The following is a 255,156-nucleotide window of genomic DNA, read 5'->3' on the forward strand; positions in this document are numbered from 1 at the left end:
TTTTAAGCCTTGAATCATCTGATTTTATGTTTGTGTGAGTTTCTTCCCTTTTTCTTTTCAAATTACAACTTATTGCATTGAACATTTATATGTAACAATAAAGAAACGCAAAAAACAAATACCAAAGTGCCAGAATAAATGCATCTTAATCATCATAACACAACTTGCTCAGCATTTTCAACCTGAATTCATTGAACAAGCCAAAAGAAAAAACGTGATCACATCCTCAAGTGTGAATTTCTAAATACAGTCTGATCCTAATTATATGTTAAAAACAAGATTAAAAGAACCAATATTTTTACCACCTATTTATACATGGAACAATTTTTTTTTCTACTATATCACTAAACATGTCATTTCTGACGTGTTTAAGAAGAATAGTACAGTAGTTAAATCCTCGTACTATAAAATATGAACCAATCAAACAATTAATAGTAGGTTTTTACACTGGCCTATCATCAATGTGTCCCTTCTAGTGGGTGAAATGTCATCTTGTCCATAAGCCCTCACTAGCAATGGCCGTTTCCTTCTGTGTCAGAGTATGTGCGGCTGTCATGGTGCTCGGCTCCACCTGAGTTATATCTGATTTTTGTTCACTTTTACAATGTCTGATTTTCTTGGATACACAAAGGACGGCGCTGGACCAGAAGGTGCAAAAAAGTCACTTCTACGTCTTCATTTTCACAATCTTTGGAGAGTCCAGTAGCCGTCAGCGCTGATCATATTCACAGGTCACATAGCCAGTTGTGTCATCCATTGCCGATCTTGTGCCGCCTTCTACCACGTCATGGACGTCACTGTCTTTATTTCCACTACATGGGATGACAGTCCGGTATTGCTGAGTCCCTGTGATGGGTTCTGCTTCCTGTAACCGAGGTTTTCACAATCTCTCCTCTTCGTAGTCCTGGTTTGTACAATACATGAACTGGATGTTAAGAATATTTTTCTCCCTCCATTTGAGGAGTTTCCTGGGTGTTCAGATTTGGTGTGAATACGGTCTGTGGAGGCCCGAGCTGCCGGCCGGTGATCTGCTCTGCAGTCACCGTCTACCCCTGGTCATCCTCAGCCCTAACAAAGCTTTCTCCTTTGTCCTCTCATGCTTCTAAGCTCTAACATAATAAAATAATACAGGAATATCTAACAATCATGGATTATTTGGTAAATATGGACCCCACACTTCTACACCACAGGCTGAACAGACCTGAAATCAAGATTTTTGAACTGACACTATAATAGTTTTATTTTTTAAAATATGATCCCATCATGATCCCAGCTTGTATTTTGGTGCAGAAGTGGCTAGGAGCATAACAGGTACATGTGCAGTTTTTAAAATTTTTAAATTAAACGTTTTTTTTCGGAAATGCGGTTTAAAGTTTTGCGCTTGCGTTCACATAGGTAAAATATTATTAAAGATACTCTTGTGACATATCTGGTGAAAGCCTCTACAGTTCTGAGTAGAATGGTGTTTATGTTGTTTCTCTATCTCTTTTCTAGCCTGAGTTATGGGGAGAAATGTAAAGGCAGGCAACACCGAAATTCGCACTTTTTCCGAACTTTGAAAATCAATAAAAAAAAAAAAAAAAAATATCTAGAATTTTTTTTTCTTCACATTTTGCATTCTCTGACACACTATTACCAAATAACAAAATCTCAAAAGAATTAAAAATATAGTGGTAAAAATCATTGGTTCACTTGACATGGAATGGAACAGCTGCGGGACCAGTGTGGTGTCTGTAAAGTACTATATGAAGACACTGGAGGGTGAGTATAAGAATGGGGGCACAGGGCTTATAGTGAAAGCACCACTCCAGCACTGCAAAATAACACTGGAGTGCTGCTTTAAAATCCCATGGGAGAACTATAACTCCCAGCATGTCCTGCAGATCCTATGACATGCTGGGAGTTATAGTTCACCAAAGGAGTGGCAGAGTGCTTTATTGTGTTTTGTAAAGACTAACCTATTAATTGTGGGAGCCAGCCTGTGCTGAGGTAAAAGCTGGAGCATCCCATGGCTGCACACACAGAGCCCTCTCTCTTGTTGCCTTTCCACAGCGCACGTGCAGGACATAAGAGGAAGCTGCAGATTCTAGGTGGGAGTCTGAAGGACCTATGATGATGTCAGAAGAGGGAGGGCTCTGAGCTGCCATGTGATGCTCCAGCCCGCCCACTTCTGACATCACACAGGTCCTCCTTGTGCACCACAGACAGCTCAGCGTCCAGCACAGGCAGATATGCAGCGATCTCCTGGCCCCTGCTGCTGCCTCCTCCTCCCCCGGACACACATATTCTCCCCAGAATCAGTGCTGGGGAAACTGTGTGTCGCTGCTTAAGTGCAGTATTCATTTGCTACTCCCTGCTCACCTCTCAGCTGATCGGTGGGCGGGGAGCTGCTAATGAATATTCACTGCACTTAATCAGCGGGGCCATGTGCTTTCTCCAGCAGCTGATTCCGGCAGCAGGGACATCCTGAAGTGGGATATCATTGCGATCCCACTCGCTGCTACCCCCCTCCCCACATGCTATATCCGTACTATAAGACGCACCCACACTTTCCTCCCAAATTTGGAGGAAAAAAAGTGCGTCTTATAGTCGGAAAAATACGGTAATCATATGCTAAATAGTTGCAAGTCCAATTTTTGTATGAGATAGCCAAGATGATTGTCAATAAAATGATGGTAGTCTCACTTTTGAAGCAGAAGTGGATAATGAGATATGGAGCCTGAAAGTCAAAAGTTCAAAACATGGTTACTAGTGATGAGCGAATATACTCGTTACTCGAGCATGCTCGGGGGTCCTCCGAGTATTTTTTAGTGCTCGGAGTTTTAGTTTTTCTTGCCGCAGCTGAATGATTTACATCTGTTAGCCAGCTTAAGTACATGTGGTGATTCCCTAGCAACCAGGCAACCCCAACATGTACTTATGCTGGCTATCAGAAGTAAATCATTCAGCTGCGGCAAGAAAAACGAAAACTCCGAGCACTAAAAAATACTCGGAGGACCCCCGAGAATGCTCGAGAAATCTTGAGTAATGAGTCTATTCGCTCATTACTAATGGTTACCCTTTTGCTCATCAGTAAATATATACATTAACTTTTAAGTCACATGCAAATGAGATCACTTTGGTGCACCCTTGGTGTGGCCAATGGCTTGGTACACTGTTACATCCTATTATTTTGCACATCTAGCATGGCACTTAATCTTGATTAACAGTGCTGGCTTTCTTACAGCGAGCGCTTCCTAAACTCAACCCTGTTTGTATGTACTGACATTGGAGAAGACCAGTGGCATGCTCAAACTATCAGAGTTTGATACAGTAGAACCAGACTGTGTCCAAATATTGATCCAACAGAATGAACTTTACGAACATATTACAACAGTCTAAAATATACAAAATTACATCCAACACATATGTACAAGGTACCATGACCAATGTTGTTAACAATGTTTAGTTTGCTTTTGTTAAACAAGTCACTTTTTTAAATTTTCCAACTTTTTTCAATTAAACTAAGATGAAGTGCATCAGTTTTATTACATTCTTCTAGAAAAATATATTTATTTTACTTGGTAAATGCAAAGACCTAGATTATATTACATGTAACATACACTAGGAGTGTATGTGACAGTGGTGACATCTTCTGGGCAATTTTTTATTGGTGTTGCACTTCTTTGTTTGCAAAGAATTCATATGAGCATTTGGAAACTTGCAAGTAAAAAGACACTTGAAATCATTGTCCCGTCTTTCAGCAAACAGCTTTCCTTTCAATTACAAAGCACTAAAAAAACCATTTAGGGTCATTTCATAAAAAATAAATAAATAAAAGAACACATCTGAAATTCATGGCGTTTCCTCTGTGCCAACATTTTCTGGTTCCCTTCTGGTTTCCATCCACCTGGCTCCCGCAATCTTGTTTCGACATGAGATTGGACTACTGCCATCTGGACGTAGTGACCTTAATGGTGTTGACATGTCCTGATTACAGCCAGTGATTGGCTGCAGTGGTCTCATGAGATGTTTATGAGATATCTGGAGCCTATTAAATAGAGTGGCGAGCCAAAAAAGCGGTAGCATGAGATTTTCGGAGGTGAGAATAACTCCATGTGAAGAAAAATCCTTCATGGGAGTTTTGAGCCTCTATTATTTGATTGGACAAAGGTAGTGATCAAAAACCTCATGATCCAAACCAAAAATGAGAAAAAAAAAAGTTTATTCCTTTCTCCGGACTTTGGATTTTGGTGCTATAAGAAAAAAAAAAAAGAAAAAAAAAAAGGAAAAACAATATAGCATTTTTCAACCACCTTTCTTAAAATGTGTTAATACTTAGAAACAATACCAACCATTAGGGTTTTCTTTCTTGTAAAATGTCTTCAACATCTCCACGGCTTTCTCAGCTTTGTATCCTGGTAAGCACTGTAAGAACAAATGTGTGCAGTCACAGTATGGTGGAAAAGTACATTTATTGGCTTCTCCTGGTTTATTTTACTAAGAATATCTTCATTATTTCACCCTCACGAAGTATATACTGAATCACGACTAACATTTATTAGTGGTTAGGCACCTGTAGATCTACGAAGCAAGATGCTAAATGCACCACCAACTACCATGGCATGGACATTGGTTAAACCATAAACCATCATGCATTTAATGCTGAATCTACTTATTGTGTCACTAGTCACAAGAAATTCGATGAGTAAAAGATTTTTCAGGTTTGACATAAACCTTTGCAAATTGTTCATCATATTAAAGATGGTAGTAAAGAAAACAAAACAAACAAAATAAATAAATAATATGATTGGCTGAGATGCCACAGTAATCCTGCTTGGGCCACAAATCTCTCTCCACACTGATAGTTGGCTACAGGTTTCAGTGTGGATAAGAGGCGTCACCATGCAGGCTACAGATGACTGGCTGGACGTATAGCGAACCCCCAGAGGCGGCCTGCACACCACGAGGACCACTTACCACTATGTACATGTCCACTACTCTGTAGAGGGATCTCTTGTGTTTATGTGACCTTAAAATGCATTCAATTGTATTTGTCTCATTATAATGGCAAATTATACCAATACCTGAATATTTTATTAACTTTTTCAGGACTCCTGACATGTGAAAGGCACTACTGCCTACATATGATAACAGTACAGAAATAGTTTTACATACCGTGAATGTAGCTCCTGTGTTGGGAATTCCATTTCTAGCAACATTCAGAACTGATCCACATCCACCAAACCGATCATTACAGCAACCATACACCACTAAAGGAATTCCTGAGCAACCATTCAGGAAGAATTTGAGTACATGTTAACCAACGTTTAAGTCATGAAAAGCTACAAGGATAATAAGTGAACGCTCAACTGGAATTTTATGGAACTATTAATGAAAACACTCCATCTGCTCGAAAGCCTTATACGTACATTGTATTAAATGTGACATTAAAGGGATCCTGTCACCCCCAAAATCGAAGGTGAGCTAAGCCCACTGGCATCAGGGGCTTATCTACAGCATTCTGTAATGCTGTAGATAAGCCCCCGATGTATCCTGAAAGATGAGAAAAACAGGTTAGATTATACTCAAAGTACTGCAGTGCGCAGGTGCTGGGCCTCTCTGACCTTTCCCGGTACCTGTGCACTGCAGTACTTTGCTCTGCCCTCAACAGGGCAGACAAAGTACGCCTGCGCCAGAGACGCAGCGTGAAGACAAGAAGAGGACGTCATTGTAAGAAGATGGGAGGCGCTGGACCGGACCGCGACGCCCATAAGACAGGACCGCAGCGGGACCGCCCCTGGGTGAGTATAATCTAACCTGTTTTTCTCATCTTTCAGGTTACATCGGGGGCTTATCTACAGCATTACAGAATGCTGTAGATAAGCCCCTGATGCCAGTGGGCTTAGCTCACCTTCGATTGTGACCGGTTCCCTTTAACTAAAGAGGATGCGAACAACACAATGGTATGACGACTGTAAAATGGGATACTAATGTCATATGTTTAACCCCTTAATGACCACTAATACGCCTTTTAACAGCGGCAGTTAAGGGTACTTAATTAACGGCGCTGTGGAAAAAGTGAATAGCGCCCCCAGAGTCGGATTTTCTCTGGGGTCTCGGTTGCTGAGGGTAGCCGAGACCCCAGAGAACATGATTCGGGGTTTTTTTTACCGACCCTCGGGTTGCGATCGCCAGTAATTAACTGTTTACCAGCGGTCGCAAAAAAACCTCCCCCCAAAAAACGTGATTTCCCATTTAATTTCTCTGTCCTCCGATGTGATCGCACATCAGAGGACAGAGAAATGGGGTCCCCGATCGCCTGCCGATACTCACCTGTCTCCCCCGCTGCTCCTCGTGGCTCCCGATGGGCGCTGCCATCTTGTTCCGGCAAAAAAATGGCCCGCCGGCCGGCACCCGGAAGATCTTTGGGGACCCCAAAGAACATGATAGGGGTCAGTTTTTACCGACCCGTTTCGCGATCACCGGTAATTAATTGTTTACCGGCGACCGCAAAAAAAGAAAAAAAAAAAAAACAATGTCATTCTCTGTCCTCGGATCGGGGACCCTGTCATACTTACCGGTGTCCCTGGGTCCTCCTGCGTCCCCTCCTGGCCGCTGGCTTCTTCCTCCGGTAAGAAAATGGCGCATGTGCAGTGCGCCCGCTATGATCTGCCGGCCGGCAACTAGAGGAGTTGGGCTAAAGTTAGGGTTAGGGTTTGGGCTAAAGTTAGGGTTGGGGCTAAAGTTAGGATTAGAGTTGGGATTAGGGTTGGTATTAGGGTTAGGGTTGGCATTAGGGTTACATTTGGGATTAGGGTTAAGGTTAGGGTTGGGATAAGGGTTAGGGGTGTATTGAGATTAGGGTTAGGTTTGAGGTTAGGGTTGAGATTAGGAGTGTGTTGGGCTTAGGGTTTTGATTAGGGTTATGGTTAGGGCTGGGATTAGGGTTAGGGGTGTTTTGGGGTTAGGGTTGTGATTAGGGTTATGATTAGGATTATGGATCGGGTTGGGATTAGGGTTAGGGGTGTAACAACCCTGCTGGCATCACTGCATGACCTCCCATCCCCCACCTGCATTACACTCAAACTCACTTCTCTGGGCCTTGTTGTGACTTCTCTCTGCTGCCATCGCCATGCTGTGTGCCTCATGTCTGCTGTTTGCTCTGTGCATGCTCTGTCTGTGTGCATAGCGGGGCAGCGCCGGCAACTCCTGTGTCTTATTGAGACTGTGTGCACCTTGCTTAGGTGTCCCCCGCCAATCGCCATGAGGCTTCCTGTATTTATAAGATCCCCACCCACTGGTGGGGGCCTGTGCAACTTACTCCCTCAGTCAGTTCTTAGCTGCTGAGGTGCCATGCCCTGTCTCTGTTACTCTTATGTCCGCCACCCAGGGGGGCGTTGTACCCTGGTCTGTGTCCGGTGTTTGCCATTCAGTGGGGCCTCGTACCCTAGCCTATGTCCGCCACCCAGAGGGGCGTTGTACCCTGGCTTGTGTCCATGTCTCTGTGTCTTGTCCTGTTCCTGACTTTGTGTTAGCCTAGTTCTGTTCCTGTGTCCGTTTATATCCCTGCCTTGGTTTCCTTTCCCTGCTGTGCATACTCTGTGTCTTGCTTTGCTCTGCTCTCTGCGACCCTGCTTTGCTCCTTGCTCTGCATTCTGTGACCTTGCTCTCCACTCTGTGGTTTTGCTCTCGGCTCTGCACTCTGACTTTGCTCTGCTCTGAGCCCTGCACTATGTGGCCCTGCTCTGCAGCTCTGCTCAGCTCTCGCTCTGCGGCTCCGCTCCTTGCGGTTCTGCTTCTCCCGCTCTTGGCTCCGCCTCCTGCGTTTCTGCACTTGGCTCCAGCTCTAGGCTCCGCCTCCTGCGTTTCTGCACTTGGCTCCGCCTCGAGCTCTTGGCTCCGCCTCCTGCTTTCCCACACTTGGCTCCGCCTCCTGCTCTTGGCTCCGCCTCCAGCGTTTCCGCACTTGGCTCCGCCTCCTGCTCTTGGCTCAGCCTCCTGCGTTTCTGTACTTGGCTCCGCCTCCTGCTCTTGGCTCCACCCCCTGCATTTCTGTTCTTGGCTCTAGCTCCTGTGCTTTCACTCTGCATCCGCTCTTGCGGTCTTTCTCTACCTATTTTTAAGTCCTCCAGTCTGAACAGGTTCTTACCTGTTTTACATACCTGCCTGCAGACCGGTCCCTACCGGTTCTTCCAGTGTACCAGCCTTGTCCGCCTGTCCTGCCAGAAAGCCAGACGTACCAGCCTGCCTACCAGAGAGCCAGCCGTGCCCGCCAGTGTCTCTGTTGTACCCGTCTACCTGCCTGTGTCCCAGCCGTGCCCGCCTGTCTGCCAGAGTGCCAGCCGTGCCCGTCTATGTTCTGTTCCCCGGTGGGATCAGCAGCCACAGCCAGACACCATCCTGGAGTGGTACCTGGTAGCTTCCTGCCGCACAAGCCTGACCTCACCGTCAGAGGCTCCAGCGAACACCAAGGAAGCTACTTAGTTACGCGACTTCCAGGGTAGTCTGGTCTGTGGTCCAGTGGGGCCAGCCCACCGCACCAACCAGTCTGGGTGCGAGCGTGACAAGGGGTGTGTTGGGGTTAGGGTTGGAGTTAGAATTGGGGGGTTTCCACTGTTTAGGTACATCAGGGGGACTCAAAACGCTACAGCCAATTTTGCGCTCAAAAAGTCAAATGGTGCTCCCTCCCTTCTGAGCTCTGCCGTGCGCCCAAACAGTGGTTTACCCCCACTTATGGGGTATCAGCGTACTGAGGACAAATTGGACAACAACTTTTGGGGTCAAATTTCTCCTGTTACCCTTGTGAAAGTAAAAACTTGGGGGCTAATAAATCTTTTTTGTGGAAAAAAAAATATTTTTTAATTTCACGACTCTATATTATAAACTTCTGTGAAGGACTTGGGCATTCGAAGTTCTCACCACACATCTAGATAAGTTCCTTGGGGGGGGGTCTAGTTTCCAAAATGGGGTCACTTGTACCTAAACAGTAGAAACCCCCACAAGTGACCCCATTTTGGAAACTAGACCCCCCCCCAAGGAACTTATCTAGATGTGTGGTGAGAACTTCGAATGCCCAAGTCCTTCACAGAAGTTTATAATATAGAGTCGTGAAATTAAAAAATATTTTTTTTTCCACAAAAAAGATTTTTTAGCCCCCAAGTTTTTACTTTCACAAGGGTAACAGGAGAAATTTGACCCCAAAAGTTGTTGTCCAATTTGTCCTCAGTACGCTGATACCCCATAAGTGGGGGTAAACCACTGTTTGGGCGCACGGCAGAGCTCAGAAGGGAGGGAGCACCATTTGACTATTTGAGCGCAAAATTGGCTGTAGCGTTTTGAGACCCCCTGATGTACCTAAACAGTAGAAACCCCCACATCAGGAGCTCTGCAAATGCAACATGATGCCCGCAGACCATCCCATCAAAGTCTGCACTCCAAACGGCACACCTTCCCTTCTGAGCCCCTATGTGTGCCCAAACAGTGGTCCCCCCCCCCGCATATGGGGTATCAGCGTACTCAGGACAAACTTGTCAACAAATTTTGGGGTCCAATTTCTCCTGTTACCCTTGAAAGTCATTTTTGAGGGGAAAAAAACGATTTTTTATTTTCACGGCTCTACCTTATAAATTTCTGTGAAGCACTTGGGGGTTCAAAGTGCTCACCACACATCTAGATAAGTTCCATAGGGGTTCTAGTTTCCAAAATGGTGTCACTTGTGGAGGGTTTCCACTGTTTAGGCACATCAGGGGCTCTCCAAACGCGACATGGCGTCCGATTTCAATTCCAGCCAATTCTGCATTGAAAAAGTCAAACGGAACTCCTTCTCTTCCAAGCTCTGCCATGTGCCCAAACTGTGGTTTACCCCCACATGTGGGGTATCGGTGTATTCAGGAGAAATTGCACAACAAAATTTGTGGTTTCATTTGCTCTTTTTACACTTGTGAAAATAAAAAAAATTGGTTCTGAAGTGAAAATGTTTGCAACAAAAAGTTAAATGTTCAATTTTTTCCTTCCACATTGTTTCAGTTCCTGAAATTTGGCAAAAATGTAGAAAATTTCGCATTTTCCAACTTTGAATTTTTTTACAATAAAATCACAGAGATATGTCACACAAAATACATTACAAAGTTTTGATTTGGTTTGGAGGTCTCCAGGCCAACATTTAAGCCAGAGAGCCCTTCTGGCCGCGTTGGAAAAAAATTGCTGTAGTGGCCGCCAGCATAATGGAATCTGCTGACGCATCAGCAAGGAAAGCGGCTGCTCCCTTCATTACCGGCAAGGTATTTAATATGTTGTCCCTGGATGTTTTCCCCTTAAGTTGAGATTCTAGCTGGTCCAGCCACACCATCAGAGAGCGGGAGGTGCAAGCAGCGGCCACTGCTGGTTTCAGCCCCCCTGCGGCAGCTTCCCAGGAACTTTTTAGGAAAGCATCCGCTTTTTTGTCCATGGGGTCCTTTAAAACCCCCATATCCTCAAATGGTAGGGCGAACTTTTTTGACGCCTTAGCGATGGCTACATCCAATTTGGGAGCTTTTTCCCAAAAGGAGCATGATGGGTCCTCGAAAGGATATTTCCTTTTGGGAGTAAGCAAGGCCTTTCTTACGGGTTTTTTTCCATTCCTTATCAATTAGAGCCTGTATTTTATCATTGAGCGGAAATACTGCCGTTCGCGTCATCCACGCATGCGCATTAGCACTCGAAGGTCCTGTGCGCACTATTGGCCGGAAAAGGGCTGAAAGCCTTGTGCGCACACGCGCGACAGCCCCAGCATGCAATGTGCCGGGCGCGTCATCCGCGCATGCGCATTACCTGGCCCCGAAGGTCCTGTGTGCAGGAGGTCCGTGCTGCCGCCATTCTATCTGCCTGATAGTGCGGCTGTCCGGGCGCCTCTGCGCCGCATCCCCACACCTGGAGGGACCCCTCGCGGTGTTTGTGGGACGATACCCAGCAATCCTGCCCCATGTGGACACTTTCTGTTGAGGATTTTTCCTGGGAGCAGCGTTCTGCTACTGCTCCCCACGCACCCTAAAGACCTGCTGATCTCAGCGGTGGTGCTTCGGGTGACCTAGCCAGCCGAGGCAGGGAACCCCCACTGCCTGAACCGGTCTGACTGGCCCCAGAATCTAACGATGACTCTAAGGTGAGCTTGCTGCAGGTTCCCCATCAAGGACAGGAAACCAAACTGATGCGTGAGAGAGGTACCGCCTTTTTATCTGTAGGTTTCCTGTCCTTGGTGGACGGATCCCCTCTCTCCATGGTGCCGTCATGGGGGACAGAGAAAAGGAAGGTGATTTGAACTTTAATATTTTTTTTATATTGTTAAAATATTCTTTGTTTATTACAATGTTTTTAAAGGCCCCACAGAGGACTTTCACCACTGTTCGTTTGATCACTTACACTATGTACTGCAATGCCATGTTATTGCTGGATATAGTGAAAATCTCATCCCACAGGCTGAGGACCAAGATGACAGCCATAGGGGGTTTAGTAACCTATTGGTCCCCTTACAATCACATCACAGGGGCCCCAAAAGAGTCACTGCACATTCTATTTTAATGCTGTCAGAGATTGATGGTGGCATTGGTTAACAGCTGCATCTAGAATTCGACGCCAGCTATATAATATAACCGATATTCGTTGCATCTTGTGGGAGCTCAGCCCCTGAGCCCCCTTCCACACCTCAGTATCCCTTTCCAGAACATTAATACAATGCTCTTTTCCCAGAAGGGGTTGACGGCAGTATGGGCATATTCACACAAAGCAAATGTTGCAGGAATTTATATGACGGATCACCAATATAGGGCATGCACATGCTTAATAAACAACTCCATTAGGATGTACAAAACAGAATATTGGAGGCAGAAATATCTGCAACATTTCAATATAACCCAATACAGCTAGGAGTTTCCCAGGATCTAAACTTATCACCTATTCCCTGTTTGAGTGGAACAGAGGTTGAGCATAAGCACTGCCACACCATTGGTTGGACCCTTCACTGATCAGGCAATTCGAGGTGATCAGTTGTGGTCTTAGGACAACCTCTTTAAAGAAAAATCGGCTTTGTGATCACTATTGTGAAAGATTTCCTAGTTATATTTCAATGAATACAAGTTAGCAATTAGTTTAAAGGTTAACAAATGCTTCTGGGAATACATATATTTCAATACAAAGGGCAGTGATTGTGTGTGAAGTCTGAAGATGAAATCTGATCTGCAGAGGTCTCTAAAGGACACTTCAAACTAAGTCGATTAGGGAAAAATCTAGTGAAAGGACAGTCCATCATGATTTTTTTTTTTTTTTTTTAAATCAGGCATTAGGCTAAAATGCTAGTGGCATATATTACAATGCATTTACATCTCCACAAGAGCCAAGAAATATGGATTGGTCACCTGCTGGGTAATAGCTTCCTGCTTTCCAAGTAGTAAAGACAAAAAATGACTTCCAAAGTTTTTGGGAGAATTTTAATTCCTCTTTCTGTGGTTAGCATTTTTTTGCATTTAATTTTAGAGTGGGGACTCACAAGTATGAGGACCCTTAACGCAGGTTGCAAGCTTGAGTATTTTGGTCACAATACCTCATATATTATAAAATTATATGTATATTTTTTTTTTCTGCACGTTATTTATATTCAGAGTGCAGCCTTACCCATCACTACTTGCCTTGTAAACTAGGGTTCCTGTACTCATGGGGTGCACTTAGATTAGGCAGGCTCCCCAACACTATATAACAGTATGGGTGCAAGCTAGACACCGTGCCCGTGCAATAGATGTGTGAACAGCACTCTATACAAGCTTTATTTGTCTGCAATTTTAATACTAAGCAATCACCCCCTCCATGAATTGCTATGTTGGGATTGGTTTTCTCATCAGTATTTTGCACCTGTGTTGCCGCCATCTTTATTAAGTGTGTGCTGCATCCTGATAGCGCATTATTTCTGTGACTTGGGCAGGTAAATACTGCTTCCCTTTTTTTACGGTGTTAATGCTTGAATTTTTCGGGGAATTTTTATTCACCTTGTGGATGAGCGGTCTCGTGATTGTAATTAGCATACTTGAGATCATGTGCCGACTAGTTCCACCCAACTTTTTTTCAATAGCATAGAATTGAGAGGAGCGACTAAAAATAGTTGTCACGTGCAATCCCTCCATCGGCACACAAAAAAAAAAAAAAAAGTACAGGGAAATCGTACAGTGCGTACATTACACATTGACATGATTCGGCAGTTTGCGAGTGCAGACTTTTCTTTGGAGACCAGATAACCCCTTTCAAGGGGATTGATCAGAATGTGATGTTACTTTGAAATGTTTTATACCTTTGCAAGTTATTTAAACATGCTCTCTTGTGCACTTCCTTTGTAATGTCCTTGTATCTTTTCTGAATTTGGTCTTTCAGTTTAAGTAAACAAATCTGGTGATCCTTTTGCATTTATCACGCACTTGCTGTTTTTTGCTGGGAAACTACATTTCCCAGGTGCCTGGAATCGCTTTTCTCAGCTCCTGGCAAGGTACTTATTTAGGATAAAAGTGATATATAGACATGTATAATTTTTCCTTTGGCAAGAATATTTTTGTTGGCTCAGAGACTGAACGAAACAAAAATGCTTTTGCCCATGAATAGCAAAGACAGGCAAACAAGTCTGTAGAAGGGAACCGTGATGCATGAGGAACTCTATGTTCTGCCTGGAGCATATAGAGTCCTGATCATAATGAACTGCGGCATAAATACACAACAGCAACAAGGGCACTCGTATTTAATAAGCATTGTACTTCTCATGATAATCTAGTGCACTGAGCTGAGCAGCGACTCCTGCATCGGAGTTAGTTGAATCCATTAGTTCACATTGGGGGAGAGAGTGTTCTGGGGTACATTGCTCCCATGGAGAATTTATATCTCTGCAGGGTCAAACAAGTCCTGCATATTACGGATCTGCACCCATCCGCTGCTAGCAAGGCGTAACTGCATGTGCTCGACCTGAGAGACATAGACCTAATACAGCAGAAACAAGGTATCAATGTTCTAACATAAAGGATACGGAGTAAACGTAGAGCACCAGCACACATGATGCACGGCTCCACCGTCACATACAAGATGGTGTTTTCAAAAACTTCGACAGAGTTCTTTCCATTCTTCTTACACCAGGCTAATACCTGATCAATTGCCACCATTTCTGCATGACGTGTAGCCTGTAGGAAGATAATAGGAATTAAACATTTTTTAGTTGGCTGTGCTATGCTCAAATATTACAAGGAAAACCTATTCTTTCAGGGGAATATCCAATCTAAATGATGTTCACGCAAGATAATATTGGATCACTCCTGATTTGTAGAATGCAACTAGAAATCCTACAAAATTCAAATTAAACATATCCGCTATTAACCTTTATGTCCCCTTGTATACCTGTAAAACAAACAAAAAAGAAATAAAAAACACATAATATACTCACTCCGAGTCCAGCAGTGCCTCTCCAATGCTGCTCCAGTCTTTGTTTACCAGGTGTATCGTTGATGTCACGACCACAGAGCACATCACTGCTGCAGCCAATCACTGAGGTCAGCTAAGGTAGACGGCATGAGCTGCTGAGCTCAACGATGTGCACATCAGCTCTGCGCCCACATAGTTGTGATTCACAATTGTAGCTTGTTAAATACCAATGCACCAGCAGAGAGCCAGCACTGAACCCAGGAGACATATCATCTGTAGTTGTGGTTTTAGAGGTATACATGCATGTGGGGACATAAAAGTTGATCTGGAAAACGTCTTTAGTTTCTGAAATCAGAGATGTCCAAGATGATAGGCTTCAATAATGTGATCTTCCAGTCTATGGCCGGGGTTACACTTGCGTGTGCAATACGAGAAACTCGCGTGAGTCTCTCGCATCAATACCCGGCACTTCTGCCGGCGGTTCGGACCAGAGCGTTCAGCAGAATAGAAATACATGTAGCCGCACACTCCGGTCCCGAGTGCCAGCGTTAGTGGCGGGTATTGATGCGTGAGTTTCTCGCATTGCACACGCAAGTGTGACCCTAGCCTATAGCAGAAAATCAGTTTGTGCTCTACACATTTTCAACTTCTGCAAAACCCCGATTTTTAATATCAGGACCCATCAGACGAATTCCTACTATGATGGAAATACTGGGCAATAAACTGCACACATTTCATCAGGAAAGTTGTACAGAAAATTCACAGTATGACTCTTAGGAATAGGATAGAACACAGTGACATAATGCATCTACATTAAACTACGCACGCACTGCATTAATAATATTTATAAATATATATATTTTTTTTATTCTTTTTTTTTTTTTTAATTAATGTAGTGCATGCGTAGTTTAATGTGGATGCATTTAGTTAAATGGCATGGGGTCCCCCTAATTTTTCTTAGCCAGCTGAGAAAAAGGTGACAGCTGATGTTTATAGTCTGGGAAGGGGGTAATAAACATGGAGCTTCCAAGGCTATTAATATCAGCTCTCAGCTGTCTACTTCGCCACTAACAAGGGGTGACCCCCCAATTCTCATGCAACAATGTCAGTGAGTTAACCGGAGTTCACCTTACTGACATCAGTGCTAGGCACTGAAGCTGCATTCTCACGAGTAGCTCAGCATTTCCTGGATACAGGGCTGAGCAGTCGCATCAGGGTCACCACTCAGCAATGCATCCAGATGTAGCAGAGTTGGGCTCATCAAGGGATAAATGGATTATAGGCAGAAAGGTGAGGAATACTGTGTTTTTTTATTTTATATTAATAAATGGGTAAACGAGGGTTGGGAAGTTCTATTTCCGATACAGGTATTTGTGTTTTTATTTAAATTAAAAAGGACTTTACTTGGTCTGTGTCTTTATTACATTTGATTATGGTGATAGTAATGGGGGTGTTTTATAGACACCTCTACATTACTAACCCCTGGGCTAGATATCAGTTGACATTACAAACCGGACATCAACCCCAAAACTATTACCCCACTTGCCACTGCACCAGAGCAAGAGTGGAGGCTAAGCGCCAGAATTGGCGCATCTAATGGATGTGCCATTTCTGGGGTGGCTGAGGGCTGATGTCTTAGTCTGGGAGGGGGCCAATATCCATGGCCTCTTCCTAGGCTATTAATGTCAGCCAGCAGCTGTCTACCTAGCTTTTGCTCGTCATTAATTATAGGAGGGATACCGCGTCATTTTTTTTTTTTTTTTATAGCGGAGGGGGCTCACCCCTTGTTAATAACCAGTAAAGGTAGACAGCTGTAAGCTGTGTTAGGCAGTGACTGGTGTTACCTGTAGGGATCGCTGTACGTTCCCCCCGGGATGCGCATTGTAACACTGGATTTACCATGTATGTTCTATCCTTTGGAATGTTTTAGATGTTTTTAATCAAATTGTGTGTAGTGTTTTCATGGTGTGGAAATAAAATAATTTTGCATTTTGTGTATAAGAACCGTTGTGGAGATCCTATTCTTGATGCATGTAACATTTTCTTAAACGTTCCTTGGAGGTGTATTGAGGTCATGAGAGAACATTGCAGTCACAGGCATAGCTGTGATTGCAATGCAGATTAAAGTGAGCATAGGTCTTGGACATGCTGGCTGTCCAAGGCAGATTTAGGGAAAACCTGCTCTGGGCCTTTGTGTATTGAAACAGACCGCAGGACCGTAGTTGCAGTCCGTTTCATTCCTGGGTGGGGTTTACATGTGGCTGAAGGCGACAGGTTGCTAGTTAAAAACCCTGCAGTATAGGGCTTGGGTGTGTCAGGATCAGTGTGAGCCTGGGGTTTGGAGGAGTACAGAGCAATCGGCTCTGCAGCGTTCTACCTGTGTGAGGCAACACAGGCCAGCGGAGCCAAACAGCCAGGGGGGGGCTGAGAAGTCTGGCACCCACAGCGGTGCAGTCGCCAACGGCAACTTATCTAGAAGGTGGACTGGCGTGTTAGTGACTGCAACCTGGAGGATATGGTTCCCGGCTGCGATCCAGAAGATATTGTGTGCTGTACATTATTTGTGAGTTAAACATTAAAGAGACCTTTTGCTATGAACTTTGCTGGGTCACTGCATCGTGTGCTACCGCTGCACTACAGCTAATATTAATATCCTGGGAAGCTCCATGTTTATTATCCACTTCCCTGACTATAAACATCAGTGCCCAGGTGTCTGCTTTCCCTCAGGTGGCTAGGAAAAATAAGGGGGACTGCATGCCATTTTTTTCTATTATTTATTTATGATCTAAATACATTTATAGTAAGTTGCACTGCACCGATTATATATCTCAATGACATCTATCTATCTACTTATAGCTGTAAATAAGATTGTTTTATTAGTTAGCAAACGAGCTTGAAATGACAATTACAGTAAAGCACTCAGCTGTGTTATACGCTAGTGTGACCCTGGCCTTAGATCTGCTCTGACTTCTGCAATCCACATTGTACTGTATGATTAGTGTTCATATTGCAGGCAATCTCCATTGCAAACTAGATAGCACTAGCTTTAGTGCTGGAGAAATAAAGAAAGTTTATGCTCCTCATGCTCGGCAGATCATGCTTCTATGCACTTACTTATCTCTAGTCCTCTTTTACACGGTTTCATATGCAGTTCAGAGTAAGGCTGCCGTCACACTAGCAGTATTTGGTCAGTATTTTACATCAGTATTTGTAAGCCAAAACCAGGAGTGGAACAATTAGAGGAAAAGTATAATAGAAACATATGCACCACTTCTGCATCTATCGCCCACTCCTGGTTTTGGCTTACAAATACTGATGTAAAATACTGACCAAATACTGCTAGTGTGACGGCAGCCTAAATCTGAAATTTTAGGATGCACCCTGTAGCATGTTGGGAGCCAAGTTGAAATGATCAGGAATTTTCAATACACGGTTGTATTCTTAATGTATCTATTGACGTAGATTTTGTTATAGAGTCTAAACATACGTTTTTTGTTTCGTTAACTTCATTTCTTCCTTGCCCCACAATCTGCTTGTCATGGATCATGAGACATCCAACCGGGACTTCACCATTATCCAAGGCATCTTGAGCCTGTGCATAGAGGAGAAATAAACCATTAATAAATTGTGGCCAACTAAAATATACAGTAGCTCGAAAAAGTATTCATACCTCATGAACCTTTTCACATTTTTTCACATTACACATGCAAATGTAAAATCCTAATAAATGTATTTTATGTGATATACCAACACACAGTAGCAAGTATTTATGAAATAGAAAATAAATGATACATGGCTTTCTAATAATTTAAAAAATATAAATCTGAAAATTGTGACATGCATTTGTATTCAGCCCCCTGTAGTCTGAAAGCCCTAAATAAAATCCTGAGTGACCCATTGCCTCCAGAAGTCACATACCGTATATACTCGAGTATAAGCCGAAATTTTCAGCCCCAAAAAATGGGCTGAAAGTTCCCCTCTCGGCTTATATTCGAGTCATGGTCGGCGGGTGAGGGGGAGCGACGACTGTCAAATACTCACCTGCTCCCGGCGCTCCTGATGCGGTCCCTGCATGTCCCACGGTCTCCGGGCGCGGCAGCTTCTTCCCCTGTTCAGCGGTCACTGGTACCGCTCATTAAAGTAATGAATATGGACTCCAGTCCCATAGGGGTGGAGCCACATAATCATTACTGTAATGAGCGGCACCATGTGACTGCTCACTACAGGAAGAAGCTGCCGCGCCCGGAGACCGTGGGACATGCAGGGACTGCGTCAGGAGAGGGTGAGTATTTCATATTCACCTTTCCGTGTTCCACCGGCGCTCCGTCTTCCGCGTCCTCGGCACTGACTGTTCAGGTCAGAGGGCGCGATGACGTATTAGTGTGCGCGCTGCCCTCTGCCTGAACAGTTAGTGCGGAGAGACGGGACCCTGAGGAGCAGCGACGAGAGGGGAGTATGTCTTTTTTTTTTTTTAGTGCAGCAGCATTACATGTGGCACATTGTTATAGGGAGCATCTATGGGGCCATAATGAACTGCATGGAGCATTATATGGGGCATCTATGGGGCCATAAAGAACTGCATGGAGCATTATATGGGGCATCTATGGGGCCATAATGAACTGCATGGAGCATCTATGGGGCCATAATGAACTGCATGGAGCATCTATGGGGCCATAATGAACTGCATGGAGCATTATATGGGGCCATAATGAACTGCATGGAGCATCTATGGGGCCATAAAGAACTGCATGGAGCATTATATAGGGCATCTATCGGGCCATAATGAACTGCATGGAGCATTATATGGGGCATCTATGGGGCCATAAAGAACTGCATGGAGCATTATATGGGGCCATAAAGAACTGCATGGAGCATTTTATGGGGCATATTTGTATATGGAGCATCTTATGAGGCCATAAAGAACTGTATGGCGCATTATATGGGGCATATTTTAATATAGAGCATCTTATGGGGCCATAATGAACTGCATGGAGCATTATATGGGGCATATTTTAATATGGAGCATCTTATGGGGCCATAATGAACTGTATGGAGCATTATATGGGGCTCCTGATTCAATATGGATATTCAAAAACACTTAACCTACTGATGTCTCAATTAATTTTACTTTTATTGGTATCTATTTTTATTTTTGACATTTACCGGTAGCTGCTGCATTTTCTACCCTAGGCTTATACTCAAGTCAATAAGTTTTCTCAGTTTTTTGTTGCAAAATTGGGGGGGGGGGGTCGGCTTATACTCGGGTCGGCTTATACTCGAGTATATATGGTAATTACAAAATTGAATCCACCTGTGTGCAATTAATTCTCAGTATAACTACAGCTGTTCTGTGAAGGCCTCATAGGTTTGTTTGAGAACATTAGGGATCAAACAGCATCAAGAAAACCAAGGAACACATCAGACAGGTCAGGAATAAAGTTGAGAAGAGTAAAGCAGAGTTAGGTTATATAATAAAAAAATGAGCCCAATCGCTGAACATCTCACGGAGCACTGTTCAATCCATCATCCAAAAATGGAAGGAAGATGGCACAACTTCAAACCTACCAGACATAGCCATCCAGCTAAACTGACATCCCAAGCAAGGAGAGCACTAATAAAAGAAGAAGCCAATAGACCCATGGTCACTCTGGAGGAGCTGCAGGGATCCAGAGCTCAGGTGGGAGAATTTGTACACAGGCCAACTATTAGGCCGGTGTCCCAAATGCAATGCGAGAAATTCGCCTCAGTACCTGGCACTGTCGCCTGCGGTTCGGACCGGAGCGTTCAGCTGCTTAGAAATGCACGTCACAATTTTCAGATTTAAATTTTTAAAATACTTTAAAAACCATGTGTCATTTCCTTTACACCTCACAAATACTTGCCATTTAGTATTGGTATATCACATAAAATACATTTAAGTCTGTGGGTGTAACGTGAAGAAATATGGAAAAGTTCATGGGATATGAATACTTAAAGACCAAAAAGGAAATCATTAACAAGAGACAGATCAGTGATCTCTATGTAGCATCTGATAACAGTATCTAGACTGAAAATTAGTTGTTTTTTTTACAACCATAATGATTGCAAACATCCATATGCAGTACATTCCAATTACACTGATCATAGCAAAACATAAAATGATGATCTAGGTTTGGCTCATTAAGACTGTGAAGGGTCCAGGTACTGCCAGCTATTGACAGGTTGCCTCTGAAAAGAAACACTTTTTTTCATGTTGAAAACACTAGACAAAACTGGAATGATCCCAATAACTTATCACATGGGAGTATTCCTTTATAAAGAATGCCCTTTTCAGTCCATACCATATGAAAGGCTTTGTCCATCCATGTCTTCATCTCGTCGGTCATCTCTGGGTTATTCATTCTTCCATACAGTTTTCACTGAAATAAGTAAATGATCATATGTCAAAAGAAACCATGGGCAACATAACAGGATATGATCCCTTACTTCATGCATCTATGATTTACTGAAATGCGTCAGCGTTTTAGAAGAGAAGAGTCATCTGGGCAGGTCCCTACCATCCTCACATCCATTGAGAGGACTTTCCCTATATGCAAATAATGAAAGATGTGTCAATCTAGGTGTACCAGGGAGTGGTGTAGCAGTCAAAGGATGCAGAATTCCGCCTTTGCATTGTAGGTAGTTCCTCGGGGGCATCTAAAGCAGAATAAGGATTCATACAAACTTGAACATGAGCAAGAATTCTGCTTTTTTCGACAAAAAAAAACCCCAAACTATTTCATGCCTTACATCATATTTATTATGTGCTTAAGAAGTGTTTTCTTACCCAACAAAGGGTGTGGCCTATCATAGTGGGCAAAGAGAACGGCGTGGCCTAAATCATGGACATAAGACAAAATTGCATCATAATTTGGTGAAGATTTGTGGACCATAGTTAGCCAACAAATTATGGAAAATTAGCCTAAGCAGTGTAAGGTTGATCCAAACTTATCAAAACATCCATGCATTTTGAGACCCTACTTTACTGTTAAGAGGTTACACAGCTTTAGCAAATCTGCCCCAGTATATACTATTGGGCTTTTCTCAGGCCGTTTTTTTTTTCTTTTTATGAGCAGCATTTTGGGGTATGTTCACACAGTGCTACTTTGCAGCATACATTACAAGTGTCTTTTATGCATTCAATTGATTGGGTATTTAAAAAAAATCTCTTATTTTGCTGCTACTGTAAAATGCCTTTTCTGCATGGAAGAATTGCAGCAATAACGCTACATGTGAACAAGACCCTTAGGGTATGTGTATGTTGAGTTTCTTTTAGGTGGTTAAGAACGACATTTAGGTCGGAGTCACACTTCGGAGTGTGATGCGAAAAACTCGCACTCGTTTCTCACCTCAATACCCGGCACTCGGGAAAGGAGCGTTCAGTTGCATAGAAATACATGCAGCCGCACACTCTGGTCCGAATGCCGGGTATTGAGGTGAGAGACGAGTGCGAGTTTTTCGCATCACACTCGCAAGTGTGACCCTGGCCTTATAATGAAAAATGCTTCATGAAATTCTCCATATTTATTTTGCAGTTTCCTGAAGGAGTTTTTTTAAGAGTTATTTGGAAGTTTTTCCAGAAGCATTTTTTGCAGCCCTTTGAGCAGAGCGCTTCCCATTGGCAGCAGCTTCATAGAAGTCACATGCACTTTACATGTTCAAAGAAAAACACTCAAGAGACTGAACAAATGGAGCAAAGTGGTTTTACAACAGAAATAAAAAGGAAGAGTCTTTGAAGCTTTTTTTCCCAGTGATTCAGACAGAAAAGACTCCTCAAATATCCGTGTGCAGAAACCAAACCTTGTCCATTCCAGTGAACAAAAAAAGACGTGCAGCACACGGACGCCATTAGCTTGTTGCTAGAGGAAGCAAAAAAACAAACCTTTTTTCAGGCAAAACTAGATCATGCACAGCCGTGAAACCAGGACAGAAATGTGGAGGAGAAATGACGGTTACCCACGATCTAATATGGCGATGGAGACGTGTGGTATGCATATATTGGTGGCCAGCTTGTCTAATTTGGGTCAAGTCTGTTATCGTCTGATTAAGGCCATGTTCACACTAGCAGGATTTGGACGGTATTTATCTCAGTATTTGTAAGCCAAAACCAGGAGAGAAACAGTCAGAGGAAAAGTATCACCCGCTCCTGGTTTTGGCTACAAATACTGAGGTAAAAAACTGACCAAATACTGACCATGGCCAAAGCCATCAATCCCATGTGCAGGCAGTGGCTATGTCACTATGCTGTGTGCCGTGCCTGTCCCTATAGGAGGACGTGGTGGGCACACTGCCCTAGAAGGAGCCCAGACATAATAGGCCCCGTACCCCGGTAAACAGCCCCACAGCCTCTGCCACTCACCTACACGGATACACACCGGTCACGTGTTACCCTGGAACCAGGAAGCGCGCTCTTTGTAGCTGGAGGAACTGGTTGCCGGATGCGCTGTGCTCCCTCGTTTCTGTCCCGGGGAGGCGGAACGCGCCGGCTGATAGCTGAGTATGGGACTCGTATACATGGGGGGCACACATACTGGTGCACTGGTATAGGAGCTGGTGGCAGCAGTGCCCGTGGGTGGCGCACGGCACATCTGTACTAGTGACCCCTGCCTCCATTGCTGCGGCCTGTGCACCTGCTTCTGTCACATTGTATAGGGGGTGTGCTGCTTGGGTTTTGTCCTATATTAGTGATTGTCAGCGGGCAGTGAGCTCGGTGGTGACCTGTCACCTATAGATATGTGGTTACAATGACATTCTATTAGGAATTTATATTAATGAGCCCACCTACACTAGACATGCCTCTAAATGGTTAAGTTCAGCGCCATCCCATCTATGTGGTCTGCAACTATAATCCTTAGGATGGCCTGTGGGTTGTAGACCAGGGATCAGCAACTTGTGGCACTACAGGTCACAGCATTCAATGAGGAGCATGGGCTGTCAGATCCCAACAGTTGGGGTGCCGAAGGTCGATGCAACCTTACTTCGGGCCCTGTTTCTTTGTAGGTCCCTTCAGACAGGAGAATAAAAGCCAGCCCTGCCTCGGACCATCAGGGAAATGACCATTATAGGGGTCCATAGGAGGCAATGTGCATTTGTCTGTACACGCACCTCTCCAGTATCTAATTGTCTCTAAATCTAATCTTGTGTCTTCCAGTACAGAGTACAGCAGTAGTAAAAGAAATCTAGTATCACCATTGCGTCACTTTATACTATTTGGCATTAGTAGCCCTGTTATATTTATAGCAATATATTTCCTTAGTGCAGCTCTAGTTATTCTGAATTTAAATCTACTTATTTTGTTACGTTACAGGTCAGCCTCACCTTAGCCATGCTTTCTGTTTGGAATTTCTTAAAACGCCACAAAAGAAAATTCATCATTTTTGGTGCACTCGCTGGAGGTAATTTTCGAATTTTCTTCTTTTTTACTTAGCTACTTCCATAGTCCTAGTTGAATTCCTCAAGTATTAAAGGGGTGGTTTGAAATAAAAATTACTTTTCATCTAAAATCACGGAATTACATCCCCCCCCCCCCCCCCCCCCGGAAATTCTTGAATTGCTGGTTTTTGTTCTTTCTGCCTCCCAAAAATCGGAATAGAGAGCGATCAAAAAAATGTCATGTGTGTGAAAATGGGACCAATAAAAACGTAAGCTCGGCCCGCAAAGAGATCAAGCACTCAAATGACTTTGCCGAAATATGGAAAACTTATAGCTCTCAAAATATGGTGATGCGCGATAAAAAGCGTTTTTTAGTGTGTGTCAGCAGCCAAATATAAAAATCCAATATAATTCTGGTATCACTGTAATCACACTGACCCGAAGAATAAAGTCACCTAATCACTTATACTGCACGAGGAACGGTTAAAAAAAATACATAAATGAAACCAATTCTTCACCTGCTGTCGTTTTCATTCTGCCTCCCAAAGATCGCAGTAAGGTTCGGCGCACGTTTATCCTGCGCTCTACACTGAGCACTGACATCGGGGCTTCAGTGTAAATCTCTGAAATACATGATTCAGACGGAACCTTTAGTGGAAGATTCCCTATAATGATGCGCTGTGGATGCCCTGGGGCCTGTGATCTGGTCGGTCTGTCTTTTTAGGATTGCATAAAAGTGCATCGGCCACAGTTTTCTGCACCTTTGAAAAGAAGGATACCGCTGAGCATAGGCCGGACAGAGTCCAGAGTAACTCTGCTGCCTCATTATAGAGAATGGATCCCTTGGGGATCCACTCAACTCAATTGACAAAAAATGCCAAGTCCCCACTCAGATCTGTCATCTGTTAACGGAAATATAGGGGGATTCCATGTTACTGGTAGCACAAAGGCTCTGGAAAAGCGAAATGGCTCCTCACCCCTCATAAGAAATTTAGCAAATTCTGTGCTCCAAAATCCAAATGCCCCCCTCCCTTGTGAGCCCCAGTGTGCCTAAACCACATATAGCGCCCACATTTGGCATTTCTGTAGTGATGAGTTCACCTAACTTACAGGTGCATGTCTGAAGAAGCATGAGCTGGGCATAATGTACTGGTCACTACAGAGTACTGGCCACTACAACAGCAGTTGGCAATTTTCACTGGGCAACATCCACTGCTGCCTGTTTCTGGAAAACGCCCATGAAGTCAAAATTGTCACTACACCTGGAGATAAATTGCCAAAACGGGGTCACTTGAGGGAGGATTCTGCTCTTCTAGCAATTAAAGGCTTTGTATATGAAGTCCGCAAACTCTTCTAGGAAAATCAGTGCTCTGTTCCTCCAGAGTCTCTCCGTATGGCTAAGTAGTGCTGTATATCCACATATGGGGTATTGCCACGTTCAGTAGAAATTGTGGGACAAACTATGGTGCCATTTTTATCCACTTCTTGTGTAAACATGTAAAATCTGGGGCTAAAACAAAATTTGGGTGGTAAAACTGTAGTTATTTTTCTTCACAGCCCAAAGGTATAAAATTCTGTGACACACCCGTGGTGTCAATGTTATCACTACACCCCTAGATGAATTCATTGAGAGGTGTAGTTTGTAAAATGGGGTCACTTATGGGGGGGGGGGGGGGGGTCTGTGGTTCTAGCAACTCAGGGGCTCTCCCAGTGCATCATGGCATCTGCAAACGCAAACCATAACCGTACAATCTGAACTATGGTATGGCACCCCTTTCCTTCTGAGCTTTACACTGTTCCTGAAAAATATTTCCTGATTACATGTAGGGTATTGGCACACTCAGGAAAAAGTGGACTTCAGTTTGTTGTAAGAAAAATTTCCTATTGGCCCTTAGAAAAATTGAAACCATTTTGATGAATGTACATTTTTTGTTTTTTTTGTAACCCCACAATAGTATATATAGTATGTAAAATAGGAGTCAGGTCACTGAAGGATCAGGGATCTGTCATAAGCCATACAGATGAATATGTAAGCGGCACACAATAAAAATATCATAAACTGAAAATTACAAATAAAGATTAAACAACAACCACAAGATGGATTTCATCAATCAAGGTATTTTAATCAGTACACTGTAGTTTACTGAACAAAGTCCCGCTGATAGGTTCGCATTAAAGGGAACCTGTCCAGAAATGCTATTTAGTTGCCGATATGGGGTTAATCTGTAGGTAGATGGCATTAAAATCATTCCTGCCTACTTTCTTGAAGTAGAAGAGATTTGATTGCCGCTTATTGCAAAAAACACTTTTCTTTTTTCTAGAGTTGAGCGAATTTCTTCGGGTCCCCGCTTATCCAGCAGGCTATAGTGCTTGCCGAATAAGCTGTAGGGGGAACCTGGATACCTGGATTGCTCCTGCTGATCAGCTGCATGTGTCGTGGCTGTGTCACTGTCACAGCACATGCATGTTGGGATTTCACAGGAGTACCATAATGACAGGCACCTCCGACTGTCATGACAACACATCGATGCTCCGCGATCACGTGACCGGGTCGGCGATAGGCAGTATTTATGATGCGCGGTCGGCCAGCGTGTGTTAAGCCCTACTGTCAGAGATTGGCAGCAGGATTAAACTGGTTAACAGCCGCAGGTAGATCTCCGCCTATGTGTAGGGAAAGATGCCGGCTCAGAGTATGAACAGTGTCTGGGAGGCTGAGATTAGTGCTGCCCAAAAGTTTGTCAACTCACTAAGAAACTGACACTCCATGGATGGAAGGCTTATGATTTTTTATGAAAAGAGGGGTGATAAATTGGTCACTAGTATATTTTATTTAAATGTAGTTTTGTACATTTTGAGCTGTTTGGTTATTATTCTCACTTTTAAGAGCTGAAAATAAACATTTGAGATGTGAAAATTTACACTTTCTCCTACGTTTCATTGGGGGACACAGGACGAATGGGTGTTATGCTGCTGCCACCAGGAGGACACTAAGTTAAACACACACAAAAGATTAACTCCTCCCCTGCAGTATACACCCACAGGCTGGACAATCCAGAGCCAGTTCTTACTTAGTGTCTCAGGAGGCACTTGGGTCCTCAGGACCCCACCAATTTTTGTTTTTAACGGAAGGGAGCGACAGGCAAATTTTCAGCTCTGATCTCTCCCGCACCAACAACGGGCAAGTACATGGAGCGTCCCTCCTGTATCCTTTCCCGCGACGATGGATGCCAGCCCTGGCTCACTTTCCAGTGTGGCGACGGTTCCCTAGCGTTCCGATCTCCCTCCCTCCCTGTCAGGCGACCACGGGGACTAATCATCCACCTAAGTTTCCTGGAGCCAGGGCACAGCCGGACAGAATGCCATGGCGTCCGTGCAGCCGCCCACTGCATCACCACTGAACATAGCGGATGTTGCACGGCGGCAGAAGCTCTCCACCCTCTCCCTACTAAGGTGAAGGTGGATGGAGCATCGGCCCCATCGCACAAGGTAAGTGCGGGGGCCGACCAGCTGACAGGGGACCGCCCGTTCAGGGATCCATTATCTTCTTTCTAATGCGGCGCTGCAGCCGCGGGGCACGGGCAATCCGGCGCTCTGTTAGGACGGTGACACAGTTTACCGTCCCTGGTCCGGATTCCAACACGGACAATCAGACTCCCTCCCTCATACAGCAGGATGGTGGTGGCAATGGCAGCGTTCCGACGCGCATAGCAGGGAATCCACCGCCCGCCCACGACACGCCCCCCTCCCTCTCTCTCTCTCTGGGCGCTTCTCGTTCCCGAGAAGCGCTCTTCTCACATCTCGGCGGCCATCTTGGACCAGGAAGTGCGCTGGCGGCTCTGCAGCACCACAGCGCACAGGACTTCAGGATCTCCCTGCCAAGCACCGCAGAACTTGGTGAGACGCACTCAGTAGGATTGTCTCTTCCCCTGCCAGTATGCTCACTTTATGGCAAAGATGTCACAGTCTAGGCAAAAACGGACTGGAAAGACCCACTCTGTTATTTTTGCTGTGTGCACCTCCTGCAAGGTATCTCTGCCCCGAGGTCACACTACCCCGCTGTGCTCCGCCTGCGAAATGTCTGCGGCACAGGATACTCCGGCCTCTGACCCGGAATGTAGTGAGCCTAGTACCCCCGCATGGGCGTCCTCCCTTGCTCGATCTGTGGCATCCTTGGAAAGGACGATACAGTCCCTCCGTGACCCGTCCCTTACCCAGGGCGCTTCCACGGATGATGTAACGCGGCCTAAAAACCCCTCTCGGCCTAGAGGCCGTACCGTTTCCAGAAGCCCTCTCTCATCTAGAAAGAAGTCCAGGGTAATATCTCCGGTCCGTGATCAGCCCTCCGGCTCAGAGAGCGAAGTCTCTCGTCACTCATCCCCAGCTCATAGCAGGGAATCCTTTCTGGACGACGCATCCAGCGTGTCCTGTTCCCCAGAGTATCGTCACGACCAAGAGACCCTAGATTCTCTCATAGACTCGGTAAGTCAGACGCTACAGTTAGAGGAGGAAACCCCGTCCAAGGCGGTTCATCCCGTGTCATTCGGGCGAACCACAAAGGCTCATAGATTTTTTCCTACGCATCCTCAATTTAAGGACATTGTCGATCTCCACAAGGTCCGTCCGGATAAACGCTTCTCAGGTCAGAAGGCTATGCAATTGAAGTATCCGTTTGCTCAGGACCTTGCTAAGGAGTGGTCTCAGTCACCCTCCGTGGACCCGCCAGTGTCGCGGCTAGCCACCAAGGCGGTTCTATCCTCCTCCGAGGGCGCGTCCATCAAGCATCCCACTGATAGACAAATTGACCAGATGGCTCGCTCGGCTTTTGAAGCTTCCTCGGCTTCTCTCTTCCCTTCTTTTGCCGCCACATGGGTTGCAAAAACCATGACCCATTGGGCCGAGTCTTTAGCCTCTACAGCTCTACACGCCGACTTACCCCCCGAGGTTTCACACCTGGCCACTCAGATTGCCAGAGCGGGGGACTTTGTAGTTTCCGCATCCTTAGACGCGGCAACTGTGCCTCACAGGCAGCGGCCAATGCTGTCACGATCCGCAGATCCCTTTGGCTCAGGGACTGGAAAGCGGACTCAGGATCCAAAAAATCTCTCACGTCCCTTCCATACCAGGGCGAACGCCTTTTTGGGGACAAACTAGATAAAATTATCGCAGACTCCACAGGGGGAAAGAGCAAATTCCTTCCCCAGCAACGGACCTTTCGCCCCTTTCGCAACCAACAGGGCCGAGGCCGTTATTTCCGTTTCGGCTCCAATTGGTCCAATTCTCCCTCCGCGCCACCCGGCGCCGGGAGAGGTCAGCGCAAGGACAGAACCTCCCAGCCATCTTACAAACCTTCTCCCTCTTGGAGAGGCAGACCCAGACAACAGGGGTCCAGGGGGCCCAGACCTAACAGGTCTCCACCTCAATGACTCTTGGCAGACGCCAAAGGACACCGACAGAGTTGGCGGCCGCCTACTCTTCTTTCGGGACGCGTGGCTCTCGGTAGTTCCCGACCGATGGGTCCGCGAACTGGTATCCTTCGGTTACAAGATAGAGTTTGTCTCTCTTCCCCCATCTCGTTTCTTCCAGTCCCCTCCTCCCAGAGCAAGGGTCCGTCAGTATTTTCAGGCCATAAGATCGCTATGGGAAGACGGGGTCATCATCCCGGTACCTCAGAACGAGAGGTACCAAGGTTTCTATTCCAATCTTTTCATTGTACCAAAAAAGGACGGCTCAGTACGTCCAATATTGGACCTCAAGCTCCTCAACAAGTACGTCCGTGTACGTCAATTCCGTATGGAGTCCCTCCGCTCGGTAATTGCCTCTCTGGAAGAGGGCGAGTTCCTTGCATCTCTAGATGTTCAAGACGCTTACTTGCACATTCCCATCCTACCGTCTCATCAGCGCTTCCTCCGCTTCGCGGTCCAGGGGCACCATTTTCAGTTTGTCGCCCTACCTTTCGGGCTGGCCACTGCTCCTCGGGTGTTCACCAAGGTCATGGCAGCTGCCGTGGCCATTCTACATGCTCGAGGCATAGTGGTGTTGCCCTACTTGGACGACATCCTCATAAAAGGCCCCTCTTTCCGGTCCTGTTCAGAAGCGGTAGACGTCACTATAAATACCTTTTTGCGCCTGGGCTGGAAAATCAATTTCAAAAAATCTTCCCCAGTCCCGGCCCAAACCATATCCTACCTGGGAATGATCTTAGACTCCTCTCAGGGTCTAGTACTTTTGCCTCCGGAAAAGGTATCCACTCTTCAGAGAGAAGTCCGGAAGCTTACTCAACCTCGCTCTCACTCCCTACGCTTCTCCATGAGGGTACTCGGCAGGATGGTGGCGGCAATGGAGGCAGTGCCCTTTGCGGTTTTTCACCTCCGTCCCTTACAACACGCCATTCTGGCAGTATGGGACAGGAATCCCGCCTCGCTCGACCGCCGTCTCCTTCTCTCTCGCCCAATCAGACAGTCCCTCAGGTGGTGGACCAAGAGGTCCTCCCTGACTCGGGGGAAGTCTTTCCTTCCGGTGCACTGGCTGGTTGTCACAACGGACGCCAGTCTCTTCGGCTGGGGTGCAGTGTTCCAGCGCCACTCGACTCAGGGTCGCTGGTCTCCGCAGGAGTCCCAGCTGCCCATCAATATCCTAGAGATTCGGGCAATCAGACTGGCTCTCCATCATTTTCAGCCGTTCCTCTCCGGCCGTGCGGTCAGAGTCCAGTCCGACAACGCCACTGCGGTAGCCTACATCAACCGCCAAGGGGGCACTCGCAGCAAGGCGGCCATGATCGAGGTGATGCTAATTCTCCGCTGGGCCGAGACACATCATTCCATACTCTCAGCAGTTTTTATCCCAGGCGTGGAAAACTGGGAAGCGGACTTTCTCAGTCGCCACAGCCTCGATCCCGGAGAGTGGTCTCTCCATCCCGCAATCTTTCACCAGATATGCTCTCGATGGGGGACCCCGGACGTGGACCTAATGGCATCTCGCCTCAATTGCCAGGTTCCCGTCTTCATGGCCAGGTCTCACGACCCCTCAGCCTTCGGAGCCGACGCTCTCGTCCTCTCATGGCAGGGTTTCAGACTCCCATACATCTTTCCCCCAATTCCTCTTCTGACAAAGGTGATCAGGAAGATCAAGGCAGAACGGATCCCAGTACTTCTCATCGCTCCGGACTGGCCGCGCAGGACATGGTATGCCGAGATGGTTCAACTGGTCTCAGACGTACCTTGGAGGCTGCCGAGTCGCGCAGACCTCCTGTCTCAAGGGCCCATTTACCACCCGAACTCAGAGGCCCTGTGTTTAACGGTGTGGCTGTTGAGTCCTGGGTACTGAGGCAGAAGGGGTTGCCCCAGACGGTGATATCTACCATGCTCCGCGCACGCAAGCCTTCTTCTATGCGCATCTACCACCGCGCCTGGAAGGTATACTTCGCCTGGTGCAGGAAGCGGGGACGTTTCCCCCTCCGTTTTTCTATCCCTCACATTTTGGAATTCCTCCAATCAGGCGTAGACTTGGGTCTTGCTCTCAGCTCTCTTAAGGGCCAAATTTCTGCTCTCTCGGTTCTTTTTCAGAGAAAGATTGCAAACAGATTGCAGGTCAGGACCTTCATCCAGGGTGTTTCTCATATGGCTCCGCCTTACAAGATGCCCTTGGAACCATGGGACCTGAACCTAGTTCTCTGTGCTCTTCAAGAGCCCCCCTTTGAGCCCTTGCATGAAGTGTCTTTGCTTTTCTTGTCGTGGAAGATTGCCTTCCTCGTGGCTGTCACGTCTATTAGACGTGTCTCTGAGCTGGCAGCTCTGTCGTGCCGACCTCCTTTCCTCGTGTTCCACCAGGACAAGGTGGTTCTGCGGACATGTCCGACTTTTCTTCCGAAGGTCGTTTCCTCCTTCCATCTTAATGAGGAGATTGTCCTTCCCTCACTGTGCCCTGCTCCTTCCCACCGCACGGAAACGGCGCTCCACACTCTGGACTTAGTGAGGGGTCTTAGACGTTACGTCTCCAGAACTGCGTCTCTCCGTAGGTCAGACGCCTTGTTCGTTCTTCCGATGGGGCCACGGAAGGGACTACCTGCTTCCAAGGCCTCCATTGCCAAGTGGATTCGTTCCGCCATCCAAGAGTCCTACCGTGTCAAGGGTCACGCCGCACCTCCGGGGATCAAGGCTCATTCTACCCGGTCAGTCGGCGCGTCCTGGGCCATCCGGCACCAGGCATCGGCAGCGCAGGTCTGCAAGGCTGCTACATGGTCCAGCCTGCATACATTCACGAAGCACTACCATGTGCACTCTCAGGCCTCGGCAGACGCGTCCGTCGGTAGGCGAATCCTACAAGCGGCAGTGTCTCATCTGTAGCTCGTAGGCACGCACAGCATTTATAACTTCTTGTTGCCCACCCAGGGACTGCTTTGGGACGTCCCATTCGTCCTGTGTCCCCCAATGATACGTAGGAGAAAAGGAGATTTTTGTGTACTCACCGTAAAATCTTTTTCTCCGAGTCATCATTGGGGGACACAGCACCCTCCCTGTTAGCCTAGTTGGCTCAATTGTTCTTTTCTGTCTGTGTTTTGACTATGACATGTTTTCTGTTTGTTAACTGGCTTACTCCTACTGCTTTGTTACCGAACTGGCTCTGGATTGTCCAGCCTGTGGGTGTATACTGCAGGGGAGGAGTTAATCTTTTGTGTGTGTTTAACTTAGTGTCCTCCTGGTGGCAGCAGCATAACACCCATTCGTCCTGTGTCCCCCAATGATGACTCGGAGAAAAAGATTTTACGGTGAGTACACAAAAATCTCCTTTTTCATTTACTTGCATAATAATTCTGCACACTAATAGTTGCCCAATAATTAGATAAAACCTCACTTTACCTCCTTAATATTCAGACTTCAGGTTTATTAACCGTTTGGATTGACTTACAGCACTGTAGTTGTTCAATAATAAAATTAATGATAAAAAATACAAATTGGCTAATAATAGTGCACATAGTGTATTTCAATGAGATTGAGAGGGAAGAGAAGGCTACTGACAGTTCTGAAATCCATCATTCCTAATTCTTCTTTTTCTATGTAGCATATATTCAGGTACAATGGCTGACTTCATGTACTTGTGCCCCGGGTATGCTAGTAAGTCCCACAGGTCTAGTGTTCTCAACTTACAGAAAGTTTGTTCCCTATTATACTGTTTGTTAAGGTCATTAGATAATTGATATACTCTTATATTACAGGCATGTAATTGTGCTTATTACACTTGTAAACCGGTCTTATCACATGAGTTCAAATCATGTCCTAGCAATGTTGCTGATAATAGCTTAATTTTTCTATAACTTTTTCTCTAGGTGTGTACATTTTTGGAAAATATGCTCAAAAGAAAATCCGTGAAATTCAAGAAAGAGAAGCTGCTGAATATATCGTACAAGCACGGAGACAGTATCATTTTGAGAGCAACCAGAGAACATGTAACATGACAGGTTGTTAAATTATTAGGGAATTTTGTCTTTCAAATAGGTGAATTATAAAGGGACACTGCCACAAGTTAAAAAATGCCAATCAGATCTTTAAGTTAGATGCCATGTGTCAGTGACATGTTTCCCTACGGTCATATAATTACAAGAATAGAACAGACAAGCTATGCATAAAATATACACAGTACAGATACATAGAGGTGTTGGGTGCTACCTTCCTTTGGAAATAGATGTATAAAAAGAAGATGTGAAAACATACAAGGAATCTGCAAATGGGTAGTCGTATAGGTTCTGCTGAAGCCATAAGGTCCAAACTCCGCATAGTTGCATTGTGCAGGAAAATGGAGATAAAACCAAGCCTTTATTATTGTGCCTGTGTGTGTCAGGGTCATCCGATCTCAGTATTGTAAGATTTATACAGCATAGATTCAGTTTCTTTTGTATGTCGGCTTATTGGCAATTATAGACATTACTATTTTTCCTATTTCTTTTTTGTAGTGTTGTCAATGCTCCCGCCTCTGAGAGAGGCTTTAATGCAACAGCTGAATTCAGAAAGCCTAACAAGTCTGCTGAAAAACAGGTATTCTTAATAGCACTAATTTTTAAGAAACTTGCACATCTTTATTAGACATGTTTGCGAAAGTAGGGATCTTGTTGAAGCCTTGATTTAGCTTTTATTTGATCACATTACTGTAGAACGTTACATTTCCTTTTGGGGTATGTGTCCACGTGCGTCAAACATGCAGCGTCCAGATGTTACAGCATAGTGGAGGGGATTTTATCAAATCCCGTCTCCACTATGCGCGGTAACACGCACCCGGCGGCCCTGCGATTCCGGACATGCTGCGCGTCTTTTAAGATCGCAGCATGTCCGTGTACCTTGCGGCGCCGGTGCGCCGCCGCAAGGTATATCACAGGGCCCTATGTGTGGGGTGTGATGTCGGATGTGTGCAATGAACATATCTGGCATCATTTTGTCACAGAAGGGGGCGGGGCTTAGGGCGGAGCGGGTTTGCCGCTCCTTCCAAACCGCCGGCCATCCTGAAGGTGGACACATACCCTAATATCATAAAATGAAGTAGTAATGTATTAAAACAATTTGTCCTAGATTGTATATGTGTCTGGTTGTGGCAAACGGCTAATTACATTTAGTAAGAGTAAGTAATATATGGTGTATATGGTTCATGTATAATGGAATTTGGGTGATCCTTTTTCAGTGTTTCATGTATTTATTATATCCTTAAAATACTTTTTTTTTTTCTGCAGACCGTCAAATAAGATAGAAATATGGGAAGATTTAAAGATTATTAGTAAGTTAAATCTCATCCTGCATTTGCTTTGTTTTCAGAATAAATTGTGTCATCTTGTTATGAAATTGTGCATCTAGATCAATTTGATGTGCAGCATTTGAGGTGGGGATTCTGCCTTGGTCCACCATAGAAATCTGATATGCAAGAAGAGCAAAAGACAACACTGTATCTGCTTTATTCTGGAGCACAGAAGTAAATAGCAGAATGAAAAATGTATCTGGGCCTCAGACCTTCCTGGTGTATTTTATTGAAAGACAAAAGACTGTCAATCTTGATAAGGGTGCGTTTTGCAGTTGGAAGCGACTGATTTATTAAGCATCACATGTCTCTTAATGAATTAGATCAGAGGTCTCAAAGTTCATTCCTCAGGGGCTGAAAACAGGTCATGTTTTCAGGATTTCCTTATACTGCACAGATGATAATTTAATCACCTACACACATAATGATTACAGCACCTTGTGCAATGCTAAGGAAATCTTGAAAACCCGTATGGTTTGCGGCCCTCAAGGAATGCAGTTTGAGACCCCTGAATTAGATGCTTCTTAAGAGTAGCATGCGCCTCTGTGCACCTCAGCACAAATGTTATTCCAGTTTTATACTGGAGTAAGATTGGTGGCATAAGGGCCGCCACAACTTATCATGAATTAGACAAGTGAACAACACTGAGTCCTGCCACAGCTGTGTCCATTTTGTCAGAGCTGACCCGAAACTAGTGTGAAAAAGCATCAAAATTTCTGCGTAACTTCGTGTTGTGCAAACTTTTTAAAATATTTTACATTGCATTCAGCAGAAACAAGCAGTAACAATCTCATATAAAGAAGCATACTGACTATGAGATACGTTTTTCTTTAGTTTTTAAAACCAAAGCTAAAAAAAAAATGTTGAAAGTGAGATCTGTCCAATATACTTTCCAACCCTTTATCACACATCCCCCTGTTGTTTCGACTGTGGTTTTTCCGCTGCAAATCTGTATGCTGAGAACTCGCTGTATATTAACATGCATGAGTGAGATTATTAGAAAACTCACTCATCCTGTGACCTGGGACCAAAGGTTCCTTCCCTGTTCCTAACACTAGGGGGTGCCCTAGCTCGCCCTAATCCCCGGGATACTTCTGAAGGTGAAGATGCTGGGACCTCCACCCTAGCCTTATCTCCTGAGTTAGCCCTCCATCTGTTCTCTTCCCCCACCCAGGGAAGAGGGGCGCAACTGTGCACCGTAGTGCACACAAGGCAAGGGTTAACAGAAAACTCCAGGCATACAAAATATTCACTCACATATAACAGAGGAATGCATTGGGGTTTGGAGGTAGAGGAATAAACCAGAATAGAGAAGGCTAGGGAATAAACATTCATACAATCCAAGCAACAATCTCAGATTACTCCTCCAACTCTCCTTCTCATAAGTACGCCATTCCCTCCGTTAGCCATGCAGAAAATGCTAGCTCTGACAAAGAGTTGTATCAGAGCCCAGATTATAAAGGGGAAAGGAGTGGCTAATCGAGCTCAGCTGTGAGCACAGGGATTCCCAACATGGCCGATTAACCCCTGTTCTGCCAGAAGAAATAAACACATTTAAAATGAAGATAAGTTCTTCTTCTCAGCGCCGGAGCAGGAGCAATCAGACGCTGCAGTCTTCTGCCTCCACAATGTCAAGGTAACCCCATGACACATCCACTGTGGAGCAAATTTGCAGCATGTCAGTTTATCTTACGGATATCTGTGCCTTTATCACCCTTTGCAATGCAAGGAGTGTAATGGCCGAAAAAAACACTCCTTTCCTGCAACAAGATCTGCAGCAGAATTTAAAAGATTTCGCTGAATTGTTTTCCTGTTCTGCAGTAGATGTAATACATAAAGATCCCAGTTGCAAGAACTAAGGCCCCGATTAATCAAAGCATTTACCGGAAGTCAGAATTCTGTCATAAATTTGTTTAACCCCTTAGTGACCGGGCCAAACTTTTGAAATCTAACCAATGTCGCTTTATGTGGTAATAACTCTGGAAAGCTTCAACAAAACCCAGTGGTTTTGAGATTGTTTTTTTTCGTGGCACATTATAATTTATGATAACGGTAAATGTAGGTTATGTTTTTTGTTTACTTACAAAATGTTAAAAATATTAGCAGTCTTCAAACTTTGAATGATTATCCCTTTAATCCAGAGTGTCATACCATAGAAAAACATTAATAAAATCAAATAACATTTTACAAATGGTGCTGATGTAAAGCAGACATGAGGGAAATACACTTTTTCATTCCTGTTATGTCACTTTCCTGAAACTCACCTGAAGTTAATAAACTGACAGCAGTTTTCAATATGTCAGGGGGTTCTTTTTTTTTACAATGGTATCACTTTGGGGGATTTCCAAATATATAGGTTCATAAAAAAATTAATTTTGTACATTTCCTTGAAAAAATGCTGCTACATTTTTAAACCGTCTAAAATGCTAACAAATAACATTTTTAACACCTAATTGTCGCTAACTTCTGAACAAGTAGCCGGCAGACTCTAAGGCCATTACTTGGTCGTGAACTGCTATGGCAAACATCAGGACCACACAATCATGATTTCAGGGTGCCGATGGGGCTAAAGAGGAAGCCCCCGCACTCTGTTAACCATTTATATGATGTACTCACTATTGAGAGCCGCATCTAAGGGGTTAAACAGATATGGACGGTGCCAATACTGATCGTGGCTCATGCAGCAAGTTGTCAGCTTTAGTGCACAGCTGACAGCTGCTGGATTGTCACCTGTATGGTGATGCTATTCTCTTATATCTCAGGTCATTAAAAAAACGTATCGGCGGTCATTAAGGAGTTAAAACAAAAACTGCCAAACAATTTAGCGCCAACTAAATGCTAGCTTGTCTTTTTTTTGACTGGAGTAAAATTTATGGCGAGGCAAACGGAGGCGTACACTACTTTTCAAATGTGCCTGATTCATAAAGACTGTTGTGGGTTTTTGTATCCAAATTAACTCCAGTGAGGAAATATACTTAAAGAATTGTTTGTAAAAGTGAGTGTCAATAGTATTTATTTTTTTTTAACCTAGACTAAAGAAACAGTACTGAAAGGCAGTCATCCAGCAAAAATAAATATGTCCTTAATGAGTGGTATAAGAGTGCAGACATAGAAATAGCGACTGTTTTCATGGTGTACTTTCTCTGTCATTCACAGGTTTTACTAGAAGTATTGTCGCAGTGTACAGTGCATGTATGCTTGTTGTGCTCCTGAGAATTCAGCTAAATATTATTGGTGGATATATTTACCTAGATAATTCTTCTGCGGCAAAGAACGGCAATGTAGGTAAAAACTACATACAGTTTAATTGATTAGATATAACTTTTTTCTTTGTAGATGTTTGTGTTATTTTATTAGTTTTGCACACACGATGCAAAAAATGAAATAATAAAAAATAAAATGTTAAGCTATCGGAGATTATACTGCAAAATCAACTAGACAATGCTAATAACTAGTGATGATTGAGTGTACTCGTTGCTCGGGTGATCTCTGAGTATTTGTTAGTGTTCGGAGATTAAGTTTTCATCGCCGCAGCTGAATGATTTACAGCTACTAGACAGTTGATTACATGTGAGGATTCCCTAGCAACCAGGCAACCCCCACATGTACTCAGCCTGGCTAATAGCTGTAAGGGTATGTGCACACGTCAGGATTTCTTGCAGAAAATTCCTGAAGAAAACCGGACATTTTCTGCAAGAAATCTGCATGCGTTTTTTTCGCGTTCTTTGTGCTTTTTTTTTACGTTTTTTCCCAATGCATTAAATAGCGGGAAAACCGCAAAAAATCTGCAAAATTAATGAACATGCTGCGTTTTTTACTGCGATGTGTTTTTTTCGTGGGGAAAAAAACACATCATGTGCACAAAAATTCCAGAATGCATTATAATTGATGGGATGCATATGTATGCTTTTTTTATGCGTTTTTATAGCAAAAAACGCGGAAAAAAAACGCAACGTGTGCACACAGCCTAAATCATTCAGCTGAGGCTATCAAAACTTAATCTCCGAGCACTAACAAATACTCGTAGACCACCCAAGCGTGCTAAGGAAAACCCGAGCAACGAGTATACTCGCTCATCACTACTAATAACTAGTGAACAAGCTCAAAAATATTGAACAGCACTGGGGAAACACTAAGGCTATGTGCGCACGTTGCGGATTTGCTTGCAGAAATTTGTGCAAGGTTTCTGCACCTCTTCAGCCAGATACTGTCATTCATATTAAATAAAGACACACACACACACACACACACACACACACACACACACACACACACACACACACACACACACACACACCAGCCTATGTAGGAGCATTAACATAATTTACCTACATATGCTGTAGCAAAAAAGCAACTGTCAGAAATCTGCATGAAATGCAATATCTGTTTATTTAAAAAAACAAATGCATGGTCTCCCGCGTGATTTTCATAGCCAGCAGAGGGAAAGCAGACGGCTGAGGGCAGATGTTAATATTCTGGGAAGGAGCCAATATCCAAAGGTTCCCAAGCTATTAATATCAGCTCACAGCTGTTTGCTTAGCTTTTACTGACTAGTTAACAGGGGAACCCCAGAAATTTTTTTTACATGGGGTCCCCCTATATAATTGAACCAGCAAAGGCTAGGCAGACAGCTGCGGGCTGATATTAATAGCCTGGGAAGGGGCCATGGATATTGGCATCCCCACAGGCTACAAACATCAGCTCTCAGCCACCCCAGAAATAGTGCATCTTATAAATGTGCCAATTCTGGCACTTAGCCTCGCTCTTCCCACTTGCCCTGTAGCGATGGCAAGTGGGATTCATGTTTGTGGGGTTGATGTCACCTTTGTATTGGCAGGTGACATCAAGCCCACGGCTTAGTAATGGAGAGGCGTCTATAAGACACCTATCCATTACTAATCCTATAGTTACATGTTAAATAAAGACACGGCTAAAATAAAGTCCTTTATTTGAAATAATCACACAGACTCCTTTGTTGAATCTAAATACCATACTTACTGAATGCCTAATTCCCGACACCCTCTTCTCCTGCAACAAAAATAAAATAATAAACCAACATATAATACTATCCTGTCTGACGTAGTCCATTTAATACTGAGTGTCCCACGACGATCTCACATGTAGGCTCTCCGCACACATACAGAGACAAACGCACATATTCTCCGCCCACACACAGAAACACACATATATTCTCCGCCCACATACTCTTCCTCCTTCTGATATAATTTCCCTTTGACAAATCGCAGCGTTTTTGGCAGCAAATCCGCAAACCTTTTTACACCTGCTTTTTTGCTGCGGATTTGACTGACTCAGTGGAAGTCAATGGATGCAGAAACGCTGCAGATCCGCAAAAAGAATTGACGTGCTGCAGAAAATAAAACACTGTGAATAACAAATAAGGACGGAAATTTCCGGATCATGTGCAGACCACTTCAGGAATGTCATTGATTAACATTGCTTAAGTAATCCATTGCGTTTTTGGAGCATTTCCGCACTTAAAAATAAATAAATAAAAAGCCACGAAAACGCATGAAAAACACATCGTGTGCACAGTCTTAAGATTTAAGATCTATGTGAACATTGAATACATGAATTGTATTTCTACTATCTAGAGTAGGGGTCTCAAACCCGGCCGGTTTAGTGAGCGGCACATAGAAAAAATTTGAAGTTATCCATCCATATTCTTTGCGGGACGAGATGATGTTTTCTGTGATACCATTTTTTTATATATATATTTGATCACTTCTTATTTAATTTTTTTTAGGGACATTATAATGAAAAATCTAAAATATCAATTTTTTTCTTTTTTCTACAGTGCTCATACATAGTCGCTGATCTAATATCCTGCAATACTTCTATATTGCAGGATACAAGCTCTCTGAGTTTTACACTGACCCTTCACCTTTTAGACTGACCTGAAGAACTGGCCTCAGTCTGTTACGGCAACTACTGGCTCCCTGCAATTGCTGAGTGCCGATAGGCTTAAAGAGGGAGTTCCCTCTCTCAAATAAACATCTAAATACCACTGTCACTATTGACAGTGTATCTAAGGGTTAGTCGTCCATGATCAGTGTGAACATTGATCATATAAGAAAGGTTCCACCACTCAAGTGTTAAATTATCAGCTATTAATCCAGCACCCACATAGAGATCCAATTAGACGTTTCAGCCCATCCCAGGCTTTCATTTCAGTAATTATTGATGAAAGCTTAGGATGGGCTGAAACCTTTAATTTGATCTCTGTGTGATCTGGATTAATAGCTGATTATTCAACAGATGAGTGCCTGGATCTTTTTTTTTTAACTCAAATAAATTTTTATTTAGAATCACATGACAATTAACTTGTTACATTCTTATATTTCAGTACATAGTTTTCACCCCAAAACAGACCCCCCATTCCCAACTTAATCCACCCCCTCCCAAACAGACAGCCCACCTCTTTTAATAACTTAACCATCAGGATTATTGAGTTACTATCATCTCATGTAGATCTGTATGCTTCATACTATACACCCTTCTTTTATAATGAACCTATCCCATGTCGAGCCACAAAGACCACAATTTATCGAAGGTTGCTATTTTCCCTCTTTTCTTATAGACTGCTTTTTCTAATATCAGGCCCTGTTTTACATACTGAAGGAATTCCCTTCTTGTAGGCGGCTCATCCCTAATCCAATTTCGCGCTATCACCTTTCGAGCCATATACAGTAATCTGGCAATGGCTGTCTTCAGAGCGTTATCCACTCCAATCTCATCCACGCATCCCAACAAGCACACTATCGGGTCTCTTGGCACAGTGCATTTGTACGCACCTTCCACTCGACTCAAAACCACCAACCAAAAAGCAGCCAGTCTTGGACAGGTCCACATCATATGAAATATGTCAGCACCTGCGGACTTACACCTCGGGCACTCAGTCATCACGCAAACCTGCCTTGAACAATACTTCCGGAGATTTATAGACTCTGTGTATCACATAGAGTTGTGAAAGCCTATACGGCTCGCTCAGCGACAGCCTTGGTACCCATTCCAGCACCGATTCCCAAGTTTCATTCTCCATTGGGCCCACATCTCTTTCCCACCTGGCTCTTGCCGTGATCGGATACCCCAGAAGGTATGTATGCAACAGGTCTTTATAAAGAGTAGAAATAACTCCCCTAGTAGTCCCCTAACCACAGATATATTCCAACACTATATCCCTTTGAATACTGGTATTTCCGTCTCTGTTCTAAGCTCCAAATGCGTGCCTCATCCGCAAGTACTGATATTCCCCCTTAGGCCCGAGACCAAACTCTGCCTGCAATCGAGAAAAAGATTTCAACTCCCCCTGCTCAATTATCTGATACACATATTGAATTCCCACTGCCTGCCACTCAGGTAACACCCCCAGTGCCACGAATTCCGACAAGTTAGTATTATGCCATATCGGGGAGAACCTGGTAAGACCCCCAACACCACGTATATGTTTCAGTCTACCCCACGAGTGCCTGGATCTTTCTTATACATTGCATATTGTTCCTCCATGGGCACCACTTCATACAGAGTGATGACCTACCTCCTGTTTGAATATTGATCGTGGACATTGCAGCAAGGTGTCTATGATATACAGCTGATGTCATCACGCCATGCATATATGGCGGCTTTTAATACGTCACTTCCTGCTGTACCGTATATCTACGGCAGTAGTCCAGAAGGGATTCTAAAAAAATTATCTCCATTTTCACCTACCACCAGCAATCCAGCAGCATAGGAAAAAGACCCCTTCGCTCCAACATACTGCACTCTGACATGCTGTCAGCATGATGTCATTAACCCCTCAGACTGTTCTCACCTTCCTGACCTGTGTCACTTTATATGGTAATAACTCTGGAACGATTCAGCACATCTTAGTGATTCTGAGAGTATTTTTTCAGGACACATTGTACTTTCTGTTAGTGGTAAATTTAGTTTGATATTTTGTACGTTTATTTGTGAAAATATTGGAATTTTGGCTAAAGTTTTGCAATTCTCAAACTTTTTGTTTTTATACCCTTAAATCAGAGAGTTTTATCATACAAAGTAGTTAATAAATAACATTTCTCCATTGCCACATTGGGGGACACAGGACCGTGGGTGTATGCTGCTGCCACTAGGAGGCTGACACTAAGTGATACAAAAAGGGTTAGCTCCTCCTCTGCAGTATACACCGCCCACTGGCTCCGGATAATACCAGTTCTTGCTTAGTGTCCATAGGAGGCACACTGCGTCTGATTTTTTCCAGACGTCTTATTTTTTTAATTTTTATTTTTATCTTTGCGCAAGAGGACGAAAGGGGTGACGGACCCTTTTAAGGGGGCCGATCTCCCCCGAAACACCAACAGGCGATCACGGCGAGCTTACTCCCCGTACCCTTTCCTGCGACGTGGGATATTTGGCTGTGAACTAGCCCTGTGAAATCCTATTGGAGCGAACCCTTAGGGAAAGTGCCTCTGTGTATCCTGAGCACAGTCCGGCCGCCTTCCCTCTGCACCACCACTGTGGAACAGAGGTGCTGCATGGAGCTCCTCAGTCCCTCTCCACCCCCCTCATCAAGAGGGCGGTGGATTGAGGTTGACTGCACCTTCCCTCGTACCTCACCTAAAGAGGATCACAAGCGGTGAGTCTGATAGGGTAGGGGGAGGCTCCCGAGTGAACCGCGGGCTCTACTGCATTTCGCGGCCGGGCACCGCTAATTTAGTCCCCGGCTTTGGCCTCAGCTAGGCCGCATTCCGCCCACAGCGCGCGTCACGCGCGAGGCCCCGCCCACCGCTTCAGCGCTTCTCGCACACTGCGAGAAGCGCCTCTCAACTCTCGGCGGCCATCTTGGACGGAAGATAGAGCTCCGGTGTCTCTCAGGAGCCTCAGAACGCCACCAAATCAAGGAGTGCGTCCCTCTCCGGTCTCAGTGCGGCATCCGGACACAGGACCTGGGTAGGTGCGCTGCACACTGACACAGGCCCTTTTACTCCTGCACACAGTGCCCCGCTCACTAGCTGCACAGGTGCCCCACAGCCCTGCACGGAGGTTAACCGACAACATGTCTCTGCATAAACCCAAAAAGTCTGCCAAAACACATACAGTGTTCTTCACTTCTTGCACCTCCTGTCAGGCTGCGCTACCAAGCGGGCATACTGCTCCACTCTGTAATGCTTGTGGGTAAATATATTTTTATTAAAGAGAAGAGAATTTTACAAGAAAAACAGTAGTTGAAAACTACGACAATGATCAAAGTACTTTTTCTTATAATATACAATTCGAGAAGAGTAACACAAAAAATACTCGTTCACAAACCTTGCATAAATCTTACATAAAAGAAAGAAAAGAAAAAAAAATTAGAGGGAGTAAACCCTCTGGAATGACTACGGTAACTTTAACATATAAGCAATAACTCCTTGCCCCCGCAACAGGCGAGGACTTTCATTACCGTGAATAAAAGAAAGCATACCTAAAATCAGTTCGCCCATGTCCCCTAGAGCGAGACATGCACGCAAATAGTAACATTATAAAAGTAACTGGTAAATCATGGTACAGACCTATCACACCGAGCTGGTGGAAGGTGAACAGCTCACCCAGGGGGGAGATAGAAAGAGGAGGAAATAGAGGGGGGAGCCCAAGTAGGTTGGGCTCAAGAAAAGAAATATAAAATGAGATCACGAAAAGAAGAGTAGCTTAGTAATCGACTGTAGAATAGACAGGTGTATTCAGGTAAACAGGTCAGGGAAACGAGCAGAATCTTTAAATAGAATCCATTCAGTCCAGATACCTAAAAAGGAGACCCTTGTCTGTGAAAGGTCTGCATCAATTTCCTCCATCCTAAAGATGGTTTCAAATTCTGAAAACCACTCCACAACATCGGGGGGAACCGGGTCTCGCCATCGGCGGGGGATCACTGTCCTAGCAGCCGCTAGGCAAAATTTAAGGATGTCCTTTTTTTGGGATCCCACTGAACCGGGAATCATGGAGAGCAATGCAATCTCCGGAGTACCGGTGATGTGCTTGCCTGTGATCAAACCATAATTTCGGAACACTTGGTCCCAGAATGTTCTAATCAAGGGGCAGCCCCACCAGATATGCAAAAGGGAGCCAATGCCATTTCCACACCTCCAGCAGCAGTTTGAAATTGAGGGAGAAAATTTGTGTAACCTGTCAGGTGTGAGGTACCACCTATATTGCAGTTTATACCCCTTCTCCGAGGCCTCACTGGAACTCGGGAGTTTATGGTTCATCAGGAAGCAACGCTCCCATTCCTCATCCGACAAAGTCCGCCCTAAATCCTTCTCCCAAGCAGACTGGAAATAGAGCCTTTGCGTCAGAGTCAGGTGTTGAAAAAATTGAGTAGAGGGAAGAGATTCCCCTGCTCGGGGCGTCTCCACCGGCAAACAACAGTTCCAAGGGAGAGAGTCTACAGTTTGAACCCCTTGGCAAATTCAAAGAGGCCAGGAAGGACCGGACCTGCAAGTACTCCCACCAAAGAAGTTTAGTGGAGGGAGATTGGGTTTGGAGGGAACAAAGGGTGGGAATCTCGCCACGCTGTAAGATATCACCAACCCGTATGTCATCCTCATATTTCCATCCCATGAAGGCTTTCCTGTGAATGCCCGGAGGAAATGCCGGGTTGCAAAAAATAGGTGTAAGAAGGCTGGCCCCAGGAGGAGCGGACCCCTTCACACCACTGCAGTGCCATGCCCTCATAGCCTCTGAGGTTAAGAAGGAAAATCTCCCCCGTTGAAGAGCATATTGCTTTGGGATCCACTGAAGATAATGAAGAGGCAAATCGGACCATTCTTGTTCCAACTCTACCCATTTTTTAAATTTAATTTTATATTTCCAGTCCAAGAGGCGAACTAATATGGCTGCCCTGCAATAGTTTCGGAGGTTGGGTAGACCCACCCCACCAAACTGGCGTGGCCTAGATAAAACCTTGTAACTCACCCTCTGTGTTTTCCCCTTCCAGATAAAATGGGAAATCAAGGACTGTATTTTAATAAAAAACGATTTATGTGGCCAAATGGGAATCGCCTGAAAGATATAAAGAAATCTCGGCAGGATATCCATCTTAATCACCTGAATCCTACCGAGCCACGACAGCCTCAATGGGCCGTAAGACTCCAGAAGGGATCCCACCCTGTTCAAAATGACCTGATGGTTCAAAGAAAATAATTGAAGAGGATCTGAGGTGAGGTTCACCCCGAGATATGAAATCTGATCCTGTTGCCATCTAAAGGGGAAGGCCCGCTTCAAGGAAGCCACCACGGAAGAAGATAGAGAAATGTTTAGGACCTCAGTTTTGGAGTAATTAATCTTGAAGTTACTTAAATCCCCGAAGGATTCGAACTCCTTCATAAGCACTGGAAAAGAGACGACTGGGTTAGAGACGAAGAGGAGGATGTCGTCGGCAAATAGGGCCGTTTTATGGTTAGAGTTTCCAACCTGAATCCCTGAGATACTGTCATTAACTCGGATAGCCTTAGCCAAATGCTCAATAACTAAAACATATAATAGGGGCGACAATGGGCAGCCTTGTCTAGTACCGTTCTGAATATAAAAACGATCGGACAAAGATCCATTGACTCTAACACGAGCTGAGGGTTTTGAATATAATGACATAATTTTCCCCAGGAAATTGGATTGTAAGCGAATATGGGTCAGAGTCTCCCGTAGAAAGTCCCAATGGACTCTATCAAAGGCCTTTTCCGCGTCAATCGACAGAAGACAAAGAGGGGACTTTTGCATCTTGGTCCTCTCAATAAGGAGAAGAGACTTGATAATGCTGTCCCGCGCCTCCCGGCCCTTGACAAAGCCCACCCGATCAAGGTCGATAATAGATGGGAGAAGTCCCGACAATCTGTCAGCCAATACCTTGGCAAATAATTTTACATCGACGTTGATCAGGGAGATTGGCCTATAACTCCCGGCCAGCAGGGGATCTTTATTAGGCTTTGGCAGAACAGAAATATGAGCCTCTAGGGACTGGGGGGTAAAGCTATTCTCCTCAGAAATCGCATTAATGGTGAGGACCATTTGGGGAAGCAAGTCAGATAGAAGGGATTTATAGAATAAGGGAGTGAACCCATCCGGCCCAGGACATTTAGAGGTGGACGTGGATTTAACAGCTTCTGACAGCTCCTCAGGGGTTACGTCCTTTTCCAGGACCGCCAAATCCGCCTCAGGGAGGGACGGGACCTTGATCCTATTCATATAAGATTTAATTTTATTTTTCAACGTGGTGGGATCCAAGTCAGTGAACCTGCCCCTAATGTTGTACAGGGATTTATAGAACTTTTGAAAGACCTCTAGGATCTCATTACTATGGACCAGTTGGCCCTTATCATTTTTGAGTGATGAGATAAGGGTGGGACCCGATCTGGGATGAAGCAGTCGTGCTAGAGGGCGCCCACAAACATTAGCTCTTTTGTAGAAAAACCCTTTAGTTCTTTCCTTGTCACCCATAAACCGTCTATCCAGCAGGCCTTTAAGTTCAAGCCTTTTTGTAGTGAGCTCGACCAAAGTCTCAGAGGACCTCGAATTCTTATGCCTGCTTTCCAGGGTCTGAATTTGTGACAGCAAAGCGTCTATTTCCTCAGTCTGAAGTTTTTTTATTCTAGCCCCATGTTTGATTAAGGTGCCTCTCATGATGCACTTCAGTGCTTCACTCTGTAATGCTTGTGACCCTAAATGCGCTCAAGAGCCCCCCGCCGCAAACGAGCCCGCGGTGACCAGTCCCCCTGAGTGGGCTTTGTCACTTTCGCAATCTATGGCTTCTTTGACCAAAGCTATCGAGTCCCTCCTGGATTCAACCAGGAGCAGGACCACTATTCCGCCTATTCAGGATGTTTCCCTTACGGCTGCAGAATCTTCAGCCTGCAGGGGCCGCTCTCATTTTAAGCACAAGCGGTCATCTAGGAAGCGCGTCCGTAGCTCGTCCCCCAGGCCCTCCGGTTCCTCGGCATCCGTTAGCTCTGCTTCCTGCTCTCGCTCCCCAGGCACCTCTTCCGACCAGGACTCTGATCCTGAGTCTGATGGGCCTCTAGATCTGGAGTCACCAGGTTATCAGAGCACTATAGATAATCTCATTGAGGCCGTCAACCAGTCCCTTCAGGTTGATGAGGAACCGGCGACATCCAGTATGGATAATTTGGAAGCTTTCAAAAGGACCAAACGTACTCACAGGGTGTTCGCCAATCACCCAGAGTTCCAGGACATAGTCCAGCGAAATAGGGAGCGTCCAGACAAACGCTTTCAGAGCCTGAAATCTCTGGAGTCCAAATACCCCTTTTCTCCTGATCTCCGCAAACAATGGACAGAATCCCCTCCTGTGGATCCTCCTGTCTCACGTTTGTCCTCTAAAACTGTCCTATCCGTGCCGGACGGATCTTCGATCAAAGATCCCACAGATCGCCTAGTTGACAGTCTCGCCCCCTCAGCTTTCGAGGCTTCAGGCTCGGCACTCTTTCCCTCCTTTGCTGCTACCTGGGTAGCCAAAGCCGTGACTTCTTGGCAGACTCCCTGCACAAGGCCTTACAAAGCAGTGATCTTCCTTCTGACTTAGCAGAGCTAGAAAATCAAAATTTCCCTGGCGGGTGATTACTTAGTAAACACTTCCCTGGACGTGGCGAACTGCTCTGCACTTACGGCTTCAAACACTGTGGCGATTAGGAGAGCGCTATGCCTGAGGAATTGGCGAGCGGACTCCGTCTGTAAAAAGTCCCTCACGTCTCTTCCTTATCTTGGTGGCCGTCTGTTTGGCGAAAAGCTAGACAAACTGATTTCAGACACTACGGGGAGAAAAAGTGCTTCCCTTCCCCAGCAGAGGTTCAGACAACCGTTCCGACGACAGCCACAGGCTCGTTTTCGGCCCTTTCGTGGATCTTACGCATGGCATTCCTAAGCCAATTCCCCTGGCTTGGGGCGCCCTCAGGCTCCATACAGGCCCAACCATTCCTAGAGGGGCCGCTCCACACGGTCTAGGTCCAGGGGATCCAGACCCCAGCCGTCTTCCTCTAAAAGACTCGCAATCTCTTCCGGACGACACCAGAAAAGTAGGCGGACGCCTTCTCTTGTTTCGTTATGTCTGGCTCGCAGTCGTTCACGACTGGCTAGCAGTCGTTCACGACGAGTGGGTCAGGGATCTGGTGTCCTCCCGGTTACAAAATCGATTTTTCCTCCCCCAAACCACCCCCCCCCTCCAACCCGTTTTTTTGCTTCCTGTCCTCCCGAAGCGGGAATGCGCGCTCTGGCTTTTTCCAAGGCCAGTCAGTCGCTCCGACAAGACGGAGTGATTGTCCCTGTCCCAGAGAACGAAAGGTTCCACGGTTTTTATTCAAATCTGTTTATGGTCCTCAAAAAGGATGGAACAGTAAGGCCCATCCTGGACCTAAAGCTCTTGAACAGATTTGTCAAAGTTCGTCATTTCAGGATGGAAGCTCTCCGTTCCGTCATTGCCTTGATGGAACAAAGCGAATTCTTAGCATCCATCGACATCCGGGATGCGTACCTCCACATCCCAATCTTCCCACCTCATCAAAGGTTCCTTCGCTTCGCCATCGGCGAAGAACATTTTCAGTTCACGGCCTTGCCCACCGCCCCCAGAGTTTTCACAAAGGTCATGGCGGCTGTCATGGCCATTCTGCATTCTCAGGGTCTAGTCGTGCTTCCCTACCTAGACGACTTACTGGTCAAAAGCCCATCTTTCCGAGCCTGCGAGGAGTGCGTCCGCATTTCCTTGGATACTCTTTCTTGGTTGGGCTGGTTGATCAATCTAAAAAAGTCATCTCCTGTTCCAGCTCAACAGATCTCTTTCCTGGGCATGACCCTGGACACCTCCCTAGGGTTGGTGCTTCTTCCTCGGGACAAGGTCCTTGCTCTTCAACAGGGGGTCTGGAAGCTTCTTCATCCGTCCCCTTGTTCCATCCGTTTTGGCATGAGGATCCTTGGGAAGATGGTGGCCGCAATGGAGGCAATTCCATTTGCGCAACTGCACCTCCGTCCCCTACAGCATGCTCTGCTGGACGCATGGGACGGGAGTCCCTTTTCCCTCGACCGACTGTCTCCTCTCTCTCCTCGGGTCAAGCAGTCACTCCAATGGTGGATGCTCTGATCCTCTCTCCTCCATGGGAGGTCCTTCCTCCCAGTCCATTAGCTGGTAGTCACCACCGACGCCAGCCTCCTAAGCTGGGGTGCGGTCTTTCGCCATCACACTGCGCAGGGAACCTGGACTCATCACGAGTCTCGTCTTACCATCAATATTCTGGAGATACGTGCGATTCGGCTATCCCTAAAGCGGTTCCATCATCTCTTAGCAGGCCGCCCCATCCGTATCCAGTCGGAAAATGCCGCGGCTGAGGCTTATATAAACCATCAAGGGGGAATCCGCAGCAGAGCTGCAATGCGCGAGGTAGAGCACATCCTTCCCTGGGCCGAAAACAACCACTCGGTCATATCGGCCGTTCACATTCCAGGAGTGGAGAATTGGGCCGTGGATTTCCTCAGCCGGCAAGGTCTTGCCTCAGGAGAGTGGTCTCTCCATCAGGACATATACCAACAGACTTGATAGCTTCCTGGTTCAATGCCAAGGTACCTCAGTTTGTAGCCTGGTCCTGGGACCCCAGAGCAATCGGGGCGGACGCGCTAGTCCTTCCTTGGAGTCAGTTACGCCTCCCTTACCTGTTTCCCCCCCTGCCCCTGCTTCCCAGGGTAATCAGGAAGATCAGGGCAGAGGGTGTCCCGGTGATACTCATCGCCCTGGATTGGCCTCGCAGGGCGTGGTATGCAGAGCTGGTCCAGCTCCTTGCAGACGTTCCTTGGCACCTACCAGATCGTCCAGATCTACTTTCTCAGGGCCCGATTTACCACCAGAACTCGGGGGCCCTGTGTTTGACGGCATGGCTGTTGAATCCTGGGTTCTGACTCAAGCAGGTTTTTCCCGTGAGGCAGTTTCCATCTATATTAATGCCCGAAAGCCGTTGTTATCGCACATCTACCATCGGATTTGGAGGATCTTTGATTGGTGCAGAAGCAGAGGTCGCCCTCTGATGGTTTTCCACATCCCTATCATCCTGGATTTCCTCCAATCCGGTCTGGACTTGGGGCTTTCGCCGAGTTCCCTTAAAGGGCAGGTCTCGGCCTTGTCAGTCCTTTTTCAACGAAAAATCGCTTCCAAGCCTCAGGTCAGAATGTTTTTTTCAGGGAGTCTCTCACCTGGTGCCTCCCTACAGAGCGCCTCTAGAGGCTTGGGACCTTAATCTGGTCCTAGGTGTCCTGCAGGAATCTCCCTTCGAGCCGTTGCAGGACATCACTCTATCTCCTCTATCTATCTTCCTTGTTGCTATTACCTCGATCAGACGAGTCTCGGAGTTGGCTGCTCTTTCCTGTCAGACGCCGTTCCTTACGTTCCACCGAGACAGGGTGGTCCTCAGACCGTCCCCTACTTTCCTCCCAAAGGTGGTGTCTTCCTTCCACCTCAATGAAGATATCATACTTTCGTCTCTTTGCCCTACTCCAACGCACCGTGTGGAGAAGGCTCTTCACTCCTTGGATCTTGTCAGAGCTCTCAGGAAGTACGTGTCCAGGACGGCATTTTTTCGTCAGACGGATGCTCTGTTCGTGCTCCCGGCGGGACACCGGAAGGGACTGGCCGCTTCTAAGTCGACAATCGCCAGATGGATTCGGTCGAACATTCAAGAGGCTTACCGCGTCAGAGGCAAGCCTATCCCTGCGGGCCTCAGGGCACACTCCACTCGGTCGGTGGGTGCTTCCTGGGCCATTCGGAATCAAGCGACTGCAGAGCAGGTTTGCACAGCTGCGACCTGGTCTAGCCTGCACACCTTTTCAAAGCATTACAGTGTCCATACTCTGGCATCCTCAGATGCAAGCCTGGGTAGGCGTATTCTGCAGACAGCAGTTGCGCACCTGTAGACAGCAGGTGCCATAAGTTTACACTGTTGGGTTGTTATTCCCCACCCAGGGACTGCTTTTGGATGTCCCGCGGTCCTCTGTCCCCCAATGTGGCGATGGAGAAATAGGGATTTTTGTGTACTCAACGTAAAATCCTTTTCTCCGAGCCACTCATTGGGGGACACAGCACCCTTGTTTTTGGCTTGTTGCCTATGATGAGTGTTTTAGTCTTTGACATGTTGTTACTATGGTTAAATCTTGTTAATCTCCTACTGCTTGGCTACCAACTGGTATTATCCGGAGCCAGTGGGCGGTGTATACTGCAGAGGAGGAGCTAACCCTTTTTGTATTTACTTAGTGTCAGCCTCCTAGTGCTCCTCCAGCAGCTTACACCCACGGTCCTGTGTCCCCCAATGAGTGGCTCGGAGAAAAGGATTCACATATTTCTCACATATCTACTTTACATCAGCATCATTTTTGAAACATGATTTGTTTTTGTTAGAAGGGTTAAATTAAAAGTTGATCAGCAATTTCTCATTTTTTTCCCCAAAAATTTAACAAAACCAATTATGCAAGAAATGTATGAACCCTTCAGGTGTTTCACAGGAATTAAAGGGAACCTGTCACCCCGTTTTTTCCGTATGAGATAAAAATACTGTTAAATAGGGCCTGAGTTGTGCATTACAATAGTGTATTTTGTGGACCCCGATTCCCCACCTATGCTGCCGAAATACGTTACCAAAGTAGCCGTTTTCGCCTGTCAATCAGGCTGGTCTGGTCAGATGGGCGTGGTGTCTTCCCCCCAGATCTTGCTTAGTTTTCCGTTGGTGGCGTAGTGGTTTGCGCGTGCCCAAGTCCAGAATCCACTGCACAGGGGAGGGAAAAGAGCGCGATCTGCGCTATTCCCCTGGTGATCGGTGGGGGCGGCCATCTTCCTGTGGCCGCGCGTGCGCAGATTGAGCGCTCTGCTGCCCAGGGCTTCAGGAAAATGGCCGCGGGATGCCGCGCGTGCGCAGATGGAGATCGCGGCGGCCATTTTCCTGAAGCAGATTTCGCATCTCTGACATTTTGGAAACTACACCACTCGAAAAATTCATCTGTAGGTGTGTAGTAAGCATTTTGAAACCTCAGGCAATTCACAGAATTATATAACATTCAGCCGAGTAAATAGAAAATTACCATTCTTTACAAAAATAGGTTGATTTGGCCCAAAGTTTTTAGTTATATGAAGATGTAATAAGAGAAAACGGATGTTAGTTTGTTACGCAATTTCTCCTGAATGCGCCAATACCCCATATGAGGCACAGTGCAAAGCTTAGAAGGGAGGAAGCACCATATTGGAGTTCAGATTTTGCTGGAATGGTTTGTGGGTTCCATGTCACATTGGCAGAGCGCCTGAGGTGCCAGAACAACAGAAATCCCCCCCCATCCATAAGTGACCCCACTTTACAAACTTCACCTCTCAATGAATTCATCTAGGGGTGCAGTGAGCGCATGTTGACACCACAGGTTGGTCACAGAATTTTATACCATTTTATACCATTGAGCGGTGAATAAAAAATAATTATATTTTTACCACAAAAATATTATTTTAGCCCCAGATTTTTCATTTTCAAACAGAAAATTGGTAAAACTGGCACTAAAATGTGTCCCACAGTTTCTGCTAAACGTGGCAATACCCCATATGTGGCTGTACAGCACTGCTTAGCCATACGGAGAGACTCCGTAGGAACGGAGTGCTGTTTGAATCTTGGAGAACAAATTTTGGTAAAATAATTTTTGAACTTCTATATACAAATCTCCTAAAGGCCAGAAGAGCAGATTCTCCCCCCTCAATGACCCGATTTTGAAAATAATACCCCTCTGGGAGTTTACCACAAGTTTAGTGATGATTTTGACTCCATGTGTGTTTTCCTGAAACAAGCAGTAGTGGGTGTTGCTGAGTGAAAATTGCAAATCTGCCATATTAGTGCCCGGTTTGTTCCTCTGCAGACATGGACCCGATAAATTAGGCAGGCTCTTGTTGCTACAGAAATGCCAAACGTGGGCGCTAAATGTGGTTTACGTACACGCTGGGGCTCAGAAGGGAGGGGGGCATTTGGATTTGGGAGTGTAGAATTTGCTGAATTTCTTTTGGGGGGTGCGGAGCCATTTTGCTTTTCAGAGCCTTTGTGCTACCAGTAACGTGGATGCCCGCTATGTTTCCATTGACAGATGACGGACTTGAGTGGGGGATTTTTTTGTAGATTGAGTTGAAGCTTTTATTGGGAAAACAGCAATTCAGGATATTGTTGTTCTTCTTATTTTTGTAATGCTATTCACCATATGGTAAAAGTGCTAAGGCTACTTTATACTTTTGATCAGTAGGATTACAGCGATACCACACTTATCATTTTCGTACGTTTTGGGGCTTTTACACAATAACATTTTTTAGTTCTATAGCGGTTTTTTTTATTCTTGCCCCCTCCCCACTGTTGAAGCTGTATGGCAGCTTGTGTTTTTTGTTTTTTTTTATGCAGGACAAGATGACGCTTTCAGCTATACCATTTTTATTCACATTCAACTTTTTGATCGCACTTTATTCCACTTTTTGTTCTGCAGTATGATGAAAAAGCATTGTTTTTCTTTTAGGTTTTTTTTTCTTTTTGTTTTACGGTGCTCACTGAAGGGGTTAACTAGTGTAACCGTTTTATAGATGGGGTTGTTCCAGATGCGTCCATAACAGATATGTGTACTTTTTGTTTATTTTGACATACATACGGTATATATATTTATTGGTATGATTATTTTTTTTAAGTGACTTTTTTTTTTTCCAATATTTACCGTATACAATTTTTTAAAACCTTTTTTTTTCTTTTACTTAGTCCCTCTGTGGGACTAATTTTTGGGTGGCAAACCTCTTTTAGTAATTTTTCTGTTTGTTCCATGACAAATCCTTCAAAACATCAACTTCAACTAAGAATAATGTTTTTACTGTGTAAGCACCAGTAAAGATCTTTTCATAACTCATCCTTCTGAAAACGTTTATTTTGTCTAATAAATTATTTCCTTTTTTTTTCAGGCACTGCAGGCATCCCCAGAGGTACAACAACAATATCTCTCAAGTATTCAGCACCTCCTTGGAGATGGTAGGATTTAATTATATTATTTTCTGCAATTCAGCTAACTGATCTAAAGCCTATTACTCACTGTCAGATATATCTGAGACTGCAGTGCTCAGGAGAAATGACTTGTCATTTGTTTTACCCCAGGACTTACTGAGCTGATAACACTTGTGAAAAAGGCAGTCCAGAAAGTGCTCGGCAGGTAATATAATAATGTTTCCTAGAGTTCTCTCTTTCTTGACTCTTGCCGGTAGTTTAGAACCCTATTGTCAAGTAACTTTTCAGGATAAGCTGTCCTGTATGTGTACATGTGTAATAACACTGTATCACTACATATAGTGTTAGTACGCAAGTATAATAAGTTATATATCTGCCCATTATCACTTGTATCCTGAATTTTCACCATTTTTTTTTCTCTCTGCAGCTGCTATCTGTTAATTTGCAATTGAGCCTTGTGTCTTACACAGCACACAGATTGCGGCTCTTCATTACTTAGTTAACACATAGAGACAAACAGCAGTATTGGGGAAATTATACAGCAGTACTGAGCAGTGCAGATGTAAATCCATCTCTCTGGGGTAAAAAAAAAATAGTTATAAAGTTCAGCACATTCTTTCTGTATCTCCCTCTGCCTGTTTACTCACTTTGTTCCACACTCCTCACTTCTCCTCTCCCCTCTCCATAGAGCATAATAGGCTACATAACCTGACTGTTCTTGAGACTACATTGTATGCTATTTTGTTTAGTGTTTTTTTTAATGACATGTTCAGGAGGGTGGAGAAGTAGAATCTCATAAATGGAGAAAGAAGTCAGATTCTTTGATACAACGCAAAGTTTCTTTTAATGGCCTGCACTATTGATTTTTGCAAAGTTTGTTGATAGTACAGTTACCAACTAAGCTTCATTGTTTGACATTTTCAATTCTTGTGTTAAGCTTTCAAGTATGATGTGAAAACTTGAAAATTAATTCAAGAGAAACATTGTGGCGATATCAATCATTTACATTTATATCAAGGGTGGGGAGCAGTTTACAGGAATAAGAGCAACATCCATCACTAAGTGCCAATCACAGCCCCCCTTACACACACACACACACACATACATACACACACACACACATACATACACACACACACTCACTCTCTCTCACACACACACACTCACTCTCTCTCTCACACACACACACACTCATAATTTGTTAGTTATCGCTGATTGAGAAATTGCACCTTTCCAGCGGCGTCGGCGCTCGCATTCCTGGGGCTTGTGTGAGATTGTTACTTCAAATGAGCTCTGCGTCCAATTGGTGCTGGTGTCGCTGTCCCCGTCTATGGACAAATCAAACATCAGAAGGAAGTCCGAGAGCCCTGTTGATGTTCAATACTTACAAAGGCGGGGACAGTGATGCCAGCACTGATCGGGTGCAGGGTTCGTGTGACATAACAGCCTCACATGAGCCCCAGGAATGCAAGTGCCGACACTGCTGGAAGGGCGACGACTTGGGAGGTGAGTGTAAGTGTTTTTATTTTGCCGGGGCCAAACATGAGGAATGAGAAGTGGTTGTCCCAGTAGTAGACAACCCCTTTAAAGAGGTTATCCACTACTTGGACAACCCCTTCTCATACCCCACTTTTGGCCCCTATAGAATAAAAACTGTTATACTCCACTTCTGTGCTAACGCCATTCTAGTTGTGACGGCACTCGCATCCCTGGGGCATTCGTGCGGTTTTGACACGTGAGCCCCGGCGCACAGTCAGCACTCGCATCACTGTCTCTACCTTCGGAAAATCGAACATCAAGTGGAAGTCAGGGCTTCGGCTTCTCTTTCACTTCCTCTTGATGTTCTATTTGTCCAAAGGCTGAGACAGTGATGCCAGTGCTGATTTGGCGCCAATCTTGCATGTCATAACATCAGCACGAGTGCCGACACCGGTGGAACGGAAAGCCAAACATTTAGATCAAGAATGGATTTAGTGGACAACCCCTTTTATATATGTGTTCACAAAGAAAAGCCAAGACCACTTAAAAAAAAAACATGCATTTGCTTGGCAATTTTTTTTTTTTTTTTGTGTGTCCACGAATTGTTTTCCACTTCTTTTATTTCAATGGGAAACGTGCCACATTTGCACATGAAGAAATATCTATTTTCTCCTACGCCTCATTGGGGGACACAGGACCATGGGTGTTATGCTGCTGCCACTAGGAGGACACTAAGTAGACAGAAAGATTAACTCCTCCTCTGCAGTATACACCCCTTCACTGGATACAATTTCAACCAGTTCTTGCTTAGTGTCTGTAGGAGGCACTTGGGTCTGTTTTCAGACCCCAACTTTCTTATTTTAGTTTTTAATTTTTATTTTTCTGTAAATTTTTATTTTTTATTTAACGGAGTGAAGGGGGCGACGGATCCTTTTTTATGGGACCCGCTCTCCCCCGAACCAGCAACAGGCGAGCACGGCGAGTATACCTCCCCGTCCCTCTCCTGCGACGTATGGCGCACGGAAAGATTGCGCCGGGGCAACGGTTCCTATACGGTCCCGATTTAACCCCCCCCCCTCCCGCCTGCAATAGAGCATTGTGCTCAGGAAAGGCAGCCGGAGTGGAAGATGTGCCGCAAACCCCTCTGTTCATCGAGGATGCCTCACTCTCCATCCCCATCCAGGGTCCATGGATTGAGTTCACATGTGAGAACGGGGAGCACCGCGGCTGTAAGTACATTCCCCCCTGCTCCCCCGTGTGCTGCAGTTGTGCGGCAGTTGTGCGGCAGTTATGCGGTCCGGGTCCCTGGGGAGAGGCGCCGCCGGCCGGGGGTCGGCGGTGCTGGGCGGAGGTTCAGACCACTCCGCCGCGGCCGCTCATTGCCGGCAGGCCCCATAAATTTAGTCCCCGGCTTCTTCAGCCGGAGTAGGCCGCAGTGGATAAATCCCTCCCGCGTCCGTAGCTCCGCCCCCTACACCGGCGCTTCTCGCCTGGGACGAGAAGCGCCCTCCAAATCTCGGGGGCCATATTTCCAACTTCAAGCGCTCCACCGCCATATCTCTCCCTGGGGACACAGTCTGGACCGTGGGTAAGCTGCTTCAAGAAGGCTTAACCCCTTCCCAGCGTATACTGCCCGCTCGGTTCCAAAGGCACTATGTCTCAATCCAAGGAGACTAAAAAGGGTAACAAAAAGCACACAGTGTTTTTCACTGTATGTGCCACTTGCAATACGGCTCTGCCCCGTGCCCACAGTAGCCCACTGTGTGCGGCTTGTACCTTGCCCTCTGTGCAGCCGCCTCTTGCCGCCGCTGGTACTGTCGCCGATGCCGCAGCTGTCGACCCTGTAGAGCCTAGCCCCCCTGAGTGGGCGGCTTCTCTGTCACGATCTGTGGCTTCCCTAGCCAGGGCAATTGACTCCCTCAGGGGCCCCTCTCCAGGTCAGACCGCGGCGGATTCAGATGACGGTATGGATCCGTCCTCCAGCAGGGGGCGTACCCGGTCACTTTCTATTCGGGGATCTAGCAAACGCGTTCACGTTTCATCCCCTGACCATGAGCTAGCGGGCCCTTCAGTGCTTGCAAGCTCTGCTTCCCGGTCCCCTTCCCCTACCTCTGATAACTCTGAATATGAGTCCGACATTTCCTATGTTCAGGACTCCCCCTCCTCCCAAGAGTCTCTCGACTCTCTCATCGAGGCGGTCAACCAGACCCTTAAGGTGACTGAGGATTCCGTATCGGAACCCGAACACGTGGTGTCTTTCAAACGGACTAAACGTGTTCAAAAGGTTTTTGTCACTCACCCTCACTTTAAGGAGATTGTACAAAAACATAGGGATCACCCTGATAAACGTTTCATGGGACAAAAGTCCATTGAGGCAAAATACCCTTTTTCTCGGGAATTAATTAAGGACTGGCTGCAGTCTCCCTCTGTGGATCCTGCTGTGTCTCACCTCGCGTCCAAGACCATCCTGTCTCTTTCGGACGGTTCCTCCGTTAAGAACCCCTCCGATCGCCAGATTGAATATCTGGCTCGTTCTGCCTTCGAGGCCACAGGAGCGTCTCTCTTCCCATCCTTCGCCACCTCCTGGGTGGTGAAGGCTATGGTCGCCTGGACCGACTCTTTCCTCTACCATCCAAGCCAGTGACTTACATCCAGAAGCCGGCATCCTGGTTAACCAGATAGCGCAGGCCGGAGACTTCATAGTCAACGCCTCTATGGACGCAGCCAATTGCGCTGCACAGGCAGCCGCCAATGCAATCTCCATCAGGAGAGCCCTGTGGCTCAGGGATTGGCGAGCAGATTCGGCTTCCAAATGTTCTCTAACAGCCCTGCCTTTCCAGGCTGGTCGGTTATTTGGAGAAAAATTGGACCAAATGATCTCGGATGCTACCGGAGGGAAAAGTAAATTTCTCCCCCAGAAAAAACCTACCCGGTCCTTTCGGTACCAGCAGCAACCTCCATTTCGGCCTTTTCGGCCCAATGCCAACTGGTCTTCTACGTCCTCTACCTCCGCATCAGGACGAGGTTCGCGCGGTGGCCGAGGCACCCAGGTCTCTTACAGACCTACTCGCAACTGGAGACCCAGGCCTAAACCACCTGGGTCTAAGGGATCCACATCCCATGGATCCTCCGCCCAATGACTCCTTGCAACAGCCGCTGGGCACCAACAAAGTAGGCGGACGCCTGCTCTTGTTCCGCCAAGCCTGGCTCTCAGTCGTCTCCGACGAGTGGGTCAGAGAACTGGTGTCCACCGGATACAAAATAGAATTTTCTTTTCCCCCCCCCTACGCGCTTCTTCCAGTCTTGTCCTCAAAGGTCAAAAGCCACTGCGTTTCTCCAGGCAATACGGGCACTGCAAAGGGACGGAGTCATCATTCCGGTCCCCCTAGAACAAAGATTCAAGGGTTTCTATTCGAATCTATTCGTGGTCCCAAAGAAGGACGGATCACTACGTCCGATACTAGACCTAAAGCTACTAAACAGATTCGTAAAAATCCGGCACTTCAGGATGGAGTCCCTCCGTTCTGTAGTCGCGTCTATGGAAACAGGAGAATTCCTGGCATCCATAGACATCAAGGATGCCTACCTGCACATTCCGATCTTCCCTCCGCATCAGCAGTTCCTTCGCTTCGCTTTTCGCGGGGAACACTTCCAATTTGTGGCCTTGCCCTTCGGTCTCGCCACCGCTCCCAGAGTCTTCACGAAGGTCATGGCGGCTGCCATGGCCATTCTTCATTCCAGGGGAGTGGTGGTAATTCCGTACCTGGACGACCTACTGATAAAGGGTCCTTCCTACCCAGCGTGCGAAGAGTCCGTCGTTCTCACGGTGGATACCCTTACTCGCCTGGGATGGAAGATAAACTTCGAAAAGTCTTCTCCAATTCCGGCTCAACAGATCTCTTTTCTGGGGATGATACTAGACACTTCCCGCGGTCTGGTCATACTCCCTCAAGACAAGGCTTTGGCCTTGCGGCAGGGAGCTCAGAGTCTTTCCCGTCCAGTCTCCCACTCCATTCGTACCAGCATGCGAGTTCTCGGGCAGATGGTAGCTGCCATGGAAGCGGTCCCATTTGCGCAGTTTCACCTCCGTCCCCTGCAGCATGCGCTACTGTCGGCTTGGGATGGCAACCCGTCCTCCCTCGACCGCCGATTCTTCCTGTCCCCACGGGTCAGGAAAACCCTCAGGTGGTGGACGCTGAAGTCCTCCCTAACCCAGGGAAGGTCTTTTCTCCCAGTACGGTGGCTGGTGGTGACCACCGATGCCAGTCTCCTAGGATGGGGAGCGGTCTTCAACCATCACACAGCCCAGGGGCGGTGGTCCATTCAAGAATCTCGCCTTGCCATCAATATCCTCGAGATTCGAGCTATCCGGCTAGCTTTGTTCCAGTTTCACCGCTTTCTGGCAGGTCACCCAGTCAGAATCCAGTCCGACAACGCCACGGCCGTGGCGTACATCAACCGTCAGGGCGGAACCCGCAGCAGGACGGCCATGCTCGAGGTGTCTCACATCCTTCATTGGCGGAGTCAAACCAGTCGCCCATCTCGGCGATCCACATTCCAGGTGTGCAGAATTGGGCGGCGGACTTTCTCAGCCGCCAGGGCCTCGCCGCCGGAGAGTGGTCCCTTCACCCGGAGGTCTTCCAGCAGATTTGCCATCGCTGGGGGACCCCGGATGTGGATCTCATGGCTTCCAGGATGAACAACAAGGTTCCTCAGTTCTTTGCTCGGTCCCTCGACCCACGGGCCCTCGGAGTAGACGCCCTGGTCTTGCCTTGGCGCCAATTCCGCCTCCCGTACATTTTTCCTCCTCTTCCCCTGCTACCGAGGGTCATCAAAAAGATCAGGGCAGAGGGGGTGCCAGTGATTCTCGTCGCGCCAGACTGGCCGCGTCGAGCATGGTGCGCCGAACTGGTTCAGCTGGTAGCCGATGTCCCCTGGCTTCTTCCAGATCGCGTGGATCTTCTTTCACAGGGCCCGATTTACCACCAGAACTCAGGGGCCCTGTCTTTGACGGCTTGGCCGTTGAGTCCTGGATCCTAGGCCAAGCGGGTTTCACTCCCGAGGTGTCCTCCACCATGATCAGAGCCAGGAAACCTGTTTCCATGCGCAGTTACCACCGTACCTGGCGAATTTTTTTCTCATGGTGTGATGCTCAGGGACGATCTCCTCTTGTATTCTCTATTCCTTCCATACTAGAGTTTCTTCAGTCTGGACTAGAGTCGGGACTTGCCCTTAGCTCCCTAAAGGGTCAGGTTTCGGCTTTGTCAGTCTTTTTCCAGAGGAAGATTGCCAATAGGTTGCCGGTGAAAACTTTTTTCCAGGGAGTTTCCCGTCTGGCGCCTCCCTACAAATCGCCCTTGGATCCGTGGGATCTTAATTTGGTTCTCGGAGCTCTTCAGGAGACTCCCTTCGAACCGCTACAGGACGTTTCCTTGACCTTCCTTTCCTGGAAGGTAGTTTTCCTTGTAGCCATTACGTCCATCAGAAGGGTTTCGGAGTTGGCTGCACTCTCCTGCCGCCCTCCCTTTCTAATTTTTCATCCGGACAAGGCGGTATTGAGGACCTCTCCCACCTTCTTGCCCAAGGTTGTCTCTTCTTTCCACCTCAATGAGGAGATTGTTCTGCCTTCGTTCTGCCCGGCACCATCCCATCGTATCGAAAAGGCTCTCCACACTCTTGATGTGGTGAGGGCCCTTCGTCGGTACGTCTCGAGGACGGCTCCCTTCCGCACGTCGGATGTCCTGTTCGTACTTCCAGAGGGGCCCAGGAAGGGTTCCCCCGCTTCAAGGGCCACTCTGGCTAAATGGATTCGATCAGCCATTCAAGAATCCTATCGTGTCAAAGGGGTTCCTATCCCAGAGGGGATCAAGGCCCATTCTACTCGGTCGGTGGGCGCCTCGTGGGCCAGTGGGCCATTCGGCACCAGGCGTCAGCACAGCAGGTCTGCAAGGCTGTGACGTGGTCCAGTTTGCACACTTTTACCAAGCATTACCACATTCATTCTATCTCTTCCGCAGACGCCGCCCTTGGCAGGCGCATTCTGCAAGCGGCAGTTCCTTAAGCCGTAGGCCAGTGGTACATGGGGTATTAGCATATTGCTCCCCACCCAGGGACTGCTTTTGTACGTCCCATGGTCCTGTGTCCCCCAATGAGGCGTAGGAGAAAAAGAGATTTTTGTATACTCACCGTAAAATCTTTTTCTCCGAGACACTCATTGGGGGACACAGCACCCACCCTGTTAGCCTGTTCTTTTGGCTTGTTGTTTACTTCTTAGTTTTGACATAGTCTGTCTTTGTTCATGCTCCTACTGCTTTTCTACCGAACTGGTTGAAATTGTATCCAGTGAAGGGGTGTATACTGCAGAGGAGGAGTTAATCTTTCTGTCTACTTAGTGTCCTCCTAGTGGCAGCAGCATAACACCCATGGTCCTGTGTCCCCCAATGAGTGTCTCGGAGAAAAAGATTTTACGGTGAGTATACAAAAATCTCTTTTTTTTACACTTGATATTAAACACTCGGCATAAAACTTGCAATGTATACTATACAGTTTACAATGCTAAAATTTGTAATATGCCGAGTGCCCATCTCAAGATGCTTGAAATTGACTTTTTATTTAAAATTAAGTGTGGACCTGAGAAGTGCATTTTGGTCTGCAAATCCGTGACTTTTCTTTGCAAAATGCAGTAAACTCCGGGTAAAGACTTCTCTGTATGACTGGCAGTAAAAATGCATATTAAAAATGTGCCAAAATAACAAACACCATCAAAAGCAATTGTAAAATATACTGTAGAAAACACTGGACATTTGTGGCAGTTATTAGAAAATGTATGTGTGTAATAATGTGGAAATTAAATAATCTAAACTTGATGAGGTTTGTACTCTCTTACCAGTCTGTCTCTAAAGCAGTCTCTTTCGCTTACTGAATTGGAGCAACATATGAGAGAAATTCGTAGATTGGTGGAAGATTGTAACAAGACCTCAGATCTGGAGGAGTCACAGAAGAAGTCCATGTTATGTCATTTCATGATGCCAGATGAAGAGAATCCACTGACTTACCAGGTAATTACTCCATAGCCCCTATTTGTTTCATCCCCAAGCTCCTAGAGTCTTAGCATAGGTATTTAATGCACCACTCCAGCGTTTTATTTTTATTTTAGTGGTGCTAATAATGGAAGGTCTACCTTTACTATCTTATTTAAATGACGCCGTCTTCTGCTGTTGTCCATCCGCACCAGTCGATCTCCATGAGTTTGTGACCTGTTGGATTGCTCCAGTGGTTGCTGGAGGGAGCCAGAAGTCACTTTTCAAAGCATTGTATGACAGCCTTGTTCTGGCTCTCAAGGACTTGTTTTTGCCGATAGGATTATAGTTTTCAGTGACACCATGCAGTTTACCATGCTGTGCACTGGAAAACCTCTTCCAAGTATGGTGACATCACAAGAAAACAAGATTTGCCATGGTTTCTTGGGTTTTGTTTTTACAGTGTTCATTGTGAATACAAATGAACTGGCAGTATGATTCTAGAAGTCTGTATAATTACGGCAGTAGCAAACCTGTATAATTTATTTTTCTTATTTAAGTGGTGGAAAAAAAGTCAGAATTGTTTTTTATGTCATCAGTGTGTGAAAGTAGCAATCTAACGTTTGTACAATTGTAGGGTACATACAATGTTTTGATCAGTATTTTTTGCATTCTTTTAAGGGATGTGTGGTGACCGAAAAATTCTGACATTCTGATTTTTTTTGTTTTCCTCTTCATGATAGTTATTACACTCACTTATATAGCGTAATTAATTCCACAGCTTTTTACAGACATCATCACTGTCACATTGGGGCTCACAATCTGAATTCATTATCAGTATGTCTGGTCGAATGGGAGGAAACCACGCAAACATGGGGAGAACATACAGACTTGGTGGGATTTGAACCTGGAATCCCAGCCCGACAAGAGGAAAGGCTGATTTGAATTTTTATATTTTTTTTTTATTAATATATTTTCTAAAACTTTTTTTTTTATTTTTACTCTTATTTTTATGTACCATTAATGGATTGAATCTGCAATTGTCTGATCTTTCATTCTATTGTAGTGTATAATGGAAATCTCATATAGCTGAGCTTTAGTGGAGGCTGCTATGGTAACCAGTGGAAGCCAGTACACGCTAGTAATGGGGCATTTCTATTAACATTTTGCTATCAGATTGACAGTGGAATTTAAATGACTGACAGCCGCGGCTTTTAGACACAGATGCTTGCTATTTAAAACAACCAGCATCTGCTGCTTGTGGAACGGTCTCAGCTCCTGAGCCTGTTCCACACACACTGACTCACTCCATAATTGATATATCTGTCATATCACGTTAAGGAATTATAGATCCAGCAGTTCCTATTTATAAGCTTTCATGGAGAGAGTAGCTTTATTTTCTTGAATCAATGACATATTACATGCTTATCCATTTTCCACCGCAGGGGAAATGTAGATGCTCCAGTAGCTTCAGAGACGTAGCTAGCAGTTCAGCACATTGGAGGTCAAACGCATCTGAGTGCGCCTAAAACCTAGGTAAAAATCTTTACAACTACGGTGGCATACTCCAGTTATAGTGGGTGTAGGGGAACCTTAGTAGATGACCATGCCCTTACAAAAAATAAAGTCACTCTATAAAGACTAACACTGATAATACCGCCATACAGTGATTTTATATTAGTACCTGTTCTGAAGAACATATTAAGAGATTATAGTACATATATATCCAGGGACTTACAACTGACGTTCTTTCTGATCAAATCGTTCACGTTTTTTTTTTCCATTTGGCTCAGACCACAACAGACAAATTTGACTTCTCACATTTCCAGCACTGTCCCAATTTATTTCCAACCTGCAAAAATTCCACCATCCTTGTGATACGCCAATGCTGAGCTGCTTCTGCTGTATGTGGGCCTGTTACTGGACTTGCACAGTAATAATGCCCAACAGCGTACCATTGTACTAAATGGTAAAATTGCCCTATAAAAAATATTGATGCACTTTGTGAGTCCCTTAGAAAGTATTAGTGCACACATTTTGCCTTGTAGAAATTAATAATACCTGTGTGCCTCTTTGATGGGTGTAATACTTTGTGTGCCCCTAATATGTAATTATGCCTCTTTACTGCCCACCTAAACAATAATCATGTCCCCTGAGTGTCCTTTTAGCAAATAATAATGCCTGGTAGTCATGTCCTGTGAGTGGATCCATGTATAACTATAATGCCACTGGAGTTAACTTACAAAAAAGTAATAGTGCACTAGAAAATAAAGAACTTTGTATATAATCCTGAATCCTGGTGAGTCCACTAACACTGTCAGGGTCCTGGCACAGGCGGCACAATGTGGTGATGTAATCACGCCATCTACATCGGGATTTTGAAAATCAGTGTTCCAGCTGTTCTATAGGCTGCAGACGTAAAGTGCTCTACAGAATGGAGAGTGACTATCGCTCTCTGCTATACCTCAGGGTTTAACTGTTTTGGCATGTCATGCGCACTGGTGCAGTTAATAATGGTGGTTGCTGTTGGTGGGCCCAGGATGATCTCAGCCCTTTAGATAGCTACACTACTGAGTAGCTTTCCTTTAGTGGCAGCAGATCTGTGAAATTGGTCTGGGATCTGTTGTATTAATCAATTCTGGCTGTAGCATGTAGGCAGACCCATGACTGTTATGCATGAGTCTGCCTGCACTCTCCCTAGCTTCGCAGCATACAGAAAGAAGGCATTACTGGGTTAAGGAGCACACCAGATTGAGTGCTTCTTCACTTAAAGGGAACCTGTCACCAGAAAAACCCGCTATTAACCTGCAAATATGATTGCCGTGATTGAAACCTTAACACTGTGGGGGAAATAAAGTTGATTTTCTCCCCGGATTAACCCCATATCTGCAGTTTAATAGCATTTTTCTCTATCGCCTCATTGGGGGACACAGGAACCATGGGTGTATGCTGCTGCCACTAGGAGGCTGACACTATGCATAAAAAAAGTTAGCTCCTCCTCTGCAGTGTACACCCCACCATCTGGCATTATGAATCTCATTTTAGCTTAGTGTCAGTAGGAGGTGGACACAGGTCTTTTATTAGACCCTTATCTACCTCAAATGTGCGTCGTTCCCTTTCAGGTTTCCGGAGAGATGCAGTGTGAATAGTCACAACTGTAATCCCACAATGCGGACTATGAGTACGGCGTGTACTGCCACCCCGTATCCTCATAGATCCCACATCAGGACCAAGACCCCTAACACAGAAGAGTGTTGAGGAGATTCAGACCGGTCCTTGCTCCGTCTCCCACCCACTCGTCCTCCAGAGCCTGTCGGTTGGTGGAGACGAGGACGTCCATCAGCACCTGGACGTCTAATCCTATTCCCTGGAATGAGGTACCTCTCTTTCTCTTCCAGGACACTACCTTCATGAGTGATCCACGCGACGTGGGATGAATGAGGTGAGTATTCATTAGCCCCCTCCTCAGATAGGGACTGTTCTGGGTGGGGGGCCCAGGGCTCGTTCAGGGTTACCTGGAGGCTCTCTCCTCCAGGTGCTTCATCATACCCGGCGTTTTTCCGTTTACGCCGCGTCTTGTGCCACATCCGCCTTACAGCTCTCCCAGGGGGTCGCCGCTTCGTCTGGGGAAGGTCTTTTGCAGGCGGCCCCGCTTTTTTCCCCTCGGCGGCCGGCAGCCGCTCTGTCTTCCACCTCACCGGCGGTCACTGGTTACTAATTTAGGCCCCGGCTTCTGTTCGGGCCTAGTTCACCGCCGCGACTCCGCCCCCTTCCCCTCTCCTTCGGGCGGGCTTTTCTCCCGCCCATCTTTCACATCCTTTTCCTGTTTCTCTGGCGAGCGCCGCCCACCGGCGCCATCTTTGTCCTCCCGGCCATTTTCGGCGTGGGATTCGGCGCTGATTCCTCTGCAGGACCTGCTCTATCTTCACAGCCTACAACCGGAAAAACTACAGGACGTCTGCCGTGAGTAGCTCTGCACTGCAGACTGACACTCTCCTCTGCCCTCCTGTCCCCTAACCTTCTGGCATTTTTTCTCAGAGGCCCGTTCGTCATGTCTAATTCTAAGGGAGGTTGCTCTAGTCCTCCTACTTCTTCCTCTACTTCCTCTTCCTTAGTCAAACACTTGGTGTGTTCGTCTTGTAACTGCAAGCTTCCCTTGGTCAGTCCTCTCCCCTCTGTCAGACCTGCAGCAACCCCATTATGCCCACCGCCCAGGATCCCCCTGCTACTCCGCTTGAAAGTGAGGCCTCCACCCCAGGTTGGGCTTCCGCTCTGTCACAATCGGTAGCGGATCTAACACGGGTGTCCCAGACCCTTGTGTCTGTGCTTGATAGGTTGCCCCTGCAGACTCCCGCAGTAGCTAGCGGGTCACAGGAACCTCCGTCCGAGCCTCCCATTATAGGCCGCAAAAGATCCAGACAGGAACGCCGGTCTGAGTCCTCTTCCCGTTCCATCTCGCCCCACAGTCCTTCTCTGCGATCTGCTTCTCCCCGAGCCTCATCACCTGAGTCAGGCGAAGCTTTCTCTGATGCGCCTTCAGAGGATAATTTGGAGCTGGATTCGAACCAAATCGCTAGCATGAGGTATATGGTTCAGAGTCTCACTGGAGCAATCAATCAGACCTGTGGCATCAAAGATTCCTCTACGGAACCCGCAGATCAGACGGTTTCGTTTAGGCGGTCTAAAACACCTTCCAAGGTTTTCGCTCCTCATCCTGAGTTCGATCCGCTTCTGAGAAAGGGAGAATCCAACCACACGCTTTCAAAGAGGAAAGCGCCTTGGCGTCTTATATGCTTTTTCCCCGGATCTCATCGCCAACTGGACTTATTCTCCCTTTGTGGATCCGCCAGTTTCTAGACTTTCCACCAACACAGTCCTCCCGCTGTCTGGCGGAGCGTCTCTGAAAGATTCCAACAATAGAATCATAGAGTCCTTTGTGAAGTCGGCCTTCGAAGCGGCTGCATCTGCCCTATGCCCGGCTTTTGCTTCCACCTGGGCTTCGAAGTCTATATCCGAATGGGCCAAACAACTCCGTCAGGGCATTCTGGCCGGAGCTCCACCAGAACAGCTGGCGGAACTTGCCACCCAGATTTCTCACGCTGGGGAATACTTAGTCTCTGCTTCCCTGGACGCCGCGTCTTGTGACGCTCAGGCATCTAGTAATGTTGCCATCCGACGTACCGTTTGGCTCAAGGCCTGTCAGGCGGATTTGTCATCAAAAAAGTCCCTTACCAGTCTGCCTTTTCAGGGATCTCGTCTCTTCGGTTTCAAGCTGGACCAAATTATTAAGGACACTACCGGGGGCACAAGCTCCCTTCTTCCCCAGTCCAAACCTCGCCGTCCTCCTCCTAGGCGGCAATTTCGGCCCTTTCGGCCTTTTCGTTGCTTCGCGGCGTCAAACTCCTTTTCCCAGCAGCAGCAGAGGCCACAGGCACGTCAAGAGAAGAAGACAGTATCCTTTAGACCCATTCCTTCCTGGCGTTCCCGCTACTCCCAAGGTAGATTTTCCAGGTCTAGGACTGGAAGATCCACCTCGGCATGACTCACTTCAAGACCCCAGCGCACCTCCCAAGCTGGGCGGCCGTCTCCTCTTCTTCAGGAACGTCTGGATCACCTCAGTGGAGGATTCATGGGTAAGGGAAGTGGTATCCAGGATACAAAATAGAGTTCATTTCACGGCCCCGGGATCGTTTCTTCGAATCCCGCCCTCCAAGAGACCCCGCTCTAGTTCTGGGTTTCTTTGCAGCCATCGCTTCCCTCCTCAAATCCGGGGTAATCGTTCCCATTCCAGAAAAAGAGGTTCACAGGGTTCTATTCGAATCTTTTTGTGGTACCGAAAAAAGACTGCAAGGTTCGTCCCATTCTGGATCTCAAATTGCTGAGCAAGAGGGTTTGTCTGAGACACTTCAGGATGGAATCCCTTCGTTCAGTAATTGCTTCCATGGAGGCTCAGGAATTCCTGTGCTCCATAGACATCCAGGACGCCTACCTCCATGTCCAGATCTTCCCGGGACATCACAGATTCCTGCGTTTTGCAATACATCAGGAGCATTTTCAGTTTGTCACCCTGCCGTTCGGTCTCGCAACCACCCCCAGGGTTTTCACGAAGATCATGGCAGCGCTGATAGCCATCTTGAGGGTCAGAGGCCTGGTTCTGTTTCCGTACCTCGACAACATCCTCATCAAGGCTCCGTCCTTTTCTCAGGCTCACGAAAGTCTGTCCATCGTCCTCGACACCCTAGCCCGTTTCGGGTGGCTTGTCAACCAGAAGAAGTCCTGCCTTATTCCTTCTCAGCGCCTCGTTTTTCTGGGCATGCTCTTCGACACTCGTCAGACCAGAGTCTTCCTTCCCGAAGACAAGAGATCCATCCTTCGTCGGGAAGTTCGCTTGCTCCAGGGCCCTCGACTTCCCTCCTTCCGATCAGCCATGAAGGTTCTGGGAAGGATGGTTGCCACATTGGAAGCGATTCCCTTCGCCCAATTTCACTCAAGACCCCTTCAGCAGGCTATTCTCTCACAGTGGGACAGGTCTGTCCTTTCTCTGGACTACCCGATTCTGCTTTCGCCCAGTGTCAAACGGTCCCTAAACTGGTGGCTGACGTCACCTCTCATCTCCCGGGGCAGGTCCTTCCTTCCAGTTCACTGGCAGGTGGTGACGACGGACGCCAGCCTGCTCGGCTGAGGTGCTGTGTTTCGCCACCTGACTGTTCAGGGTCGTTGATCGGCGCAGGAGTCAGCTCTACCAATCAATGTCCTCGAGATTCGGGCCATCTTTCTGTCCCTTCGTCACTGGGAAAGGATTCTCAGGGGTCTGCCAATTCGAATCCAGACAGACAATGCCACAGCAGTGGCATATGTCAACCATCGGGGGGGGGACTCTGAGTACTCACAGTTCGGCTCCCCTATCTGTTTCCACCCCTGCCCTTGCTTCCCAAGCTGTTGAAAAAGATCAAGGCGGAAGGGGTGCCGGTCATTCTGATCGCTCCGGATTGGCCCAGGAGATCTTGGTTTGCGGAGATCATCAACTTTTTCGCGGACGCCCCCTGGCGGCTTCCAGACAGACCCGATCTGCTATCCCAGGGTCCGATCTGCCACCCGAATTCTCGGTCGCTCAGTTTGACGGCGTGGCTGTTGAGATCACAGTTCTAAGAGCGTCCGGCCTTTCAGATCGGGTGATTCATACTATGATCCAGGCTAGGAAGCCTTCATCTTCCAGGAACTACTATCGTACCTGGAAGGCTTACTTCCGTTGGTGCGAGTCCAACCACGTTTCACCTACGTCCTTTTCCCTTCCATTTTGGCCTTTCTTCAGGCAGGACTGGATTCGGGCCTCGCTCTTAGTTCCCTAAAGGGCCAGGTTTCTGCGCTCTCCATCCTTTTGCAGAAGACGCTATCTTCTCGGCCGCAGGTCAAGACCTTCCTTCAGGGAGTAGCCCATACTGTCTCTCCGTACAGGGCTCCTGTGGATTCATGGGATTTGAATCTTGTGCTGGAGGTTCTGAAGGGTTCCCCCTTTGAGCCTCTCAGGGAGGTTTCCCTGTCAGTTCTATCCTGGAAGGTGGCCTTTCTTGTGGCCATCATTTCTATACGGCGCGTTTCCGAGTTGGCGGCCCTTTCTTGTCGACCTCCTTTCTTGGTTATCCACCAGGACAAGGTGGTCTTGAGGCCTCCGCCTTCTTTCCTTCCTAAGGTGTTTTCCACCTTCCACCTCAACGAGGACATCGTCCTACCCTCCTTTTGTCCAGCTCCGACTCATCCTCTGGAGCGATCGTTGAACAAGCTGGACCTCGTCAGGGCAGTGAGGATCTACCTGGCTAGAACGACCTCTTTCCGGAAGACGGACTGTTTTTTCATCATTCCTGATGGCACGCGCAGAGGCCTGCCAGATTCCAAGGTGACTATTGCACGCTGGATCAAAACGGCAATTTTGGAGGCTTACAGGGCCAGGAACAGAGTGCCCCCTCCTGGGATTAAGGCTCACTATACCTGGGCAGTCGGTGCCTCCTGGGCGTTGCACCACAGGGCTTCCGCCCTACAGCTTTGCAAGGCGGCAACCTGGTCTTTCATCCACACGTTCTCCAAATTTTACAAGGTCCATACCTACGCTTCGGCGGACGCCAGCCTAGGCAGAAGGATCGTGCAGGCGGCAGTGGTGAGTCCTCTGACCTGATGGAAGTCTGCTTTTCCCGCCCCAGGGACTGCTTTGGGACGTCCCATGGTTCCTGTGTCCCCCAATGAGGCGATAGAGAAAACAGGATTTTTGGTTGCTTACCGTAAAATCTGTTTCTCGGAGCCTTCATTGGGGGACACAGCACCCTCCCATATTATTCAGTTTCTGTTGTTCTGTGTTCTATGACTGTTCTCATGTTTACAGTTCTCATGTTTGTGGTTGTTATTTCAACCTTATTATTTTTTCTTCTCCTACTGCTTTCTCACTAACTGAGGTTCATAATGCCAGTTGGTGGGGTGTACACTGCAGAGGAGGAGCTAACTTTTTTTATGCATAGTTTCAGTCTCCTAGTGGCAGCAGCATACACCCATGGTTCCTGTGTCTCCCCAATGAAGGCTCCGAGAAACAGATTTTACGGTAACAACCAAAAATCCTGTTTTTCTGCTGATCGTTTCTTTTTAAAAGTATTAAGGGGTTATCTGGGACTATATCATTTTTTTTTTTTTTACTATGGGCCTAAGAGCTAACAGGTTAGTAATGCTAACTACCTGCCTGTTCTGCCCGCTTCCAATCTCTGCCAGCTTAGCATCGTTATGTCGTCAGAGCAGCTGCTTTTTTCCCAATCTCCTCTGTTGCTGGGGCCTGACTGGCGATGTCATGCGGATTGACATTCGAAATCCTGAAGCCTAACTATGGGAAGCCGGTTGTCAAGTCAGCATGACGCCAGCAGTCCTGCCTAGCTGACAGAGCAGCCCGAAACCAAAAGAGCTGCTCTCTTGACGAGAAGCAAAAGAATCGCCAGCCGGAACAGTCTTGAGCCGGTGTCGGGTAGAACAGGCAGGTAGTTGGCAACTACCTGCCTGTCCGTTCTCAAACCCATAATAAAAAAAAAGAAATAGTCCTGGAAACTCCTTTTAGAGGGGACCTTTCACTTGATTGTTTAATTTATACGGCTCTCGCTGCTTTACTGATTCTGATATCGTTTTTCTTTGTTCGACAATTATGCCCCTAGAGATAAAGATTCAGATTCAACCAGTTGGGTGTATACCAAAGAACTTCTCAGTGTGGCATTATAGGGCAGCCTGGCTCAGCATGTTCTCCTGAGATGAGATTTGTCTCATGTGACCATGTAGAAGACTCCACAGTTTCTTCCTGCTATTAAACCGGTGTTACAGATGATACACACTGTTTATTTTCTCCTGTGCTCTTATGTTCCAAAATTTGCATCTTTATCATCAAGGAGTAGCTTCAGAATGGAGTAGCATAGAAAGAAGTAAAGAAAGACTATTCCAGAATCAGTGGGACAGCCGCAATTAAAAGGTACTCATTGTAAATTAAAAAATTCAGTGAAAGGTCGATTTTAACCCCTTCACCCCCGGAGCTTTTTCCGTTTTTTCGTTTTTCGCTCCCCTCCTTCCCAGAACCATAACTTTTTTTATTTTTCCATCAATATGGCCATGTGAGGGCTTATTTTTTGCGGGACGAGATGTACTTTTGAACGATACCATTGGTTCTACCATGCCGTGTAACAGAAAACGGGAAAAAAATTCCAAGTGTGATGAAATTGCAAAAAAAAGTGCAATCCCACAATTTTTTTGTTTGGCTTTTTTGCTAGGTTCACCAAATGCTAAAACTAACCTGCCATTATGATTCTCCAGGTCATTACGAGTTCATAGACACCTAACATGTCTAGGTTATTTTTTATCTAAGTGGTGGAAAAAAATTCCAAAGTTTGCAAAAATAAAAATAAAATAAAAATTGTGCGATTTTCCGATACCCGTAGCGTCTCCAATTTTCGTGATCTGGGGTCAGGTGAGGGCTTATTTTTTGCGTGCCAAGCTGGCGTTTTTAATGATACCATTTTGGTGCAGATGCGTTCTTTTGATCGCCCGTTATTGCATTTTAATGCAATGTCGCGGCGACCAAAAAAATGTAATTTTGTCGTTTTGATTTTTTTTCTCGCTACGCCATTTAGCGGTCAGGTTAATCCTTTGTTTTTATTGATAGATCGGGCGATTCTGAACGCGGCGATACCAAATATGTGTAGGTTTGATTTTTTTTTTTATTGTTTTATTTTGATTGGGGCGATAGGGGGGTGATTTAAACTTTTATATATTTTTTTTATTTTTTTCATATTTTTAAACACTTTTTTTTATTTTGGCATGCTTCAATAGCCTCCATAGGAGGCTAGAAGCATGCACTACACGATCGCCTCTGCTACATAGAGGTGAAGCACAGATCACCTCTATGTAGTAGAAATGGTGGTGTACTTTGACCACAGGGTGGCGCTCAAAGCAATCGGCCATCAACAACCATAGAGGTCTCAAGGAGACCTCTGGTTGTTATGGCAATGCACCGCTGACCCCCGATCATGTGACGGGGGTCAGCGCTGCGAGCATTTCCGGCCGCGCGGCCGAGAGCGCTAGTTAAATGCCGCTGTTAGCGCTTGACGGCGGCATTTAACTAGTTAATGGGCGCGGGCGGATCGCGATTCCGCTCGCGCACATGTCAGCTGTACAAAACAGCTGACATGTCGCGGCTTTAAGGTGGGCTCACCGCCGGAGCCCACCTTAAAGCAGGGGATCTGCCAGCTGACGTACTATACAGACACGTAGTATATTGCCCAGCGACGTAGTATATTGCCCAGCGACGTAGTATATAGACCAGCCACGTAGTATATAGACCAGCCACGTAGTATATAGACCAGCCACGTAGTATATAGACCAGCCACGTAGTATATAGACCAGCCACGTAGTATATAGACCAGCCACGTAGTATATAGCCCAGCCACGTAGTATATAGCCCAGCGACCTAGTATATAGCACAGCCACGTAGTATATTGCCCAGCGACGTAGTATACAGCACAGAGCCACGTAGTATACAGCACAGAGCCACGTAGTATATTGCCCAGCCATGTAGTATATTGCCCAGTGACATAGTATATTGCCCAGTGACGTAGTATATTGCCCAGCCATGTAGTATATTGCCCAGTGACGTAGTATATTGCCCAGTGACGTGGCCCAGTGACGTAGTATATTGCCCAGCGACGTAGTATATAGCCCAGCCATGTAGTATATAGCACAGCCACGTAGTATATTGCCCAGTGACGTAGTATATTGCCCAGTGACGTAGTATATTGCCCATTGACGTAGTATATTGCCCATTGACGTAGTATATTGCCCATTGACGTAGTATATTGCCCAGCCACGTAGTATATTGCCCAGTGACGTAGTATATTGCCCAGTGACGTAGTATATTGCCCAGTGACGTAGTATATTGCCCAGTGACGTAGTATACAGCACAGAGCCACGTAGTATATTGCCCAGTGACGTAGTATATTGCACAGCGATGTAGTATACAGCACAGAGCCACGTAGTATATTGCCCAGCCACGTACTATATTGCCCAGCCACATAGTATATTGCCTAGCTACGTAGTAGATTGCCCAGCCACGTAGTAGATTGCCCAGCCACGTAGTAGATTGCCCAGCCACGTAGTAGATTGCCCAGCCACGTAGTAGATTGCCCAGCCACGTAGTATATTGCCCAGTGACGTAGTATATTGCACAGCGACGTAGTATACAGCACAGAGCCACGTAGTATATTGCCCAGTGACGTAGTATATTGCACAGCGACGTAGTATACAGCACAGAGCCACGTAGTATATTGGCCAGCCACATAGTATATTGCCTAGCTACGTAGTAGATTGCCCAGCCACGTATGTCACAGGTGAAAAAATAAAAAATAAACATACTCACCTTCTGATCCGAGGGCCCCTTGTAGTTCTAACATACTCACCATACTTGTAGTTCTGTCACCTGTGCGCGGTACAGGCGGCAGATTCCGGTCCCAGGGTGTGATGACGTCGTGGTCACATGACCGTGACGTCATGACAGGTCCTGCTCGCGCAGGCGCGCAGGGCCTGTGATGACGTCGCGGTCACATGACCATGACGTCATGGCAGGTCCTTCTGCCATACGATAATTGGTACCGGAACCTGCCGCTTGCACAGAGTGGTTACCGGAGGGTGGCGAGGAGCGGGAAAGGCAGTGGAAGGGGAGTATATAATGATTCTTTTTTTTTTTAAATTTTTAACATTAGATCCTTTTACTATTGACGCGGCATAGGCAGCGTCAATAGTAAAAACTTGGTCACACAGGGTTAATAGTGACGGTAACGGAGTGAGTTACCCGCGGCATAACGCGGTCCGTTACCGCTGCCATTAACCCTGTGTGAGCCGTGACTGCGGGGAGTATGGAGCGGCCGGCCGGCACTGACTGCAGGGGAGTAGGGAGGGACTAATTGGACTGTGCCCGTCGCTGATTGGTCGCGGCAGCCATGACAGGCAGCTGGCAAGACCAATCAGCTAATGAATAACCGTTACGGAAGTTGCGGACAGACAGACGGAAGTACCCCTTAGACAATTATATAGTAGATTATAGCTTTAGTTATTTGCAGGTTAGTATAATACATGGAAAACATCTATCTAGTCTTAATGCCAAATATTTGTTAAAAGAAGTAAAGGAAATGTGAGGAAAGTTGAACAGGCTGCTGAGTTTTAGGACATCTCGTCTAGACACGAATGCATTCTTTATCCGTTATGATTTTCAATGTGAGTTTTCTGGAAGATGCAGACCGGCATCTAAGGTCATTCAGTAATTTGTCATAGTGGAGATACATGGCTAATGTCCCCTCAGAAGTCAGCATGACCTTGTCTGGACCGGCTGCTCGGTTTCTGAGGATTTCAGAGACAAATATGTTTATTGTATTTCATGGTAGGTAACCAGATAATTATTTCTTTTATTGGTTCTTTTAAAATGTCTGTGTTATTAATTAACCATAAGTCAGAATAAGCAGAATAAAGTATCTTAAAAATGTTTAATATTTCATTCTCGATATCTTAGGTTGAAGTACTAGACATCCTGTAGAGCTTCTGTACTTGTGTTCTCATGACAACCCTTCAGTTCAGTCTTACTATATGGACATTTTGCCTCTTGATGGGCATACTGCTTAATTTATTATATTTGGTAGAGACATGATGCCCTACGATAACCTTGCATGTCCAGAACATTTAAAGGCTGTGGAAATGAATGGTCTTTGCTTTTTCAGACTATAGAACACACCTTACTGTAAGATACATTCTTTGCTCAGACAGCAGAAAATAGGAAAAACATATTTCTTGCTAATTTAAACTTCATAGGCGTTTTAAAGAAGTTGACAGGTAAATATAATTAATGATAACACTCTAGGGTAGAAGAGTGGTAAAGAAAATAATACAGAGGTAATAGATCTATTGTTGGTGTTTCTCTACAGCACATGTATTATACAGATGTAGATTTACAGCTCGCACATTATACATTTTCTGCTGCACATACACAAACACACCACTGCTGTACACACAGCTCTGCTGCTGACACAAAAACACACCACTTCTGTACACACAGTTATGCTGCTGACACACACATCACTGCTCTACACACAGTTCTGCTGCTGACACATAAACATACCACTGTACACATAGCTCTGCTACATACACACACACACACCACTGCTGTGCACTCCGCTCTGCTACATACACATAAACACACAACTACTGTACACACAGCTCTGCTGCTAACACACAAACACACCACTGTTGTACACTCCGCTCTGCTACATACACAAACACACCACTACTGTACACACAGCTCTGCTGCTGACACACAGACAACTGTACACAAAGCTCTGCTACATACACACAAACACACCACTGCTCTACACACATCTCTGCTGCTGACACAGACAACTGTACACACAGCTCTGCTACATACACACAAACACACCACTGCTGTACACACAGCTCTGCTGCTGACACACACACACCACTGTACACATATCTTAGCTACATACACACAAACACCACTGCTCTACACACAGCTCTGCTGCTGACACACAAATATACCACTGTACACACAGCTCTGCTGCGGACACACAAACACACCACTGTACACATAGCTCTGCTACATACACACAAACACCACTGCTCTACACACAGCTCTGCTGCTGACACACAAATATACCACTGTACACACAGCTCTGCTGCTGACACACAAACACACCACTGTACACAAAGCTCTGCTACATACACACAAACACCACTGCTGTACACACAGCTCTACTGCTGACATACAGCTGTGATACGTACAGTGCAGTGAAATGACAGAAGGAGAGCTTTCCCTGTCTGACTCCCTAGATGCCATGGTTGCCATTGATCAATTCTTTTAAGAAGATATTAGCTGTTAATGGTGTGTTGCTCTGATCATAGCTGTTGCATTAGGAGGCCAACTGTATTTAAAATCTATCTCCCTATTGTGAAAAGTACAGGCACTGCTTCTATACCTGCTCCACGTGCCAGCCAAACGCATGTTGCGTTCAGCTGGCACGTGAAAACGACGCACGGGGACTCATCCGCATACAACGCATGTCCCTGCTTACACAATGTTAAATATAGGTAGGCAAGACGCATGCAAATCTTAAAGAAGTACACAGGCCTATGCTGCGCACAGAAACGCTAATGTGAAACCGACTTAACGACGTGTAAATTGGACTGCACTCAGATGGCATCCTAGTGCAGTCTGATGTTTTCCACATACTCCTTAACTTTCATGGCTGAGTGTGATCCCAATATCAGGTCCAACTCTGGCACGGACATGTGCACAGCCCCATCAGTTCCATCGACCAAAAAATTAAAACGTTAAAAAGTCTCGGAAAATGGCGACACATTGCCCAACATTTTTTATTTCTTTACAAATTTCTCATTTATTTTTCACCTCTAAAATTATAAAAAAAAAAAAAAAAAACTGGACAAGTTTGGTATCGCCATAATCGTACTGACGAGGAGAATCCTATTGCCAGATCATTTTGTAGATTTGTGTGGTCAGATAACGTTGGCCAAGGTTTCAGATTTTAATTAGCCTGTTAGGGTTATGGCTTGTTCACGATAATCGTTATGCAAGGCCAGGTGATGGAAATTTCCCAGCTTTATAAAAACCCAGCCGCCTCTAACCTTGTGCCAAAAAGCAGCAGCAATGGGTTCTTCTAAGCAGCTGCATAGCACTATGAAAATGAAAATGGTGGAGACCCACAAAGCAGCAGAAGCTATAAGAAGAAAATAGCACAGCGTTTTGAAATAGCCCTTTCCTCAGTTTGAAAAGTAATTAAGAAATGGCAGTTAATGGGAACAGTGGAGGCGAAGATAAGGTCTGGAAGACCAAGCAAAATTTCAATGAGAGCTGCTCGTAGGATTGCTAGAGAAGCACATCTGAAACTCTGCTTGACTGAAAAATACCTTCAGAAAGATTTAGCAGACTCTGGAGTTATGGTACATTGTTCTACAGAGACACCTACACAAATAATGGCCTTCATGGAAGAGAAATCAGAAGAAAACCTCTCCTGCTTTCTCACCATAAAATTCAGTGTCAGAGACTACCTCAAAAAGCACAAGCTGAAGGTTTTTCAATGGCCCTCAAAGTCCCCTGATCTGAACGTCATTGAAAATCTATAGCTATACCTCATAATAGCAGTGCATGCAAGACGACCCAGGAATTTCACAGAACTGGAAGAATTTTCCAAGGAAGAATGAATGAAAATCCCTGAAAAAAGAATTGAAAGGCTCTTGTCTGGCTGCAAAAACTAGGTACTATTATCCAGGGTGCCCAATCTTTTGCATTGGCTCATTTTATTTTTTGTAACTTTTTTAAAATGTAAAAGATGAGTGTATGTATGTATGTACATATAATATACATTATATAGAATTCAAAGGAAATGTGTCATCTTTAACTTGCAAACCTAAGCAGAATTTCCTTCTTGAGTTGCTGAGAACTGCTTTTAGTTGTGGTAAAAAATATATTTGGTTTTACTAGGCATGTGGACTAACGGAGAAGGACGTCACCACCATCCGTCTCCTGAATGAAACCAGAGACATGTTGGAGAGGTAAAGTAATAACTGTTGTCCCATAAATGATCTTCACAATCATCTGTGGTTTTTTTGCTCACTTCTCCAGACCTTATAACTTGATAGTAATTTGTTCTTAAAGCGAACCTGTCAGCAGGGTTTTGCTAAGTAAACTACAGGCATTGTCAGGTTGGCGTTGTTACACTGATTACAATGATACCTGGGTTGAAGAAATCCATCTTGTGGATTGCTCAAGTACCACAAGACGGATTTCTTCACCCCAGGTATCATTCTTAGCAAAATCCTGCTGACAGGATCACTTTAAGCTATGCTCACATGTCCATTAACCCCTTTCTGACATTGGACGTACTATCCCGTCGAGGTAGGGTGGGCCCATATGACCACCGACGGGATAGTACGTCCAGCGCGATCGGCGTCGCTCACGGGGGGAGTGCGGCCGATCGCGGCCGGGTGTCAGCTGACTATCGCAGCTGACATCCGGCACTATGTGCCAGGAGCGGTCACGGACCGCCCCCGGCACATTAACCCCCGGCACACCGCGATCAAACATGATCGCAGTGTGCCGGCGGTACAGGGAAGCATCGCGCAGGGAGGGGGCTCCCTGCGGGCTTCCCTGAGACCCCCGGAGCAACGCGATGTGATAGCGTTGCTGCGAGGGTCTCTTACCTCCTCCTCGCAGCAGGTGCCCGGATCCAAGATGGCCGCGGCATCCGGGTCCTGCAGGGAGGGAGGTGGCTTACCAAGTGACTGCTCAGAGCAGGCGCTTGGTAAGCCTGCAGTGCTGTAAGTCAGATCAGTGATCTGACAGAGTGCTGTGCAAACTGTCAGATCAGCGATCTGTGATGTCCCCCCCTGGGACAAAGTAAAAAAGTTAAAAAGAAAATTTCCACATGTGGTAAAAAAAAAAAAAAAAAAAAATTCCTAAATAAAGAAAAAAAAAATATATTATTCCCATAAATAGATTTCTTTATCTAAATAATAAAAAAAAAAACAAAAGTACACATATTTAGTATCGCCGCGTCCGTAACGACCCCACCTATAAAACTATATCACTAGTTAACCCCTTCAGTGAACACCGTAGGAAAAAAAAAAAGGAAAAAAACATTACTTTATTATCATACCGCCAAACAAAAAGTGGAATAACACGCGATCAAAAAGACGGATATAAATAACCATGGTACCGCTGAAAATGTCATTTTGTACCGCAAAAAACGAGCCGCCATACAGCGTCATCAAAGAAAAAAGAAAAAAGTTATAGTCCTCAGAATAAAGCGATGCCAAAATATTTATTTATTCTATAAAATAGTTTTTATCATGTAAAAGCACCAAAACATAAAAAAATGATAGAAATGAGGTATCGCTGTAATCGTACTGACCCGAAGAATAAAACTGCTTTATCAATGTTACCAAACGTGGAACGGTATAAACGCCTCCCCCAAAAGAAATTCATGAATAGCTGTTTTTTTGTCATTCTGCCTCACAAAAATCGGAATAAAAAGCGATCAAAAACTGTCACGTGTCCGAAAATGTTACCAATAAAAACGTCAACTCGTCCCGCAAAAAACAAGACCTCACATGAATCTGTGGACCAAAATATGGAAAAATTATAGGTCTCAAAATGTGGAGACGCAAAAACATTTTTGCTATAAAAAGCGTCTTTTAGTGTGTGACGGCTGCAAATCATAAAAATCCGCTATAAAAAATGCTATGAAAGTAAATCAAACCCCCCTTCATCACCCCCTTAGTTAGGGAAAAAATAATAAAATTAAAAAAATGTATTTATTTCCATTTTCCCATTAGGGTTAGGGCTAGGGTTAAAGTTAGGGTTAGTGTTAGGGTTGGGGCTAGGGTTGGAGCTAAAGTTAGGGTTGGGGCTAAAGTTAGGGTTAGGGTTGGGGCTAAAGTTAGGGTTAGGGTTTGGATTACATTTACGGTTGGGATTAGGGTTGGGATTAGAGTTAGGGGTGTGTCAGGGTTAGGGGTGTGGTTAGGGTTACCGTTGGGATTAGGGTTAGGGGTGTGTTTGGATTAGGGTTTCAGTTAGAATTGGGGAGTTTCCACTGTTTAGGCACATCAGGGGCTCTCCAAACGCGACATGGCGTCCGATCTCAATTCCAGCCAATTCTGCATTGAAAAAGTAAAACCGTGCTCCTTCCCTTCCGAGCTTTCCCGTGTGCCCAAACGGGTTTACCCCAACATATGGGGCATCAGCGTACTCGGGACAAATTGGACAACAACTTTTGGGGTCCAAGTTCTCTTGTTACCCTTGGGAAAATATAAATTTGGGGGGCTAAAAATCATTTTTGTGGGAAAAAAAAGATTTTTTATTTTCACGGCTCTGCGTTGTAAACTGTAGTGAAACACTTGGGGGTTCAAAGTTCTCACATCACATCTAGATAAGTTCCTTGGGAGGTCTAGTTTCCAATATAGTGTCACTTTTGGGGGTTTCTACTGTTTGGGTACATCAGGGGCTCTGCAAATGCAACGTGACGCTTGTAGACCAATCCATCTAAGTCTGCATTCCAAATGGCGCTCCTTCCCTTCCGAGCTCTGCCATGCGCCCAAACAGTGGTTCCCCCCCACATATGGGGTATCAGCGTACTCAGGACAAATTGGACAACAACTTTTGGGGTCCAATTTATCCTTTTACCCTTGTGAAAATACAAAACTGGGGGCTAAAAAATCATTTGTGAAAAAAAAAAAGAATTTTTATTTTCACGGCTCTTCGTTAAAAACTGTAGTGAAATACTTGGGGGATCAAAGCTCTCAAAACACATCTAGATAAGTTCCTTAGGGGGTCTACTTTCCAAAATGGTGTCACTTGTGGGGGGTTTATTGTTTAGGCACATCAGGCGACATGGCGTCCCATCTTAATTGCAGTCAATTTTGCATTGAAAAGTCAAATGGCACTCCTTCCCTTCCAAGCTCTGCCATGCGCCCAAACAGTCGTTTACCCCCACATATGGGGTATCGGCGTACTCAGGACAAATTGCACAACAACTTTTGTGGTCTAATTTCTTCTCTTAACCTTGGGAAAATAAAAAATTGGGGGCGAAAAGATAATTTTTGTGAAAAAATGATTTTTTATTTTTACGGCTCTGCATTATAAACTTCTGTGAAGCACTTGTTGGGTCAAAATGCTCACCACACATCTAGATAAGTTCCTTAAGGGGTCTACTTTCCAAAATGGTGTCACTTGTGGCGGGTTTCAATGTTTAGGCACATCAGGGGCTCTCCAAATGCAACATGGCGTCCCATCTTAATTCCAGTCAATTTTGCATTGAAAAGTCAAATGGCGCTCCTTCCCTTCCGAGCTCTGCTATGCGCCCAAACAGTGGTTTGCCCCCACATATGGGGTATTGGCGTACTCAGGACAAATTGCACAACAACTTTTGGGGTCCAATTTCTTCTCTTACCCTTGGGAAAATAAAAAATTGGGGGCGAAAAGATAATTTTTGTGAAAAAATATGATTTTTTATTTTTACGGCTCTGCATTATAAACTTCTGTGAAGCACTTGGTGGGTCAAAGTGCTCACCACACATCTAGATAAGTTCCTTAGGAGGTCTACTTTCCAAAATGGTGTCACTTGTGGGGGGTTTCAATGTTTAGGCACATCAGGGGCTCTCCAAACGCGACATGGCGTCCCATCTCAATTCCAGTCAATTTTGCATTGAAAAGTCAAATGGCGCTCCTTCCTTTCCGAGCTCTGCGGTGCGCCCAAACATATGGGGTATCAGCGTACTCAGCACAAATTGTACAACAACCTTTGGGGTCCATTTTCTCCTGTTTCCCTTGGTAAAATAAAACAAATTGGAGCCGAAATAAATTTTGTGTAAAAAAAAAAAAAAAAATGTTAATTTTTATTTAAACATTCCAAAAATTCCTGTGAAACACCTGAAGGGTTAATAAATTTCTTGAATGTGGTTTTGAGCACCTTGAGGGGTGCAGTTTTTAGAATGGTGTCACACTTGGGTATTTTCTATCATATAGACCCCTCCAAATGACTTCAAATGAGATGTGGTCCCTAAAAAAAAAATGGTGTTGTAAAATTGAGAAATTGCTGGTCAACTTTTAACCCTTATAACTCCCTAACAAAAAAAAAATTTTGGTTCCTAAATTGTGCTGATGTAAAGTAGACATGTGGGAAATTAAGTATTTTGCGTGACATATCTCTGTGATTTAAGGGCATAAAAATTCAAAGTTGGAAAATTGCGAAATTTTCAAAATTTTTGCCAAATTTCCATTTTTTTCACAAATAAACGCAAGTTATATCGAAGAAATTTTACCACTATCATGAAGTACAATATGTCACGAGAAAACAATGTCAGAATCGCCAAGATCCGTTGAAGCGTTCCAGAGTTATAACCTCATAAAGGGACAGTGGTCAGAATTGTAAAAATTGGCCCGGTCATTAACGTGCAAACAACCCTTGGGGGTAAAGGGGTTAATCATAGATTTCATTGGTAAAAAAAACCATCCAGCTGAAATCATTTTTTTTTTTTTTCAAAAAGTTGTGTCAAAAAAGTTTTGCCAATAGATTGCTGCTGGATCTATTCTAACCGATGATTACTGGACTTGTGGACAGAGCCTTAGTATATCAGAAATAGTGATGTCTTGTAGAATTCGAACTAGTTTGTATCGACTCCTCCGAAAGGAGGAGATGCCTATCTGTAGACAGTACTCTTTCAGGATGATTGTCTTTCCAACTGGCTGGGCCAAAACCTCATCTGAGATATGTTTCATCTCATTTAGCCAAATATTAGCTGCTCTGTACTCTTTATGGGTAACAATGTTGCCTACACATGAGTCTCTCATCTTTTAGAGGAGTTTTTAGATTAGGTGATGTGAACAATTGCCGGGTCTCCGCTGTAAAGAGTTTAACATTTTTTATTTGCACAGAGAATTTTTCTCCATTGTCTCATTGGGGGACACAGGACTGTGGGTGTTTTCTACTGCCGCCAGGAGGCTGACACTAAGTAGACACAAAAAAAGTTAGCTCCTCCTCTGTAGTATACACCTTGACACTGGCCCTGACAGCTCCAGTTTATGCTTAGTGTCCGTAGGAGGCACATCTCTGGGTTTTCCCCAGATATATATATTTTCTATGAGGATGAGACAGGGGCGACGGATCCTTTTGAAGGGGTCCGATCTCCCCAAACCAACAACGGGCGAGCACGTGGAGTGTCGCCTCCACGTATCCTCTCCCGCAACGTGGGACCTCGTTTGCCGGACTAAAAACCTGACCACCCTGAGGTAACGGAACCCTAGGTTGTACAGGCATACATGCTCTGTCCGTGCAACTTCCACTTCATCACCAATGCACGGACTGCGGTGTTTAAAGGAGGCAGACGGTCCCTCTCCTCACCTTTTGAAGGGTGTATGGAGTTAGGGTGCCTGCACCGTCTTTCCATATATATATTCATATGTATACATATGTGCGTCTCTCTGACCTCATGCTCTGTAAAGAGGCTGGGGGGGAGGCTCCGGCTTCATCGCGCATTCTGCTGGTGCAAAGCGCCATACTGCAGGGACCCGGCACGGTGCTTTTTTCCGGATTCACATGCGCTGATTATTCTGTCATTTCCCAGCGTGGGCGGAAGTCCCGCCTTTATCGGCTACTTCCGGTTTTAGACCCTCGGCCTGTTGCATCATGTGGTTCCCAGCAAGGACACGGACGGAAGTCCTGCCCCCATCGGCCGCGTTTACTTCCGGCCGCGCGCACGCACCCAGCTTTCCTGGGAGAGTTCAGGGAATGAAAAATCAAGCCCCCTGCTTCGGCCTATTTGCAGACTGTGCGCTGGTAACTCCTCACCCTTTTTTTTTTCTTCGGACAACATCCGCCCTGTAATCTGGACATAGGAGGTTTTTTTGCGCAGAAGCATGGTTCAGTGTCGGGTCAAGACATACGGGGACACAGGACTGGAGTAAGTGCTACTTCCCTCAGCCTGATAGCGGCATTGTTTTAGATCCGGTAGCTCATGAAGGGTACGGATCATAGCAGAAGCAGAGTCATCATGTCTAGAAAGACTAAGACTCATACAGTTCTGTATACCTCATGTATTACCTGTCAGTCTGCTTTCCCGCATTCGCAAAGTAACCGTCTCTGTGAGGCTTGCGACTCCGAACGCGCTCAGCAAACCCCCCCCCCCCCTGCGACCCTGTCCGGTGTACCTATACCTGAGACTGCGGTATCGCCCCCAGAGTGGGTCATATCCTTAACGCAATCTATGGCGTCACTAACAAAGGCGGTGGTGTCCCTTCAAGCCCCTGTCGGAGTCAGAGACATTCATCCACCTGTCTTGGAAAGATCCTCCAGTTCTCAGGATCCTCCGGCCTGCAGGGGCCGTTCTCCCTCTAGGCAGACGCAGGGAAAATTAACCCACACAGCGTCTCCCGGTCCGTCGGGTGCATCAGCTTCTTTGAGTTCCGTCTCTCGTTCTCCCTCACCTGTGGAGGTGAGTGAATACGGTTCGGACTATGGCTCAGAAGGCTCTCTTGATTTAGAAGCTCCTGATTATCAGGAATCAGTTGACAGTCTCATTGAGGCCGTTAACCAGACTTTGAGAGTAGAGGACGTAGCCACCTTACTTTCGGGTCATAAGGTGTCTTTTAAGAAATTCAAGCAACCTCATAAGGTGTTTTCTACTCATCCTGAGTTTGAGGATTTAGTCCAACGCCACATGGAGCGACCAGATAAACGTTTTTCAGGCCAGAAGGCTCTAGGTGCAAGGTATCCTTTCGCACCAGAGCTTCGTAAAAAGTGGGCAGAATCCCCTTCAGTGGATCCCCCTGTGTCCCGTTTGGCCTCTTAACACGCTGCTGTCTCTGCCCAATGGGTCTGCTATTAAGGATCCGACTGATCTGCTCATAGAGAGTCTAGCTCGGTCTGTGTTTGAGGCCTCAGGTTCAGCCCTCGCGCCGTCTTTTGCGGCGACATGGGCTGCCAAAGCCATGATAACTTGGTCAGAGTCCGTAACTAAGGCTCCTTAGGATAGGGAGTTACCTATAGAAGTGACAGAGATGTCTAATCAGATATCTTTAGCTGGATCCTACCTGATTAACGCAGCCCTGGATGCGGCAAATTGTGCAGCATTGGCAGCGGCAAATGCTATTTCTATCAGAAGGGCTCTATGGCTGAGAACTTGGTGGGCGGACTCTACCTCAAAGAAGTCCCTTACATCTCTTCCTTATCAGAGTGGCCGACTATTTGGTGCAAAGGTGGATCAGCTTATATCTGATACCACAGGAGGAAAGATCAATTTCCTTCCACAACAAAAGGCTAAACAACCGTTTCATCGCCAATTTCAAGCCAAGCTCAGTCCCTCCAGGTCGGTCTAACCAAGACAGAGAACACCAGGTTTCATATAGGGCCAATCCATTGGCAAGAATGCGATCCCAACCGCCAAGATCTAGGGGGTCTAGGTATCCTCGGTTTTCGGCCAAATGACTGGAGGCAGCCTCAGGTCGTTTCCAACAGAGTAGGCGGTCGCCTTCTTCTGTTCCATCAGTCCTGGCTGTCTGTCGTTCACAACAGATGGGTAAGAGAACTGGTGGTTTCAGGGTACAAAATAGAGTTTATCACTCTTCCTCCAGGCCGATTTTTTCCGTCCAGTCTTCCCAGTTCAAAATCCCGCTTACGAGCTTTATTCAAGGCAGTCCAATGTCTTCAGTTCAACCGGGTCATCGTTTCCGTTCCAAAGGAAGAAAGGTTTCAAGGGTTCTATTCCAATCTGTTCATAGTTCCCAAGAAGGATGGGGCTGTAAGACCCATTCTGGAACTAAAGTGTTTAAACAATTTTGTCAGCACTCGTCACTTCCGAATGGAGTCTCTCCGCTCTGTCATTGCGGCTATGGAAAAGGGAGAATTCCTAGCTTCCATAGACATTCAAGATGCCTATCTGCACATCCCCATATTTCCTCCACATCAAAGATTTTTACGTTTTTCCATAGGCGAACTACACTTCCCAATTCACGGCTTTGCCTTTCGGGCTCGCCACCGCTCCCAGGGTGTTCACAAAGGTGATGGCAGCAGTTGTGTCCATCCTGCACTCTCGGGGCATAGTCATCCTGCCATATTTAGACGAACTCTTGGTCAAGGGGTCAACTTTTCGGGCATGCAAAGAGAACGTCAACATCACTCTGGACACTCTATCCCGCCTAGGGTGGCTGGCCAATTTAAAGAAGTCATCTCTAGTGCCATCTCGAAAGATTTCTTTTTTAGGGATGGTCTTCGACACCGCTCGGGGTCTGACTGTCCTTCCCCAGGACAAGGTACTCTGCCTCCGGCAGGAAGCGAAAATTCTTCGACAGCCGAGTCCCCACACAATCCGGTTTTGCATGAAGGTCTTAGGAAGGATGGTGGCTGCTATAGAAGCAGTACCATTCGCACAATTCCATCTTCGCCCACTCCAACATGCACTTTTGACAGCCTGGGACAGGAGTTCTTTTTCACTCAACCTCAGGTGTCGTCTGTCACCCCGGGTCAGACAATCCCTAACATGGTGGATAAGGAGTTCCTCTCTGCAGCAGGGGAAAGCCTTTCCTCCAGACCATTGGCTGGTAGTCCCTACAGACGCCAGTCTTCTCGGTTGGGGAGCAGTGTTTCGCCAACACACAGCACAGGGACGCTGGTCCCCAAGGGAGTCATCTTTTCCGATCAATCTGTTGGAAATAAGGGCAATTTGGCTGGCACTGCAGCACTTTCACCATTTTCTGGCAGGTCGCCCGGTCCGGATCCAATCGGACAATGCCACGGCTGTGGCCTACATAAATCATCAGGGGGGCACCCGCAGCAGGTTAGCCATGCACGAGATAAAGCAAGTCCTCCGCTGGGCCGAAAACAACCAGTCTGTGATCTCGGCAGTTCACATTCTGGGTAAGGAGAACTGGGCGGCGGATTTTCTCAGCCGACAGGGTCTTGCGTCTGGGGAATGGTCTCTTCACCCCGACGTTTTTTGGCAGATATGCCAACGCTAGGGAACCCCGGACGTGGATCTAATAGCCTCCAGGTTGAATGCCAAGGTACCCAGGTTCATCGCACGGTATCGAGATCCAAGAGCAATTGCCGTAGATGCACTAGTCCTATCTTGGAACCAATTTCGTCTCCCATATCTGTTTCCCCCTCTGGCGCTGCTCCCAAAGGTAGTCAGGAAGATCAAGACAGAGGGAGTTCCAGCAATACTAGTCGCTCCAGATTGGCCTCGGCGGTCATGGTACGCAGACCTGGTACAGCTGCTTGCCGGGGTTCCTTGGCAACTTCCAATGCAGCCAGATCTTCTGTCGCAGGGGCCGATATTCCACCAGAACTTAGAGGCCCTACGTTTGAAGGCCTGGCCATTGAATCTTGGATTCTGACCCAGGCCGGTTTTTCTCAAAAGGTAGCTTACACTATGATTAAGGCTCGAAAGACCGTCTCGGCGCATATTTACCATCACACCTGGAAAGTCTCTCATGGTGCAGGAAGCAGGGTCTTCCTCCTCTACGGTTCTCCATTCCTAATATTTTAGCTTTTCTCCAAGCTGGTCTGGACTCAGGGCTCGCACCAAGTACCCTTAGAAGGCAAATATCAGCCTTATCGGTTCTTTTCTAGCGCAGAAATCGCTATCAATTCGCAAGTGAAGACCTTTTTTCAGGGAGTCTCTCACATGGTTCCCCCTTAGGCTACTTTCACACTTGCGTTTACCTGATCTGCGGAGGGCTGCGGACTTCCTCCGTGAAGCCCCGCCCTCGGCCGCACCTCCGCCGCTAGCTCCGCCTACTTCTGCATGCGGCCAGCATGCGACCTCCGTACCTATCTTTAACATTAGGTACGCAGGTCGTGCCGCTGTATGCGGATGCTGCCGCATGCGTCGTTTTGACGATGCGGCGACCAGCGTAGGACGCAGCCTGTAGCATTTTTTTTTTTTTCCGCATCGTCAAAACGACGCATGCGGCAGCATCCGCATACAGCCGCACGACCTGCGTACCTAATGTTATCATCAGGATAAGGTGGTGCTAAGACCAGCACCTTCTTTTTTGCCAAAGGTAGTGTCCTCATTCCACATCAATGAGGACATTGTCTTGCCTTCTTTTTGTCCCGCCCCAAAGCACCTTGTGGAAAAAGCTCTTCATACCCTGGATCTGGTGAGAGCTCTGAGAAGATACGTTTCCCGGACCGCTTCTTTTCGACAGACGGATGTGCTGTTCATTCTTCCTGTGGGTCATAGGAAGGGACTCGCAGCCTCTAAATCGACCTTAGCCAGATGGATACGAGCCACCATTCAGGAGGCCTACCGCATCAAGGTCGTAGCTATCCCGGCTGGGATCAGGGCACACTCCACTCGAGCGGTAGGGGCTTCCTGGGCACTTCGGCACCAAGCATCAGCAGAACAGGTTTGCAAAGCGGCAACTTGGTCCAGTCTGCACACCTTTTCCAAACATTACAGTATCCACACTCAGGCCTCTGCTGATGCAAGTTTGGGAAGGAGGATTCTTCAGGCTGCGGTATCACACCTATAGGCGGTAAGTGCCTAGGGGTTTATTCCAGTGAGTCTTCTCCCCACCCTGGGACTGCTTTGGGACATCCCACAGTCCTGTGTCCCCCAATGAGACAATGGAGAAACAGGGATTTTTGTGTTACTCACCGTAAAATCCTTTTCTCCGAGTCGTTCATTGGGGGACACAGCTCCCGCCCTGTTCATCTTTTGATTATCAATGGGGTTGTTCAGTCAGTAGAGTTATTCTAGACATGTTGATCTTGCACTAATGCTGTTGTTTTCTCTATCTCCTACTGCTTGTGCACCAAACTGGAGCTGTCAGGGCCAGTGTCAAGGTGTATACTACGGAGGAGGAGCTAACTTTTTTAGTGTCTACTTAGTGTCAGCCTCCTGGCGGCAGTAGCATACACCCACAGTCCTGTGTCCCCCAATGAACGACTCGGAGAAAAGGATTTTACGGTGAGTAACACAAAAATCCCTGTTTCAGTAGACATGGTTAGAAATACCAGGACTACACAAAGCATCACAGTTTATGAATCCAGACTAACATTTTTACAATTAGCATACTCTATATGATCTGTCTTTTTAGTCAAGACTTCAGCACAGTGTTGAACTCATGTCTGAATCGAGGTTTCGGAAGACTGCTTGACAGCATTGCAGAATTCTTTCGACCAAACAATCAAGAATTAAATCAAAACAGCTCAGTGAGCAGGTACGTCCTTATACTTGTGCCTTAAATAATTACAGAAACTTGTAGTTTGATAAGTTATATTGATAAAAATCAAAAGGGGTTTGTTTCAGTTTTTTGAATGGAAAGATATGCAAAGTGCTTGTAACAACTTTCCAGTTTATTTCTCTCTGTTCTCAAGAACTGAAGTGTTTTTTAATTTTATAGTTTTCTGCTCATTGCCCAGTTACTGGCCACCTCTGAAGTCTTATCAATTGTGGCCTTGTCTCCTAGTAAAAGAAAACACTTCTGCAAGCATTCTCCTATACAGCTTTCAAGATGAGGATCGCTGGCTTTGTGTGCAGCATTGGAGAGCACATAGTTCACACCAGTGGTGTGGCCGTGCAATGTATTGGAACTATCAATTTTTAGGAGCACATCATCCACCTTTGGCAAGCAGGAGCTAGGAGTTTGGGAAGTGGTGCTCAGAAGAAAGATGAGGAAACCCCCTTAAGTCAGCATAAAGTTTATAGACTTTTATAGAAGATGAATTGTACATTTTCACCAATGTGTAATATAATATATTCATTTATGGCCCCCATTCATCAACAAGTTTATGTCAGAAACTAGCTTAAAGTCTTGCAGTGTCGCAAAAATTGGGCACTTTTGAAATTTTTTTACTTCAGCCGCAACCAGCTCTGACAACTTTTTGAGCAATGGGTACAGCGCTGCCAAGAGGAGATGTGGAAGAACATGTCCAGCAAATTCATCATAATTGGTTCCACAAATCACAATTGTGGTGTAAGTTAAGGCAGAAATGAGTATTCTCTGACTTGCATACATTTCTTCTTGTGGTGCACAGCAGCTGAAAGCTAAGTTTGGCGTAGATTACTCCAGTGCACATTTCATCAAGACTGGTATAAAAAGGGGCCACATTGGTAATGTCTATGGGAACGATTCATCAAGTCTAGGCCTCTTCATGATTCTGGAGTGTCCGACGTGTGACGTGCGCCTCCATGCGCTTCGCCATAATTCTCACTCCGGTCAGATTCCTGCAGTAGGGAATTCATGAAGTAGACAAGTTGTATCTTCCTGCCCCGCCACACCCTATCCTGCCCCAGCTTCGCCCATTTTGACAGAGCTGGGAGGAACTGGCATGAAAATGTCAAAAGTTGCACCTAAATGTTGTAGCTTTTCAAAGCCAGAATTCTGCTGTAAAAGCTTTGATAAATCAGGCCCTTTGTTTTTACTTTTTCTCTAATTAACATGTTTAATGCAAAATAAATCTTTTTATTTTTACAGCCTTTCTAGCGTTAATTTACCATTGGCAAAAATTATCCCTATAGTAAATGGACAGATCCACTCCATATGTAGCGAAATGCCCAGCCACTTTGTCCAGGTATGTACTACACCTTCATACTATATAGTATAACTAAAGAAAATGTCCTATGATAGTCAAACATAAGTGTAAATCCACTGAAAAAACCTACACTATAGTGGCAGACTTACAGGCACATTTAATAACATTGAGACAGGAGGATGAAAGGATGCATTATATCCCTCCCAATATAATAGACACGAGAAGCTTACAAGAATGCAATATTGTCCACTACATACAAGGTGAGGGGACGCCAGAGCAGACCTCCAGTCCCAGGCTTTTACCACACAGGTAATAACTCTCTTGTATAATTTACCTCTGACAAGCCTTGTATCTAGCGGATAATATTGCATCCATGTAAGCTTTTACCTCTGATTCAGCCTTCTCCTGTCTATTATATTAGGAGGGATGTAATGCATCCTTTTATCCTCCTGTCTCATTGTTATTAGATGTGCCTGTAAGTCTGCCACTATATAGGGTTTTTGAGTGGAATTACACTTACACGTTGTGTTATTTACCCCGTCTCATCCAATCCTCTTTTGCTGAGCGTCCATTTTTACGGCATTTCTGCCTCTGCTTTCCTATATTGTGGTTTTAATATGATTTAATTATTTTACTGCATTTTTTGGATCTCTTCTTGTTCTCCCATTCTATTGTGTGAGGGTTGGTTTGTAACAGAACACCATTTAATGATTGTGATTACCAGCTTTGTATCCTTTGAAAGCAGAGTTACCAAAGCTCTAAAGCATCATGCACATTGGTCTCATTTGAGATCTGTACCTCACCAAGCACAAACACATGGCCAATAGACTACTATAGGGCCATAGAGTGCTTTATTTACTCCTGAAATCATTGGGTGGGACCCTCTGCAACATACAGTTATAAACTATAAAGCTTGGGTTAATTGTATATTTTGATGTACAAGACTTTAATGAACACGTTTATACCAGATACGTATGTTGTTGATTTTTTTTTTTTTTTTTTTTTTAAGTTATTGCTAACTGTGGAAAAAGGATGTTTTTACATTATTAACTACTTTTCTTTACTTTTTTTTGTCTGATCATTTCTAATAAATACAGCAATTCTGCAGTATTGCTGCATATGTTAAAAATCATTGTCTTCTACTGTATGAAGCTTAGTCACAGGCTAGACTTCACAGAAGAGATCACATGACAGACATGGGGCATTCGGCCAGCCCTGGCTCTAATAGTAACTAGTGATGAGCGAATATACTCGGTACTCGAGATTTCCCAGGCACGCTCGGGTGTCCTCCGAGTATTTGTTAGTACTCGGAGATTTAGTTTTCAGCGCTGCAGCTGGATGATTTAGGCTACGTACACATTAGCGTTCTGCGCCGCAGCGTCGCCGCATGTCATGCGCCCCTATATTTAACATGGGGGCACATGGACATGCGTTGCACTTGCGTTTTGTGACGCATGCGTCACTGTGGTGCATGCGTCAGGGCGCAGAGGACGCAGCAAGTTGCAGTTTTTTCTGCGCCCAAAACCATGCAAAAATGGACGCATGCGTCACAAAACGCTGCGTTGTGCATGCATTTACATTTGCACGCTGCGGCGCACAACGCAAATGTGAACTTAGCCTTACAGCTACTAGCCAGCTTGATTACATGTGGGGATTCCCTAGCAACCAGGCAACCCCCACATGTACTTAGCCTGGCTAATAGCTTTAAATCATTCAGCTCCGATGAAAACTAAATCTCCGAGTACTAAAAAATACTCGGAGGACACCCAAGCGTGCTTGGGAAATCTCAAGTAACGAGTATATTCGCTCATCACTAATAGTAACCCATCAGTTTCCAGCGATCTCATCACAGGGAAGACGATGGCTGTCTGAACTCACATTTGGACCAGATGGTGGAACTTCAAGGGGTTTTCCCATGAACAAAAGTTCATTTTAATCAATAATCTTGTAATAATAAAAAGTTCCACAATTGGATATGATGCCTAGAAATGTTTCTCTGCTGAGCTAATCTTATAAATGTGCCCCTGCTGTGTACCGCGTAATGGCTGTCTGACTGTGCAGGAACATGGTCTGATGATATCAGAGGTCCTGGACAGGGGGAAAGCAAGAGAGTATACAGACATTATTACAGCACATAATCACAGCTGATTCTTTCTGAGAGGTAAAACATTTCCCTTCCTGTTTTTAAACAATGTTTTACTTCAAAGAAATAATCATCTATGATCCCCAGCTGTAATGTCTGTATACTCTTTTTCTTCATCCCCTGCCCAGGAGATGCTCTCCAATATAGGAACCCTCCTCTGAACGATAGAATACACACTTTTTTTTTTTGCAAGATTTTTTTTCTTCAGAAAAAGTGCATTTTATAGTAAAAAAAAATAAAAATAAAATGGTAACTTGTGTTCCTACATGGGAGGGGGGGGGATCAAGTATGCTGAGATGTGATAAATTCCTTTGGAGACCTGGGATAGTAAGTTTTTAATGTCTTGACTTTTGTGTCGTTTTGTTTTGCTAAAATTAAAAATAATTTAATTAAAATTTTCTTTGCTTTATTCCTTAGGATCTCCTACTCATGGAACAAGTTAAGGACTTTGCTGCCAATGTGTATGAAGCATTTAGCACACCCCAGCAACTTGAGAAGTAACGGTCCACCACGATGTCTCTGGAGAACCCAGTGGGACATCAATGTTTACAGCATGTGTATGACATTCCTTTTTTAATTAAAAAGTGTCTCCTTATGGACCCGAAGAATGGATGTCTGGTGTGAATGCTGTACCACGAAGAACTGCTTAGACTCGGTTTCAGTCACTACAGCAATAAGCATCTACTTTATACTCACCGGGATGTCATTTGCAGAAAATTTATAGGAGACGTTGAAATTTACCTAATGGTATATGAAATATATTTATTAATTTTCATTTTGGTACAAACAATGCATTAACTTTACAGTCCAAATCAAATGAATGTGGCAGGAATAGCTGACAGTGCTTTACAATGTGAACAGGCCTTATTAACCCTTAGGCCATGTGCACACATTGCGGATTTCTTGCAGAAATTTCCTGAAGAAAACCGGAAATTTTCTGCAAGAAATCCGCAATTTTTTTTTTGCGTTTTTTTTTCCGTTTTTTTCGCGTTTTTTTAGCATTCTGCAAGCGTAATTAGCTTGCAGAATGCTAAAGTTTTCCAAGCGATCTGCAGCATCGCTTGGAAAACTGACTGACAAGTTGGTCACACTTGTCAAACATACTGTTTGACAAGTGTGACCAACTTTTTACTATAGATGCAGCTTATGCAGCATCTATAGTAAAAGATAGAATGTTTAAAAATAATAAAAAAAATAAAAAAATGCTTATACTCACCCAGACATCTCATCAGCGGCGTCCGTTCGTCTTCCTATAGCTGGTCTGTGCGCACAGGACCTAGCGTGACGTCACGGTCACGTGAGCGGTCACATGACCGCTCACGACCAATCACAGGACAGTGGCGAGGTCCTTCACCGCACATCAGCTACAGGAACCGAACGGCAGCGTGCAGCGGTGAGGCGGGAACACTGCGCGGGACATCGAGGGTGAGTATAGGACTATTTTTTATTTTATTTCTTATTTTTTGACCACTTATATGGTGCCCAGTGCGTGGAGGAGAGTCTCCTCTCCTCCACCCTGGGTACCAACCGCACATAATCTGCTTACTTCCCGCATGGTGTGCACAGCCCCGTGCGGGAAGTAAGCAGATCAATGGACCCCTAGGTGTGCGGAATCCCTGCAATTCCGCATTTTTAATGAACATGTTGCTTTTTTTTCCGCTATGCGATTTTTTCGCGGAAAAAATCGCAACATTTGCACAAAAAATGCGGAATACCTTGTAAATAATAGGAGGCATATGTTAGCGTTTTTTTCGCGTTTTTATCACGTTTTTATAGCGAAAAAACGCGAAAAAAACGCTAAAAATCCTGAACGTGTGCACATGGCCTTAGACCGAACCAGCATTTTCCAAATTTGGAACCAATTTTAACATTTTGGGTAAAACCAGTAATATTAAACATACAATTCTATGAATGATGACAATAAGTTGTGACTACCAGAGTGCACAATGTGATGGTGTGATGGATTGGTTTTTGGACCATATTCCTTTTACTAGTAGAGAAAGAACTGACTAGGTGGCGGTTACTGTACTGACGTTTCAGCTTCTCAATATTTTGTGTTGTACATGTTTTATTCTTCATCCACTTAAATTCAGGCATTTTCTTGAAAAAATAAAAGTATTCAGTACTTTACAATAGCAGTGGCTTTAACCTTTGGTTACACTCTGAACAACAACAATCATGTACAGGCTAAATGACTTGCATATTGATAACCAATCCGACCAGCTGTTTGCTAGCCTCGTAGCAGCAGTTAGTATGTATGTAGCGGTATAAAGAGTCAGGCCACTACTGTTCTGTGTACTGCAGCTCAGCTGCTATTGAAGTCAATGACTATCCCTTTAAATCTGAATCCTTCAATCTTATAACTTGGTAAGCTTGCCATAATTAAAAAAAAAAAAAAAGCATTCACAATGAATATGCATATGTAGCAGATCTGAATTTGTCATTGAATTGTTTAGTTTATTAAGCAAATTAAAATGTTTACTTACAGTCTAAGGGAATACAGTTTACACCAACAAACCCTCGATTTGGATCACGCATTTTCATTTTTACCCCCAAAAGTATAACATTTTAAGATTCATTCTTTATTTAACCCCTTAGTGACGGAGCCAAATTTTTGAAATCTGACCAGTGTCACTTTATGTGCTAATAACTCTGCAACGCTTCAACAAATCCCAGTGATTTTGAGATTGTTTTTTCGTGACACATTATACTTTATGATAATAGTAAATTTAGGTCAATATGTTTTGTGTTTATTTATAAAAAATATCAAAAATTTGAGAAAAATGTTAAAAAATTAGCAATTTTCAAAATTTGAATGATTATCACTTTAATCCAGATGGCCATACCACAGCAAACCATTAACAAATAACATTTCCCACGTGTCTGCTTTACAACAGCACCATTTGTAAAATGTTATTTTATTTTGGTAGCATTTTAGGAGGATTAAAAATGTAGCAGCAATTTTTCATTTTTTCAAGAAAATTTACAAAATTTATCTTTTTAGAGGCTTATCCATGTTTGAAGTGACTTTAGGGGTCTCATATATTGGGAAACCCCCAAACGTGATACCATTTTTAAATCAGCACCCCCTGACGTATTGAAAACTGCAGTCAGGTAGTTTATTAACTCTTCAGGTGCATTACAGGAATTAATGCAAAGTGGCATGACAGAAATGAAAATGTGTATTTTTATCACCTAAATGCCTCTAACTTCTGAACAGATTACTACAGCCGTTAGATTCTTAGGCCACTATTTGGTCATGAATTGCCATGGCAAACATCAGGGCCACACAATCATGATCTGAGGGCACCAATTTGGATAAAGAGGAAGCCCTCACACTCTGTTAACCATTTATAATGATGTAGTCACTATTGACAGCAGCATCTAAGGGGTTAAACAGATATGGACGGTGCAAACAATGATGATGGCTGATACAGCAAGTTGTCAGCTATAGTGTACAGCCGACAGCTGCTGGATTGTCACCTGTATGGGGAGGCTATTATCTTATATCTCAGGTCAGTTAAAAGACGTATTGGCTGTCACTAAGGGGTTAAGCAAAACCCCACTTTTTTTACTGCATTGAGAAAAAGCTAAAAAAAAATTGCATGTGGATTTACTACAAATTGCCACCTTTTGCAGATGAAACAAATGTACCGTATTTTACATGTTTCATCTCTAATGATGCTCCGCAAACCCGCATCAATTTTTTTTTACACTGCAGCAGTAGTATTCTAATGGTTCCCATACAATAGAAGTCCAAGATCAGAGCTCTAATCCATTTTCCTATATTATAACCATTGACTAATTTACTGCTTTTTGCCAGGCAGCTAATTCATGCTGAGAGTGTAGTTTAGGCTAATTACTGGGCACCATAATTAAACTGTCCTTGTTGACCAAAACAACCAATCGTGGTGCAGCCTATATTTTAAAAAGAAAGTGAGCTGATTGGTTGCTGCTTGTGGTAGTTTGATGAATAGGGTCCAATGATTGGTTAGGAGTATAACTGCTTATCCCTGTGTCACTGCAGTCTTTTGCGCAGAAACACTAAGGTTGCACGGCGACTTTGTCCAGGACAGTTGTCACGTGACTAAGGTAGGTACGGTGCCACATTGCAGGGCAATACAAGAGTACTGCATGAAGGAAGTTGGGGGGGGAAAAAGACGAGGTTGGACTTCTTGCAACTGGCTTGTTGCGGTCATAGTGCAATGCAGCATCATTCACTTGTATTGCATCTTGATTGTAGCAGTAGCACAAGGAGAACCTGTGTTGTGGACAAAGGCTATGTGCCCACGTTGCGGATTTCTGTGCGGATTTTTCCGCTCAGTTTTTGAAAAATCTGCAGGCAAAATGCCTGGTTTTTTGTGCGAATTCCACCTGCGGTTTTACACCTGCAGATTCCTTGTGGAATCCGCACAAAGAATTGACATGCTGCGGAAAATAAACCACAGCGTTTCCGCACGGCATTTTCTGCAGCATGGGCACTGCAGATTTTGTTCTCCATAGGTTTACATGGTACTGTAAACCGGATGGAAAACTGCTGCAGATCCGCAGCGTCCAATCCACTGCAGATCCGCAGGCAAATCTGCAACGTGTGCACATACCCAAAATCTCTTAGGTGAAATCATCATTACCATGCAAGAAGTCAGGGGCTACATGGTGACTAAAGGCCCCGTCACACATAGCGATTTACCAACGATCACGACCAGCGATACGACCTGGCCGCGATCGTTGGTAAGTCGCTGTGTGGTCGCTGGGGAGCTGTCACACAGACAGCTCTCTCCAGCGACCAACGATCAGGGGAACGACTTCGGCATCGTTGAAACTGTCTTCAACGATGCCGAAGTCCCCCTGCAGCACCCGGGTAACCAGGGTAAACATCGGGTTACTAAGCGCAGGGCCGCGCTTAGTAACCCAATGTTTACCCTGGTTACCAAAAAAAACAAACAGTACATACTCACCATCTGATGTCCGTCAGGTCCCTTGCCGTCTGCTTCCTGCTCTGACTGAGTGCCGCCGTACAGTGAGAGCAGAGCGCAGCGGTGACGTCACCGCTGTGCTGTACTTTCACTTTCACTTTGCGGCGCTCAGTCAGTGTGGGAAGCAGACGGCAAGGGACCTGACGGACATCAGATGGTGAGTATGTACTGTTTGGTTTTTTTTACATTTACGCTGGTAACCAGGGTAAACATCGGGTTACTAAGCGCGGCCCTGCGCTTAGTAACCCGATGTTTACCCTGGTTACCAGTGAAGACATCGCTGGATCGGTGTCACACACACCGATTCAGCGATGTCAGCGGGACCTCAACTACCAAAAAACGGCCCAAGCCATTCCGACACGACCAGCGATCTCACAGCAGGGGCCTGGTCGCTGGTACGTGTCAAACATAGCGAGATCGCTACTGAGGTCGCTGTTGCGTCACAAAACTTGTGACTCAGCAGCGATCTCGCTAGCGATCTCGCTATGTGAGACGGGGCCTTTAGTGATTGTGCAGCAGCACAGGGCTGCTGCGACTTAAAGGGACTCTGTTAGGACAGAGTGATTGTTCAACCTAAGTCCTGCCGCTCGTTGCTTCAGGGCGGGGCCAATCGTTTACATACTTTGCCACCTGCTTATTTTCCATCTATCTCCACTCCCTTCTTCTTTGGTTTCCATCTATCTCCAGAGCTGTCAATCAGGTGGAAAGATGTATATAAATGATTGGCCGCACCGTGAAGCACCGAGCGCCTGTACTTGGTTTGTACAGTCATTCTGTGCCGTCCCATTAAAAGCTGCAACATGACCTGTGCTTGTGAATGCAGCCTTATAACCTAACTAAACCGTTTGTAGTGGGGACGTTGTATACTGTAAATGGTGTGCAACACTTCTTCAACCAGGTGTAGTATTGATATGAAAGCCTTCGTTTTATTTGCTACTTTCAGTGCAGTAATAATAATGGATATTCTCATTGCTGTTCTGTATTAAGTTGTTCATTATGAACTTTTTGCTTACTGTAACACAGATTAATATGTTTAATGGACGATGGTAAGTAAAAATGTCTACAATTCAATAAACTAGCATTTTTTAATACCTTGGCTTATTATTTAAGAAAAGTTAAATCGATTACAATTTCTTGGTGTAAAGCAAACACTCCAATCTATTAAAATCAAATATAGAAGCAGTTGCCACTCATCTAATATGTGGACGGTATCTAGTAGACTGCCTGCACCTAATATTCTGCCACTAAGCAGTATGTAGTTAGTTTTGAATAAATAATGTGCACCTTATGCATTAAAGGGAATCTGTCACCACATTTGACCTATCTAAACTATTAATAATGGCATACAGGTTATAGACTGCTGAACAGTCTTCCCTGTGTGTCTCATATCAGATGTGCTGTTGCTGATAATGCCGTGGCAGAGGGTGCCTGGAGGATAACTCTGCCCCCAGAGCTTATTTTAACTATAAGGGGGAGTTACCAGTGTGATGTGTAATGGCCGCTCTCCTGATAACTGACCCATCTGCAGGTTCCTCTCAGCTTCCTGTTCACAGGCAGACAAGGCTGCAATATTGTTGTAATACAGCAGAGCCCAGAGAGAAGCAAAAATGTGATTGCAAGAAGACAAACTTCATTTCTCCTGCTCTGTGTTAGTTACTTGTCTAACACTGGGAACGCCTCCTTCATGTAAAATAAGCTCTGGGGGCAGAGTTGTCTATAGCCTGTAAGACCATATTAATAGTTTAGATAGGTCAAATGTGGTGATAGATTCCCTTTAAGAGGCACTTGTAAGATACACCCAAGTAATTACAAGTGTGTGTGCCTGCACCAGAAATGTACTCCAATCAGGGACTTCAGTACAATAGTGACAGATTTTGGCAGTAAAATGATGTAAATTTTAATGAATTAGGCATGCTTAGCCGCGCACTGTCCCACCCATTCTCTGCCATTTTGGCAAAGCTTGAAAATATGCTGAATGTCAGAATTTTTGCACCACTTCTGAGTTGCACATAAAAAGGTTTTACAAAACATATTTATGAATTGGGCCCTATGTCTTACTTGGTTTAGAAGTGGCTCAGCTTTTGAGGTGAAGAAAATATATACCACACCAGACTTTACAAACAATTGTTTTTAATATCCAGTTAGCAAATTAATTAGAAATAACAGTAATTTTCATTTATTAAAAAAAAACCTGTAGTCCTCTTAAATATTTATAGTTTCAAGAAAAATGAGTCCAGCTTTCACAGTGAAACATTAATACAACCCAATATACATATTTTGTAAATCAATTTCCAATATCCTTTTTATTTAACCAGAGTACACCTAAAATCATAAACCTGTTAAATTCTAGATAAATCTTGGTGTAATTCTTAAATATTCCGAAATAGGATCCCAACCTAGAAAGCCCTGATGTGATATATATTAGTCTTCTGTAATGCAGAAAACACTGGGTGCTTGGCCACTAGTGTGCATGAGTGAGTTGATTACCATGTACCAAATACAAGGCGTATCGGGGAGAGCTTGCACTTGTAGATTTTTTTTTATTTTTTTTTCAGGCGTCCATTATACCCAAAATCTTACTTCAATAGGCCATTTTTTTAGGAGCAGGAAAAATATGTATCTTTGAACAGTGGTCTTTGAACAAATTAAGATTTGAGAGTCCTCAGTGGTTGGTATTTCAGTTAGCCATTAAAGTACATCAACCACATGGGACTCTCGAATCTTAATATTGCTTTTAAAAGGAAATTATGTTCTTTTTTTTGTTATCCTGCATACACCTGTCTATGCGTTGAAAAATATAGCAGCTCATCCCCCTTCATTTCAGTGACGCTGAGCTGCAATATCAGCCAGAATTCATATACAAATGCGACACAATTGTAATTTAATTCTAGACAGGCAATTACATTAAGGTACTGTGCCTGCCATTGCCAAACAGGTACGAGCTGTTTCAATATCTGCAGCATTATATGCACAAATAGGGACATATATTGGGGGACATGTAAACTGGTGCAAAACTTGAGTAGTTGCTCATAGCAATCAGATGCCAGCTCTCATTTAAAAGGTTATTCATAAAATAAAAGCAGACTTGATTAGCTGTGCCATTGGTAACACTCCAATGATCAACATAATGGCCATTACAACCAAAAGGTCAGATCTTTTATGTATTGAACCACTTATTTAGGCGAGCCAGTCATTTGCAGGAGAACTGATCTGAGTAGTATTCTGTTACGTATGTAGACTATCTACATATATAATAATCAGTTGGGACTTCCGGCCGCTGTCCCCAAATCCCATAAGGCACCACGGCAGTGTCACTTGCGCAGGTGCAGTTCGTGACCGCAAGTGACATACACGTCTCCGCTATTCCCACACAGGTGCAGTAACAGTCACGTTGTTACTACGCATGCGCTGGAATAGCGGTGACATGTATGTCACTTGCGCAGGCGCAGTTCGTGGCCCGCTTTCACCGCACTCCTGATGTGATAGCATCGGGCTTATTTCTAGTATTCATATAAAATACAGCATAGGTTCCATACAACTTGTGTAGACTATTAGGTGTGCTGATCCTTACAAGATCAGAGTTGCACAGACCCATAATACACATCCAATAAGTATCTAAAGCCCCACCGGTTGTGAAATAAATGTATAGAATGTCAATGTGATTCTCAGCATATTACAAACGAAACAAACGTTTGAAATATTTCAGTGAAATAAAAACTTTGTGGCAAAATGCTTGACACATTCTGTGTCTATAGTTATTGCATAATTGAGATTCATAAATAATGTCATAAATCCACGCTTTCTCTGGTGCCTAGGTGATAACCGCTTCATTCAGGTTAGTGATCTTCAGTACCCAGCCCCATTGGACGGCCATTTGTGAAGGGCCAAGTGCTGGCAAGGATACAGTCATTCCTTTCTCTCCCAATGGCAACCATGTTAGTTTTCCTTCATATCCAACCAGCTGAACCTAAAACAGACCATAGTATTAGAATTGTGTGTTGATAATGCTATTATTATAAGGGACAAGTCAAACTGTATTGGTGAAAAAAAAATATACAGTAAGTAATTATCTACATAGGTGTATTATATTAAAGGTATTCAAGTCAGAACTGCTAAACTACTAGGACTCCCACCATTGTTTAGAAAGGAGGGGAATTCACATACATATGTGTATCTCTCTAATAATTTGTATGGGAATTATAACTACCTCTCCACTAAAAACCATGCAGGGCGGGGGCCCCTGTGAATAGGTGTGCCCCCATTATTATGCAAAGTTACAGTATTCCATACAGTCTCTTTAAAACTGCAATAGCAGGAGGGACACTGGTATGATTTAAAAACTACTTTATAAACTATAATGAAGTATTAGGACACCATCATATTATAGCTTTCCGTTTTCTAGGACATGGAGGTTAAAAAGAACCCACAGAAACAAGTGTAACTGGCTGTCACTAGTCACAGCCAATTTCATGTGCTAACTGCTCCAACAAGTTTCTCCATTTTAATGTGCCCTTTGAATACATTGGCATTCTCCATCTAAATGTAGTTTATTCACTCCTCAGTCCCCTTAAAGGGAACCTGTCACCCCCAAAATGCATTATAACGATAAGTCTGACACCTACTGAACAATGAATGTATATCACTAATCATACAGTCATGGCCAAAAGTATTCACACCCCTGCAATTCTGTCAGATAATACTGAGTTTCTTCCTGAAAATGATTGCAAACACATTATTTGGCATTATTATCTTCATTTAATTTGTCTTAAATTAAAAACCACAAAAAGAATTGTCCTAAAGCCAATTTGGATATAATTCCACACCAAACATAAAAAAGGGGGTGGACAAAAGTATTGGCACCATTTGAAAAATCATGTGATGCTTCTCTAATTTGTGTAATTAACAGCACCTGTAACTTACCTGTGGCACCTAACAGGTGTTGGCAATAACTAAATCACACTTGCAGCCAGTTGACATGGATTAAAGTTGACTCAACCTCTATCCTGTGTCCTTGTGTGTACCACATTGAGCATGGAGAAAAGAAAGAAGACCAAAGAACTGTCTGAGGACTTGAGAAACCAAATTGTGAGGAAGCATGAGCAATCTCAAAGCTACAAGTCCATCTCCAAAGACCTGAATGTTCCTGTGTCTACCGTGCGCAGTGTCATCAAGAAGTTTAAAGCCCATGGCACTGTGGCTAACCTCCCTAGATGTGGACGGAAAAGAAAAATTGACAAGAGATTTCAACGCAAGATTGTGCGGATGTTGGATAAAGAACTGTTATGATCTGGTGGCCTAAGAGCAGCATGAGACGTACTCTGGAGAAGGTGGTACCTGTACTGACCGCAGACCCTGAACCTAATACCGCAACTAGAAGTAGCCGTAGAATGTACCTAGCGCTCCCTAGACATCTCGACACAGCCGGAGGACTAATTACCCTTAGAGATAGAAAAGGGAAAACTATCTTGCCTCAGAGAAAATTCCCAAAGGATAGGCAGCCCCCCACAAATATTGACTGTGAGAGGAGAGGGAAAAAACATACACAGACTGAAATGAGAATTTAGCAAAGGAGGCCACTTCTAGCTAAATAGAAAGGATAGGACAGAGTACTATGCGGTCAGTATAAAAACACTAGAAAATATCCACCACAGAAAATACAAAAACTCCACAGCTAACTAAAGATATGGAGGGTATATCTGCATCTCCAGAGATACCAGCTTGGCTAAACAAATCCTTATACAGACCAAGCTGGACAAGACAAAACATAGAAAAAAACTGAACAATAAGGCCACAGCATGTGGACAGCAAAATCAAGGCCAGAACTTATCTTTAATGAAATGAACTGCAAGCAGAAGAGACCAGGCAGGGATGTGAATCCTCCAGGAACAATGGACAACTGGCACTGACTAAAGGGTGAAGCAAGACTAAATAGCCCAGTCAAAATTGCAAAAAGTTAACACACCTGACAAATGCTGCGATTCAGAGACAGCAGCGCTACCACTTACAACTACCGGAGGGAGTCCAAGAGCAGAATTCACAACAAAGAACCTCGACTAACATCCAAACAAGTTCAAGCTGCCCTGCAGTCCGAGGGTACAACAGTGTCAACCCGTATTATCCGTCGGCGTCTGAATGAAAAGGGACTGTATGGTAGGAGACCCAGGAAGACCCCACTTCTTACCCCAAGACATAAAAAAGCCAGGCTGGAGTTTGCCAAAACTTACCTGAAAAAGCCTAAAACGTTTTGGAAGAATGTTCTCTGGTCAGATGAGACAAAAGTAGAGCTTTTTGGGCAAAGGCATCAACATAGAGTTTACAGGAGAACAAAAGAGGCATTCAAAGAAAAGAACACGGTCCCTACAGTCAAACATGGCAGAAGTTCCCTGATGTTTTGGGGTTGCTTTGCTGCCTCTGGCACTGGACTGCTTGACTGTGTGCATGGCATTATGAAGTCTGAAGACTACCAACAAATTTTGCAGCATAATGTAGGGCCTAGTGTGAGAAAGCTGGGTCTCCCTCAGAGGTCATGGGTCTTCCAGCAGGACAATGACCCAAAACACACTTCAAAAAACACTAGAAAATGGTTTGAGAGAAAGCACGGGAGACTTCTAAGGTGGCCAGCAATGAGTCCAGACCTGAATCCCATAGAACACCTGTGGAGAGATCTAAAAATGGCAGTTTGGAGAAGGCACCCTTTAAATATCAGGGACCTGGAGCAGTTTGGCAAAGAAGAATGGTCTAAAATTCCAGCAGAGCATTGTAAGAAACTCATTGATGGTTACCGGAAGCTGTTGGTCGCAGTTATTTTGGCTAAAGGTTGTGCATCCAAGTATTAGGCCGAGGGTGCCAATACTTTTGTCTGGCCCATTTTTGGAGTTTTGTGTGAAATGATCAATGTTTTGCTTTTTGCTTCATTCTCTTTTGCGTTTTTTCATTTAAGACAAATTAAATGAAGATAATAATACCAAAGAATTTGTGTTTGCAATCATTTTCAGGAAAAAACTGAGTATTATCTGACAGAATTGCAGGGGTGTCAATACTTTTGGCCATGACCAAGTGTGGTATAGTGAAGGTTATAATAAGAGAGTGATATACACTCACCGGCCACTTTATTAGGTACACCATGCTAGTAACGGGTTGGACCCCTTTTGCCTTCAGAACTGCCTCAATTCTTCGTGGCATAGATTCAACAAGGTGCTGGAAGCATTCCTCAGAGATTTTGGTCCATATTGACATGATGGCATCACACAGTTGCCGCAGATTTGTCGGCTGCACATCCCAAAGATGCTCCATACAAGGCAGGATGGATCCATGCTTTCATGTTGTTTACGCCAAATTCTGACCCTACCATCCGAATGTCGCAGCAGAAATCGAGACTCATCAGACCAAGCAACGTTTTTCCAATCTTCTACTGTCCAATTTCGATGAGCTTGTACAAATTGTAGCCTCAGTTTCCTGTTCTTAGCTGAAAGGAGTGGTACCCGGTGTGGTCTTCTGCTGCTGTAGCCCATCTGCCTCAAAGTTCGACGCACTGTGCGTTCAGAGATGCTCTTAGGCCTACCTTGGTTGTAACGGGTGGCGATTTGAGTCACTGTTGCCTTTCTATCAGCTCGAACCAGTCTGCCCATTCTCCTCTGACCTCTGGCATCAACAAGGCATTTCCGCCCACAGAACTGCCGCTCACTGGATTTTTTTTTTTTTCGGACCATTCTCTGTAAACCCTAGAGATGGTTGTGCGTGAAAATCCCAGTAGATCATCAGTTTCTGAAATACTCAGACCAGCCCTTCTGGCACCAACAACCATGCCACGTTCAAAGGCACTCAAATCACCTTTCTTCCCCATACTGATGCTCGGTTTGAACTGCAGGAGATTGTCTTGACCATGTCTACATGCCTAAATGCACTGAGTTGCCGCCATGTGATTGGCTGATTAGAAATTAAGTGTTAACAAGAAGTTGGACAGGTGTACCTAATAAAGTGGCCAGTGAGTGTATATCTGCTGTATAAAAGGAGTATGGAAGACCATTCGGGAATTGTGAAGACCAAAGAGAGAAAAAAAAACAATCCTATGGTCAAAGAAGAATTAGGACAAATGGGTGACTTAAGGTGGTAAGTCAATTTAAATACTTGGGGATATGGGTCTCTATGCCTGTTACAGACTACGTACATAGAAATCAGACTCCGGTTTTAGGCGACCTTAAGGCAAAAGTAGACGCTTGGATTAAGTTGCACTTGTCAGTGGTGGGCAGGGTTAATCTTATTAAAATGACTTTGATGCCAAAAATACTATATATTCTCCATAACGCGACAGTGTGGATACCTTGTGAAAAATTTAGACAGATTAACTCCATGTTCAGGAAAATGGTGTGGGGGAGACATTATCCACGTATCAGACTGGAGACGTTTCAGCGACCCAAGGAATATGGGGGTTTGGCTCTGCCCAATCTTGAAGTTTATTTTCTTGCAGCCCAGTGTCAGCACTTAAGAGGCTGGGCGCTTGAGGGGTCATCCAGTGCGGTACAGCAATTGATGGAAAGGGTGACGAAAAGAAGGCCAGTAGTACAGTGTCTAGAGGATGGATCCCTGGGGGCATTGAGGAAATTGTATCCAACTATATTTTTGATAGGTAAGCTGTGGGGTAGATTGAAACAAAATCGTGGCATCACGGGTCTAACCAGGTTCTCCCCGCTATGGCATAATAATAATTTACCTGAGTTTGTGGCATTAGGGGTATTACCAGAGTGGCAGGCCAAGGGAATTCAATATGTGTATCAAATACTTGAGCAGCGGGAGCTGAAATCCTTTTCTCAACTGCAGGCGGATTTTGATCTTGGGTCTTCAGGGGAATATCAGTATTTGCGGATGAGACACGCATTTGGAGCTCAGAATAGGGATGGATGCATTAGAATCCAAAGAGATATAGTGTTGGAATATGTGTGCGGGGAAGGGACTACTAGGGGGGGGTTATCTCCACTCTTTATAAAGATTTACTGCATACATACATTTTGGGATTTCCGATAAATATGAGAGCTAAATGGGAGAGGGATTTGGGCCCTTTGGAGAATGAAGTTTGGGAGTCGGTGCTGGAATGGGTTCCACGACTGTCACTGAGCGAACCGTATAGGCTGTCACAGCTCTATATAGTCCACAGGGTCTACAAATCTCAGGAAGTATTATATAAAGCAGGTTTGCGTGCTGACTCTGATTGTTGCAGATGCTGGTATATTTCATATGATGTGGACGTGTCCGAGACTGGCTGCTTTTTGGTTGGTGGTTTTGAGTCGTATAGAAGGAGCGTATAAATGCAAGGTGCCATGGGATCCGTTGGTATGTTTGCTGGGATATGTGGATGGGATTGGAGTGGATAACACTCTGAAGATAGCAATTGCCAGATTGTTGTATATGGCCCGAAAGGTGATAGCGTGAAATTGGATTAAGGTTGAACCGCCTACAAGAAGAGAATTTCTCCAATATGTGAAGCAGGGTCTGACATTGGAAAAAGGGATCTATAAGAAAAGAGGGAAAATAGAAATGTTTGATAAACTGTGGTCTTTATGGCTAGAAATGGGATGAGGTAGATACGTGGGATGGGAGAGTCTAGGGCCTGACTTGGTAAGGACAGAATAAGAGGTCTGCGGTCCAACATGGGATGATATTCATTCAGTATTATTGATGGTGGCGATATTGGAAGAGGTGGGCTGTCTTCTTGGGCGGGGGGTGGGAAATGTTGGGAATGATGGGGATTGGTTAGGGGGGAAAGTTTGTATTGAAAACAAGAATATAATATGAAAATTGTGCTGATATTCTTAATAAAAATTTACTTGAATAAAAAAAAAAAAGAATTAGGACAAATAGAAATAAGGCTAAAATACCTTTATTAGTGAGGGTAGTAAGACGTAGCACTACATGCAAAAGAGGTGACCGCACAAGTAATAAAACAAGATGTATTAAACGTTCACTGACTAATTCAATTGGAGTGAGAATTTTTTTAATAAAATATAAGTTTTAATAACAATATTAAAATATTCTTTTTAGTGCAAAAGTGAAGTTTAAGACGCACAAAGCCAGATTAACCACAATATCTCTGTAGTATCTTTTATGGAAACTGTGTTTCCAATGCAGATATTTACCAGTCTAATAAAGTGCAATAAGAAAGGTAGTTTTGAACCACTAGTTATATCAGTTTGAGAGTGAATTTAATTTAAAGATAGCGAAATGGATATTTTGTCCCCTTTTCTACTTGTATTCAGCCATTCAATTGTGCCCCCCAAGTAGGCCAAGTTTAGCCAATGTTTTCAATTTTATAGACAAACTATTAGCCCTTATAGGCAATTTGTCTGGATACTACTACTATACAGTTAAAGATTAAATCACGCCACAATATTAGGTGACCAGAGATTTTTTTAACCGCACAATGCTGTACTTTAAATGGAACTGTCACACTATTTGAATTAATATGCATTTTCATTAGGTGTTAGGGGATCTTAATAGCAACACACTGTATTTTAGATAGGGCTGTCGCTGTGATTAAATTATTATATCTTTGCATTAGATATCAAATGGAGTATTTTAAAAGCAACACACTGTATTTTAGTTGAAGCTGCCACTACGATATTGCAAACACGTTTCCTGCAGCAGTGCTCCAGGTGCGCCGAACGCCTGTGGAGAAAATCTAACCTACCTGAAGATTTCATCCGTTATAAATTTATGATTAGTGACGAGCGAGTGTACTCGTTGCTCGGGTGACCTCCGAGTATTTGTTAGTGGTCGGAGATTTAGTTTTCATCACTGCAGCAGAATGATTTACGGCTACTAGCCAGCTTAAGTACATGTGGGGGTTGCCTGGGAATCCCCACATGTATTCAAGCTGTGTAACAGCCGTAAATCATTCAGCTGAGGTGATGAAAACGAAATTTCCGAACACTAACAAATACTCGGAGGTCACCGAGCAAGGAGTATACTGGCTCATCTCTATTTATGATTAAAACATACAACTCTGCCCTTTACCTCTCCAAACAAACCTATTTCAACACCCTCATCAACTCACTGTCCAATAACCCTAAGCTTCTCTTTGACACTTTTCATTCCCTACTCAACCCAAGAGTGCAAGCCCCAACCCCGGATCTCCGCAATGACGATCTGGAAAATTACTTCAATGAAAAAATTGACCTCATACCATGCACTGTCCTCCCTCCCCCACTGCATCTAGTTCGCTCTCTTGACTTTGAACCAGTCACAGAAGAAGTAATCAGGCTCCTTACATCTTCTCGCCCGACCACTTGCACCAGTGACCCCATTCAGTCACATCTCCTCCAGTCCCTTTCCTCTGCTGTCACCTCTCACCTAACAAAAATATTCAACCTCTCTCTCACTACCGGTATCTTTCCCTCCTCATTTAAGCATGCCATCATACATGCATTACTTAAAAAAACATCCCTCAATCAAAACTGTGCCGCTAATTATAGACCTGTCTCTAATCTTCCCTTCACCTCTAAACTCCTGGAACGCCTGGTCCACTACCGTCTTATCCGCTATCTCTCAGATAACTCTCTTCTCGACCCTCTACAATCCGGTTTCCACTCTTTACACTCTACTCAAACTGCCCTCACTAAAGTCTCTAATGATCTACTAACAGCTAAATCTAATGGTCACTACTCCATGCTAATTCTCTTGGATCTCTCCGCAGCATTCAACACTGGATCATCAGCTCCTCCTCACTATGCTACACTCCATCGGCCTCAAGGACACCATTCTCTCCTGGTTCTCCTCCTATCTCTCTGACCGCTCTTTCACTGTATCTTTTGCTGGCTCCTCCTCCTCTCATCTTCCCATTACTGTTGGGGTTCCTCAAGGATCAGTCATAGGCCCCCTCCTCTTCTCTTTGTATACCGCTCTTATTGGACAAACATTCAGTAGATTTGGGTTCCAGTACCATCTCTATGCTGATGACACCCAATTATACACTTCTTCTCCTGTTATCACTCCAACCTTTTTAGAAAACACCAGTAACTGTCTTACCGCTGTCTCTAGCATCATGTCCTCCCTCTATCTGAAACTGAACCTGTCAAAAACTGAACTCGTGTTTTCTCCCTCTACTAACCTACCTTTGCCTGACATTGCCATCTCCGTGTGTGGTTCCACCATTACTCCCAAGCAACATGCCCGCTGCCTTGGGGTCATACTTGATTCCGAGCTTTCATTCACCCCCCACATCCGATCACTGGCTCACTCTTGTTATCTGCACCTCAAAAACATTCCTAGAATTCAACCTTTTCTTACTTTCAACTCTGCAAAAACTGTTACTGGTTCTCTTATTCATTCTCGCCTGGACTATTGTAACTCTCTACTAATCGGCCTCCCTCTTACCAAACTCTCCCCGCTCCAATCTGTCCTGAATGCTGCAGCCAGGATCATATTCCTCACCAATCGTTATACCGATGCCTCTACCTTGTGCCAGTCATTACACTGGTTACCCATCCACTCCAGAATCCAGTACAAAACTATTACCCTCACCCACAAAGCACTCCATGGCTCAGCACCACCCTACATCAACTCCCTGGTCTCAGCCTACCACCCTACCCGTGCTCTCTGTTCTGCTAATGACCTGAGTTTAACATCATCAATAAACAGAACCTCCCACTCCCTTCTCCAAGACTTTTCACATGCTGCGCCAATTCTTTGGATTGCACTACCCAGGTTAATACGAATAACCCCCACAGTTTTAAGCGTGCCCTAAAAACGCATTTGTTCAGACTGGCCTACTGCCTCAACGCATTAACCTAACTATCCCTGTGTGGTACATTCACAAAACTGAAACCATAATCAGGTTCCTCGCATCATGTTCTCATACACTTTATGCATTTAATAGCCCTCTGTGTCTGTACTGTTACATATTTAGGCTGTTAACTGGTTCATGCAGCTTTACATGAACACCCGATTCTTACACTATGGCTGGTCCGAACAACGAAAGCAATTGTTACCATCCACCTCTCGTGTCTCCCCTTTTCCTCATAGTTTGTAAGCTTGCGAGCAGGGCCCTCATTCCTCCTGGTATCTGTTTTGATCTGTGTTTGTTATGCTGTAATGTCTATTGTCTGTACAAGTCCCCTCTATAATTTAAAGTGCTGCGAAATATGTTGGCGCGATATAAATAATTATTATTATTAAATGCATAAGCATCTTCACTCTCCTGACATAACAAACAGAACACTGGCTGATGCTATAGAAAATAGGTTCTTTTCTGCATATCATGTGAGGCTGATATATGCCCAGCAGGAATCGCCAAAGCAATATGAAACCACAGATCCTAGTTAAAACCCCCACTAGATGAATAAGCTATCAAAATATAGATTGAGCCCTACACGTTTCATCATAATTCATGACTGATATAATCATCATGGGCTAGCAGTTATGCATAAAGCATTCAAAGCGTTTCTGATAATATCCTGATGTAAACGTATCGGCCAGGTTTAAAAACCAAAATACTAAGTAATGAATGAAAAATGTGTAATAAATAATATGCAGATATCAGCATAAATAGCAGGACAGTTCACAAAAAGCCCACAAGAAGAATACCTCACAGTAACAGTAATGACGCATGATATTAGCGTGATAAGGATAATGAGGCAGTCATGTGGATTAGTAGGCGATGCAAAGCCCGTGGGGTACATTAAATCAAAGTGAAATAGGTTATGGTGGGCACAACCTGTGTGTTTGACAGTCACTGGCGCAGCGCACACCCCAACGTGCAAGTTTGTTAAGAGAGTGTAGTTAGGGAACAGAAATTTTTCAAGCAAGTATATTAGAAAATAGTTTAGATTATGGGACTAAATAGATAGGGAGTTAGTAGAAAAATCCTTTGCCTTTGGACCACCCCTTTAAGCTATGGATTTTCCCTACAGCGTGTGCATGAGACTTTTTTTTGTCTTATAATGTGTGGATATAATTTAATATAACCCTTATTATAATCTCACATATAGTCTGGTTAGTTTGCGTTTCTAACAATAAAAAAAAAAAATGATGATTGAATAACCCAAAAAGTTAACTGACCTCTGTCTTCCCACCAGGTATGGGTTCTCCAAGGATTATTTTCCAATTTGTGGGCCACTCCAGAAATATAGCATACACAGATTGCTCTTGAGACCTACATGTATACCTGTCGAGTAAACACTGCATTAATGGGGATTTACAAAACATAATACTTCTAATTCATAATAATTCTATACAATATATGTGATAACATTAAAGGGGTTGTCCAGCCTTAGGGTACAAGTCTGTAGTCTTTCTATATGACCGCAGACTTGCGAATCCTCGCATTGCCGGGGACAGACAGTAATGTCACCACAAATATATGATTTGCATACATTCGGCCACATTCCAACTAGACTGTCTGGTCTTGCTCAGTACACTTGCAATGAGTGAGGCCGTGCCCATCTAGTTGATTTGAGGATTCACAAGTCTGCAGTCAGAGCAACTGCAGACTTTTACTCTAAGGTGGGACAACACCTTTAACCCCTTCATGACCTTGGGATTTTCCATTTTTCCATGTTTGTTTTTCGCTCCCCTCCTTCCCATGTGAGGGCTTATTTTTTGCAAAACAAGTTGTACCTTTGAACAACATCATTGGTTTTAGCATGTCGTGTACTAGAAAACGGGGAAAAAATTCCAAGTGCGGTGAAATTGCAAAAAAAGTGCAATCCCACACTTGTTTTTTGTTTGGCTTTTTTGCTAGGTTCACTAAATGCTAAAACTGAGCTGCCATTATGATTCTCCAGGTCATTACGAGTTCATAGACACCTAACATGTCTAGGTTATTTTTTTATCTAAGTGGTGAAAAAAAAATTCCAAACCCTGCTAAAAAAAAAAAAAATGCGCCATTTTCCGATACCCGTAGCGTCTCCACTTTTCATTATCTGGGGTCGGTTGAGGGCTTATTTTTTGCGTGCCGAGCTGGCGTTTTTAACATTTCGGTGCAGATACGTTCTTTTGATCGCCCGTTATTGCATTTTAATGCAATGTCGCGGCGACCAAAACAACGTAATTCTCGCGTTTCAAATTTTTTTCTCACTACGCTGTTTAGTGATCAGGTTAATGCTTTTTTTTATTGATAGATCAGGCAATTCTGAACGCGGCGATACCAAATATGTGTAGGTTTGATTTTTTTTTTTATTGATTTATTTTGAATGGGGCAAAAGGGAGGTGATTTAAACTTTTGTATTTTTTTTTATTTTTTTCACTTTTTTTTTTTTTTTTTACTTTTGCCATGCTTCAATAGCCTCCATGGGAGGCTAGAAGCTGGCACAACTCGATCACCTCTGCTACATAGCAGCGATCATCAGATCGCTGCTATGCAGCAGAAATGCAGGCGTGCTACCGGGGATCAGTAACCATAGAGGTCTCAAGGACCTCAATGGTTACTATACAGAAGCATCGCTGACTCCCGATCATGTGACGGGGGTCAGCGATGCGCTCATTTCCGGCCGCCCGGCCGGAAGCGCCGGTTAAATGCCGCTGTCAGCGTTTGACAGCGGCATTTAACTAGTTAATAGCGGTGGCTGAATCGTGATTTCACCCGTTGCTATTGCGGGCACATGTCACCTGTTCAAAACAGCTGACATGTCCCGGCTTTGATGCGGGCTCACCGCCGGAGCCCGCATTAAAGCGGGGGTTCTGACCTTGGACGTACTATCTCGTCCGAGGTCAGAAAGGGGTTAAATTTTGTAACAGAGTATTTAAAAATAAAAATTGTAGTTTGTCAGGAGCATTCAGATATACAGCTCTGGCAAAAATTAAGAGACCACCACATCAAAACCCTGTCATGGGCAGCCCAATCTCCAGACCTGAACCCCATTGAAAACCTCTGGAATGTAATCAAGAGGATGATGGACAGTCACAAGCCATCAAACAAAGAAGAACTCCTTACATTTTTGCGCCACGAGCAGTGTGAAAGACTGGTGGAAAGCATGCCAAGACGCATGAAAGCTGTGATTAAAAATGATGGTTATTCCACAAAATATTGATTTCTGAACTCTTCTCAAGTTAAAACATTAGTATTGTTGCCGCTAAATGATTATGAACTTGTTTTCTTTGCATTATTTGAGGACTGAAAGCACTGTTTTGTTTTTTAACATTTTTCTTTGCCAGAAAAAAAAAAATTATTGCTTGGAAATTTGGAGACATGTTGTCAGAAGTTTATAGAATAAAAGAACAATTTACGCTACATTTTATTCCAAAATAAATAGAAAAATTAAACAAACTCAACTTTTTGCAAGTGGTCTCTTAAATTTTTGCCAGAGCTGTATATGGTATTACACACCTTGCCATAACGTGGCCTCCTAATAGCGGTCTACATGGAAGCCTCTTGACCAGAGCATAAAATCATGGCCAGCCAGCTCTTCAATTGAATAAACATAGCTTGCATAGACACACGGCAAGCTTTTCGACAGCGCTCCCATTTGCCTAGTGAGCACATGGTGTTATTGCCACCACCAATTCTCTCTTTTCATATAGTGAATCATGATCATGTCCAGGAAGTCAGGTGACCGCCATTTTTCCAATTGAATTTTATCACAGCCCTGTCATGCGCTGCCCCAGCTGGGGAGGTGGAGCGAGGTCAAGTGAGATTTCTTTTAATATGTATGTGAAAAACGGTATATTGGTGGACATTGTTACAAGAAGAGGACCAGGATGGGGACATGACTACAAGATGAGTATTAAGACGGAGACATTATTACAAGATGGGACCACGATGGAGACATTACTACAAGATGGGGACCAGGATAAGGGATGTTATTACAAGATGAGGACATTATTACAGGATGGGGGCCATTATTACAGCATGAGGAACATTACTACAAAATGGAGACCAGGATTGGGGACATGAGTACCGAACGAGGCCAGAATTACTATGTGGAGTTAACATTATTTGGCTATGTGCACACGTCCGGAATTGCCGCGGAATTGGCATGCATTTTCCCGCTAAACACTAGGGTTTTACAAGCGTAATTAGCTTGCAGAATGCTAGTGTTTTCCAAGTGATCTGTAGCATCACTTGGAAAACTGATTGACAGGTTGGTCACACTTGTCAAACATAGTGTTTGACAAGTGTGGCCAACTTTTTACTATTGATGCTGCCTATGCAGCATCAATAGTAAAAAGATCTAATGTTAAAAATAATTAAAAAAATAATCGTGATATTCTCACCTTCCAGTGACCCTCGCAGCGTTCCCGCTCCTCGCGACGCTCTGGTCCCAATAATGCCTAGCGGCAATGACCTCAGATGACATAGCGGCCTCACGAGACCCACGTCATCACAGGTCATTCTCGCAATGCATTATTGGGAACGGAAGCATCGCGAGGAGCGGGAAAGCTGCCTGGGTACGCCGGGAGGTGAGAATATCATCATTTTTTATTTTAATTCTTTTTTTTTTTAACAATTATATGGTTCCCAGGGCCTGGAGGAGAGTCTCCTCTCCTCCACCCTGGGCACCAACCGCACATGATCCGCTTACTTCCTGCGTGGTGGGCATAGCCCCATGCGGAAAATAAGCGGATCAATGCATTCCAATGTGTGCAGAATCCCCGCGATTCCGCACAAAAAATGAACATGCTGCTTTTTTTTCCCGGAATGCGATTCCGCCGCGGGAAAAAACGCAACATGTGCACAAAAATTGCGGATTGCATTCTAATAATAGGATGCTTAATGTATGCATTTTTTTCGCGGTTTTATAGTGAAAAAACGAGAAAAAATACGCAAAAATTCCTGAATGTGTGCACATCTCCTTTGGCTCCGGACAGTAAGGCTAAGGAAAAAAATAAAGGAAAACATTTCTTATAAAATTAAAAAGAAATTCAGAATAGAAATATTCTGCCACTAAAAATTATGTTTTATGTAAAAGCTGAGGTAAAAAAATAAAAAATAAAAAAAACTTGTACCATAACACATCTGGCAAACACCATTCATGATAACATGCCAAAAATGGTACAAAACTATCAAAAAGTCATATCGAACAAAAAGGTGTAACTGAAATCATCTTGTCCCGCAAAAAACATGGCTCATCACATTCTAATTTTTACTATGTGCGACTCATTCACTCAGCTGAGTTTGAGACCCCTGCCCTACAGAGTGCACAGACTGTGTATATTGCCAGCGCTGATCCGCATCTTTTGAGCCTAAGAACAGAGCAGCAAGGGTTCCTGACAGTCACCCTAGGGAGTTCATAGACCATGTATATTGTTGGTATGGTACTGTACATCTCTTTTGATCTTATGAACAATATAGCCATTGCTCCTGACAACCTGGGGAGTGCATAGACCATGTATATTGCTGGCAGTGTGTGTCATCCATGTGTACCATCAGTGTGACAGAACAGACTGCAGAACTGAAATGACAGATGTTTAGGTGTTAGATGTGCAAAGAGGATAGATAGATCGGAGAGATAGAGGTCCGTGAGATATATAATAGTGCCGTGCGTGTGGTTTACTGTTCATGTATTTAGCAAGAAAATAAATTACCGTAATTAAAAATATGGCGTGGGGTCCCCCCCATCTCAAGGACATCTTTGTATCTATTCTCGATCTTTGCACATCTAACAACTAAACATTTGTCATTTCTATTCTATTACGGTACGTGTCACACGGCACACAGATGACACACTTTGCTTTCTGTGTGCAGGACATAGAAAAAAATTGACATGTCTACGTGTAGGACACATGGTCATGTGCGCAGCCCCATAGATTATAATGGGTGTGCCTGTGTAAATATCTTCAGGACTTGTGAAAACTGTCACCACATGTATTGGAAACACTGATGTGAAGGGGTCCTTGTATATTCTAACCTAAGTTTTTAAAAAGTGGCAGGAGCAATGGATGCATTATTCATAGGCTCAAAAGGATGGATCAATGCTGGAAATATACACTGTCAGGATCCCTAGCTGCACTGTTCTTAGGCCAGGGTCCTACTTGTGAGTTCCATGCGAGAAACTCGCACAAGTCTATTGCATCAAGTCCCGGCACTGCCGCTGGCACTCAGGACCCGAGCGTGCGGCTGCATGTATTTCTATGTAGCTGAACACTGTGGTCCTGAGTGCCGGCGGCAGTGCCGGGTATTGATGGACGAATTTCTCACATTGAACTCGTAAGTGGGACCCCGGCCTTAGAATCAAAACAAGAGTGTGCCCATCCGCAGGGAACTTTGGAAAACTAATAACAGCATGAAGGAGGTTATGCAATGCTGGGCTGTTCACCCGCATACAGGCAAGGTCACCCAGTGAAACGGACAGGAATATTCTGCTGACTGATACCCTGTTTAAATGCGGATTTGTGGGAAAACCCCTTCAATATTTCTAAAATCACAATAGCAATGCTATGATTAATTTGAAAAAACTAAAACAAAATGGGTTTTCCTGGATTTTACAAAAACTTCCACAAGAAAAGGGAGGGTTACAAAACTATTTTTGCACCAAATTCTTAAAAATGGTGCACATAATTAATGTGTAAAATTATCTTTATTCTTCTGTATCTTTTTTTGGACTTGAATGTGGCAAAATTTATCTAGATTAAAAAAAGTGCAAATGCAATAATAATTTGGGCCCTATGTATTTAAGTTTAGACAAACAGCTGGCCTGTAGTAATCAACAAGTGACAAGGAAACTTGTGGCCATGGTTTCTACTTGGGGTTTTAGTGCAGCCATTTCCCCTACAGACAATAATGGGGAAAAACATGATTTGTAGAGAAGACTGCAGTTATATGAAGTGTCATTATAAAAACTCCCACCGAGAGCACTCTACTGTATATCTTTTATTATAAAAACTGGATTGCAGGATTACTCCAATGGCCAAACAGCAAAAAGATTATGGTGGGGGGGGAATTCATCAAATCTGGTACTTTATATTCTTCTTACAAATTCTCCTGGACTAAGATTCGCCAGATTCATTAAGACACATGCCTCTTCATAAACTTGGCACAGTACTAGTCTCTTGAGGTGGGATTTATTTTTTTATGCCACTTATAGTAAATCTAACCATGCCTCTCTTGCTAAGCGCTGATCACTTTCAGAATAGTGTTGGAGCTCGTCTAAGAACAAAATCCACTTTCCTGGCGCAAAGTGTTTGGCGACTTCTCTTTGTCTACACGAGTCCTAAAGGGGCACAACACAATTTGATAAAGAGATTATGGTGAGCTACCGTAAATCAAAAGTTGTTTAATAACCATGACTCTTACCAAACTCCCGCTGTAATCGAGTCATTCTGAGCTCTCCAAGGCTTTGTACTATAGATAGCCTCACCATTCACTTTTAGCCATTTTCCCATCTCTTTTAAACGCTCTTCAAATACTACAGGAATGCGACCATCATGAGTGGGTCCAACATTCATCAGTAGGTTACCACCACAGGACACAGTTTCAACTAACTCCTGTTAAAATGCAAGTAGCAAGTGATTACTTATCCATACATGTAATGCAAGCACAAAAATAATAAGCCAAAACCTCTAAACCCTCTTCAAACCCTCTTCAAACCATATAAGAGCAACTTTTAAAAACAATTTCCACTGGATTTAAAACATCTTCAGTATAAAAGGGTACCTAACCCACTTAAAGGCCAAGCTGTTTTTCCCTCCCCTTCTTCCAAGAGCCGGTTTGATTTTTGTGGAACTAGTTGTACTTTTGAATGACATTCACTTTACCATATGGTGTAATGAAAAACGGCAAAAAATACAATTCCACAATATTTAGTATGATTGAGACAATGTCAAAAATGCATTTTTTTAATGTAAGTGGTGAAAAAAAACCACATTCAGAAATTTGTACAATTTTTTTTTTTTTTTTTACTTGAGTCACAAGTCAGGCCAGTGATGGAGGTGGGGCATGTAAAGGCAATTTTGACCTTAAAGGGGAAGGTGCCTTTAAAAACTACTTTTTTTTAATTCTTGAAAAAAAAAAAGTGTTAAAGTTTCATTTTTGTTTTAAAATATTATTGTTTGTTTTTAATGAAGTAAAATATGAAAAATAATTTTAGAAAGTTTGATATTTCCACTTTTAAACACTAGAGGGAGCAGCTGCTGTAATTTTCCATGATAACCTAGTGTACAACTAGCTCACTGTCAGGACTCTGAACATTTTTTAACCTTTTATGCATTACTGCCCTTTTCCAAGATGGCGTCTTTGGTCTCATGTGCACTGTGTCTTCCTGCTATAAAACTCCACCCCAGCCTTCAGTCTGTGCTAGAGTATTCTGCCTTGCATCCAGCTCCTGACCTCTGATTACTCCCTGGCTGTATACCTGCTCCTGTGAACCTGTGTGGTGATCCTGCTACTCTACTCTGAGTTCCTGCTGCATACACCAGTTTCCAGTAATCCTCCTTCTTCTGCTGCTCGAGTTTACTTCCATCTGCATTTGCTGGACATGTAAGCTGCTGCTGCTTTGCTATAACCTGAGACTATTAACCAGGCCTCCCTGGTTGAGCTAAGATATTATTTGAACTGCCTTATAAGCATATCTATCTGTGTTTGGACTAAGACAAGGATTTATTCGTGTCAAGTATCCTCAAGAATAATTGTGCTTCAAAGACTCTGTGTGATTGCATTTTCCTCTGAAGTTTCCTATAGACTGCTAAGCTGCGTTTTATATTTACACCAAGTGTTGTGGACTTGAGTTTCTCTCTGCACCTGTTTGAATCACCGTGTTATAATATAGACTTTACCACTTATAAAACTGTGTCCTGTAGTTGTCCTGTTCCACGCAAAGAGTCTCCTGAGTTATCCCCTATAATAATTACACTCACATTACGACTGCAGTAAATGTGGGAGGGGTCTGGTCACATATGTGTGATGTCACTCCTCTCCTTAGTGATGTTTGTAAAAAGGATAAGGTTATGTGCACACGTTGCGGATTGGGGTGTAGAATTTTCTGCACAAAATCAGCATCTCCTGGCAGAAAACGCAGGTGCAGATTTGACGCGTTTTTTGTGCGTTTTTGTTGCAGATTTGATGCGTTTTTTACCCCTGCGGATTTCTATAATGGAAGGGTTCAGAAACGCTGCAGATCCGCACAATAGAAGTGACATGCTACTTCTTTTGATCCGCAGCGTTTTTCATGCAGAATTTTCCGCACCATTAGCACAGCATTTTTTTTTGCCTATTGATTTACATTGTACTGTAAATCACTTTGCGGATCTGCAGTGTTTCTGCACGGAAAAAAAACGCTGCAAATCTGCACTAAATCCGCATTGTGTGCACACAGACTTAGAGGATGAAGTGTAGGATCACAGTGCAGAGCCATATTGTTGGTGACTGCCAGTGATACTGACAATTAGACTGTCACCGAGGATGGCCGGTAGCACAGATTCTGTTAGTTGATGCTGCTCGTGGTATCATAAGCTGGAGATAGATATGTGGAGTGTATCACATGCTTCAATTAGATACACCACGCTGAATACTGTATCACATGATGGGATTCGATATTGAGCTCAGCAGAGTGAATCACACAGGGTAGGATTAGATACGCAGTATCTAATGTATGTGATGTGTAACATTGCTCTGTCCACTTGAGCAGTGTAATGTGTGACCCTCGCTCCACCCACTTCTATGGAAGCATTGGTGTAATGTGTGACCAAGCTCCGTCCACTACATTACTACTCCGATAGAAGTGGACGGAGCAGGGTCACACATTAATTGACCCCCCCCAAAAAAAAATTTCACAGGGGGTCACGGAAGAGTATATCTCCTAACTTATTACAATGGCTCCCTCACTCATAGTGCTCCATACAGTATAATGGCAGCAGCGTGGACTTCCCCCATCAAATGCAATGCCCTTCTCCATACTCAATGCTTCCCCCTCATATTCCATGCCTCCCCCCATTTTCCTTGCCTCTCCTCCATTCTCAATGTTTCCCATATCATATTCCATGTCCCCCCTCATATTGATATTGCATGTCTCCCCACGTCATATCCCGTGCTTCTCAATATGTCCCCCCAATCATATTCCATTCACTGCCGCAGCCGATTATATTCCATTCACTGCCGTAACTCTAATACTCATGAAAGGATGCTACATCCTGTTCCCACCACGGCTCCTGTTGTCATAGCTCCTCTGGTCCACGCTGATCCCTGTCCACGATGCGCCGGGTACTCGCCACTCCTCCAGTCCACCTTCTACAGCCTCTGAAGCTTGTCCTCCTCATAACACAGGACCTGTTATGCCATAAGTGAAAAGTTCAGCTTCTGGTTACAGGTCCTGTGATAGAGGATACGTGGAGCCCAGCGGATAGCGCTGGGCTATAATAAAATGGTGCCTGGCTACACCTCCAACTGTGCATATCATGTCAGAAGAGTGAGAAATGATTTTAAATGCGGGCACACTTTTTTTTATGTGATCACTGCAATCATGTGATTGATGACTGGAAAATCCAACTCTGATCGTGTTCTCCAGGGTCTCAACTACTCCCCATAGTAGTGACCATGGAGATTTTCAGACTCTGGGGGGCACTATATCCTTATTCCCGATTGCAGTTTTAAAATGGCAATGAGGGAATATGGGAATACGGCCCCTTAGTGGCCGCCGTTTTAATGCATATCGGCGGTCTTTGAAACACAAGTTTGTATAGTTCAGCTGTGATGCACTTTTGTTCCCTTTTTGCTGGCTGGCAGAATGCTCTTTCATATAAACTGGAGACAAACCATTGTGCTATTTCCCCCTTTGCAAGTCTAAGAAAGTTCGACACAACACTTGTGAGAGCTCAGATAACAGCTATAAACAGGTGCCCTCCTTAACCCCAGTAAACTTTTAAATTATATATTCAACACATTGACAGGAAAGAAAAAGGCAAGGACTTACATTTGCTGTTGAATTTCTTACTTTAACGAGAAATTATCTTGAAATATGTAGCATTTTATTAGTCAATTTGATGTTCGTTATTAAAAGCGCCAACCAGCACAGATCCATTCTTAAAGGGAACCTGTCACCCCCCTCAGGCGTTTGTAACTAAAAGAGCCACCTTGTACAGCACTAATGCTGCAGTCTAACAAGGTGACTCTTAGTTATGATGCCTGCACACGCTGAAATAATCACTTATAAAATGGGCCCCCTCAAGCCCTGAAATCGCCAGGGAGGCGGGTCTTGCCTTCCTAATCAGACGCAGCACAGCCGTCATTCCGGGCCTGTGCGCTCCGGGCGCCGCCTCCTCTTGCTTCATTATCGTCCCCGGAGCCTGCGCTGTAAGTACAAAGGGCAGCGCAACTGCGCACGCCTGAAAAAAAAACTTAATGCGCAGGCGCCGGGGTCGATAATGAAGCAAGAGGAGGCGGCGCCCAGCGCACACAGGCCCGGAGCGACGGCTGTGCTGCGTCTGATTAGGAAAGCAAGACCCGCCTCCCTGGCGATTTCAGGGTATGAGGGGGTCCATTTTATAAGTGATTATTTCAGCGTGTGCAGGCATCATAACTAAAAGAGTCACCTTGTTAGACTGCAGCATTAGTGCTGTACAAGGTGGCTCTTTTAGTTACAAACGCCTGAGGGGGGTGACAGGTTCCCTTTAAAGTAAGGCCATCAATATAAAACTGCTGAAATGCATTAGTAGAAAATAATTGTTTTTCTCTGGCGCTGTCACCTTGTGTTAACAGATTGCGGAGAACTTGATTCTTTTCTCCAAGTTATCTTATTAGTAACAAAACGTAAAACAAAAGAATCCGATAAAATATAAAAAGTATTAAAAGAGCTAAAACAAAAGTCTTCATAAGGTAAAGAGCACAAAGTGTCCTAGGGGTGTTTTTTTTTTTTTTTTTTCAACGTGACGCCAGGTAGCATGTTGCTTGTACCAATGTGATGGCCTAAACATGCTACCATGGCCTGCAGCATTTCCAGGCTTGTCACCCCTTGAGCACATCTGTGACACTGTTGGTCAGTAATGCAAAGAGCTGTCAGCAGTGGATTTTGATGATTTGTGTGCCCAAGTGCATTCAACGTGGCAAAAGATTCCTCAGACAACCAATAAAGGGGATGTCCGAAGTCAAAGCATTTTTCCCTAATCTATTTAGTCCCACAATTAAAACAATTATTTATTTTTATAAATTTGCTTTAAAAATTCTCTATCGCTCCTTAACTACATTATCGATCTACTTTTGTTTTTTTCCCCCTCTACTTCCAGTCTGTTGAAGATTACTGTTAGATGGGATTCTCAAAGTGTCATCAGAGCAGCGGGCAGGGGCTGCCGTCATTGTCACAGCCCCTGCCCCCTCCCTGAAATGAAGTAATCAGTGACACTCATTTCAAGGGCTTGTCCCTGCGTGTCTCCTCCTTTGTGGAGTGTCTCCCCCAGCTCCCTGTGCGATGAGTGCAGCGTCTGGTCTGCTGTCTGCTTAGCTGAATAGTAATAAGCCTGCAGCAGAGTGGTGTCGGTATTCCCCGCAGGGACCAGTGATGTCACCTGCGGGGGCAGCGCTACTCCTCCTGCACACTGGGTATAGCGACACTACACAGAAGGAGGAGACAGTCAAGGTCCAGCCCCTGAAACGAGTGTCACTGATGTGACAATGACCGCCGCCGCTTCTCCCTGGATGCTTCGTTTCAGAGAGGGGCTGGTGCTGGGACAAGGACTGCAGCTTCTACCCCCTGCTCTGAGTATGTTTTGTGTATCCCAGCATGAACTTGGGATACTCAAACGAATCGTCATCAGACAGGAAGTAGGGAAAAAGAAATAAAAAAGTAAGTGTAATTAGGGACAAGAAAGGAATTTTTAGAGCAAGCATATTAGAAATATTAGAAAAAAAAAAAAAGCTTAGATATGGGACTAAATAGGAAAAAAGACTGACTTTGGAAAACCACTTTAATAACTTCACTGATAACACGCTAAAATGTGTAAGCCTATTTGTGGGTGTGACCTTCATATTCAATACCTAATAAATCAAGGTGTTTTGAAAATGTTGTTTCCATCATTTGCATGTCATTAACATGTCTATCCATGCTGTGAAAAGTTTGTTTTGTGACCAGTCACTTTTTTATTTTTCTGTCAACGGATCTGTATGAAAACTTTTTGTATGTCAAGTTGACTTTTATTGCTACCATTCTGGGGTGCATGCAACATTTTAATTACTTTTTATTTACCGTATATACTGGAGTATAAGCCGAGATTTTCAGCCCAAAAAAATGGGCTGAAAGTGCCCCTCTCGGCTTATACTCGAGTCATGGAAGGCGGGGGGGTCGGCGGGTGAGGGGGAGTGACGCCTGTCAAATACTCACCTGCTTCCAGCACTCCTGGCGCAGTCCCCGCATGTCCCACGGTCTTGGGGCGCGGCAGCTTCTTCCCCTGTTCAGCGGTCACTGGTACCGCTCATTAAAGTTATGAATATGGACTCCACTCTCATAGGGGTGGAGCCACATATTCATTACTGTAATGAGCGGTACCATGTGACAGCTCACTACAGGAAGAAGCTGCCGCTCCCAGAGACCGTGGGACATGCAGGGACCGCGTCAGGAGCACCGGGAGCAGGTGAGTACTTCATATTCACCTTCCCTCGTTCCACCGCCACCTCGTCTTCCGCGTCCTCTGCTGTGACTGTTCGATGACGCGATGACGTATTAGTGTGCGCGCCACCCTCTGCCTGAACAGTCAGTGCAGAGAAACGGGACGCTGAGGAGCAGCGACGAGAGGCGAGTATGTCATTTTTTTTTTTTTAGTGCAGCAGCAGCATTACATGTGGCACAGTGCTATATGGAGCGTCTATGGGGCCATGAAGAACTGCATGGAGCATTATATGGGGCATCTATGGGGCCATAAAGAACTGCATGGAGCATTATATGGGGCATCTATGGGGCCATAAAGAACTGCATGGAGCATTATATGGGGCATCTATGGGGCCATAAAGAACTGCATGGAGCATTATATGGGGCATCTATGGGGCCATAAAGAACTGCATGGAGCATTATATGGATCATCTATGGGGCCATAAAGAACTGCATGGAGCATTATATGGGGCATCTATGGGGCCATAAAGAACTGCATGGAGCATTATATGGGGCATTTATGGGGCCATAAAGAACTGCATGGAGCATTATATGGGGCATATTTTGTATGGAGCATCTTATGGGGCCATAATGACCTGTATGGAGCATTATATGGGGCTCCTGATTCAATATGGATATTGCATCTATGGGGCCATAAAGAACTGCATGGAGCATTATATGGGGCATTTATGGGGCCATAAAGAACTGCATGGAGCATTATATGGGGCATATTTTGTATGGAGCATCTTATGGGGCCATAATGACCTGTATGGAGCATTATATGGGGCTCCTGATTCAATATGGATATTCAAAAACACTTATTCTACTGATCTCAATTAATTTTACTTTTATTGGTATCTATTTTTATTTTTGACATTTACCGGTAGCTGCTGCATTTTCCACCCTAGGCTTATACTCGAGTCAATACGTTTTCCCAGTTTTTTGTTGCAAAATTAGGGGGCTCGGCTTATACTCGGGTCAGCTTATACTCGAGTATATACGGTAATCTTTTTGTGAATTGCGACAACCAAAAAATGACCGTTCTGGTGTCATTTTTTTTTAGCATTTAAAGAGGTTTTCCTCACGAAAAAAAGTTTTACTCAATAGATCTTGGAATAATAATAAGTTCCACAATTTGATTTAAAAAAATGTTTTACCTCACATAAGGAATCATCTGCGATCCCATACTGTAATGTCTGTATCCTCTTTTGCTTCCTTCCCTGCCCAGGAGCTGTGATATGATCAGACCATGTCCCTGTCACACAGATATAAGATTATCTCAGCACTGGAAAATATTATTTTTAAACACATCCAATTGTGGAACCTATTATTTCAAGATTGAGTGGCTAAAATGTACTTTGTTCATGGGAAAACCCTTTTATTATGTAGTTTAAATTATCAATTTTTACAGACATAACATATATAAAAAATTTTTTTTTTTTTTTGAACTGGGAAATGGAATTTATACTTTTTAAATATTTTTTAATTAGTCTCTAACCCCTTCATGACCGGAGGTATTTTTGTTTTTGAGTTTTCATTTTTCGCTCCCCTCCTTCCCAGAGCCATCATTTTTTTATTTTCCGGTCAATATGGCCATGTGAGGGCTTGTTTTTTGCGGGACGAGTTGTACTTTTGAACATATCGTGTACTGTAAAACGAAAAAAAAAATTCAAAGTGTGGTGAAATTGCAAAAAAAGTGCAATTTCACAAATGTTTTTTGTTTTGCTTTTCTACTATGTTCACTAAATGTTAAAACTGACCTGCTATTATGATTCTCTGGGTCATTACGAGTTCATAGACACCAAACATGTATATGTTCTTTTTTTATCTAAGTGGTAAAAAAAAAATCCAAACTTTGTTAGTAAAAAAAAAAAAAAGCGCCATTTTCAAATACCCGTAGCGAGCGTCTCCATTTTTCGTGATCTCGGATTGGGTGGGGGCTTATTTTTTTTGCACCAGACTGACTTTTTAAAGATACCATATTGTTACAGATGTTCTTTTGATCGCCGTTATTGCATTTTAATTCAATGTTGCGGTGACCAAAAAAACGTAATTTTGGCGTTCTGACTTTTTTTTCGCATTACGCCATTTAGCGATTGGGTTAATTGTTTCTTATATTGATAGATCGGGCGATTCTAAAGCGGCGATAGCAAATATGTGTATGTTTTGATTTTTATTGTTTTACTTTGAAAGGGGCAAAAGGGGGGCGATTTGAACTTTTATATTTTTTTATATATATTTTTAAAAACATTTATTTTTATTTTTTTTTACTTTTGCCATGCTTCAATAGTCTACATGGCAGACTAGAAGCTGCCATAACCCGATTGCCTCTGCTACATACAGGCGATGATCAGATCACCTGTATGTAGCAGAATTGCTGACTTGCTATGAGCGCCGACGACCGGGCGGTGCTCACAGCAATCTGGCAGTGACAACCAAAGATGTCTTCTGGAGACCTCTGGTTGTCATGCCAACCCATCGGCAACCCGCGGTCATGTGACACGGGCGCCCATGGGCGGGATTTCCGACGCGCTTGCCAGAAGCACGTGTTTAATGCTGCTGTCAGAGTTTGACAGTGGCATTTAATGGGTTATCAGCTGACATGTGCCAGAAAAGATGTGGGCTCACTGCCGCAGCCCACATCAAAGGGAGGGTGTCCGACATCGGCGTATTATTACTATTATTCAGTCTCGCATTTCTATAGGCTTCTCCCAATCAAAAAGGCAATTTACAGATTGTTTTTTCTTGACACTGTATTTCTTGATAGTGATAAATTTATTTTTTTTATTTATGAGAATATTGGAAATTTGGCAAAAATGTGGAAAAATTAGGAATTTTAAAACTTAATTTTTATGTTCTTTTAACAGATAGTTTATAGATTACATTTCCCATACTGTCTGTCTAGTTTATGTTATTTTTATTTCACTAGTGTGTTAGAACAGAAAAATGTGACAACTATTTTTTAAGCAAAATTTCTAAAATCTATACAGTTTTGAAGTGACTTTGACAGGCCTGTATGTCAGAAAACCCTCAAAACTGCACCCCTGTAATTACTCAAAACCGCATTCAGGAAGTCTGTTAACCCTTCAAGTGCTTTACTGAAATAAATGCAAAGTGGAATGAAAAAATGAAAGGTTACATTTAGTGATGAGCGAGTATGCTCGTTACTCAAGATTTACGAGCATGCTCGGGTGATCTCTGAGTATTTTGGGCACGATCAGAGATTTAGTTTGTGTAGCCGCAGCTGCATGATTTGTGGCTGCTAGACAGCCTGAATACATGCAGGGATTGCCTGTTTGTTAGGGAATCCCCAATGTTTACATGCCTGTCAATCATATAAAATTTTTGCATTTATTTAGATTTAAGCCTACCTTTACCAGTTCTTCAATTGTCAGTAATTCAGATATTAATGCATTCCTCCGATAACCCCAGGAGCGCTTGTCAATAGTCATACAGTTCTCCCATTTGTGAGGTAGTAGGTGTCCAGGGTTATAGCGGTCACTACATGTATAAAAACCACCATGCTTGCATATACAGCCAGTTCCCCATCGGTCATTAGTAACTACGACATCTTTTACTGGGCTGAAATGGGTGAAGGACATAAGGATATGAATGAAATTTAAATAGATTAACACAGCAATAAACAAATGAAACTTCATAGTTAGTTTTATACTAACAGCTTTTTGGCTATTTCCTTGTATTTCAGTACCATTATTGGAGAATACACAACAACCTATGCATTAGTAACAATGGAGGCCCAAGCATCTGGACCAGCTATGATCATATGTCTAACAAGTTTCACTGAAATCTTTACACAGACTATAAAAGATTCAACTTGCCTTTCATTGTAGAGCCAAGCCAGAAAGTCAGTGCTGTTCCAGTAGGTGCTTGGGGCTTCACCATCTCCATCAGACCAAACAATTTCTGGCTTATATTTTAATACAATTTCATATAATTCAGGTACCGATTTACTAGCTGGAAAAAAACGTGTTTGAAAAGCATTCTGCTTATCAGTCAGAAAAAGAGGGTTGAACCACTCAAAAAGAGAGTGGTAAAGTCCAAAGTGCAAATCTGTATTCCGCCGGATGGCATCTGCCAGCTCGCCAACAAGGTCACGCTTCGATCCCACATCCATGGAGTTCCAGTTCCAAGAGAATTTGGAGCCCCATAAGGTGTAACCTTTTAAAAAAACAAATACCGATTACTGAAGTCTGTTACATATGGAGCATGATCTAATATGTTTTTGATTTGTCACAGACTTCCATCATGGATTTCACCTTTTGTATCTGCACGTACTGGCTACATTGAAGAGTACACCAATCGGATGGGATCAAACTACTGATACAGAATGACTTGCTGAACAACATTTGACTAGTCATAAAGAAACAAAATTGCATTTTAATCCGTGGGGGTAACGCTGGTCTATGCTCACACCTTAATTACAATGTGCTCGGTTGCAGATTTGTCACTTCTGATCAGTGCGGACGAGAGAGTGCAATGTCACTGCACAGGAACAGTCCAGTGACAAAATCCTATTGTGCAGTCATCACTTACGTTTTTCTCACAATGGACTCAAATAAAATAAGCCAGTCGACCTATTTAGGACCCCAAATCACTGCTCCAGCAGTTTTAAAGTTATGACTGGAAGTGCATTGAGGCAAGACATGGCACTTCTAGCTTCTCAGCCTCACACTGTATTTCGTACCAAGCTGCACTCTCACCTGGCTAATTGACAGGTCGCTTGCTTTAGTAGATGGCCACTGACCTATCAATCAACCAGGGGAGGATGTCCCAATGCACTTCTAGACTAAGGGTACCGTCACACAGTGCCATTTTCATCGCTACGACGGCACGATTCGTGACGTTCTAGCGATATCGTTACGATATCGTAGTGTCTGACACGCTACTGCGATCCGGAACCCCGCTGAGAATCGTACGTCGTAGCAGATCGTTTGAAACTTTCTTTCATCGTCTAGTGTCCCGCTGTGGTGGCATGATTGCATCGTGTGACACAGGTTGTATACGATGTGCGCACAGTAACCAACGGCTTCTACATCGCAAATACGTCATGAAATTATCGCTCCAGCGCCGTGTATTGCAACGTGTGACCGCAGTCTACGACGCTGGAGCGATAATCATACGACGCTGCAACGTCACGAATCGTGCCGTCGTAGCGATGAAAATGGCACTGTGTGACGGTACCCTGAGTCTACTGGCTTATCCTTTAATCCTAAACAGTCATATTACTGATTAGAGGAAGGGGGAGGGGGGTAAAGTTTTTGGCAGATTCCCTTTGGCAAACACTCTTGATTCAAGGTGTCCTACTATTTTTTGCCCACATCTTCCATGTAGACCTATGTATCTCCTTGGTAACAGACTAACATATCGTGTGTAGGCCAATTATGCAGTATTATACTCCCTTTCATTTGTCCACTACCTCTTGCATATTCTACAACTAAGGGCTACAGCCAGAAACGCGTAAGAATGCTACATGATTTTATCATCTATCAGTCTGGACTAATTTTTTTTTTTTTTTTTTTAAAGAATGAAATAAAGAAAAAAATTTTTTATTGAAATTCAGTTTGCTGATCCAATTTTCTTTCCTACCTCTCACAAAGTTGTTTCATTTTTCAATTTAGTTACATTGGCACAATAACAAAATGGATTGAGAAGGTGAGCTTAGCCTTAAAGGGAACCTGTCACCAGTTTTTGAGCCTATGAACAAATGCCACCACCTTTAACTGCTCCTGTGCTGCATTCCACAAATGTGTCTGTCAGCTCCTGACTCCCCCTGTATGCCCCCAAAAATACCATTTGATATGCTACCGCGCTGTATGTAATAGAAAGGAAAGTTTGTGGAAACCACAAGAATGCGACAATACGATCCAAGATGTAAATATAACACAAGATCTTTATTGGAACATACAATGGAACTAATGGGGAACATGTGCAAATAACATGCAGAAAAGTGCAACTGTGCAAAAAACAACGACGGTTGGATAGGAAACCACCATATATAATATTTCTTTGACAGAAGTCATGTATATATAATGCTCGGCAAAGAATAATGAAAGAATGCACAAATAACCCCCCCAACCTATATATAGGGAAATATATACTGTATATACTAGATGGTGGCCCGATTCTAACGCATCGGGTATTCTAGAATATGTATGTATGTATGTATGTATGTATGTATATAGCAGCCACATAGTATATAGCACAGGCTACATAGTATATGGGAGGCATGTAGTATATAGCAGACAAATAGTACGTGGCCTGTGCTATATACTATGTGGCTGCTACATACATACATACATATTGTAGAATACCCGATGCGTTAATACAGGCCACGCAGTACATAACACAGCCCACGCAGTATATAGCAGCCACGCAGTATATAACACAGGCGACGTAGTATATAACACAGGCCACGCAGTATATGACACAGGGTGGATTGATTTAAATCACGCCGATTTAAATCATGATTTAAATCACGATTTAAATCAAAAGATTTTTTTCTATTTAAATCGGATCGATTTAAATCATGATTTTAATCATGATTTAAATCACTGATTTAAATCAAAAGGTTTTTTTTAATATAAATCACGATTAAAATGAGAAGTGAGAGCAGTGCGCATGTGCGCCCATAGTTACACGGACGAAACTAGGGGCAACGATCTAACGCCAGGGTGAGGGGGGGACCCCAAAGTAAGTAAAAATCTTTTTTGTTTTACTATATGGCAATAGGTAGGTGTTTAAAAGCAGCATGTCTTAATTGTATAAACTATTAATAGCCTCCACATTTTGTTCATACTGCCCCTTTAATTCCACACTTCTAGCTTGGTTTCACTTTTGGTTTAGTTTCTTTTTCCATTCAGTTGACATGCCCAAACTTGTTGGATAGTCAGCATCCTACAGAAACCTCTGGAAGAGCATGGCATTGTGAATGTTACACATATACAGCCTTTGGGCTGTCCCACACGTCCAGATAATTCCGGTACCGGAATAAATCGGTACCGGAGTTATCCGTGTCCGTGTGCCTGGGAACTCACGGAGGCCATACCTGCGGCACACGTGTGCCGCCCGTATGGCGAGTGGGTACCACACGGAGCGTGTGGTACCCACTCTGCATGGTGCTGAAGCTGCGATTCATATCATCCCTGCAGCAACGTTTGCTGCAGGGAAAATATGAAGAATAGTGTTTAAAATAAAGATCCATGTGTCCGCCGCCCCCCCACCCCCTGTGCGCCCCCCCCGCTGGTCAGAAAATACTCACCCGGATCCCCCGTCGGCAGTCGCTCCTTCCTGGTCTGGCCGCGGCTTACTGTATGCGGTCACGTGGGGCCGCTCATTTACACTCATGAATAGGCGGCTCCGCCCCTATTGGAGGTGGAGCCACATATTCATGAGTGTAATCGGCCGCATACAGTAGGAGGCGCGGCCAGACCAGGAAGGAGCGACAGCCGACGGGGGACCCGGATAAGTATTTTCTGACCAGCGGGGGGGGCGCACAGGGGGTGGGGGGGCGGCGGACACATGGATCTTTAGTTTAAACACTATCATTCATATTTTCTCTGTAGCAAACGCTGCTACAGGGAAGATATGAATGGCGGCTTCAGCACCATATGGGGGGGACATCGCTTACTGTAGCGCTGTCTCCGGCACGCCACACGGACCCCAGACGGAGAATGTCCGTGTGAGGTGCGTGTTTTACACGGACCCATTGACTCTATTGGGTCCGTGTAATCCGTGCGCTCCCACGAACACTGACATGTCTCCGTGTTTGGCACACGGAGACACGGTCCGCACACGGTCCGCACAAAATCAATGACATCTGAACAGATGCATTGATTTTTATGGGTCTACGTGTGTCAGTGTCTCCGGTACGGGAGGAAACTGTCACCTCACGTACCGGAGCCACTGACGTGTGAAACCGGCCTTTATTCTACTGAGTTAAACAACTCAGCTTTATCTCATGATGGAAGAACCTTTGGATGGTAAAATATTTTCCTCAAAAAGCAGTTTATTGAAAAAAATCCGATTTAAATCAAAAAAATCCGATTTAAATCAAAAAAATCCGATTTTTTTGATTTTTTTAAAAAAACATTGATTTTTATCCACCCTGATATGACACAGGGCACGTAGTATATAGCACAGCCCACGCGGTATATAACACAGCCCACGCGGTATATAACACAGCCCACGCGGTATATAACACAGCCCACGCAGTATATAACACTGCCCATGTAGTATATAGCACAGCCCCGCAGTATATTACACAGCCCACATAGTGTATAGCACAGCCCCCGCAGTATATTACACAGCCCACGTAGTATATAACACTGCCCATGTAGTATATAGCACAGCCCCCGCAGTATATCCCACAGCCCACGTAGTATATAACACTGCCCATGTAGTATATAACACAGCCCCCGCAGTATATCACACAGCCCACGTAGTATATAACACTGCCCATGTAGTATATAGCACAGCCCCCGCAGTATATCACAGCCCACGCAGTATATCACACTGCCCGTGTAGTATATTGCACAGCCCTCGCAGTATATCACACTGCCCAAGTAGTATATAGCACAGCCCACGCAGTATATTACACAGCCCACGTAGTATATCACACTGCCCATGTAGTATATAACACTGCCCATGTAGTATATAGCACAGCCCACGCAGTATATCACACAGCCCACACAGTTTATCACACTGCCCATGTAGTATGTAGCACAGCCCTCGCAGTATATCACACTGCCCATGTAGTATATAGCACAGCCCCCGCAGTATATCACACAGCCCACGCAGTATATCACACTGCCCATGTAGTATATAGCACAGCACCCGCAGTATATCACACAGCCCACGTAGTATATAGCAGTGTGGGCACCATATCCCTGTTAAAAAAAATAATTAAAATAAAAAATAGTTCTATACTCACCCACCGAGATCCACCGAAGCTCTGGCGATGCACGCGCGGCTGCCGCCATCTTCCGTTCCCAGATGCATTGCGAAATTACCCAGAAGACTTAGCGGTCTCACGAGACCGCTAAGTCGTCTGGGTAATTTCGCAATGCATCTCTGGGAACGGAAGATGGCGGCAGCCGCGTGCGGCTCGGCGGACTACGGAGGGTGAGAATAGCAGGTTTTTTGTTTTTTTAATTATTTTTAACATTACATTTTTTTTACTATTGATGCCGCATAGGCAGCATCAATAGTAAAAAGTTGGGGACACACAGGATTAATAGCAGCAGTAACGGAGTGCGCTACTTGCGGCATAACGCGGTCTGTTACCGCTGCCATTAACCCTGTGTGAGCGCTGACTGGAGGGGACTCGGGAGTATGGAGCGGGCGCCGGGCACTGACTTCGGGGAGTAAGGAGCGGCCATTTTGCCGCCGGACTGTGCCCGTCGCTGATTGGTCGTGGCCGTTTTGCCGCGACCAATCAGCGACTTGGATTTCCATGACAGAGGCCGCGACCAATGAATATCCGTGACAGACAGACAGAAGGACAGACAGACGGAAGTGACCCTTAGACAATTATATAGTAGATACAAGAATAGTATATGTATCAAAGGTCTAGGTTAAATGTATATGAGATATATCTAACCTATATCTTAACCCAATGGCCATGATCAGGTGGTAATGTGAATAACCAGCTGGCCCATAGAGAACCAGTCAATTGGAGGTAAAACCCAGATGGTAAATAATAATAGCACGTGTAGCCAAAGGAGGGAGGAGGGAGAAGGAAAGAAATATTGGTACAAAGTTACCTAAATGCCGGCAGGTGGGAATCCTAAACCGCCCGTCAGGTCCGACGCGCGTTTCGGAGGCTTGCTCCTTCGTCAGGGGACGTGTAAAGTGAGGGAAAAGTGACTGGTTTAAAAATGCGCTGGACTGGAAGTAGCGGTGACGCGTACCGGAAGTGACGCGCCCGCTACCATGGTTCCCAGAGACGCTGCACGGCGTCGGCGTCAAGCAGAAGCGCCACCATGAAACCATGGCGACTACTCCACATGAAACGCCGAGAGCCGCACAGCGTATCGGGACCCGATGCGGGCGCGTACATGGCTGCGTCACAGCTAACTCCTCCTGCAGGTAACAAGCTGAATATCACTGCCCTAAATAATAGGAAAGAGGGAAGACATATACTGTTTGGTATCTAATGAGGGTGTATAATGAAACATATTACATAAAAGGAACAGAAGAAAATAAATGATACAACAGAAAGAAAAAAAAAGGGGAATAAGGAAAAAATGGAGAATAAATATGAAAAATACAAAAAATACAAATAAAATAAAATGAACACAGGAGAAGAAGTATTCACCAATAATTAAAGATAATGGTTAATGGCCGCAGCAATATAGTGACTGCTGTCATGGCACAAATAACAAATAGAGTATATGTTATTCATAACTTTGCTATGCATATAGTTCAATATTATTTCATGACGATGGTATGACATAACAATTACAAAATAAATAGCCTGTAGGCCATCCACTATATTCAATATAACACAGGCCAACATCAAACAATTATAACATCATTGAAAAAACATAAAGATATAATAAGATGACACTGTCCTTCAAACTTCATACATAGGGAATCAAAAACCGGCATGGATATTACTGGTCCACTGCTTTTAATCTAAAAGAATAAAAGCAATATTAAAATCAAGCACAGTGGCACAACCACATGCATCCACACAGTCCATACACCAGCAGAAAGTGTTCAGAGGAATGGCACATAACTAATTGACTCATTGAGACCCTGGGGATGTACTGTCTTGAGGGTCCATATCCAACGAGTTTCTAATTGAGCTAAACGTTGTGATATCCTCCCCCCTCTAATGCCCACCTCAATCATGTCTACACCTTTAACCTCGAGGACACTGCTGTCACAATTATGATGTTGTCTAAAGTGTCTAGGTAATGTTTTAAGGGAGGTGATGTCCTCTTCATTGGCTGCTGCCTGTATGCCCAAGACATGTTCCCTAACCCTAACTTTCAGTTGTCGGATGGTAAGCCCTACATAAATCAGTGGGCAGGGGCAGGATGCGTAATAGATTAAATTCTTTGATGTACATGTAATATTTTTAGACATTTTAAATTGTTTCCTGCCGGTAGAGTCTACAAACACGTCTTCTATTATATTTACACATGCCACACAATGTCCACAGGCTTTACATCCACCTCTCCTATTACCTCTGATATTGTCAAGGAACGATGTAGTGACTACGTACTAGATGATCACGCAAATTTTTTGCCCTTCGATATGTAATTCTTGGCTTGTTAGGAATCAGTTTTGCAATTGTTGGGTCGGTCTGTAGGATAGGCCAGGATTTTTCTAATATTTTCCGTATATTTTCGGATCATGAGTTAAAATTAGTGACGAATCTCACTTCACTTGTTGCTTTTGTCTTATTGTCAGTTTTATATAGCAATGAGTCTCTATCACTATATTTAGCCCGTAAATAGGCTTTTTTTATTGACCGATTGCTATATCCACGTTCCCTAAGCCGACTTTTTAGATCGCTAGCTTGCAGCTCAAAGGCTGCATCTGTAGAGCATATGTGTCTAAGACGCAAAAACTGACCGACAGGAACCGATCGGACCATGTGAGTGGGATGGAAGGAGGATGCGTGAAGCAACATGTTAGTTGATGTAGGTTTTCTAAAAACACTCGTCTCAATGGTACCATCAGGACCTCGATGCAACGACACATCTAAAAATTAAATTTGTTCTTTACTCACTGCAGCAGTCAGATGGATATTCAAATTATTATTACTGTTGAGGTCTATAACAAATTTCTCAAAAGAGTCCTGGCTGCCTTGCCAGACGACAAAAAAATGTCGTCTATGTAGCGCGTCCAAAGAAGGACACGCTCCATAGACAACAATTGGTCGGACAATAGGAGGTCCCTCTCCCACAGCCCCAGGAACAGGTTGGCATAGGAGGGCGCAAAGGCCGCTCCAATGGCTGTCCCCTGGAGCTGCAGGAAAAAGGAACCCCTAAAAGTAAAGAAATTGTGTGTCAATGTAAACTCGAGAACTTCCATCAGGAAAATTCTCAACTCAGGAGAACAATTGGACATCGAAAGAAAAAATTCAGTGGCCCTCAAACCATCACTATGTTTTATACAAGTGTATAATGATTCGATGTCCAGAGTTCCCATAACCGTGTCATCATCGAGTATGAGGTAATCTGTCTCACAAAGAAAATGATTTGTGTCTTTGAGAAAAGATGGCAATTCCTCAACAAGTGGTTGTAATATCGAATCGATCCAATTTGTTGATTATTTCCAAACAGTTCCCCCGCCCTGAAATTATCGGGCGCCCAGGTGGATTTTGCAGATTTTTATGTGTTTTTCGGAGCAAATAGAAGGTGGGTATAGTTGGTTCAACTACAGTGAGTGCTGTGCAAAGATCTTTCGTAATGGTACCGTTATCGGTGGCTCTAGTTCGAATCCCCCTGAGTTGTGAGCAGAAGGCGGAAAAGGGATTATATGTCAATTTTTTATAACATGTTGAATTTAACAGTTGGCGCATAGCTTCTTTTTCATACATTTTCTTAGGCCATATTACAATATTGCCTCCCTTGTCCGCCAACTTTATCACATCAGGGAGATTCCGCAAGTGACAAAGGCGCACCCTCTCTTCCCTCGTTAGATTATCAGATTGAATAAATTGAGGAATTTGGGCAAATTCATTGCTGACAACTTTGACAAATAAATCAATCGCACTGCAATTAGATAGAGGGGGGAACTTTTTGGAGCGCACACGGATCGACAGGTATCCTACCACCTTCTGAAGTCAAGTGTATGTAATTAAGAGTGGTTCGGTCTTTGGTGCGGCGTACGTCCCTCCTCTCTGCTCCTAATCGCGTCCTCCTGCTTTGATTGATGTGATGCATCATCCACATTGCAAACCTAAAGCTCACGCCTACGCAGTAGCCTCACAGGACCGCACAGGCGCACTCTGCTCTGCCCTACTGTGAACAGAGCATTAAACAGCACTGCGCAAGCACATAGTTGTGATTTATGTGAATGGCACCTGTGCAGTAGCTACAATCAAATGAAGTCGCAATGCGCTTGCGCTGTGCTATTTAATGCTCTGTTCACAGTAGGGCAGAGCAGAGTGCCCTGTGCGGTCCTGTGAGGCGTGAGCTTTAGGTTTGCAATGTGGATGATGCATCACATCAATCAAAGCAGGAGGACACGATTAGGAGCAGAGAAGAGGGACGTAGGCCGCAGCAAAGACGTCCATCGGACCGGACCACTCTTATTTAAATACAGCGCGGGAGCATATCAAATAGTATTTTGGGGGGCGTACACGGGGAGTCAGGGGCTGACAGACACGTTTGTGGAATGCAGCACAGGAGCAGTTAAAGGTGGTGGCATTTGTTCATAGGCTCAAAAACTGGTGACAGGTTCCCTTTAGAGGATTTACTTGGGTACAGCACAAATATGTGTAGCACGGTATCATATACAGTTGTGGCCAAAAGTATTGACACCCCTGCAATTCTGTCAGATAATACTCAGTTTCTTCCTGAAAATGATTGCAAACACATATTTATTATTATCTTCATTTAATTTGTCTTAAATGAAAAAACACAAAAAGAATTGTCCTAAAGCCAAATTGGATATAATTCCACACCAAACATAAAAAAGGGGGTGGACAAAAGTATTGGCACTGTTCGAAAAATCATGTAATGCTTCTCTAATTTGTGTAATTAACAGCACCTGTGACCTGTAACTTACCTGTGGCACCTAACAGGTGTTGGCAATAACTAAATCACACTTGCAGCCAGTTGACAAGGATTAAAGTTGACTCCACCTCTGTCCTGTGTCCTTGTGTGTACCACATTGAGCATGGAGAAAAGAAAGAAGACCAAAGAACTGTCTGAGGAATTAAGAAACCAAATTGTGAGGAAGCATGAGCAATCTCAAGGCTACAAGTCCATCTCCAAAGACCTGAATGTTCCTGTGTCTACCGTGTGCAGTGTCATCAAGAAGTTTAAAGCCCATGGCACTGTGGCTAACCTCCCTAGATGTGGACGGAAAAGAAAAATTGACAAGAGATTTCAACGCAAGATTGTGCGGATGTTGGATAAAGAACCTCGACTAACATCCAAACAAGTTCAAGCTGCCCTGCAGTCCGAGGGTACAACAGTGTCAACCCGTACTATCCGTCAGCATCTGAATGAAAAGGGACTGTATGGTAGGAGACCCAGGAAGACCCCAGTTCTTACCCCGAGACATAAAAAAGCCAGGCTGGAATTTGCGAAAACTTACCTGAAAAAGCCTAAAACATTTTGGAAGAATGTTCTCTGGTCAGATGAGACAAAAGTAGAGCTTTTGGGGCAAAGGCATCAACATAGAGTTTACAGGAGAAAAAAAGAGGCATTCAAAGAAAAGAACACGGTCCCTACAGTCAAACATGGCGGAGGTTCCCTGATGTTTTGGGGTTGCTTTGCTGCCTCTGGCACTGGACTGCTTGACCATGTGCATGGCATTATGAAGTCTGAAGACTACCAACAAATTTTGCAGCATAATGTAGGGCCCAGTGTGAGAAAGCTGGGTCTCCCTCAGAGGTCATGGGTCTTCCAGCAGGACAATGACCCAAAACACACTTCAAAAGCACTAGAAAATGGTTTGAGAGAAAGCACTGGAGACTTCTAAGGTGGCCAGCAATGAGTCCAGACCTGAATCCCATAGAACACCTGTGGAGAGATCTAAAAAATGGCAGTTTGGAGAAAGCACCCTTCAAATATCAGGGACCTGGAGCAGTTTGCTTAAGAATGGTCTAAAATTCCAGCAGAGAATTGTAAGAAACTCATTGATGGTTACCGGAAGCGGTTGGTCGCAGTTATTTTAGCTAAAGGTTGTGCAACCAAGTATTAGGCTGAGGGTGCCAATACTTTTGTCTGACCCATTTTTGGAGTTTTGAGTGAAATGATCAATGTTTTGCTTTTTGCTTCATTCTCTTTTGTGTTTTTTCATTTAAGACAAATTAAATGAAGATAATAATAAATATGTGTTTGCAATCATTTTCAAGAAGAAACTGAGTATTATCGGACAGAATTGCAGGGGTGTCAATACTTTTGGCCACAACTGTACCCTGCATGTGGTACCACCGAATTACCTGCAGGTGTTGCACAAGTTTTGTTAGAATATCCTGTAGACAAGAATGCATTGGAAACGGACCACGAAATTGAAGCAAAAATAGTAAAATATCCAATATTTACCTTCATGATGTTTCGAGGTGAGGACAACATACTTGGCACCTGACTCTTTTAAAATGTTTGCCCATTGCAGTGGGTCATAGAACTCTGCAGTAAATTGAGGCCCAAAATCTTCATAGCGGAAGCCAGGGGGGTAATTATTTGACATAAATTTGACATAAGGCTCTGACTTTTGCCCTTGCCAATACCACCTAAAAATAAAGAATAAAAATAATTGTACTTGTACTTGTGTTTTTTTAAAGTGTACTGCTAGGAGCCTACCATCAGTTTAGGATCAGCTATTACCACTATATTATAATGAGATACAGAATTTGGTATGTATTGAAAGGGAGTGTCCAGGCGTTTATTGTTTTGTAGCTTATCCTTAGTGTAGGTTAGTGACATCAGATCAGTAGTGGTCCGACCAGTAGTGACCAGCCATTTTCAGGTTCTGAAAGGGAATAATACAAATTCTAACAGTCTGTTCAGTAGGACTATCAGCAGTGTACCCACCAGACTTCTGCACAACACAACTGATGGTCCCAACCCCATTTATAAGGTAAGAAATCCCACTTATTAAACCTGACAGGGCACACCTGTGAAGTGAAAACTATTCCCGGTGACTACCTCTTGAAGCTCATCAAGAGAATGCCAAGAGTGTGCAATGTAGTCATCAAAGCAAAAGGTGGCTACTTTGAAGAACCTAGAATATAAGACATGATTTCAGTTGTTTCACACTTTTTTGTTAAGTATATAATTCCACATGTGTTAATTCATAGTTTTGATGCCTTCAGTGTGAATGTACAATTTTCATAGTCACGAAAATACAGAAAAATCATTAAATGAGGTGTGTCCAAACTTTTGGTCTGTACTGTATATCCATCTATAAACCTGTAAATAAATTTTGCACAACAGAACTGGAATAATAAAAAAGTATAAACTTTATTAATAATAACACTTAAAATCATGAACAGTATTACCAATGGTGAACGTTACCAAATGAAACAAGATAACACAGACCAGAGGATAATTATATCCAAAAATAACCCATACCGCCTTAATAAAAACACACCCAGTGGCTAATTAATACCCAATGCCATAAACAGACATAATAACCTTAAAGACACCACACACGGGTTAGTAAAGAGATGGCATAGTATTAATACATATAATATAATAATGATTTGGTACCGTTCACCATTGGTAATACGGTTCATGATTTTAAGTGTTATTATTAATAAAGTTTATACTTTTTTGTATTATTCCAGTTCTGTTGTGCAAAACTTATACATAGGTTTATATATTCTTTGCATGGGACGAATTATATTTATTTCAGGATGGGCACAGGGGTTGGGAATTATTAACTCTGTGTATTGTTTGTCTAATTGGTGTAGATATATCCATCTATAGATACAGTTAGGTCCATATATATTTGGACAGAGACAACATTTTTCTTATTTTGGTTATAGACATTACCACAATGAATTTTAAACAAAATAATTCAGATGCAGTTGAAGTTCAGACTTTCAGCTTTCATTTGAGGGTATCCACATTAAAATTGGATGAAGGGTTTAGGAGTTTCAGCTCCTTAACATGTGCCACCCTGTTTTTAAAGGGACCAAAAGTAATTGGACAATTGACTCCAAGGCTATTTCATGGACAGGTGTGGGTAATCCCTTCGTTATGTCATTCTCAATTAAGCAGATAAAAGGCCTGGAGTTGATTTGAAGTGTGGTGCTTGCATTTGGAAGGTTTTGCTGTGAAGTAAACATGCGGTCAAAGGAGCTCTCCATGCAGGTGAAACAAGCCATCCTTAAGCTGCGAAAACAGAAAAAAACCATCCGAGAAATTGCTACAATATTAGGAGTGGCAAAATCTACAGTTTGGTACATCCTGAGAAAGAAAGAAAGCACTGGTGAACTCATCAATGCAAAAAGACCTGGGCGCCCACGGAAGACAACAGTGGTGGATGATCGCAGAATAATCTCCATGGTGAAGAGAAACCCCTTCACAACAGCCAACCAAGTGACCAACACTCTCCAGGAGGTCGGCATATCAATATCCAAATCTACCATAAAGAGAAGACTGCATGAAAGTAAATACAGAGGGTTCACTGCACGGTGCAAGCCACTCATAAGCATCAAGAATAAAAAGTCTAGACTGGACTTTGCTAAAAAACATCTAAAAAAGCCAGCACAGTTCTGGAAGAACATTTTTTGGACAGATGAAACCAAGATCAACCTCTACCAGAATGATGGAAAGAGAAAAGTATGGCGAAGGCTTGGTACAGCTTATGATCCAAAGCATACCACATCTTCTGTAAAACACTGCAGAGGCAATGTGATGGCTTGGGCATGCATGGCTGCCAGTGGCACTGGGTCACTAGTGTTTATTGATGATGTGACACAGGACAAAAGCAGCCGAATGAATTCTGAGGTATTCAGAGCCATACTGTGTCCTCAGATCCAGCCAAATGCAGCCAAACTGATTGGTCGTCGTTTCATACTACAGATGGACAATGACCCAAAACATAAAGCCAAAGAAACCCAGGAGTTTATTAAAGCAAAGAAGTGGAATATTCCTGAATGGCCAAGTCAGTCACCTGATCTCAACCTAATTGAGCATGCATTTCACTTGTTATAGACTAAACTTCAGACAGAAAGGCCCACAAACAAACAGCAACTGAAAACCACTGCAGTGAAGGCCTGGCAGAGCATCAAAAAGGAGGAAACACAGCGTCTGGTGATGTCCATGAGTTCAAGACTTCAGGCAGTCATTGCCAACAAAGGGTTTTCAACCAAGCACTAAAAATAAACATTTTATTTAAAATTATTGAATCTGTCCAATTACTTTTGGTCCCTTTAAAAACAGGGTGGCACATGTTAAGAAGCTGAAACTTCTAAACCCTTCATCCAATTTTAATGTGGATACCCTCAAATGAAAGCTGAAAGTCTGAACTTCAACTGCATCTGAATTGATTTGTTTAAAATTCATTGTGGTAATGTCTATAACCAAAATAAGAAAAATGTTGTCTCTGTCCAAATATATATGGACCTAACTGTATATCTATGGATATATCTCTAGATGTATCTATATAGATATATCTATAGATATATCCATAGATATCTCCATAGATACAGTAAGTTGCGAAAGTATTCATCTCCCTGGAACTTTTGAACCTTTTCCCACATATCATGCTTCAAACAAATATATCAAATGTAAATTTTTGGTGAAGAATCAACAACAAGTGGAACACAATTGTGAAGTTGAACAAAATTTATTGGTTATTATAAATTTTTGTGGAAATTCAAAAACTGAAAAGTGGGGCGTGCAATATTATTCGGCCCCTTTACTTTCAGTGCAGCAAACTCACTCCAGAAGCTCGTTGTGGATCTCTGAATGATCCAATGTTGTCCTAAATGCCTAATGATGATAAATATAATCCACCTGTGTGTAATCAAGTCTCCGTATAAATGCACCTGCTCTGTGATAGTCTCAGGGTTCTGTTTCAAGCACAGAGAGCATCATGAAGACCAAGGAGCACAACAGGCAGGTCCGTGATACTGTTGTGGAGAAGTTTAAAGCCGGATTTGGATACAAAATGATTTCCAAAACTTTAACCCCTTCACAACATGCGCCGTACCAGTACTGTGCATATCGTGTCTCCCCCTTTGATGTGGGCTCCGGCGGTGAGCCCACATCAAAGTCGCGACATGTCAGCTGTCTTGTACAGCTGACATGTGCGCGCAATAGCGGCGGGTGAAATCGCGATTCACTCGCCGCTATTAACCTGTTAAATGCCGCTGTCAAACGCTGACAGTGGCATTTAACTACCGCTTCCGGCCGCAAACGAGCGCATCGCCGACCCCCGTCACATGATCGGGGGTCGGCGATGCGTCAGGATGGTAACCATAGAGGTCCTTGAGACCTCTTAGGCCATGTTCACACTATGCGGGTGACCTCTGCGGGTTCTCCCGCAGCGGATTTGATAAATCTGCAGGGCAAAACCGCTGCGGTTATCCCTGCAGATTTATCGCGGTTTGTTCCGTGGTTTCCGCTGCGGGTTTCCGCCTATACTATTGATGCTGCATATGCTCCTCGGCGCTGCACCCGGCGGTCCGGTTCCAAAGATGATGTGCGAGAAGAACCATGTCATGTGACCGAGACGTCACCGCAGGTCCTGTTCGCACAGCAACTCTGACCGGCCGGCCGCGTGCAGCGCTGAGAGGTGAGTAAAACATGATTTTTTATTTTAATTCTTTTTTTTTTTTACACACAAATATGGTTCCCAGGGCCTGGAGGAGAGTCTCCTCTCCTCCACCCCGGGTACCACCCGCACATTATCCGCTTACTTCCCACAACGTGGGCAGAGCCCCATGCGGGAAGTAAGCGTTTCAATGCATTCCTATGGGTGCAGAATCGCAGCGATTCTGCACAAAGAAGTGACATGCTGCGGGTTGTAAACCGCTGCGTTTCTGCGCGGTTTTTCCCGCAGCATGTGCACAGCGGTTTGCGGTTTCCATAGGGTTTACATGTAAATGTAAACGCAATGGAAACTGCTGCGGACCCGCAGCATCAAAATCGCGGCGGTTCCGCGGTAAAAACCGCAAAGTGTGAACATGGCCTTATGGTTACTGATGCAAGCCTGCTGTGAGCGCCACTCTGTGGTCGGCGCTCATAGCAAGCCTGCTGCTATGTAGCTGAATTGCAATCTGATGATCGCTCCCATGTAGCTGAGCCGATCGAGTGGTGCCAGCTTCTAGCTTCCATGGAGGCTATTGAAGCATGGCAAAAGTAAAAAAATGTTTTTAAAAATATGAAAAAAAAATAAAAAATAAATAAAAGTTTAAATCACCCCCCTTTCGCCCCATCCAAAATAAAATAAAAAAAAAATCAAACCTACACATATTTGGTATTGCCGCGTTCAGAATTGCCCGATCTATCAATAAAAAAAAAATGATTAACCTGATAGCTAAACGAGAAAAAAATCTGAAACGCCAGAACTACGTTTTTTTGGTCGCTGCGTCATTCCATTAAAATGCAATTAGGAGCGATCAAAAGAACGTATCTGCACAAAAGTGGTATCATTAAAACTGTCATCTCGGCACGCAAAAAATAAGACGCTGCGGGTATCGGAAAATGGCGCTTTTTTTATTTTTTATTTTTTTTAAGCAAAGTTTTGAATTTTTTTTCACCACTTAGATAAAAAATAACCTACACGTTAGGTGTCTATGAACTCATAATGACCTGGAGAATCATAATATCAGTTCAGTTTTAGCATTTAGTGAAGCTAGCAAAAAAGCCAAACAAAAAAGGAATATGGGATTGCACTTCTTTTGCAATTTCACCGCACTTGGAATTTTTTTCCCGTTTTCTAGTACAAGACATGGTAAAACCAATGGTGCCCTTCAAAAGTACAACTCGTCCCGCAAAAAATAAGCCCTCACATGACGATATTGACAGAAAAATAAAAAAGTTATGGCTCTGGGAAGGAGGGAAGCGAAAAACGAAAACATAAAAACGAAAAAGGGCTGCGGCGGGAAGGGGTTAAACATCCCAAGGAGCTCTGTGCAAGCGATCATATTGAAGTGGAAGGAGTATCATACCACTGCAAATCTACCAAGACCCGGCCGTCCCTCTAAACTTTCATCTCAAACAAGGAGAAGACTGATCAGAGATGCAGCCAAGAGGCCCATGATCACTCTGGATGAACTGCAGAGATCTACAGCTGAGGTGGGAATGTCTTTCCATAGGACAACAATCAGTCATACACTGCACAAATCTGGCCTTTATGGAAGAGTGGCAAAAAGAAAGCCATTTCTCAAAGATATCCATAAAAAGTGTTGTTTAAAGTTTGCAACAAGCCACCTGGGAGACACACCAAACATGTGGAAGAAGGTGCCGTGGTCAAATGAAACAAAAATCGAACTTTTTGGCAACAATGCCAAACGATATGTTTGGCATAAAGGCAACACAGCTCATCACCTTGGACACACCATCCCCACTGTCAAACATGGTGGTGGCAACATCATGGTTTGGGCCTGCTTTTCTTCAGCAGGGACAGGGAAGATGGTTAAAATTGATGGGAAGATGGATGGAGCCAAATACAGGACCATTCTTGAAGAAAACCTGTTGGAGTCTGCAAAAGACCTGAGACTGGGACGGAGATTTGTTTTCCAACAAGACAATGATCCCAAACATAAAGCAAAATCTACAATGGAATGCTTGGCAAATAAATGTATAAAGGTGTTAGAATGGCCAAGTCAAAGTCCAGACCTCAATCCAATCAAGAATCTGTGGAAAGAGCTGAAAACTGCTGTTCATAAACGATCTCCATCAAACCTCACTAAGCTCAAGCTGTTTGCCAAGGAAGAATGGGCAAGAATTTCAGTCTCTCGATGTACAAAACTGATACATACCCCAAGCGACTTGCAGCTGGAATCGCAGCAAAAGGTGGCGCAACAAAGTATTAAGTTAAAGGGGCCGAATAATATTGCACGCCCCACTTTTCAGTTTTTGAATTTCCACAAAAATGTAAAATAACCAATACATTTCGTTCAACTTCACAATTGTGTTCCACTTGTTGTTGATTCTTCACCAAAAATTTACATTTGGTATCTTTATGTTTGAAGCATGATATGTGGGAAAAGGTTGAAAAGTTTCAGGGAGCCGAATACTTTTGCAAGGCACTGTATATCTATAGATATATCCATAGATATATACAATAGCAAGGCCGATTATTAATGAACAATATGTTTAATTTAAAAAGAAGGGAAAAAAATGGCGTGGGCCTCTGCGCAATTTTCTGCGCCAGAGGGGGAAAGCCAAAGGCGAAGGGCCAATATTTGTAGCCTGGGAAGGGGGTAATACCCATGGCCCCTTAACAGGCTATGAATATCAGCCCGCAGCTGTCTGATAACTTTACTGGCTATTAAAATAGAGGGACCCCCCCCCCCAAAAAAAAAAAAAAGAAGTGGGGTCCCCCTATATTTTTTAGCCAGAAATACTTCGCAGACAGCTGCGGGCTGATATTCATAGCCTAGGAAGGGGCCATGAATATTGCCACCCCCCCGGCTACAAACACCAGCCCGCAGCCGCCCCAGAAATGGCGCATCTGTACGATGTGTCAATTCTGGCACTTAGCCCCTCTCTGCCGTGTACTGGTGGCATATGGGGTAATAAGGGGTTAATGTCGCCTTGCTATTGTAAGGTGACATTAAGCCCAGTTAATAATGGAGAGGCGTCAGTAAGACGCCTATCCATTATTAATCTTATAGTAAGAAAGGGTTTAAAAAAAAAAACACATACGAATAAAGTATTTTAACCCCTTTCTGCCATTGGACGTACTATTCCGTCCATGTGGGGTGGGCCCTAATTCCCAAGGACGGAATAGTACGTCCAGCACGATCGGCCGCGCTCACGGGGGGAGCGCGGCCGATCGCGGCCGGGTGTCAGCTGCTTATCGCAGCTGACATCCGGCACTATGTGCCAGGAGCGGTCACGGACCGCCCCCGGCACATTAACCCCCGGCACACCGCGATCAAACATGATCGCGGTGTGCCGGCGGTACAGGGAAGCATCACGCAGGGAGGGGGCTCCCTGCGTGCTTCCCTGAGACCCCCGGAGCAACGCGATGTGATCACGTTGCTGCGAGGGTCTCCTCCTATCCCTGCAGGCCCCGGATCCAAAATGGCCGCGGGGCTGCATCCGGGTCCTGCAGGGATTACTTCCGGGTGCCGTGCAGGCACTGGTAAGCCTGCACGGCTGTAAGCGAGATCGGTGATCTGACAGAGTGCTGTGCACACTGTCAGATCACCGATCTGTAATGTCCCCCCCTGGGACAAAGTAAAAAAGTTTAAAAAAAAAAATTCCCACATGTGTAAAAAAAAAAAAGAAAAAAAAAAATTCCTAAATAAAGAAAAAAAAAAAAATTATTATTCCCATAAATACATTCCTTTATCTAAATTAAAAAAAAAATCAAACAATAAAAGTACACATATTTAGTATCGCCGCGTCCGTAACGACCCCACCTATAAAACTATATCACTAGTTAACCCCTTCAGTGGACACCGTAAAAAAAACAACGCTTTGTTCTCATACCGCCAAACAAAAAGTAGAATAACACGCGATCAAAAAGACGGATATAAATAACCATGGTACCGCTGCAAACGTCATCTTGTCCCGCAAAAAACGAGCCGCCATACAGCATCATTAGCGAAAAAATAAAAAAGTTATAGTCCTCAGAATAAAGCGATGCCAAAATAATTATTTTTTCTATAAAATAGTTTTTATCGTATAAAAGCGCCAAAACATAAAAAAAATGATAGAAATGAGGTATCGCTGTAATCGTACTGACCCGAAGAATAAAACTGCTTTATCAATTTTACCAAACGCGGAACGGTATAAACGCCTCCCCCAAAAGAAATTCATCAATAGCTGGTTTTTGGTCATTCTGCCTCACAAAAATCGGAATAAAAAGCGATCAAAAAATCTCCCGTGCCCGAGCATGTTACCAATAAAAACGTCAACTCGTTCCACAAAAAACAAGACCTCACATGACTCTGTGGACTCAAATATGGAAAAATTATAGCTCTCAAAATGTGGTAACGCAAAAAATATTTTTTGCAATAAAAAACTTCTTTCAGTGTGTGACGGCTGCCAATCATAAAAATTAGCTAAAAAACCCGCTATAAAAGTAAATCAAACCCCCCTTCATCACCCCCTTAGTTAAGGAAAAATAAAAAAAAATTAAAAAATGTATTTATTTCCATTTTACCATTAGGGTTAGGGCTAGGGTTAGGGTTATGGTTGGGGCTAGGGTTGGGGCTAGGGTTGGGGCTAGGGTTAGGGTTGGGGCTAGGGTTAGGGTTGGGGCTAAAGTTAGGGTTAGGGTTGGGGCTAAAGTTAGGGTTAGGGTTTCGATTACATCTACGGTTGGGAATAGGGTTGGGATTAGGGTTAGGGGTGTGTCTGGGTTAGAGGTGTGGTTAGGGTTACCGTTGGGATTAGGGTTAGGGGTGTGTTTGGATTAGGGTTTCAGTTATAATTGGGGGGTTTCCACTGTTTAGGCACATCAGGGGCTCTCCAAATGCGACATGGCGTCCGATCTCAATTTCAGCCAATTCTGCGTTGAAAAAGTAAAACAGTGCTCCTTCCCTTCCGAGCTCTCCCGTGCACCCAAACAGGGGTTTACCCCAACATATGGGGTATCAGCGTACTCGGAACACATTGGAGAACAACATTTGGGGTCCAATTTCTCCTGTTACCCTTGGGAAAATACAAAACTGGGGGCTAAAAAATAATTTTGGGGGGAAATTTTTTTTTTTTTTCACGGCTATGCGTTATAAACTGTAGTGAAACACTTGAGGGTTCAAAACTCTCACAACACATCTAGATGAGTTGCTTAGGGGGTCTACTTTCCAAAATGGTGTCACTTGTTGTTTTTTTTTACTGTTTAGGTACATTAGGGCTCTGCAAACGCAATGTGACGCCTGCAGACCATTCCATCTAAGTCTGCATTCAAAATGGCGCTCCATCCCTTCCGAGCCCTCCCATGCGCCCAAACAGTGGTTCCCCCCCACATATTGGGTATCAGCGTACTCAGGACAAATTGAACAACAACTTTTAGGGTCCAATTTCTCCTGTTACTCTCGGGAAAATACAAAACTGGGGGCTAAAAAATAATTTTTGTGGAAAAAAATATTTTTTATTTGCATGGCTCTGCGTTATAAACTGTAGTGAAACAATTGGGGGTTCAAAGCTCTCACAACACATCTAGATGAGTTCCTTAGGGGGTCTACTTTCCAAAATGGTGTCACTTGTGGGGGGTTTCTACTGTTTAGGTACATTAGGGCCTCTGCAAACGCAATGTGACGCCTGCAGACCATTCCATCTAAGTCTGCATTCCAAATGGTGCTCCTTCCTTTCCGAGCCCTCCCATGCTCCCAAACGGTGGTTCCCCCCCACATATGGGGTATCAGCGTACTCAAGACAAATTGGACAACAACTTTTGGGGTCCAATTTCTCCTGTTACCCTTGGGAAAATACAAAACTTGGGGCTAAAAAATAATTTTGGGGGGAAATTTTTTATTTTTTTTATTTTCACGGCTATGCGTTATAAACTGTAGTGAAATACTTGAGGGTTCAAAACTCTCACAACACATCTAGATGAGTTGCTTAGGGAGTCTACTTTCCAAAATGGTGTCACTTGTGGTTTTTTTTTACTGTTTAGGTACATTAGGGCTCTGCAAACGCAATGTGACGCCTGCAGACCATTCCATCTAAGTTTGCATTCAAAATGGCGCTCCATCCCTTCCGAGCCCTCCCATGCGCCCAAACAGTGGTTCCCACCCACATATGGGGTATCAGCGTACTCAGGACAAATTGGACAACAACTTTTGGGGTCCAATTTCTCCTGTTACCCTCGGGAAAATACAAAACTGGGGGCTAAAAAATAATTTTTGTGGGAAAAAAATGTTTGTTTTATTTTTACGGCTCTGCATTATAAACTTCTGTAAAGCAGTTAGTGGGTCAAAGTGCTCACTACACCTCTAGATAAGCTCCTTAGGGGGTCTACTTTCCAAAATGGTGTCACTTGTGGGGGGGTTTCAATGTTTAGGCACATCAGTGGCTCTCCAAACGCAACATGGCGTCCCATCTCAATTCCTGTCAATTTTGCAGTGAAAAGTCAAGCGGCGCTCCTTCCCTTCCGAGCTCTCCCATGCGCCCAAACAGTGCTTTACCCCCACGTATGGGGTATCAGCGTACTCAGGACAAATTGTACAACAACTTTTGGGGTCCAATTTCTTCTCTTACCCTTGGGAAAATAAAAAATTGGGGGCGAAAAGATCATTTTTGTGAAAAAATATGATTTTTTATTTTTACGGTTCTGCATTATAAACTTCTGTGAAGCACTTGGTGAGTCAAAGTGCTCACCACACCTCTAGATAAGCTCCTTAGGGGGTCTACTTTCCAAAATGGTGTCACTTGTGGGGGGTTTCAATGTTTAGGCATATCAAGGGCTCTCCAAACGCAACATGGCGTCCCATCTCAATTCCAGTCAATTTTGCATTGAAAAGTAAAATGGCACTCCTTCGCTTCCGAGCTCTGTCATGCGCCCAAACAGTGGTTTACCCCCACATATGGGGTATCGGCGTACTCAGGACAAATTGTACAACATATTTTGGGGTCCATTTTCTCCTGTTACCCTTGGTAAAATAAAACAAATTGGAGCTGAAGTAAATTTTGTGTGAAAAAAAGTTAAATGTTCATTTTTATTTAAACATTCCAAAAATTCCTGTGAAACACCTAAAGGGTTAATAAACTTCTTGAATGTGGTTTTGAGCACCTTGAGGGGTGCAGTTTTTAGAATGGTGTCACACTTGGGTATTTTCTATCATATAGACCCCTCAAAATGACTTCAAATGAGATGTGGTCCCTACAAAAAAAATGGTGTTGTGAAAATGAGAAATTGCTGGTCAAATTTTAACCCTTATAACTCCCTAACGAAAAAAAATTTCGGTTCCAAAATTGTGCTGATGTAAAGTAGACATGTGGGAAATGTTACTTATTAAGTATTTTTTGTGACATATCACTGTGATTTAATTGCATAAAAATTCAAAGTTGGAAAATTGCGAATTTTTCAAAATTTTCGCCAAATTTCCCTTTTTTTACCAAAAAATAAACGCAGGTAATATCAAAGAAATTTTACCACTATCATGAAGTACAATATGTCACGAGAAAACAGTGTCAGAATCACCGGGATCCGTTGAAGCGTTCCAGAGTTATAACCTCATAAATGGACAGTGGTCAGAATTGTAAAAATTGGCCCGGTGCATAACGTGCAAACCACCCTTGAGGGTGAAGGGGTTAATGATATAGAACAAGACACAGTTTTTCATAATTTATATTGTACGCTTATATCCATTTGAAGAATGAATGTAGTGCCACAGAGTGACAGGTGAACTCCGGTGACCTGTCGGTTGCGGAGTGATACAATGCGGAGGATTATCTCCGTCATTGTATCACCGGAGCCCCTGGAGAGCGGTCGCATCAGATGATGTTACAGCTCTCCACGGGAGATTGTCGTGGGACAAACATATTAATTGGATTATGTCTGACACGGAGTAAATTGTTGGCTTATTATTTTAATTTTTTTCAGGTGAGCAAGGGCTTCAGGGATTAGTTGTAGATGGGGAGTATGAACTATATATGTTACTATTTTAGGATTCAAAACAAGTCCAGAAATGAACGGCACAAGGTAGTTCTATGTTCACAGGCTCAGTTAGTAAGGGAGGATTCTTATTAAGACTCTTACAGCACGTGGGTTCTGAGCATTTCACCGGTGGTGCTCTACATATAACAGAAATAGAGGAACAATTGATGCTGAAGAAAGCAGACGTGGCACTCACCCGAAGTATGCTGTATTCAATGTCCTTTATTCATCTTCATACAAAGGTGGACATTTAGTGGAGAGGCGGCAGGCGAAGGAGGGTGTGCGGGGAGTGAGGATAGGTCCTATCCTCACTCCCCGCATGTGCACTGCGTTTTTGAATTTTTGAATTTTCCATTGATTAACATTGTGTGCACAACGCACTGCGGATTTGAGGCAATTCCACGCGTCCAAAAACGCAGCTGAAACGCATCAAAAACCGCAAAGTGTGCACATTCCCTTAACCCTTCAGGTGCTTCACAGGAACTGAAGCAATGTGGAAGGAAAAAAATAGGAGAAAATGGACCCCAGAATTTGTTGTACATTTTCTACTGAGTACGCTGATACCCCATATGTGGGTGAATACTACTATTTGGAAGCAGGGCAGGGCTCGGAAGGGAAGGAGCATCCATTTGTCTTTCTGAGCACAAAAATGGCTGAAATCGACAGCAGACGCCTCCCATAGGGGTGGAGCCGCATATTCATCACTGTAATGAGCGGTACCACGTGACCGCTCACACAGGACAAGCTGCCGGCACTGAGAGGAGGCATCGCGGGAGCTAGGTGAGTATTTTAATGCAAGCGGGGGGGCGCACAGGGGGTGGGAGGCGGGAAGTGACCACGAACTTTATTTTTAACAAAAAAAATAACAAAACCTTGATTTTTCATTCCTTCTCTCCAGCGAACACTGCTGGGGAGAAGGAATGAATGCCGGCTTCAGCACCAAAAGAAGGGGACAGTGCTTAACTCTAGCGCCGTCTCCTGCACGGTCCGTGTGGTCCTCAGTCGGCACACGGCTGCCGCACATGTGCCACACTGATGTGCCACGTGAGCACACAGACACGCATAACTCTGGTACCGGAATTATCTGGACGTGTGAGACTGGCCTAGCACAGACTCATATGGCCTTTGTCATGTCAGGTCCCATTTGAATTGAGTCGTTATCCTACGGAAGCAATGCTTCTCACCGGAGCAAGTGTTAGTTGCCTCTACAGACACTTGTTTCGGGGTGTTTGTCCCTCATCAGTGCAAAGGAAGAGAACTGATTTGTCTGTCAATCACAAATATTGTAGCATATAGACAACATTCAAAAGACAACTCCATTAACCAGATAACAGCCAAGCACTGCAAATGTATGGCACTCGGTCCTGGGCTTCAACTACACACCAGTAAATTTATGGTGTAGAGTGAAAGTACCTGCAATCTAACAGGGGCAGGTCCGCTCCTCTACTGTCTGACACAGCCGAGGACCATGGGGAGAAGACAGAGGCGGATTATTACTGCTCCCGTCTTCTCTTTTGCCAACAATAAAGTGGTCAGTATTGTTTTCCAGCTTTGTACTAAAGGCAATTCACACATCAGGTTCTATTTATTCAATTGCACGAAAAGTTCATTTCACTTAAATGGGAGATAAAGTGCGATATTAGGCAGCAACCGTTATCCCATGTAATGGGCATCCGTCACATATATCCCTTATATGGCCCACGCTGATTGGTGGGGTTGTTGGCCCCGGCCGGTCTTATATTGATGAGCTAGTCCATGGTTGGGCATATATTGTTTACTCCTGGACAACCCCTTTAAGCACTGATTAAGAGGATTGCGATCTATCCATAGTGCCGTCATACTGAGCAGTGGTGCCTGGAAGACGCCCCAGTACACGAAGGCCGGAGGGGAATGGAGGCACGTCTCCCCAATATCGCCTGCATACTGCCCAGGCCGATGGATGACTTTTCCATGCTTGAGCGGTTGTTTCAAAGTATATAGGGAATTTTTATTTTAAAATGAATAACCCCAATAGCACACAGGGGTCACTGCTCCACACTAGCTCTGGGCACAGTCTCCATGTATACAGGTCACACCTAGTTCCTGCCCTCTTCACCAGGCACGTGCCCCAGCACCCCTCACTCCCCGGCTCACCAGAACCACTCGCTGCCGAAGCTGGGGACGGAGAACACTCCCCAGTGGATGAAGATACCGAATTTCACCTCATCAAACCAGTCAGGGATCGGCCTGGCGTCCAGCGACTCCCAGGTGGGCTCATAGGTGACACGAGCGGCGCCCAGCCGAGAGGGGACGAGAAGCAGAGCGGCCAGCAGAGGGAGCATGTTGTCCGCAGCCCCTCAGGGTAGTAGTGCAGCTTCTTCCTGTCTCCCGGATGCCCTGTCACATGACCTCCGACTGTGAATGAGGAAACTCCGGCTGCTACACGGTGTGTGGCTCTGTGCAAGCAGAAAGCAACTGACACGTGACACCGCATTGTAATGGACAAGTGCAGCCTCAGTGGAAACTGCATATTTCAGAGCCTGCCGTCTTCATAAATGAACGTTGAAATAGATGATGGCAGCTGGTTAGTAAAGGCTAGATGCACACATCTGCTTGTGACTGCCTTACACCACCTAAGTAATGGTGTCAAGCAGGCATCAAACAATTACCTGAGGCTATGTGCACATCACAACTCGAGGCCATGTTCACACGTTGAGCTTTTGGTCAGTATTTTACCTCAGTATCTGTAAGCCAAAACCAGGAGTGGGTGATAAATACAGAAGTGGTGCATATGTTTCTATTAGGCCGGAGACACACTGGTGCGAGAGACGGCCGAGTCTCGCTGGTTAAAAGCAAGCTGTGGCACCTGCACTCCGGAGCGGAGCGTGCGGCTCCATAGCAATACATGGAGCTGCACGCTCAGCTCCGGAATGCAGGTGCCACAGCTTGCTTTTAACCAGCGAGACTCGGCCGTCTCTCGCACCAGTGTGTCTCCGGCCTTATACTTTTCCTCTGATTGTTCCACTCCTGGTTTTGGCTTAGGCTACTTTCACACTAGCGTCGGACGACGCACGACGAATTGGGTTGTTGCGACGTACCGACGCTAGCAGTGAATGCGCTGCACAACGGGGGCAGCGGATGCTGTATTTCAACGCATCCGCTGCCAAATTGTGAGGTGCGGGGAGGCGGGGGCGGAGTTCCGGCTGCGCATGCACGGTCGGAAAAGACGGGAACGACGCACCAAAAAACATTACAAGCAACGTTTTTTGGTGGTGACGGTCCGACGCAACCGTCGCACGACGGTTGCGACGTGTGGCACTGCGTCGCTAATGCAAGTCAATGGAGAAAAAACGCATCCTGCAAGCACTTTTGCAGGATGCGTTTTTTCTACAAAACGACGCATAGCGACGTGCAGTGCACGACGCTAGTGTGAAAGTAGCCTAACAAATACTGCGGTAAAAAAAAATTGACCAACTACGGAACAAGGCCTTAAGGCTGTGTGCACACATAGCAGATTTTTCGCGTTTTTTTGCTATAAAACGCAAAAAAACACATACATTATGCATCCCATCATTTAGAATGCATTCCGCAATTTTTGTGCACATGATGCATTTTTTTCCCGTGAAAAAAACGCATCGCGGTAAAAAACGCAGCATGTTCATTAAGTTTGCTGATTTCCCACTATATTATCCACAAAAAAACGCATCAAAAATGCGGTAAAAACGCATACAGAATTCTTGCAGAAAATGTCCTGTTTTGCTCAGGAAATTACTGCAAGAAATCCTGAACGTGTGCACATAGCCTAAAAGTGCTGTCCATTACTAGGACCACCCCTTAATCAAAATGTTTGACCCTAATAACATAATAAATCCTATACTCACCTCTAGTGCCGTTCCCTCGCTGTCGGCATTCGCTCACCCCGGGGCTGTGATTGTTGTGACACATGACCCCAGCACCCAGTTAGCGCTGGCATTACTGTCTCCGCCTTGGGACGTTTTGAACATGAAGAGGAAAATGTCTGAAGGCGAAGATAGTGACCCCAGCACTGATTGGGAGCCGGTGACACATGTCAACACCGCACAAGAGCGCCGGGGAGAGGAAGTGCCAACACCACAAGAATGGTGCCGGCACGGGAGGTGAGTATAAGCTTTAGGGCTCATTTCCACTGGCGAGGAAAACGGACGAGTGCAATCCGATAAAAAATCGGATTGCACTCGGACCAATGTTATTCAATAGGTGTCTTTTCATTTGCGATTTTTTTCTCAGCCGAAATCGGACTGAGAAAAAAATCGCAGCATGCTGCGATTTGGGGCTCATTTCCACTGGCGAGAGACAAATCGGTCCGTAATCTGGACCGAAAAAAGGGATGTAGTGTATGCGATTGTCATGCGAGTGTAATGCGAGTGTAATGCGATTTTTAATCGCACCATCCGTTTTACATCCATATGACATCCGTATGCAATCCGTTTTTTTTCTCTGCAACTATTTTTATTCAGTCATTTACAGGACCATGGACAGTGTTCTAGGTCACAGAATGGTGATGTATCCGTAAAAAACGGACGGAATACGGATGGTCCGTATTCCGTCCGTTTTTTTTCTCGCACCCATTGACTTGCATTGGCGAGTCTCATCCGAGACTCGCAGCAAATCGCAGCATGCTGCGATTTTTTTCTCAGTCCGATTTCGGCTGAGAAAAAAATCGCAAATGAAAAGACACCTATTGAATAACATTGGTCCGAGTGCAATCCGATTTTTTATTGGATTGCACTCGTCCGTTTTCCTCGCCAGTGGAAATGAGCCCTTGCTGCGAGTCTCGGACGAGACTCGCCAATGCAAGTCAATGGGTGCGAGAAAAAAAACGGACGGAATACGGACCATCCGTATTCCGTCCGTTTTTTACGGATACATCACCATTCTGTGGCCTAGAACACTGTCCATGGTCCTGTAAATGACTGTATAAAAATAGTTGCAGAGAAAAAAAACGGATTGCATACGGATGTAAAACGGATGGTGCGATTAAAAATCGCATTGCACTGGCATTACACTCGCATGACAATCGCATACACTACATCCCTTTTTTCGGTCCAGATTACGGACCGATTTGTCTCTCGCCAGTGGAAATGAGCCCTTATTATTTTATCGGCACCAAGCGAAGGGTAAGACAAGAAGTTGTCCAAGTAGTGGACAAATTCTTTAAACTCAGGCAAACCTGACGAGTATTTCACACACTGACATTTTTTGCTGAAGTGTCTTTTAGTTGTTTTCTCAGTAGTTTGTAGCAAAATGCTGCAAAAAATGTATGGGCCTCTTTTCGGTATTCCTATTAATTTGTAAAGTACTTGGCATCATCTGCATGCAAGGCACCAGAAGAATGGAAATGTTACTTTTTTAACCACTTAGCATTTTTAGAAACTTGAAGAGGTTAAAAGACCTTGAAAAGCCTGAACATGGCAAGTAGTTTTTACATAGACTTGCTCATGTCTTATCTTTTGAACATTTTTTATTATTTTGCCAGTGGTATGGTATCCCCCACAGAATCTGCCAGAAAAAGACGTAGTGTGCACATAGCTGTACACAGCACAATATTGAAATAACATTGCAAGACAATGCTTAAATGGTAATGCTATACACCAGGGATGGTATCGGGGAGGTGGAAAGTAACTGGACAATTGTCAAGAGCCCCCCTCCAGAAAAAGGCCCCAGCAGTAGTGCAGCTACCATACCCACTTACACGGTGAGGCCCACAATGACTGCCCCTCATAACTACAGGTCCTTCTCAAAAAATTAGCATATAGTGTTAAATTTCATTATTTACCATAATGTAATGATTACAATTAAACTTTCATATATTATAGATTCATTATCCACCAACTGAAATTTGTCAGGTCTTTTATTGTTTTAATACTGATGATTTTGGCATACAACTCCTGAAAACCCAAAAAACCTGTCTCAATAAATTAGCATATCAAGAAAAGGTTCTCTAAACGACCTATTACCCAAATCTTCTGAATCAACTAATTAACTCTAAACACATGCAAAAGATACCTGAGGCTTTTAAAAACTCCCTGCCTGGTTCATTACTCAAAACCCCCATCATGGGTAAGACTAGCGACCTGACAGATGTCAAGAAGGCCATCATTGACACCCTCAAGCAAGAGGGTAAGACCCAGAAAGAAATTTCTCAACAAATAGGCTGTTCCCAGAGTGCTGTATCAAGGCACCTCAATGGTAAGTCTGTTGGAAGGAAACAATGTGGCAGAAAACGCGGTACAACGAGAAGAGGTGACCGGACCCTGAGGAAGATTGTGGAGAAGGACCGATTCCAGACCTTGGGGAACCTGAGGAAGCAGTGGACTAAGTCTGGTGTGGAAACATCCAGAGCCACCGTGCACAGGCGTGTGCAGGAAATGGGCTACAGGTGCCGCATTCCCCAGGTAAAGCCACTTTTGAACCATAAACAGCGGCAGAAGCGCCTGACCTGGGCTACAGAGAAGCAGCACTGGACTGTTGCTAAGTGGTCCCAAGTACTTTTTTCTGATGAAAGCAAATTTTGCATGTCATTCGGAAATCAAGGTGCCAGAGTCTGGAGGAAGACTGGGGAGAAGGAAATGCCAAAATGCCTGAAGTCCAGTGTCAAGTACCCACAGTCAGTGATGGTGTGGGGTGCCATGTTAGCTGCTGGTGTTGGTCCACTGTGTTTCATCAAGGGCAGGGTCAATGCAGCTAGCTATCAGGAGATTTTGGAGCACTTCATGCTTCCATCGGCTGAAATGCTTTATGGAGATGAAGATTTCATTTTCCAGCACGACCTGGCACCTGCTCACAGTGCCAAAACCACTGGTAAATGGTTTACTGACCATGGTATTACTGTGCTCAATTGGCCTGCCAACTCTCCTGACCTGAACCCCATAGAGAATCTGTGGGATATTGTGAAGAGAAAGTTGAGAGACGCAAGACCCAACACTCTGGATGAGCTTAAGGCCGCTATTGAAGCATCCTGGGCCTCCATAACATCTCAGCAGTGTCACAGGCTGATTGCCTCCATGCCACACCGCATTGAAGCAGTCATTTCTGCCAAAGGATTCCCGACCAAGTATTGAGTGCATAACTGAACATTATTATTTGATGGTTTTTTTGTTTGTTATTAAAAAACACTTTTATTTGATTGGACGGGTGAAATATGCTAATTTATTGAGACAGGTTTTTTGGGTTATCAGGAGTTGTATGCCAAAATCATCAGTATTAAAACAATAAAAGACCTGACAAATTTCAGTTGGTGGATAATGAATCTATAATATATGAAAGTTTAATTGTAATCATTACATTATGGTAAATAATGAAATTTAACACTATATGCTAATTTTTTTAGAAGGACCTGTATATCGGTGCAACGCATCCTGATGCAGTTAGACCCTGCAGTAGAGTTTGAGCTAAGGTCTACGTTTCCCTGTCCCCTCTCCACTCTGTAGTGCAGTGTTCCCCAACTCCAGTCCTCAAAGCCCACCAACAGATCATGTTTTCAGGATTTCCTTTGTATTGCACAGGTGATGCAATTATTACCTGGGCAAGACTAAGGAAATCCTGAAAACATGACATGTTGGTGGGCCTTGAGGACTGGAGTTAGGGACCCCTGCTGTAGTGTGCAGGTCGCATTAGGCCTGCGCCGGCTGAAGCACCTGCAGGATGTCAGCTTTCCAATGCAGATGTCATGATGACTTCACTGTGTTGTTTCGCCCATGCCCGTGTAAACCGTGGACCAGGGTGGGCTTCCCAGAATACAGTGAAGCCGTGGACATGGAAAGCAATAAACACTGAATTTGTCAAATTAACTTTTACTGTTAAACTCAGACTGGTTAATTCACCTACACCCGTGAACTGACCAGGACCACTGTGCTGCGTCACTCAGTAGGCATGGAAATGTTGACTGCGATACTATAATTTACCTAATTGTGCATCTGCCTAGTGCGGCTACCGAGCATTTATGTGGATAACTGGAACAATCAAATGAATGCCAGGGATGGCCTATAGATGATGCAGCACAGCAGCTTACAAAATTAACAAGATGACTCTAAACCCCCTAGGCAGAACCCAGTTATGGAAATATACACCTTTGTGTTCATTTTAAGGACCACGTGAGTGCAATGGGCCGCTCCTCGGAACACATCTGTATACTTCGGTAGATCCCTTTTAATACTGTAATCTCTGTAAGGCCGGGATCACACATACGCGAGATACGGCCGAGTCTCGCAGGTGAAAACCCAGCTCTGGCGCCGGGACTCCAGAGCGGAGCGTGCAGCTCCATGTATTGCTGTGCGGCCGCACGCTCCGCTCTGGAGTTCCGGCGCCAGAGCTGGGTTTTCACCTGTGAGACTCGGCCGTATCTCGCGTTGTGTGATCCCGGCCTAAGTCACAGGGGTTCAGCAAGCTGAGTCTGATGGGCACTGATGCATTCAAGTGCCTGTCTGAGTTTGGCACCAAACTAACTGTGCGTGCATGCTACAACCATAATCCTTGTGGTTGGCCTGAGCTCAGGATTTACCGACCAATGTCTGGTCACTCTGTCGTTGCAGAGATGAGCCTGCCTGGATGACGGCTCTCTGAACAAGGAATGACGTGTTTCTAACCGATGCGTGGTACGACAGCTGACTTGCTTTAGCGCCCTCCAGGTGTATCACGAATGTCGTATCCTAGGGATTTCTGCTCCTCAAATGGCGCTCGATGAAGACGTCACATGACCTCTTTCTTCCAGCTCGCACCAAGCTCTCCCAAGATGGCTACCAAACTAATCCCTTCCTGTCAGCACTTCTTCCCAATTGCTTGCACTGCCCCCTCGCCTGTTGCTCTGTCTGGTTCTGTCCAAACTGCAGTTCAAACCAGCAAAACAGAATCCATTTAACGTAACACCAGTCTCTGGCAACAGAATCGCTATTTTTATTTCTCCTCTGACAACTGTGGTCACCGCCTCAGAATAAAATCCTGTACAAACCAGTTTAAAGGGAATCTGTTACCTCATTTTTCGCATATAAGTTGCGGCCACCGCCATTAGGGGCTTATCTACAGCATTCTGTAATGCTGTAGATAAGTCCCCCAGGTAACCTGAAAGATAAGAAAAACAAATCAGATTATACTCACCTGGGGGGGCAGTCCGGGTCCGATGAGAGTCGCAGGTCCGGGGCCTCCCATCTTCATGCAATGACGTCCTCTTCCTCGCTTCTGTCGCGGCTCCTGCGCCGGCGTAATTCTCTGACTTGTTAAGGGCAGATCAAAGTACTGCAGTGCGCAGGCGCCGGGAAAGCTCAGAGAGGCCCAGCGCCTGCGCACTGCAGTACTTTACTCTGCCCTCAACAGGTCAAATCAGTATGCCTGCTGTCATGAATCCCCAATGGCTAGGGATAGCACAGGACAAGCAAAGTACAAATAATTAACGGACGAGCTCTAGGGTGATGGAACCTGGGCTGACCGCTGCCCTACGCCTGACAAACGCAACTAGAGATAGCCAGGGAGCGTGCCTACGTTGGTTCTAGATGCCACGCACCAGCCTAAGAGCTAACTAGTACTGCAGAGAAAATAAAGACCTCACTTGCCTCCAAAGGAATGGACCCCAAAAGCTATAGTTGCCCCCCACATGTATTGACGGTGAAATGAGAGGAAGGCACACACATAGAGATGATATATATAGCTTTAGCAAATTGAGGCCCGCTGTAAACTAGAAAGCAGAACGATACAAAAGGGGTCTGAGCGGTCAGCAAAAAACCCTAATCAAAAAAACCATCCTGAGATTACAAGAACCCATGTGCCAACTCATGGCACATGGGGAGAACCTCAGTCCACTAGAGCTACCAGCTAGCATAGAGACATAATAAGCAAGCTGGACAAAAAACCAAACAACTGAAAATCAGCACTTAGCTTATCCTGAAAGATCTGGGAGCAGGTAGGCAGGAAGCAAACAGAGCACATCTGAATACATTGATAGCCGGCAAGGGAATGACAGAAAGGCCAGGTAAAATAGGAAACACCCAGCCTCTGATGGACAGGTGGAAACCAAAGGCCGCAACCCACCAAAGTCACCCAGTACCAGCAGTAACCACCAGAGGGAGCCCACAAACAGAATCCACAACAGTACCCCCCCCTTGAGGAGGGGTCACCGAACCCTCACGAGAACCCCCAGGGCGATCAGGGTGAGCTCTATGGAAGGCGCGGACCAAATCAGTCGCATGAACATCGGAGGCGACCACCCAGGAATTATCCTCCTGACCATAACCCTTCCACTTAACCAAATACTGGAGTTTGCGTCTGGAAACACGAGAATCCAAGATCTTCTCAACAACATACTCCAATTCTCCCTCCACCAGCACCGGAGCAGGAGGCTCAACCGAAGGAACAACGGGCACCTCATACCTCCGCAACAACGACCGATGGAACACATTATGAATAGCAAACGATGCTGGGAGATCCAAACGAAAAGATACAGGGTTAAGAATCTCCGAGATCCTATAAGGACCGATGAACCGAGGCTTGAACTTAGGAGAAGAGACCTTCATAGGGACAAAACGAGAAGACAACCACACCAAATCCCCAACAAGAAGTCGGGGACCCACGCGGCGACGGCGATTAGCAAACTGCTGAGTCTTCTCCTGAGATAACTTCAAATTGTCCACCACCTGATTCCAAATCTGATGTAGCCTGTCCACCACCACGTCCACTCCAGGACAATCCGAAGACTCCACCTGACCAGAGGAAAAACGAGGATGAAACCCCGAATTACAAAAAAAAGGAGAGACCAACGTGGCAGAACTAGCCCGATTATTAAGAGCAAATTCGGCCAGTGGCAAAAAAGCAACCCAGTCATCTTGATCAGCAGAAACAAAACACCTCAAATAAGTTTCCAAGGTCTGATTAGTTCGCTCCGTCTGGCCATTCGTCTGAGGATGGAATGCAGACGAGAAAGACAAATCAATGCCCATCTTGGCACAAAACGTCCGCCAAAATCTAGACACAAACTGGGATCCCCTGTCAGAAACGATATTCTCCGGAATCCCATGCAAACGAACCACGTTCTGAAAAAATAAAGGGACCAACTCAGAGGAGGAGGGCAACTTAGGCAAGGGCACCAAATGAACCATCTTAGAAAAGCGGTCACACACAACCCAGATAACGGACATTTTCTGTGAAACCGGAAGATCAGAAATAAAATCCATGGAAATGTGCGTCCAAGGCCTCTTCGGGATGGGCAAGGATAACAACAACCCACTGGCCCGAGAACAGCAAGGCTTAGCTCGAGCACACACTTCACAAGACTGCACAAAGGTACGCACATCCCTAGACAAGGAAGGCCACCAAAAAGACCTGGCCACCAAGTCTCTAGTTCCAAATATTCCAGGATGACCAGCCAACACAGAAGAATGGACCTCGGAGATGACTCTACTGGTCCAATCATCCGGAACAAACAGTCTTTCTGGTGGACAACGATCCGGTTTATCCACCTGAAACTCCTGCAATGCACGTCGCAAGTCTGGGGATACGGCGGACAATATTACCCCATCCCTAAGGATACCAGTAGGCCCAGAGTCTCCAGGAGAGTCAGGCACAAAACTCCTGGAAAGAGCATCTGCCTTCACATTCTTTGAACCTGGCAGGTACGAAACCACGAAATTGAAATGAGAAAAAAACAATGACCAACGAGCCTGTCTAGGATTCAAACGCCTGGCAGACTCAAGGTAAATGAGATTCTTGTGATCAGTCAAGACCACCACACGATGTTTAGCACCCTCAAGCCAATGACGCCACTCCTCAAACGCCCACTTCATGGCCAAAAGCTCCCGATTACCCACATCATAATTGCGCTCGGCGGGCGAGAATTTTCTAGAGAAGAATGCACATGGCTTCATCACCGAGCCATTAGAACTTCTCTGTGACAAAACCGCCCCCGCTCCAATCTCGGAAGCATCAACCTCAACCTGAAAAGGAAGTAAAACATCTGGTTGACACAACACAGGAGCAGAAGAAAACCGGCGCTTAAGTTCCCGAAAGGCTTCCACGGCCGCAGGAGACCAATCAGCAACATCAGCACCCTTTTTAGTCAAATCAGTCAAAGGTTTAACAATACTGGAAAAATTAGCAATGAACCGACGATAAAAATTAGCAAACCCCAAGAACTTCTGAAGGCTCTTAACAGATGTAGGTTGTGTCCAGTCACAAATAGCCTGAACCTTGACGGGATCCATCTCAATAGTAGAAGGAGAAAAAATGTACCCCAAAAAAGAAATCTTCTGGACTCCGAAGAGACACTTTGAGCCCTTCACAAACAGAGAATTGGCCCGCAGAACCTGAAACACCTTCCTGACCTGTAGAACATGAGACTCCCAGTCATCAGAAAACACCAAAATATCATCCAAATACACAATCATAAACTTATCCAGATATTCACGGAAAATATTGTGCATAAAGGACTGAAAGACTGACGGAGCATTGGAGAGTCCAAAAGGCATTACCAAATACTCAAAATGGCCTTCAGGCGTATTAAATGCGGTTTTCCACTCATCACATTGTTTTATCCGCACCAGATTATACGCACCGCGAAGATCTATCTTAGTGAACCACCTAGCCCCCTTAATGCGAGCAAACAAATCAGTTAATAATGGCAATGGATACTGGTATTTGACTGTAATCTTATTCAGAAGGCGATAATCTATACAAGGCCTCAGGGAACCATCTTTTTTTGCCACGAAAAAAAAACCTGCTCCCAGAGGGGACGAAGATGGACGAATATGTCCCTTTTCCAAGGACTCCTTAATATAATTCCGCATAGCAGTATGCTCTGGCAGTGACAGATTAAATAAACGACCCTTAGGGAACTTACTGCCAGGAATCAATTCTATAGCACAGTCACACTCTCTATGAGGAGGGAGCGAATTGAGCTTAGGCTCCTCAAAAACATCCCTATAGTCAGACAAAAACGCAGGGATCTCAGAAGGAGTAGATGAAGCGATTGAAATCGGAGGTGCATCATCATGAACCCCCTGACATCCCCAGCTTAACACAGACATTGTTTTCCAGTCCAGGACAGGATTATGAGTTTGTAACCATGGCAGACCAAGCACTAGTACATCATGTAAATTATACAGTACAAGGAAGCGAATCACCTCCTGATGAACGGGAGTCATGCGCATGGTCACTTGTGTCCAATACTGTGGTTTATTCATAGCCAATGGTGTAGAGTCAATTCCCTTCAGAGGAATAGGAACTTCCAGAGGCTCCAGACTAAAACCGCAGCGTTTAGCAAATGACCAATCCATAAGACTCAGGGCAGCGCCCGAATCCACATAGGCATCGACGGAAATGGAAGACAGTGAAAAAATCAGAGTCACAGACAAAATGAACTTAGGCTGCAGAGTACCAATGGCAAAAGATTTATCAACCCTTTTTGTGCGTTTAGAGCATGCTGATATAACATGAGCTGAATCACCACAATAAAAACACAATCCATTTTTCCGCCTATAATTTTGCCGTTCACTTCTGGACTGAATTCTATCACATTGCATAGTCTCAGGTGCCTGTTCAGAAGACACCGCCAACTGGTGCACGGGTTTGCGCTCCCGTAAACGCCGATCAATCTGAATGGCCATAGCCATAGACTCATTCAGACCTGTAGGCGTGGGGAACCCCACCATAATATCCTTAATGGCCTCAGAAAGACCATTTCTGAAGTTTGCAGCCAGGGCGCACTCATTCCACTGAGTAAGCACCGACCATTTCCGAAATTTTTGACAATATATTTCCGCTTCATCATGCCCCTGAGAGAGGGCTAATAAAGCCTTTTCAGCCTGAATCTCCAGGTTAGGTTCCTCATAGAGCAATCCCAATGCCAGAAAAAACGCATCCACACTGAGCAATGCAGGATCCCCTGGTGCCAATGCAAATGCCCAATTCTGAGGGTCACCCCGCAGGAAAGATATTACAATCTTGACCTGTTGAGCAGGGTCTCCAGAGGAGCGAGATTTTAAAGAAAGAAACAATTTACAATTGTTCCTGAAATTCAGGAAGGTAGATCTATCTCCAGAAAAGAACTCTGGAATAGGAATTCTAGGTTCAGACATGGGAGTGTGAACAACAAAATCCTGTATGTTTTGAACTTTTGCCGCGAGATTACTCAGGCTGGAAGCCAAACTCTGGACATCCATGTTAAACAGCTAAGATCAGAGCCATTCAAGGGTTAAGAGGAGGTAAGAAGCAGCTAGACAGAAATTAAGGGCTAGGCAGCAAAACTCTGAAGGGAAAAAAAAAAAAAAATTCCCTTAAACACTTCTTTTTCTCCTGCTTCAGCCCAAACAATTAACACTTAGTGGGCCGGCTATACTGTCATGAATCCCCAATGGCTAGGGATAGCACAGGACAAGCAAAGTACAAATAATTAACGGACGAGCTCTAGGGTGATGGAACCTGGGCTGACCGCTGCCCTACGCCTGACAAACGCAACTAGAGATAGCCAGGGAGCGTGCCTACGTTGGTTCTAGACGCCACGCACCAGCCTAAGAGCTAACTAGTACTGCAGAGAAAATAAAGACCTCACTTGCCTCCAGAGGAATGGACCCCAAAAGATATAGTTGCCCCCCACATGTATTGACGGTGAAATGAGAGGAAGGCACACACATAGAGATGATATATATAGCTTTAGCAAATTGAGGCCCGCTGTAAACTAGAAAGCAGAACGATACAAAAGGGGTCTGAGCGGTCAGCAAAAAACCCTAATCAAAAAAACCATCCTGAGATTACAAGAACCCATGTGCCAACTCATGGCACATGGGGAGAACCTCAGTCCACTAGAGCTACCAGCTAGCATAGAGACATAATAAGCAAGCTGGACAAAAAACCAAACAACTGAAAATCAGCACTTAGCTTATCCTGAAAGATCTGGGAGCAGGTAGGCAGGAACCAAACAGAGCACATCTGAATACATTGATAGCCGGCAAGGGAATGACAGAAAGGCCAGGTAAAATAGGAAACACCCAGCCTCTGATGGACAGGTGGAAACCAAAGGCCGCAACCCACCAAAGTCACCCAGTACCAGCAGTAACCACCAGAGGGAGCCCACAAACAGAATCCACAACAGCCTGCGCAGGAGCCATGACACGAAGCATGGAGGATGACGACATCGTATGTAGATGGGGGGGTGCCGGACCTGCAACGCCTATTGGACCCGGACCGCCCCGGGTGAGTATAATCTAACTGGTTTTTCTTATCTTTCAGGTTACATCGGGGGCTTATCTACAGCATTGCAGAATGCTGTAGATAAGCCCCTAATGGCGGTGGCCGCAGCTTATATGCAAAAAATGAGATGAGATTCTCTTTAAAGGGAATCTGTCACCCCAAAAATCGTATATGAGATAAGGCATCGGGACGAAAGAGAAAGGCAAAGGTATAAACGTAATATATCATACCCCCTACATTCCCCCTTCCCTTTAATTTGGTCGTCTCCAACCAAGTACCATATAAACCTTTATTTTTACGACTTATACTCCACACAGGGAGGCAACACGAAGTAGTCCTAATGTTAATAAGAATGACTCATCGTGAGTCAAGTCCACAAAAAATGGCGCAGCACAGTCTGTGTTGCAAGAACATAATCCTGGTTCAGTCCTCCAGGTACAGTTCACCAATATGCTGTCCCATTCAGTGGGTTAAAATGTATAATTATATACTGTCCCCTATGTGGGGTCTGTAGTCCTTGAAGGATGGACTCCCCCTTCGCTTGAGGAGAGCACAGTCCTGTCTGGTGGGGTTAAACATTTATACAAAGAGTGGCCCATATATTGGGTCCGCAGTGCTTGGAGATGTGCTCATCCTTTTCTGGAGGAAAACACAGTCTAATATCAACAGCCCTTAAGAGGCAAGGCGAGTTCATGCTTTCTAGAAGAAAGGGTGCAACAAAAAAAACAAATTCTTTGTTCACTTTGGCCATCCAGCCGCATTACACCCTTCTCTTGGGGTGCTCCAGGGTTCCATTGCCCACAGGAACGCGGAACAGTCCCGTAACTTTTACTTCAACACTTTATAGTGCAACAAGCACAACGTCACTATGTCCAATGTACACTCCAGTTCAGTGAAACATCTCCCATGTCACATTTTTCCACATCGGGCTCCATGCCCGTGCTCACGTAGACGACCCTGCAGCCGCAGGTGTCATGTCCTCCTGCCGCCACAATGATAGGAGAGATGCAGAACCCCGCCGTCCATTAACTGGGAAACGGGGCCAACTGCGCCTGCTTCAGGCCCGCATATAACTCCAGGTGAAGACGTGACAGGCCGAGAGGCATGTGGCTGCTACGCAGGAGCTCACTGCCCGGGATGGGAGACCGGGTGACAGGCCGAGCATCTGGGGTGAGGGACCAGGGCATGAACCAACCTTCTGGGGTCAAGGACCAAGGTACACTTACCATCTCCAGCTCCTGCAGCTTGGCAGCGCCTGTCTTGCGAACGTTGGATCCTTCCGCGGACACATCTGTACACTCCTGCTCCTGAGACTGAAGTTCTGGCCCGGCCTTCACTTCCGGCGTGGGCTCCTCCGAGGAGGTCGCTGTTTCCGGTCCGCCGGCCCCCAGCTCTTGATGACTTGGTTCCAGTTCTCGGTGACGAGGTTCCTGCTCTGGACGATGTTGAAGCTCTGCAAAAAGCGGTTCCAGCCCCCGCTGATGCTCCGGCAGCACTTCTCCACAGGTACAGGAAACCGGTCGGCCCGGGCTTTGTCTGTGACTCCTCTCAATCACCCAGGTCGGATCTTTTCCTCCTCTGTCTGTCGCCATCTCTATTCAATGCGGCCTAGGCTGCCGCAGTTACACACTAAATTTTTTTCTGGGCCCCAACCATTCCAAGGTGGGGTCGCTTCCAGCCGCTCCATCCATTTCGCTGCATTGGGTGTTAGAGGGTGAGGTCTCTTGCTTTTCATCCGCGCCCACCATGGGCGGACCAGGGGGTGTCGCCAGGCAGATTTTCGCACCATTCCTGGGTCAACAAACCCACGAAGTGTGTCATCATTGTTGTAGTTCTTTTTGGTGCCAAACTCCACCATCTTCATGGCCACCATCTTGGCCATCACACTGTCAGTCTCTTTCACAATATAAGACAAGTCCAGTTTGCTAGTCACTTCTGGCATTTCAAAAGCATCCTTAAAATCTTCATCACTGTTCTCTCTGGTCACAACAGTGGCACTTAAGTCATCATCATCTTCTCTCTTCATGGTTCCTCCGTATTGCGAGGTAGTCGCATCCTGCCGACTACGCCAAGTGTAAGGGAGCAACAGGGCCGTAGTCGTGGCCATACACTCCGTTGTATCTTTGCCCTGGTCTCCGCTTACCTGAAAACAGCATTCTCTCACCAGCATACCTGTGTCTTCTCCCGCGGTGCCATCAGGGATACCACTATGGTGCTGAGGCCTTTCTGCAACTGGCTTCACAAGAATTGAGACACAGTCCGGTTCAAATACAACATGTGAAACTTTACTTGTACAACTTGGCAGCATATCCTTGTCAGAAACAATTTCAGCATCAAAGTCCATACAGTTCACATCCTGTACATTCCCTGTACTCCACTCCATGTCCTCACATTCATTACAGGGTAATAGCGCCTTAGGCAGTACCGCAGCATCATCCTGGTGTAGACTCACTATGCTTGAGGATTCACTCGTCCTTTTCTCCCCGGACCTTAGAGCTTCAACCCAAGCAATGAATTGCCACATGGTGAACAATCTGCGCCCTGTACGTTTTCCGGACCACTTCCTCTCCTCAGCTTCCCACTGCTGAAACGTTGCTTCTGAAGACTGTCCTTCTGTCCCTATAGGACTCTGAATGGCTGGGTTCTCTTCTTTAAATGTTGCGCTGCTGCTGGGCCTAGAGCCCGTGTGGACGCTTCGGGCGCTTAGGCCCTTTTCCCTGTACCAGGAAAGATTCCTAACCTTATCACACAGCAGCCCCTCCTATGTTAACCATTTCCTATACTACACCCAGCTGGAAGCTCTGTACATTATAATGCCCCCATCTAGTGGCCAAATCAATAACTGCACTTACCCTTACCCTATATCTAGCAGCATTACAACAGTATAACATTACACATATATACATTAAGCAAGACACGGTAATGCACATAACAGTGTAGCACTATACCACTGTATAGAAGTGGTTATACACTAAATCATGTAGCAGTACCATCATATGTTAACAAATATACAAACACTGATAATATACAGCACCGAGACGAAAGAGAAAGGCAAAGGTATAAACGTAATATATTATAGCCCCTACACCGTGTTGTCTATATACTGTTTTGGGGATCATACTGATTGTTGGGGCCATATGTTTTGAGGGGGGATCTGAGGGCCTTATATACTTTGTTTAATAAAATATAGATTTCATAATTCTACTCAGTGGAAGGATAACACAAACCTTTTTTCCTTTCTTTTTTTGCGATGCTAGAATAAGCAATTACAATCTTGGTTTAATGCTGTCTGAAAACCGTTGTAAGTTCACACTAGGCATTGTTGCAGTGCTTTTTATGCAAGTTTTCAGCTTCGTGTCATAGTACCAGCAAAGTCTATGAGATTTCAGAAATCTCATGCACACAGCTTGTTTTTTTGTCATCAGGATTTTGTGCTTTGCATGTTTTATTGTACAATGGAGCATGTCACTTTTAGAATTTTTCAGCGTTTTCACCCATTGAAAAAAACGCACCAAAACAGAAGGTATCAGGTTTTGCTGTGTTTTTTGTTCCAAAACCTGATTCTATAGAATAGGACTTTTTTCAACACTAAAATGTATCAGCATGCATAAGAGACAAATCTAGCATGCCAAAACCGCAGCAAAAAACGCTCAAAAACTGCCGTAAAAACGCAAGAAAAACATGCTTTTTTCTGCAGCTTCTTTCCTGTCAAGAGATCATGTTTTGCTGCAGAAAAAAATCACTGAATAAACATCTAGTGTAAACTTACTCTAATTAATAATATCTATATTTTGCAAATATATTTTTGGGACAATTCAAGATTTGGCATATTAAAAACTTTTCAATCCTTTTGCTATAAACATCAAGTTATTTGTATGTTACAATGACAATATCTTTATTGTGTGGGATGGGATACTGTAAGGCTATGTGCACACGTCCGGAATTGCCGCGGAAATTTCCGCGGAAATTCCGCAACTGTGCCGCCGGTAAAACGCATGCGGAATTGGCATGCGTTTTCCCGCTAAACACTAGCGTTTTACAAGCGCAATTAGCTTGCAGAATGAAGAACTGATTGACAGGTTGGTCACACTTGTCAAACATAGTGTTTGACAAGTGTGACCAACTTTTTACTATTGATGCTGCCTATGCAGCATCAATAGTAAAAAGATCTAATGTTAAAAATAATACAAAAAATAAAAAAATCTTGATATTCTCACCTTCCGGCAGCCTTCAAGCTCCTTGCAATGCTCCCATTCCCAGTAATGCTTCGCGGCAATGACCCCAGATGATGTAGCATCACGCGAGACCGCTACGTCAACACAGGTCATTGCCGCAAAGCATCACCGGGGAACGGGATCATCGCGAGGAGTGGGAAGGCTGCCGTGGCTGCCAGAAGGTGAGAATATCATGATTTTTTTATTTTAATTCTTTTTTTTACAGGTATATGGTTCCCAGGGCCTGGAGGAGAGTCTCCTCTCCTCCACCTTGGGTACCAACCGCACAGGATCTGCTTACTTCCTGCATGGTGGGCATAGCCCCATGCGGGAAGTAAGCGGATCAATTCATTCCTATGTGTGTGGAATCCCCGCAATTCTGCACAAAGAATGAACATGCTGTGTTTTTTTCTGGAATGCGATTCCACCGCCGAAAATAACACAACATGTGCACAAAATTGCAGATTGCATTCTAATAATAGGATGCTTAATGTATGCATTTTTTTCGCGGTTTTATAGCGGTTTCAAAACGCAAAAAAAACGTGAAAAATCCTGAATGTGTGCACACAGTCTAATACTGTATATAAACTAAAGCTAGTTTTAAAAACTAATAAAGCAATCTATATATATAACTACCGTGTTTCCCCGATAGTAAGACACCCCCGATAGTAAGACGTAGTGGGGGTTTTAGCGGGGTCGGCTAATGTAAGACGCACCCCCGAAAGTAAGACATAGTACTGTTCGTTGTAAAAATATAAGCCGTACCGGTACCTTTTGCTGCATTAACTGCGGGATGCGGACGATTCAGCCACTGGTAACCAGACAGCTCTCCAGCGACCAACTATGCGAAGTCCCCTGGTAACCAGGGTAAACATCGGGTTACTAAGCGCAGGGCTGCGCTTAGTAACCCGATGTTTACCCTGGTTACCAGTGTAAAAAAAAAAAAGAAAAAAAAGTGAGGTGTCATATCTTGTTTTTTCCAGAGGTGATTTTTGGGCTGTCGGGACAGAATACAGTGGCTCTTCCTTTGCCTTTTGGTGTTTTTAATCCTTCCATCTCCAAGTTCTAATGGTCGCTTCACCGGAGGGCGCCCCAGTGCAGGCTGCAGTAGGCCGGCTCTGGCGGCGGGTCCATGCGGGGTGGAGTAGATGAAGCTGGCCGCTGCTTGCTGCTCCGGAGCGCACAGTCCGTGCGGGGGATGGTGCACCGGGCCGGGGGAGGACAGGACGTGCAGGTATCCGCCGCCTCCTGCGCCAACCACAGCGCCGCCCCCGGCCACGAACCCCCCGGAGAAGCTGGAGCATTTGTCGGGGAGCAGCAGCTGGTCGTGCCCGAGGTGGCTTCCCTTTCTCATGGTACGGAGCCGCCGCCTTCTCCGCTCTCCTCCTTGTGACCCCAGTAATCCGCACTGCCCGGCCTGCACCCTACAAGCCATTCAACCCTATTCCAGCCAATAGCGCGAAACAGCTGTTGTCGATCCCTGCTCACTTCCTCTATGTCCGTACTCCCCCGTGCCGTGAACATGCTGTAATGAATCTTTTATCTTCAATAAAGGACTGAACCACGTCATCTGGTGAGTGCTGCCGCATATCTTCTTTTGTATTTGTATTCAATAGCGCTTACGCAGGTGGTAAATTAACTTAAAATGAAGTTAATAACAATAGTGTGGTGATGTGTTGGGGGCGGGATTCTGTGTGGTGATGTGGTGGGGGGCGGGATTATGTGTGGTAATGGGGTGGGGGGCGGGATTGTTTGGCTGATGTGTTGGGGGGCGGGATTATGTGTGGTAATGTGGTGGGGGGGCAGGATTATGTGGTGATGTGGGGGGAGAGATTGTGTGGTGAGGGGGCAGGATTATGTGTGGTAATGTGGTAGGGGGCGGGATTATGTGTGGTAATGTGGTGGGGGGTGGGATTATGTGCAGCAATGTGGTGGGAGGCGGGATTATGTATGGTGATGTGGTGGGGGGTGGGATTATGTGTGGTAATGTGGTAGGGGGCGGGATTATGTGTGGTAATGTGGTGGGGGTGGGATTATGTGCGGTAATGTGGTGGGGGGCGGGATTATGTGTGGTGATGGTGTGGGGGGCGGGATTATGTGCGGTGATGGGGTGGGGGGCGGGATTATGTGTGGTGATGGGGTGGGGGGGCGGGATTATGTGTGGTGATGGGGTGGGGGGGCGGGATTATGTGTGGTGATGGGGTGGGGGGGCGGGATTATGTGTGGTGATGTGGGGGGCGGGATTATGTGTGGTGATGGGGTGGGGGGGCTGGATTATGTGGTGGTGATCTTATGTGTGGTGATGTGTTGGGGGTGCCGGATTATGTGTGGTAATGGGGTGGGGGGCGGGATTACGTGTGGTAATGTGGGGGCGGCATTATGTGTAGTGATGTGGGGGGTGGGATTACGTGTGGTGATGTGGGGGGGCGGGATTACGTGTGGTGATGTGGGGGGTGGGATTACATGTGATGTGGTGGGGGGCGGGATTACGTGTGGTGATGGGGTGGGGGGCGGGATTATGTGGTGATGGGGTGTGGGTGGTATTATGTGCGGTAATGTGGTGGGGGGGCGGGATTATGTGCGGTAATGTGGTGGGGGGCGGGATTATGTGCAGTAATGTGGTGGGGGGCGGGATTATCTGTGGTAATGTGGTGGGGCGGGATTGTGTGGCAATGTGGGGGGGGCCGGATTATGTGTGATAATGTGGTGGGGGGCGGGATTGTCTGTAGTAATGTTGTGGGGGGGCCGGATTTTGTGTGATAATGTGGTGGGGGGTGGGATTATGTGTGGTAATGTGGTGGGGGGCGGGATTATGTGTGGTAACGTGGTGGGGGGCGGGATTATGTGTGGTAACATGGTGGGGGGCAGGATTATCTGTGGTAACGTGGTGGGGAGGCGGGATTATGTGTAGTAATGTGGTGGGGTGGCAGGATTATGTGTGGTGATGGGGTGGGGGGCGGGATTATGTGTAGTGATGGGATGGGGGGCGGGATTATGTGTAGTGATGGGGTGGGGGGCGGGATTATGTGTGATGGGTGGGGGGCGGGATTATGTGTGATGGGTGGGGGGGTGGGATTATGTGTGGTGATAGGGTGGGGGGGCGGGATTATGTGTGGTGATAGGGTGGGGGGGCGGTATTATGTGTGGTAATGTGGTGAGGGGCGGGATTATGTGTGGTAATGTGGAGGGGGCGGGATTATCTGTGGTAATGTGGTGGGGGGCGGGATTGTCTGGTAATGTGGTGGGGGGCGGGATTATGTGTGGCAATGTGGGGGATGGGATTATCTGTGGTAATGTGGTGGGGGGTGGGATTATGTGTAGTAATGTTGTGGTGTGGCGGGATTATGTGTGGTGATGTGGTGGGGGGGCGGGATTATGTGTGGTAATGGGGTGGGGGGGCGGTATTGTGTGGTGATGTGGTGGGGGGCGGGATTATGTGTGGTGATGTGTTGAAGGGGCGTGATTATGTGTGGTGGGGGGCGGGATTATGTGTGGTGATGTGGTGGGGGCAGGATTTGTGGGGGGCGGGATTGTGTGTGGTGATGTGCGGATTGTGTGTGGTAATGTGGTGGGGGCGGGATTGTGTGTGGTAATGGGGTGGGGGCAGGATTATGTGTGGTGATGTGATGGGGGCGGAGCTACTGTGCAAGGGGCGGGATTAGCGAGTAATCACGATGCCTCTTATATATAGATTGTCTAAGGGTCTGTTTGTCTGTAACCGAAATCCTGCGTCGCTGATTGGTCATGCCCGGCCGGCCTCGACCAATCAGCGTTCATAAATAAACTACATACATACAGTGCCTACAAGTAGTATTCAACCCCCTGCAGAGTTAGCAGGTTTACACATTTGGAATTAACTTGGCATTGTGACATTTGGACTGTAGATCAGCCTGGAAGTGTGAAATGCACTGCAGCAAAAAAGAATGTTATTTCTTTGTTTATTTTTTTTTTTAAATTGTGAAAAGTTTTTTCAGAGGGTCATTTATTATTCAACCCCTCAACCCCCCAGAATTCTGTTTGGTTCCCCTAAAGTATTAAGAAGTAGTTCAGGCACAAAGAACAATGAGCTTCACATGTTTGGATTAATTATCTCTTTTTCCAGCCTTTTCTGACTATTTAAGACCCTCCCCAAACTTGTGAACAGCACTCAAACATGGTCAACATGGGAAAGACAAAGGAGCATTCCAAGGCCATCAGAGACAAGATCGTGGAGGGTCACAAGGCTGGCAAGGGGTACAAAACCCTTTCCAAGGATTTGGGCCTACCTGTCTCCACTGTTGGGAGCATCATCCAGAAGTGGAAGGCTTATGGAACTACTGTTAGCCTTCCACGGCCTGGACAGCCTTTGAAAGTTTCCTCCCGTGCCGAGGCCAGGCTTGTCCGAAGAGTCAAGGCTAACCCAAGGATAACAAGGAAGGAGCTCCGGGAAGATCTCATGGCAGTGGGGACATTGGTTTCAGTCAATACCATAAGTAACGTACTCCACCGCAATGGTCTCCGTTCCAGACGAGCCCGTAAGGTACCTTTACTTTCAAAGCGTCATGTCAAGGCTCGTCTACAGTTTGCTCATGATCACTTGGAGGACTCTGAGACTGACTGGTTCAAGGTTCTCTGGTCTGATGAGACCAAGATCGAGATCTTTGGTGCCAACCACACACGTGACGTTTGGAGACTGGATGGCACTGCATACAACCCCAAGAATACCATCCCTACAGTCAAGCATGGTGGTGGCAGCATCATGCTGTGGGGCTGTTTCTCAGCCAAGGGGCCTGGCCATCTGGTCCGCATCCATGGGAAGATGGATAGCACGGCCTACCTGGAGATTTTGGCCAAGAACCTTCGCTCCTCCATCAAGGATCTTAAGATGGGTCGTCATTTCATCTTCCAACAAGACAACGACCCAAAGCACACAGCCAAGAAAACCAAGGCCTGGTTCAAGAGGCAAAAAATCAAGGTGTTGCAGTGGCCTAATCAGTCTCCTGACCTTAACCCAATTGAAAACTTGTGGAAGGAGCTCAAGATTAAAGTCCACATGAGACACCCAAAGAACCTAGATAACTTGGAGAAGATCTGCATGGAGGAGTGGGCCAAGATAACTCCAGAGACCTGTGCCGGCCTGATCAGGTCTTATAAAAGACAATTATTAGCTGTAATTGCAAACAAAGGTTATTCCACAAAATATTAAACCTAGGGGTTGAATAATAATTGACCCACACTTTTATGTTTAAAATTTATAAAAATTTAACTGAGCAACAAAACTTTTTGGTTTGTAAGATTTATGCATCTGTTAATAAATCCTGCTCTTGTTTGAAGTTTGAAGGCTCTAACTTATTTGCATCTTATTAAACCTGCTAAATCTGCAGGGGGTTGAATACTACTTTTAGGCACTGTATACTAGAACGAAAATAACATGAAGGACAGTCTGTAATGGAGAGAATAACATGGAGGACAGTCTGTGAGGGAGAGAACAACACGGAGAACAGTCTGTGAGGGAGAGAATAACATGGAGGACAGTCTGCGAGGGAGAGAACAACATGGAGGACAGTCTGTGAGGGAGAGAACAACATGGAAGACAGTCTGTGAGGGAGAGAATAACATGGAGCACAGTCTGTGAGGGAGAGAATAACATGGAGGACAGTCTGTGAGGGAGAGAATAACATGGAGGACTGTTGTGAATTAGACTTTTTTGGCTCCCTCTTGTGGTCACTAGTGATATGACTCTGGGATTATCTTTCTTCAGTTTTGGCACCCACCTGGGTCGTTAGTCCAGGGGTGTTGCTATATAAACTTCCTGAATTCTCAGTCTGGTGCCTGGCATCGTTGTAATCAGTTCCTTTCTGTTTGCTCCTGTCTGCTGGTCCTGGATCTTGCAAAATTAAGCTAAGTCCTGCTTCTTTGTTTTTTGGTTTTTTGCAATGCTCTTATTTTTTGTCCAGCTTGTACTAAATGTGATTCCTGATTTTGCTGGAAGCTCTAGGGGGCTGGTATTCTCCCTCCGGGCCGTTAGACAATTCGGGGGTTCTTGAATATCCAGCGTGGGAATTTTGATAGGGTTTTTGCTGACCGTATAAGTCATCTTACTATATTCTGCTATTAGTCAGTGGGCCTCTCTTTGCTAAATATCTAGTTCATTCTTACGTTTGTCTTTTCTCCTTACCTCACCGTTATTATTTGTTGGGGGCTTGTATCCAACTTTTGGGGTCTTTTCTCTGGAGGCAAGAAAGGTCTATCTTTTCCCTTCTAGGGTTAGTTAGTTCTCCGGCTGGCGCGAGACGTCTAGAACCAACGTAGGCACGTTCCCCGGCTGCTGCTATTTGTGGTGCTAGGTTTAGATATACGGTCAGCCCAGTTACCACTGCCCTATGAGCTGGTTTTTTGTGTTTGCAGACTTGGTATTTACTTTTGAGACCCTCTGCCATTGGGGTCATAACAGAGGACAGTCTGTGAGGAAGAGAATAACATGGAGGACAGTCTGTGAGGGAGAGATTAACATGGAGGACAGTGTGTGAGGGAGAGAATAACATGGAGGACAGTGTGTGAGGGCGAGAATAACATGAAGGACAGTCTGTGAGGGAGAGAATAACATGGAGGACAGTGTGTGAGGGAGAGAATAACATGGAGGACAGTCTGTGAGTGAGAGAACAACATGGAGGACAGTGTTTAAGTTTATCATATGGTAAAATAAATGGTGTCTTTGAAAACTATAAGTCATCATGTAGAAAACAAGCTGTCATACAGCGATAGAGGACTAATAAAGTTTTGACTCTTAAAATAAAGACAGGAGAAAAACAATGGCAGTGTGTCCAATGGGTTAAAACATAAATGTAAGCACCAATGTTTATAAGAATACTAGATGGTGGCCCTATTCTAACACATCGGGTATCTACTATATAATCGTCTAATTCTGTCTGTTTGTCTGTAACGGAAATCCCGCGTCTCAGATTGGTCTCGCCAGCTGCCCGCGACCAATCGGCAACAGGTGCAGTCCGGCCGCGAATTGGCACGGGATTTGAACCACGCTTCGTTGATTGGTCGCGCCGATCCGGCCACGACCAATCAGCGATATTGGCTCGAGATTTAAACCCCGCTGCACTGATTGGTCGGGACCGGCCGCGACCAATCAGTGATATTGGCACGGGATTTGATAATGTATACGGTATATTTTACCCGGAAAATCCTGTGTATTCATTGTATTATTCTTCAATCTTCATAAATAAACTACATACATATTCTAGAATACCCGATGCGTTAGATTCGGGCCACCATCTAGTCTTATAAACATTAGCTAGATAGATGATAGAAAATATTAGATTTTAGATTTATAATAGATACATAATAGAATGCATAGATGTCCTGTAGATATATAATTTCACAAGTTCCCTACATATAATAAATTTGCACACTTCATGTGGCACTAAATGTTATTTTTGTTAACCAGCAAAGATAAAGCAGATGAGAGCTGATATTATAAGGCTAGAAATACCGACCCACAGCTGCCCCAGAAGTAGCAAATCACATTAAATTGCTGGCACATTGCCCAGCTCTTCCCGATTGCCCTGGTGCAGTGGCAATTGGAGTAATGTTAGTTGGGGTGGATGTCAGCTGTGATTTGTCAAAAATCAAGCCCTGGGGTTAGTAATGGAGGTGTCTATCAGACACCCCCATTACTAACCCAATAATAAAAAAAAGAAACCACACACAAAAAATATTATTTGAATAAACACTCCCTGACCCTTCGTTCCTGGTTCCACACCAATTCATTAAAAAAAAATGCATGTCCGCCGTAGTCCTGGGAATCCGACAGTCCACAAATGGAAACTTTAAAGACATAAAAGGAGTGTGGGGAAACGGGGGTCGGCGGGCACCCAAGTCCGCTAGCCGGAACCGAATGGACCTGGGATCGTCCCGCTTAACACCCGCTCTTCCGTTAACGTGGGCATAACGCTACTCAGACAACACAGGGTGAGGGTAAAACAGTGTGGCAATGCTCTATTGAACCACAAAACAGGCAGATAACACACAGAACATTCCCTGCAAAATTCCCCAAGATGGTGCACATTATTGTCTCACCCTTCCGCTGACCCACCGGGATAATGGCAGATGTTACATCAGAGCTCCCAGGGTCGGCTTCCCCACCTGTGGTACCCACACAGAGAGGAGGTAATGACAAGCGTAGGGAGATGACAGACCATAGAATCCATGCAAGGTCCAAAGCCAATTGACATGAGAGTCACCACCTGGCTTATCTGAACATCACCATGGAGACAGGCAACCAGCGGGTCCCAATCCTGGCTTTCTCCAAACATATCCATGGTTCAGCTATGGTCAATGGAGCAGATCTGTACCCTTCCAACCGGAGCTGAAAACCCCAAGGTTGTTTCCTATGGAATGATAGATCCAAGTCCTTCGTGATGGTGCCATGATGGATTGGCTGCAGTCCTGTGTCTCATCCGTTGCAGAATGTTCGGCTGTTTCGCTCTCTCTCAGTTTCTGAGTCTCTTTGTACAGAGGCATTTAACCTATTTTTAGATTTACCCAGTGTCCCTCAGTCCACCCCAGGGCCGGCCTTTGCCCTGTGCGACCTGTGCGGCCGCACAGGGCGCCAAGGCTCGTTAGCATACAAGGGGCGCATTTATTGAGCTCAGCAGATTAATGTCACATTACATCACAATCAGGGGTGGGATTCAGCCGGTACGACCCGGTACGGGGCAGCCGTTTTCTAAAATTTCCATCTGCCAGCGTTCTGGTTACCACGCCCCCGGTCATCGGGCCCCCCCTGGCAGTGGCGTAGGAAGGGGGCGGCACAATGCGGGGGGCGGCACAATGCGGGGGGGCGGGTCACCGGCGGCGCAGAATTTACCTGGCTGTTCGCTTCTCGGCTTCAGAAAAATGGCCGCCGCGATCTCCATCTGCACATGCGCGGCATCCCGCGGCCATTTTCCTGAAGCCCCGGGCAGCAGAGCACTCCACCTGCGCACGCGCGGCCTCAGGAAGATGGCCGCCCCCACCGATAAGCAGATAGAGCAGGATCGCGGTCAGGTAAGAAGAACTTGTTTTTTTTTTTAAATTATTATTGAGAGCGGCGATCGGGAGGGGGGGGGGGCAGGGCAGAAAGCTGGACACAGGGAGGCAGAACGCTGGACACTGGGGCAGAAAGCTGGACACTGGGGCAGAAAGCTGGACACTGGGGCAGAAAGCTGGAGACGGGGCAGAAAGCTGGACACAGGGGGGGCAGAGCGCTGGACACTGGGGCAGAACGCTGGACACTGGGGCAGAACGCTGGACACTGGGGCAGAACGCTGGACACGGGGGCAGAACGCTGGACACGGGGGCAGAACGCTGGACACGGGGGCAGAACGCTGGACACTGGGGCAGAACGCTGGACACTGGGGCAGAACGCTGGACACTGGGGCAGAACGCTGGACACTGGGGCAGAAAGCTGGACACTGGGGCAGAACGCTGGACACTGGGGCAGAAAGCTGGACACTGGGGCAGAAAGCTGGACACTGGGGCAGAAAGCTGGAGACGGGGCAGAAAGCTGGACACAGGGGGGGCAGAGCGCTGGACACTGGGGCAGAACGCTGGACACTGGGGCAGAACGCTGGACACTGGGGCAGAACGCTGGACACGGGGGCAGAACGCTGGACACGGGGGCAGAACGCTGGACACGGGGGCAGAACGCTGGACACGGGGGCAGAACGCTGGACACTGGGGCAGAACGCTGGACACTGGGGCAGAACGCTGGACACTGGGGCAGAACGCTGGACACGGGGGCAGAACGCTGGACACTGGGGCAGAAAGCTGGACACTGGGGCAGAAAGCTGGACACTGGGGCAGAACGCTGGACACTGGGGCAGAAAGCTGGACACTGGGGCAGAAAGCTGGACACTGGGGCAGAAAGCTGGAGACGGGGCAGAAAGCTGGACACGGGGGGCAGAGCACTGGACACTGGGGCAGAACGCTGGACACTGGGGCAGAACGCTGGACACTGGGGCAGAACGCTGGACACGGGGGCAGAACGCTGGACACGGGGGCAGAACGCTGGACACGGGGGCAGAACGCTGGACACTGGGGTAGAACGCTGGACACTGGGGCAGAACGCTGGACACTGGGGCAGAACGCTGGACACGGGGGCAGAACGCTGGACACGGGGGCAGAACGCTGGACACTGGGGCAGAAAGCTGGACACTGGGGCAGAAAGCTGGACACTGGGGCAGAACGCTGGACACTGGGGCAGAACGCTGGACACTGGGGCAGAAAGCTGGACACTGGGGCAGAAAGCTGGACACTGGGGCAGAAAGCTGGACACTGGGGCAGAAAGCTGGACACGGGGGCAGAACGCTGGACATTGGGGCAGAACGCTGGACACTGATGCAGAACGATGGACACTGGGGCAGAAAGCTGGACACGGGGGCAGAAAGCTGGACACGGGGGCAGAACGCTGGACACTGGGGCAGAACGCTGGACACTGGGGCAGAACGCTGGACACTGGGGCAGAAAGCTGGAGACGGGGCAGAAAGCTGGACACAGGGGGGGCAGAGCGCTGGACACTGGGGCAGAAAGCTGGACACTGGGGCAGAAAGCTGGACACTGGGGCAGAAAGCTGGACACTGGGGCAGAAAGCTGGACACTGGGGCAGAAAGCTGGACACTGGGGCAGAAAGCTGGACACTGGGGCAGAAAGCTGGACACGGGGGCAGAACGCTGGACATTGGGGCACAACGCTGGACACTGATGCAGAACGCTGGACACTGGGGCAGAAAGCTGGACACGGGGGCAGAAAGCTGGACACGGGGGCAGAAAGCTGGACACTGGGGCAGAAAGCTGGACACTGGGGCAGAAAGCTGGACACTGGGGCAGAAAGCTGGACACTGGGGCAGAAAGCTGGAGACGGGGCAGAAAGCTGGACACAGGGGGGGCAGAGCGCTGGACACTGGGGCAGAACGCTGGACACTGGGGCAGAACGCTGGACACTGGGGCAGAACGCTGGACACGGGGGCAGAACGCTGGACACGGGGGCAGAACGCTGGACACGGGGGCAGAACGCTGGACACGGGGGCAGAACGCTGGACACGGGGGCAGAACGCTGGACACTGGGGCAGAACGCTGGACACTGGGGCAGAACGCTGGACACGGGGGCAGAACGCTGGACACGGGGGCAGAACGCTGGACACTGGGGCAGAAAGCTGGACACTGGGGCAGAAAGCTGGACACTGGGGCAGAACGCTGGACACTGGGGCAGAAAGCTGGACACTGGGGCAGAAAGCTGGACACTGGGGCAGAAAGCTGGACACTGGGGCAGAACGCTGGACACTGGGGCAGAAAGCTGGACACTGGGGCAGAAAGCTGGACACTGGGGCAGAACGCTGGACACTGGGGCAGAAAGCTGGACACTGGGGCAGAAAGCTGGACACTGGGGCAGAACGCTGGACACTGGGGCAGAAAGCTGGACACTGGGGCAGAAAGCTGGACACGGGGGCAGAACGCTGGACATTGGGGCAGAACGCTGGACACTGATGCAGAACGCTGGACACTGGGGCAGAAAGCTGGACACGGGGGCAAAAAGCTGGACACGGGGGCAGAACGCTGGACACGGGGGCAGAAAGCTGGACACTGGGGCAGAAAGCTGGACACGGGGGCAGAAAGCTGGACACTGGGGCAGAAAGCTGGACACTGGGGCAGAAAGCTGGACACTGGGGCAGAAAGCTGGACACAGGGGCAGAACGCTGGACACAGGGGCAGAACGCTGGACATTGGGGCAGAACGCTGGACACTGATGCAGAACGCTGGACACTGGGGCAGAAAGCTGGACACTGGGGCAGAACGCTGGACACTGGGGCAGAAAGCTGGACACTGGGGCAGAAAGCTGAACACAGGGGGCAGAAAGCTGGACACAGGGGCAGAAAGCTGGACACTGGTGCAGAATGCTGGACACTGGTGCAGAATGCTGGACACTGGTGCAGAATGCTGGACACGGGCAGAATGCTTGACACAGGGGCAGAATGGAGACACGGGGCAGGATGACAGACATGGCGTCATGACTGGAGACACTGGAGGCAGGATTGGAGACAGATGGGGCAGGATGGATACGATGGAGACAGATGGGGCAGGATGGGAAGATCATATGGGGCAGGATAGATACTCATTAGGGCAGGATGGGAGAATATATGGCTGACGCCAGGAATGAGACACACGGGGGCCAGGATGGCGAATATTATTACCATAGGGGCTAATTAAGGGATATTATTACTGCAGTGATGTATTTATTTTATTTTTTGAGTATACTGTTTTAAATGGAGGGGCGGTCCTATTACTGTGTAGAGTGACACTATGTCGCCTTCTTCATGTGGTGTAATGTAGAAGTTGGGAAAATTAAGTAATGTGTTCTGCAAGTGGAACTCGAGATAACTGTGTTATTTCCTGCAGAGACGAGTCCTGGCTGGATGAAGTGATGGCGGTCTGTGCGGGATGAAAGATGAAGGACTTCACCTAGAGATGTCACTGGTGAGTCAGTGTGTTACCTATACACTGACACTATACACTGTATACTATATACTGAGGTCCTGTGTATGTCACCGGTGATCACTGTATTACCTATACACAGACGCTGCATACTAAGTACAGATCTCCTGTGTATAATGGTACTTATGGTGATAGTATTGTGTTTTTTTTTATTATTGATCAGTATTGTAGTATTCAGTCACTATGTGGTGGTAATATGTGGTCTGGTCATGATGTTGTGGTATTCGTTCCTTGTATTTGATATTATTCGATCACTGTGGTGGTAATATGTCATCTGGTCATGGTGTGGCGGTGTTTGGCCTTGCAGGCCGCCGCTCTGCACTCTGATTGGCTGTCAGCCCATATGGCTTTGGACCAAGCGTCATTTTTTCCTTTTGGTCCGCTTTAAAGCACTTTATAATTCCCGTTATTGCAATATTAGTGTTTCTTCAAGTGTTCTGCAGGGAAACACAAGTTTTCTAAGTAAACGTGTTGTTGTGAATATTAAAGAGTTATTGTTTTCTTTCAAAGTTTGGAGGGGGGGGGGCGCCGTCCTGCAGTCTCGCACAGGGCGCCTTTTGGGCTAAGTCCGGCCCTGGTCCACCCACATAGATAATGAGAAGAATGGTGATGACCAAGTTGCTTTGCTTGATTATGTAATGTATTTACATAGATTTTCCTCCTCTGTTTTAAAAACCAACAAACTATCTGGGCTAGACAATGTATAATTAGCATATCAGTAGACCTCACTATTCATCAAGGATAAGAGCACACTATGTTATATCAAATATCAGCTTACAAGTCAATATTCCAGGCTAAGGGTACTGTCACACAGTACCATTTTGATCGCTACGACGGTACGATTCGTGACGTTCTAGCGATATCGTTACGATATCGCAGTGTCTGACACGCAGCAGCGATCAGGGATCCTGCTGAGAATCGTACGTCGTAGCAGATCGTGTGGAACTTTCTTTCGTCGCTTGATCACCCGCTGACATCGCTGGATCGTTGTGTGTGACAGCGATCCAGCGATGTGTTCGCTTGTAACCAGGGTAAACATCGGGTAACTAAGCGCAGGGCCGCGCTTAGTAACCCGATGTTTACCGTGGTTACCAGCGTAAACGTAAAAAAACAAACAGTACATACTCACATTCCGGTGTCTGTCCTCCGGCGTCTCAGCTTCTCTCCACTGTGTGAGCGTCTGCCGGCCGGAAAGCGAGCACAGCGGTGACGTCTGACGTCACCGCTGTGCTTGCCGGCTATGGCGCTTACACAGTGGAGACTAGAGAAGCAGAACGCCGGGGACAGACACCGGAATGTAAGTATGTACTGTTTGGTTTTTTTACGTTTACGCTGGTAACCAGGGTAAACATCGGGTTACTAAGCGCGGCCCTGCGCTTAGTTACCCGATGTTTACCCTGGTTACCGGGGACTTCGGCATCGCTCCAGCGCCGTGATTGCAACGTGTGACCGCAGTCTACGACGCTGGAGCGATAATCATACGATCGCTGCGACGTCACGGATCGTGCCGTCGTAGCGATCAAAATGGTACTGTGTGACAGTACCCTTACACAAACAATTGTCTGAAGTGTATATGTGGGGTGGGGATAGGTGTGGGTGGGGTTCATAACAGTCTGCATTGTTTTTTGGTGTTCTATATATTGTTGTGACATTTTACCTTTTCTATGATATAATAAAATGATATGATATCTTTTAGATATAATCAGTTTGCTCTTTTTGTCCTCCTGCTGTTATCTGATACTGTTTGGAGCTGATTTTTAATTTGGGTTTGCAGACAAATATTCTCTGCCACCCTGGCCTCTAAGTATGTACATGGGATTTTGGTTCCTGTTGTGTCTGAATCTGTCCCTACCTCTAAACCTGCTGGGTCTAAAGGTACCTTCACACTAAGCGACGCTGCAGCGATACAGACAACGATGCCGATCGCTGCAGCGTCGCTGTTTAGTCATTGTGTGGTCGCTGGAGAGCTGTCACACAGACGGCTCTCCAGCGACCAACGATGCCGAAGTCCCCTGGTAACCAGGGTAAACATCGGGTTACTAAGCGCAGGGCCGCGCTTAGTAACCCGATGTTTACCCTGGTTACCAGCGTAAACGTAAAAAAAAAACACATACTCACATTTCGGTGCCCGGCGTCCGCTTCCCTGCACTCCTCCTGCATCCTGTGTCAGCGCCGAACATCTCCGGCATCTCCCACAGAGCAGAGCGGTGACGTCGCCAGCACTTACACAGGATGCAGGAGGAGTGCAGGGAAGCAGACGCCGGGCACCGGAATGTGAGTATGTGTTTGTTTGTTTTTTACGTTTACGCTGGTAACCAGGGTAAACATCGGGTTACTAAGCGCGGCCCTGCGCTTAGTAACCCGATGTTTACCCTGGTTACCAGTGAAGACATCGCTGGATCGGTGTCACACACACCGATCCAGCGATGTCTACGGGAGATCCAGCGACGAAATAAAGTTCTGGACTTTCTTATCCGACCAACGATGTCACAGCAGGATCCTGATCGCTGCTGCCTGTCAAACACAACGATATCGCTAGCCAGGACGCTGCAACGTCATGGATCGCTAGCGATATCGTTTAGTGTGAAGGTACCTTAAAGTAGTACCTTTTCCTATTCCTGCTGTATTTAAACAAGTACCATTTACCTGCAACCTTTGTGTGTGCTTTTTCTGTCTTCTCCCTGCAATTATGTACCCATACACACCTGTAGTTTCCTGCCTGTCCTCACCTGCGGTTCCGTACCTGTCCACACCTGTGGTTCCGTACTTGTCTGGTCCTGGGATTTCATAACTGTTCGCACCTGCGGTTCCTTGCCTTTCTGCACCTGCGGTTCCGTGCCTGTCCGCACCTGTGGTTCCGTGCCTGTTCAACATCTAGTTCTTTAGTGTCTAGCTTGTCTTCAAGTCCGTAGTCAGGTCCTGTCTGTACCCGAACTCTTCCTGGGTCTGCCTGGCCTAGGCCTGCACTCCAAACCTGTAACTATTTCGGAGTCCGTACTGAGTTCCAGAATCAGACCAGTCTGATTTTGTTACTGTCCTGTCAGCTACTCCAAGGCCAGTCCTGGTTAGCATCCCTGACCCTTGGGGTTAGCAGCTGCAGTTCTGGGCTCTGCCTAGGAATGATACCTGGTGGCTACCCACAGCTCAAGTCTGACTCCGCCATCAGGAGCTCCAGTGAACACCAGGTAGCTGCTTAACCATGCCCCTTCCTAGGTAGGCCCGGTCTTGTGGTACAGTGGGTCCATTAACCACGTGTGCCACCTTCGGGCATGACAACTGTCCCTAATCCTCATTTAAGAATCAGTCCAAAATCACTAAAGTTCGTATGAGACCCACAGTCAATGAAAGCAAGTGCAGATAACTACAGGTTCTGAAAACATAGTTCCAGGTCTCAGGTAAGGAAATAGACAAAGGAAGAATGACTGAAACGCCCTATCGCTCATCACATCGATCTTAAATGCTATGATCCATACTAATGGCCTCCCGCCAAAGAGCAGGGTGGAGTATGCAAAGCTAGAACATCGTTAAGAGTATCCATAAGGTCATAGCGAAACTGACACCTGAGAACAGCATCGTTCCACAGAACCTCAGAGGACAATTTCTGGAACTCCAAACTATAATCCTCAGCGATGCGGCTCCCCTGCATCTGGTTCACGATCTTAGCCTCTGCGACCTGGACCCTGTCAGGTTCACCATAGCTCATCTTTAAGGCATCAAAAAAGGTATCAACAGAAGAAACTTCTGGGGCTAGTGGGGACAAAGAGAATGCCTAAGGGTACCGTTACACAAAACGATTTACCAACGATCACGACTAGCGATACGACCTGGCCGTGATCGTTGGTAAGTCGTTGTGTGGTCGCTGGGGAGCTGTCACACAGACAGCTCTCCAGCGACCAACGATGCCGAAGTCCCCGGGTAACCAGGGTAAACATCGGGTTACTAAGCGCAGGGCCGCGCTTGGTAACCCGATGTTTACCCTGGTTACCATCGTAAATGTAAAAAAAAAAAAAACGTACATACTCACATTCCGGTGTCCGTCAGGTCCCCTGCCGTCCGCTTCCCGCACTGACTGAGTGCCGGCCGTAAAGTGAAAGCAGAGCACAGCGGTGACGTCACCGCTGTGCTGTGCTTTTACTTTCCGGCCAGCAGTCAGTCAGTGCGGGAAGCGGACGGCTAGGGACCTGACGGACACCGGAAAGTGAGTATGTACGGTTTGGTTTTTTTTACATTTACGATGGTAACCAGGGTAAACATCGGGTTACTAAGCGCGGCCCTGCGCTTAGTAACCCGATGTTTACCCTGGTTACAAGCGAACGCATCGTTGGATCGGTGTCACACACACCGATCCAGCGATGACAGCGGGAGATCCAGCGACGAAAGAAAGTTCCAAACGATTTGCTATGACGTACGATTTTCAGCGGGGTCCCTGATCGCTGCTGCGTGTCAGACACAGCGATATCGTATGGATATCGCTGGAACGTCACGGATCGTACCGTCGTAGCGACAAAAGTGCCACTGTGAGACGGTACCCTAAGTCAGAGTACCCCACACAATAGGGACTTAATTATACCCACTCGCTGGGACTCATTCCAAGAAGATCAGGGTCGTAGAGTTAAAACATTATTTACAGCTCTCCTTGAATACCCTAAACTGGTCCCTCCTCCCTGAAAATCTGTCAGAAAGTGCCACAACTGGTTCGGAGGTGGTCAACTGCTTGTCAACAGGTCCAGAAGACATAACTACTGTTGATAGCGGAGAACTTTGGGCAGCACCCAGAGTACTAAATTGACCCTGCAGCTGAGACTGTGATGATTCAAGCCTCTGGTGATCCCTGGCCAGATCCTGAACCATCTCGGTCAAATTTGTCACCTAGTAATAGAGTTCATGAACCACAGTTATGGTGTGCACGAGCCACCTGTATTTTATAGTCGACACTCCGCTATAATGGGATAACAGCTAACAAGCTATAGTATAACATTGGGCCGAGTGCTATGCGATACACATCACAGATCTGCACTGCATCATAGTATAACATTGGGCCGAGTGCTATCCGATACACATCACAGATCTGCACTGCCCCATAATATAACATTGAGCCGAGTTCTATCTGATAAACATCCAAGATCTGCACTGCCCCATAGTATAACATTGGGCCGAGTGCTTTCTGATACATATCACAGATCTGCTCTCCCCATAGTATAACTAGACCTTTTAGAGTTCTCACCTACTACAATACCCTTTCATGGCTCCCATAAAGTATTATACCCCCAAAATACCAATCCACACACAGTGTGAATTCTCCATAAAATGTACCGTATTTTTCGGACTATAAGACGCACCGGACCATAAGACGCACCCCAAATTTGGGGTGAAAATTGCAGAAAAAAAGATTTTTTTATAAGATGGGGGTCCGTCTTATTGTTCAAATTTACAGTATCTTACCTGAGGGCTGGCGGTGGCAGAGCAGGGTCACAGGAGGCATGGTGTCGGCAGAGGTGGGGTGATGCGGTACAGCGTGCACCTGAGTAGGGTCCCTTCCTGCTTAGGTGGGTGACGTCACGGCCTGGTGTCCATGGGAGGGTTGCAGCAGTGGTTACAGGCAGAGGTGCGGTGGCAGCAGAGGTGCGGGGATGAGGAGGCGCAGTGAGCGGGGTCCCTTTCACCGGTGAGATGATGCAGCAGCCCGGCGTGAGTGGGGTCCCTTTCACCGGTGAGGTGCGGCGGCAGAGGTGCGGGGATGAGGAGGCGCAGTGAGCGGGGTCCCTTTCACCGGTGGAGTGCTCTGCTTCCCGGGGCTTCAAGAAAATGGCCGTGGGAGGCCACGCGCGCGCAGATGGAGATCGCGGCGGCCATTTTCCTGAAGCCAAGATCTAAATCTGCGAACTCGGCTTCAGGAAAATGGCCACCGCGATCTCCATCTGCGCATGCGCGGCCTCCAGCGGCCATTTTCCTGAAGCCCCGGGAAGCAGAACACTCCATCTGCTCACGCGCGGCCTCAGGAAGATGGCCGCCACCACCGATAACAACATGATTCACCTGGCTCTGCTGCTTACCGGGCTGCTGCATCATCTCACCGGTGAAAGGGACCCCGCTCACTGCGCCTCCTCATCCCCGCACCTCTGCCGCCGCCACCACACCACTGCGGGTAAGCCTGCATTACGACTATTAGACGCACCCCCTATTTTCCCCCCTTTTTTGGGGGGGAAAAAGTGCGTCTTGTAGTTTGAAAAATACGGTACTCCCAAAGTAACCCACACATGCAAAGTATGATGTCCCCAACACAACATATGCTGTCCTCATACTCGATAGCATGGTGTGTAATGAGACATTTAGCTAAACCAGGGGTGGATTAAGGGTAGCCAGGGCCCCAGGCTGTTCAGACTCTGTGGGCCCCTCGGTCATGTGACGGGGTCATGCGACGGGGTCATCATATACCTGAACCAGATTATTCCACAAAAATAGTTGCTGAGTGAAACTCCACTTCTCACCTATCACACATTAACAGTTCCCATCACCAGAGCACACATATAACCGGCAGCTTTTGTTTTGGCCAAAAGATTTTTCAAGCCGCTACCATAGCACGGTAGACACTTTTGGCCGGGCCCTACTCTATTGTAACCTATTAAATATTTGTTAAAATATGCAATACAATTTGGGTATATTTTTATTTATTTTTCAATTTTTAAAATGACCAATAATATCACATACAAGGAACAAATACAACAACACGACCAGACCACATATTACCACTAGTGACCGAATAATATGACATACAAATAACAAATTCCACCACACCATGACCAGACCACATATTACCACCACAAAGTGACCAAATAGCACATACAAGGAACAAATACCACAACACCATTTCCAGACCACATATTATCACCACATAATGACCTAATACTGCAATACTGATCAGTAATAAAAAAAGCACAATACTATCACCATAAGTGCCATTATACACAGGAGATCTGTACTTAGTATGCAGTGTCTGTGTAGAGGTTATACAGTGATCACTGGTGACATTATACACAGGAGCTCTGTATATAGTATACAGTGTATAGTGTCAGTGTATATGTAACACACTGACTCACCAGCGACGTCTCTAGGTGAAGTCCTTCATCTTTCATCCAGCACAGACAGCCATCACTTCTTCTAGCCAGGGCTCATCTCTGCAGGAAATAACACAGTTATCTCGAGCTCCGCTTGCAGAACACATTACTTAATTTTTCCCAACTTCTACATTACACCACATGAAGAAAAAGAGGCAACATAGTATCACTCTACACAGTAACAGGACCGCCCCCTCATTTAAAACAGTATACTCAAAAAATAAAATAAATACATCACTGCAGTAATAATATCCCTAAATTAGTCCCTATGGTAATAATATTCCCCATCCTGGCCCCTGTGGGTCTCATTCCTGGCTTCAGCCGTATGTTCTCCCATCCTGCCCTCATGAGTATCCATTCTGCCCCATATGATCTCCCCATCCTGCCCAATCTGTCTCCATCGTATCCATCCTGCCCCATGATCCAATCCTGCCCCATGATCCTGCACGATCTGTCTCCAATCCTGCCCCCAGTATCTCCATTCTGCCCCCAGTGTCTCCAGCATTTCTGCCCCCAGTGTCTCCAGCATTTCTGCCCCCAGTGTCTCCAGCATTTCTGCCTCCAGTGTCTCCAGCATCTCTGCCCCCAGTGTGTCCAGCATTCTGCCCCCAGTGTGTCCAGCATTCTGCCCCCAGTGTGTCCAGCATTCTTCCCCCAGTGTGTCCAGCATTCTGCCCCCAGTGTGTCCAGCATTCTGCCCCCAGTGTGTCCAGCATTCTGTCCCCAGTGTGTCCAGCATATCTGCCCCCAGTGTGTCCAGCATTCTGCCCCGTCTGTGTCCAGCATCTCTGCCCCATCTGTGTCCAGCATCTCTGCCCCGTCTGTGTCCAGCATCTCTGCCCCATCTGTGTCCAGCATCTCTGCCCCCATCTGTGTCCAGCATTCTGCCCTGGGCCCCCCCGGATTGCTGCTCTCAATTAAAAAAAAAGTTCTTCTCACCTGGCCGCGCTCCTGCGGCGAAGCTCCCTCCACGCAGCTGAAGTGCACACTCGCGGGCAACTGACAATCATGTAAGACGCCGGCGACGTGCACGCTGCAGCTCACGTCAGCTGCCAGCCTCCGATTGGCTGGCGGCTGTTAACTATTGACGTGCGGGCACGGGCCCAGACGTCAATAGCGTTAAATTGCTCCAGCGCCGGTAGGGGCCTGGTGAGCAGATGAGACGGGGCCCGATGCGGGCCCCCTCTGCCCACCGTGCCCCATACGCCAGTCAGGGCAGTAATGCCCTGATGGCAGCCGGGGTCAATCTCAGCGGTAGCCCAGGGCCCCCCCACACCACTGGGCCCTGGGCTACCACCCAGATTGACCTCATTATAATCCGCCACTTAGCTAACCCCCCTCTTTTCTTTAAGAAAAGGGGCTGTAAAGTTGTAACCTTTTATTGATTGTAGATATGACAGGAAAGGGTGAAACTATAATATGCAATAACAGGAGCATTTCAGAATATATAACTGTACAGTGCATAGAATACCGATAATCTGCAATACACAGTAACATGAGGCAATACAAGCTGATGATTACCTATTAATACAGCAAACGTACTGATAAACACAAGGCTGTAACACATAGATAGTGACTTACCAACTATTCTTAGATAGGCTGTTTACAAGGAGCATGACAGAAAGCGAGTGGTGTGTTTTCTCCTCAAATCATACAGGAACAATGGCTGCTGTTCCTTCCACAGTGTCATAATAAGACCACAATGCAACAGGGACAATCCCACAATGCACTAGGAACGTCAATGATCACTGTATTACCTATACACAGACGCTGCATACTAAGTACAGATCTCCTGTGTATAATGGTACTTATGGTGATAGTATTGTGTTTTTTTTTATTATTGATCAGTATTGTAGTATTCAGTCACTATGTGGTGGTAATATGTGGTCTGGTCATGATGTTGTGGTATTCGTTCCTTGTATTTGATATTATTCGATCACTGTGGTGGTAATATGTCATCTGGTCATGGTGTGGCGGTGTTTGGCCTTGCAGGCCGCCGCTCTGCACTCTGATTGGCTGTCAGCCCATATGGCTTTGGACCAAGCGTCATTTTTTCCTTTTGGTCCGCTTTAAAGCACTTTATAATTCCCGTTATTGCAATATTAGTGTTTCTTCAAGTGTTCTGCAGGGAAACACAAGTTTTCTAAGTAAACGTGTTGTTGTGAATATTAAAGAGTTATTGTTTTCTTTCAAAGTTTGGAGGGGGGGGGGCGCCGTCCTGCAGTCTCGCACAGGGCGCCTTTTGGGCTAAGTCCGGCCCTGGTCCACCCACATAGATAATGAGAAGAATGGTGATGACCAAGTTGCTTTGCTTGATTATGTAATGTATTTACATAGATTTTCCTCCTCTGTTTTAAAAACCAACAAACTATCTGGGCTAGACAATGTATAATTAGCATATCAGTAGACCTCACTATTCATCAAGGATAAGAGCACACTATGTTATATCAAATATCAGCTTACAAGTCAATATTCCAGGCTAAGGGTACTGTCACACAGTACCATTTTGATCGCTACGACGGTACGATTCGTGACGTTCTAGCGATATCGTTACGATATCGCAGTGTCTGACACGCAGCAGCGATCAGGGATCCTGCTGAGAATCGTACGTCGTAGCAGATCGTGTGGAACTTTCTTTCGTCGCTTGATCACCCGCTGACATCGCTGGATCGTTGTGTGTGACAGCGATCCAGCGATGTGTTCGCTTGTAACCAGGGTAAACATCGGGTAACTAAGCGCAGGGCCGCGCTTAGTAACCCGATGTTTACCGTGGTTACCAGCGTAAACGTAAAAAAACAAACAGTACATACTCACATTCCGGTGTCTGTCCTCCGGCGTCTCAGCTTCTCTCCACTGTGTGAGCGTCTGCCGGCCGGAAAGCGAGCACAGCGGTGACGTCTGACGTCACCGCTGTGCTTGCCGGCTATGGCGCTTACACAGTGGAGACTAGAGAAGCAGAACGCCGGGGACAGACACCGGAATGTAAGTATGTACTGTTTGTTTTTTTTACGTTTACGCTGGTAACCAGGGTAAACATCGGGTTACTAAGCGCGGCCCTGCGCTTAGTTACCCGATGTTTACCCTGGTTACCGGGGACTTCGGCATCGCTCCAGCGCCGTGATTGCAACGTGTGACCGCAGTCTACGACGCTGGAGCGATAATCATACGATCGCTGCGACGTCACGGATCGTGCCGTCGTAGCGATCAAAATGGTACTGTGTGACAGTACCCTTACACAAACAATTGTCTGAAGTGTATATGTGGGGTGGGGATAGGTGTGGGTGGGGTTCATAACAGTCTGCATTGTTTTTTGGTGTTCTATATATTGTTGTGACATTTTACCTTTTCTATGATATAATAAAATGATATGATATCTTTTAGATATAATCAGTTTGCTCTTTTTGTCCTCCTGCTGTTATCTGATACTGTTTGGAGCTGATTTTTAATTTGGGTTTGCAGACAAATATTCTCTGCCACCCTGGCCTCTAAGTATGTACATGGGATTTTGGTTCCTGTTGTGTCTGAATCTGTCCCTACCTCTAAACCTGCTGGGTCTAAAGGTACCTTCACACTAAGCGACGCTGCAGCGATACAGACAACGATGCCGATCGCTGCAGCGTCGCTGTTTAGTCATTGTGTGGTCGCTGGAGAGCTGTCACACAGACGGCTCTCCAGCGACCAACGATGCCGAAGTCCCCTGGTAACCAGGGTAAACATCGGGTTACTAAGCGCAGGGCCGCGCTTAGTAACCCGATGTTTACCCTGGTTACCAGCGTAAACGTAAAAAAAAAACACATACTCACATTTCGGTGCCCGGCGTCCGCTTCCCTGCACTCCTCCTGCATCCTGTGTCAGCGCCGAACATCTCCGGCATCTCCCACAGAGCAGAGCGGTGACGTCGCCAGCACTTACACAGGATGCAGGAGGAGTGCAGGGAAGCAGACGCCGGGCACCGGAATGTGAGTATGTGTTTGTTTGTTTTTTACGTTTACGCTGGTAACCAGGGTAAACATCGGGTTACTAAGCGCGGCCCTGCGCTTAGTAACCCGATGTTTACCCTGGTTACCAGTGAAGACATCGCTGGATCGGTGTCACACACACCGATCCAGCGATGTCTACGGGAGATCCAGCGACGAAATAAAGTTCTGGACTTTCTTATCCGACCAACGATGTCACAGCAGGATCCTGATCGCTGCTGCCTGTCAAACACAACGATATCGCTAGCCAGGACGCTGCAACGTCATGGATCGCTAGCGATATCGTTTAGTGTGAAGGTACCTTAAAGTAGTACCTTTTCCTATTCCTGCTGTATTTAAACAAGTACCATTTACCTGCAACCTTTGTGTGTGCTTTTTCTGTCTTCTCCCTGCAATTATGTACCCATACACACCTGTAGTTTCCTGCCTGTCCTCACCTGCGGTTCCGTACCTGTCCACACCTGTGGTTCCGTACTTGTCTGGTCCTGGGATTTCATAACTGTTCGCACCTGCGGTTCCTTGCCTTTCTGCACCTGCGGTTCCGTGCCTGTCCGCACCTGTGGTTCCGTGCCTGTTCAACATCTAGTTCTTTAGTGTCTAGCTTGTCTTCAAGTCCGTAGTCAGGTCCTGTCTGTACCCGAACTCTTCCTGGGTCTGCCTGGCCTAGGCCTGCACTCCAAACCTGTAACTATTTCGGAGTCCGTACTGAGTTCCAGAATCAGACCAGTCTGATTTTGTTACTGTCCTGTCAGCTACTCCAAGGCCAGTCCTGGTTAGCATCCCTGACCCTTGGGGTTAGCAGCTGCAGTTCTGGGCTCTGCCTAGGAATGATACCTGGTGGCTACCCACAGCTCAAGTCTGACTCCGCCATCAGGAGCTCCAGTGAACACCAGGTAGCTGCTTAACCATGCCCCTTCCTAGGTAGGCCCGGTCTTGTGGTACAGTGGGTCCATTAACCACGTGTGCCACCTTCGGGCATGACAACTGTCCCTAATCCTCATTTAAGAATCAGTCCAAAATCACTAAAGTTCGTATGAGACCCACAGTCAATGAAAGCAAGTGCAGATAACTACAGGTTCTGAAAACATAGTTCCAGGTCTCAGGTAAGGAAATAGACAAAGGAAGAATGACTGAAACGCCCTATCGCTCATCACATCGATCTTAAATGCTATGATCCATACTAATGGCCTCCCGCCAAAGAGCAGGGTGGAGTATGCAAAGCTAGAACATCGTTAAGAGTATCCATAAGGTCATAGCGAAACTGACACCTGAGAACAGCATCGTTCCACAGAACCTCAGAGGACAATTTCTGGAACTCCAAACTATAATCCTCAGCGATGCGGCTCCCCTGCATCTGGTTCACGATCTTAGCCTCTGCGACCTGGACCCTGTCAGGTTCACCATAGCTCATCTTTAAGGCATCAAAAAAGGTATCAACAGAAGAAACTTCTGGGGCTAGTGGGGACAAAGAGAATGCCTAAGGGTACCGTTACACAAAACGATTTACCAACGATCACGACTAGCGATACGACCTGGCCGTGATCGTTGGTAAGTCGTTGTGTGGTCGCTGGGGAGCTGTCACACAGACAGCTCTCCAGCGACCAACGATGCCGAAGTCCCCGGGTAACCAGGGTAAACATCGGGTTACTAAGCGCAGGGCCGCGCTTGGTAACCCGATGTTTACCCTGGTTACCATCGTAAATGTAAAAAAAAAAAAACGTACATACTCACATTCCGGTGTCCGTCAGGTCCCCTGCCGTCCGCTTCCCGCACTGACTGAGTGCCGGCCGTAAAGTGAAAGCAGAGCACAGCGGTGACGTCACCGCTGTGCTGTGCTTTTACTTTCCGGCCAGCAGTCAGTCAGTGCGGGAAGCGGACGGCTAGGGACCTGACGGACACCGGAAAGTGAGTATGTACGGTTTGGTTTTTTTTACATTTACGATGGTAACCAGGGTAAACATCGGGTTACTAAGCGCGGCCCTGCGCTTAGTAACCCGATGTTTACCCTGGTTACAAGCGAACGCATCGTTGGATCGGTGTCACACACACCGATCCAGCGATGACAGCGGGAGATCCAGCGACGAAAGAAAGTTCCAAACGATTTGCTATGACGTACGATTTTCAGCGGGGTCCCTGATCGCTGCTGCGTGTCAGACACAGCGATATCGTATGGATATCGCTGGAACGTCACGGATCGTACCGTCGTAGCGACAAAAGTGCCACTGTGAGACGGTACCCTAAGTCAGAGTACCCCACACAATAGGGACTTAATTATACCCACTCGCTGGGACTCATTCCAAGAAGATCAGGGTCGTAGAGTTAAAACATTATTTACAGCTCTCCTTGAATACCCTAAACTGGTCCCTCCTCCCTGAAAATCTGTCAGAAAGTGCCACAACTGGTTCGGAGGTGGTCAACTGCTTGTCAACAGGTCCAGAAGACATAACTACTGTTGATAGCGGAGAACTTTGGGCAGCACCCAGAGTACTAAATTGACCCTGCAGCTGAGACTGTGATGATTCAAGCCTCTGGTGATCCCTGGCCAGATCCTGAACCATCTCGGTCAAATTTGTCACCTAGTAATAGAGTTCATGAACCACAGTTATGGTGTGCACGAGCCACCTGTATTTTATAGTCGACACTCCGCTATAATGGGATAACAGCTAACAAGCTATAGTATAACATTGGGCCGAGTGCTATGCGATACACATCACAGATCTGCACTGCATCATAGTATAACATTGGGCCGAGTGCTATCCGATACACATCACAGATCTGCACTGCCCCATAATATAACATTGAGCCGAGTTCTATCTGATAAACATCCAAGATCTGCACTGCCCCATAGTATAACATTGGGCCGAGTGCTTTCTGATACATATCACAGATCTGCTCTCCCCATAGTATAACTAGACCTTTTAGAGTTCTCACCTACTACAATACCCTTTCATGGCTCCCATAAAGTATTATACCCCCAAAATACCAATCCACACACAGTGTGAATTCTCCATAAAATGTACCGTATTTTTCGGACTATAAGACGCACCGGACCATAAGACGCACCCCAAATTTGGGGTGAAAATTGCAGAAAAAAAGATTTTTTTATAAGATGGGGGTCCGTCTTATTGTTCAAATTTACAGTATCTTACCTGAGGGCTGGCGGTGGCAGAGCAGGGTCACAGGAGGCATGGTGTCGGCAGAGGTGGGGTGATGCGGTACAGCGTGCACCTGAGTAGGGTCCCTTCCTGCTTAGGTGGGTGACGTCACGGCCTGGTGTCCATGGGAGGGTTGCAGCAGTGGTTACAGGCAGAGGTGCGGCGGCAGCAGAGGTGCGGGGATGAGGAGGCGCAGTGAGCGGGGTCCCTTTCACCGGTGAGATGATGCAGCAGCCCGGCGTGAGTGGGGTCCCTTTCACCGGTGAGGTGCGGCGGCAGAGGTGCGGGGATGAGGAGGCGCAGTGAGCGGGGTCCCTTTCACCGGTGGAGTGCTCTGCTTCCCGGGGCTTCAAGAAAATGGCCGTGGGAGGCCACGCGCGCGCAGATGGAGATCGCGGCGGCCATTTTCCTGAAGCCAAGATCTAAATCTGCGAACTCGGCTTCAGGAAAATGGCCACCGCGATCTCCATCTGCGCATGCGCGGCCTCCAGCGGCCATTTTCCTGAAGCCCCGGGAAGCAGAACACTCCATCTGCTCACGCGCGGCCTCAGGAAGATGGCCGCCACCACCGATAACAACATGATTCACCTGGCTCTGCTGCTTACCGGGCTGCTGCATCATCTCACCGGTGAAAGGGACCCCGCTCACTGCGCCTCCTCATCCCCGCACCTCTGCCGCCGCCACCACACCACTGCGGGTAAGCCTGCATTACGACTATTAGACGCACCCCCTATTTTCCCCCCTTTTTTGGGGGGGAAAAAGTGCGTCTTGTAGTTTGAAAAATACGGTACTCCCAAAGTAACCCACACATGCAAAGTATGATGTCCCCAACACAACATATGCTGTCCTCATACTCGATAGCATGGTGTGTAATGAGACATTTAGCTAAACCAGGGGTGGATTAAGGGTAGCCAGGGCCCCAGGCTGTTCAGACTCTGTGGGCCCCTCGGTCATGTGACGGGGTCATGCGACGGGGTCATCATATACCTGAACCAGATTATTCCACAAAAATAGTTGCTGAGTGAAACTCCACTTCTCACCTATCACACATTAACAGTTCCCATCACCAGAGCACACATATAACCGGCAGCTTTTGTTTTGGCCAAAAGATTTTTCAAGCCGCTACCATAGCACGGTAGACACTTTTGGCCGGGCCCTACTCTATTGTAACCTATTAAATATTTGTTAAAATATGCAATACAATTTGGGTATATTTTTATTTATTTTTCAATTTTTAAAATGACCAATAATATCACATACAAGGAACAAATACAACAACACGACCAGACCACATATTACCACTAGTGACCGAATAATATGACATACAAATAACAAATTCCACCACACCATGACCAGACCACATATTACCACCACAAAGTGACCAAATAGCACATACAAGGAACAAATACCACAACACCATTTCCAGACCACATATTATCACCACATAATGACCTAATACTGCAATACTGATCAGTAATAAAAAAAGCACAATACTATCACCATAAGTGCCATTATACACAGGAGATCTGTACTTAGTATGCAGTGTCTGTGTAGAGGTTATACAGTGATCACTGGTGACATTATACACAGGAGCTCTGTATATAGTATACAGTGTATAGTGTCAGTGTATATGTAACACACTGACTCACCAGCGACGTCTCTAGGTGAAGTCCTTCATCTTTCATCCAGCACAGACAGCCATCACTTCTTCTAGCCAGGGCTCATCTCTGCAGGAAATAACACAGTTATCTCGAGCTCCGCTTGCAGAACACATTACTTAATTTTTCCCAACTTCTACATTACACCACATGAAGAAAAAGAGGCAACATAGTATCACTCTACACAGTAACAGGACCGCCCCCTCATTTAAAACAGTATACTCAAAAAATAAAATAAATACATCACTGCAGTAATAATATCCCTAAATTAGTCCCTATGGTAATAATATTCCCCATCCTGGCCCCTGTGGGTCTCATTCCTGGCTTCAGCCGTATGTTCTCCCATCCTGCCCTCATGAGTATCCATTCTGCCCCATATGATCTCCCCATCCTGCCCAATCTGTCTCCATCGTATCCATCCTGCCCCATGATCCAATCCTGCCCCATGATCCTGCACGATCTGTCTCCAATCCTGCCCCCAGTATCTCCATTCTGCCCCCAGTGTCTCCAGCATTTCTGCCCCCAGTGTCTCCAGCATTTCTGCCCCCAGTGTCTCCAGCATTTCTGCCTCCAGTGTCTCCAGCATCTCTGCCCCCAGTGTGTCCAGCATTCTGCCCCCAGTGTGTCCAGCATTCTGCCCCCAGTGTGTCCAGCATTCTTCCCCCAGTGTGTCCAGCATTCTGCCCCCAGTGTGTCCAGCATTCTGCCCCCAGTGTGTCCAGCATTCTGTCCCCAGTGTGTCCAGCATATCTGCCCCCAGTGTGTCCAGCATTCTGCCCCGTCTGTGTCCAGCATCTCTGCCCCATCTGTGTCCAGCATCTCTGCCCCGTCTGTGTCCAGCATCTCTGCCCCATCTGTGTCCAGCATCTCTGCCCCCATCTGTGTCCAGCATTCTGCCCTGGGCCCCCCCGGATTGCTGCTCTCAATTAAAAAAAAAGTTCTTCTCACCTGGCCGCGCTCCTGCGGCGAAGCTCCCTCCACGCAGCTGAAGTGCACACTCGCGGGCAACTGACAATCATGTAAGACGCCGGCGACGTGCACGCTGCAGCTCACGTCAGCTGCCAGCCTCCGATTGGCTGGCGGCTGTTAACTATTGACGTGCGGGCACGGGCCCAGACGTCAATAGCGTTAAATTGCTCCAGCGCCGGTAGGGGCCTGGTGAGCAGATGAGACGGGGCCCGATGCGGGCCCCCTCTGCCCACCGTGCCCCATACGCCAGTCAGGGCAGTAATGCCCTGATGGCAGCCGGGGTCAATCTCAGCGGTAGCCCAGGGCCCCCCCACACCACTGGGCCCTGGGCTACCACCCAGATTGACCTCATTATAATCCGCCACTTAGCTAACCCCCCTCTTTTCTTTAAGAAAAGGGGCTGTAAAGTTGTAACCTTTTATTGATTGTAGATATGACAGGAAAGGGTGAAACTATAATATGCAATAACAGGAGCATTTCAGAATATATAACTGTACAGTGCATAGAATACCGATAATCTGCAATACACAGTAACATGAGGCAATACAAGCTGATGATTACCTATTAATACAGCAAACGTACTGATAAACACAAGGCTGTAACACATAGATAGTGACTTACCAACTATTCTTAGATAGGCTGTTTACAAGGAGCATGACAGAAAGCGAGTGGTGTGTTTTCTCCTCAAATCATACAGGAACAATGGCTGCTGTTCCTTCCACAGTGTCATAATAAGACCACAATGCAACAGGGACAATCCCACAATGCACTAGGAACGTCAATGATAAATTGCAAACTAAACTAGAATGTATACATTGAACCGCCAGCAGATGGTGCTGTTACCTTAAAATACAAAAATATAGTAAGGATTAACCCCTTCGCGACATGCGCCGTACTAGTACTGCGCTGCCGGCACTGCATTAGTGCCAGCCGCAGTACTAGTACGGCGCATCGATCACCGCGGTCTCGCGCTGAGCGCCGCGGTGATCGGGTGCGGGTGTCAGCTGTATATGACAGCTGACACCCCGCAGCAATGCCCACGATCGGCGCTGTCGCCGATCGCGGGCATTTAACTCCTCTGATGCCGCTGTCAATAGTGACAGCGGCATAGAGGGGGATCGCGCAGGGACGGGGGCTCCCTGCGCTCTCCCACCGGAGCAGCGCGATGAGATCGCGCTGCTCCGGTGACCTGGAAGGAGTCCCCGGATCCAAGATGGCCGCGGGACTCCTTCCGGGTCATGAGATGACCCTGCTTGCCGGCGTCTGCTGAGAATTCCTCATAGCAGGCGCCGGCAAGCCTCTGCAATGTGCCTGTCAGATCGATGATCTGACAGAGTGCTGTGCACACTGTCAGATCACCGATCTGTGATGTCCCCCCCTGGGACAAAGTAAAAAAGTGAAAAAAAAATTTTTCCACATGTGTAAAAAAAAAAAAAAAAAAAATTCCTAAATAAAGAAAAAAAAAAAAAATATTCCCATAAATACATTTCTTTATCTAAATAAAAAAAAAATCACACAATAAAAGTACACATATTTGGTATCGCCGCGTCCGTAACGACCCCACCTATAAAACTATATCACTAGTTAACCCCTTCAGTGAACACCGTAAAAAAAAAAGAAAAAAAACGAGGCAAAAAACAACGCTTTATTCTCATACCGCCAAACAAAAAGTGAAATAACACGCGATCAAAAAGACGGATATAAGTAACCATGGTATCACTGAAAACGTCATCTTGTCCCGCAAAAAAAAAGCTGCCATACAGCATCATCAGCAGAAAAATAAAAAAGTTATAGCTCTCAGAATAAAGCGATGCAAAAACAATTATTTTTTTATATAAAATAGTTTTTATTGTGTAAAAGCGCCAAAACATAAAAAAATTACATAAATGAGTTATCGCTGTAATCGTACTGACCCGAAGAATAAAACTGCTTTATCCTTTTTACCAAACGCGGAACGGTATAAACGCCCCCCCTAAAAGAATTTCAGGAATTGCTGGTTTTTGTTCATTCCGCCTCCCAAAAATCGGAATAAAAAGCGATCAAAAAATGTCATGTACCCAAAAATGGTACCAATAAAAACGTCAACTCGTCCTGCAAAAACCAAGATTTCACATGACTCTGTGGACCAAAATATGGAAAAATTATAGCTCTCAAAATGTGGTGATGCAAAAACTATTTTTTGCAATAAAAAGCGTCTTTTAGTGTGTGACGGCTGCCAACCATAAAAATCCGCCCAAAAAACGCTATAAAAGTAAATCAAATCCCCCTTCATCACCCCCTTAGTTAGGAAAAATAATAAAATTTTAAAAAATATATTTATTTCCATTTTCCCGTTAGGTTACTTTCACACTAGCGTCGGTACGGGGCCGTCGCGCTGCGTCGGCCCGACATACCGACGCATACTGTGCAAGCGCCGCACAACGGGGGCAGCGGATGCTGTTTTTCCACGCATCCGCTGCCCCATTGTGAGGTGCGGGGAGGTGGGGGTGGAGTTCCAGCCGCGCATGCGCGGTCGGAAATGGTGGACCGTCGGCACAAAAAAAGTTACATGTAACGTTTTTTGCTGCCGGCGGTCCGCCACAACACGACGCAAACGTCGCACGACACTTGCGACGTGTGTCAATACGTCGCTAATGTTAGTCTATGGGGAGAAAACACATCCTGCAGATGACTTTGCAGGATGCGTTTTTTCGCCAAAACGACGCATTGCGACGTATGCAAAAAAACGCTAGTGTGAAAGTAGCGCTAGGGTTAGGACTAGGGTTAGGGCTAGGGTTAGGGTTTCAGTTAGAATTGGGGAGTTTTCACTGTTTAGGCACATCAGGGGCTCTCCAAACGCGACATGGCATCCGATCTCAACGCGTTTGTTTGCGTAAAAAATGCATGCGTTTTTATAGAAAAAAAACAGAACACACACTGAAAAGTCACCCACCACCATCAAGGTGATAAAGGGATCCAAACCCTAACCCTACCCCTAAACTCACCCCTAACCGTTTAATGAACATTTTCTGACAGTCATAGTGCCACGTATTTCAGTGCCACGATATTTCAGTGCCACGTCTTTCAGTGCCACGATATGTCAGTGCCACGATATGTCAGTGCCACGTATTTCAGTGCCACGTCTTTCAGTGCCACGTCTTTCAGTGCCACGTCTTTCAGTGCCACGTATTTCAGTGCCACGTCTTTCAGTGCCACGTCTTTCAGTGCCACGATATTTCAGTGCCACGTCTTTCAGTGCCACGTCTTTGAAATATCGTGGCACTTAAATACGTGGCACTGAAATACGTGGCACTGAAATATCGTGGCATTTACGTGACATACGTGGCACTTAAATACGTGGCACTTAAATATGTGGCACTTAAATACGTGGCACTTAAATACGTGGCACTTAAATACGTGGCCACTGAAATATCGTGGCATTTACGTGAAATACGTGGCACTTATATACGTGGCACTTATATACGTGGCACTTATATACGTGGCCACTGAAATATCGTGGCACTTATATACGTATATACGTATATAAACGTATTTCAGTGCCACGTATTTCAGTGCCACTTATTTCAGGTTAGGGTTAGGGGTAGGGTTAGGGGTAAGGTTTTTTGTTTTTTTCTTGTTTTCTTGTGTTTTTCTATAAAAACGCATGCGTCTAAAAAACGCATGCGTTTTACCGCGTTTACATGCGTTTATATGCAGATAAAAACGAAAGTGTGAAACCAGCCTTACCCTTGGGAAAATAAAAACATGGGGGCTAAAATATAATTTTCGTGGAAAAAAATATATTTTTTATTTTCGCGGCTCTGCGTTATAAACTGTAGTGAAGCACTTGGGGGTTCAAAGTTCTCACAACACATCTAGATAAGTTCCGTGGGGGGTCTAGTTTCCAATATGGGGTCACTTGTGGGGGGTTTCTACTGTTTAGGTACATCAGGGGCTCTGCAAATGCAACATGACACCTGCAGACCAATCCATCCAAGTCTGCATTTCAAACGGCGCTCCTTCCCTTCCGAGCTCTGCCGTGCGCACAAACAGTGGTTCCCCCCATATATGGGGTATCAGTGTACTCAGGACAAATTGGACAACAACTTTTGTTGTCCAATTTCTCCTGTTACCCTTGAGAAAATAAAAACGTGGGGGCTAAAATATAATTTTCGTGGAAAAAAAATTATTTTTTACTTTCACGGCTCTGCGTGATAAACTGTAGTGAAACACTTGGTTCAAAGTTCTCACAACACATCTAGATAAGTTCCGTGGGGGGTCTAGTTTCCAATATGGGGTCACTTGTGGGGGGTTTCTACTGTTTAGGTGCATCATGGGCTCTGCAAATGCAACATGACACCTGCAGACCAATCCATCTAAGTCTGCATTTCAAACGGCGCTCCTTCCCTTCCGAGCTCTGCCGTGTGCCCAAACAGTGGTTCCCCTCAATGTATGGGGTATCAGCGTACTCAGGACAAATGGGACAATAACTTTTGTGGTCCAATTTCTCCTGTTACCCTTGGGGAAAAAAAATTGCGGGCTAAAACATCATTTTGTGGAAAGAAAAAATGATTTTTTAATTTTCACAGTGCTACATTCTAAACTTTAGTGAAACAACTGGGGGTTAAAAGTGCTCACCACACATCTAGATAAGTTCCTTAGGGGGTCTTCTTTCCAAAATGGTGTCACTTGTGGGGGTTTCCACTGTTTAGGCACGTCAGGGGCTCTCCAAACACGACATGGGTTCCGATCTCAATTCCAGCCAATTTTGCATTGAAAAGTCAAATGGCGCTCCTTCCCTTCCGAGCTCTGCCATGCGCCCAAACAGTGGTTTATCCCCATATATGAAGTATCAGCGTACTCAGGACAAATTGCACAACAACTATTGGGGTCCAATTTATCCTGCTACCCTTGGGAAAATAAAAAATTTGGGGCAAAAAGATCATTTTTTGTGAAAATTAATATTATTTTTTTTTTACGGCTCTACATTATAAACTTCTGTGAAGCACTTGGAGGTTCAAAGTGCTCACCACACATCTAGATTAGTTCCTTAGAGGGTCTACTTTCCAAAATGGTGTCACTTGTGGGGGTTTCCACTGTTTAGGCACGTCAGGGGCTCTCCAAACACGACATGGGTTCCGATCTCAATTCCAGCCAATTTTGCATTGAAAAGTCAAATGGCGCTCCTTCCCTTCCAAGCTCTGCCATGCGCCCAAAAAGTGGTTTATCCCCATATATGAAGTATCAGCGTACTCAGGACAAATTGCACAACAACTTTTGGGGTCCAATTTATCCTGCTACCCTTGGGAAAATAAAAAATTTGGGGCAAAAAGATCATTTTTTGTGAAAATTAATATTATTTTTTTTTTACGGCTCTACATTATAAACTTCTGTGAAGCACTTGGAGGTTCAAAGTGCTCACCACACATCTAGATTAGTTCCTTAGAGGGTCTACTTTCCAAAATGGTGTCACTTGTGGGGGTTTCCACTGTTTAGGCACGTCAGGGGCTCTCCAAACACGACATGGGTTCCGATCTCAATTCCAGCCAATTTTGCATTGAAAAGTCAAATGGCGCTCCTTCCCTTCCGAGGTCTGCCATGCGCCCAAACAGTGGTTTATCCCCATATATGAAGTATCAGCGTACTCAGGACAAATTGCACAACAACTTTTGGTGTCCAATTTATCCTGCTACCCTTGGGAAAATAAAAAATTTGGGGCAAAAAGATCATTTTTTGTGAAAATTAATATTAATTTTTTTTTACGGCTCTACATTATAAACTTCTGTGAAGCACTTGGAGGTTCAAAGTGCTCACCACACATCTAGATAAGTTCCTTAGGTGGTCTTCTTTCCAAAATGGTGTCACTTGTGGGGGTTTCCACTGTTTAGGCACGTCAGGGGCTCTCCAAACATGACATGGGTTCCGATCTCAATTCCAGCCAATTTTGCATTGAAAAGTCAAATGGCGCTCCTTCCCTTCCGAGCTCTGCCATGCGCCCAAACAGTGGTTTATCCCCATATATGAAGTATCAGCGTACTCAGGACAAATTGCACAACACCTTTTGGGGTCCAATTTATCCTGCTACCCTTGGGAAAATAAAAAATTTGGGGCAAAAAGATCATTTTTTGTGAAAATTAATATTAATTTTTTTTTACGGCTCTACATTATAAACTTCTGTGAAGCACTTGGAGGTTCAAAGTGCTCACCACACATCTAGATAAGTTCCTTAGGTGGTCTTCTTTCCAAAATGGTGTCACTTGTGGGGGTTTCCACTGTTTAGGCACGTCAGGGGCTCTCCAAACACGACATGGGTTCCGATCTCAATTCCGGCCAATTTTGCATTGAAAAGTCAAATGGCGCTCCTTCCCTTCCGAGCTCTGCCATGTGCCCAATCAATGGTTTACCCCAGCATGTGGGGTATCGGCGTACTCAGGACAAATTGTACAACTTTTTTGGTCCAATTTCTCCTGTTACCCTTGGTAAAGTAAAACAAATTGGATCTGAAGTAAAAATTTTGTGAAAAAAAAGTTGAATGTTCAATTTTTTTTAAACATTCCAAAAATTCCTGTGAAGCACCTGAAGGGTTAATAAACTTTTTGAATGTGGTTTTGAGTACCTTGAGGGGTGTAGTTTTTAGAATGGTGTCACTTTTGGGCATTTTCTGTCATATAGACCCCTCAAAGTCACTTCAAGTGTGAGGTGGTCCATAAAAAAAAGGTTTTGCAAATTTTTGTTGCAAAAATGAGAAATCGCTGGTCAACTTTTAACCCTTATAACTCCCTAACAAAAAAAAAATATGTTTCCAAAATTGTGCTGATGTAAAGCAGACATGTGGGAAATGTTGTTTATTAACTATATTATGTGATATAACTCTCTAATTTAAGGGCATAAAAAATAAAAATTTGAAAATTGCTAAATTTTCATAATTTTCGACAAATTTCTGTTTTTTTCACTAATAAATGCAAGTCATATCGAAGAAGTTTTACGACTATCATAAAGTACAATATGTCACGAGAAAACAATCTCAGAATCACCAGGATCCGTTGAAGCGTTTCAGAGTTATGACCTCATAAAGTGACAGTGGTCAGAATTGTAAAAATTGGCCGTGTCACTTAGGTGAAAACAGGCTTTGGGGTGAAGGGGTTAATATAAACAGAAAATACAATGTATGTGATAACTGAGACACAAAAATAACTAAACTTTTTAGACAGCAATTATATTGCTGGACAGAACACTTCCCGCTTGACGCCAGCTGACGTCACTTTTGAGTTTATTGGACGAGAACAGCAGAACAAGTGCCCCTACTGGCCTGAGGAACAATTTGGCCTCGCCTTGTTTCCCTATTTTTACTTCTACCTTACGTATAATTCCGGCCTTACTCGGGAATGTCTGGGTAATGAAACCTAATGGCCATTCATTTCTCGAGACTGACAGTTTTTCATTGGTACTACATCGCCAGGCTGGAGGTTAGGCTTGCTGGTTTGCCACTTTTTCCTCTGTTGCAAAGTAGGCAGGTACTGTTTTTTTCCACTTGTCCCAAAAAGCATTGGAGAGACTCTGTACTTGTCTCCATCGACTCCTCTAACAGTCTTTAACATTAAATTCTCCAGGTGGAGAGCAATTAGGTTCGGTCTTCTGCGTAAGCAGCAGGGCTGGGGTGAGAACAGTTGAGTCATCAGGATCAACTGTCTGGCGTTTATGACGGCTGATACTTCGGCCATGAATGTTGTCAAGCTTTCGTGTGTCAGTCTTGCAGATCCTTGTTAGGAGATTGAATCGAGGATTCCCCTTGCGACACCTATCATTCTCTCCCATACACCTTCCATGAGTGAAGAATGTGGTGGGTTGAAATTCCAAGTACACCCTTGTACACTTAGGTATTTTTCTACGTCATTCATATCCAAGTTGGAAGAGAGTTGCAGTTCTCTTGCTGCTCCAAGTTTCCTCAGAACTCTATTTTTTGGTATTGGTCGTTGGTTGGTTGCACAGTCGATTTATTTGGCGTAGTTTTCCCGCTGTACAGCTCAGATAATTACATTCTTCGACTTCTCTAGCCCGAGAGCTGTGTGGACATGTTTACCATGGTGCAAGTGCTCTTCAGAGTCTTGAAGTGTAGGTGCTATCTCTGCATGACCGTTCTTACTTTTCCATGAAGGATAAGAAATGATCTTTCATCTCTGGTTTATTACAGAAGCTGTGCCTGAGGGAGACAAATCATTTGTAAACTTGTTCTCTGTTGTTAAGCAAGCATTGTCTTTGAGGCTTGAAGGGTAGAGGTGCAATCCAGCTCTTAGTTTTGTACTGCACCATTACTTGCTCCATCGTCTCTGGAACAGTCTATCTTCAAATGACATTGCTGTACGATTATCTTCTTTCATCTTGCGGGAGACTGTACACCCAAAGTGATCTTGGTCGCCATTCAGGATGCAATCATCGTAGGCACCACTTGCTAAGATATTTGGTGCTGAAGTGCTGTGTGGCAACTCCTTTATGAAGTAGTGATTTTCACATGGTTGAAGGAGAGATGGACGTCCATTCTGGAACGTACTGGTAAGCATGTTGTTAACCATTGTCGGTTTGTGTGCACCTCCTAAACAGACCTCTCCTACAATGACCCACCCAAGGTCGAGTCTCTGGGCATATGGAGCATAGTGTGAGCCATTGATCTGTTGTCTAACCTTGTGGACTCGTAGAATATCTCTCCCAAAAAGCACTATTTGAGCCTCTGGGTCAAGACTGGGAATCAGGCGTTCTTTACGCTTCAGATGAGGATGATGGTACTTTAGGCGATTGTTGTGAATTCTGCTCTTGGGCTCCCTCCGGTGGTTGTTGGTGGTAGTGCAGTTGTCTTGGGGTTGTAATCCAGGGCAGGTGTTTCTGCTGATTGCAGCTCTACTAGGTATTTAGGTTTGCAGGATCCATGAGTCCTTGCCAGTTGTCCATTGTTCTTGGAGGGATTGCATCTCTCTCTGGTTCCTCATGCCCTGCTGCCAATTCAGCTAAGATAAGTGTCTGGTTTTTTGTCTCTGTGCACACATGCAGTGTGCTTTGCAATTCAGTGCAATTCATTGTGTTTTTGTCCAGCTTAGACTTTGTTTGGATTTTTCAGTCATGCTGGATTCTCAGGAGATGCAGATATACTTTCTATGTCTTTACTTAGATGTAGAATATTTGTATTATCTGCTGTGGATATTTTTAGGATTTTAATACTGACCGCTTAGAATTCTGTCCTATCCTTTTCTATTTAGCTAGAAGTGCCTCTTTTGCTAAATCCTGTTTTTCTGCCTGCGTGTGTCTTTCCTCTTATACTCACAGTCAATATTTGTGGGGGGCTGCCTATCCTTTGGGGTTCTGCTCTGAGGCAAGATAGAATTCCCATTTCCATCTATAGGGGTATTTAGTCCTCCGGCTGTGTCGAGGTGTCTAGGACGTGTTAGGTACATCCCACGGCTACTTCTAGTTGCGGTGTTAGTTTAGGGTTTGCGGTCAGTACAGGTACCACCTACTCCTGAGAAAGTCTCTCATGCGGCTCCAAGGTCACCGGATCATAACAGTACAACTGGCCAACAATGAGTTAAATGCATCTCAGAAGAAGGGAAGAAAGAGCCATTTTTTTTTCTGTAGCCTGCTTTGTCTTTTCTTCCCTCTTTTCCTCTGGGTGACTGAGGAGTCTTGTGCTAGCATGGATGTTCAGGGATTAGTTTCTCGTGTAGACCAGCTTGCTGCTAGGGTACAGGGTATTTCTGATTATATTGTTCAGACTCCGCTTTTAGAGCCTAGGATTCCTACTCCTGATTTGTTTTTTTGGGACAGGTCCAAATTTTTGAGTTTTAAAAACAACTGTAAACTGTTTTTTGCTCTGAAGCCTCGTTCCTCTGGTGATCCCATTCAGCAGGTTAAAATTGTCATCTCCCTGCTGCGTGGTGACCCTCAGGATTGGGCATTTTCCCTGGAATCTGGGAATCCGGCCTTGCTTAATGTAGATGCCTTTTTTCAGGCTCTAGGATTATTATATGATGAACCAAATTCTGTGGATCAAGCGGAGAAGACCTTGTTGGCCCTGTCTCAGGGTCAAGAAGCGGCAGAATTGTATTGTCAGAAATTTAGAAAATGGTCTGTGCTGACTAAATGGAATGAGGATGCTTTGGCGGCAATTTTCAGAAAGGGTCTTTCTGAATCTGTTAAAGATGTTATGGTGGGGTTTCCCACGCCTGTTGGTCTGAGTGATTCTATGTCTCTGGCCATTCAGATTGATCGGCGCTTGCAGGAGCGCAGAGCTGTGCGCGCTGTGGCATTGTCCTCAGAGCAGATGCCTGAGCCTATGCAGTGTGATAGGATTCTGTCTAGAACGGAACAACAAGGATTCAGACGTCAGAATAGGTTGTGTTTTTATTGTGGCGATGCTTCTCATGTCATTTCAGTCTGCCCAAAGCGTACAAAGAGAATCGCTAGTTCAGTTACCATCGGAACTGTACAACCTAAATTTCTGTTATCTGTGACCTTGATCTGCTCATTGTCGTCATTCCCTGTCATGGCGTTTGTGGATTCAGGCGCCGCTTTGAACTTAATGGACTTTGAATTTGCCAGGCGTTGTGGTTTCCCCTTGCAGTCTTTGCAGAACCCTATTCCTTTAAGAGGCATTGATGCTACACCTTTGGCTAAAAATAAACCCCAGTTTTGGACACAGGTGACCATGTGCATGGCGCCAGCCCATCAGGAAGATTGTTGTTTTCTGGTGTTGCATAATTTGCATGATGCTATTGTGCTGGGTTTTCCATGGTTGCAGATACATAATCCTGTGTTGGATTGGAAGTCTATGTCTGTGACTAGTTGGGGTTGTCAGGGGGTTTATAATGACGTTCCTGTGATGTCAATCTCCTCTTCCTCCTCTTCTGAAGTTCCAGAGTTTTTGTCTGATTTTCAGGATGTATTCGATGAGCCCAAGTCCAGTTCCCTTCCACCGCATAGGGACTGTGATTGTGCTATTGACTTGATTCCAGGCTGTAAGTTTCCTAAGGGCCGGCTTTTCAACCTGTCTGTGCCTGAACATACCGCCATGCGGAGTTATGTTAAGGAGTCTTTGGAGAAAGGGCATATTCGGCCATCTTCTTCACCGTTGGGAGTGGGATTTTTTTTTTGTTGCTAAGAAGGATGGCTCCTTGAGACCCTGTCTTGATTATCGCCTCTTGAATAAGATCAAGGTCAAGTTTCAATACCCTTTACCTTTGCTTTCCGATTTGTTTGCCAGGATTAAGGGGGCTAGTTGGTTTACTAAAATTGACCTTCGGGGGGCATATAATCTTGTTCGTATTAAGCAGGGTAATGAATGGAAAACTGCGTTTAATACGCCCGAAGGCCATTTTGAATACCTTGTGATGCCATTCGGGCTCTCTAATGCTCCATCTGTTTTTCAGTCCTTCATGCATGATATCTTCCGGAATTATCTTGATAAATTCATGATTGTATATTTGGATGACATCTTAATTTTCTCCAATGATTGGGAGTCTCATGTGAAAGAGGTCAGGATGGTATTTCAGATCCTTCGTGATAATGCTTTGTTTGTGAAGGGGTCTAAGTGTCTCTTTGGAGTGCAGAAGGTTTCTTTTTTGGGCTTCATTTTTTCTCCCTCATCTATAGAGATGGATCCGGTTAAGGTTCAGGCCATTCATGATTGGATTCAACCCACATCTGTGAAGAGCCTTCAGAAATTTTTGGGCTTTGCTAATTTTTATCGCCGTTTCATTGCTAACTTCTCCAGTGTGGTTAAACCCCTGACTGATTTGACGAAGAAAGGCGCTGATGTAACGAATTGGTCCTCTGTGACTGTCTCTGCCTTTCAGGAGCTTAAACGCCGATTTACTTCTGCCCCGGTGTTGCGTCAGCCAGATGTTTCTCTTCCGTTTCAGGTTGAGGTTGACGCTTCTGAGATTGGGGCAGGGGCCGTTTTGTCTCAGAGGAATTCTGATGGTTCCTTGATGAAACCGTGTGCCTTCTTTTCCTGTAAGTTTTCGCCTGCTGAACGCAATTATGATGTCGGCAATCGGGAGTTGTTGGCTATGAAGTGGGCGTTTGAGGAATGGCGACATTGGCTTGAGGGAGCCATGCACCGTATTGTGGTCTTGACCGATCATAAAAATCTGATTTACCTCGAATCTGCCAAACGGCTGAATCCTAGACAGGCTCGATGGTCCCTGTTTTTCTCCTGCTTTGATTTCGTGGTCTTGTATCTTCCGGGTTCTAAGAATATTAAGGCTGATGCCCTCTCTAGGAGTTTTTTGCCTGATTCTCCTGAGGTACTTGAGCCGGTCGGCATTCTGAAGGAAGGGGTGGTCCTTTCTGCCATTTCCCCTGATTTGCGACGGGTTCTGCAGGAATTTCAGGCTGACAAACCTGACCGCTGTCCAGTGGGGAAACTGTTTGTTCCTGATAGATGGACTAGTAGAGTGATTTCTGAGGTTCATTGTTCTGTGTTGGCTGGCCATCCTGGTATTTTTGGTACCAGAGATTTGGTTGGTAGATCCTTTTGGTGGCCTTCTTTGTCACGTGATGTGCGTTCTTTTGTGCAGTCCTGTGGGACTTGTGCGCGGGCCAAGCCTTGTTGTTCCCGTGCTAGTGGGTTGCTTTTGCCTTTGCCGGACCCTGAGAGGCCCTGGACGCATATTTCTATGGATTTTATTTCAGATCTTCTGGTTTCCCAGAGGATGTCGGTTATCTGGGTGGTTTGTGACCGGTTTTCTAAGATGGTTCATTTGGTGCTTTTGCCTAAATTGCCTTCCTCTTCTGATTTGGTTCCGTTGTTTTTTCAGCATGTGGTTCGTTTTCATGGTATTCCGGAGAATATTGTGTCCGACAGAGGTTCCCAGTTTGTTTCTAGGTTTTGGCGGGCCTTTTGTGCTAGGCTGGGCATTGATTTGTCTTTTTCTTCCGCATTTCATCCTCAGACAAATGGCCAGACCGAGCGAACTAATCAGACTTTGGAAACTTATTTGAGATGCTTTGTGTCTGCTGATCAGGATGATTGGGTGGCTTTCTTGCCATTGGCTGAGTTTGCCCTTAATAATCGGGCTAGTTCGGCTACCTTGGTTTCGCCCTTCTTTTGTAATTTTGGTTTTCATCCTCGTTTTTCTTCGGGGCAAGTTGAACCTTCTGATTGTCCTGGTGTGGATTCTGTGGTTGATAGGTTGCAGCATATTTGGGCTCATGTGGTGGACAATTTGGTGTTGTCTCAGGAGGAGGCTCAGCGTTTTGCTAACCGTCGTCGGTGTGTTGGTTCCCGGCTTCGGGTTGGGGATTTGGTCTGGTTGTCTTCCCGTCATGTTCCTATGAAGGTTTCTTCCCCTAAGTTTAAGCCTCGGTTTATTGGTCCTTATAGGATTTCTGAGATTATCAATCCGGTGTCTTTTCGTTTGGCCCTTCCGGCCTCTTTTGCCATCCATAATGTTTTCCATAGATCTTTATTGCGGTAATATGTGGTGCCCGTTGTTCCCTCTGTTGATCCTCCTGCTCCTGTGTTGGTTGATGGGGAGTTGGAGTATGTGGTTGAGAAGATTTTGGATTCTCGCTTTTCGAGGCGGAGGCTTCAATACCTTGTCAAATGGAAGGGTTATGGCCAGGAGGATAATTCTTGGGTTTTTGCCTCTGATGTCCATGCTGCTGATTTGGTCCGTGCCTTTCATCTGGCTCGTCCTGATCGGCCTGGGGGCTCTGGTGAGGGTTCGGTGACCCCTCTTCAAGGGGGGGTACTGTTGTGAATTCTGCTCTTGGGCTCCCTCCGGTGGTTGTTGGTGGTAGTGCAGTTGTCTTGGGGTTGTAATCCAGGGCAGGTGTTTCTGCTGATTGCAGCTCTACTAGGTATTTAGGTTTGCAGGATCCATGAGTCCTTGCCAGTTGTCCATTGTTCTTGGAGGGATTGCATCTCTCTCTGGTTCCTCATGCCCTGCTGCCAATTCAGCTAAGATAAGTGTCTGTTTTTTTGTCTCTGTGCACACATGCAGTGTGCTTTGCAATTCAGTGCAATTCATTGTGTTTTTGTCCAGCTTAGACTTTGTTTGGATTTTTCAGTCATGCTGGATTCTCAGGAGATGCAGATATACTTTCTATGTCTTTAGTTAGATGTAGAATATTTGTATTATCTGCTGTGGATATTTGTAGGATTTTAATACTGACCACTTAGAATTCTGTCCTATCCTTTTCTATTTAGCTAGAAGTGCCTCTTTTGCTAAATCCTGTTTTTCTGCCTGCATGTGTCTTTCCTCTTATACTCACAGTCAATATTTGTGGGGGGCTGCCTATCCTTTGGGGTTCTGCTCTGAGGCAAGATAGAATTCCCATTTCCATCTATAGGGGTATTTAGTCCTCTGGCTGTGTCGAGGTGTCTAGGACGTGTTAGGTACATCCCACGGCTACTTCTAGTTGCGGTGTTAGTTTAGGGTTTGCGGTCAGTACAGGTACCACCTACTCCTGAGAAAGTCTCTCATGCGGCTCCAAGGTCACCGGATCATAACAGGCGATGGTATCTCTGACCCGTTGTCAGGAATCTGGTTACATTCCAATATGGTTGGTAAGGGCAGACACATTTGGCCATCTATAGACTCGACTATATAGCCTGTTGCTCTCCTACCAGCTGCCTCTACTAAACCGGCACAAGTTTTTAAAGAGTATACAGTGGGGATGTGCGTATATGTGTCATTATACAGTGGGTCTGTGCGTGTGTGTGTGTGTCATTTTACAGTGGGGCTGTGTGTGTCATTATACAGTGGGGCTGTGCGTGTGTGTGTGTGTGTGTGTGTGTGTCATTATACAGTGGGGCTGTGCGTGTGTGTGTCATTATACAGTGGGGCTGTGTGTGTCATTATACAGTGGGGCTGTGTGTGTCATTATACAGTGGGGCTGGGCATGTGTGTGTGTGTCATTATACAGTGGGGCTGTGTGTGTCATTATACAGTGGGGCTGTGTGTGTCATTATACAGTGGGGCTGTGCGTGTGTGTGTCATTATACAGTGGGGCTGTGTGTGTCATTATACAGTGGGGCTGTGCGTGTTTCAGTCATTGGTGCATTCACTCTGTCATTCTATGTGACTGCAGACTTGTGCTTCTCACATTGCTCGCAGTTCTGTGGTTATTCGGCAGGTGTGTGGCAGCAAGTTTGTGATTTGCAAACATGCGGTCACATGCTGACTAGACTTGCATGGCCTAATGCAACTGTATTGAACAAGACCAAAAACACTCTAGTTGGAATGTGGCTGGGAATATATATATTGCATGCTTGCGGTCACAAGACCGCCTGTTTCCGGCGCCAGCACCAGAGAATCCTCATAGCGCTCAGTGCGCACGATATGAGAATTCACACATAGTGATTGTAGACATGTAGCTTAAGATCCGACAACCCTTTAAGGATGGGACGCTACTCATGGGCCACTGCTGTGTGCTTGCCCCCAGGCCAAAATTTGCCAGCCAGCCCCTGCCCACAGTCCCCCACTCAGTGTGATGCAGTTACAGTTTCCCTCTCAGTATGATGCTCCTCACAGTGCCATACATGTAGAAGACTACTCCATGCATAGGATTGCATATTTTTTCTTTTCTCATATTCCCTGCTGTTAAACTTTTCTTTAATCTTAGACAACCTCTTTAACGCTTAGGCTTCTTTCACACTAGCGTCGGCATGGGGCCGTCGCAGTGCGTCGGGCCGACGTACCGACGCATGCTGTGAAATAAATGCCCGACGTGGGCAGCGGAAGCAGTCTTGCGACACTTCCGCTGCCCCATTGCAAGGTCCGGGGAGGAGGGGGCGGAGTCGAAAATGGCGGACTCGACGCACAAAAAAAGTTACATGTAATGGTTTTTTGTGGCGGCGGTGCGCCAAAACACGACGCAACCGTCACACGACGGTTGCGACGTGTGGCAATACGTCGCAATGCATCGGTAATGTTAGTCTATGGGGAAAAAACGCATCCTGCAGACAACTTTACAGGATGCGTTTTTTCTCCTGAACGACGCATTGCGACATATTTGCAAACGACGCTAGTGTGAAAGTAGTGAGCTGAATGAAGATGACACCACTAGAATTCCACCTGCTGAGAACGCCATGTAAGTTGAAATTGCACTCTTAATGATAGCATACTTGTTGTTGTTGTGTGAAGTCATTTCTGAGTCATCAGTACAAAAATATGGCCTGGATGCTAAATGTGTAGCATATTCTCTTCCCCCTGAAATAACCAATTTCACATCTAAGCTGTCTAGCATGATTTTTTTTGCTGCATGACCTTTCTGGAGGAAATTGCTTTCACACATACAGTGTCAGTCACCAGAACTAGACTTCTCTCAGTTTCCTGGGTAGAAAACAGATGCAGCCTTAAAACTAGTGCAAGTGGTTTCAAAATTCTAGTAGACTGATTCTTAACTACTCCTTTATAAGAAGATGACTTCATTCACTACTAAATAAGGCTGGTTTATATTGAATCTAATAATTTAACCCCTTAACGACCGCCGATACACCTTTTAACGGCGGCCGCTAAGGGTACTTAAACCACAGCGCCGTTAATTAACGGCGCTGTGGAAAAAGTGAATAGCGCCCCCCAGAGTCGGATTTTCTCTGGGGTCTCGGTTGCCGAGGGTAGCCGAGACCCCAGAGAACATGATTCGGGGGGTTTTTACCGACCCCCGAGTTGCGATCGCCGGTAATTAACCGTTTACCGGCGGTCGCAACAAAAAAAAAAAAAACGCGATTTGCCGTTTAATTTCTCTGTCCTCCGATGTGATCGCACATCGGAGGACAGAGAAATGTGGTCCCCGATGGCCCCCAATAGCCCCCCAATACTTACCTACCTCCCCCGGTGCTCCTCGTGTCTCCCCATGGGCGCCGCCATCTTTTTTCCGGGAAAAAATGGCGGGCGCACGCGCAGTACGCCCGCCGCCCGGCACCCGGATGTTCTTTGGGGTCTCGGCTGCCGGGGGTAGCCGAGACCCCAAAGAACATGATCGGGGTCGATTTGCACCGACCCCTGCTTTGCGATCGCCGGTAATTAACAGTTTACCGGCGACCGCAAAAAAAAAAAAAAAAAAAAAGCGATCAGTTATTTCTCTGTCCTCTGATGTGATCGCACATCAGAGGACAGAGAAATAGGGGGATTCGGGGACCCTATCATACTCACCCGGGGTCCCTGGGTCCTCTTCTGTCTTCTCCTGCCAGCCGGCTTTTTCATCATGGCGGGCGCATGCGCAGTGCGCCCGCCATCTGCTGCCATCTGCCGGCCGGCAGGAGAAGACAAGTTGGGGCTAAAATTAGGGTTAGGGTTAGGGTTAGAGTTAGGGTTAGGGTTAGGCTACTTTCACACTAGCGTTTTTTGGCTTCCGTCGCAATGCGTCGTTGGAGAAAAAACGCATCCTGCAAAAGTGCTTGCAGGATGCGTTTTTTCTCCATTGGCTTGCATTAGCGACGCATTGCGACGGATTGCCACATGTCGCATCCGTCGTGCGACGGATGCGTCGTGCTTCAGCGGACCGTCGACACAAAAAAAACTACATGTAACTTTTTTGTGCGACGTGTCCTACATATTTCAGTGCCACGTGCCACGTATTTAAGTGACACGTGCCACGTATCAAAGTGCCACGTGCCACATATTTCAGTGCCACGTATCAAAGTGCCACGTGCCACATATTTCAGTGCCACGTATCAAAGTGCCACGTGCCACGTATCAAAGTGCCACGTGCCACGTATCAAAGTGCCACGTGCCACGTATCAAAGTGCCACGTGCCACGTATCAAAGTGCCACGTGCCACATATCAAAGTGCCACGTGCCACGTATTTCAGTGCCACGTATCAAAGTGCCACGTGCCACGTATCAAAGTGCCACGTGCCACATCTTTCAGTGCCACGTGCCATGTATTTAAGAGACACGTGCAACGTATCAAAGTGCCACGTGCCACATATTTCAGTGCCACGTGCCACGTATTTAAGTGACACGTGCCACGTATCAAAGTGCCACGTGCCACATATTTCAGTGCCACGTATCAAAGTGCCACGTGCCACGTATCAAAGTGCCACGTGCCACGTATCAAAGTGCCACGTGCCACGTATCAAAGTGCCACGTGCCACATATTTCAGTGCCACGTATCAAAGTGCCACGTGCCACGTATCAAAGTGCCACGTGCCACATCTTTCAGTGCCACGTGCCACGTATTTAAGAGACACGTGCCACGTATCAAAGTGCCACGTGCCACATATTTCAGTGCCACGTATTTAAGTGACACGTGCCACGTATCAAAGTGCCACGTATCACGTATTTCAGTGCCACGTATTTAAGTGACACGTATCACGTATAAGTGCCACGTGTCACGTATTTAATTGCCACATATTTAAGTGCCACGTATCAAGATTTTCCATGGAGAACAGACACATCCAGAGATATGTCTGCTCTCCACGGCTGCAGCAACACACTGACAGGAGCCATAGTTCCTGTCGGTGTGTCACTGCGCATGCGCGAGCGAGTTTACCGGCGGTCATTGACCCCGGCACTCTCGCTTAACGGCAGTGCTGCGTGGGAAAGTTCAACGCAGCTGTACTGCTGTTAACCGAGACGCCGGAGTCATTGAACTCCGGAACAGTACGCGATACACTGCTAGGAGCTTCGCTCCTGGCAGTGTATCGCCGGAGAGCAGCCGATCGGCGTGGGACACTCGTTTTATGGATTCTGCGGACAGGGAGTATGAATTTGGTTTATTATTTTTGGATTTTTTCCTGGAGGATCGAGGGCTTCGCCTACAAGTGTGCTGTTGGTGAGTATATACTCTGTGTTATATGTTGTATGTACTGTGTGTCATGTATGTGTATTGTGTGTAGGTGTTTTGTGTAACTTTACAATTGTGCTAAGTCGCCGGACACAGGGACAACTCTCCCATCCTAATACCGGATGGGAGTAGTAGTCCCATACGGCGACTTAGCACAATGGTGGCACTAGCGTCGCATGGGGACACACACACGCACACACACGCACACACACGCACACACACACACACAGAAGGACTCCATGCTGCTTCACTGGGGGGCGGGGGCTTCCCTCTTCCTGTTCGACGTCACGTCCGGTCCTGGGTGTCAACCCCTCCGTACAAAGACGCCGACACCCAGGACAAAGGCGCTGTGTGTGGAAGGTAATATGGGGCCCTAGGGGGATACGCAGACACGCCGCTGCGTAAAGAATTGACATGTCAATTCTTTTTACGCCGGCGTGTTTGCAGACAAAAGCGCCGCGTTTTTTTGCGGTGTGTCTGAACGGCAAAGTGAATTTCTCATTCACTTTGCCGGCAGACGAAAATGACATTGCGCATTTTTGAAAAGCGCCCGCAAAATAGCGCTCAAAAATGCGCTATGTCTGAAAGTAGCCTAAGGCTTCTTTCACACTTGCGTCGGTACGGGGCGGTCGCAATGCGTCGGCCCGATGTACCGACGCACGTTGTGAAAATTGTGCACAACGTGGGCAGCGGATGCAGTTTTTCAACGCATCCGCTGCCCAGTCTATGTCCTGGGGAGGAGGGGGCAGAGTTACGGCCACGCATCCGCGGAAATGGCGGACGCGACGTACAAAAAAAAGGTTACATTGAACTTTTTTTGTGACGACGGGGGCTAAAGTTATGGTTAGGGTTGGGGCTAAAGTTAGGGTTGGGGCTAAAGTTAGGGTTAGAGTTGGGATTAGGGTTAGGGTTTGGATTAGGGTTGGGATTAGTGTTACGTTTGGGATTAGGGTTGGGATTAGGGTTAGGGTTGGGATTAGGGTTAGGGGTGTGTTGGATTTAGGGTTTTGATTAGGGTTATGGTTAGGGTTGAGATTAGGGCTGTTTTGGGGTTAGGGTTGTGATTATCGTTAGGGTTGTGATTAGGATTATGGATCGGGTTGAGATTAGGGTTAGGGCTGTGTTGGGGTTAGGGTTGGAGTTAGAATTGGGGGGTTTCCACTGTTTAGGTACATCAGGGGGTCTCCAAACACGACAGCCAATTTTGCGCTAAAAAAGTCAAATGGTACTCCCTCCCTTCTGAGCTCTGCCGTGCGCCCAAACAGTGGTTTACCCCCACATATGGGGCATCAGCGTACTCGGGATAAATTGGACAACAACTTTTGGGGTCCAATTTCTCCTGTTACCCTTGTGAAAATAAAAACTTGGGGGCTAAAAATCTTTTTTGTTGGAAAAAAATATATTTTTTTATTTTCACTACTCTGCATTATAAATTTCTGTGAAGCACTTGAGCTTTCAAAGTTCTCACCACATATCTAGATAAGTTCCTTAGGGGGTCTAGTTTCCAAAATTTGGTCACTTGTGGGGGTTTCTACTGTTTAGGTACATTAGGGGTCTGCAAACGCAACATAACGCCCGCAGACAATTCTATCAAAGTCTGCATTGCAAAATGGCGCTCCTTCCCTTCCGAGCTCTGCCGTGCGCCCAAACAGTGGTTTACCCCCACATATGGGGTACCAGCATACTCAGGACAAATTGGACAACAACTTTTGGGGTCCAATTTCTCTTGTTACCCTTGTGAAAATAAAAATTTGGGGGCTAAAAAAATCTTTTTTGTGGGAAAAAAAATATTTTTTATTTTCACTACTCTGCATTATAAACTTCTGTGAAGCACTTGGGCATTCAAAGTTCTCACCACATATCTAGATAAGTTCCTTGGGGGGTCTATTTTCCAAAATGGGGTCACTTGTTGGGGGTTTCTACTGTTTTGTTACATTAGGGGTCTGCAAAGGCAACATAACGCCCGCAGACAATTCTATCAAAGTCTGCATTCCAAAATGGCACTCCTTCCCTTCCGAGCTCTGCCATGCGCCCAAACAGTGGTTTACCCCCACATATGGGGTACCAGCATACTCAGGACAAATTGGACAACAACTTTTGGGGTCCAATTTCTCTTGTTACCCTTGTGAAAATAAAAACTTGGGGGCTAAAAAATCTTTATTGTTAAAAAATATATATTTTTTATTTTCACGACTCTGCATTATAAACTTCTGTGATGCACTTGGGCATTCAAAGTTCTCACTACACATCTAGATAAGTTCCATGGGGGGTCTAGTTTCCAAAATGGGGTCACTTTTGGGGGGTTTCTGCTGTTTAGGCACATCAGGGGCTCTCCAAACGCGACATGGCGTCCGATCTCAATTCCAGTCAATTTTGCATTGAAAAGTCAAATGGCGCTCCTTTGCTTCCGAGCTCAGCCATGCGCCCAAACAGTGGTTTACCCCCACATATGGGGTGTCGGCGTACTCAAGACAAATTGTACAACAGCTTCTGGGGTCCATTTTCTCCTGTTACCCTTGGTAAAATAAAAATTTGGAGGCAAAAAGATCATTTTTGTAGAAAAAATGTGATTTTTTTATTTTCACGGCTCTACGTTATAAACTTCTGTGAAGCACCTGGGGGTTTAAAGTGCTCACCACACATCTAGATAAGTTCCTTAAGGGGTCTAGTTTCCAAAATGGTGTCATATGTGGGGGGTCTCTACTGTTTAGGCACATCAGCGGCTCTCCAAACGTGACATGGCGTCCGATCTCAATTCCAGCCAATTCTACATTGAAAAAGTAAAACGACACTCCTTCTCTTCCAAGCTCTGCGGTGCGCCCAAACAGTGGTTTACCCCCATATATGGGGTATCGACGTACTCAGGAGAAATTGCACAACAACTTTTGTGGTCTAATTTCTCCTGTTACCCTTGTGAAAATAAAAATTTGGGGGCAAAAAGATCATTTTTGTAGAAAAAATGAGATTTTTTATTTTCACGGCTCTACGTTATAAACTTCTGTGAAGCACTTGGGGGTTCAAAGTGCTCACCACACATCTAGATAAGTTCCTTGGGGGGTCTAGTTTCCAAAATGGTATCACTTGTGGGGGGTTTCCACTGTTTAGGCACATCAGGGACTCTCCAAACGCGACATGGCATCCGATCTCAATTCCAGCCAATTCTGCATTGAAAAAGTCAAACGGTGCTCCTTCACTTCCAAGCTCTGTGGTGCGCCCAAACAGTGGTTTACCTCCACATATGGGGTATCGACGTACTCAGGAGAAATTGCACAACAACTTTTGTGGTCTAATTTCTCCTGTTACCCTTGTGAAAATAAAAATTTGGGGGCAAAAAGATCATTTTTGTAGAAAAAATGAGATTTTTTATTTTCACGGCTCTACGTTATAAACTTCTGTGAAGCACTTGGGGGTTCAAAGTGCTCACCACACATCTAGATAAGTTCCTTGGGGGGTCTAGTTTCCAAAATGGTATCACTTGTGGGGGGTTTCCACTGTTTAGGCACATCAGGGACTCTCCAAACGCGACATGGCATCCGATCTCAATTCCAGCCAATTCTGCATTGAAAAAGTCAAACGGTGCTCCTTCACTTCCAAGCTCTGCGGTGCGCCCAAACAGTGGTTTACCTCCACATATGGGGTATCGACGTACTCAGGAGAAATTGCACAACAACTTTTGTGGTCTAATTTCTCCTGTTACCCTTGTGAAAATAAAAATTTGGGGGCAAAAAGATCATTTTTGTAGAAAAAATGAGATTTTTTATTTTCACGGCTCTACGTTATAAACTTCTGTGAAGCACTTGGGGGTTCAAAGTGCTCACCACACATCTAGATAAGTTCCTTGGGGGGTCTAGTTTCCAAAATGGTATCACTTGTGGGGGGTTTCCACTGTTTAGGCACATCAGGGACTCTCCAAACGCGACATGGCATCCGATCTCAATTCCAGCCAATTCTGCATTGAAAAAGTCAAACGGTGCTCCTTCACTTCCAAGCTCTGCGGTGCGCCCAAACAGTGGTTTACCTCCACATATGGGGTATCGACGTACTCAGGAGAAATTGCACAACAACTTTTGTGGTCTAATTTCTCCTGTTACCCTTGTGAAAATAAGAATTTGTGGGCGAAAAAATCATTTTTGTGAAAACAAATGCGATTTTTTATTTTCACGGCTCTACGTTATAAACTTCTGTGAAGCACTTGGGGGTTCAAAGTGCTCACCACACATCTAGATAAGTTCCTTGGGGGGTCTAGTTTCCAAAATGGTGTCACTTGTGGGGGGTTTCCACTGTTTAGGCACATTAGGGGCTCTCCAAACGCGACATGGCGTCCGATCTCAATTCCAGCCAATTCTGCATTGAAACAGTCAAACAGTGCTCCTTCACTTCCAAGCTCTGCGGTGCGCCCCAACAGTGGTTTACCTCCACATATGGGGTATCGGCGTACTCAGGAAAAATTGCACAACAAAATTTGTGGTTAAATTTCTGTTTTTACACTTGTGAAAATTAAAAAAAATGGTTCTGAAGTAAAATGTTTGCAAAAAAAAGTAAAATGTTAATTTTTTTCTTCCACATTGTTTTAGTTCCTGTGAAGTACGTAAAGGGTTAATAAACTTCTTGAATGTGGTTTTGAGCAGCTTGAGGGGTGCAGTTTTTAGAATGGTGTCACACTTGGTTATTTTCTATCATATAGACCCCTCAAAATCACTTCAAAGGTGATGTGGTCCCTAAAAAAAACATGGTGTTGTAAAAATGAGAAATTGCTGGTCAACTTTTAACCCTTATAACTCCCTAACAAAAAAAAAAATTGTTTCCAAAATTGTGCTGATGTAAAGTAGACATGTGAGAAATGTTATTTATTAACTATTTTTTGTGACATATCTCTCTGATTTAAGGGCATAAAAATACAAAGTTTGAAAATTGCAAAATTTTAAAAATTTTCGCCATATTTCCATTTTTTTCATAAATAATCGCAAGTAATATCGAAGAAATGTTACCACTAACTTGAAGTACAACATGTCACGAAAAAACAATCTCAGAATCAGCGGGATCCGATAAAGCGTTCCAGAGTTATAACCTCATAAAGTGACACTGGTCAGAATTGTAAAAATTGGCTCGGTCATTAAGTACCAAATTGGCTCTGTCACTAAGGGGTTAAGTCCTCTGTTGATAAACACATACAATGACATTATTTAGTTGAGATTGTGCCTTGGACTGCAGCTTACAACAGCCAAAGTGGAACTGACAATTATTTATGTATTTTATTTGCTTATTTAGCGCCATGAATTCCACAGCGCTTTACAGACGTCATCACTGTCCTCAAAGTGGCTCACAATCTGTATTGCTTCAGAAAATCCCATGTACATAAGACAGGTGATAACTTCATGATTGCTGGGGAACTGACCACTGGAACCCAGTGAGCATGCTCAGCCTTTGCTCTATTCATTCTCTACGGCACTGATGGAAATAGTAAAGTGCTGTATTCCACTTTCTCCAGCAGTCCTATAGTCAATGTGTGGAGCCGAGGTTTGTCACATGTATCTTTGTTCTATTCAGACATGGTTCTGCAGAACATCGTTTTCAGGATTGCTAGTGATCCCAGCATTCGAACTTCCAGTGGTTAGTAAATTAACCCCTATACTAGAGTACCCAACACCAGTCCTCAAGTGACAGCAACAGGTCATGTTTTCAGGATTTCCTTAGTATTGCACATGTGATGGAATTACCACCTGGGCAATAATAAGGAAATTTTAAAAACATGTTCTGTTGGTGTCTCTTGAGCAAGGCCGGCTTTAGGGGTTAGGGAAAGAAAATTGGGCAATTGCCCAGGGCCCCCACTCCGTTGGGGACCCAAGCGTCTACAGCTGGAACTACACCGATAGCAGCATTAAAACAATTAAAAAGAAATACACATATTTGTTATTGCTGAGTTTCTAAAAGTTGAATCTATCAAAATATAAAATAAACTAATCCAATCAGTAAATGGCGTAACAAGCAAAAAAATCAAAACGACAGAATTGCATTTAGGTCTAGGAAAATGGCGCCAACGTCTAAAAAATTGTTTGCCAAATTTCAGAATTTTTTCCACCTCTTTAAATAAAAAAAAAACGACATGTTTGGTGTCTTCGCACTTGTAATGACTTGGAGAATCATAATACCAGGTCGCTTTTACCATATAGGCAACATGGTAAATAAAAAAACTTAAAAAAAACAACTGTGAAATTTCACTTTTTTTTGCAATTTCAACACACTTGGAATTTTTTTCTCATTTTACAGTATTTTGTGTGGAAGAATGAATGGTGTCATTGAAAAGTACAACTTGTCTCACAGAAAGCAAGCCCTCAAATGAGGACAGAAAAATAAAACGTTATGGCTCTTCTGTGGGTGCTCGGTGTATAAGTATGTGTGCGTAGAAAAATATTTAGAATTGAGAGTCCTCAGTGGTTGATACCTAAGATGGTAACAAATTGCAAGCTTTCGAGACTACTCAGGTCTCTTCATCATGCATAGACTAATAGCTGTAGATATGCTGCTGACAACACTGGAGTACAGTGGCCCCTTTATTCAGATGATTGCAGATGATGGCAATGGTTGAAGCCTCATGCATCCATCAGATATTGATTATTTATATTAAGAACAGGACATCGATGTTACAGTCTATTTTAAATGTAAGGAGATACCCATGGCCAGTAATATTTGAAACCATTTGAACAATCTGTATCCTATGTTTTTGGTGACAGACTGGAGCTTTGCTCAGGATGCTACACCAGGTGTCATCTACAATTCGCATATGTATAGAACAAACTAATGTCTCCAGTCTGTCACTGAACCGATAGAAGTGGCGTCACATGTTTGTGATGAGCCTGTGTTAATGATGAAATGGCATATGCAGTGTTGTTAGTGTGAGAAGTAGAGAAAATCTCATTAAGCTGCAAAAAGAAAAAAATGTGTGGAGGTGTTTAGCTTGCTCCGTGATGGAGGGGAGATATAATGAAAAGAACATCTTCCTTCCTCAAGAATTGCGTATTAAAGGGGTTGTCCAATATCTATAATGCTTTATTAATATCTATCTTTAAGCCCTAATCACTTTTGTAATTTGTTTTATAGTAAAATTCTCTACACTTTTTTATTCTATTATTCCCTATATGTGTTTTTTACTCTATTTCCTCTTATGTTTCATTTGAAGAGAGTCTGAAATTGAACATCACAAGAGGATGGCCCTGCAGTAACTGCTCTGCAGTTTCTATCACCCTCCATGGAACAAGACATCACTATGGGGCGGCTTTGTAGTCGCTTATCATAGCTTCTGTCTCCACCGTCTGCTGATGTCTTGTTTTGGGGGAGGGCGGGTGATGGAGAAGTGATTGCAGCTTCTGTTCCCACCGCTGATCTCCAGTCACCATCACCACAGTCCCTGCTTCTGACACTTCTGCCTCTTTCCTTGAAAGAAGCTTTCACCGGGGAATGGTGATAGAAGCAGGGTGAGTGACAGTATTGCTCCCCCCCCCACAGTTTCTATCAGTTCCCTGTAACAAATTGTCATCAGGGAACGTGAAAGAAGCAGGGTGAATGACAGCAGCGCCGCCCCTGATGGCAATCTTTGGGGTTACACTGTTCTCACTCACCCAGCGTTTATCACTGCCCCCTGATGATGTCTTGTTTCAGGGAAAAGGTGGCGATGTTGCTGTTGTTGAGACTGTTGCGGCGCAACACGAGTCTGGCAGCAGCCAATGAAGATGCGTGCGGCAGGGAAAGAAGCTGTAGTCACTTCATCAACCACCGAAACAGTGTATGGCTGTTAAAAGCACACATAGGCAATAGTACGATTGGTATCTGATTTAGCCAGGTCAGAGGCTTAAGACTGGGATCTAAGGGATGATGTTTCTCTGTCTTAAGCTTCACATGTAACCAAATCAGATCTCATACTTTGCATTGACGAAGGGCAATACCCCGAAACACCGTGTTGGCAAATTGAGATTCTGGTTTGGCTTTTATCCTAAATCATATGGCAAGGCTTGTTAAAGGGTCAATAATGACTTTTAAGATTGAAACTTCCAATAGGTGGCACTAAAAGAGGCAATTTGCATATTTAATTTCCCAGAGGAGCATGCAAGGCGCATAAGTCTCCTCACTCTGATATTCCAGGCCTGGCTTATCACTCTCTACATGAAGAAACATTACCCCTCTCATCCCAATCTATGCATGTGACATTAAAAATGAAAGCAGAAAGAGGAAGAAATCTCAAGTGATGGAGAAATAAAACGGGAAATGAAAAACAAGGAACAAGGAAGGATAGCTTGTGAACAGCAAAAAGGATGTTGATCAGAATGAAAACGTATATTGAAATAAATAATGTATCTTGAGAATAAAGTTTGTAGAGTGTGTTGTTCTTTCTTTGTTCTATTATAGGCGATTTGATTTGACACTGCATGATGTACTGTATTTTTCGGATTATAAGATGCACTTTTTCCCCCCCAAATTTGGGGGGAAAATGAGGTGCGTCTTATATTGCGAATGTACCTTACCGCTACCGTTGCTGCAGGCCGCAGGCTGGGATGAAGGGGTATCCGACTGTGCTGCAGGTGTCCGACGCTGTTACCCAGTGCTCTGCGGGTGTCTCCGGTGCCCGGTGGCACTGCGGGGGTGTCCGGCGGTGCTACTGCGGGTGTCCGGCGCTGCTGCCTAGTGCTCTGCTGGTGTCTCTGGTGCTGCAGGTGCGTGGCCGGTGCTGCCCGATGCTGTTGCGGTGGTCTCTGGTGCTGCCGGGGCCCACCCAGGCAGTTCCATGGTTTCCTGTGTGGTAGACTCCGGTAAAATGGCCGCCAAGATCTCGGTGCTGAGATCTCCATCTGCTCATGCGCCGCCCAGCCCAGCGGCCATTTTACCGGAGTCCACTGCACAGGAAACCATGGGACTGCCGGGGTTCTGGCCTTTTACAAAATGTCTGCAGAGCCCCGGCAGTACTGGAGACTGTAGCAGCAGCATCAGGCAGTGCCGTCCGGGCACCTGCAGAACCGGAGACACCAGCAGAGCACTGGGCAGCAGCGCTGTACACCCGCAGCAGGACCGCCGGACACCCCCCACAGCACAGCCGTAGACACCCGCAGAGCACTGGGCAGCACCGCCGGACACCCCTTCATTTCAGCCTGTGGCCTGCAGCATCACCCCAGTCCTGCCTCCTCCAGCAGTGACCCTGGGACCCCGCTTCACCGCAGCCACCACCCCCAGTAAGCAATAAGAAGCATGGATTATAAAAAGCACCACCATTTTATAAAAAAAAAAAAAATCCTATTTTTCTCCTCAAAATTTGGGGTGCGTCTTATAATCCAGAGCGTCTTATAAAGCGAAAAATACGGTAAGCTGTTTGATGCTGCGTATTTTCACTGCATCAAAAACACAATGTCTTCCAGTGTCAGCAAAGAAGATGGGACTTATAAAAATCTGATGCCCAATGTTCTTTTTTGATATGCAGTATAAACTGACCTGTGGTGCATGTTTCAGATCTGCAACATCTCAATTTCTCTTGCGGGTACGCTGAGTTTTATGTGCAGATTTTTCCCATAGAATTGCATCAGATGCAGAAAATCCATAGGTAAAGACTGCACTAGTTACACATGTAATACACACATTTATTTATTTATTATACTTTGCTTATATAGCACCATCATATTGCGCAGCACTTTATAGTCATCATCATCATCATCACTGTCCCCATCAGGGCTCAACATCTAAATTCTCTATCAGTATGGCTTTAGAGTGGGGGGAGGAAACTGGAAAACCCAGAGGAAACCCACACAAACACGGGGAGAACAAACAAACTCCTTGCAGATGTTGTCCTTGTAGGACCCCAGCACTGCAAAGCAACAGTACTAATCACTAAGGCCTCTTTGACACTTCCGTCTTTTCAGATCCGTTGCAATGTGTCATTTTGGGGAAAAAAATGGATCCTGCAAATGTGGCGCAGGATCCGTTTTTTTTCCATAGACTTGTATTAGCAACGGATGTCCACACGTCGCATCTGTCGTGCGACGGATCCGTCGTGTTTTGGCGGACCATCATCTTGAAAAAACATTCAATGTAATGTTTTTTGTCTGCGTCGAAAAAACGTACAGCGACGGATCCTGCGGCGTCCGTCGTTGGCTAGAATGGAAGCCTATGGGCGCAGGATCCGTTGCTGTCCGTCAAATGACGGAATCCAGCAACAGATTCCGTTTTTTTACACTGAGCATGCCTGGAAGGATTTCTATTCCTTTAATTTAACCCATTTTTCCTGCAGCTGCTGCATCAACGGATCCGTCAAAAAACAGGATCCAGTGCATCCGTTTTTTACAATCTGCACAGGATCAGTCTTTTCAACACTTTGACGGATTGTGACTGATTCTAAAAGACGGAAGTGTGAAAGTAGCCTAAGTTAGCAAGTGCACATGACTGTGTCAATAAAGTTTTATCAAACCTAAATACCAGAAAGTTATAAAAAACAAAGAAGCTCTATTTAAAACATGACATATCTGTGTGTGGCCTGAAAGGAGATGTGAGCAAATGTGTGTAGAGGAGCTCCTGCAATAATCCTTCATTTATCTGGATATCAACGCCTGGATTTTGGTTGTATCTACTTTAAAAGTCTTCTGCAAGTTCTCTGCTCTAGTCATGTGGCCCCACACCTTGTTGAGTGCACGAAAACCTGCATTATGACCCGACAGAAGAGTAGAGCGAGACATGAGGCGGGGCTCTCCAACATAGAGCCATCTGAAAAAGAGAGAGCAACGAATGTTGCTGCACGCCTGGAGCCCTTTGCCAGAGTGGCTTGTGAGGGACCGAGAGCTACTTCTCCTGAATTTGAAGAACAGCTGGGGGACCCAGGAGCATATGTTGCGCACAATGTTTGTAAGATGGCATCTTTCTCCTTCAGCACTATCCATCCTGCAGAATATTAATATGCTCTTAAGCACAGGGTGGGCGTTAGGGGCAGGCAAAGTAGGCTTTTTGCCTAGGGCCTCCCCTCACTTAGGGGTGCCCAGCCAATGACGTGCTGCTAAAAGCGGTACACCATGTGGCTGCTATGGGACCTGTGAGTCAGGGGGCCCAGTGCCAGAGCCGCCTCAAATCCTCCCCTCAAATTGTGCAATTAACTGTATCCGCATCATACATGCCAATACAGTTGAAAACAATGATGGAGAGAGTGTTAGATGACGCTCCCTCTGTATCATTCCCCCTCTGCATCTGACATCTGACTCAGTGAGCGCGATGACGCCACTTGATCTTATGCCATGCTTTGCTGGGCAGTGGAGCTGCTGAGTAGATGTGCTGCAGATACCAGAGCAGTGGGGAAATGAGGAGAGGTGGGGTTATTTTTTCTTAAATCAGTGAGTACATGGTGGACATAATACTGGAGGACTATGGGGTTTGTATTATACTGAATTGGGCTGCATTATACCATATGGGAGCTGCATTTTACTCAGTGGGGTTTCAGTATACTCTATGGGGCTGTCTTATACTCTGTGGGACTGGATTATACTCTATGGGTGCTGCATTATACTCTATGGGCCTGCATTACACTCTATTTAGGACTATGGGGAGTGCATTATGCAATATGTACTATATGGGCCTGCATTATACTCTATGGGGCTGTATTATACTCTGTCAAGGACTATGGAGGAGAGTGCATTATACTATACATTCTGTATGGGGCTGCATTGTACTCTATGGGTCTGCATTATACTCTATGGAGCTGCATTATCCTCTAATGGGGGCTAAGGGGCTACATTATACTCTATGGGCTGCCTTTTTCTCGATTGAGGACTATGGGAAGTAGTTTATACTATACGTACTATATGGGGCTGCATTATACTATATGGGAGCTGCATTATACTATATGAGGTCCACACCATCAGGCTCTTTCGTCCCCTCTCCCTCAGAGTAGTGGTCATATATCGGCCCTCAGGATCACCCACCCACTTTCTGGACCATTTCTCGGCCTGGTTACCTCACTTTATGTCCTCAGAACTCCCAAACCTTATCCTGGGAGACTTCAACATTGCCATTAACAGCCCCACTTCCACATCTGCATCCCAGTTTCTATCACTAACCACTTCTCTAGGCCTCACAGCTCTCAACCGCTGAGACACACAAGGACAGTAACACCCTTGATCTGGTCTTTGTCTGGCTCTGTTCAATCTCCTACCTAAATAACTCACCGCTTACCGTCTCTGCCCACAACATTCTCTCCTTCACACTCACATATCGTCGCCCACCCCAGCACACTCCTACCTACCATACATTCAGAAATCTACAAACCATTAACTCTCATACACTTTCAGACTCCCTACACTCATCACTGTCCCCAATCTCCTCTTTTTCCTGTCTGGCTGAACACCACTACAATGACACTCTCATTCGCACCCCTCACCCTCAGAACCTCCAAACACAGAGTGAAACAGCCCTGGCTCACATCACAAACTCTATTTCTCCAGTGATGCTATAGGAGTGCTGAATGCTTATGGAGGAAAATTAGCACACCAGAAGACTTAATCCAGTTCAAATTTATGTTAAAAACCCTAATTATGCAAATTTTCTCTTCAGAGAAGAAGAAAACTAGAACTCTAGTGCTACCTATTGGAAGGTAGCAATTCTACAAGTCAATATCGACCCTTTAACGAGTCTTGTCACAAGACTTAGAATAATAGCCAAACCAGAATCTCAATTTGCAGACACTGTGTTTCAGGGTACTGCCCCTCATCAGTGCAAAGTGGAGATCTGGTTTGGCTGTGTGAGAGGCATCCGACCGACATCCAAGAAGAATCGTTTCTCCTTGCGGAGATTGACATGCTAAGCATGCCGAGATGAGGAGACTTAAAGCCGCAATGCTCCTCTGGGAAATATGCTAATTATGCAAATTGTCTCTTCAGAGAGGAAGAGAACAGGAACTCTAGTGCCACCTATTGGAAGGTAGCAATCCTACAAGTCAATGTAGACCCTTTAACGAGCCTTGTTACATGGCTTACGATAATAGCCATATTTGTTAAAAGCGTATAACTCTGTCCTTCACCTCGCCAAACAGGCCTACTACACCACCCTCATCTTCTCACTATCCAACAACCCCAGCAAACTTTTTGACACCTTTCACTCCCTCAGGCCAAAAGCACAAGCCCCTATCACAGACATGACCTGGCCTCCCACTTTATAGAGAAAATAGATAACATCAGTCAGGAAATCCGTTCCCAACTACCAAGTTCAGTGACTCCCATCTCACCCTGCATTTCCCCTGGCTCACTCTCCACATTTGATCCCATCACAGAAGAAGTCTCCAGGCTCCTGTCTTCTTTTCATCCGAATACATGCACTACTGACCCCATTGCCTCTCATCTCCTCCTGTCTCTCTCTCCAGTCATCACAACTCACCTATCTACAATCTTTAATCTCTTCCTCTCCTCAGGCATTTTCCCATCCTCCTTTAAACACTATCATTACTTCATTATTAAAGAAACTCACTCTCAACCCATCCTGCACAAATAACTACAGACCAGTCTCCAATCTCCCCTTCATCTCTAAACTTTTGGAGCACCTATTCTACTCCCACCTTACCCGATACCTCTCTATCACTCCTTCCTAGACCCTTCACAGTCCGGCTTCCGCCCGTACATTCAACAGAAACTGCACTCATCAAAGTGACCAATGACCTTCTGACAGCAAAATGTAATGGTGACCACTCTCTGCTCATTCTTCTTGACCTTTCTGCAGCTTTCGACACTGTTGACCACTGTCTCCTACTCCTTAGGCTCCAGTCACTAGGCATTAAGGACACTGCTCTCTCCTGGTTCTCTTCCTACCTTTCTGACCGCTCCTTCAGTGTTTTATTTGCTGGCTCCACTTCAACTCATCTTTGTCTCACTTTCGGGGTACCTCAGGGCTCAGTCCTTGGCCCCCTTCTCTCTCTACACGGCTCCAATTGGACAGACCATCAGCAGATTTTGTTTTCAGTATCATCTTTACACTGATGACACACAACTATACGCGTCACCCCCTGACCTTACCCTCGCTGTACTACAGAACGCCAGTGACTGTCCGCAGTCTCTAACATCATGTCCGCTCTCTATCTGAAACTCAACCTCTCCAAAACTGAACTACTTCTTCTCCTGCCATCTACTAAGCTCCCTAAATCTGACATTTCCCTCTCCATGGGTGGCACCATAATAACACCCCAACAGCAGGCGCGCTGTCTGTGTGTTATATTTGACTCCGGTCTCTTCTTCACATCCCATATACAATCTCTTGCCCGCTCTTGCCGCTTACACCTAAAGAACATCTCTAGAATCTGTCATTTTCTCACCATGTAAATGTGGCACCCCAGGAGTCCGGATGCCACAGTGGCAAAGCCTCCCTCACAGGGGGTGATGTCATGCCTGGAAGCAAGAAGGGATTCCCTTAGCAAGTAACACAAGCATGCAACACATTCCTGACTCAAGACCAGAAGGGGGAGCTCTAAACCCAGTTTCAGGGGAGCTTCCCTTATAAGTTCTGGTCTGGAGGCGCGGTTAGTCAGTGAGTCAGAGCTAGTCTGAGGAAGAGGAAGCAAGTGAGAGCCTGGGATTGGAGCTGCGACTGAGCTCACCCCAGGACTGAGCGCCAAAGATCGGACACGGAGTCTGTGGTTGGGAACTGCAGGCCCAGCAATTAAAACCAGAGGACCCAAGATTGCAGGTCTCCTGGTCCCATCTGACATCTGAAGGCACAGCAGCAGATCAGAGCCCAGAGTCACCACGAGGGAGTAACACCTGAACAGGCTCAAGCTGCCTGCCATGCGGGTAGTGTACCATTTAATGGACAGAGAGTAAGAGGAACTTGAATAGAGCATAAAGCATCAGGAACCCAGAGAACAGCGCAGCAGGGAAGCTTCCATCCCCACCTGGCAAGGGGAATTCTGAATTGCTTCCAGGCTGCCCGGATCTCCCAACACTACCTGTTTCCTGTGCTCCGGCTGCACCTTTGACCAGGAATTAATGGTAAAGAAAACTGCAGCCCTTGTGTCCTCTACTCCTTTTCCCGCACCCTCAGTCCTGCACCCTAACATCTAGCATCCCTCATAAACTTTAACGGTAGCCCTGGGGCCCCGCTCTGCCTGTGGGGAGCAGAACCATGCCAGCTGCATCACCCCGGCCCCAGCGGACTCCCTAAGCAACGTCAGCCATTTATAGCCAAATACCAAAGGTGGCATCACGAACAATCCCTTACAAACAGTCCCTCATCCCTTTTATTGTGCGCCCAGGGCCATGGACCAGGTCACTGCTGCTGTGACCACCCCTTTAAGAGCCGTGCAACCCAGTTCCGTGTGACCCACTGCCCTAGCGATGTTGCAGAAACAACAAAACCCCTCACTGTCGCCTTGATCTACTCCCGCCTGGACTACTGCAATGCTCTATTAATTGGCCTCCCCCTTACTCAACTTTCCCCTCTCCAGTCCATCCTTAATGCAGCAGCCAGGGTTGTCAATCTAGCTAATCGGTATTCAGACGTGTCCGCTCTTCACCAGTCGTTACACTGGCTGCCCATTCATTATAGAATCCAATTCAAAGTACTTGTTCTCACCCACAAAGCTCTCCACAGTGCAGAACCCCCTTACATCTCCTCCCTCATTTCTGTCTATCGACCTAACCGACCACTGCACTCTGCAAACGACTTTCGACTAACCTCTTCACTAATCCGTACCTCCCACTCCCGATTCCAAGACTTCTCCCATGCTGCGCCAATCATCTGGAATGCTCTACCCCAAGATATTAGGACCATCCACAATTTGCATAGTTTTAGGTGCTCCCTCAAAGCACATTTGTTCAGAGCGACCTATCACGTTCCCTAATCAAAGTCATTTTATGTTTGTGTGTGTAGCCAATTCACTACTTCCATCTATCCCCCACCCCCTGAAGATGACTGGACCATCATTGTAAATACATCATTGTAAACACACACCTGTGCTTTGTATCTCCCCCAATTCATTGTAGATTGTAAGCTCTCACGAGCAGAGTCGCCTTATTTTGCTTTAATTATTGTATTGTTAATGTTGTTACTTATGACTGTTGTCTTTGAAACTGTTAAACTGTAAAGCGCTGCAGAATATGTTGGTGCTATATAAATAAAGATTATTATTATTATTATATGGGGGCTGCATTATACTATATCAAGAACTATAAGCTGTGTATTATACTGTATGTTCTATATGGGGGCTGCATTATACTCTATGAAGGACTATGGGGTGCATTATACTATGTGTACTATATGGGGGCTGCATTCTACGCTATCAAGAACTATAAGCTGTATATTATATTGTATGTACTATATGGGGGCTGTATTATAATCTATGAAGGACTATGGGGTGCATTATACTATGTGTACTATATGTGGGTTACATTATACTCTATCAAGGACTATGGGGAGTGCATTATACTATGTGGACTATATGGGAGCTGCATTATACCCTATGGAGTACTGTGGGGTGCGTTTTACTGTATGGAGGACTATGGGGAATGCATTATACGGTATGAAGGATTATGGGGTGCATTATACTATGGGGAGTGTATTGTACCATGTGGAGGACTATGGTGGATGCATTATGCAATATGGATGACTATGGGGTGCATTATACTATATGGAAAACTATAGGAAGTGTATTATACTATATGGAGGACTATGGAGAGTGTATTATACAATGTGGAGAACTATGGGACACATTGTACTATGTGGAGGACTATAGGGCACATTATACTATATGGAGAACTATGGGGTGTGCTTTATACTATGTGGAGGATTATGGGGTGGATTATACTATTTTATAAATTATTTTGTAATCTGATTTGCGTGTGATGCATCAGCACTAAATAGTCTAGGTTGATGAAGTGAAAACAATATAGACAAATTAAATTTATGGAATCAAATAACTAAAAATTGGCATGTGCATATGTATTCACCCCTTTTGTGATGAAGCCCCTAAATATTTTTGGTGCAAGCAATTACCTTCATAAGTCACATGCTTAGTAGTGATGACCGAGCATGCTTGTCACTACCCGTAACTCGCTTGAGCTTCAGTGTGCACAGGATGCTCGCTAATCAGCAAGTATTTTTTTAATGTTCGAGCAGGAGCTCGAGTACCCTCTCCATATGTTAGGCACTTTTTAGACAGCCAATGAACATGTGCCTGTCACTGTAATGCCGTAGCCATCTTGATTGTGGCATTACTGTGATTGGCTGGCCACATAACATCATCAGGTTCATATAAGACGCTATGCTCGTCACACTCTACTCCAGAAACAAGTAGAGCAGAGAGAGTTGCTGGTGAAAGAGGGACAGAATTGTAGCTGCGTATTAGTCAGGGATTCAATCGCATTAACATTTCTTTTAAGTACAACAATAGCCCTTCTTAGGGCTAATGATAGTTGTGACAACACAGCATTTTATCTTAATTAACCAGATGTCTATTTTCAGAAAGCCAGGTAGAATAGACTGTTATCTATATGTTGACTTTTGAATTTATGTGTTTCTTTCTTGTTGGTCAAGAGTCTAAAATGTGAACTCTTCTTGTAGGGTGAACTGATATTTGTAAATGGATGAATGGTTGTTATTTACCTCTTATATCAGCTCCTACAGTTTATTGCACTGTTATCTTTGCAAAACAGGGATGCAGGGTCACTGAACAATGTTTACTAATATTTGACTACACATTGTTCGGGTCAGCCAGTTTGTTGCAAAACAGAGGAGAAAAACTATGCAAATAGATTAACCCCTTAGTGACAGAGTCAATTTGTTACTTAATGACCAAGCCAATTTTTACAATTCTGACCACTGTCAAATTTATATGGTTATAACTCTGGAACACTTTAATGAATCCTGCTGATTCTGGGAATGGTTTTTCGTGACATATTTTGCTTCATGTTAGTGGTAAAATTCCTTTGACATGACTTGCATTTATTTCTAAAGAAAATGGAAATATGGCAAAAATTTTGAAAATTTTGCAATTTTCAAACTTTGAATTTTTATACCCTTAAATCAGAGAGTCATGTCACACAGAATAGTTAATAAATAAATTTCCCACATCTACTTTACATCAGCACAATTTTGTAAAAAAAATTTTTTTATTAGGAAGTTATAAGGGTTAAAAGTTGACCAGTGATTAATCATTTTCCAACAAAATTTACGGGACCACCTCACATTTGAAGTGGGGATCAATATAACCCTTCGAGTGCTTCTCGAGAACTAAAGCAATGTGGAAGGAAGAAAAATGAACATGTTACTTTTTTCACAAAAAATTTACTTTGGAACCAATTTTTTTATTTTCACAAGGGTATCAGGAGAAAGTGGACCACAAAATTTGTTTTGCAAATTCTCCTCTTATGATCCGGTGACCTTGGAGCCGCATGAGACTTTCTCAGGAGTAGGTGGAACCTGTACTGATCGCAAACCCTAAACTGTCACCGCAACTAGAAGTAGCCGTGGGGTGTACCTAACACATCCTAGACACCTCGACACAGCCGGTGGACTAAATACCCCTAGAGATGGAAATGGGAATTCTATCTTGCCTCAGAGCAGAACCCCAAAGGATAGGCAGCCCCCCACAAATATTGACTGTGAGTATTAGAGGAAAGACACACGCAGGCAGAAATCAGGATTTAGCAAAAGAGGCCACGCTAGCTAAATAGGAAAGGATAGGACAGAATACTAAGCGGTCAGTATTAAAACCCTAAAAATATCCACAGCAGAGAATACTAAAATTCCACCATCTAAATAAAGACATGGAATGTATATCTGCATCTCCTGAGAATCCAACTTGACTGAAATATCCAAACACAGTCTAAGCTGGGCAAGAAAAAACATCGAATAGTACTGAATTGTAAAGCACACAGCATGTGTGCTGCAGAAACAAAACCAGACACTTATCTTAGCTGATTTGGCAGCAGGGCAGGAGGAACCAGACAGAGATGCAAAACCTCCAAGAACAATGGACAACTGGCAAGGGCTAATGAATCCTGCACACCTAAATATCCCAGTCAGAGCTGCAATCAGCAGGGATACCTGCCCAGGATTGCAACCCAGGGACAACTGCATTACTATCAACAACCACCGGAGGGAACCCAAGAGCAGAATTCACAACAGTACCCCCCCTTAAAGAGGGGTCACCGAACCCTCACCAGAGCCCCCAGGCCGATCAGGACGAGCCAGATGAAAGGCACGGACCAAATCAGCAGCATGGACATCAGAGGCAAAAACCCAAGAATTATCCTCCTGGCCATAACCCTTCCATTTGACAAGGTACTGAAGCCTCCGCCTCGAAAAGCGAGAATCCAAAATCTTCTCAACCACATACTCCAACTCCCCATCAACCAACACAGGGGCCGGAGGATCAACAGAGGGAACAACGGGCACCACATGTTTCCGCAATAAAGATCTATGGAAGACATTATGGATAGCAAAAGAAGCCGGAAGGGCCAATCGAAAAGACACCGGATTAATAATCTCAGAGATCCTATAAGGACCAATAAAACGAGGCTTAAACTTAGGGGAAGAAACCTTCATAGGAACATGACGGGAAGACAACCAGACCACATCCCCAACCCGAAGCCGGGAACCAACACACCGACGACGGTTAGCAAAACGTTGAGCCTCCTCCTGAGACAATACCAAATTGTCCACCACATGAGCCCAAATCTGCTGCAACCTGTCAACCTCAGAATCCACACCAGGACAGTCAGAAGGCTCAACCTGCCCCGAAGAAAAACGAGGATGAAAACCAAAATTACAAAAGAAGGGCGAAACCAAGGTAGCCGAACTAGCCCGATTATTAAGGGCAAACTCGGCCAATGGCAAGAAAGCCACCCAATCATCCTGATCAGCAGACACAAAGCATCTCAGATAAGTTTCTAAAGTCTGATTAGTTCGCTCGGTCTGGCCATTTGTCTGAGGGTGGAATGCGGAAGAAAAAGACAAATCAATGCCCAGCCTAGCACAAAAGGCCCGCCAAAACCGAGAAACAAACTGGGAACCTCTGTCGGACACAAAATTCTCCGGAATACCATGCAAACGAACCACATGCTGAAAAAACAACGGAACCAAATCAGAAGAGGAAGGCAATTTAGGCAAAGACACCAAATGGACCATCTTAGAGAACCGGTCACAAACAACCCAGATGACAGACATCTTCTGGGAAACCGGAAGATCAGAAATAAAAATCTATAGAAATATGCGTCCAGGGCCTCTCAGGGACCGGCAAAGGCAAAAGCAACCCACTAGCACGGGAACAACAAGGCTTGGCCCGCGCACAAGTCCCACAGGACTGCACAAAAGAACGCACATCACATGACAAAGAAGGCCACCAAAAGAACCTACCAACCAAATCTCTGGTACCAAAAATACCAGGATGGCCAGCCAACACAGAACAATGAACCTCAGAAATCACTCTACTAGTCCATCTATCAGGAACAAACAGTTTCCCCACTGGACAGCGGTCAGGTTTGTCAGCCTGAAATTCCTGAAGAACCCGTCGTAAATCAGGGGAAATGGCAGAAAGGACCACCCCTTCTTTCAGAATGCCGACCGGTTCAAGGACCTCAGGAGAATCAGGCAAAAAACTCCTAGAGAGGGCATCAGCCTTAATATTCTTAGAACCCGGAAGATACGAGACCACGAAATCAAAACGGGAAAAAAACAAGGACCATCGAGCCTGTCTAGGATTCAGCCGCCTGGCAGACTCGAGGTAAATCAGATTTTTATGATCGGTCAAGACCACAATACGGTGCTTAGCTCCCTCGAGCCAATGTCGCCACTCCTCAAATGCCCACTTCATAGCCAACAACTCCCGATTGCCGACATCATAATTGCGTTCAGCGGGCGAAAACTTGCGGGAAAAGAAGGCGCACGGTTTCATCAAGGAACCAACAGGATCCCTCTGAGACAAAACGGCCCCTGCCCCAATCTCCGAAGCGTCAACCTCAACCTGAAACGGAAGTGAAACATCCGGTTGACGCAACACCGGGGCAGAAGTAAATCGGTGTTTAAGCTCCTGAAAGGCAGAGACAGCCACAGAGGACCAATTCGTCACATCAGCGCCTTTCTTTGTCAAAACAATCAAGGGTTTAACCACACTGGAGAAGTTAGCAATGAAACGGCGATAAAAATTAGCAAAGCCCAAAAATTTCTGAAGGCTCTTCACAGATGTGGGTTGAATCCAATCATGAATGGCCTGAACCTTAACCGGATCCATCTCTATAGATGAGGGAGACAAAATGAAGCCCAAAAAAGAAACCTTCTGCACTCCAAAGAGACACTTAGACCCCTTCACAAACAAAGCATTATCACGAAGGATCTGAAATACCATCCTGACCTGTTTCACATGAGACTCCCAATCATCGGAAAAAATTAAAATGTCATCCAAATATACAATCATGAATTTATCAAGATAAGTCCGGAAGATATCGTGCATGAAGGACTGAAAAACAGATGGAGCATTAGAGAGCCCGAATGGCATCACAAGGTATTCAAAATGGCCTTCGGGCGTATTAAACGCAGTTTTCCATTCATCACCCTGCTTAATACGAACAAGATTATATGCCCCCCAAAGGTCAATCTTCAGAAACCAACTAGCCCCCTTAATCCTAGCAAACAAATCGGAAAGCAGAGGTAAAAGGTATTGAAACTTGACCGTGATCTTATTCAAGAGGCGATAATCAATACAGGGTCTCAAGGAGCCATCCTTCTTAGCAACAAAAAAAAATCCCGCTCCCAACGGTGAAGAAGATGGCCGAATATGTCCTTTCTCCAAAGACTCCTTAACATAACTCCGCATTGCGGTATGTTCAGGCACAGACAGGTTGAAAAGTCGGCCCTTAGGAAACTTACAGCCTGGAATCAAGTCAATCGCACATTCACAGTCCCTATGCGGTGGAAGGGAACTGGACTTGGGCTCATCGAATACATCCTGAAAATCAGACAAAAACTCTGGAATTTCAGAAGTGGAAGAAGAGGAGATTGACATCAAAGGAACGTCATTATGAACCCCCTGTCATCCCCAACTAGTCACAGACATAGACTTCCAATCCAACACAGGATTATGTGCCTGCAACCACAGAAAACCCAGCACGATAGCATCATGTAAATTATGCAACACCAGAAATCGACAATCTTCCTGATGGGCTGGCGCCATGCACATGGTCACCTGTGTCCAGAACTGGGGCTTATTTTTAGCCAAAGGTGTAGCATCAATCCCCCTTAAAGGAATAGGGTTCTGCAAAGACTGCAAGGCAAAACCACAACGCCTGGCAAACTCAAAGTCCATTAAGTTCAAGGCGGCGCCTGAATCCACAAACGCCATGACAGAAAATGATGACAATGAGCAGATCAAGGACACAGATAATAAAAATTTAGGTTGTACAGTACTGATGGAAAATGAACTAGCGATCCTCTTTGTACGCTTAAGGCAGACTGAAATGACATGAGAAGCATAGCCACAATAAAAACACAGCCTATTCTGACGTCTGAATCCCTGTAGTTCTGTTCTAGACAGAATCCTATCACACTGCATTGACTCAGGCATCTGCTCTGAGGACAACGCCACAGCGCGCACAGTTCTGCGCTCCCGCAAACGCCGATCAATCTGAATGGCCAGAGACATAGAATCACTCAGACCGAAAGGCGTGGGAAACCCCACCATAACATCTTTAACGGATTCAGAAAGACCCTTTCTGAAAATTGCCACCAAAGCATCATCATTCCATTTAGTCAACACAGACCATTTTCTAAATTTCTGACAATACAATTCTGCCGCCTCTTGACCCTGAGATAGGGCCAACAAGGTCTTCTCCGCTTGATCCACAGAATTTGGTTCATCATATAATAATCCTAAGGCCTGAAAAAAGGCGTCTACATTAAGCAAGGCCGGATTCCCAGATTCCAGGGAAAATGCCCAATCCTGAGGATCGCCACGCAGCAGGGAGATGACAATTTTAACCTGCTGAATGGAATCACCAGAGGATCGAGGTCTCAGAGCAAAAAACAGTTTACAGTTGTTTTTAAAACTCAAAAATTTGGACCTGTCCCCAAAAAACAAATCAGGAGTAGGAATCTTAGGCTCTAAAACTGGAGTCTGAACAATATAATCAGAAATACCCTGTACCCTAGCAGCAAGCTGGTCTACACGAGAAGCTAATCCCTGAACATCCATGCCAGCACAAGGCTCCTCAGCCACCCAGAGAAAAAGAGGAAAGAAAAGACAAAGCAGGCTACAGAAAAAAAATGGCTCTTTCTTCCCTTCTTCTGAGATGCATTTAACTCATTGTTGGCCAGTTGTACTGTTATGATCCGGTGACCTTGGAGCCGCATAAGACTTTCTCAGGAGTAGGTGGAACCTGTACTGACCGCAAACCCTAAACTGTCACTGCAACTAGAAGTAGCCGTGGGGTGTACCTAACACATCCTAGACACCTCGACACAGCCGGAGGACTAAATACCCCTATAGATGGAAATGGGAATTCTATCTTGCCTCAGAGCAGAACCCCAAAGGATAGGCAGCCCCCCACAAATATTGACTGTGAGTATTAGAGGAAAGACACACGCAGGCAGAAATCAGGATTTAGCAAAAGAGCTACCTAAATAGGAAAGGATAGGACAGAATACTAAGCAGTCAGTAATAAAACCCTAAAAATATCCACAGCAGAGAATACAAAAATTCCACCATCTAACTAAAGACATGCAATGTATATCTGCATCTCCTGAGAATCCAACTTGACTGAAATATCCAAACACAGTCTAAGCTGGGCAAGAAAAAGCATTGAATAGTACTGATACTGAATTGTAAAGCACACAGCATGTGTGCTCAGAAACAAAACCAGACACTTATCTTAGCTGATTTGGCAGCAGGGCAGGAGGAACCAGACAGAGATGCAAAACCTCCAAGAACAATGGACAACTGGCAAGGGCTAATGAATCCTGCACACCTAAATATCCCAGTCAGAGCTGCAATCAGCAGGGACACTGTTATGATCTGGTGGCCTAAGAGCAACATGAGACGTACTCTGGAGAAGGTGGTACCTGTACTGACTGCAGACCCTGAACTTAACACCGCAACTAGAAGTAGCCGTGGAATGTACCTAGCACTCCCTGGACATCTCGACACAGCCGGAAGACTATTTACCCCTAGAGATAGAAAAGGGAAAACTATCTTGCCTCAGAGAAAATTCCCAAAGGTTAGACAGCCCCCCACAAATATTGACTGTGAGAGGAGAGGGAAAAAACATACACAGACTGAAATCAGAATTTAGCAAAGGAGGCCACGCTAGCTAAATAGGAAAGGATAGGACAGAATACTAAGCAGTCAGTATTAAAACCCTAAAAATAACCACAGCAGAGAATACAAAAATTCCACCATCTAACTAAAGACATGGAATGTATATCTGCATCTCCTGAGAATCCAACTTGACTGAAATATCCAAAAACAGTCTAAGCTGGGCAAGAAAAAACATTGAATAGTACTGAATTGTAAAGCACACAGCATGTGTGCTGCAGAAACAAAACCAGACACTTATCTTAGCTGATTTGGCAGCAGGGCAGGAGGAACGAGACAGAGATGCAAAACCTCCAAGAACAATGGACAACTGGTAAGGGCTAATGAATTAATGAATCCTGCACACCTAAATATCCCAGTCAGAGCTGCAATCAGCAGGGACACTGTTATGATCTGGTAACCTAAGAGCAGCATGAGACGTACTCTGGAGAAGGTGGTACCTGTACTGACTGCAGACCCTGAACTTAACACCGCAACTAGAAGTAGCAGTGGAATGTACCTAGCACTCCCTGGACATCTCGACACAGCCGGAGGACTAATTACCCCTAGAGATAGAAAAGGGAAAACTATCTTGCCTCAGAGAAAATTCCCAAAGGTTAGACAGCCCCCCACAAATATTGACTGTGGGAGGAGAGGGAAAAAACATACACAGACTGAAATGAGAATTTAGCAAAGGAGGCCACTTCTATCTAAATAGAAAGGATAGGACAGAGTACTATGCGGTCAATATTAAAACACTAGAAAATATTCACCACAGAAAATACAAAAAAAACTCCACAGCTAACTAAAGATATGGAGGGTATATCTGCATCTCCAGAGATACCAGCTTGGCTAAACAAATCCTTATACAAACCAAGCTGGACAAGACAAAAAAAACATGGAAAAGAACTGAACAATAAGGCCACAGCATGTGGACAGCAAAAAATCAAGGCCAGAACTTATCTTTGTTGAAAAGAACTGCAAAGCAGGAGAGACCAGGCAGAGATGTGAATCCTCCAGGAACAATGGACAACTGGCACTGACTAAAGGGTGAAGCAAGACTAAATAGCCCAGTCAGATTTGCAAAAAGTGAACACACCTGATAAATGCTGAGATTCAGAGACAGCAGCGCTACCACTTACAACCACCGGAGGGAGCCCAAGAGCAGAATTCACAACAGTACCCCCCCCTTGAGGAGGGGTCACCGAACCCTCACCAGAGCCCCCAGGCCGATCTGGACGAGCCAAATGAAAGGCACGAACCAAATCATCATCATGAACATCGGAGGCAACAACCCAAGAATTATCCTCCTGGCCATAACCCTTCCATTTGACAAGATACTGAAGCTTCCGCCTCGAAAAACGAGAATCCAAAATCTTCTCAACCACATACTCCAACTCCCCATCAATCAACACCGGGGCAGGAGGATCAACAGAGGGAACAACGGGCACCACATATTTCCGCAACAAAGATCTATGAAAAACATTATGGATAGAAAAAGAGGCTGGAAGGGCCAAACGAAAACACACTGGATTGACAATCTCAGAAATGCTATAAGGGCCAATAAACCAAGGCTTAAACTTAGGGGAAGAAACCTTCATAGGGACATGACGGGAAGACAACCAGACCAAATCCCCAACCCGAAGCCGGGAACCAACACACCGACGACGGTTAGCAAAACGCTGAGCCACCTCCTGAGACAACACCAAATTGTGAACAACATGAGCCCAAATTTGCTGCAACCTGTTAACAACAGAGTCCACCCCAGGACAATCAGAAGGCTCAACCTGCCCCGAAGAAAAACGAGAATGAAAACCAGAGTTACAAAAGAAGGGTGAAACCAAGGTAGCAGAACTAGCCCGATTATTAAGGGCAAACTCGGCCAATGGCAAGAAAGCCACCCAATCATCCTGATCAGCAGACACAAAGCATCTCAAATAAGTCTCCAAAGTCTGATTAGTTCGCTCGGTTTGGCCATTTGTCTGAGGATGAAATGTGGAAGAAAAAGACAAATCAATGCCCAGCCTAGCACAAAAGGCCCGCCAAAACCTAGAAACAAACTGGGATCCTCTATCGGACACAATATTCTCCGGAATGCCATGCAAACGAACCACATGCTGAAAAAACAACGGAACCAAATCAAAAGAGGAAGGCAACTTAGGCAAAGGTACCAAATGAACCATCTTAGAAAACCGGTCACAAACCACCCAGATAACCGACATCCTCTGGGAAACCGGAAGACCCGAAATAAAATCCATAGAAATATGCGTCCAAGGCCTCTCAGGGACCGGCAAACGCAAAAGCAACCCTCTAGCGCGGGAACAGCAAGGCTTGGCCCGCGCACAAGTCCCACAGGACTGCACAAAAGAACGCACATCCCGTGACAAAGAAGGCCACCAAAAGGACCTACCAACCAAATCTCTGGTACCAAAAATCCACGGATGACCAGCTAACACAGAACAATGAACCTCCGAAATCACTTTACTAGTCCATCTGTCAGGAACAAACAATTTCCCCACTGGACAGCGGTCAGGTTTATCAGCCTGAAATTCCTGAAGAACCCATCGTAAATCAGGGGAGATGGCAGAAAGAATCACCCCTTCCTTCAGAATACCGACCGGCTCAAGGACCCCAAGAGAATCAGGCAAAAAGCTCCTAGAGAGGGCATCAGCCTTAACATTCTTAGAACCCGGAAGATACGAGACCACAAAATCAAAACGGGAGAAAAACAGGGACCATCGGGCCTGTCTAGGATTCAGCCGTTTGGCAGACTCGAGATAAATCAGATTCTTATGATCGGTCAAGACCACAATACGGTTCTTGGCCCCCTCAAGCCAATGTCGCCACTCCTCAAATGCCCACTTCATAGCCAACAACTCACAATTGCCGACATCATAATTGCGTTCCGCAGGCGAAAACTTTCGAGAAAAGAAGGCACACGGTTTCATCAAGGAACCATCAGAATTCCTCTGAGACAAAACGGCCCCTGCCCCAATCTCAGAAGCGTCAACCTCAACCTGAAAAGGAAGAGAAACATCCGGCTGACGCAACACAGGGGCCGAAGTAAATCGGCGTTTAAGCTCCTGAAAGGCAGAAACAGCCGCAGAGGACCAATTCGTCACATCAGCACCTTTCTTCGTCAAATCGGTCAGGGGTTTAACCACACTGGAGAAGTTGGCAATGAAACGGCGATAAAAATTAGCAAAGCCCAAAAATTTCTGAAGGCTCTTCACGGATGTGGGCTGGATCCAATCATGAATGGCCTGAACCTTAACCGGATCCATTTCTATAGATGAGGGAGAAAAAATGAAGCCCAAAAAAGAAATCTTCTGTACTCCAAAGAGGCACTTAGACCCCTTCACAAACAAAGCATTATCACGAAGGATCTGAAATACCATCCTGACTTGTTTCACATGAGACTCCCAATCATCTGAAAAAATCAAAATATCATCCAAATATACAATCATGAATTTATCAAGATAATTCTGAAATATATCATGCTTGAAGGACTGAAACACAGATGGAGCATTAGAGAGTCCGAATGGCATCACAAGGTATTCAAAATGGCCTTCGGGCGTATTAAACGCAGTTTTCCATTCGTCACCCTGCTTAATACGAACAAGATTATATGCCCCTCGAAGGTCAATCTTAGTAAACCAACTAGCCCCCTTAATCCTAGCAAACAGATCAGAAAGCAAAGGCAAAGGGTATTGGAATTTGACCGTGATCTTATTCAAGAGGCGATAATCAGTACAGGGTCTTAAGGAGCCATCTTTTTTGGCAACAAAAAAAAACCTGCTCCCAATGGTGAAGAAGATGGCCGAATATGCCCCTTCTCCAAGGACTCCTTAACATAGCTCCGCATGGCGGTATGTTCTGGCACAGACAGGTTGAAAAGTCGGCCCTTAGGGAACTTACAGCCTGGAATCAAGTCAATAGCACAATCACAGTCCTTATGCGGTGGAAGGGAACTGGACTTGGGCTCATTGAATACATCCTGGAAATCTGACAAAAACTCAGGAATTTCAGAAGAGGGGGAGGAGGCAATTGACATCAAAGGAACGTCACCATGAACCCCCTGACAACCCCAACTAGTCACAGACATAGATTTCCAATCTAATACCGGATTATGCACCTGTAACCATGGGAAACCCAGCACAATAGCATCATGCAAATTATGCAACACCAGAAAACAACAATCTTCCTGATGGGCTGGCGCCATGCACATGGTCAGCTGTGTCCAAAACTGAGGTTTATTTTTAGCCAACGGTGTAGCATCAATGCCCCTCAAAGGAATAGGACTCTGCAAAGGCTGCAAGGGGAAACCACACGTCTGGCAAATTCTAAGTCCATTAAGTTTAGAGCGGCACCTGAATCCACAAATGCCATGACAGAAAATGATGATAATGAGCAGATCAGGGTCACAGATAACAGAAATTTAGGTTGTACAGTACTGATGGTAACAGAACTAGCGATTCTCCGTGTACGCTTAGGGCAATCAGAAATAACATGAGCAGAATCGCCGCAGTAAAAACACAACCTATTCTGACGTCTGAATCCTTGTCGTTCAGCTCTAGACACAATCCTATCACACTGCATAGGCTCAGAACGCCACTCGGAAGACAATGCCATAGTGTGCACAACTCTGCGCTCACGCAAGCGCCGATCAATCTGAATGGCCAGAGACATAGAATCACTCAGACCAGCAGGCGTGGGGAACCCCACCATAACATCTTTAACGGATTCAGAAAGACCCTCTCTGAAGATTGCCGCCAAGGCATCCTCATTCCATTTAGTAAGTTCAGACCATTTTCTAAACTTCTGGCAATATGACTCTGCCGCTTCCTGACCCTGAGACAGGGCCAACAAGGTCTTCTCAGCATGATCCACTGAATTAGGTTCGTCATACAATAACCCAAGCGCCTGAAAAAAGGTGTCTGTTGTGTATCCGCTTTTTGGGCTCCCCTGGTGGTTGCTGGTGGTACTGGTGACTTGTTTGCACTTTGCTGCTTCTGTTCACCTGCTTCCATCAGCGTTTGGGAGTTTCCTATTTAGCCTTGCTCTCCAGTCATTTCCTTACCGGTCATCATTGTAACCAGAGCCTTCGGTTGCATGTTCCTGCTACTAGTCTGCTGATCAGCTAAGTGGACTTTGTCCTTTTGTTTTGTATCTTTTGTCCAGTTTGCAGTTTTTGTTATTCTCTGTAGCTGGAAGCTCTTGCGGGCTGAAATTGCCACTCCTGTGTCATGAGTTGACACAGGAGTCTTAAAGTAATTTCAGGATGGTTTTTGAAAGGGTTTTCAGTTGACCGTGAAGTCCTCTTTTGTATCTTTCTGCTATCTAGTAAGTGGACCTCTCTTTGCTAAATCTACTTTCATACTGTGTATGTATTTTCCTCTTAACTCACCGTTATTACATGTGGGGGGCTGCTATCATCTTTCGGGGTATTTCCCTAGAGGTAAGCCAGGTCTGTTCCTTCCTCTACCAGGCGTAGTTAGTCCTCTGGCTGGCGCGTGGCATCTAGGAAGTCGTAGGTATGCTCCCTGGCTACTGTTAGTTGTGTGGTAGATTTAGCTCACGGTCAGCTCTAGATTCCATCACCCAGAGCTCGTTCGTTATTTTTTGTGTTCTGATGTTTCCCTGCCATTGGGAACCATGACAGGTGTCTACATTAAGCAACGCCGGATTCCCAGGTTCCAGGGCAAATGCCCAATCCTGGGGGTCACCACGTAGCAGAGATATAACAATTTTAACCTGCTGGATGGGATCACCAGAGGAACGGGGTTTCAGAGAAAAAAACAGTTTACAGTTATTTTTAAAACTCTGGAGTTTGGACCTATCCCCAAAAAACAAATCAGGAGTTGGAATTCTAGGCTCTAAAACTGGAATCTGAACGATATAATCGGAAATACCCTGTACTCTAGCAGCAAGTTGATCCACATCAGAAGCCAATCCCTGAACATCCATACCAGCGCCGAACTCCTGAGCCACCCAAAGGTAAAGAGGGAAGAAAAAAAAACACAACAGACTACAGAAAAAAAAATGGCTCAGCACTTTCCTTCCCTTCTTCTGAGATGCGGTTAACTCATTGTTGTCCAGTTGTACTGTTATGATCTGGTGGCCTAAGAGCAGCATGAGACGTACTCTGGAGAAGGTGGTACCTGTACTGACTGCAGACCCTGAACTTAACACCGCAACTAGAAGTAGCCGTGGAATGTACCTAGCACTCCCTGGACATCTCGACACAGCCGGAGGACTAATTACCCCTAGAGATAGAAAAGGGAAAACTATCTTGCCTCAGAGAAAATTCCCAAAGGTTAGACAGCCCCCCACAAATATTGACTGTGAGGACAGAGGGAAAAAACATACACAGACTGAAATCTGAATTTAGCAAAGGAGGCCACTTCTAGCTAAATAGGAAGGATAGGACAGAGTACTATGCGGTCAGTATTAAAACACTAGAAAATATCCACCACAGAAAATACAAAAAAAACTCCACAGCTAACTAAAGATATGGAGGGTATATTTGCATCTCCAGAGATACCAGCTTGGCTAAACAAATCCTTATACAGACCAAGCTGGACAAGACAAAAAAACATGGAAAAGAACTGAACAATAAGGCCACAGCATGTGGACAGCAAAAAATCAAGGCCAGAACTTATCTTTGTTGAAAAGAACTGCAAAGCAGGAGAGACCAGGCAGAGATGTGAATCCTCCAGGAACAATGGACAACTGGCACTGACTAAAGGGTGAAGCAAGACTAAATAGCCCAGTCAGATTTGCAAAAAGTGAACACACCTGATAAATGCTGAGATTCAGAGACAGCAGCGCTACCACTTACAACCACCGGAGGGAGCCCAAGAGCAGAATTCACAACAGGACACCTGCCCAGGATTGCAACCCAGGGACAACTGCATTACTATCAACTATGATCAAAAAGAACCAATGCGAAAAATGTCCTATTGTTGCCGCATGCCAGCCGGCAGATCTCGGCGGGCGCACTGCGCATGCGCCCACCATTTTCTTCCGGAAGAAAATGCCGGTGTCCCGGGTGACTTCATGGGGGAATGCCTGGGCACTAGAGGTACCAGGGGTGATTGGAGGACCGGGGGACCCTATTTCTCTCTCCTCTAATGTGCGATCACATCAGAGGAGAGAGAACTTAAATGGAAAATCTGATTTATTTTTTTTGCGGTCGCCGTTATACCAATAATAACGGCGAGCGCAACACCGGGGTTGGTAAAAACAGAATCATGTTCTCTGGGATCTCAGCTACCACTCGGTAGCCAAGAACCTGGAGAAATTCCTACTCTGGGGGGCGCTATACACATAAACTTCAGCGCCGTTAAAAAGTGGCACTGTGGCTTAAGTACCCTTAACCGCCAGGCGTATCGGCAGGGGTTAAATAATCAAACAATGCAAGTTAATCTAATCACCCCTTCCCCTTTACTGTGAATGATGGCTTGAAGAACAAATATGAACTATAAAAAGGGATATATGCCTCTGACAGCAGCCAATACATCATGACTCCATCATGAGGGACACAGATTTGTCATTCTACAGTATGTCAGCTAAGGGGACCATGGCCCTGGCTGAAAGAATACAGATCTTCTCCAATGACCATTACTGAGCCCATGGTTACGTTTGGGGTAGTCAGGATTTGGAACCACTTGTCACCTGAGCCCCATGGATACATTTGTGAAAGCCAGGAATGGGACCCACTGGTCACCTGGCTCCATGGAGATGTTTGGAGAAACCAGGTTGTGACCCTCTGGTCACCTGGCCTTCCACCTCAATGGACTGTGAGCTTCCTAAGCCTGTCGTTGCCTTTTTTTTGTGTAACAGATGGGGTTAGTCGGCCCTGCAAGTTCTGAAGTCACAGTTCTTATCCCCGTGAGTCAGTGGAAGGGTGAGACTCTGTAATTTGCATCATCTTGGGTATTTTTATGGGACTGTTTTATATGCCTGTTTTGTGGTTTAATAAAGTATTGCCACACTGTTTTACCCTCACCCTGTGTTGTCTGAGTAGTATTATGCCCCCAGTAAATTGCCCACTGCAAATTGTTCTGAGCATGGAAATATTATACACCATTTTTACTGCTGCAATTGTGCGTCAAAAGCATACAGCCAGACTTGGTTGAATCTCAAAAGCATTGACATATAGCTTCTGCAGTGGAACCAGTCGCTCTGAGGTGTGCACATTTTCCTGAAATAGTCATACTGCAATTTTTTTCAGCAGTGAGATTTCATACAGTATTTATCGTGCTAGAGTTGAGCCTCAAAACACACAAAAAAAGTGTTTGGTTACAATTAGCATTGCTAATGTCACCATCCATGTTTGGATCTGTGGCAGATCTGGTTTCCCTCTTATTTAAACCTTTTTTCCTTTCTGGTCATTGAGGGTTAATGCAGTTTTCTCCCCCCGGTGGCCACTGGTGTTATTGCATTGCATTGCTGCTGGGTCAGCTGATGTTTGTGACCACTCCCACCATCCTTTATAAGGTCACCTGGTGCATCAGCTGACTGTTGGTTATACAGGTCCTTCTGGAGATCAATCTCGCAGTAGCAGCTCCCTGGTGTCAGACAAGTCTGGTGTTTGGAGCTCTGTTGCTGTACAATCTGTCTTGTGGAGTCAGCTGCAGCGTGCACAAGCTAAGTTCTGAGTTTTGTTGCTTTGTGGTTTGTGCATTCACCTTTTGGTATTGTGTTCCCCTCACTCTCATATTGTTTATTCCTGTTTATTGCTTTGTGGTGCTGTTTACACTGTTCACCTCCTGGGGTGGGGGTTTAGTTCAGGGTTTAACAGGAGACAGGGACAGGTCGGTGACTTGGGCCTCCCTACCTTCAAGGGTAGCCCCAAGTTAAGGAAAGACAGGGCTTCCCCTAGCCTGAGGGGCAGTTCGGGGGCCCAGATTCCTCATCTTCTGTTTTCCTGTTTCTGCCCCATGACAGCTAAATTGATACTGCAGTCTTATACGTCCATCTGAAGTGGGCAAATTTTGCTAACATTGTAAGACTGCATTTTTTTCAGCAATGACATTTTATACGGCATTTATTGTGTTAGAGTTTGGCCTCAAAACTAAAAAAAATTATTTACAAATAGCATGCCTGTATTGATACTGCAGCCTTATATGTTCATTTGAAGTGGGCACATTTTACTGGCATTGTAATACTGCAATTTTTTCAGCAGTTACATTTTATATGGCATTTATCATGCTACAATTGACCTCAAAACACGCAAAAAAAATTTTGGTTATAAAAAAATTTTCAGCAGTGACATTTTATGTATTGTGTTAGAGTTTTGCCTTAAACTCCCCCAAAAAATAGTTTGTTATATAAATTGCATTGCTATATTGATACTGCAGTCTTATACATCCATTTGTAGTGGGCAAATTTTTATGGCATTGTAATAATGTCTGCAATGTTTTCTCGACATGGATATATTATATGTAATTTAAAATGGGCAAGGCATGTGGTAAACGACAGGGAAGTGGTCGTGATGCTGATGGTGAGCGCAGAGGCCAAGTCCATGGGCAAGGTTAAACTGTGCCTGTGGTGGGAGCACAACAAGCACACACATCATGTTGATCTAGCTTCCTGTCCCACTTTGTATGGGGGTGCGGAGCACCACTCTTGAAGCCAGACCATTGCAAAAAGGTTGTGGGATGGCTAGCAGATAATGCCTCCAGTTACTTTGCCAGCACCACCCTTTCCTCCATATAGTCCAGTCTCAGTAACCATGATTCAGGACCACATAATCCTCATCCTGATCCACTCCAAAGAGCTGTTCACATTTCCATTTATAGATTCTGGCCCGTCCGCCTGCCCATTTCAAGCGGGACATGAGATCGCATGTAGCGATGCCCAAATATTTGAGCGACCATGCTCACAAGAAGGCAACGATGGGAAAATGCAATGACTGTCACAAGAGCTAGATTATGATGAGACACAATTGCCAACAAGTGGTGTTGTTAAGTCAGCAGGTCAGTAGGAGGACCAGGGTGCAGAGGTGGTAGACGAGGTGGTGGACGATGAAGTCACTGACCCAACCTGGGAAGGTGACATGCAGAAGGAAAGCAGTGCACAGGGGGAGGAATCCGCAACACCACAGCAAGCAGGAATAGGCAGTGGGGTGCCAAGATACACAAAGCGGGCAACTGTTCCCTAGAGTCTCAGAAGAACTGTTCTCTAGAGTCCCTAGAGTGAAGTTGCCAAGCCAAGGGTTAAGTATTCCCGAGTCTGGCGCTTTTTTAAAGACAGTCCAGTTAACCCAAAAAAGGCCAATTGCAACATCTATCATGACAGCATCAGCTGGGGCAGCACAACTACCAGCCTGACCACCACCAGCATGCTCAGGCACATGCAAGCAAAGCACCCAGCTACTAGGGCCGAACACCAGGGTCCAGAAACACGGTCTTCAGATGACACCACTGCCTCTTCCCTTGTTCTACATGCACGTCAATCCCCTGTCCATGATGTAGGTGAAGATGCCTCCCACCCTGCACCTGTTGTTGCACACTTGCAACCACCATCAGCAACTACATCCACGTT

General features: G+C 45.4%; 3 protein-coding genes across 4 annotated transcripts; 1 reads left to right on the forward strand and 2 right to left on the reverse strand.

The window, feature by feature from the left end:
- Positions 1–2,945: 2,945 nt before the first annotated feature.
- ADAT2 (adenosine deaminase tRNA specific 2) lies at positions 2,946–22,889 on the reverse strand. 2 transcript variants are annotated; one of them, XM_077289223.1, is made up of 7 exons: positions 22,781–22,889; positions 20,724–20,801; positions 17,891–17,995; positions 14,015–14,165; positions 5,158–5,264; positions 4,335–4,407; positions 2,946–4,235 (listed from the first exon to the last, which is right to left on the reverse strand). In XM_077289223.1, the coding sequence occupies exons 2-7, from the start codon at positions 20,781–20,783 to the stop codon at positions 4,204–4,206; spliced, it is 528 nt and encodes a 175-aa protein (XP_077145338.1). In that variant the 5' UTR covers positions 20,784–20,801; positions 22,781–22,889; the 3' UTR covers positions 2,946–4,203. The 2 variants fall into 2 exon arrangements, with proteins under 2 accessions (XP_077145338.1, XP_077145339.1); XM_077289224.1 differs by lacking the exon at positions 22,781–22,889 and adding an exon at positions 21,009–21,028 and having other exon boundaries at positions 4,064–4,235.
- PEX3 (peroxisomal biogenesis factor 3) lies at positions 22,758–97,998 on the forward strand. The gene is made up of 15 exons (XM_077289222.1): positions 22,758–22,918; positions 23,729–23,816; positions 33,116–33,247; positions 33,740–33,821; positions 34,508–34,551; positions 37,726–37,850; positions 54,542–54,608; positions 54,732–54,786; positions 62,950–63,118; positions 79,149–79,219; positions 90,267–90,389; positions 91,647–91,743; positions 94,265–94,725; positions 95,678–96,444; positions 97,403–97,998. The coding sequence occupies exons 2-13, from the start codon at positions 23,747–23,749 to the stop codon at positions 94,346–94,348; spliced, it is 1,119 nt and encodes a 372-aa protein (XP_077145337.1). The 5' UTR covers positions 22,758–22,918; positions 23,729–23,746; the 3' UTR covers positions 94,349–94,725; positions 95,678–96,444; positions 97,403–97,998.
- A 2,938-nt stretch (positions 97,999–100,936) lies between these two features.
- FUCA2 (alpha-L-fucosidase 2) lies at positions 100,937–155,245 on the reverse strand. The gene is made up of 7 exons (XM_077289221.1): positions 154,896–155,245; positions 140,573–140,760; positions 129,158–129,497; positions 128,690–128,900; positions 119,045–119,235; positions 112,873–112,978; positions 100,937–102,790 (listed from the first exon to the last, which is right to left on the reverse strand). Exons 1-7 carry the CDS (start codon positions 155,081–155,083, stop codon positions 102,635–102,637), a joined length of 1,380 nt encoding a protein of 459 aa, XP_077145336.1. The 5' UTR covers positions 155,084–155,245; the 3' UTR covers positions 100,937–102,634.
- Between the last annotated feature and the right edge of the window lie 99,911 nt (positions 155,246–255,156).

Source organism: Ranitomeya variabilis, chromosome 2 (assembly GCF_051348905.1).
Source record: "Ranitomeya variabilis isolate aRanVar5 chromosome 2, aRanVar5.hap1, whole genome shotgun sequence".
Classification (NCBI taxonomy): Eukaryota; Metazoa; Chordata; class Amphibia; order Anura; family Dendrobatidae; genus Ranitomeya; species Ranitomeya variabilis.

Coding starts and splice junctions, on each gene's coding strand:
- ADAT2 (XM_077289223.1), bottom strand. CDS start 20,783: ATGAATAACCCAGAGATGACCGACGAGATGAAGACATGGATGGACAAA. Junction 5,265..14,014: donor TGGTGCTCTACGTTTACTCC/GTATCCTTTATG, acceptor ATGGTTGCTCAG/GAATTCCTTTAGTGGTGTAT. Junction 4,236..4,334: donor CAAGAAAGAAAACCCTAATG/GTTGGTATTGTT, acceptor TTTTTCTTATAG/CACCAAAATCCAAAGTCCGG.
- FUCA2 (XM_077289221.1), bottom strand. CDS start 155,083: ATGCTCCCTCTGCTGGCCGCTCTGCTTCTCGTCCCCTCTCGGCTGGGC. Junction 128,901..129,157: donor GCTTGGCTCTACAATGAAAG/GCAAGTTGAATC, acceptor CACCCATTTCAG/CCCAGTAAAAGATGTCGTAG. Junction 112,979..119,044: donor TCGATTACAGCGGGAGTTTG/GTAAGAGTCATG, acceptor TTTACTCGACAG/GTATACATGTAGGTCTCAAG.
- PEX3 (XM_077289222.1), top strand. CDS start 23,747: ATGCTTTCTGTTTGGAATTTCTTAAAACGCCACAAAAGAAAATTCATC. Junction 33,822..34,507: donor ACAAGTCTGCTGAAAAACAG/GTATTCTTAATA, acceptor TTTTTTCTGCAG/ACCGTCAAATAAGATAGAAA. Junction 54,609..54,731: donor TCAGCACCTCCTTGGAGATG/GTAGGATTTAAT, acceptor GTTTTACCCCAG/GACTTACTGAGCTGATAACA.